The sequence below is a fragment of the Ranitomeya imitator genome, chromosome 2 (assembly GCF_032444005.1).
Source record: "Ranitomeya imitator isolate aRanImi1 chromosome 2, aRanImi1.pri, whole genome shotgun sequence".
Classification (NCBI taxonomy): domain Eukaryota; kingdom Metazoa; phylum Chordata; class Amphibia; order Anura; family Dendrobatidae; genus Ranitomeya; species Ranitomeya imitator.
Window position 1 is genome coordinate 369,389,658 of NC_091283.1, and position 224,018 is coordinate 369,613,675.

Sequence of the window (224,018 nt, forward strand, 5' to 3'; positions counted from 1 at the left end):
ATCCCTTGCCATTGTTATCTGACTTGTTTGCTCGGATTAAGGGGGCTAGTTGGTTCACTAAGATAGATCTTCGTGGTGCGTATAATCTGGTGAGAATCAGGCAAGGAGATGAATGGAAAACTGCATTCAATACGCCCGAGGGTCATTTTGAGTATCTAGTGATGCCGTTCGGACTTGCCAATGCTCCATCTGTGTTTCAGTCTTTTATGCATGACATCTTCCGTGAGTATCTGGATAAATTCCTGATTGTTTACTTGGATGACATTTTGATCTTCTCAGATGATTGGGAGTCTCATGTGAAGCAGGTCAGAATGGTTTTTCAGGTCCTGCGTGCTAACTCTTTGTTTGTGAAGGGATCAAAGTGTCTCTTCGGTGTGCAGAAAGTTTCATTTTTGGGGTTCATCTTTACCCCTTCTACTATCGAGATGGATCCAGTTAAGGTCCAAGCCATCCAGGATTGGATTCAGCCAACATCTCTGAAAAGTCTGCAAAAGTTCCTGGGCTTTGCTAATTTTTATCGTCGCTTCATCTGTAATTTTTCTAGCATTGCCAAACCATTGACCGATTTGACCAAGAAGGGTGCTGATTTGGTTAATTGGTCTTCTGCTGCTGTGGAAGCTTTTCAGGAGTTGAAGCGTCGTTTTTGTTCTGCCCCTGTGTTGTGTCAGCCAGATGTTTCTCTTCCGTTCCAGGTCGAGGTTGATGCTTCTGAGATTGCAGCAGGGGCGGTTTTGTCACAGAGAGGTTCTGATTGCTCAGTGATGAAACCATGTGCTTTCTTTTCCAGGAAGTTTTTGCCCGCTGAGCGTAATTATGATGTGGGCAATCGAGAGTTGCTGGCCATGAAGTGGGCATTCGAGGAGTGGCATCATTGGCTTGAAAGAGCTAAGCATCGCGTGGTGGTATTGACTGATCATAAGAGCTTGACTTATCTCGAGTCTGCCAAGCGCTTGAATCCTAGACAGGCCCGTTGGTCGTTATTTTTTGCCCGCTTCGACTTTGTGATTTCGTACCTTCCGGGCTCTAAAAATGTGAAGGCGGATGCTCTGTCTAGGAGTTTTGTGCCCGACTCTCCGGGTTTATCTGAGCCAGCGGGTATCCTCAAGGAAGGAGTCATTGTGTCTGCCATCTCCCCTGATTTGCGGCGGGTGCTGCAAAAATTTCAGGCGAATAAACCTGATCGTTGTCCAGCAGAGAAACTGTTCGTCCCTGATAGGTGGACTAATAAACTTATCTCTGAACTTCATTGTTCGGTGTTGGCTGGTCATCCTGGAATCTTTGGTACCAGAGAGTTAGAGGCTAGATCCTTCTGGTGGCCATCTCTGTCACGGGATGTACGTACTTTTGTGCAGTCCTGTGGGATTTGTGCTAGGGCTAAGCCCTGCTGTTCTCGTGCCAGTGGGTTGCTTTTGCCCTTGCCGGTCCCAAAGAGGCCTTGGACACATATTTCGATGGATTTCATTTCTGACCTTCCCGTTTCTCAAAAGATGTCAGTCATTTGGGTGGTCTGTGATCGCTTTTCTAAAATGGTCCATCTGGTGCCCTTGGCTAAATTGCCTTCCTCCTCTGATTTGGTACCTTTGTTCTCTCAGCATGTGGTTCGGTTGCATGGCATTCCTGAGAATATTGTTTCTGACAGAGGTTCCCAGTTTGTTTCAAGGTTTTGGCGAGCCTTTTGTGGTAGGATGGGCATTGACCTATCCTTTTCCTCGGCTTTCCATCCTCAGACTAATGGCCAGACCGAACGAACCAATCAGACCTTGGAAACATATCTGAGATGTTTTGTTTCTGCAGACCAGGATGATTGGGTGTCCTTTTTGCCGTTGGCTGAGTTCGCCCTTAATAATCGGGCCAGCTCGGCTACCTTGGTTTCTCCATTTTTTTGCAATTCTGGGTTCCATCCTCGTTTCTCTTCAGGACAGGTTGAGTCTTCGGACTGTCCTGGTGTGGATTCTGTGGTGGATAGGTTGCAGCAGATCTGGACTCAGGTAGTGGACAATTTGATCTTGTCCCAGGAGAAAGCTCAACTTTTCGCTAATCGCAGACGCCGTGTGGGTCCCCGACTTCGTGTTGGGGATCTGGTTTGGTTATCTTCTCGTCATATTCCTATGAAGGTTTCCTCTCCTAAATTTAAACCTCGTTTTATTGGTCCGTATAGGATTTCTGAGGTTCTCAATCCTGTGTCTTTTCGTTTGACCCTCCCAGACTCCTTTTCCATACATAATGTATTCCATAGGTCGTTGTTGCGGAGATACGTGGCACCCATGGTTCCATCTGTTGAGCCTCCTGCCCCGGTTTTGGTGGAGGGGGAATTGGAGTATATTGTGGAGAAGATTTTGGATTCTCGTGTTTCTAGACGGAAACTCCAGTATCTGGTTAAATGGAAGGGTTATGCTCAGGAAGATAATTCCTGGGTTTTTGCCTCTGATGTTCATGCTTCCGATCTTGTTCGTGCCTTTCATGCGGCTCATCCTGGTCGGCCTGGGGGCTCTGGTGAGGGTTCGGTGACCCCTCCTCAAGGGGGGGGTACTGTTGTGAATTCTGTGGCTGAATTCACTCCTGTGGTCACAAGTGGTACTGCAGCTTCTGAGCTTCCTCCCTCAGGTGTTCTGGTGAGCTCGTTAACTGCTTCATTACTTAACTCCGCCTGATGCTGCTATCCTTGCTCCTTGTCAATGTTTCAGTGTTGGATCTGAGCTTCTCCTGATTGTTCCTGTGACCTGCTGCTCTGTATAGCTAAGTGCTTTTTGCTTTTTTGTTGCTTTTTTTCTGTCCAGCTTGTCTTTTGTTTTGCTGGAAGCTCTGAGACGCAAAGGGTGTACCGCCGTGCCGTTAGTTCGGCACGGTGGGGTTTTTTTGCCCCCTTTGCGTGGTTTTGCTTTAGGGTTTTTTGTAGACTGCAAAGTTCGCTTTACTGTCCTCGCTCTGTCCTAGAATATCGGGCCCCACTTTGCTGAATCTATTTCATCCCTACGTTTTGTCTTTTCATCTTACTCACAGTCATTATATGTGGGGGGCTGCCTTTTCCTTTGGGGAATTTCTCTGGGGCAAGTCAGGCCTATTTAGGCGCAATCCACAGCCGCTTTTAGTTGTGTTTAGGATAGGATCAGGTGTGCAGTCTACAGAGTTTCCACGTCTCAGAGCTCGTTCTTGTATTTTTGGGTATTTGTCAGATCACTGTGTGCGCTCTGATCGCTAAGCACACTGTGTTTCTGGATTGCCTTCATAACACCTGTCATTAGCAAACATAACAGTGTGAGAGTTGACACCCTGCAGCGACTCCCACGATCGGTGCTAGCACCGATCACGGGCATTTAACCCATCTGATGAGAAGAATCCGTTCCCTGCGCAATTCCATCAGGACAATACGATCACGTTGTCCTGATGGTCTCCAAGGAAACTCATGGCTGCAAGATAGCCGCGGGGTTCTTCAGGTCCAACAAAGAAGGTGGCTTGTGAGCGCGTTCTGAGAGCAGGTGCTGACATGCCCCTTTCCCTGCCTGTCAGATGCTAATGTGATACTCTACAGTGATGTCCCAGGATGGGACAATGTAAAAAAAAAAAGAAAAAAATGTTTTTCCAATAAATAAATACATTCATGTAAATAAAAAAATGAACAATAAAAGTACACATATTTGGTATCACCGCATCCCTAACGACCTGCTCTACAAAACTGAACCACTAGTTAACCCTTTCAGTGAACACCGTAAATTAAAAAAATAAAAAACGAGTCAAAAAACAATGCGATCAAAAAGACAAATGTAAATAAAAATGGTAGCGCTGAAAATGGCATCTTGTCCCGCAAAATACAAGCCATAATAAAAATAGAAAAATAAAAAAGTTATATCTCTCTGAATAAAGCAATGCAACAATAATTATTTTTTCTATAAAGTAGTTTTTATTGTGTAAAAGCGCCAAAAAATAAAAAATATATAAATTGGGTATCGCTGTAATTGTACTGAACAGAAGAATAAAGTGGTCTTACAAAATTTTACCACACGCGGATTGGTATAAAAAAAAAACAAAAAGTAATTCCTGAATTGCTGGTTTTTGTTCATTCTGTCTCCCAAAAATTGGAATAGAAACCAATCAAAAAATGTCATGTGCCCAAAAATGGTACTAATAAAAACGTCAGGTCGTACTGCAAAAAAACAAGCCATCACATGACTGTCAGCCGAAATATGAAAAAATGATAGCTCTCAAAATTTGGTGATGGAAAAATTGTTTTTCGCAATAAAACGCGTCTTTTAGTGTGTGACAGAAGCCAAATATAAAAACCCGCTATAAATCTGGTATCACTGTAATCGCACCGACCCAAAGTATATAGTCGCCTAATCAGTTATACCGCACGAGGAACAGTCTAATTTCCAAAATGGTATCACATGTGGGGGATTTTCACTGTTTAGGCACATCAGGGGCTCTCCAAACGCAACATGGCAGCCACTAATTATTCCAGCATATTTTACATTCAAAAAGTCAAATGGCGCTCCTTTCCTTCCGAGCCCTGCTGTGTGCTCAAACAGTAGATTTCTCCCACATATGGGGTATCGGAGTGCTAAGGATAAATTGCGCAACAAATTGTATGGTCCATTTTCTCCTGTTACCCTTGTGAAAGTAAAAAAAAAATAGGTCTAAAGGAAAATTTTTGTGAAAGAAAAGTAAATGTTTATTTTTTTCCTTCCACATTCCAAAAATGTCTGTGAAGCACCTGAAGGGTCAATAAACTTTTTTTTATGTGGTTTTGAACACCTTGAGGGGTGCAGTTTTTAGAATGGTATCACTTTTGGGTATTTTCAGTCATATAGGCCTTTCAAATTCACTTCAAATGTGAAGTGCTCCCTAAAAAAATTGGTTTTGCAAATTTTGTTGTAAAAATGAGAACTCACTGGTCAAATTTTAACCCTTATAACGTCCTAACAAAGAAAAATTAGGTTTCATAAATTGTGCTAATGTAAAGTAGATATGTGGTAAATGTTATTTATTAACTATTTTGTGCGAAATAACTACTTTAAGGACATAAAAATTAGGTTTCAAAATTGTGAAATTTTCAAAATATTCCTCAAATTTCCATTCTTTTCACAAATAAACGCAAGTCATATCAAATAAATTTTACCACTATCATAAAATACAATATGTCAACAATTTCAGAAACAGAGGGATCCATTGAGATATTGGGAGAGATTACTTTTTGGTGATGGGGGCGCCCAGGCCGCCTCCCATGTGCTGTGCTGGTATCAATATATTGATGACATTTTATTTCTGTGGGATGGGACGGTGCATCAGCTCAATGCTTTCATGGAGGATTTAAACCGAAACCCATACAACATTCGCCTTACGCATGTTGCGGATTGTAAGAAAATTAACTTCCTTGGTTCATCTCCATGTATAACCATGAGTGGGAATCCGATGCGCCAAATTCTTATGAAACATTGGGGCATATTGGGTTCCGATCCTTTCCTGGGCACCGCACTGGGAGACTTCCCCCTAATGACCTCTAGGAGGTCTAAGAATTTAAAGGACTTACTGGTTCGGAGTCATGTACCAATCACGAGGAACCCATTTGGGTCCAGAGGCCCTACCCCTGGGTCAATACCATGTGGCCATTGTCTTGCCTGCGCCAATGTCCTGCGCTGCTCCAGAGAGATTTTAACATCCGCCAACGGATCTCATGTGGCAGTACGAACGTCATATATTACGCCACATGTGGGTGTCCAAAAATTTACATTGGCCTTACCTCAAGGGAGCTGAGGGTGAGAGTGCGGGAGCATGTGCGGGACATTGGCGCAGCCAAGAAGGTGTCTGATCCCTCTGACCTTAAGACTATTCCATGAAAGTTTCATGGTCAGGGGAATCGATGTGTTACATCTTGGTATCGGGGGTAACAATCAGAAGATCCTGGCCCAGATGAAAACCAAATGGATGGTGATTCTGGATACTGTGACCCTGAGGGGTCTTAATGAGACATTGACATTTTCTCCCTTCCTGTGATAAAAATTCCCCATATTGATGTAGATAGCAGCCGGAAGAGTATAACCCAATAGAATTAAAACATAACTTTTACTAATGTTGTTTAAAAATGGACAAAAAATACACTAACATAAACACAAAAGAAAAGGTGCTCACGCCGAAAACTGTGCTCTAATAAAAAACTGGTTTGGTCTCACCAATTGTGGACGAGGGTACCCATGCCAGTAGTAGATGGTCCCAGGGAGGGTCCAGTAGTTGTAGGATCAGATAGAGGGGACGGGGACCTTATTACTAAACCCCTGTCGTGCCCCAGCAATAACTCCTGTCCTAACAAGGACAGGCCCAAATGAGCCCTACTACGGACACCCCCCACCGTGTAAGATGTAGTCAACGCTACACTAAATAGATTCATCAGGGGAGTTTCCAAATATGAACTCAAAAGTCCATAGGTAAAGTCCACTCAATGTCCATAAATCAGGGGTATACGCAGTGGCTGTATAACATCCCAGGAAAAGGCAGTAGCGTGTGACAGTCTGCCACCATAAGTGAGTCCTATGTCAGTGGCACCCGCAACCTCTTTATAGGTACCCAACAGGACCACACACCCCCCCACCAGCTGGATTGATTAGTAACCGCCCCCGCCAGTCATAACATATGCGATAGCGGAACTCACCAAACCAAATCCACGCTGCGCTCCACAACTGGAACGCACGCCGTCCTGGGGCTGCTTGCCGCTAGCACGAGACCGGAAGTGTCCGCGCCATCTTTGAAACGTCACTTCCGGTGCGCCGATGGTGCTATGCGTTCCAACAATGAAACGCAAGCATCAGGGCGCCCGATGACGTAACTGTCAGTGAGGACCGAGGTGTCGGCACCTCACTGTCTATGTAGTTAGCAGTGCGCTAATAGAGTGCGCTACAGAGTGCGCTACAAAGGTGCCCCTGGTCTCTGGGTTGCTGGCCACTAGCGCAAGGCCAGACATGTCAGCGCACTCTTTAAAACGGATGACGCTGGACACAAGTGTCAATGGAACCAGAGGAATAGGCACACATTGCCCAAATAATAAACAATGTGCAAATAGGTTACACTCAGAGGTGGAACGTACGCCCAGGGTGACGACACATAGCATGGAGCTGTGACCTGATTCGTCCCACTAATCACCACATATGTTGCGCCAGCGACAACGCAACACAGTGCAAAAATAAAAACACCAGTCTACAATGGTATACCATCAATATCACATATACATATTAAATATAGACTTGGCTGGTTCAAGAGAATACAGGTACAGTAACCGGAAGTGTCCGGACTATCTACATTAAACAGGCGCATACATAGATATCAATAACGCAGCCATATAGCCCCCATGTAAATGTACACATTAAAACCCCTGGAAAAGGAAATAGGTTTTACTGTAGATAATAGATAGTATAAAAACATGGCTGGAAGTGTCCATGCCCGCTATTGTACCGACAGTAGGAGAACTAAGGTACCTGGAAATGTCCAGACCATCTCAACTATATACACACAAATATACCGGTATGGATATGACTAGGACGGCGGGGGAAGGGGAGTATGACCAAAAGGGGGCCCAAAGGGGTAAAAAAGAAAAAATAATGAGTAACATGTCAACGGGAATGCTGATACTAATCAAGACCAGCAAAAAATGCCACATTATTTCCAAAGTTGTAAAATTTGTCCATATATAACATGAACCCCTCCTACCTGGATATTCCTTCGGTAACCTGTAGATAATCTAATAACCGATACCAGGGGTAGAACGAGGGGAACAAGGGTACAGAGCAGTGGCCCTGCGCCACTGTATTGCAAACGTTTTGTTTATTATGACTGTTTCTCAGGGCAGTGGGTCCATGACTCCGAGCCCGGGCAAAACAGAAATTCAGAACACCAAGGATAAGGGGACACAGGGGAAAGGGAAACAGAAGAAGAGGACAAAAGGCATAATGGTAAACGTAATAAGGAAACCAGAGAGAGGCACAAGAGGGCATGTTCACTAAACAAAAAGATGGACCTAAAGAAAACAACTAAAATTGAGCTGGTCATTGAGTCCATTAGGGTGGCACGTATCCAATAGAAAGATCCACCTTGTCTCTCTTTGCAGCAGGATCTTATCAAAATCACCTCCTCTAGATGGAGGGGCAACCTTATCAATCCCCATGAACTTCATGACCTTTACATCTCCATCATGACTCATGTTCACATGTCTTGCAATGGGGGTGTCTCTCCGGTTGCGAATGTCTCCCAGGTGCTCGCCCACTCGTCTTCTAAATTCTCTGATCGTTTTACCAATATATGTGATGCCACAAATACAAGTGGCTCTATAAACGACCCCTTTTGACTTACAGTTAATAAATTCTTTTATGGTATGTGTGCTTTGCGTGTGGGTGTTATAGAATTCTTTGCCCACCTGTATTGAATCGCACGCAACACATGTGCCACATCTGTAACACCCCTTGGGCCTGTTTGGTAACCATGTTGACTTGGTGGGTGTAGTTAGGTGACTGTGTACCAATCGGTCCCCTAATGTCTTACATTTTCTGTACGTAATCTGTGGCCGCGTACCCACAGCGTCCCTGAGATCGTCGTCCATTGCGAGAATACCCCAATACTTGTTTAGAATGGCCCTGACTAATGGAGCCCCATTGTCATAGGCACAGATCATTCTAATGGTGTTGTTGTCTTCACTCCCCCTCTCACGTGGTGTCAGCAAGTTATTTCTAACATGCCCTCTAGCATGATGGTATGCCTCCCTCAGCACCCGATCGGGATACCCCCTAGTCAAAAATCTCGATCTCAGGTCTTTTGCCTTGCTCTTAAAATCAGCATCATTAGAGCAGTTCCTTCTCAGGCGGAGGTACTGGCCTTTAGGAATACCCTTTTTGAGAGAATAAGGGTGATGGCTGTCCCACCTCAACACAGAGTTCGTGGAGGTAGGTTTTCTGAAGATTGTAGTGTCAAGACCATCACCACCGCTGGTTTTAGAAATCATAATATCCAGAAATGGTAAACTCCTCTCTCCCATTTCAAAGGTGAACCTGAGACCGATATCATTGAGGTTCAATGATGACATAAATCTCTGGAATAGCTCTCTAGTACCGCTCCACAGGACAAACACGTCGTCTATATAACGAACCCATAGGTCAATATAGACAGTGAACTCCTCATTGCTTTCTGAAAAGACGATCTTATCCTCCCACCAGCCCAGGAACAGATTTGCGTAGCTTGGCGCACAAGGGCTGCCCATAGCGGTGCCCCTGAGCTGGTGGAGGATTCTTCCGTCAAAGCAAAAGTAGTTGTTGTTGAGGACAAAATTCAAAAGGGTTAGGACAAAATCATTATGGGGGATGAATTGCTGCCCCCTCGTCCCCAGAAAGTGCCGAACTCCCTGCACCCCATGTTTATGCGGGATAGAAGAGTACAATGACTCGACATCTATACTGACCAGAAATGACCCCGGTTCCAGAAAGATCCCTTCCTGCCTACGTAAGAGGTCCATGGTATCCCTGATGTATGAGGGGAGCAATGTAACAAATGGTCTCAAAATTTGGTCTATATAGGTTCCTGCATTCTGGCAGATACTCCCTATCCCCGAGACTATAGGTCTCCCCTTCAAGGGTTCGATGCCCTTTTGGACCTTTGGTAAGGCATAGAAGGTAGCCATAACCGGGTGCTGAGGGAGGAGGAAAAAATATTCCTCTTGACTAATCAGGTTATCCACTCTGGCCTTTTAAGAATACTCTCCAGGTTCCTGAGACAACAGACAGTAGGATTCTGCATCACTCGAGTATAGGTAGTCTGATCGTTTAGCAGGGCTAAGCACATGTCCTTATATTTTTCCACATCCATAACGACCACATTGCCCCCTTTGTCAGAGGGTTTGAATATTACTGTTTTATCAGTTTCTAGGTTACGGAGTGCTGTAATTTGTGCTTTACTCAGATTGTGTCTTGGCTGTCCCTGCGTAAGCTGTTTAATACCTCTGGTGGCCAGATTAAGAAAAACATCAATTGCTGAGACGTCCCCCCCCAATGGTGCCATTTTTTTGCTAGGATTCCTCAGCTGAGTAAATGGGCCCAAACCCCTACTCGTCTGGGGTACAGTTTCCAGATCTGCCAATAACTGAACATCCTGCATCATATCAAGGGGAATCCCCAAATCAGCTGCAGTTTTTTTATCCTTTTGTTTAAAGAGCTTGTGCCACCTTACTCTTCTAATAAATAGATGTAGATCTTTGACCATATCGAACAATGCAAAATCAGTAGTTGGTATAAAGGAAAGTCCTTTTGATAGAACTGACATTTCTACGGGATCTAGTTGCCTCCTGGATAGATTAATGACCTGTGGGGCTATTCCCTGCTGTAAGTATTGCGATTCCTCAGTAGGTATGGGCGGTCTAAAAAACCAGGCCTCTGGGTGGAGGAATAATATCTACCACCCCTCTGATACCCTCTATTTCTTCCCCGTTGTCACCCTCTTGATGGACCAGCCCTGCCTTCGGTGTCAGAAATATCAGTTTCCGTGGATGAAAGCTCAGTATCCCTATCCACCCTCTCCTGTACTTCCCCCACCACCTGATAAATTTTATTGTCCTTGAAGTCTTGTAGATCCCTAAGGTACTGCTTATGCTTCCTTTCCTTTAAATTGTACTGGAATTTCTCGATAGTGTTCTGGAGCTGACTTTCTTTTGTTACAAAGTCACTCTCTGCACTGAACTTCTTGGTGATGTCAATCTGTTCCTTAAGTTTTGAATTGAGTCTCTCCAAGTTAGCCCTCTCCTCATTCACCAGAATCTGCATCAATCTAAGGGAGCTGCAAGTAGCCTCCTTCTCCCACAGACTCATAAGTTGTGGCGTTCTACAAAGTACCGCTGGTAATAAGGAGATTCGAAGACCCCTAGGTACAATACTGTTTGCTATATAATTCTCCAAACTTTGGAGCTCCCACCACGACACTATTTGTTCTTTATAAATTCTGGTAAGGTCTTTGAAGACCGTGCTGTATGTGGATGTATATTTTTTCTGTGCAAACGTTTTTTCGGAGAATATGTCCTTAGCTTCTGTAAGCCATAGATCCGTGTCTGGCCCCGCTGCCAAAAAACCAGCCATACCAAAAACTAATAAGATAACCATACAGCTGCAGCTTGGAAAAACCAAGCTGTTGCACAACTCTCAGGGTAAATAGTAGATAGCAGCCGGAAGAGTATAACCCAATAGAATTAAAACATAACTTTTACTAGTGTTGTTTAAAAATGGACAAAAAATACACTAACACAAACACAAAAGAACAGGTGCTCACGCCGAAAACTGTGCTCTAATAAAAAACTGGTTTGGTCTCACCAATTGTGGACGAGGGTACCCATGCCAGTAGTAGAGGGTCCCAGGGAGGGTCCAGTATACCCCTGATTTATGGACATTGAGTGGACTTTACCTATGGACTTTTGAGTTCATATTTGGAAACTCCCCTGATGAATCTCCGCGATTGGAGAAGAAACGCGTAGGGAGGCGTTGACTGCATCTTACACGGTGGGGGGTGTCCGTAGTAGGGCTCATTTGGGCCTGTCCTTGTTAGGACAGGAGTTATTGCTGGGGCACGACAGGGGTTTAGTAATAAGGTCCCCGTCCCCTCTATCTGATCCTACAACTACTGGACCCTCCCTGGGACCCTCTACTACTGGCATGGGTACCCTCGTCCACAATTGGTGAGACCAAACCAGTTTCTTATTAGAGCACAGTTTTAGGCGTGAGCACCTTTTCTTTTGTGTTTGTGTTAGTGTATTTTTTGTCCATTTTTAAACAACATTAGTAAAAGTTATGTTTCAATTCTATTGGGTTATACTCTTCCGGCTGCTATCTACTATTTACCCTGAGAGTTGTGCAACAGCTTGGTTTTTCCAAGCTGCAGCTGTATGGTTCCCATATTGATGTATTATTATCCATGTATATTCTCTGCTGAACCATCCTACCTGGCCGGTCAGGTGTTGTGTGTTTTCACTTGTTTTTAGTTGTGGTTTTAAATTGTGTTTTTTTGTTACTCTTCTTTTTTAGAGTGTGTGACTTTTTTTTATATGTTGTACCCATCGGACATTAACACCACATCTGATGTAACAGATACCTTCTGTGATACTGTACCCCGGATTGACCCTTACTAGTAACCATGTCTAGTAACAAAGAAGTAAGACAGGCAATTAACAGTAAAAAGAAAGCATTTGCACTACTAAAGCAGGATGGCACCATTGAAGCTCTAAGAAAAAAAGGAAACAGAGAAGCACATTGCTAAGGAGAGTAAAACTAATCCCAAACTGTTCTTCAACTATATCAATAGTAAAAGAATAAAAACTGAAAATGTAGGCCCCTTAAAAAATAGTGAGGAAAGAATGGTTGTAGATGACGAGGAAAAGCTAACATATTAAACACCTTCTTCTCCACGGTATTCACGGTGGAAAATGAAATGCTAGGTGAAATCCCAAGAAACAATGAAAACCCTATATTAAGGGTCACCAATCTAACCCAAGAAGAGGTGCGAAACCGGCTAAATAAGTTTAAAATAGATAAATCTCCGAGTCCGGATGGCATACACCCACGAGTACTAAGAGAACTAAGTAATGTAATAGATAAACCATTATTTCTTATTTTTAGGGACTCTATAGCGACAGGATCTGTTCCGCTGGACTGGCGCATAGCAAATGTGGTGCCAATATTCAAAAAGGGCTCTAAAAGTGAACCTGGAAATTATAGGCCAGTAAGTCTAACCTCTATTGTTGGTAAAATATTTGAACGGTTTCTGAAGGATGTTATTCTGGATTGTCTCAATGAGAATAACTGTTTAACTCCATATCAGCATGGGTTTATGAGAAATCGCTCCTGTCAAACCAATCTAATCAGTTTTTATGAAGAGGTAAGCTATAGGCTGGACCACGGTGAGTCATTGGACGTGGTATATCTCGATTTTTCCAAAGCGTTTGACACCGTGCCGCACAAGAGGTTGGTACACAAAATGAGAATGCTTGGTCTGGGGGAAAATGTGTGTAGATGGGTTAGTAACTGGCTTAGTGATAGAAAGCAGAGGGTGGTTATAAATGGTATAGTCTCTAACTGGGTCGCTGTGACCAGTGGGGTAACGCAGGGGTCAGTATTGGGACCTGTTCTCTTCAACATATTCATTAATGATCTGGTAGAAGGTTTACACAGTAAAATATCGATATTTGCAGATGATACAAAACTATGTAAAGCAGTTAATACAAGAGAAGATAGTATTCTGCTACAGATGGATCTGGATAAGTTGGAAACTTGGGCTGAAAGGTGGCAGATGAGGTTTAACAATGATAAATGTAAGGTTATACACATGGGAAGAAGGAATCAATATCACCATTACACACTGAACGGGAAACCACTGGGTAAATCTGACAGGGAGAAGGACTTGGGGATCCTAGTTAATGATAAACTTACCTGGAGCAGCCAGTGCCAGGCAGCAGCTGCCAAGACAAACAGGATCATGGGGTGCATTAACAGAGGTCTGGATACACATGATGAGAGCATTATACTGCCTCTGTACAAATCCCTAGTTAGACCGCACATGGAGTACTGTGTCCAGTTTTGGGCACTGGTGCTCAAGAAGGATATAATGGAACTAGAGAGAGTACAAAGAAGGGCAACAAAATTAATAAAGGGGATGGGAGAACTACAATACCCAGATAGATTAGCGAAATTAGGATTATTTAGTCTAGAAAAAAGACGACTGAGGGGCGATCTAATAACCATGTATAAGTATATAAGGGGGCAATACAAATATCTCGCTGAGGATCTCTTTATACCAAGGAAGGTGACGGGCACAAGGGGGCATTCTTTGCGTCTGGAGGAGAGAAGGTTTTTCCACCAACATAGAAGAGGATTCTTTACTGTTAGGGCAGTGAGAATCTGGAATTGCTTGCCTGAGGAGGTGGTGATGGCAAACTCAGTCGAGGGGTTCAAGAGAGGCCTGGATATCTTCCTGGAGCAGAACAATATTGTATCATACAATTATTAGGTTCTGTAGAAGGACGTAGATCTGGGGATTTATTATGATGGAATATTGGCTGAACTGGATGGACAAATGTCTTTTTTCGGCCTTACTAACTATGTTACTACAGTTAGGTCCATATATATTTGGACAGAGACAACATTTTTCTGATTTTGGTTATAGGCATTACCACAATGAATTTTAAACATAACAATTCAGATGCAGTTGAAGTTCAGACTTTCAGCTTTCATTTGATTTCATTTCATTTCATTAAAATTGGATGAAGGGTTTAGGAGTTTCAGCTCCTTAACATGTGCAACCCTGTTTTTAAAGGGACCAAAAGTAATTGGACAATTGACTCCAAGGCTATTTCATGGACAGGTGTGGGCAATCCCTTCGTTATGTCATTCTCAATTAAGCAGATAAAAGGCCTGGAGTTGATTTGAGGTGTGGTGCTTGCATTTGGAAGGTTTTGCTGTGAAGTAAACATGTGGTCAAAGGCACTCTCCATGCCGGTGAAACAAGCCATCCTTAAGCTGCGAAAACTGAAAAAACCATCTGAGAAATTGCTGCCATATTAGGAATGGCAAAATCTACTGTTTGGTACATCCTGAGAAAGAAAGAAAGCACTGGTGAACTCATCAATGCAAAAAGACCTGGGTGCCCACGGAAGACAACAGTGGTGGATGATCGCAGAATAATCTCCATGGTGAAGAGAAACCTCTTCACAACAGCCAACCAAGTGAACAACACTCTCCAGGAGGTAGGTGTATCAATATCCAAATCTACCATAAAGAGAAGATTGCATGAAAGTGAATACAGAGGGATCACTGCACGGTGCAAGCCACTCATAATCATCAAGAATAAAAAGGCTAGACTGGACTTTGCTAAAAAAAATCTAAAAAAGCCAGCAAAGTTCTGGAAGAACATTCTTTGGACAGATGAAACCAAGATCAACCTCTACCAGAATGATGGAAAGAGAAAAGTATGGTGAAGGCGTGGTACAGCTCATGATCCAAAGCATACCACATCATCTGTAAAACACGGCGGAGGCAGTGTGATGACTTGGGCATGCATGGCTGCCAGTGGCACTGGGTCACTAGTGTTTATTGATGATGTGACACAGGACAGAAGCAGCCAAGTGAATTCTGAGGTATTCAGAGACATACTGTGTGCTCAGATCCAGCCAAATGCAGCCAAACTGATTGGTCGTCGTTTCATACTACAGATGGACAATGACCCAAAACATAAAGCCAAAGCAACCCAGGAGTTTTTTTTAAAGCAAAGAAGTGGAATATTCTTGAATGGCCAAGTCAGTCACCTGATCTCAACCCAATTGAGCATGCATTTCACTTGTTAAAGACTAAACTTCAGGTAGAAAGGCCCACAAACAAACAGCAACTGAAAACCAAAGCAGTGAAGGCCTGGCAGAGCATCAAAAAGGAGGAAACACAGTGTCTGATGATGTCCATGAGTTCAAGACTTCAGGCAGTCATTGCCAACAAAGGGTTTTCAACCAAGCACTAAAAATGAACATTTTATTTAAAATGATTGAATCTGTCCAATTACTTTTGGTCCCTTTAAAAACAGGGTGGCATATGTTAAGGAGCTGAAACTCCTCAACCCTTCATCCAATTTTAATGTAGATATCCTCAAATGAAAGCTGAAAGTCTGAACTTCAACTGCATCTGAATTGTTTTGTTTAAAAATCATTGTGGTAATGTCTATAACCAAGATTAGAAAAATGTTGTCTCTGTCCAAATATATATGGACCTAACTGTATGTTACTATGTCAGATCATGTCAACCAAGAGCATCTGTGATTGTGAAGACGCCTTTTCCAATAAGAACTATGTTATTACCATGGGTGTATTATTTTAAATATTTGTGATCCGTGGCTGTGTGCATCCATGGTGTTGGTGTTGCTCGTGGTGTTCGGCGTGCTGCTGGGCGTCTGATGTTCTCCTGCACCTGCCCGGGCACCTCCCCGGGCTCATGCGGTGACGCTGGACGCCTTTTCAGCATATGCCGGGACCTTTTGGGCCCACTGTGCATGCGCCATTGATGCTACTGTGATTGGTGAATTTCTAACATGTGATCAGTCACCTGGGGCTTAAGAAGATCCTGTGCATCCAACACAGTACATTCCCTTGAGAAAGCGGGACTCTACGCCCGCAAAACGTACGTCGGGACTGCTTCACCTGACCAGGGGGGTCACTGTCTTGTTTCTGGGTAAGGACCGATGAGCGATAGGTATATTATATAGTTACTTTAACTAAATAAATTTTCTCCATGGAATGGTACATTCCCCTGACACACTGCACTATAGCACTTTATTTTTCCCTTCCCTCTTTCCCTTTCTGTGTAGATTGCGGGGCATGTGCAATTTTGTAATAGACACTGGTTGCAGCACCTTCATGCCTCAGGTGGGATACATCTTATCAGGTTTTGACACGGTCTTTTGAATTATGATGCACATTTTGATACAAATACATCTATAGATACGATTGCCTGACCTACTGCCTTTTTAACCTGTATTGGTGGATTGACATAATAACACTGAATCCATGTGATTGTTTCATATCATGTGCGAGTGCATGGTTATTCAACTGTAGACAGTGACCTCAATATCTCTTTGTTTCCCTGAATGTGTTTTTTGTATTGTAATGTTTTTTATACATATATTTTTTGATAGACAATTAAAATTACAAAAATTTTTATATGCACTTATGTACTCCGTGTCCTCCTATTTTGTTATGCAATGTTATGGAGTTGGGGCTAATTGAAGTGTGATATCCCCCTCCTGCATTTAAAATACAGCTGGGTTTTGTGTTTACATTAGAAGCATGTGTAGTGCAGAACAATCCATTAAAAGCCACGCCATCTACAAAATAGCATCAAGCTTCTATTGAAATATAGTCATATAAAATATATTTAAAGCTTAAATAAATTATTATTTAAATATAAGTTTAAAAACTTTAATAAGTTTAAAGTTTTTAGATGAAAGCAGTCAGTATCTCAGGTAAACACATATATACAGTATTCTTATAACTTTTTTTAGTTTATTTCAGAAAATTAGATTTTTGCCGATTTTTAACTCTACTGGCCAACTGATCCTCTTCTACCCTATCTTACCTTCTGCCAATCTTTCATTGGCTTTCAATTCCCAAGCAAATTCTGCTTAATTATTAACAATCACATCCAAGATCATCCATAATCTTGCCTCCCAATACCTCCCCTCTCGTAATCACAGATCTTCAAAAGATCTTCTTTCCTCTGCCCATGTAAGTTCCTCACATAACTGTCTCAAAGATTTCTCCTGAGGCTCCCCCATACTTTGGAACACACTACCTCAGCATATCAGATCTGCCATGATTGAAAATTTCAAATGCAATATGAAAACTTATCTTATCAGGAAAGCCTACAACATACAATAACCTTGATTTCACCCATTCCCACTTAACCTAGGGTCTGTTTCCCTAGTTCTCTATTGCTAAGCTGTAACATCCTACTATTATACAGATTCCCTACAAAATGACTGCTGCATTTTCTGCTTCTGCTTTTATACAGACTATGATAGTCTCTTCTCATTGGCTGTGTTGTACTATGTGATGTGATGTTGCATGGCATTATGAGGTAACCCACCTGTCAGCGCCTCATATAATGTCATCCTTCTATGATGTATAACACTGGTCAACGCAATTTTTCTGGCAAAAGGTTTTAAAACATATTTTAAGTCAATTTTGGCTGCTGATTACGACTATGAACTCCGTTTTTGGCTATCACATCAGGATTTCGAGATATTTTCAAATTTTGATGAAAATTACTCCTAATTTTTTATGATAAAAACACATGATTTTCGGTACTACATTTTGTATATTTTTAATCAATGAATAACAAAGATTACAAAGTCTATGTACAGCAAATGAAATATACTTACAGAATTAAACTACAAAATATAAAAACACATATATATGGCACACAGATGAATGACAAATGGCAGTTATTTGAACTTTCTTTTCTTGGCTGATCTGTGATATACAGCTTCTGGGTTGTCTCTCGTCAAGCTCCAGCAATAGTCAGCCATCATATGTGAGTCCCACCGGCCTTGATACCGTTCTTCCATTGTTTTAATGTCCTGATGAAAACGCTCCCCTTGTTCCTTGCTCACATCCCCAAGGTTCTCTGGAAAAAAAAGTCCAAATGGCTGTGTAAATAGTGAATCTTGATACTCATTCTTCATCCAAGATTTCGCAGACTAGACTCATTAGTAGCTCTTCCACAATCTCTTCATAGTTGTCTGCTTTCTTATTCCCTAGAAAATTCTGCACCACATTACAAAATGCATTCCAAGCTCTTTCTTCTGTCTCATTCATTGATGTGATAACATTTGGGTCTCTCATAAGTGTTCTTATTTGAGGTCCATCAAATATTCCAGCCTTTTTCTTCTCTTCACTAAGACCAGGACAAGTTGAACATATATAGTTAAAGCATTCTCCACTGTGATTGAGAGCTTTGACGAACTGCTTCATCAATCCAAGTTTTATGTGTAAGGGAGGAAAGACAATGTCCTTCCTATCCACTAGAGGATCATGGATAACATTCTTATCGCCAGATGCCAAACTCTGTCGCTGAGGCCATTCAGTTTTCACCCAATGCTCTGCTGTAGCTCTACTGTCCCAGTAGCCCAGAAAACAAGGGTGTTATCATAACAAATGGGAATTATGCATGTTCAAAGAAAGCAAAGATATTCTCACATTTATTGGGAGACTAAATGAAAACTAAATTTACCTTAGTGCACTTTTCATACACTACTTATATTTATCATGGCATTCATGAAAATGGGCTATATACCTATATTGCAAAAACGTGATGTGATAGAGAAATTATAAGATCAGATTTGAATTCAGCACCCTCAAATTTGTCTAAAACTGTTCTTAAAGTCCATGCCAGAATTTTTTTTTGTAGACCAGTGTAATATAAGGGTGGCCTTTTTAAGCAATTCTCACCATGTGATTTGCAAATTGTTTGAATTTGACAGGTTCAGTGAATGCCTAAAAACTTGAATTAAACTTTTATTATATATTAGAGATGAGCAAAATGATTTGTTACAATTCATGTGATCTAGAAGCCAGTAAAGAATAAATGATCAGGTGTCAAAAATAGTTTCCACTGGTAATATAGCTCACATGTCAGAGAATGTCCCCAATTGTAATTTCATTTCTAGCCAGTCGGACAGATCTCCGGAACCAGAGAGCGAGGAGAGACGGGGATGTGGTTAGGTGTGGAAAGCAAAAGACAAAGCTGATTCATACATACACTGCTCCGCTTTGTCTGCGTGGCACATGCACGACTCCATTCTGCACACATCATACACACATCTCTGTACACATCATACACACACAGCTCCGCTCCGTACACATCATACACACGACTCTCCTCCGTACACCCCGTACACACACAGCTCCGCTCCGTACACATCATACACACGGCTCTCCTCCGTACACCCCGTACACACACAGCTCTGCTCCGTACACATCATACACACGGCTCTCCTCCGTACACCCCGTACACACACAGCTATGCTCCGTACATATCATACACACGGCTCTCCTCCGTACACCCCGTACACACACAGCTCCGCTCCGTACACATCATACACACGGCTCTCCTCCGTACACCCCGTACACACACAGCTCTGCTCTGTACATATCATACACACACATCTCTGCTCTGTACACATCATACACACATCTCTGTACACATCATACACACACAGCTCCGCTCCGTACACATCATACACACGGCTCTCCTCCGTACACCCCGTACACAGACAGCTCTGCTCTGTACATATCATACACACACAGCTCTGCTCCCTACACATCATACACGCATCTCCATGCATATCTTACACACACAGCTTTGCTTCTTGCTTGGCACACATCATACACACATCTCTGCTTCGTACACATGTTACACACACAGCTCTGCTCTGTACACATCATACACATAGCTCTGCTCTGTACATATCATACACACAGCTCTGTGTTGTGAATTCTGTGGTCAAGCTCCCTCCTGTGGTCATGAGTGGTACTTCAGCTGGTTCTGTCTATGAGCTTCCTCTGGTGGATGTGAGTGGGGCTGCGGCTTCTGAGTTTCCTTCCTCAGGTGACGAGGTTAAGTCGTTAGGTGCTGCTCTATTTAACTCCACCTAGTTCTTTGTTCCTTGCCTCCAGTCAATGTTCCAGTATTGGTCTTGCTCTCTCCTGGATCGTTCTTGTGGCCTGTCTTCACTGCATAAGCTAAGTTCTGCTGGTGTTACTTTTGTTTGCTATTTTTTCTGTCCAGCTTGCTATATTGGTTTTTCTTGCTTGCTGGAAGCTCTGGGACGCAGAGGGAGCACCTCCGTACCGTTAGTCGGTGCGGAGGGTCTTTTTGCGCCCTCTGCGTGGTTGTTTGTAGGTTTTTGTGCTGACCGCAAAGCTATCTTTCCTATCCTCGGTCTATTCAGTAAGTCGGGCCTCACTTTGCTAAAATCTATTTCATCTCTGTGTTTGTATTTTCATCTTTACTCACAGTCATTATATGTGGGGGGCTGCCTTTTCCTTTGGGGAATTTCTCTGAGGCAAGGTAGGCTTATTTTTCTATCTTCAGGGCTAGCTAGTTTCTCAGGCTGTGCCTGAGGCGCCTAGGTCTGGTCAGGAGCGCTCCACGGCTACATCTAGTGTGGTGTGATAGGATTAGGGATTGCGGTCAGCAGAGTTCCCACGTCTCAGAACTCGTCCGATGTTATTAGTAGCTATCAGGTCACTTTGTGTGCTCTTAACCACCAGGTCCATTGTGGTTCTGAATCACCAGTTCATAACAGTACTGAAGGCACAAAGTACTAATGCTTCTCAATAGAGGGAAAAGAGAAGTTCTGAGACCATTTTTTTTTCTCTGCACTGTGTTTTGTCTTTCTTTTCCCCTAGACATTTGGGTGGTTCAGGACACAGGTGTAGTGATGGACATTAAAGGTCTGTCTTCTTGTGTGGATCATCTCACTGCAAGAGTACAAAATATTCAAGACTTTGTGGTTCAGAATTCTATGTTAGAACCAAGAATTCCTATTCCTGATTTGTTTTCTGGAGATAGAGCTAAGTTTCTGAGTTTTAAAAATAATTGTAAACTGTTTCTGGCTTTGAAACCCCGCTCCTCTGGTGACCCAGTTCAACAAGTTAAGATCATTATTTCTTTATTACGTGGCGACCCACAAGACTGGGCATTTTCCCTTGCGCCAGGAGATCCTGCATTATGTAATACTGATGCGTTTTTTCTGGCGCTCGGATTGCTTTATGATGAACCTAATTCAGTGGATCAGGCAGAGAAAAATTTGCTGGCTCTGTGTCAGGGTCAGGATGAGGTAGAGATATATTGTCAGAAGTTTAGGAAGTGGTCTGTGCTCACTCAATGGAATGAATGTGCGCTGGCAGCAATTTTCAGAAAGGGTCTCTCTGAAGCCCTTAAGGATGTCATGGTGGGATTTCCTATGCCTGCTGGTCTGAATGAGTCTATGTCTTTGGCCATTCAGATTGATCGACGCTTACGTGAGCGTAAAACTGTGCACCATTTGGCGGTATTATCTGAGCATAAACCTAAGCCTATGCAATGTGATAGGACTTTGACCAGAGCTGAACGGCAAGAACACAGACGTCGGAATGGGCTGTGTTTTTACTGTGGTGATTCCACTCATGCTATCTCCGATTGTCCTAAGCGCACTAAGCGGTTCGCTAGGTCTGCCACCATTGGTACGGTACAGTCGAAATTTCTTTTGTCCGTTACTTTGATCTGCTCTTTGTCATCCTATTCTGTCATGGCATTTGTGGATTCAGGCGCTGCCCTGAATTTGATGGACTTGGAGTTTGCTAGGCGCTGTGGATTTTTCTTGGAGCCCTTGCAGTATCCTATTCCATTGAGAGGAATTGATGCTACGCCTTTGGCCAAGAATAAGCCTCAGTACTGGACCCAGCTGACCATGTGCATGGCTCCTGCGCATCAGGAGGATATTCGCTTTTTGGTGTTGCAGAATCTGCATGATGTGGTCGTGTTGGGGTTGCCATGGCTACAAGTCCATAACCCAGTATTGGATTGGAAATCTATGTCTGTGTCCAGCTGGGGTTGTCAGGGGGTACATGGTGATGTTCCATTTCTGTCTATTTCGTCATCCACCCCTTCTGAGGTCCCAGAGTTCTTGTCGGATTACCGGGATGTATTTGATGAGCCCAAGTCCAGTGCCCTACCTCCGCATAGGGATTGTGATTGTGCTATCGATTTGATTCCTGGTAGTAAGTTTCCTAAAGGTCGACTGTTTAACTTGTCTGTGCCTGAGCACGCCGCTATGCGGAGTTACGTAAAGGAATCCTTGGAGAAGGGTCATATTCGCCCGTCGTCGTCGCCATTGGGAGCAGGGTTCTTTTTTGTGGCCAAGAAGGATGGTTCGCTGAGACCTTGTATTGATTACCGCCTTCTAAATAAAATCACGGTCAAATTTCAGTACCCCTTGCCGCTGCTGTCTGATTTGTTTGCTCGGATTAAGGGGGCTAGTTGGTTCACCAAGATAGATCTTCGTGGTGCGTATAATCTTGTGCGTATTAAACAGGGCGATGAATGGAAAACAGCATTTAATACGCCCGAGGGCCATTTTGAGTACCTGGTTATGCCATTCGGGCTTTCTAATGCTCCATCAGTATTTCAGTCCTTTATGCATGACATCTTCCGAGAGTACCTGGATAAATTCCTGATTGTATACTTGGATGATATTTTGGTCTTCTCGGATGATTGGGAGTCTCACGTGAAGCTGGTTAGAATGGTGTTCCAGGTCCTGCGTGCGAATTCTTTGTTTGTGAAGGGGTCAAAGTGTCTCTTTGGTGTTCAGAAGGTTTCATTTTTGGGTTTCATTTTTTCCCCTTCTACTATCGAGATGGATCCTGTTAAAGTTCAGGCCATTTATGATTGGACTCAGCCGACATCTCTGAAGAGTCTGCAAAAGTTCCTGGGCTATGCTAATTTTTATCGTCGCTTCATCAATAATTTTTCTAGTATTGCTAAACCGTTGACTGATTTAACCAAGAAGGGTGCTGATGTGGTCAATTGGTCTTCTGCTGCTGTGGAAGCTTTTCAGGAGGTGAAGCGTCGTTTTTCTTCTGCCCCTGTGTTGTGCCAACCAGATGTTTCGCTCCCGTTCCAGGTCGAGGTTGATGCTTCTGAGATTGGAGCAGGGGCTGTTTTGTCGCAGAGAAGTTCTGATGGCTCGGTGATTAAGCCATGTGCCTTCTTTTCCAGGAAGTTTTCGCCTGCTGAGCGTAATTATGATGTTGGCAATCGAGAGTTGCTGGCCATGAAGTGGGCATTCGAGGAGTGGCGTCATTGGCTTGAAGGAGCTAAGCATCGCGTGGTGGTCTTGACTGATCACAAGAACTTGACTTATCTCGAGTCTGCCAAATGGTTGAATCCTAGACAGGCTCGTTGGTCGCTGTTTTTCTCCCATTTTGACTTTGTGGTTTCGTACCTTCCGGGCTCTAAAAATGTGAAGGCGGATGCCCTGTCTAGGAGTTTTGTGCCCGACTCTCTGGGTTTGCCTGAGCCGGCGGGTATTCTCAAAGAGGGGGTAATTTTGTCTGCCATCTTCCCTGATTTGCGGCGGGTGCTGCAAAAATTTCAGTCTAATAGACCTGACCGTTGCTCAGCGGAGAGACTGTTTGTCCCTGATAAATGGACGAGTAGAGTTATCTCTGAGGTTCATGGTTCGGTGTTGGCTGGTCATCCTGGAATCTTTGATGCCAGAGATTTGGTGGCTAGATCCTTTTGGTGGCCGTCTCTGTCGCGGGATGTGCGTTCGTTTGTGCAGTCCTGTGGGATATGTGCTCGGGCTAAGCCCTGCTGTTCTCGTGCCAGTGGGTTGCTTTTGCCCTTGCCGGTCCTGAAGAGGCCCTGGACACATATCTCTATGGATTTTATTTCGGATCTCCTCGTCTCTCAAAAGATGTCGGTCATTTGGGTGGTTTGTGATCGCTTCTCTAAGATGGTCCATCTGGTACCCTTGTCTAAATTGCCTTCCTCCTCTGATTTGGTGCCATTGTTTTTCCAGCATGTGGTTCGTTTACATGGCATTCCGGAGAACATCGTTTCTGACAGAGGTTCCCAGTTTGTTTCGAGGTTTTGGCGAGCCTTTTGTGCTAGGATGGGCATTGATTTGTCTTTTTCCTCGGCTTTCCATCCTCAGACAAATGGCCAAACTGAACGAACCAATCAGACTTTGGAAACATATCTGAGATGTTTTGTTTCTGCTGATCAGGATGATTGGGTGTCCTTTTTGCCTTTGGCTGAGTTCGCCCTTAATAATCGGGCCAGCTCGGCTACTTTGGTTTCGCCGTTTTTCTGCAATTCTGGTTTCCATCCTCGTTTCTCATCAGGGCAGGTTGAGTCTTCCGACTGTCCTGGTGTGGATACTGTGGTGGATAGGTTGCAGCAGATTTGGACTCATGTGGTGCACAATTTGACCTTGTCCCAGGAGAAGGCTCAACGTTTCGCTAACCGCAGGCGTTGTGTGGGTCCCCAACTTCGTGTTGGGGATTTGGTTTGGTTGTCGTCTCGTTATATTCCTATGAAAGTTTCCTCTCCTAAGTTTAAGCCTCGTTTCATTGGTCCGTATAGGATTTCTGAGGTTCTTAATCCTGTGTCTTTTCGTTTGACCCTTCCAGCTTTCTTTTCCATCCATAATGTATTCCATAGGTCATTGTTGCGGAGATACATGGCACCTGTGGTTCCATCCGTTGATCCTCCTGCCCCGGTTTTGGTTGAGGGGGAGTTGGAGTATGTAGTGGAGAAGATTTTGGATTCTCGTATTTCGAGACGGAAACTCCAGTACCTGGTTAAGTGGAAGGGTTATGGTCAGGAAGATAATTCCTGGGTCTTTGCCTCTGATGTCCATGCTGCCGATCTGGTTCGTGCCTTTCATCTGGCTCATCCTGGTCGGCCTGGGGGCTCTGGTTAGGGTTCGGTGACCCCTCCTCAAGGGGGGGGTACTGTTGTGAATTCTGTGGTCAAGCTCCCTCCTGTGGTCATGAGTGGTACTTCGGCTGGTTCTGTCTATGAGCTTCCTCTGGTGGATGTGAGTGGGGCTGCGGCTTCTGAGTTTCCTTCCTCAGGTGACGAGGTTAAGTCGTTAGGTGCTGCTCTATTTAACTCCACCTAGTTCTTTGTTCCTTGCCTCCAGTCAATGTTCCAGTATTGGTCTTGCTCTCTCCTGGATCGTTCTTGTGGCCTGTCTTCACTGCATAAGCTAAGTTCTGCTGGTGTTACTTTTGTTTGCTATTTTTTCTGTCCAGCTTGCTATATTGGTTTTTCTTGCTTGCTGGAAGCTCTGGGACACAGAGGGAGCACCTCCGTACCGTTAGTCGGTGCGGAGGGTCTTTTTGCGCCCTCTGCGTGGTTGTTTGTAGGTTTTTGTGCTGACCGCAAAGCTATCTTTCCTATCCTCGGTCTATTCAGTAAGTCGGGCCTCACTTTGCTAAAATCTATTTCATCTCTGTGTTTGTATTTTCATCTTTACTCACAGTCATTATATGTGGGGGGCTGCCTTTTCCTTTGGGGAATTTCTCTGAGGCAAGGTAGGCTTATTTTTCTATCTTCAGGGCTAGCTAGTTTCTCAGGCTGTGCCCGAGGCGCCTAGGTCTGGTCAGGAGCGCTCCACGGCTACCTCTAGTGTGGTGTGATAGGATTAGGGATTGCGGTCAGCAGAGTTCCCACGTCTCAGAGCTCGTCCTATGTTATTAGTAGCTATCAGGTCACTTTGTGTGCTCTTAACCACCAGGTCCATTGTGGTTCTGAATCACCAGTTCATAACAGCTCTGCTCCATACACGTTTCAAACACAGCTCTGCTCTGTACACTTGTAAGCAGGTACCGGTATGCAGGAATGTAGAGCAAGGGTTAACAATTATGCAATTTAATTATAACAATAGGGAAAACTCCATGCAGGGAGACAACCGGTAATTAACAAATGGGATTGCAATATAACACAACAATCTTGTTATTAAAGGGAACCTGTCACCCCCAAAATCGAAGATGAGCTAAGCCCACCGGCATCAGGGGCTCATCTACAGCATTCTGTAATGCTGTAGATAAGCTCCCAATGCAACCTGAAAGATGAGAAAAAGAGGTTAGATTATACTCACCTGGGTGGGCGGTCCGATCCGATGGGCATCGCGGTTCGGGGCCTCCCATCTTCTTATGATGACGTCCTCTTCTTGTCGTCTTCATGCTGCGGCTCCGGCGCAGGCGTACTTTGTCTGTTGAGGGCAGAGCAAAGTACTGCAGTGCGCTGGCGCTGGGCCTCTCTGACCTTTCCCGGCGACTGCGCACTGCAGTATTTTGCTCTGCCCTCAACAGGGCAGACAAAGTACGCCTGCTCCGGAGCCACAGCATGAAGACAAGAAGAGGACGTCATCGTAAGAAGATGGGAGGCCCCGGACCCGATCGCAATGCCCATCGGACCGGACCTCTTTTTCTCATCTTTCAGGTTACATCGGGGGCTTATCTAGAGCATTACAGAATGCTGTAGATAAGCCCCTGATGCCGGTGGGCTTAGCTCATCTTCGATTTTGGGGGTGACAGGTTCCCTTTAAACTTATCATGACTCCAATGTTCCTCAGCCGCATGCAGTCCGATGGGAGTTATAGTACCAGCAACGGACAGTATTGAGCCTTCAGGCATTACCCGCAAGCATACGAACAAGCTTCTGGCGGCAACAGGCATTCTCCAGTTTTACCGTTGAGCCCCTAGTCCGTTAATCTGTAGAGCCGAAGGTGGTAACACCGTGGAAATCTCTACCCGATGCGTGCTCCACCGCACGCCTGTCCACACGGGGGGAATACAGCTCACGATCTGGCACCCGCTCCTCACTGCGAGCACCTCTCACTGTCTGGCTGTGCGCCCGACGCTCTGCACGCTCCCTGTTCCTGTGGGGCCCTCGGGTAATCTCGGACCGGTCTCAGCTCCGCACTCCCTCTGTGTCTGCAGAGCACGGCGCACACCTGTCTCTACCAGCTGGAAACTTCTGACTCTTCCCGCACTTCCTGCTCTCTCCTCCCCTACTCACCACGCCCCTTCTCACCAGGTCATGGGTCCTGTCCCATTCCCCATCCTTTCCCCTGGCAACATTGGACGCAGCCCTGACAGTTCCAGACCCAGCATCACACATGTACCTGCAGCCCGGTCCTCCTCCTTACACACATCTCTATACATATCTTACACACACAGCTCTGCTTCGCACACATCATACACACATGGCTCCGCTCTGTACACATTACACACACAGCTCTTCTCTGTACACATTATACACACGTCTGCTCTGTACACATCATACACACACATCTCTGCTCTGTACACATTCACACACAGCTTAGCTCCATATACATCATACACACATCCCCATACATATCTTACACACACAGCTCTGCTTCGCACACATCATACACACATGGCTCCGCTCTGTACACATGTTGCACACACAGTTCCACTCTCTACACATTATACACACATCTCTGCTCTATACATATCATACACACAGCTCTGCTCTGTACACATGTTACACACTCAGCTCTTCTCTGTACACATTACACACATCTCTGCTCTGTACATATCATACAGGCACAGCTCTGCTCCATACACACATGCCATACATATCTTACATACACAGCTCTGCTCCACACACATCATACACACATCTCCATACAATATCTTACACACACAGCTCTGCTCTACATACTTCATACTCACACAGCTCTGCTCCATACATATCATACACACACTACTCTGTACACATCATACACATATCTCTGCTCCACACAAATCATACACACACAGCTCTGCTCCGCGCACATCATACACACATCCCCATACACACACAGCTCTGCTCCGCGCACATCATACACACATCCCCATACATATCTTACACACACAGCTCTGCTCCGCGCACATCATACACACATCTCCATACATATCTTACACACACTACTCTGTACACATCATACACATATCTCTGCTCCACACAAATCATAGTAATAAGAAAATACACTGCACTCACGGATGGAATATGTTGCAAAGAATTATTTAACAATTTATTGTGTACATACACATCAGAATCAAATATATATATTTGATTTACTCATTAAAAAATGACCACCAATAGATACAACTATAATAAAAAATGTGCAAAAGGATGAACAGTGTGTATGTAAAATACAGGATAAAAAATTAAAACCTGTGAACACAGTGAAAACACTTGTAAAGTGCAGAGTGCAAAATAGCAAAAACCTTATATAGGGGACAATAGTATCTGCGATATACATTTTAAGGGTCACCAAGTCCCGTCACCGCATACCCCAGGCCTTAAAAGGTATATCATAGATACTATTGTCCCCTATATAAGGTGTTTGCTATTTTGCACTCTGCACTTTACAAGTGTTTTCACTGTGTTCGCAGGTTTTGATTTTTTATCCTGTGTTTTACATATACACTGTTCCTGCCTTTTGCACATTTTTTTTATTATAGTTGCATCTATTGGTGGTCATTTTTTAATGAGTAAATCCGCTTTTGCACTGTATAATATATATATATATATATATATATATATATATATATATATATATATATATCCCTCATATTTTTTACATATATTTTTATTATTTTATTTTTTATTATTTTTTTCACTTTCTTGGCATATAGTCTGCATTGTATATATTGGGGTCACCAAATTATATTTATTGTGATATTCCTATATGAGATTTGTATCCAATTTTCCTGTCATATATTCGCGCACTTAATTATTTAATATTTTTAGGCTATGTGCACACGTACAGGTTTTTTTGCGTTTTTTCGCGCTAAAAACGCTATAAAAACTCATTAAAAACGCATACATTATGCATTCTATAATTTAGAATGCATTCTGCATGTTTTGTACACATGGATGCGTTTTTTTCCGCGAAAAAAAACGCATCGAGGTAAAAAAAATGAGCATGTTCATTATTTTTGCGGATTTTCTGCGTTTTTCCCGCAATTCTATGCATTTGGGAAAAAAACGCACAAAAAACGCACCAAAAACGCGTCAAAATCGCTGTAAAATCGCGTTAAAAACGCATGCGGATTTCTGGCAGAAATGTCCGGTTTTTGTCAGGAAAATTTCTGCAAAAAATCTTGACGTGTGCACATACCCTTATTGTGCCACTACCACCTTAATAAAGGCTATTTATACTGATCTCCTGTGTGGGTACACTCTTTCGGCTGTTAATGCTTTTTAGCTGTTGTGGTTGGTCTTAACTGCCAGGAGCAAGCAACACTACTCTGTCCTCCTTCTCCTGGACCTGTCTTCTGCCTTCGACACTGTGGACCACTACCTTCTGCTACAAATCCTCTCATCTATTGGCATCACAGACTTGGCCCTTTCCTGGATCTCGTCATATTATTATTATTATTTATTATAGCACCATTTATTCCATGTCGCTTTACATCTGAGGAGGGGTGTACATAATAAAAACAAGTACAATAATCTTGAACAATACAAGTCACAACTGGTACAGGGGGACAGAGGACCCTGCACGTGAGGGCTCACAATCTACAAGGGATGGGTGAGGATACAGTAGGTGAGGGTAGAGCTGGTCGTGCAGCGATTAGGTCAATCGGTGGTTACTGCAGGTTGTAGGCTTGTCGGAAGAGGTGGGTCTTCAGGTTCTTTTTGAAGGTTTCGATGGTAGGCGAGAGTCTGATATGTTGTGGTAGAGAGTTCCAGAGTAGGGGGGATGCACGAGAGAAATATTGTATGCTATTGTGGGAAGAGGAGATAAGAGGGGAGTAGAGAAGGAGATCTTGTGAGGATCGGAGGTTGCGTGCAGGAAAGTACCGGGAGACTAGGTCACAGATGTATGGAGGAGACAGGTTGTGGGTGGCTTTGTATGTCATGGTTAGGCTTTTGTACTGGAGTCTCTGGGTGATGGGGAGCCAGTGCAGAGATTGACAGAGGGGAGAGGCCGGGGAATAGCGGGGGGACAGGTGGATTAGTCGGGCAGCAGAGTTTAGAATAGATTGGAGGGGTGCAAGAGTGTTAGAGGGGAGGCCACAGAGCAGGAGGTTACAGTAGTCGAGGCGGGAGATGATGAGGGCATGGACTAGGGTTTTTGCAGATTCTTGGTTTAGGAATGTATCTGACAGATCGAACATTCAGTGTCTCCCTCCCCCACACCACCTCCTCACTGCGCCCCTTGTCAGTCGGTGTTCCTCAAGGCTCTGTTCTAAGACCCCTACTCTTCTCCATCTACACTTTCAGCCTAGGACAGCTCATAGAATCCCACGGTATGCAGTACCATCTCTACGCTGATGACACGCAGATCTACCTATCCGGACCTGACCTCACCTCCTTACTTACCAAAATCCCGCACTGTCTGTCTGCTATTTCAGCCTTCTTTTGTGCTCGCTTTCTACAACTGAACATGGACAAAACAGAATTCATCATCTTTCCCCCATCTCACTCTACCCCTCCACCAGACCTATCCATCAATGTCAATGGCTGCTCACTTTCCCCAGTCCCACACGCCCGGTGCCTCGGGGTGATCCTCGACTCTGCCCTCTCTTTCAAGCTACATATCCAAGCCCTTGCCTCCTCCTGCCGTCTCAAACTCAAAAATATTTCCCGGATCCGTGCTTTCCTTGACCGCGACACCGCAAAAATGCTAGTGCACGTTCTTATCATCTCTCGCCTCGACTACTGCAACCTCCTACTCTCTGGACTCCCCTCTAGCACTATGGTACCACTCCAATCCATCCTGTACTCTGCTGCCCGACTAATCTACCTGTCTCCCTGCTATTCCCAAGCCTCTCCTCTATGTCAAGCCCTTCACTGGCTTCCTATCGCCCAGAGACTCCAGTTCAAAACCCTCACAATGACATACAAAGTCATCCACAACCTCTCTCCTCCATACATCTGTGACATGGTCTCCCGGTACCTACCTACACGCAACCTCCGATCCTCTCAAGACCTCCTTCTCTATTCCCCTCTCATCTCTTCTTCCTACAACCGCATCCAAGACTTCTCCCGTGCTCCCCCCATACTCTGGAACTCTCTACCCCAACACATCAGACTCTCACCTACCATAGAAACCTTCAAAAAGAACCTGAAGACTCACCTCTTCCGACAAGCCTACAACCTGCAGTGATCCTGAACTTACTGAACCGCCGCACTACCAGCTCTACCCTCTCCTAGTGAATCCTCACCCATCCCCTGCAGACTGTGAGCCCTCGCGGGCAGGGTCCTCCCTCCTTATGTACTCGTGTGCCTTGTTATCTGCTCATGTTTAATGTATTTGTCTATATATATTTATATTTCCCGGATCCGTGCTTTCCTTGACCGCAACACTGCAAAAACGCTAGTGCATGCCCTTATCATCTCCCGCCTCGACTACTGCAACCTCCTACTCTCTGGACTCCCCTCTAGCACTCTGGCACCACTCCAATCCATCCTACACTCTGCTGCCCGACTAATCCACCTGTCCCCCCGCTATTCCCCAGCCTCTCCCCTGTGTCAAGCCCTTCACTGGCTTCCTATCGCCCAGAGACTCCAGTTCAAAACCCTCACACTGACATACAAAGCCATCCACAACCTGTCTCCTCCATACATCTGTGACATGGTCTCCCGGTACCTACCTACACGCGACCTCCGATCCTCCCAAGACCTCCTTCTCTACTCCCCTCTCATCTCTTCTTCCCATAACCGCATCCAAGACTTCTCCCGTGCTTCCCCCATACTCTGGAACTCTCTACCCCAACACATCAGACTTGCGCCTACCATAGAAACCTTCAAAAAGAACCTGAAGACTCATCTCTTCCGACAAGCCTACAGCCTGCAGTGATCCTCAACCTACTGAACAGCCGTACAGCCAGCTCTTCCCTCTCCTAGTGTATCCTCACCCACCCCCTGCAGACTGTGAGCCCTCGCGGGCAGGGTCCTCCCTCCTTATGTACTCGTGTGCCTTGTTATCTGCTCATGTTTAATGTATTTGTCTATATTTGCCCCGTATTCACATGTAAAGCGCCATGGAATAAATGGCGCTATAAAAATGTATAATAATAATAATAATATTTGCCTCGTATTCACATGTAAAGCGCCATGGAATAAATGGTTCTATAAAAATGTATAATAATAATAATAATAGACATGTTTGGTGTCTATGAACTCGTAATGACCTGGAGAATCATAATGGCTGATCAGTTTTAGCATTTAGTGAACCTGGCAAAAAAAACAAAGAAACAAAAAACAATTGTAGCATTGCACTTTTTTTTTGCAATTTCACTGCACTTGGAATTTTTTCCCGTTTTCTAGTACACGACATGCTAAAACCAATGATGTCGTTCAAAAGTACAACTCGTCCTGCAAAAAATAAGCCCTCACATGGCCATATTGACGGAAAAATAAAAAAGTTATGGCTCTGGAAAGAAGGGGAGCGAAAAACGAAAACCCAAAAATACCTCAGGGATAAGGGGTTAAGCAAAAACAAAAAATCTTTTACATTTGAAAAATTACAAAATGGAAAATGGGCCCCCCAGTCACCTCACACACACATCTCTGCTCCGCTCCTTGCATGCTGCTATAGAGTCCTTTGACTCCTCCCTTCCATGGGACTGATCACATGACTGTGACCTCATCACAGGTCCTGTGCGCACAGAACAGCCATATATGTGGTGTGCGGCTCTGCGGGTGGAGGTAGGTGCTGGAGATTCCCCATTACTGGGCGGGGGCAGGGGGCAGTAACCCCTCCATTCCCGGAGATAGTGCCCCCAGCTCTGCCATGTGTATATGTACAGTAATAGAACGCTGGCTGTGCTCATGTATACAGGAGAGGGCGCTCTGGTTTGGGGACAGATGGTGGAGATTACAGGGAATGGAAATATCGAGTTTTTATATTCATAGAAAAATGTTTAAAAAAAAAAGAACATTGACATCTATCCAGGATGCCAGTAGAGCCCCTGCCTTTGAGTTAGGGCTTATTCACACGCCAGTATTTTGCTTCAGTGTTTGTATGTCAAAACCGAGAGTATAGCTAAAAAGTGACGGAAAAGTGGGCATAGGGCATCACCCAGGAAATAAACGCTGTGGATACTATAGTATTGCTCAGGCACACCTCCCGTGCAGCTATAGATACCTGATGCTGCTCCGTACTCCATGTGCTGGGAAAAACAGCAGTAAATGAAATAGTAGAAGGGGATTAACAGATCACGACGATATCCAATGGCGATGACGGTGTTAAACAAAGAGCCGTTTTATTCATTTCTGCATTTCAGAGTTAAACAAACTCCTTCATCAGGAAAAACTGCAACATTCAGAACAGAAATAAAGATTTCTTATGGTTTCCTCTAAAAACAAGCAATTAAAGCAGGGGTGGGCAATTAATTTTCACGAGGGACCACATGAAAGACAATGACTCTTGAAGAGGTGCCAAACCAATAAGCTGAAATTAATTCTGCTCAATATTAGCATATTAATATTTTTATTTTACAGTGGCTTAATAATGTATTCACCGCCGTGGCTTTTTACCTATTTTGTTACATTACAACCTGTGCTTAAATATTTTTGTAATCTGATTTGTGTGTGATGCATCAGCACTAAATAGTCTCAGTTGGTGAAGTGAGATAAAATATAGGCATACATTAAATTTATTGGATCAAATAACTAAAAATTGGCATGTGCGTATGTATTCACCCTTTTGCTGTGAAGCACTTAAAAATTTCTGATGCAAGCAATTACCTTCACAAGTCGCATGCTTAGTGACAGGACGTCCACCTGTGAGCAATCTAAGTGTCACATTGTCAGTATATTCACTTTATCTTTTCTGAAAGGCCACAGAGGCTGCAACACCATTAAGCAAGAGGCACCACTAACCAAACACCATAAGGACCAAGGAGATCTCCTAACAAGTCAGGGACAAAGTTGTTGAAAAGTACAAGTCATTGTTGGGTTATGTTAAGTATGCTAATCTCTGTTGATCCCCCAGAGCCCTAAAATCCATTATCATCAAATGAAAGGAACATTGGACCACACCAAGCCTGCCAAGAGAAGGCCGATGGCTATGACAACCACAGGGGTCTCCTGCAGACCCCGGGTTGTCATCCCAGCCAATCGGCAACCCGCGGTCATGTGACACAGGCGCCGATGGGACGAGGTAATGACATGTTTCCTGCGCGTGCATGTTGAATGCCGCTGTCAGAGTTTGACAGCGGCATTTAACATGTTAACAGCTGCAGGTGGATCACGATTCCAGCCGTGGCTGTTAATGGTAAATAACAGCTGATCAGATCAGCTGTCATGTGCCTGAAAAGGTGCGAGGTCATCACCGGAGCCAAACTAAACGGGGATGCGTCCAATGACAGACTATGTCCGTCATTGGATGTTAAAGGGTTAAATATTTAGGAAACAACTGCCTGGAAAAGTCACTCTGTTTTGGGAACCTTGGAGCCCGCACAAAATGGTGAGGCATGCAATGTCGGATATACAGTATATACAGTACAGACCAAAAGTTTGGACACACCTCATTTAAAGATTTTTCTGTATTTTCATGACTATGAAAATTGTACATTCACACTGAAGGCATCAAAACTATGAATTAACACATGTGGAATTATATACTTAACAACAAAGTGTGAAACAACTGAAAATATGTCTTATATTCTAGGTTCTTCAAAGTAGCCACCTTTTGCTTTGACTGCTTTGCACACTCTTAGCATTCTCTTGATGAGCTTAAAGAGGTAGTCACCGGAATGTTGTCTTCCAACAATCCTGAAGGAGTTCCCAGAGATGCTTAGCACTTTTGCCTTCACTCTGCGGTCCAGCTCACCCCAAACCATCTCGATTGGGTTCCGGTCTGGTGACTGTGGAAGCCAGATCATCTGGAGTAGCACCCCATCACTCTCCTTCTTGGTCACATAGCCCTTACACAGCCTGGAGGTGTGTTTGGGGTCATTTTCCTGTTGAAAAATAAATGATGGTCCAACTAAACGCAAACCGGATGGAATAGCATCCCGCTGCAAGATGGTGTGGTAGCCATGCTGGTTCAGTATGCCTTCAATTTTAAATAAATCCCCTACAGTGTCACCAGCAAAGCACTCCCACACCATTACACCTCCTCCTCCATGCTTCACAGTGGGAACCAGGCATGTAGAGTCCATCCGTTCACCTTTTCTGCATCGCACAAAGACACGGTGGTTGGAACCAAAGATCTCAAATTTGGACTCATCAGACCAAAGCACAGATTTCCACTGGTCTAATGTCCATTCCTTGTGTTCTTTAGCCCAAACAAGTCTCTTCTGTTTGTTGCCTGTCCTTAGCAGTGGCTTCCTAGCAGCTATTTTACCATGAAGGCCTGCTGCACAAAGTCTCCTCTTAACAGTTGTTGTAGAGATGTGTCTGCTGCTAGAACTCTGTGTGGCATTGACCTGGTCTCTAAGCTGAGCTGCTGTTAACCTGCGTTTTCTGAGACTGGTGACTCGGATAAACTTATCCTCAGAAGCAGAGGGGACTCTTGGTCTTCCTTTCCTGGGGCAGTCCTCATGTGAGCCAGTTTCTTTGTAGCTCTTGATGGTTTTTGCCACTGCACTTGGGGACACTTTCAAAGTTTTCCCAATTTTTCAGACTGACTGACCTTCATTTCTTAAAGTAATGATGGCCAATCGTTTTTCTTTACTTAACTGCTTTTTTCTTGCCATAATACAAATTCTAACAGTCTATTCAGTAGGACTATCAGCTGTGTATCCACCAGACTTCTGCACAACACAACTGATGGTCCCAACACCATTTATAAGGCAAGAAATCCAACTTATTAAACCTGACAGGGCACACCTGTGAAGTGAAAACCATTCCCGGTGACGACCTCTTGAAGCTCATCAAGAGAATGCCAAGAGTGTGCAAAGCAGTCATCAAAGCAAAAGGTGGCTACTTTGACGAACCTAGAATATAAGACATATTTTCAGTTGTTTCACATTTTTTTGTTAAGTATATAATTCCACATGTGCTAATTCATAGTTTAGATGCCTTCAGTGTGAATGTACAATTTTCATAGTCATGAAAACACAGAAAAATCTTTAAATGATAAGGCGTGTCCAAACTTTTGGTCTGTACTGTATATAATATACAGTATATACCCGAGTATAAGCTGAGACCCCTAATTTTGCCACAAAAAACTGGGAAAACTTAATGACTCGAGTATAAGCCTGGGGTGGAAAAATGTAGCAGCTACTGGTAAATTTCAACAATAAAAATAGATACCAATAAAAGTAAAATTAATTGAGACATCAGTAGTTTAAGCGTTTTTGAATATCCATATTGAATCATGAGCCCCATATAATGCTCTATACAGTTCATGATGGGCCCCATAAGATGCTCCATACAAAATACGCCCCATACAATGCTGCACAAATGTTGATTATGGCCCCATAAGATGCTCCATACAGACATTTGCCCCATATAATAATAATAATGATAATAATAATCTTTATTTTTATATAGCGCCAACATATACCGCAGCGCTTTACAGGCTGCACACATCATAATGCTCCACAAATGCTGATTATGGCCCCATAAGATGCTCCATAGACACATTTACATCCGTATAATGCTCCACAAATGCTGATTATGGCCCCCATAAGATGCTCCATAGACACATTTACCCTGTATAATGCTCCAAAAAAGCTGATTATGGCCCCATAAGATGCTACATAGAGATATTTGCCACATATAATGCTGCACATGGCCCCATAAGATGCTCTATAAAGATATTTGCCCCATATTATGCTGCACATGGCCCCATAAGATGCTCCATACAGATATTTGCCCCATATAATGCTGCACATGGCCCCATACAGATATTTGCCCCCTATATAATGCTGCACATGGCCCCATACAGATATTTGCCCCCATATAATGCTGCACATGGCCACATAAGATGCTCTATACAGATATTTGCCCCATATAATGCTGCACATAGTCCCATAAGATGCTCCATACAGACATTTGCCCCATATGCTGTTGCTGCAACTAAAAAGCTAAACTAAATGAGCGACTCTGTTTCTTCCCCGTCCTCTGCACTGACTGTTCAGGCAGAAGGCGGCGCGCACTAATCGCGTCATCGCGTCCTCTGACCTGAGCATCACTGCAGAGGACGGGGAAGACGCAGCGGCGGCCGGCGGTGGAACGGGGAGCAGGTGAATCGCGCACTGCGTTATACTCACCTGCTCCTGGCGCGGTCCCTGCACGTCTGTTCCCCGGCAGCTTCTTCCTGTAATGAGCGGTCACATGGTACCGCTCATTACAGTAATAAATATGCGACTCCACCCCTATGGGAGTGGAGTCGGGTCCATATTCATTACTGTAATGAGCGGTACCATCTGAACGCTCAATACAGGAAGAAGCTGCCGGCACCTGGGATGTGCAGGGACCGCGCCAGGAGCAGGTGAGTATTATTATACAGCTGCCGCTCCCCCTCCCCTGCCGACCCCTGGGAATGACTTGAGTATAAGCCGAGAGGGGCAATTTCAGCCTAATGGGCTGAAATTCTCGGCTTATACTCGAGTGTGTATATATATATATATATATATATATATATATATATATATATACCAAATAGCAATCCAATGTTGGATAAATGTTTGGACCATTTTATCCAGGGGGCTAGGCACCCACTACTGGTGAGCATTGTGCTGTTCCATTTTTTTTCCTATATACAGTGGGGCAAAAAAGTATTTAGTCAGTCAGCAATAGTGCAAGTTCCACCACTTAAAAAGATGAGAGGCGTCTGTAATTTACATTATAGGTAGACCTCAACTATGGGAGACAAACTGAGAAAAAAAAATCCAGAAAATCACATTGTCTGTTTTTTTTTAACATTTTATTTGCATATTATGGTGGAAAATAAGTATTTGGTCAGAAACAAAATTTCATCTCAATACTTTGTAATATATCCTTTGTTGGCAATGACAGAGGTCAAACGTTTTCTGTAAGTCTTCACAAGGTTGCCACACACTGTTGGTGGTATGTTGGCCCATTCCTCCATGCAGATCTCCTCTAGAGCAGTGATGTTTTTGGCTTTTCGCTTGGCAACACGGACTTTCAACTTCCTCCAAAGGTTTTCTATAGGGTTGAGATCTGGAGACTGGCTAGGCCACTCCATGCTTCGTAAGAAGCATTTCAAGGTCCTGGAGTGGCCTAGCCAGTCTCCAGATCTCAACCCTATAGAAAACCTTTGGAGGGAGTTGAAAGTCCGTGTTGCCAAGCGAAAAGCCAAAAACATCACTGCTCTAGAGGAGATCTGCATGGAGGAATGGGCCAACATACCAACAACAGTGTGTGGCAACCTTGTGAAGACTTACAGAAAACGTTTGACCTCTGTCATTGCCAACAAAGGATATATTACAAAGTATTGAGATGAAATTTTGTTTCTGACCAAATACTTATTTTCCACCATAATATGCAAATAAAATGTTAAAAAAACAGAAAATGTGATTTTCTGGATTTTTTTTTCTCAGTTTGTCTCCCATAGTTGAGGTCTACCTATGATGCAAATTACAGACGCCTCTCATCTTTTTAAGTGGTGGAACTTGCACTATTGCTGACTGACTAAATACTTTTTTGCCCCACTGTATATATATATATATATATATAGATACATATATATGTGTGTGTGTGTATATATATATATATATATATATATATATATATATATATTGCATTTCCAAAGTCACTACTTCACTTCCGAGCCCCGACGTGTGCCCAAACAGTGGTTTACCCCCACATATGGTGTATCGGTGTACTCAGGACAAACTGGGCAACAACTATTGGGGTCTAATTTCTTTTGTTACCCTTGTGAAAATAAAAAATTGCTTGCTAAAACATCATTTTTGAGGAAAGAAAAATTATTTTTTATTTTCACGGCTCTGCGTTGTAAACTTCTGTGAAGCACATATCTAGATAAGTTCGTTGGGGGGGGTCTAGTTCCTAAATGGGGTCACTTGTGGGGGGTTTCTACTGTTTAGGCACATCAGGGGCTCTGCAAACGCAACGTTACGCCCGCAGACCATTCCATCAAAGTCTGCATTTCAAAAGTCACTACTTCCCTTCTGAGCACCGACGTGTGCCCAAACAGTCGTTCCCCCCCACATATGGGGCATCAGCGTACTCAGGACAAACTGGACAACAACTTTTGGCATCCAATTTCTCCTGTTACTCTTGTGAAAATAAAATATTGCAGGCTAAAAAATAATTTTTGAGGAAAGAAAAATGATTTTTTATTTTCACGGCTCTGCGTTATAAACTTCTATGAAGCACTTGTGGGTTTAAAGTGGTCACCGCACATCTAGATTAGTTCCATGGGAGGTCTAGTTTCCAAAATGGGGTCACATGTGGGGGAGCTCAAATGTTTAGGCACACAGGGGCTCTCCAAACGCGACATGGTGTCTGCTAACGATTGGAGCTAATTTTTCTTTCAAAAAGTCAAATGGCACTCCTTCCCTTCCGAGCCCTGCCACGTGCCCAAACAGTGGTTTACCCCCACATGTTAGGTATCAGTGTACTCAGGAGAAATTGCCCAATAAATTTTAGGATCCATTTTATCCTTTTGCCCATGTGGAAATGAACAAATTGAGGCTAAATGAAATTTTTTGTGAAAAAAAAGTACTTTTTCATTTTTTCGGATCAATTTGTGAAGCACCTAGGGGTTCAAAGTGTTCACTATGCATCTAGATAAGTTCCTTGGGGGGTCTAGTTTCGAAAATGGGGTCACATGTGGGGGAGCTCCAATGTTTAGGAACACAGGGGCTCTCCAAACGTGACATAGTGTCCGCTAACGATTGGAGCTAATTTTTCATTCAAAAGTCAAATGGCGCTCCTTCCCTTCCGAGCCTTGCCGTGTGCACAAACAGTGGTTTGTGACCACATATGAGGTATCGGTGTACTCAGGAGAAATTGCCCAACACATTTTAGGATCCATTTTATCCTGTTGCCCATGTGAAAATTAAAAAATTGAGGCTAAAATAAATTTTTTTGTGAAAAAAAGTACTTTTTCATTTTTATGGATCAATTTGTGAAGCACCTGGGGGTTCAAAGTGCTCACTATGCATCTAGATAAGCTCCTTGGGGGTCTAGTTTCCAAAATGGGGTCACTTGTGGGGAAGCTCCAATGTTTAGGCACACAGGGGCTCTCCAAACGCGACATGGTGTCCGCTAAAGATTGGAGCCAATTTTTCATTGAAAAAGTCAAATGGCGCTCCTTCCCTTCAGAGCCCTGTCGTGCGCCCAGACAGTGGTTCCCCCCCACATATGAGGTATCGGCGTACTCAGGACAAATTGTACACTAAGGTTTGGGGTCCAGTTTCTCTTTTTACCCTTGGAAAAATAAAAAAAATTGTTGCTAAAACATCATTTTTGTGACTAAAAAGTTAAATGTTCATTTTTTCCTTCCATGTTGCTTCTGTTGCTGTGAAGTACCTGAAGGGTTAATAAACTTGTGGTTTTGAGTACCTTGAGGGGTGCAGTTTTTAGAATGGTGTCACTTTTGGGTATTTTCAGCGATACAGACCCCTCAAACTGACTTTAAATGTGAGGTGGTCCCTAAAAAAAATGGTTTTGTAAATTTCATTGTAAAAATGAGAAATCGCTGGTCAAATTTTAACCCTTATAACTTTCTAGCAAAAAAAAAAATGTTGTTTCCAAAATTGTGCTGATGTAAAGTAGACATGTGGCAAATGTTATTTATTAACTATTTTGTGTCACATAACTCTCTGGTTTAACAGAATAAATATTAAAAATTTGAAAATTGTGAAATTTTCAAAATTTTAGCCAAATTTCCATTTTTTTCACAAATAAACGCAAAAATTATTGACCTAAATTCACCACTAACATGAAGCCCAGTTTGTCACGAAAAAACAATCTCAGAACCATTACGATCCATTGAAGCGTTCCCGAGTTATTACCTCATAAAGGGACACTGGTCAGAATTGCAAAAAACGGCCAGGTGGACTTCCGGGAGGCGGAGCCTGGTAATGGTCGCCTTTTAGATGAGCTCCTGGACCGCGGGCTCTAATTGAAACTAAAACCCACGCTAATCAGCTAAGCAAGCTCCAGGATAAGGTCCGGACAAGGGTCGGAACAGTCGACCCAGCTCTCCGGCGGTCCCGGAGGTACAGGGCGCAAGCAGCACCGAAGAAAGAAAGCCGCACGCAGTGAGACTGCCACAGCGGGAACACAAGACGGCGTGGGAACCATTACAACCTACCCGCCTAGCTCTCTCCTAGCTTTCTGGACGGAGGCGGCACGACGGGGAACGACTCCGATGAGAACGGGGGCTCCTCTCGGCTAAACAGGCGGTAAGAGCGGCGCGGGAGAAGTGAGGGCGGGAGGCGGAGCCAGCCCGGCGCCATTACACAACCCCTCGTGGTGGGCTCCAGAGCGCCGCACAGTGTGAAGGCTTGGTGTGCCGGACATCGGCACTCCAGTTTTGTGCCTTCCCGGTAGCGCAGCTACTTCATATAGGCTGCGGGCTGACTGTTAATTGGATTAGAGGGGACCCCACATAACACGCCTGTGCAGCGCTGCGGTTCAGTGTGCCAGTCATCAGCACACCAATTTTATGCCATCCTAGCAGCGCAGCCCATTTATTTCAAACAACACAGACTGTTCCAACATACAGGCAGTGGGCTGAGTATTATACGGACTAAAGTGGATCCTACATAGTACCCTTTGCACAGCGTTGCGGCTCAGCGTGCCAGGCATCTGCACGTCAGCCCTGTGCCATTTTGGTGGATACAGCATCCTGAATTCATACACCTAAGACTGCCCATATACACAGGTTACAGGCTGATTAATACCTAGGTTTAAGCGGAACCTACACAACATTGTTGAACAGCTAAAGAGGGAAGAGGAGAAAGAGGGCAGCATTGATATATAGGACTTTATGATCTAGCATCTAGATGTAGGTGGCACTCATCAAACATCACCGACTCCTTTATTGAAAATAACGAACTCTCATCTCATCTCATTATGGATAAATTCATGGGCAAAAATACCAAACCTGGCAGAAGCTCCACACGTAATCAGGCGGGCGCATCACCAACTTCACAAGTAGCTGAGACCAATAACGAAAACACACAATCCATAGCAGATGCTATCCTGGTCCGGCTGACGCCTGTAATTGATAACCGCCTGGCGGCTTTCCAGTCTTCTTTAGATTCGATTCTGTCACAAGTCAACGCCCATGGAGTGCGCTTAACAGAAGCAGAACAGAGAATCTCAGACTTAGAGGATTCCACCAAGGCTCTCAAGGACACACTGACCATTAAGGAAAAAGATATCTCAGATCTTCTTGAAAAGGTGGATGACCTTGAGAACAGATCCCGTCGCAATAATCTGAGACTCATAGGTATACCTGAATCTGTCTCCTCATCAGAATTGATTAAATTAACTTCAGAATGGCTCCCGAAAGCTCTTGGCATCTCAATACCATCAGGTGCAATGGCCATAGAGAGAGCCCACAGGTTGGGACCTCTCAGGGATGGAGACGGAGGAAGACCAAGACCAGTCATCTTCAAAGTTCTGGACTTTCAAGATAAAACACGCATCCTATCAGCGTACAGGAAACAACGATCTCTGTTATATGACAATCATAAGCTACTTCTGTTCCAGGATTACTCGGCAACTGTGGCAGCCAAGCGCAAAGCTTTCAACCCAGCCTGCAAAATTCTCGTGGAAAATAACATTCGTTTCAGTTTGCAGTACCCCTCAATTCTGCGATTCAACTCGGCGGGGAAAAACTGGGTCTTCAATGACCCTGATAGGGCTCTGGAGTTTCTCCATAAAGAGATTCATCCACCTGCTAACTCCAGCCCTACTTGAACGATGAGACCTACCACGATTACTTCATTATCGGTGATGTTGGATTTATGATGCTGCTTCTCTGCCCATTGAGTGGCATGTCTTTGTCCTATATGTTACTCACTCTGCAGCTATGCTTACTGATAATAGTTATAAAAGTTATTTGGGTGGGGGGGGGAGGGACTTCTGTGTGCGCATAAAATCAGAATCGGCAAATCGAGGTCCCAGGCTTACTCGCTGGGATGGGTGGGGACCTCATTTTGAGCTTTTACATATTGGTCAATTGTTTAATCGTTTGGGTGTGGGCTAATGGCTGGTCATGATATGGTTATAGATACTACTATCCGTTCGCTAAATTGGTGTTCATGGAATGTAAATGGGTTGAACACTCCAATTAAGAGGAAAAAGGTTTTGAATTTTTTACACAAACAAAACTTTCATATTATCTTTCTACAAGAAACACACTGGATAAAAAACAACCATCCATCTTTGCTTAGCAGGAAGTACACACTTTGCGCAGAGGCTTCGTACTCCAAGAAACAACGTGGAGTGGCTATATTAATCTCCAATGACATTAAGTACGAGGTTATAGACACCTTTGAAGACGCACAGGGCAGATTTCTTCTAGTCAGGATCGTAATTGAGGGGATAAACTATAGTCTAATCAACATATATGCTCCGAACACACCAGAGGCACAGTTCCAAGTCAAAATACTGGAGGGTATGGCGGGGTGGGATACATCCAGGGTGGTCATGGGTGGAGACTTCAATGAGGTGGCTGATGCCTCTATGGACAGATCTAGTTCGACAGCCACCCATAGATCAACACAAGGAAATAACATTCAATCACTATCAAAACATCTAGATCTGGTGGATATTTGGAGACTGCAGCACCCTCTAGATAGGGACTATTCCCATTATTCTCACGTGCATGACTCCCACGCAAGGATAGACTGTTGGCTACTACACTCCTCAATACTCCCCACACTAATTCAAACAGACATCCTCAACATCCACATCTCAGATCATGCTCCTGTGACATTTAAATCTAGACTGACATCCCCAATACATCAGGAGAGTGGGTGGCGTTTTCCTTCCCACCTTTATCAATCAGATGACTTCAAGAAACACCTGCAAATGTCTTGGGAAGCTTATAAACAGGATAATCGTATTCATTTAGATGACTCACAATTATTCTGGATGGCGTCGAAAGCAGTCATAAGAGGTCAGATTATCTCCTATGTCAGTCACAAAAAGAAGGAACTAGCAAAAAGAACCATAGATGCTCAAATCTCGCTGACCCAGGCCTACAAGGCATTTAAATCCAACAATAACCCATTAACAAAAGCACAGTTCTTAGAAGCCAGAGAGGGGGCGGATGCATTGGCGCATGAAAGAGCCATGTTAAACCTGGATTACTAGAAACACAAATTTTACAAGTGGGGCAACAAACCAGGTAGGGTACTAGCTTCACTTACAAAGCCGTACAGGAATAGAGCAAAGATACACAAAATACAACACCGCAACGGACATCAAATAACTAATGACGCAGAAATAGTGGAAGAATTTAGACACTTTTTCAGTGAATTATATAAAATAGATTCTGGGGGGAGAGAAGGAGGAGAAAACTTCCTCGAAAGTCATTTAGCACCAACGTTAACTGAGGATGAGAGGGAGGCGATCAACGCCCCCATTTCCACTACGGAAATCTTGCAGGTTATCAATAATCTCAAGGTTTCCAAGGCACCGGGCCCAGACGGGTTCAGCAACGAACATTACAAGATACTGGGACCTAGTTTAGCACCCCACCTTTGTGAACTATACAATGAAGCGGTCAGGGGAGGATGTCTCCCAGACCGATTCAACGAGGCAGTAGTTATAGTTTTGCCAAAGCCGGGCAAAGACCATATGCAGGTGGAAGGATACAGGCCAATATCCCTACTTAACTCCGACTTTAAGATATTTACAAAAATTTTGGCTGACAGACTTCAAAGGATCATCCCTAACTTAATCTCACCACAACAAACAGGATTTGTTCACGGAAAATCTATCACATACAATATTAGAACGGCCATAGGAGCTATATCCTATTGCAGAGCACAAAAACACACCAAATCAATCGTGGTAAGCCTGGATGCCGATAAGGCTTTTGATAGAGTGGCATGGGACTACTTATACGACCTACTAGCAATCCGTAATTTTGGCCCCTGGTTTTGTGAAGCAGTTAAAACAATTTATAAAAATCCGATGTCTAGGATGTCAGTGAATAACATTCTTTCTAAACCATTCGAAATTCAACGGGGAACTCGCCAGGGTTGCCCTTTATCCCCTCTGCTATTTAATTTGGCACTGGACCCGCTCCTGAAAACACTGCAGAATGAAAAGTCCTTTGAAGGGGTTAGGGTGGGAACAAACTCTGTTAAACTTTCAGCATTTGCGGATGATATTCTTTTATTTATCGCCAATCCTGCCCGTGCAATCCCGGCTATTATGAGAATACTAAAAGATTTTGGTTCGTGTTCGGGTTTTAAAGTTAATTATAATAAATCAGAGGCCCTGGCAATTTTTAGAACTGGAAGGTTGCATGACCCAGAGTTCCCGTTTCATTGGAGTCATGGGTCTATAAAATATCTGGGGATTTGGTTGACAGCAGAAATGTCTAATTTATACACAGCCAATTATAAACCACTAATATCTTCAATAATCAATCTCATCCACTCATGGAAACACTTCACACTATCATTTTCAGGCAGATGCCACTTAATTAAAATGATAGTGTTCCCTAAACTGTTATATGCCTTTCAGACCCTGCCCCTTCTGTTGTCCAAGGCAGACCTTAGCTTACTTAACTCCAAATTTCGGAAATTTATTTGGGGGATGGGAGGTAGGACGCGTATTGGCCTTGCTAGACTGCAGGCGACAAAAAAAGATGGAGGAGTAAATTTTCCAGACATAGGCAGATACAACCTAGCGGCTAACTTCAGATTCGCCACAGATTGGCTAAGGGGTATCTCTCATTTTGCCAACGTGAGTTTGGAACAACAAATGTGCCCAAATATCTCGCTAGCGGCATTGCTACATTTGAGGGGGGAGGAGATTCCGGCGGAAATGCAGGAATACCCGACGCTATGGCAGACGGTGTTGACTTGGAGACGATGCAGGAGACTATGTGGACTGAGTGCTGGGTCTTCCCCTTTTCAACCATTCTTTAAAAACCCAAGATTTTTGGGGGGCAAAGCTCCTTTAATGTATACTCAATTGGCGACTCAGGGATGTAGACTGGCAATAGATCTGCTAGACCTTAATTTTTCTGTATTTTCTTTTGAATCTGCATCGCTCCGATTCTCATCGTTTGACAACAATCCCTTTTTGTTTCTCCAGGCACGCAGCCTAGTTCAAAAATGCCTTCCTATAGGGGGGACAGAGGGAGCAAGGACTAGTCTAGACGGCTTTATTAGAAACACGAAATCTCAACCGACGTCAATAAGCTCTATCTACTCAATACTAAGAAGGAAATGGTCATGGGAAGGTTTGACCACAGGGATCGCAAGGTGGTCTTGGGATCTTTCAGGTCACCAAGCAGGAGACTTTCTTGAAGCAACCATGACACAAAGGAATTTATCTCGTACAGCAGCTACACTGACATGGCCCTTCTAATCCTGCACAGAGCCTATATCACTCCCTACTTGCAATCAAGAATGTCTCCCTCAGGTGTGTACTCATGCTCAAAATGTAAAGCGCGTAACACTGACATTTTCCATCATTTGTGGAGCTGCTCCAAGATCCGAGATATATGGGTCAATGTACACTCTGAGCTACAGAGGCTATGCGGGATCAGCTTCACGCTTACGCCGTAATGGGCCATCTTTAACATCATAGAAGAGGCAAATCAGAATTGGCCTAAACACATTAAGGCAACTTTGGTGTTCTGGGCCTCGGCCACCAGAAAAAGCATATTACAACATTGGCAGAATCCAATGGCCCCATCGCTCTCTCTTATACACACAAAGGTCAATTTTTTGTTTAAAATGGAGTGGTTGGAGGCTCAATCTAACAAGGAGAAGCTATCGAGCAAATTTTTGAACACATGGTCTCTTTTTATTCCCTCGCTTCCTCTAGAAATCAGGGAGAGGTTACGAGCCCAATTTGAAAATACGCAATGGTATTTGCTGCAGCGGATAAGTGGTCATTCATCAATTCCATAATCTTGTGGCTACAGATGCGCACACAGAGGTTAGGTGGGAGGGTTATGGGTGGGCTTAAGGGAAGGGAGTTATTGTTGAATTAACTACTTTTATATGATTGTTTTGTTTTATGTTGAGAAACTTAATAAACAGATTTATAAAAAAAAAAAAAACGGCCAGGTCATTAAGGTCAAAATAGGCTGGGTCATGAAGGGGTTAAAGCCACCAGCCGCCACACGCACTGTACCCCCTGATGATTGGGTTTTAATTGCCTGTAAGCCATATTCATCAACCTTAACAGAAATAAACACTTGAAATGGATCACTCTGCTTGTAATTACTCTAATATGAGTTTAACTTTTTGTATTGAAGAACTGAAATAAATTAACTTTTTGATGACATTCTAATTTTGTGAGAAGCACCTGTACATCCCTATCTGGCGAGTCCAAGTTTTTTTTAATACATGACCATATCCTTCTGTCTTTAGAAGCCATTAACACTTCATTCTGTGATTTAGTCTTACAAGTACACCCAGATCCTACTTTACAAGTGACTCTCCTAGTTTTACTGCCACCCTAAACAATATTGTGCCCTCAGGTTATTTTTGTCCAGAGTACTTATATCCACATTGAGCCTTGTCTGCCAAGTGCATGCCCAAAACTCAGTTTGTCCAAGTCAGCCTATAACTTATGCAAATATTCGACAGACTGCACTATACTAAATAGATTGGCATCATCTGGAAATATAGAAACATCACTATTAATCCCTTTTTCTTTATCATTAATAAAATTGAATAATAGCGGACCCGGCACTGAACCTTGGGGTCATCATTTATATATGAGTTTCACTTTTTGTATTGAAGAACTGAAATAAATTAACTTTTTGATGATATTCTAATTTTGGTAGAAGCACCTGTGTATATGCCCTCCTCATTAGACCTATATCAACACCAAATACTGTATACAGGAATACAACTCATTCTTTTATAATGATTGTTAATAGCACAGTTGCACTTTCTCCAACTTTAATCTCTATTCAGGATTGATACTATTCCCTCAATACGCATCTTTTTCCATTTTGTGCTGTCTATTATGTAATTTTATTGTATGTGTGCACCTCTGTGCCACCACTTGCCCTCATACTTGTTTTCAATAAAGGCTATTTTTATCATTATTTCTCTGTCCCTTTACTTTAACCCCTTTCTGACCTTAGACGTACTATCCCGTTGAGGTGACCTGGGCCTATCTGACCCTCGACGGAATAGTACGTCATAGCGATCGCGGCCGGGTGTCAGCTGACTATCGCAGCTGACATCCGCCACTATGTGCCAGGAGCAGTCACGGACCACTCCCGGCACATTAACCCCCGGCACACTGCGATCAAACATGATCGCAGTGTGCCGGCAGTATAGGGAAGCATCGCGCAGGGAGGGGCTCCCTGCGGGCTTCCCTGAGACCCCCGGAGCAACGCAATGTGATCGCGTTACTGCGAGGGTCTCTTACCTCCTCCTCCCTGCAGCAGGCCTGGATCCAAGATGGCCGCGGCATCCGGGTCCTGCAGGGAGGTGGCTTCACTGCGCCTGCTCATGTGATGTGCACGTCAGATCGCTGATCTGACACAGTGCACAGCAAAGTGTCAGATCAGCGATCTTACACTATAACATGATGCCCCCCCGGGGCAATGTTATAGTGTAAAAAAATATATTGACGTGTCAAAAAATGTAAAACAAATTCCCAAAAAATTCAAAAAAAAATAAAAAATTCTTCCTATAAATACATTTCTTTATCTAAATAAAAAAAAAACCAATAAAAGTACACATATTTAGTATCGCCGCGTCCGTAACGACCCCACCTATAAAACTATATCACTAGTTAACCCCTTTAGTGAACACCGTAAAAAAAAAAACGAGGCAAAAAACCAAGCTTTATTCTCATACCGCCGAACAAAAAGTGGAATAACACGTGATCAAAAAGACTGATATAAATAACCATGGTACCGCTGAAAACGTCAATTTGTCCCGCAAAAAAACCAGCCGCCATACAGCATAATCAGCGAAAAAAATAAAAAAAGTTATAGTCCTCAGAATAAAGCGATGCAAAAATAATTATTTTTTCTATAAAATAGTTTTTATCGTATAAAAGCGCCAAAACATAAAAAAAGATATAAATAGGGTATCGCTGTAATCATACTGACCCGAAGAGTAAAACTGCTTTATCAATTTTACCAAAAGCGGAACGGTATAAACGCCTCCCCCAAAAGAAATTCATGAATAGCTGGTTTTTGGTCATTCTGCCTCACAAAAATCGGAATAAAAAGCAATCAAAAAATCTCACGTGCCAGAAAATGTTACCAATAAAAACGTCAACTTGTCCCGCAAAAAACAAGAATCACATGACTCTGTGGACCCAAATATGAAAAAATTATAGCTCTCAAAATGTGGTAACGCAAAAAATATTTTTTGCAATAAAAAGCGTCTTTCAGTGTGTGATGGCCGCCAATCATAAAAATCCGATAAAAAACCCGCTATAAAAGTAAATCAAACCCCCCTTCATCACCCCCTTAGTTAGGGAAAAATTAAAAAATTTAAAAAAAAGTATTTATTTCCATTTTCCCACTAGGGTTAGGGCTAGGGTTAGGGTTGGGGCTAGGGTTAAGGCTACAGTTAGGGTTGGGGCTAAAGTTAGGGTTAGGGTTGGGGCTAAAGTTAGGGATAGGGTTGGGGCTACATTTACGGTTGGGATTAGGGTTAGGGGTGTGTCAGGGTTAGAGGTGTGGTTAGGGTTACCGTTGGGATTAGGGTTAGGGGTGTGTTTGGATTAGGGTTTCAGTTATAATTGGGGGGTTTCCACTGTTTAGGCACATCAGGGGCTCTCCAAACGCGACATGGCTTCCGATCTCAATTCCAGCTAATTCTGCATTGAAAAAGTAAAACAGTGGTCCTTCCCTTCCGAGCTCTCCCGTGCGCCCAAACAGGGGTTTACCCCCACATATGGGGTATCAGCGTACTCAGGACAAATTGGACAACAACTTTTGGGGTCCAATTTCTCCTGTTACCCCTGGAAAAATACAAAACTGGGGGCTAAAAAATAATTTTTGTAGGAAAAATTTTTTATTTTATTTTCACGGCTCTGCGTTATAAACTGTAGTGAAACACTTGGGGGTTCAAAGTTCTCACAACACATCTAGATAAGTTCCTTGGGGGGTCTAGTTTCCAATATGGGGTCACTTGTGGTGGGTTTCTATTGTTTAGGTACCTTAGGGGCTCTGCAAATGCAATGCGACGCCTGCAGACCAATCCATCTAAGTCTGCATTCCAAATGATGCTCCTTCCCTTCCGAGCTCTGCCATGTGCTCAAACAGTGGTTCCCCCCCACATTTCGGGTATCAGCGTACTCAGGACAAATTGGACAACAACTTTCGGGGTCCAATTTCAACTGTTACCCTTGGAAAAATACAAAACTGGGGCTTAACCCCTATCTGACCTCGGACGGGATAGTACGTCCGAGGTCAGATCCCCTGCTTTGATGCAGGGCTCCGTGGTGAGCCTGCACCAAAGCCGGGACATGTCAGCTGTTTTGAACAGCTGACATGTGCCCGTAATAGGTGCGGGCAGAATCGCGATCTGCCCGCACCTATTAACTAGTTAAATGCCGCTGTCAAACGCAGACAGCGGCATTTAACTACCGCATCCGGCCGGGCGGCCGGAAATGACGTCATCGCCGACCCCCGTCACATGATCGAGGGTCGGCGATGCGTCTCCATTGTAACCATAGAGGTTCTTGAGACCTCTATGGTTACTGATCACTGGTGGCTGTGAGCGCCACCCTGTGGTCGGCGCTCACAGCACACCTCCATTTCTGCTACATAGCAGCGATCAGCAGATCGCTGCTATGTAGCAGAGCCGATCGCGTTGTGCCTGCTTCTAGCCTCCCATGGAGGCTATTGAAGCATGGCAAAAGTAAAAAAAAAGAAATTGAAAAAAATGTTAAAAAAATAAAAAAAATATAAAAGTTTAAATCACCCCCCTTTCGCCCCAATCAAAATAAATCAATAAAAAAAATATAAAATCTACGCATATTTGGTATCGCCGCGCTCAGAATCGCCCGATCTATCAACTAAAAAAAAGCATTAACCTGATCGCTAAACAGCGTAGCGGGAAAAAAATTCAAAACGCCAGAATTACGTTTTTTTGGTCATAGTAACATAGTAACATAGTAACATAGTTAGTAAGGCCGAAAAAAGACATTTGTCCATCCAGTTCAGCCTATATTCCATCATAATAAATACCCAGATCTACGTCCTTCTACAGAACCTAATAATTGTATGATACAATATTGTTCTGCTCCAGGAAGACATCCAGGCCTCTCTTGAACCCCTCGACTGAGTTCGCCATCACCACCTCCTCAGGCAAGCAATTCCAGATTCTCACTGCCCTAACAGTAAAGAATCCTCTTCTATGTTGGTGGAAAAACCTTCTCTCCTCCAGACGCAAAGAATGCCCCCTTGTGCCCGTCACCTTCCTTGGTATAAACAGATCCTCAGCGAGATATTTGTATTGTCCCCTTATATACTTATACATGGTTATTAGATCGCCCCTCAGTCGTCTTTTTTCTAGACTAAATAATCCTAATTTCGCTAATCTATCTGGGTATTGTAGTTCTCCCATCCCCTTTATTAATTTTGTTGCCCTCCTTTGTACTCTCTCTAGTTCCATTATATCCTTCCTGAGCACCGGTGCCCAAAACTGGACACAGTACTCCATGTGCGGTCTAACTAGGGATTTGTACAGAGGCAGTATAATGCTCTCATCATGTGTATCCAGACCTCTTTTAATGCACCCCATGATCCTGTTTGCCTTGGCAGCTGCTGCCTGGCACTGGCTGCTCCAGGTAAGTTTATCATTAACTAGGATCCCCAAGTCCTTCTCCCTGTCAGATTTACCCAGTGGTTTCCCGTTCAGTGTGTAATGGTGATATTGATTCCTTCTTCCCATGTGTATAACCTTACATTTATCATTGTTAAACCTCATCTGCCACCTTTCAGTCCAAGTTTCCAACTTATCCAGATCCATCTGTAGCAGAATACTATCTTCTCTTGTATTAACTGCTTTACATAGTTTTGTATCATCTGCAAATATCGATATTTTACTGTGTAAACCTTCTACCAGATCATTAATGAATATGTTGAAGAGAACAGGTCCCAATACTGACCCCTGCGGTACCCCACTGGTCACAGCGACCCAGTTAGAGACTATACCATTTATAACCACCCTCTGGTTTCTATCACTAAGCCAGTTACTAACCCATTTACACACATTTTCCCCCAGACCAAGCATTCTCATTTTGTGTACCAACCTCTTGTGCGGCACGGTATCAAACGCTTTGGAAAAATCGAGATATACCACGTCCAATGACTCACCGTGGTCCAGTCTATAGCTTACCTCTTCATAAAAACTGATTAGATTGGTTTGTCAGGAGCGATTTCTCATAAACCCATGCTGATATGGAGTTAAACAGTTATTCTCATTGAGATAATCCAGAATAACATCCCTCAGAAACCCTTCAAATATTTTACCAACAATAGAGGTTAGACTTACTGGCCTATAATTTCCAGGTTCACTTTTAGAGCCCTTTTTGAATATTGGCACCACATTTGCTATGCGCCAGTCCTGCGGAACAGACCCTGTCGCTATAGAGTCACTAAAAATAAGAAATAATGGTTTATCTATTACATTACTTAGTTCTCTTAGTACTCGTGGGTGTATGCCATCCGGACCCGGAGATTTATCTGTTTTAATCTTATTTAGCCGGTTTCGCACCTCTTCTTGGGTTAGATTGGTGACCCTTAATATAGGGTTTTCATTGTTTCTTGGGATTTCACCTAGCATTTCATTTTCCACCGTGAATACCGTGGAGAAGAAGGTGTTTAATATGTTAGCTTTTTCCTCGTCATCTACAACCATTCTTTCCTCACTATTTTTTAAGGGGCCTACATTTTCAGTTTTTATTCTTTTACTATTGATATAGTTGAAGAACAGTTTGGGATTAGTTTTACTCTCCTTAGCAATGTGCTTCTCTGTTTCCTTTTTGGCAGCTTTAATTAGTTTTTTAGATAAAGTATTTTTCTCCCTATAGTTTTTTAGAGCTTCAATGGTGCCATCCTGCTTTAGTAGTGCAAATGCTTTCTTTTTACTGTTAATTGCCTGTCTTACTTCTTTGTTTAGCCACATTGGGTTTTTCCTATTTCTAGTCCTTTTATTCCCACAAGGTATAAACCGCTTACACTGCCTATTTAGGATGTTCTTAAACATTTCCCATTTATTATCTGTATTCTCATTTCTGAGGATATTGTCCCAGTCTACCAGATTAAGGGCATCTCTAAGCTGGTCAAACTTTGCCTTCCTAAAGTTCAGTGTTTTTGTGACTCCCTGACAAGTCCCCCTAGTGAAAGACAGGTGAAACTGCACAATATTGTGGTCGCTATTTCCTAAATGCCCAACCACCTGCAGATTTGTTATTCTGTCAGGTCTATTAGATAGTATTAGGTCTAAAAGTGCTGCTCCTCTGGTTGGATTCTGCACCAATTGTGAAAGATAATTTTTCTTGGTTATTAGCAGAAACCTGTTGCCTTTATGGGTTTCACAGGTTTCTGTTTCCCAGTTAATATCCGGGTAGTTAAAGTCCCCCATAACCAGGACCTCATTATGGGTTGCAGCTTCATCTATCTGCTTTAGAAGTAGACTTTCCATGGTTTCTGTTATATTTGGGGGTTTGTAACAGACCCCAATGAGAATTTTGTTACCATTTTTCCCTCCATGAATTTCGACCCATATGGACTCGACATCCTCATTCCCTTCGCTAATATCCTCCCTTAAAGTGGACTTTAGACAAGACTTTACATAGAGACAAACCCCTCCTCCTCTCCGATTTTTACGATCCTTTCTAAACAGACTGTAACCCTGTAAGTTAACTGCCCAGTCATAGCTTTCATCTAACCATGTCTCGGTTATTCCCACTATGTCAAAGTTACCTGTAGATATTTCTGCTTCTAGTTCTTCCATCTTGTTTGTCAGGCTTCTGGCGTTTGCGAGCATGCAGTTTAGAGGATTTTGTTTTGTTCCAATCTCCTCACTGTGGATTGTTTTAGAAATGTTCTTACCTCCCTTCTGAGTATGTTTTCCTGGGTCGTCTTTGTTCGAGTCTAATGTTTTTCTTCCCGTCCCCTCTTCTTCTAGTTTAACGCCCTCCTGATGAGTGTAGCGAGTCTTCTGGCGAATGTGTGTTTCCCAGGTTTGTTGAGGTGTAGTCCGTCTCTGGCGAGGAGTCCATCATACCAGTAATTCACACCGTGGTCCAGGAATCCAAATCCTTGTTGTCTGCACCATCGTCTTAGCCAGTTGTTTGCATCAAGGATCCTGTTCCATCTCCTGGTGCCATGCCCGTCTACTGGAAGGATAGAAGAAAAAACTACCTGTGCATCCAGTTCCTTTACTTTCTTCCCCAACTCTTCAAAGTCCTTGCAGATTGTCGGTAGGTCCTTCCTTGCCGTGTCATTGGTGCCAACATGTATCAGAAGAAATGGGTGGACGTCCTTGGAGCTGAAGAGCTTTGGTATCCTATCGGTCACATCCTTGATCATCGCACCTGGAAGGCAGCATACTTCTCTTGCAGTTATGTCCGGTCTGCAGATGGCTGCTTCGGTGCCTCTCAGTAGTGAGTCTCCCACCACCACCACTCTTCGTTGCTTCTTGGCTGTACTTTTTGCTGTCACTTGTTGCTGTGTGCCCTTTTCTTTTTTGCTTGCTGGTATTGCTTCATTCTTAGGTGTGCCATCTTCATCCTCTACAAAGATTTGATATCGGTTCTTCAGTTGTGTGGTTGGTGATTTCTCCATGGTCTTCTTGCTTCTTTTGGTCACATGCTTCCACTCATCTGCTTTTGGAGGTTCTCTGACACTTTTTGCACCTTCTGTGACCAGTAGAGATGCTTCTGTTCTGTCTAGAAAGTCTTCATTCTCTTTGATGAGTTTCAAAGTTGCTATTCTTTCTTCCAGACCCCGCACCTTTTCTTCTAAAAGGGCCACTAGTCTACACTTCTGACAGGTGAAATTGGATTCTTCTTCTGGTCGATCTGTGAACATGTAGCACATGCTGCAGCTCACCATGTAGGTTGTCACATCTGCCATGTTGCTCCTAGATCCTGCTGACTTGCTGTGTGTTTTCCTTCTTGTGTAATCTACTCACTCAGCCAAGCTCTCTTGCAATAATGTCCTACAGGCAAAAATTTGCGCGCCGTAAGGCGCGCGGTTTGGTGATGCTTTCGAAGCAGCTGGTCCCGGCTGTACCCAACGATCTTCTAGCTTAGGGAGACTTCGCTTCTCCCAGAAGGCACCTGGAATATGCAAATTAGCCTCCTGAAGCTTGAATCCCTGGTTTGGTGATGCTTTCGAAGCAGCTGGTCCCGGCTGTACCCAACGATCTTCTAGCTTAGGGAGACTTCGCTTCTCCCAGAAGCGACATTGCATTAAAATGCAATAAAGGGCGATCAAAAGATCTGCACCGAAATGCTATCATTAAAAACGTCATCTCGGCACGCAAAAAATAAGCTCTCAACCGACCCCAGATCACGAAAAATGGACACGCTACGGGTATCGGAAAATGGCGCAATTTTTTTTTTATTTTATTTTTTTTTAGCAAAGTTTGGAATTTTTTTTCACCACATAGATAAAAAATAACCTAGGTGTTAGGTGTCTATGAACTCGTACTGACCTGGAGAATCATAATGGCAGGTCAGTTTTAGCATTTAGTAAACCTAGCAAAAAAGCCAAACAAAAAACAAGTGTGGGATTGCACTTTTTTTGCAATTTCACCGCACTTGGAATTTTTTTCCTGTTTTCTAGTACAGGACATGCTAAAACCAATGATGTCGTTCAAAAGTACAACTCGTCCCGCAAAAAATAAGCCCTCACATGGCCAAATTGACGGAAAAATAAAAAGTTATCGCTCTGGGAAGGAGGGGAGTGAAAAACGAACACGGAAAAACGAAAAATCCCAAGGTCATGAAGGGGTTAAAAATATTTTTTGTGGAAAAAAAAGATTTTTTATTTGCACGGCTCTGCGTTATAAACTGCAGTGAAACAATTGGGGGTTCAAAACTCTCACAACACATCTAGATGAGTTCCTTAGGGGGTCTACTTTCCAAAATGGTGTCACTTGTGGGGGGTTTCTACTGTTTAGGTACATTAGGAGCTCTGCAAACGCAATGTGACACCTGCAGACTATTCCATCTAAGTCTGCATTCCAAATGGCGCTCCTTCCCTTCTGAGCCCTCCCATGCGTCCCACGGCGATCTCCCGTAGAGAACAGCAGCATCAGCTGATGCGACCGCTCTCTAGGGGCTCCAGGAACACAATGACGGGAGGAAGGTATCTTTCTGCACTGTATTCCTCCACCGCTGTAAAAAAAATGTAGTCCCTAGTCTCAATTTTGGTGTTGCTGTATGAGAAATTTTCCCATGCAGCAATTGCCATAAAGTGAGACTTTGTCCTAAGGTAACCTCAGTGATTCACTGCAGGAGCCATTGTCTCCTGTCAGTGTGTCACTGAGGGTCCTATAGAGCAGTGACATCACCCGATGTCACTGTTCTATAGGGGAGATCGTCGTGGGACACTCGTTATTAATTGGACTATGGCGGACAGGTAGTATACGGTTTATTATTTTACGTTTTTTGCAGGCGCTGAAGTATGGTAAGTATGGTTAAATGAAGAATATTAAAATACTTTTTTCCTAATGTGTGTGTGTGTTTTATTAACCCTTTATTACTATTGGATTAATAATGGATAGGTGTTTTATTGACGCCTCTCCGTTATTAACCCGGCTTAATGTCACCTTACAATAGCAAGGTGACATTAACCCCTTATTACCCCATATTCCACCGCTACACGGGAGTGGGAAGAGAGGGGCTAAGTGCCGGAATTGGCACATCTTACAGATGCGCCATTTCTGGGGCGGCTGCGGACTGGTATTTGTAGCCGGGGGGGGGGCAATATCATGGCCCCTCTCTAGGCTATGAATATCAGCCAGCAGCTGTCTGCGTAGCCTTTCTGGCTATAAAATATAGGGGGACTCCACTTCATTTTTTGGGGGGTCCCCCTATTTTAATAGCCAGTAAAGGCTACGCAGACAGCTGCGGGCTGATATTCATAGCAGGCTACAGATATTGGTCCCCGGCCGTCGGCTTTCCCCCTCTGGGCAGAAAATTGCACTGTAGCCCAAACCGTTTTTTTCCGTTTTTTTTTTAATTCAACGCTCATTAAGGCCTCTTTCACACTTGTGTCGGTACGGGTCCGTCGCTATGCGTCGGGCCAACGTACCGACGCACATTGTGAAATTTGTGCACGATGTGGTCAGCGGATGCAGTTTTTCAACGCATCCGCTGCCCATTCTGAAGTCCAGGGAGGACGAGGCGGAGTTTCGGCCGCGCATGCGCGGTAGAAAATGGCAGACGCGACGGACAAAAAAACCTTCACTTGAACGTTTTTCCATGCCAAATATCCGCCAAAACACAACGGATCTGTTGCACGACGGACGCGACGTGTGGTCATCCATCGCGATCCGTCTCTAATACAAGTCTATGGGTAAAAAACGCATCCTGCGAGCACATTTGCAGGATCCGTTTTTTTCCCAAAACGACGGATTGCGACGGATTGCTAAAAATGCAAGTGTGAAAGCAGCCTTAGAAACATCGGCCTTTCTATTATATATCTATGGATATATCTATCTATAGATATATTTATAGATAGATATATCTATAGATCTATATGTATCTATATATCTGGCTGCTTTCACACCTCAGGTTTTTGCCGTCAGGCACAATCCGGCGAGTTTTGAAAAAAACGGATCCGGTGTAAAAAAAACGGATCCGGAAGAAAAACATGGATCCGGCGTAAAAAAACGGATCCGGAAGAAAAAACGGATCCGAAAGAAAAAAACGGATCCGGCGGAAAAAAAACTTATCCGGAAGAAAAAACTGATCCGTCGGAAAAAAACGGATGCGGTGGGAAAAAAACGGATCCTGCGGAAGAACGGATCTGGCGGGAAAAAAACGGATCCGGAAGAAAAAAACGGATCCGGCGGAAAAAAACAGAACCGGCGGAAAAAAACTGATCTGGAAGAAAAAAACTGATCCGGCGGAATAAAACAAATCCGGCTAAAAAAAACGGATTCTACGGAAAAAGCGGATCGGTGGAAAAAATGGATCTGGCTGAAAAAAAACGGATCCGGCGAAAAAAAGGGATCCGGCGGAAAAAAGGGATCCGTTTTTTTCTAAACTCGCCGGATTGTGCCTGATGGCAAAAACCTGATGTGTGAAAGCAGCCAGATATATGGATAGATACATCTATGTACAGTGGGGCAAAAAAGTATTTAGTCAGTCAGCAATAGTGCAAGTTCCACCACTTAAAAAGATGAGAGGCATCTGCAATTTACATCATAGGTAGACCTCAACTATGGGAGACAAACTGAGAAAAAAAAATCCAGAAAATCACATTGTCTGTTTTTTTATCATTTTTTTTGCATATTATGGTGGAAAATAAGTATTTGGTCAGAAACAAACAATCAAGATTTCTGGCTCTCACAGACCTGTAACTTCTTCTTTAAGAGTCTCCTCTTTCCTCCACTCATTACCTGTAGTAATGGCACCTGTTTAAACTTGTTATCAGTATAAAAAGACACCTGTGCACACCCTCAAACAGTCTGACTCCAAACTCCACTATGGTGAAGACCAAAGAGCTGTCAAAGGACACCAGAAACAAAATTGTAGCCCTGCACCAGGCTGGGAAGACTGAATCTGCAATAGCCAACCAGCTTGGAGTGAAGAAATCAACAGTGGGAGCAATAATTAGAAAATGGAAGCTCCACGCAAAATCCCACCCCATGGGGTCAGAATGATCACAAGAACGGTGAGCAAAAATCCCAGAACCAAGCGGGGGGACCTAGTGAATGAACTGCAGAGAGCTGGGACCAATGTAACAAGGCCTACCATAAGTAACACACTACGCCACCATGGACTCAGATCCTGCAGTGCCAGACGTGTCCCACTGCTTAAGCCAGTACATGTCCGGGCCCGTCTGAAGTTTGCTAGAGAGCATTTGGATGATCCAGAGGAGTTTTAGGAGAATGTCCTATGGTCTGATGAAACCAAACTGGAACTGTTTGGTAGAAACACTACTTGTCGTGTTTGGAGGAAAAAGAATACTGAGTTGCATCCATCAAACACCATACCTACTGTAAAGCATGGTGGTGGAAACATCATGCTTTGGGGCTGTTTCTCTGCAAAGGGGCCAGGACGACTGATCCGGGTACATGAAAGAATGAATGGGGCCATGTATCGTGAGATTTTGAGTGCAAACCTCCTTCCATCAGCAAGGGCATTGAAGATGAAACGTGGCTGGGTCTTTCAACATGACAATGATCCAAAGCACACCGCCAGGGCAACGAAGGAGTGGCTTCGTAAGAAGCATTTCAAGGTCCTGGAGTGGCCTAGCCAGTCTCCAGATCTCAACCCTATAGAAAACCTTTGGAGGGAGTTGAAAGTCCGTGTTGCCAAGCAAAAAGCCAAAAACATCACTGCTCTAGAGGAGATCTGCATGGAGGAATGGTCCAACATACCAACAACAGTGTGTGGCAACCTTGTGAAGACTTACAGAAAACGTTTGACCTCTGTCATTGCCAACAAAGGATATATTACAAAGTATTGAGATGAAATTTTGTTTCTGACCAAATACTTATTTTCCACCATAATATGCAAATAAATTGTTAAAAAAACAGACAATGTGATTTTCTGGATTTTTTTTTCTCAGTTTGTCTCCCATAGTTGAGGTCTACCTATGATGTAAATTACAGACGCCTCTCATCTTTTTAAGTGGTGGAACTTGCACCATTGCTGACTGACTAAATACTTTTTTGCCCCACTGTACCTATAGATATATCTATCTATAAATATATCTATGGATAGATATATCCATAGATATATAATAGAAAGGCCGATGTTTCTAAGGCAACTTTCACACTTGGGTTTTTAGCAATCCGTCGTTTTGGGGAAAAAAACGGATCCTGCAAATGAGTTCGCTGGATGTGTTTTTTGTTAGCGACGGATCGCGACGAATGGTCACACGTCTCATCTGTCGTGCAACGGATCCGTCGTGTTTTGGCGAACCGTCGGCACGAAAAAACGTTCAAGTGAAGTTTTTTTTGTCCGTCGCGTCCTCTATTTTCTACCACGCATGCGCGGCCGAAACTCCGCCCCCTCCTCCCCGGAAAAATTGCATTCACTGCCCACGTCGTGCACAAATTTCACAACGTGCGTTTCATTAAACACATTAGCTGGATGATGGGACTACTACTGTCCCATCATTGGCTAATGTGTCAATCACTGTCACTGTAGTAGGCATCGTCCGATGGGACTTGTAGTCCCATCGGACGATGCCTGCACACACACAGAGCCCCGCACGCCACACAGAGCCCCGCACAGAGCCCCGGCACACCACACAGAGCCCCGCACGCCGCACAAAGCCCTGGCACACACGCAGAGAGCCCCGCACGCCGCACAGAGCCCTGGCACGCCGCACAGAGCCCTGGCACGCCGCACAGAGCCCCGACACACACGCACAGAGCCTCGGCACACATGCACAGAGCCCCGGCACGACGCACAGAGCACAGGCACACACTCACAGAGCCCCGGCACGCCGCACAGAGCCCCGGCACGCCGCACAGATCCCCGGCAGGCCCGTACAGATCCCCGGCAGGCCCGCACAGACCCCGCCCGCACACACAGACACGCACAGTGTCCGCCCACACTCTTCCCCCCTCCGGAACAGGATGTAGAAGGACAGAAAGGACTTATTTACATTCCGATATTTGTGTCCCATTGTCTTGCATTGGTATCGGGTATCGGTATCGGCGATATCCGATATTTTTTGGATATCGGCCGATCCAATCCGATACCGATACTTCTGGATATCGGAAGGTATCGCTCAACACTACTCATCTATGTGACAGTCTCAAATGTTTTTGCAAAGTACAAAAATGCTATATCCAAAGCTACACCTCTGTCAAAGTATCTCCTTACCGCTTTATAAAGTTTTTAAAAGTTTTATAAAACTTATCAGTTTGACAACTTCTGTCCTTAGTAAAACAATGCCTGCTGTAACTTATAATGTTGTTTTGTATATATTTCCTCATATGATTATCCATAATATCTCAAGAAATTATATTTTAATAAGATTTTACTATTTCCTTTCTTCTTCTCAATTAGGTCTATACAATATCGGATCATCTAGAGAATTTTACTGATTGACCCATCACGGATGGATAAAAACAGGGAAAAGACAGCAAAGAGGATATTACACCTCACCCTAGAGATCCTGTTCCGGCTTACTGGAGAGGTGAGAGATTCTGGTGATGTCACATTACACCATTCTTATCTATGGGAATAACAGATGGACAGAACTGTAGTGAGATTTAATAATGTATCTCTCTATAACCAGGATTACACAGTAGTGAAGAAGACCTCTAGTGAGTGCAGTCAGGCCCCTGTGTGTGAGGGATGGGAAAGAATGCTGAGCATAATCAAGGGGAATCCACCTCACCCCCTGATACAAGAGGACATCAATGACCAGAAGATCCTAGAACTCACCTACAAGATGATTGAGCTGCTGACTGGAGAGGTGACACTGCTGGGAATTCTGGGACATTATGCAGTAACACAATGAAAGGATCGGGGTGATGATGGTATCCTTGTATGTGTCAGGTTCCTATAAGGTTTCAGGATGTCACAGTCTATTTCTCCACGGAGGAATGGGAGTATTTAGAAGGACACCAAGATCTGTACAAGGACGTTATGATGGAGGTTCCCCAGCCCTTCACATCACCAGGTAATAGACAGGAATAAATATGCATGGCCTCTAATTAGCTGTATGTAAAGAACGAATGTAATTCCTGTATGTATTTCCTCCAGTTCTATCCAATAAGAGGACAACACCAGAAAGATGTCCCTGTCCTCTTCTTCCACAGGACTGTTCAGAAGAAAATTCCAGTGTTCCTCATGATCATCAGGTAGATGTAGAGAAGGTATCATGAGATCTTCCCTATGATGTGTAGACTGTTGTAAAGGTCTTGTGTTCAGTCTTATTTCATACTTGTTTGAGAATGGAGGAGATGACCGGATTAAAGCTGATGATAGATGTGACTTCATCTGTCTGTATCTTTTACGATATTTGTTTCAGGATGAAGATCTGACCCATATTAGTACTACAGAAACATATGTGACAGATGAAGAGTGGTATAAAGTGGAAATTCCTACAGATGACTACCCAAGTGAGTAGTAATCACTAAATTCAGAGAAGTCACAGATTCTTCTCAGTCACTGGTTGGTACCATTGTGTGTTAACTGTTGTGAGCTTTGTGATCTTTAAGGTTTCTCAGCTTTAGCCTTATTTCTCCAGGCACAATACTTAATGAATATGGATGAATATATTGCTGTGTTATAAATGATGAAATGATGAAAAATTAAATAGTAAAAATCCTTTAAAAATTATAGCATAATAGCTTCGAGCATATAACTCAAGTATTTATTTATATGTAAGTAACAATAATCTGGTCACCACCATACAGACTCCTCACAGTCACTGCAAAAAACACTATGTCCTGGAGACATAACAGAAGACTCCTCATCAGAACCTCACACAATTGTTATAACAGCAATTATTGGAGTTTGGATCATTAGAGCAGTTAATAATCCTTTAGAACAATATCTCACAGTATTCTTTAATACTTTAGGGGACCACAAACTGTTGATGTTTATGAAGCAAAGGCCATAACCTCTTGCAAGGTTTAGGCTGCAGGTGAAGGCAAAGAGTTTTCTTAGACTCTACATCTCAGTCTGGCCAGTATCAAATGGAGATCCTGTGTCGTATGAGTAAAACTCTATTTCAAGAATTGTTGTGGAGCTGATAAATGTAGAAGCTTTACTATTGATAATAAGCCTATTACTTTTCTTTACACTACAAAGGGGATATTAATCAGCCATATGACGACCAAGAAATCTCTTAGCTCTCAGAACCTCCTGACTAAAGATGAGTGGATCTACCAAGATTCAATACTGCCAAATCGTGTGAATTTTACTAGGAAATATGATTTGTAGCAAATTTATTTGCGATGAATTGAGTGTCCCTTTTTATGCTCTGGTGTCTGGCGAGACCACAGGACATAGTAAACGTGAGATATAGGAAAAAACCCATCTAATACTCTCTTTGGCCACTGCTCGTTGTCCCTTGTATGTCCTTGGTGTCTCTTTGTGCTGCTGCCGTGCTCTGAAACCCCTGAGCTATGTATGCTAGACCAAGATATCAGGCCGTGACCAGGAGCAAGACGTCCCTTTGCACGTGTAACATATAAAGAATAAGCATAAGAACATTCCAAGCTAGATTGAGGCCACATGTCCCAGCCTAGAGTGTGCATCGGAAGGTCATGGCACACTTTGATGTCACAAGGTTGCAATTTTTCAACGCAAATGTGCAGGGACTTTCCAGGCCTGGGCTAAAATTCCCAGCCAAGTGTAAAGAAGCCTGGGGTATTAGTGTGCAACGGCAATAAGAAGTGCTGACGACTGTAAGGGAGACGCAGCAGGCAGCAGACGTGTCCACAGAGGTGAGTAGTGATGTGATTTATTAATTTTCAATTTGTTTTTTAATCTTTTGCATGTCCTCTACAGTTTAACGAAATGACAGTCAGATGGCAACCATTTTGCTGAATTCACTAGGAGCAAATGAAAAAAAAATGTTTTCTGGAGAACACAAATTTTTGAAAAATGTATTATTATATACATATGTATGAGTATAAAGGGATGTTTCCAAGCTTTGAGTTAAAATTTGTATTCATAAATTTGTCATTACTTCAAAAAAATGTAAACTTATGACTACAAGAGTAATAGGAAATGCCTTAATAACCCAATTAATAGCAACGCTACATGATATTACATAGTGTTTTAGAAGAAGTTTGTTTGTCACATGCATTTGTGCCTCCTTCTGAGTTTCAATTCTTCTACGTGTCATGCAATTTGTATGGAAATGTTTATATAGATATATTAAAATTTAAACGTCAATATTAAAACTCAAATGTATAAAAATCGATTTTACATCTTGACAGGTGACTATATCAGAACATGTGTGATATCTTCTGATTTTAAAGCAGATGATCATGGAATCAAACAGGAAGCAGATGAAGAGTATGCCATTATCCAAGATATACCGTCAGCCCTTCACAGTGAAGATCTATCATCTGACCCATTTCAACAGGACCGATATTCTGATGCATTACAGACTGTTAAGGAAAATAACCAAACAGATGATGAACATGAAAGATCTCAAGAAGGAGAAAATGTCTTTGAATGTCTAAAATGTGGAAAATGTTACGTAGACATATCTCACCTTGTTAAACCTATGAAAAGTCATACAGAAGCAAAGGAATTCCCATGTTCAGAATGTGAGAAATTTTATATATGGAAATCTTATAATCGTGAACATCGAAAAACTCAAATTGGGCAGAAATCATTTTCATGTTCTATTTGCAGGAAATGTTTTACAGAGAAATCGCATCTTATTACATATGAGAGAAGTCAAACTGGGGAAAAGCGGTACTCCTGTTTAGAATGTGGGGCGTGTTTTAACTGTCCATCGCATTTTATTAGACATGAGAGAAGTCACAGTGGGGAAAAACCATTTGCCTGTTTAGAATGTGGGAAATTTTTTTCTCGAAAATCAAGTCTTGTTGACCATCAAAAAACTCACACAGGGGAGAAGCCATTTTCATGCTCAGAATGTGGGAAATGTTTTAAAAAAAGGTCAGATCTTGCTACACATGAGAAAATTCACACTGGGGAAAAACCATTCTTATGCACAGAATGTGGGAAATGTTTTATCCGAAAATCACATCTTGTTGTACATCAGAAGCGTCATACAGGGGAGAAGCCATATCCATGTTTAGAATGTGGGAAACGTTTTTCTCAGAAAGTAAATCTTGTTGACCATGAAAAAACTCACACAGGAGAGAAGCCATTTTCATGCTCAGAATGTGGGAAATGTTTTTCTCGGAAGCCAAATCTTGTTGATCATCAAAAAATTCACAGAGAGGAGAAGCCATTTTCATGTTTAGAATGTGGGAAAAGTTTTAAACACAAGTCAGGTCTTGTTACACATCGGAGAAGTCACACAGGAGAGAAGCCACTTGTTGACCATCAAAACATGGGAGATTCCATATTCATGTCCTGAATGTGGTAAATGTTTTACAGAAAGAGTTATCAGAGCAGTTCGGGGTGGATAACAGAGAAAAGTGCTCCTAAATAAAGAAGCTTATTGGATACTAATGTTTAAATCTACCCACCTAACTGGTCTTGAACATTGGTTAGATTTAATACTATATTATCTCCTTTTTATTTCTAATATATGTGTACGTGTGATTTTGTATTTTTATAATCAATTGCATGGATTTTATATTGTAGCATTTACGTCATATATAGGAAGTAGAGGCATGTGTCCATAATTGTCACTAGTTTTAAAAGGATTGTATATTCATTTCATAAATTGTGGACAAAGAATAAGGGCCGCGAGGTCAGAAACGTGTCAGCCCAAACGTGATTTATTTTTCTTTTCTCTATACTAAGTTTGTACATGTTTGTAATCAGCTGCCATTAAATAAATAAAGATCAAATAATTTTTTTTAAAGGAATATTGTGCTGCTTTTTAGACGAGTTACAAGTTCTGGGTGTAGCCACATACAAGCTGTGGTGAGCAGATTCTCTTTATATTGAAATGTGAACAGGTGCAAGCTCAGTTGACTGCACCTTATATGAACCAAAGAATAGAGAATAGAGAAGCAAGCTGTGTGTGCTACATTGGAAAAGTAAATTGGACAGCAATATAGGGAAGGCTCAAGTTGTGGTCCTACTTATTCTTCATTTCATCATCATCATCAGTTAGTGCAAATTTATATTTAATTCTGTATATTTTATTAATGTTTCATTGAGTGGGATGTAGACAGTAGCATTGTGCATTCTAAGCATCCGGGATTATGTGCAGAATGCCACATACAAAATAGACTATCAGGGTACATTTATATTTCATACATGGTCTATGTGTACAATTATGAATATCATTGTGTGGTATATCATCAGTTTATCGAGTTGGGATATATGGCATTGTTCATTCCTAGCTCACAAGTTGAGCTCTATCCTCTGGAGATGCAGTACAGCAGGGCCATACAGCAGAGCTGACAGTGTTATGAGAGGAGGAGACCTGATAGAAGGGTTTGTAATGTGACACAGCTAAACTCAGTTGCGCTGCCCCTCTTCTTCACACCGACCTTGTTTGAAAGGTGTGCGCCATCTGTACTATATACCCAACACTGTTTAATCATGCAGGAGGTGAGACAAGAAGATCAGAGCTGTAACCTTACATCTTACACACTGAGAAGCTTAAGTTATTGTCAGAGTGTTCTCTCTCTAGTATGTTGCTGCCTACTTATGACTGGAAGCTCATACAGGCAGAAGATGTACTCACTCCCAGTCATAAATGACACCTACTCACACGTAAAACAGTTAACTCACAAGTTACCACTACTTTCATAATATGTTAGAATGTTAGATTGGAAGGGACCTCAAGGGTCATCATGTCCAACCCCCTGCTCAATGCAGGATTCACTAAACAATCTGTCCAGCCTCTATTTGAAGAATATCTCTCTAAAACAACACAGAATGAGGGTAAAACAGTGTGGAAGTAATGTATTGAACCACTAACAAACAACAGTATATAGAGCAGTCCCAGCAAAAAACCCAATATGGTGCAAATTACAGAGTCTTACCCTTCCGCTGACTCACCAGGATTAGAGCTGCTGCCAGGGTCGACTACTCCCACAAGTGATGCCCCGCTTTTGGAAGGCCCACACAGGCTTTTGGAGGGACCCCACAAAGAGGAGGTAGTGACAAGCTTAGGAAGCTAACCAAGAGAAGTGAGGTGACCTGATTGTCCCAACCTGGATTCTTCAAGACATCTTTGGGGGTTCATTGATTGTCAATCAAGCAGACCTGTGTTATTCCAGCTGGGGCCATGGTCATCTAAGCTATCATCTTGTAGACTCTCTTGGAACAGAGGCAAAGTCTCCTTAGATCATTCACATTTGTCCTTCAAGCCGTCATTCACAGGTCAAAGGGCAGGTGGAATGAGGTTAACACGCATTATTTGATTATTTATAGTTTATTCTTCAATGTTTGCAAGTCAACAAACTGCATGGCCCGATACAATGTGTAATCAACATATTAGTAAACATCATTGCTCAGTGATCCTGCATCACCCAGCAAATAAAACAGTACAATAAACACTAGGAGCTGATAGAACAGGTAAATAACAACCATTCATCCATTTACAAATACCAATTCAACTTACAAAAAGAGTCAATACTTCAGACAACAGTCTGTGATTCTGGGACATTGTAATTTATGTCTGGCATAATTAAGAAGAAATACTGTGTCACACAAACTAAAAAAGTTTTATTACACCATGCAGCCATTGTTACATTGTGTGTCTAGCTCAATATAAAAAAATTTGGTGAAAGGCCTTCTTTACGTCAATTTTTTCAGCAAGTGTCAGGTCTAGGGTTGAGCGACCTTGACCTTTTTAGAGTCGAGCCGTGTTTCGCGAAACCCGACTATCTTAGAAGTCGAGTCGAGTGGAATCGGCCGATTATCGCGAAAAGTCGGGTATCGCCCGAAACACGAAACCCAATGCAAGTCAATGGGGGAGCATAGTCGGCAGTGAGTGGAGGCCAGGAAAACACCTACACTGCCCATTTTAATGGCAAAAACATCCATTCTTGTTAAAGAAGCTTGTCAATCGTAATTTACCTTATAATAATTGGAAGGCATTTGAAATTGGGGGTCATTTGGCTAAAGTTGTGGGGGGTAGGGCTGGTTCAAGTAATTAGTGGGCCCAGTAAATCTGGACCACGTCACGGCAGTGGAGCAAGGAGAGGTAAGTATTTCAACTTTGCAAGTACTGTGATCCTGAGCAAGCAGGGGGGGCCCACTCGTTGGCATTGGCACTGGCACAGGGCCCTTCAAAGTACAGCGGTGTGTTTGCACGGCGGGGACGCCTCCCACCGGCAGCAACACTTTTGCGTACTATGAGAGGCCCTGTGCCAGTGACGTCGCCAACTAGTATTCCTCCCCCCACCTGATGAAGGAACCTGCACTTTCATCTGCACCTTCCTCTTTGTCCCCGTGTAAGGTGGTATGGTATGCGGGAAGAGGAACCTGACTTTCAGCAGGGTCACAATCTTGCTGTGTAGCGTGCACGGGGAATTTTGCGTTATGGGTCAATGTACCAGCAGACTCATCTATCACTGGCTGGGCAATGGGCAGGATGAGGAGGAAACACAGATTTAGGCCCAAAGAATAAAGTGGGCTAAATGCAGTTCAAAATTGGTAACACAGGACTAACCAGGGGGCATTGCAGTGGAGGACAACTGGAATGAGAGGCTGACACAGAGAGTAGACCCAAATCAGTAAGTAGTCGAAATGCAGTTCAAAATTGGCAACCGTAGTAAACAGGCGGCCCAGCTTTGTTCAGTTGAGGAGAACAGCAAGGAGTGGCAGACACCGATAGTAGGCCCCAACCCAACTAGTAGGCCAAATGCAGTCTAACATTAACAACTACTTAACGAGAGCCTGAAAATGGAATTTCAGGACAGGAAACCAGGAGAACAGCAAGGAGTGGCAGACACCGATAGTAGGCCCCAAACCAACTAGTACGCCAAATGCAGTTGTTCCGTTTAACCACAATTTAATGAGAGCCTGAAGATAGAAGTTCAGGAAAGGCAACCTGGAGAACACCTTGGAGTGTAACACACCATCTCTCTACACCCCATACCCAATTTGTAGGCCTAATGCAGCGTAGTTTCCAACAATTACTAAACGAGAGCCGGAAGATCGAAGCTCAGGAAAGGCAACCTGGAGAACACCTTGGAGTGGAACACACCATCTCTCTACACCCCATACCCAATTTGTAGGCCTAATGCAGTGTAGTTTCCAACAACTACTAAACGAGAGCATGAAGATCGAAGCATTGGCGAGGAAACCTGGGGAACACCTTGGAGTGGAACACACCATCTCTCTACACCCCATACCCAATTTGTAGGCCTAATGCAGTGTAGTTTCCAAGAACTACTAAACGAGAGCCGGAAGATCGAAGCTCAGGAAAGGCAACCTGGAGAACACCTTGGAGTGGAACACACCATCTCTCTACACCCCATACCCAATTTGTAGGCCTAATGCAGTGTAGTTTCCAACAACTACTAAACGAGAGCCGGAAGATCGAAGCTCAGGAAAGGCAACCTGGAGAACACCTTGGAGTGGAACACACCGTCTCTACACCCCATACCAAATGTGTAGGCCTAATGCAGTGTAGTTTCCAAGAACTACTAAATGAGAGCCGGAAGATCGAAGCTCAGGAAAGGCAACCTGGAGAACACCTTGGAGTGGAACACACCGTCTCTACACCCCATACCAAATGTGTAGGCCTAATGCAGTGTAGTTTCCAAAAACTACTAAATGAGAGCCGGAAGATCGAAGCTCAGGAAAGGCAACCTGGAGAACACCTTGGAGTGGAACACACCATCTCTCTACACCCCATACCCAATTTGTAGGCCTAATGCAGTGTAGTTTCCAACAACTACTAAACGAGAGCCGGAAGATCGAAGGTCAGGAAAGGCAACCTGGAGAACACCTTGGAGTGGAACACACCATCTCTCTACAACCCATACCCAATTTGTAGGCCTAATGCAGTGTAGTTTCCAAGAAGTACTAAACGAGAGCCGGAAGATCGAAGCTCAGGAAAGGCAACCTGGAGAACACCTTGGAGTGGAACACACCATCTCTCTACACCCCATACCCAATTGAAGGGCTAATGCAGTGTAGTTTCCAAGAACTACTAAAAGATGTACTCACTCCCAGTCATAAATGACACCTACTCACACGTAAAACAGTTAACTCACAAGTTACCACTACTTTCATAATATGTTAGAATGTTAGATTGGAAGGGACCTCAAGGGTCATCATGTCCAACCCCCTGCTCAATGCAGGATTCACTAAACAATCTGTCCAGCCTCTATTTGAAGAATATCTCTCTAAAACAACACAGAATGAGGGTAAAACAGTGTGGAAGTAATGTATTGAACCACTAACAAACAACAGTATATAGAGCAGTCCCAGCAAAAAACCCAATATGGTGCAAATTACAGAGTCTTACCCTTCCGCTGACTCACCAGGATTAGAGCTGCTTCCAGGGTCGACTACTCCCACAAGTGATGCCCCGCTTTTGGAAGGCCCACACAGGCTTTTGGAGGGACCCCACAAAGAGGAGGTAGTGACAAGCTTAGGAAGCTAACCAAGAGAAGTGAGGTGACCTGATTGTCCCAACCTGGATTCTTCAAGACATCTTTGGGGGTTCATTGATTGTCAATCAAGCAGACCTGTGTTATTCCAGCTGGGGCCATGGTCATCTAAGCTAACATCTTGTAGACTCTCTTGGAACAGAGGCAAAGTCTCCTTAGATCATTCACATTTGTCCTTCAAGCCGTCATTCACAGGTCAAAGGGCAGGTGGAATGAGGTTAACACGCATTATTTGATTATTTATAGTTTATTCTTCAATGTTTGCAAGTCAACAAACTGCATGGCCCGATACAATGTGTAATCAACATATTAGTAAACATCATTGCTCAGTGATCCTGCATCACCCAGCAAATAAAACAGTACAATAAACACTAGGAGCTGATAGAACAGGTAAATAACAACCATTCATCCATTTACAAATACCAATTCAACTTACAAAAAGAGTCAATACTTCAGACAACAGTCTGTGATTCTGGGACATTGTAATTTATGTCTGGCATAATTAAGAAGAAATACTGTGTCACACAAACTAAAAAAGTTTTATTACACCATGCAGCCATTGTTACATTGTGTGTCTGGCTCAATATAAAAAAATTTGGTGAAAGGCCTTCTTTACGTCAATTTTTTCAGCAAGTGTCAGGTCTAGGGTTGAGCGACCTTGACCTTTTTAGAGTCGAGCCGTGTTTCGCGAAACCCGACTATCTTAGAAGTCGAGTTGAGTGGAATCGGCCGATTATCGCGAAAAGTCGGGTATCGCCCGAAACACGAAACCCAATGCAAGTCAATGGGGGAGCATAGTCGGCAGTGAGTGGAGGCCAGGAAAACACTTACACTGCCCATTTTAATGGCAAAAACATCCATTCTTGTTAAAGAAGCTTGTCAATCGTAATTTACCTTATAATAATTGGAAGGCATTTGAAATTGGGGGTCATTTGGCTAAAGTTGTGGGGGGTAGGGCTGGTTCAAGTAATTAGTGGGCCCAGTAAATCTGGACCACGTCACGGCAGTGGAGCAGGGAGAGGTAAGTATTTCAACTTTGCAAGTGCTGTGATCCTGAGCAAGCAGGGGGGGCCCACTCGTTGGCATTGGCACTGGCACAGGGCCCCTCAAAGTACAGCGGTGTGTTTGCACGGCGGGGACGCCTCCCACCGGCAGCAACACTTTTGCGTACTATGAGAGGCCCTGTGCCAGTGACGTCGCCAACTAGTATTCCTCCCCCCACCTGATGAAGGAACCTGCACTTTCATCTGCACCTTCCTCTTTGTCCCCGTGTAAGGTGGTATGGTATGCGGGAAGAGGAACCTGACTTTCAGCAGGGTCACAATCTTGCTGTGTAGCGTGCACGGGGAATTTTGCGTTATGGGTCAATGTACCAGCAGACTCATCTATCACTGGCTGGGCAATGGGCAGGATGAGGAGGAAACACAGATATAGGCCCAAAGAATAAAGTGGGCTAAATGCAGTTCAAAATTGGTAACACAGGACTAACCAGGGGGCATTGCAGTGGAGGACAACTGGAATGAGAGGCTGACACAGAGAGTAGGCCCAAATCAGTAAGTAGTCGAAATGCAGTTCAAAATTGGCAACCGTAGTAAACAGGCGGCCCAGCTTTGTTCAGTTGAGGAGAACAGCAAGGAGTGGCAGACACCGATAGTAGGCCCCAACCCAACTAGTAGGCCAAATGCAGTCTAACATTAACAACTACTTAACGAGAGCCTGAAAATGGAATTTCAGGACAGGAAACCAGGAGAACAGCAAGGAGTGGCAGACACCGATAGTAGGCCCCAAACCAACTAGTACGCCAAATGCAGTTGTTCCGTTTAACCACAATTTAATGAGAGCCTGAAGATAGAAGTTCAGGAAAGGCAACCTGGAGAACACCTTGGAGTGTAACACACCATCTCTCTACACCCCATACCCAATTTGTAGGCCTAATGCAGCGTAGTTTCCAACAACTACTAAACGAGAGCCGGAAGATCGAAGCTCAGGAAAGGCAACCTGGAGAACACCTTGGAGTGGAACACACCATCTCTCTACACCCCATACCCAATTTGTAGGCCTAATGCAGTGTAGTTTCCAACAACTACTAAACGAGAGCATGAAGATCGAAGCATTGGCGAGGAAACCTGGGGAACACCTTGGAGTGGAACACACCATCTCTCTACACCCCATACCCAATTTGTAGGCCTAATGCAGTGTAGTTTCCAAGAACTACTAAACGAGAGCCGGAAGATCGAAGCTCAGGAAAGGCAACCTGGAGAACACCTTGGAGTGGAACACACCATCTCTCTACACCCCATACCCAATTTGTAGGCCTAATGCAGTGTAGTTTCCAACAACTACTAAACGAGAGCCGGAAGATCGAAGCTCAGGAAAGGCAACCTGGAGAACACCTTGGAGTGGAACACACCATCTCTCTACACCCCATACCCAATTTGTAGGCCTAATGCAGTGTAGTTTCCAAGAACTACTAAACGAGAGCCGGAAGATCGAAGCTCAGGAAAGGCAACCTGGAGAACACCTTGGAGTGGAACACACCGTCTCTACACCCCATACCAAATGTGTAGGCCTAATGCAGTGTAGTTTCCAAGAACTACTAAATGAGAGCCGGAAGATCGAAGCTCAGGAAAGGCAACCTGGAGAACACCTTGGAGTGGAACACACCGTCTCTACACCCCATACCAAATGTGTAGGCCTAATGCAGTGTAGTTTCCAAGAACTACTAAATGAGAGCCGGAAGATCGAAGCTCAGGAAAGGCAACCTGGAGAACACCTTGGAGTGGAACACACCATCTCTCTACACCCCATACCCAATTTGTAGGCCTAATGCAGTGTAGTTTCCAACAACTACTAAACGAGAGCCGGAAGATCGAAGGTCAGGAAAGGCAACCAGGAGAACACCTTGGAGTGGAACACACCATCTCTCTACACCCCATACCCAATTTGTAGGCCTAATGCAGTGTAGTTTCCAAGAACTACTAAACGAGAGCCGGAAGATCGAAGCTCAGGAAAGGCAACCTGGAGAACACCTTGGAGTGGAACACACCATCTCTCTACACCCCATACCCAATTTGTAGGCCTAATGCAGTGTAGTTTCCAACAACTACTAAACGAGAGCCGGAAGATCGAAGCTCAGGAAAGGCAACCTGGAGAACACCTTGGAGTGGAACACACCATCTCTCTACACCCCATACCCAATTTGTAGGCCTAATGCAGTGTAGTTTCCAAGAACTACTAAATGAGAGCCGGAAGATCGAAGCTCAGGAAAGGCAACCTGGAGAACACCTTGGAGTGGAACACACCATCTCTCTACACCCCATACCCAATTTGTAGGCCTAATGCAGTGTAGTTTCCAACAACTACTAAACGAGAGCCGGAAGATCGAAGCTCAGGAAAGGCAACCTGGAGAACACCTTGGAGTGGAACACACCATCTCTCTACACCCCATACCCAATTTGTAGGCCTAATGCAGTGTAGTTTCCAACAACTACTAAACGAGAGCATTAAGATCGAAGCAATGGCGAGGAAACCTGGGGCACACCTTGGGGAGGCAGACAACGTTAGTAGGCCCTACCAAAGTTGTACCCCCAATGCAGTTTTAAAATTCCTAGAGGCTGAAAACAAGACTATTGACGCTCAGCTTTTTTCAAAGGAACACAGCTGAATTGAGTGGCGCAGACAGACACAGGTAGTAGGACTTAACCCAAAAATGTGGCTCACTGCAGCTTAAAAAAGTCACAGGGGTACACAAGCAGCAGTGCTCTGGGCAGTGGAGGACAATTTCAATAGTGGACCGCAGACAGACTTTGTACGCCTACTATTAAAAAAAGGATGCTTTATGCAATTAAAAATAGGTTCCAGGGGTCCACGGGCAGCAGTGGTGTGGTCAGTGGACGAGTATTGGAAGGAGGGACCGCAGACAGGCGTAGTAGGCCTAACATAACAAAAGTTAGGCTGTAGACACTGTAAAATTGGTTCCAGGGGTACACGGGCAGCAGTGGTGTGGTCAGCGGAGGAAAATTGGAATTAGGGACTGCAGACAGACTTTGTAGGCTGTCCCCTGTGGACCATGCATCCAACACATTAACCCAGTGCGCCGTAATGGACACGTAACTTTTTGTGGACATGCCTACTGGTCCATGCGTCTCTTGTCAGGTGCACCTTTCTACTGTTTGATTGCCTGAGTGCTATGACAATGCAGACTTTTTCATGCCGGTGGAGGGCTGGGATGGCTTTTCTCGCAAAAGAAATGTCGACTGGGTAGCTTGAACCGTTGCACAGCGTAGTTCATCTGGGCTTTTTAAATATAAAACAAAGAAAAAAAGGAGGCTACATGCACTTTCAGCTGGGTTCCAGGGGTACACGGCCAGCATTGGTCTGGTCAGTGGAGAACTATTGGAAGGAGTGACCGCAAACAGGCATCGAAGCCCTAACATAATAACACATTGCTGTTGGCAATTTTAAATTGGTTCCAGGGGAACACGGGCAGCAGTGGTGTGGTCAGTGGAGGCCTAGTGGAAGGAGTGACCGCAGACAGGCATCGAAGGCCTAAAATAATAACACATGGCTGTAGGCAATTTTAAATTGGTTCCAGGGGTACACGGGCAGCAGTGGTGTGGTCAGTGGAGGCCTAGTGGAAGGAGTGACCACAGACAGGCATCGAAGGCCTAAAATAAAAAAATTGGGCTGGCTGTAGGCAATTTTACATTGGTTCCAGGGGAACACGGGCAGCAGTGGTGTGGTCAGTGGAGGCCTAGTGGAAGGAGTGACCGCAGACAGGCATCGAAGGCCTAAAATAATAACACATGGCTGTAGGCAATTTTAAATTGGTTCCAGGGGTACACGGGCAGCAGTGGTGTGGTCAGTGGAGGCCTAGTGGAAGGAGTGACCGCAGACAGGCATCGAAGGCCTAAAATAAAAAAATTGGGCTGGCTGTAGGCAATTTTAAATTGGTTCCAGGGGTACACGGGCAGCAGTGGTGTGGTCAGTGGAGGCATATTGTAAGGAGTGACTGCAGACAGGCATCGAAGGCCTAAAATAATAACACATGGCTGTTGGCAATTTTAAATTGGTTCCAGGGGAACACGGGCAGCAGTGGTGTGGTCAGTGGAGGCGTAGTGGAAGGAGTGACCGCAGACAGGCATCGAAGGCCTAAAACAATAACACATGGCTGTAGGCAATTTTAAATTGGTTCCAGGGGTACACGGGCAGCAGTGGTGTGGTCAGTGGAGGCCTAGTGGAAGGAGTGACCGCAGACAGGCATCGAATGCCTAAAATAAAAAAATTGGGCTGGCTGTAGGCAATTTTAAATTGGTTCCAGGGGAACACGGGCCGCAGTGGTGTGGTCAGTGGAGGCCTAGTGGAAGGAGTGACCGCAGACAGGCATCGAAGGCCTAAAATAATAACACATGGCTGTTGGCAATTTTAAATTGGTTCCAGGGGAACACGGGCAGCAGTGGTGTGGTCAGTGGAGGCCTAGTGGAAGGAGTGACCGCAGACAGGCATCGAAGGCCTAAAATAATAACACATGGCTGTAGGCAATTTTAAATTGGTTCCAGGGGTACACGGGCAGCAGTGGTGTGGTCAGTGGAGGCCTAGTGGAAGGAGTGACCGCAGACAGGCTTCGAAGGCCTAACATAACAAAAATGACAATACAATGGTATTGTCAGTGGCAGGCATTCAAGGATGTCAGCGCATAGACTAAACATTGGTGGAGCTGTGAGATAATTTTGCAAGTGGTAGAGCACTGTTTGAGCTGGGGGGGGGGGGAACTGTCTTGTGGCCGGCGGTACAGGCCCAGGGCCCCTCATATTACAACGGTGTGTCTGACGTTGGGTGTGCACCACCACCGCCAGAGACACTTTATTGTACTAGGAGGGACCCAGTGGCAGTGCCGTCGACCAAAAGCGGGCACACCCACCTCTTCAGACAAACAGCACTCTCACGGGTGCTGTCGCCAAGTGTCGATACCACGGCCCCGTGTGGGCAGTTTGGCCATTTAGTGAGGTGTAAACATGTCGTATGCTGGACAATCAGGTGCAGAAAATTACGAGATTGGAAAAGGCATTCAGAATAGTCCACAGGCAAGACCTTTTCATAGGAAAGCTAGGTGTCAGCCGGGCAAGGTGGGGCAAAAGATTTCGAAATCCAGTTGTGGTTCATTTTAATGAAGGTTAGATCATCTACATTTTGGGTAGCCAGACGAGTCCTTTTTTCTGTTAGTATTGAACCTGCAGCACTGAATACTCTTTCTGATAGGACACTAGCTGCCGGGCAAGCAAGCTCCTGCAATGCATATTCTGCCAATTCTGGCCAGGTGTCTAATTTTGATGCCCAGTAATCGAATGGGAATGACGGTTGAGGGAGAACATCGATAAGGGATGAAAAATAGTTTGTAACCATACTGGACAAATGTTGTCTCCTGTCACTTTGAATTGATGCTGCAGTACCTGTCCTGTCTGCGGTCATAGCAAAATCACTCCACAACCTGGTCAGAAAACCCCTCTGGCCAACACCACTTCTGATTTCTGCCCCTCTAACTCCTCTGGTCTGCTGGCCCCTGCAGCTCGTGTGAGAACGATCACGGGCGCTGTGTGCAGGGAATGCCAGAAGCAAACGGTCAACAAGAGTTGATTGTTTGGTTGCTAATATTAGTTCCAAGTTCTCATGTGGCATTATATTTTGCAATTTGCCTTTATAGCGAGGATCAAGGAGGCAGGCCAACCAGTAATCGTCATCGTTCATCATTTTAGTAATGCGTGTGTCCCTTTTGAGGATACGTAAGGCATAATCCGCCATGTGGCCCAAAGTTCCAGTTCTCAAATCTGCGGTTGTGCTTGGTTGAGGGGCAGTTTCAGGCAAATCCACGTCACTTGTGTCCCTCCAAAAACCAGAACCCGGCCTTGCCGCGCCACCAATTTCCAGTGGCCCCGGAAAAGCTTCCTCATTAAAAATATAATCATCCCCATCATCCTCCTCGTCCTCCTCCTCCTCTTCGCCCGCTAACTCGTCCTGTACACTGCCCTGGCCAGACAATGGCTGACTGTCATCAAGGCTTTCCTCTTCCTCAGCTGCAGACGCCTGATCCTTTATGTGCGTCAAACTTTGCATCAGCAGACGCATTAGGGGGATGCTCATGCTTATTATGGCGTTGTCTGCACTAACCAGCCGTGTGCATTCCTCAAAACACTGAAGGACTTGACACATGTCTTGAATCTTCGACCACTGCACACCTGACAACTCCATGTCTGCCATCCTACTGCCTGCCCGTGTATGTGTATCCTCCCACAAAAACATAACAGCCCGCCTCTGTTCGCACAGTCTCTGAAGCATGTGCAGTGTTGAGTTCCACCTTGTTGCAACGTCTATGATTAGGCGATGCTGGGGAAGGTTCAAAGAACGCTGATAGGTCTGCATACGGCTGGAGTGTACGGGCGAACGGCGGATATGTGAGCAAAGTCCACGCACTTTGAGGAGCAGGTCGGATAACCCCGGATAACTTTTCAGGAAGCACTGCACCACCAGGTTTAAGGTGTGAGCCAGGCAAGGAATGTGTTTCAGTTGGGAAAGGGAGATGGCAGCCATGAAATTCCTTCCGTTATCACTCACTACCTTGCCTGCCTCAAGATCTACAGTGCCCAGCCACGACTGCGTTTCTTTCTGCAAGAACTCGGACAGAACTTCCGCGGTGTGTCTGTTGTCGCCCAAACACTTCATAGCCAATACAGCCTGCTGACGTTTGCCAGTAGCTGCCCCATAATGGGAGACCTGGTGTGCAACAGTGGCAGCTGCGGATGGAGTGGTTGTGCGACTGCGGTCTGTGGACGAGCTCTCGCTTCTGCAGGAGGACGAAGAGGAGGAGGAGGGGGTGCGAACGGCTACAGCCAACTGTTTCCTAGACCGTGGGCTAGGCAGAACTGTACCAAACTTGCTGTCCCCTGTGGACCCTGCATCCACAACATTCACCCAGTGTGCCGTGATGGACACGTAACGTCCCTGGCCATGCCTACTGGTCCATGCATCTGTTGTCAGGTGCACCTTTGTGCTCACAGATTGCCTGAGTGCATGGACGATGCGCTCTTTAACATGCTGGTGGAGGGCTGGGATGGCTTTTCTGGAAAAAAGTGTCGACTGGGTAGCTCGTAGCGTGGTACAGCGTAGTCCATCAGGGCTTTGAAAGCTTCGCTTTCAACTAACCGGTAGGGCATCATCTCTAACGAGATTAGTCTAGCTATGTGGGCGTTCAAACCCTGTGTACGCGGATGCGAGGCTAAGTACTTCCTTTTTCTAACCATAGTCTCATGTAGGGTGAGCTGGACTGGAGAGCTGGAGATCGTGGAACTAGCGGGGGTGCCGGTGGACATGGCAGACTGAGAGACGGTGGGAGATGGTATTGTTGCCGCCAGTGCCCTAGATGCAGTGTTTCCTACTACGAAACTGGTGATTCCCTGACCCTGACTGCTTTGGCCTGGCAAAGAAACCTGCACAGATACTGCAGGTGGTGCGGAAAATGGTGGCCCTACACTGCCGGAAGGGATATTGCGTTGCTGACTAGCTTCATTGGCCGAGGGTGCTACAACCTTAAGGGACGTTTGGTAGTTAGTCCAGGCTTGCAAATGCATGATGGTTAAATGTCTATGCATGCAACTTGTATTGAGACTTTTCAGATTCTGTCCTCTGCTTAAGGTAGTTGAACATTTTTGACAGATGACTTTGCGCTGATCAATTGGATGTTGTTTAAAAAAATGCCAGACTGCACTCTTTCTAGCATCGGATACCTTTTCAGGCATTGCAGACTGAGCTTTAACCGGATGGCCACGCTGTCCTCCAACAGGTTTTGGCTTTGCCACGCGTTTTGGGCAAGATACGGGCCCGGCAGATGGAACCTGTTGCGATGTTGATGCCTGCTGCGGCCCCTCCTCCTCCGCTTCAGAACTGCTGCCGCCTGCACCCTGTTCCCCCAATGGCTGCCAATCGGGGTCAAGAACTGGGTCATCTATTACCTCTTCTTGTAGCTCGTGTGCAACTTCGTCTGTGTCACCGTGTCGGTCGGTGGTATAGCGTTCGTGATGGGGCAACATAGTCTCATCAGGGTCTGATTCTTGATCATTACCCTGCGAGGGCAATGTTGTGGTCTGAGTCAAAGGACCAGCATAGTAGTCTGGCTGTGGCTGTGCATCAGTGCACTCCATGTCAGATTCAACTTGTAATGGGCATGGACTGTTAACTGCTTCACTTTCTAAGCCAGGGACGGTATGTGTAAAGAGCTCCATGGAGTAACCCGTTGTGTCGCCTGCTGCATTCTTCTCTGTTGTTGTTTTTGCTGAAGAGGACAAGGAAGCGACTTGTCCCTGACCGTGAACATCCACTAACGACACGCTGCTTTGACATTTACCAGTTTCACGAGAGGAGGCAAAAGAGCTAGAGGCTGAGTCAGCAAGATAAGCCAAAACTTGCTCTTGCTGCTCCGGCTTTAAAAGCGGTTTTCCTACTCCCAGAAAAGGGAGCGTTCGAGGCCTTGTGTAGCCAGACGACGAACCTGGCTCCACAGCTCCAGACTTAGGTGCAATATTTTTTTTCCCACGACCAGCTGATGCTCCACCACTACCACTATCCTCATTACCAGCTGACAATGAACGCCCCCGGCCACGACCTCTTCCACCAGACTTCCTCATTGTTTTAAAAACGTAACCAAACTAACGGTATTTGTTGCTGTCACACAACTTACACGGTGAGCTATAACTTCAGTATGATTTAGCTACCCCTTTACAGGTGAGTGAGACCACAATGAAAATCAGGCACAATGTTACACACTCTGTTGTTGGTGGCAACAAATGAGAGAGATGCCACACACGCAGGACTGTCACTGAAGCACAAATGTAAATATTAATCTCCCACTGATTTGATTTTTTTTTTTTTTTTCAGGGAGACTTTAGGAAAAAAAAAAAATAGAATAAAATGATTTTTTCAGGAAGAATTTAGAAACCAAATAAAATAAAATGATTTTTTCAGGGAGAATTTAGAAAACAAATAAAACAAAAAAAGGCTTTCTATGGCCCACTGAGTGAGAGATGACGCACACAGGAGTCAGGAGTGGCACACAAGCCCAGAGGCCAATATTTATCTCCCACTGATTGATGTAGTGATTTTTTCAGGTAGATTTTGGAACCCAAATCAAGCTAAAAAAATAATAGGCTTTCTATGGCCCACAATTGGAGAGAGAGAGAGAGAGATGGCACACCCAGGAGTCAAGACTGGCACACAAGCAGAAAGGGCAATATTAATCTCCCACTGATTTGTTTTTTGTTTTTTTTCAGGGAGACTTTAAAAAAAAAAAATAATAGAATAAAATGATTTTTTCAGGAAGAATTTAGAAACCAAATAAAATAAAATGATTTTTTCAGGGAGAATTTAGAAAACAAATAAAACAAAAAAAGGCTTTCTATGGCCCACTGAGTGAGAGATGACGCACACAGGAGTCAGGAGTGGCACACAAGCCCAGAGGCCAATATTTATCACCCACTGATTGATGTAGTGATTTTTTCAGGTAGATTTTGGAACCCAAATCAAGCTAAAAAAATAATAGGCTTTCTATGGCTCACAATTGGAGAGAGAGAGAGAGAGATGGCACACCCAGGAGTCAAGACTGGCACACAAGCAGAAAGGGCAATATTAATCTCCCACTGATTTGTTTTTTTTTGTTTTTTTCAGGGAGACTTTAGGAAAAAAAAAATAATAGAATAAAATGATTTTTTCAGGAAGAAATTAGAAACCAAATAAAATAAAATGATTTTTTCAGGGAGAATTTAGAAAACAAATAAAACAAAAAAAGGCTTTCTATGGCCCACTGAGTGAGAGATGATGCACACAGGAGTCAGGAGTGGCACACAAGCCCAGAGGCCAATATTTATCTCCCACTGATTGATGTAGTGATTTTTTCAGGTAGATTTTGGAACCCAAATCAAGCTAAAAAAATAATAGGCTTTCTATGGCCCACAATTGGAGAGAGAGAGAGAGAGAGAGATGGCACACCCAGGAGTCAAGACTGGCACACAAGCAGAAAGGGCAATATTAATCTCCCACTGATTTGTTTTTTTTGTTTTTTTCAGGGAGACTTTAGGAAAAAAAAAATAATAGAATAAAATGATTTTTTCAGGAAGAATTTAGAAACCAAATAAAATAAAATGATTTTTTCAGGGAGAATTTAGAAAACAAATAAAACAAAAAAAGGCTTTCTATGGCCCACTGAGTGAGAGATGACGCACACAGGAGTCAGGAGTGGCACACAAGCCCAGAGGCCAATATTTATCTCCCACTGATTGATGTAGTGATTTTTTCAGGTAGATTTTGGAACCCAAATCAAGCTAAAAAAATAATAGGCTTTCTATGGCCCACAATTGGAGAGAGAGAGAGAGAGATGGCACACCCAGGAGTCAAGACTGGCACACAAGCAGAAAGGGCAATATTAATCTCCCACTGATTTGTTTTTGTTTTTTTTTTCAGGGAGACTTTAGGAAAAAAAATAATAGAATAAAATGATTTTTTCAGGAAGAATTTAGAAACCAAATAAAATAAAATGATTTTTTCAGGGAGAATTTAGAAAACAAATAAAACAAAAAAAGGCTTTCTATGGCCCACTGAGTGAGAGATGACGCACACAGGAGTCAGGAGTGGCACACAAGCCCAGAGGCCAATATTTATCTCCCACTGATTGATGTAGTGATTTTTTCAGGTAGATTTTGGAACCCAAATCAAGCTAAAAAAATAATAGGCTTTCTATGGCCCACAATTGGAGAGAGAGAGAGAGAGATGGCACACCCAGGAGTCAAGACTGGCACACAAGCAGAAAGGGCAATATTAATCTCCCACTGATTTGTTTTTTTGTTTTTTTTTCAGGGAGATTTTAGGAAAAAAAATAATAGAATAAAATGATTTTTTCAGGAAGAATTTAGAAACCAAATAAAATAAAATGATTTTTTCAGGGAGAATTTAGAAAACAAATAAAACAAAAAAAAGGCTTTCTATGGCCCACTGAGTGAGAGATGATGCACACAGGAGTCAGGAGTGGCACACAAGCCCAGAGGCCAATATTTATCTCCCACTGATTGATGTAGTGATTTTTTCAGGTAGATTTTGGAACTCAAATCAAGCTAAAAAAATAATAGGCTTTCTATGGCCCACAATTGGAGAGAGAGAGAGAGAGATGGCACACCCAGGAGTCAAGACTGGCACACAAGCAGAAAGGGCAATATTAATCTCCCACTGATTTGTTTTTGTTTTTTTTTTTCAGGGAGACTTTAGGAAAAAAAAATAATAGAATAAAATGATTTTTTCAGGAAGAATTTAGAAAACAAATAAAATAAAATGATTTTTTCAGGGAGAATTTAGAAAACAAATAAAACAAAAAAAGGCTTTCTATGGCCCACTGAGTGAGAGATGACGCACACAGGAGTCAGGAGTGGCACACAAGCCCAGAGGCCAATATTTATCTCCCACTGATTGATTTATTGATTTTTTCAGGTAGAATTTAGAACCCAAATCAACCAAAAACATAAATAGGCTTTCTATGGCCCACTATTTGTGAGAGAGATGGCACGCTCAGGACTGGCACACAAGCCCAGAGGCCAATATTAATCTCCCACTTTTTATTTTTTTTCAGGGAAAATGTATAAACCCAATAAAAAAAAAAAAAATAGGCTTTCTATGGCCCACTATCTGAGAGAGAGAGATGGCACGCTTAGGACTGGCACACAAGCCCAAAGGCCAATATTAATCTCCCTTTTTTTTTCAGGGAGAATTTATAAAACCAAAAAAAAAAAAATAAATAGGCTTTCTATGGCCCACTATTTGTGAGAGAGATGGCACGCTCAGGACTGGCACACAAGCCCAGAGGCCAATATTAATCTCCCACTTTTTTTTTTTTGTTCCAGGGAAAATTTATAAACCCAATAAAAAAAAAAATAAATAGGCTTTCTATGGCCCACTATCTGAGAGAGAGAGATGGCACGCTTAGGACTGGCACACAAGCCCAAAGGCCAATATTAATCTCCCTTTTTTTTTTCAGGGAGAATTTATAAAACCAAAAAAAAATAAATAAATAGGCTTTCTATGGCCCACTATTTGTGAGAGAGATGGCACGCTCAGGACTGGCACACAAGCCCAGAGGCCAATATTAATCTCCCACTTTTTTTTTTTTTGTTCCAGGGAAAATTTATAAACCCAATAAAAAAAATAATAAATAGGCTTTCTATGGCCCACTATCTGAGAGAGAGAGATGGCACGCTTAGGACTGGCACACAAGCCCAAAGGCCAATATTAATCTCCCACTGATTGATTTATTGATTTTTTCAGGTTGAATTTAGAACCCAAATAAAGCAAAAAAAATAAGAAATGGGCTTTCTATGGCCCACTGAGTGAGTGATGATGCACACAGGAGTCAGGAGTGGCACACAAGCCCTGAGGCCAATATTTTTCTCCCACTGATTGATGTAGTGATTTTTTCAGGTAGATTTTATAACCCAAATCAAGCAAAAAAATAAATAGGCTTTCTATGGCCCACTGAGTGAGAGATGGCACACACAGGGATGGCACTCTAGCAGAAATGTCAATCTTAATCTCCCACAAAAAAAAAAAAAAAACAGGGAGTGTCCAACAATTACTATCTCCCTGCAGTAATCTCAGCCAGGTATGGCAGGCAGCAATAAGGAGTGGACTGATGCACAAATTAAATAAAAAGTGTGGACAAACAAAAAAGATAGCTGTGCAGAAAGGAAGGAACAAGAGGATTTGTGCTTTGAAAAAAGCAGTTGGTTTGCACAGCGGCGTACACACAGCAATGCAGCTATCAGGGAGCCTTCTAGGGCAGCCCAATGAGCTACAGCGCTGAGGGGAAAAAAAAAAAAATGTAGCTTCCACTGTCCCTGCACACCGAAGGTGGTGTTGGGCAGTGGAAATCGCTACAGCACAAGCGGTTTGGTGGTTAATGGTCCCTGCCTAACGCTATCCCTGCTTCTGACGAAGCGGCAGCAACCTCTCCCTAAGCTCAGATCAGCAGCAGTAACATGGCGGTCGGCGGGAACGCCCCTTTATAGCCCCTGTGACGCCGCAGACAGCAAGCCAATCACTGCAATGCCCTTCTCTAAGATGGTGGGGACCAGGACCTATGTCATCACGCTGCCCACACTCTGCGTTTACCTTCATTGGCTGAGAAATGGCGCTTTTCGCGTCATTGAAACGCGACTTTGGCGCGAAAGTCGCGTACCGCATGGCCGACCCCGCACAGGGGTCGGATCGGGTTTCATGAAACCCGACTTTGCCAAAAGTCGGCGACTTTTGAAAATGAACGACCCGTTTCGCTCAACCCTAGTCAGGTCTTCTATAAAAATTATCTTCAGCATAAAAAAAGAACAAGGAGTCCTGGGAGTGATGGTTGTCACATCTATCAGCGGCCGCAGGCTCAGAAATGGTTCTCTCAGACAGACAGACCTGGCACAAGCCACTCGGTCTGGCAGATTCCAGTGTAACCTCGACCCCACCATTGAACCCCTCTACATTTATCTGGTCTTACAATGGGGTCCAATAGATTGTCAAAAGGTCTGCCGACCAGAGGAACAAACCAAAGGCAGGAAGGATTATTATATAAATGACCAGGGTCACCCGCACTCTTAATATGTTGGTGCTTAGGAGGAAAAAGAGGTACAATATAATAGAACAACCCCCAGCACTCTCATAAGGAAAAAAAGTCTTGTATCAATGATGAATTCTTTATTATGATTTATTAGTTCTGGGAGTTCATAGCCATGACAACAGGATATAACAGAAAATTTTCCCAACGTTTCGACCATGAAATGGTCTTTATCAAGGGTACAATCTATATGAAAGAAACATAATACAGTATAAGTACAAAACAATAAAAAATCAATTATAAAGAATCAATTATATAAAGAACAAAATAATTCTTATGATAAGCGTAAAATACAATACTACTGATACGCAATAACCATTAATTTCCATATATATGAACTCTCAAAAACAGGGGGAAAAAACTAAAAATACATATAAATAAATATGCATATGTACAATATACAATATGTTCAAACCAATAAATTTTATATACTCTCTGATCCAGAAACTATATGGGCAAAAGAAAATATGGTTCAAAAACCCCAATATATCAGGATAAGTAGTATTGAAAAATGTATAATCCCTTTAAGAGGTCAGTATCGTGAAAAATCTGATGAAAAACTAAACATGCTAATTAACAGCGTGATAGCACCGCAATCCACGGGTCCTACGTAAGTTATGTGGTATATCAGCCACGATATAAATAACATAAGCGAGCTAATGGAAATGTGTCCCCAACAGTGGGCCCGAAGGACCGAATGAAATAAATAAATAGCAAACAGAAAGATCCACAAGTGCTAGTAGAAGTAATGATATTTACCTGTGTAAGAAGCAAAGTTCCAAAACGGCAGTCCCAGAGCAGCGATATACCGGTGTAAGAGAGGACTTTATATAGGGCAGTGATGTAATATCCTGCCTGTCATGTGATGAAACCGAGAGGCCCCGAAACAAGCCGAAGTGAAGTACAACGTAGTGCGCATGTGTCGTAGCATAACTAACCAAACGTGAACCGAAGCAGGAAAAGAAAAGAGAAAGCGGCGCAAGCGCAGAAGAGTAAAGAAGCATAAAGAAGTGCGCATGCGTCCAAATATAAATCCGGAAATTTCCGATATGAGCCGAGGAGCGCAAAAGAGAAGCAGAAAAGGGTGAAATAATGCGCAGCCACAGACGAATGAAATATATGAAGTGCCGCTAAGCGCTACTTGGAAGAATGCTGAGCAGGGAAGGAAAAAAAAGGGGAAGAAAAAAGGGGGGGAAGGATATGCCAGGAGAAAAGGAAAAAAAGGGGGGATACATTACCAGTGCATTAAGAGACCTATAATAATAAAGAAACAAAAAGAAAAAATTAATATAATATAAACAAGGTTTAAACAATACAGTATATACCAAATAGTACAATTAATAACTAATCTCATATTCCCTATTTAGACCCCACGGTTCCAGTGTTTGTAACGTAAAAATCCAATAAGATTCCCTAGATTTAAGTCTCCTAATCCTATCTCCCCCTCGTCTCGGCAAAGCTATGTGTTCTATAACCTGATACTTCAGTTGTGACACGTTGTGTCCAGCAGTAGCAAAATGTGCTGGGATAGGCAACATAAGTTTCTGACACCTAATGGTGGATTTATGCTGAGATATACGGTCTCGGATATGTTGGGTAGTTTCCCCAACATATCCGAGACCGCAGGGACACTTGATCAAGTATACAACATATGAAGAATTACATGTGAAAAAACCATCTATATTGAACAACTTCCCAGATCGGGGGTGTGAGAAAGTCTCGCCCTTTGTAATGTTCGAGCATTGTAAACAGTGAAGACAAGGGAACGTGCCCCGTTTTTGTGTGGACAAAGTCCTCTGTATATGACTAGGTTTGTCAGAACCAATGTCAGCTCTCACCAAGAGATTTCTAAGATTAGAGGGTTTTTATAACACATAATTGGATTGTCCTTAAATTCGGGTATATTAGGATAAGCTTTACCCAGCAAATCCCAATGACGTAAGATACAATTTTTGATCTTATAAAGATAAGGATGAAATGTGCTGACAAAGGGTATTCTCTGTCTCCCCGGACTTTTTTTGTTCTTAGTAATGTTAGTTCTGGCCTTCTGAAGTGTTCTTAAAGGATAACCACGCTGTAAAAAATTTTCTGACATCTCCTGATGTCGTATAGCCTGTTTGCCTTCATTAGATATTATCCTTGATAATCGATGATACTGAGAAATGGGTAAAGACTGTTTAACATGTCTAGGATGACAACTGCTATAATGCAATAAACTGTTCTTATCGGTGGGTTTGCAATATAGATCCACATCAAGATTACCATCAGCTTCCAATGTTATCATAGTGTCCAAAAAATTAATAGATGTTGTACTTTTCTGTATAGAGAACGATAAATTAGGCACACAGGAATTTATATCGCTAACGAACTGAAGGAGAAGATCCTCATCCCCCTTCCAAATCATAAAAACGTCATCTATATACCGTTTTCAGTATATAGAATGTTTCTGAAATAATGAATGTGTATAGACATAAGTCTCCTCAAAAGCCACCATAAAGATATTTGCATATGGTGGTGCCATATTTGAACCCATGGCCGTCCCAGTCTTTTGTATATAGTATTGATCACTGTTGTGAATTCTGTGGCTGAATTCACTCCTGTGGTCACAAGTGGTACTGCAGCTTCTGGGCTTCCTCCCTCAGGTGTTCTGGTGAGCTCGTTGGCTGCCTTGTTATTTAACTCCACCTGATTCTGTCTTCCTTGCTCCTTGTCAATGTTCCAGTGTTGGATCTGAGCTTCTGGATCTTTCCTGTGGCCTGCTGCTCTGCTTAGATAAGTGCTTCTTTGCTTTTGTTGCTGTTTTTTCTGTCCAGCTTATCTATTCGTTTTTGCTGGAAGCTCTGAGACGCAAGGGTGTACCGCCGTGTCGTTAGTTCGGCACGGTGGGTCTTTTTGCCCCCTTTTGCGTGGCTTTTTGTTTTAGGGTTTTTTGTAGACTGCAAAGTTCTCTTTGCTATCCTCGCTCTATCTAGAATATCGGGCCTCACTTTGCTGAATCTATTTCATCCCTACGTTTTGTCTTTTCATCTTGCTAACAGTCATTATATGTGGGGGGCTGCCTTTTCCTTTGGGGTATTTCTCTGAGGCAAGTCAGGCTTGTATTTCTATCTTCAGGCTAGTCAGTTCCTCAGGCTGTGCCGAGTTGCATAGGTAGTGTCAGGCGCAATCCACAGCTGCCTTTTAGTTGTGTTTAGGATAGGTTCAGGTATTGCAGTCTACAGAGATTCCACGTCTCAGAGCTCGTTCTATTGTTTTTGGGTTATTGTCAGATCACTGTATGTGCTCTGATTACTGGCACACTGTGTTACTGGATTGCCTACATAGCAGTACAAGGAGCCAAAACTAATGATTCTCAATAGAGGGAAAAAAGAAGTTCTGACATCATTTTTTTTTCTCAGCTCTGTGTTCAGTCTTTTTTTTCCCCTAGACATTAGGGTGCTTCAGGACACAGCTGTGGACATGGATATTCAGGCTCTGTGCTCTTCAATGGATAATCTCGTTATAAATGTACAAAAGATTCAAGATACAATTGATCAGAAATCTATGCTAGAACCAAGAATTCCTATTCCTGATTTGTTTTTTTGGTGATAGAACTAAGTTTCTGAGCTTCAAAAATAATTGTAAGCTATTTCTGGCCTTGAAACCTCATTCTTCTGGTAATTCAGTTCAACAGGTTTTGATTATTATTTCTTTTTTGCGCGGCGACCCTCAGGACTGGGCATTTTCTCTTGCGCCAGGAGACCCTGCATTGAGTGGTGTCGATGCGTTTTTCCTGGCGCTCGGATTGCTGTACGATGAGCCTAATTCAGTGGATCAGGCTGAGAAAAATTTGCTGGCTTTGTGCCAGGGTCAGGATGATATAGAAGTATATTGTCAGAAATTTAGGAAGTGGTCAGTACTCACTCTGTGGAATGAATCTGCGCTGGCAGCTTTGTTCAGAAAGGGTCTCTCTGAGGCTCTTAAGGATGTCATGGTGGGTTTTCCTATGACTGCTGGTTTGAATGAGTCTATGTCTTTGGCCATTCAGATCGGTCGTCGCTTGCGCGAGCGTAAATCTGTGCACCATCTGGCGGTATTGTCTGAGATTAAACCTGAGCCTATGCAGTGCGATAGGACTATGACCAGAGTTGAACGGCAAGAACACAGACGTCTGAATGGGCTGTGTTTCTACTGTGGTGATTCCACTCATGCTATTTCTGATTGTCCTAAGCGCACTAAGCGGTTCGATAGGTCTGCCGTCATTGGTACTGTACAGTCCAAATTCCTTCTGTCCATTACCTTGATATGCTCTTTGTCATCGTATTCTGTCATGGCGTTTGTGGATTCAGGCGCTGCCCTGAATCTGATGGATTTGGATTATGCTAAACGTTGTGGGTTTTTCTTGGAGCCTTTGCGGTGTCCTATTCCGTTGAGAGGAATTGATGCTACACCTTTGGCCAAGAATAAACCTCAGTACTGGGCCCAGCTGACCATGTGCATGGCTCCTGCACATCAGGAAGTTATTCGCTTTCTGGTGCTACATAATCTGCATGATGTGGTCGTGTTGGGGTTGCCATGGCTACAAACCCATAATCCAGTATTGGATTGGAACTCTATGTCGGTATCCAGCTGGGGTTGTCAGGGGGTACATAGTGATGTTCCATTTTTGTCTATTTCGTCATCCACTCCTTCTGAGGTCCCAGAGTTCTTGTCTGATTATCAGGATGTATTTGAAGAGCCCAAGTCCGATGCCCTACCTCCGCATAGGGATTGTGATTGTGCTATCAATTTGATTCCTGGTAGTAAATTCCCTAAAGGTCGTTTATTTAATTTATCCGTGCCTGAACACACCGCTATGCGCAGTTATGTGAAGGAATCCCTGGAGAAGGGACATATTCGCCCATCGTCATCACCTCTGGGAGCAGGGTTCTTTTTTGTAGCCAAGAAGGATGGTTCGCTGAGACCGTGTATTGATTACCGCTTTCTTAATAAGATCACTGTTAAGTTTCAGTATCCCTTGCCATTGTTATCTGACTTGTTTGCTCGGATTAAGGGGGCTAGTTGGTTCACTAAGATAGATCTTCGTGGTGCGTATAATCTGGTGAGAATCAGGCAAGAAGATGAATGGAAAACGGCATTTAATACGCCCGAGGGTCATTTTGAGTATCTAGTGATGCCGTTCGGACTTGCCAATGCTCCATCTGTTTTTCAGTCTTTTATGCATGACATCTTCCGTGAGTATCTGGATAAATTCCTGATTGTTTACTTGGATGACATTTTGATCTTCTCAGATGATTGGGAGTCTCATGTGAAGCAGGTCAGAATGGTTTTCCAGGTCCTGCGTGCTAATTCTTTGTTTGTGAAGGGATCAAAGTGTCTCTTCGGTGTGCAGAAAGTTTCATTTTTGGGGTTCATCTTTTCCCCTTCTACTATCGAGATGGATCCGGTTAAGGTCCAAGCCATCCAGGATTGGACTCAGCCGACATCTCTGAAAAGTCTGCAAAAGTTCCTGGGCTTTGCTAATTTTTATCGTCGCTTCATCTGTAATTTTTCTAGCATTGCCAAACCATTGACCGATTTGACCAAGAAGGGTGCTGATTTGGTTAATTGGTCTTCTGCTGCCGTGGAAGCTTTTCAGGAGTTGAAGCGTCGTTTTTGTTCTGCCCCTGTGTTGTGTCAACCAGATGTTTCTCTTCCGTTCCAGGTCGAGGTTGATGCTTCTGAGATTGGAGCAGGGGCGGTTTTGTCACAGAGAGGTTCCGGTTGCTCAGTGTTGAAACCATGTGCTTTCTTTTCCAGGAAGTTTTCTGCTGCTGAGCGTAATTATGATGTGGGCAACCGAGAGTTGCTGGCCATGAAGTGGGCATTCGAGGAGTGGCGTCATTGGCTTGAAGGAGCTAAGCATCGCGTGGTGGTATTGACTGATCATAAGAACCTTACTTATCTCGAGTCTGCCAAGCGCTTGAATCCTAGACAGGCCCGTTGGTCGTTATTTTTTGCTCGCTTCGATTTTGTGATTTCGTACCTTCCGGGCTCTAAAAATGTGAAGGCGGATGCTCTGTCTAGGAGTTTTGTGCCCGACTCTCCGGGTTTATCTGAGCCGGCGAGTATCCTCAAGGAAGGAGTCATTGTGTCTGCCATCTCCCCTGATTTGCGGTGAGTGTTGCAAAAATTTCAGGCTAATAAACCTGATCGTTGTCCGGCCGAGAAACTGTTCGTCCCTGATAGGTGGACTAGTAAAGTTATCTCTGAACTTCATTGTTCGGTGTTGGCTGATCATCCAGGAATCTTTGGTACCAGAGAGTTAGTGGCTAGATCCTTCTGGTGGCCATCTCTGTCACGGGATGTACGTACTTTTGTGCAGTCCTGTGGGATTTGTGCTAGGGCTAAGCCCTGCTGTTCACGTGCCAGTGGGTTGCTTTTGCCCTTGCCGGTCCCGAAGAGGCCTTGGACACATATTTCGATGGATTTCATTTCTGACCTTCCCGTTTCTCAAAAGATGTCAGTCATTTGGGTGGTCTGTGACCGCTTTTCTAAAATGGTCCATCTGGTGCCCTTGGTTAAATTGCCTTCCTACTCTGATTTGGTGCCTTTGTTCTTCCAGCATGTGGTTCGTTTGCATGGCATTCCTGAGAATATTGTTTCTGACAGAGGTTCACAGTTTGTTTCAAGGTTCTGGCGAGCCTTTTGTGGTAGGATGGGCATTGACCTATCTTTTTCCTCGGCTTTCCATCCTCAGACTAATGGCCAGACCGAACGAACCAATCAGACCTTGGAAACATATCTGAGATGTTTTGTTTCTGCAGACCAGGATGATTGGGTGTCCTTTTTGCCGTTGGCTGAGTTCGCCCTTAATAATCGGGCCAGCTCGGCTACCTTGGTCTCTCCATTTTTCTGCAATTCTGGGTTCCATCCTCGTTTCTCTTCAGGACAGGTTGAGTCTTCGGACTGTCCTGGTGTGGATTCTGTGGTGGACAGGTTGCAGCAGATCTGGACTCAGGTAGTGGACAATTTGACCTTGTCCCAGGAGAAGGCTCAACTTTTCGCTAATCGCAGACGCCGTGTGGGTCCCCGACTTCGTGTTGGGGATCTGGTTTGGTTATATTCTCGTCATATTCCTATGAAGGTTTCCTCTCCTAAATTTAAACCTCGTTTTATTGGTCCGTATAGAATTTCTGAGATTCTCAATCCTGTGTCCTTTCGTCTGACCCTCCCGGACTCCTTTTCCATACATAATGTATTCCATAGGTCGTTGTTGCGGAGATACGTGGCACCTATGGTTCCATCTGTTGAGCCTCCTGCCCCTGTTTTGGTGGAGGGGGAATTGGAGTATATTGTGGAGAAAATTTTGGATTCTCGTGTCTCTAGACGGAAACTCCAGTATCTGGTTAAATGGAAGGGTTATGCTCAGGAAGATAATTCCTGGGTTTTTGCCTCTGATGTCCATGCTCCAGATCTTGTTCGTGCCTTTCATGTGGCTCATCCTGGTCGGCCTGGGGGCTCTGGTGAGGGTTCGGTGACCCCTCCTCAAGGGGGGGGTACTGTTGTGAATTCTGTGGCTGAATTCACTCCTGTGGTCACAAGTGGTACTGCAGCTTCTGGTCTTCCTCCCTCAGGTGTTCTGGTGAGCTCGTTGGCTGCCTTGTTATTTAACTCCACCTGATTCTGTCTTCCTTGCTCCTTGTCAATGTTCCAGTGTTGGATCTGAGCTTCTGGATCTTTCCTGTGGCCTGCTGCTCTGCTTAAATAAGTGCTTCTTTGCTTTTGTTGCTGTTTATTCTGTCCAGCTTATCTATTCGTTTTTGCTGGAAGCTCTGAGACGCAAGGGTGTACCGCCGTGCCGTTAGTTCGGCACGGTGGGTCTTTTTGCCCCCTTTTGCGTGGCTTTTTGTTTTAGGGTTTTTTGTAGACTGCAAAGTTCTCTTTGCTATCCTCGCTCTATCTAGAATATCGGGCCTCACTTTGCTGAATCTATTTCATCCCTACGTTTTGTCTTTTCATCTTGCTAACAGTCATTATATGTGGGGGACTGCCTTTTCCTTTGGGGTATTTCTCTGAGGCAAGTCAGGCTTGTATTTCTATCTTCAGGCTAGTCAGTTCCTCAGGCTGTGCCGAGTTGCATAGGTAGTGTCAGGCGCAATCCACAGCTGCCTTTTAGTTGTGTTTAGGATAGGTTCAGGTATTGCGGTCTACAGAGATTCCACGTCTCAGAGCTCGTTCTATTGTTTTTGGGTTATTGTCAGATCACTGTATGTGCTCTGATTACTGGCACACTGTGTTACTGGATTGCCTACATAACAGATCACCAAACAAGAAAAAATTCTTGTGTAAAACAAGAACCAATAAATCCACACAAAACTTAATTTTTTACAAAGACAAAGGTATGATTGATGTCAAACTTAGTGAATATATCATTAATGCTCAACCTATGATACCGGTGTTTTATATACTGCCAAAAGTACATAAAGATTTAATGAATCCACCAGGACGACCCATTGTGGCGTCAACTAATTCACTTCTCTCCCCTCTTGCCATTACCCTGGACCGCATCCTTACTCCTTTATTACTGAATATTTCCTCGTATCTCAAGGACACTACAGACTTTCTCTCCAAATTACATACCATTACCCCAGTGGCCTCTGGGTGTACACTGGTTACGTTAGATGTAAATAGTCTGTACACGTGTATTAATCATAAAAGGTGTATTGAAGCAGTCCAGTGGTTCTTGACTAAATATACTAATTTGTCTCCTGATCAACTTCAGTTTTGTGTGGATTTATTGATTCTTGTTTTACACAAGAATTTTTTCTTGTTTGGTGATCAATACTATATACAAAAGACTGGGACGGCCATGGGTTCAAATATGGCACCACCATATGCAAATATCTTTATGGCGGCTTTTGAGGAGACTTATGTCTATACACATTCATTATTTCAGAAACATTCTATATACTGGAAACGGTATATAGATGACGTTTTTATGATTTGGAAGGGGGATGAGGATCTTCTCCTTCAGTTCGTTAGCGATATAAATTCCTGTGTACCTAATTTATCGTTCTCTATACAGAAAATTACAACATCTATTAATTTTTTGGACACTATGATAACATTAGAAGCTGATGGTAATCTTGATGTGGATCTATATTGCAAACCCACCGATAAGAACAGTTTATTGCATTATAGCAGTTGTCATCCTAGACATGTTAAACGGTCTTTACCCATTTCTCAGTATCATCGATTATCAAGGATAACATCTAATGAAGGCAAACAGGCTATACGACATCAGGAGATGTCAGAAATTTTTTTACAGCGTGGTTATCCTTTAAGAACACTTCAGAAGGCCAGAACTAACATTACTAAGAACAAAAAAAAGTCCGGGGAGACAGAGAATACCCTTTGTCAGCACATTTCATCCTTATCTTTATAAGATCAAAAATTGTATCTTACGTCATTGGGATTTGCTGGGTAAAGCTTATCCTAATATACCCGAATTTAAGGACAATCCAATTATGTGTTATAAAAAACCCTCTAATCTTAGAAATCTCTTGGTGAGAGCTGACATTTGTTCTGACAAACCTAGTCACATACAGAGGACTTTGGCCACACAGAAACGGGGCACGTTCCCTTGTCTTCACTGTTTACAATGCTCGAACATTACAAAGGGCGAGACTTTCTCACACCCCCGATCTGGGAAGTTGTTCAATATAGATGGTTTTTTCACATGTAATTCTTCATATGTTGTATACTTGATCAAGTGTCCCTGCGGTCTCGGATATGTTGGGGAAACTACCCAACATATCCGAGACCGTATATCTCAGCATAAATCCACCATTAGGTGTCAGAAACTTATGTTGCCTATCCCAGCACATTTTGCTACTGCTGGACACAACGTGTCACAACTGAAGTATCAGGTTATAGAACACATAGCTTTGCCGAGACGAGGGGGAGATAGGATTAGGAGACTTAAATCTAGGGAATCTTATTGGATTTTTACGTTACAAACACTGGAACCGTGGGGTCTAAATAGGGAATATGAGATTAGTTATTAATTGTACTATTTGGTATATACTGTATTGTTTAAACCTTGTTTATATTATATTATTTTTTTCTTTTTGTTTCTTTATTATTATAGGTCTCTTAATGCACTGGTAATGTATCCCCCCTTTTTTTCCTTTTCTCCTTTTCTCCTGGCATATCCTTCCCCCCCTTTTTTTCTTCCCCTTCTTTTTCCTTCCCTGCTCAGCATTCTTCCAAGTAGCGCTTATCGGCACTTCATATATTTCATTCGTCTGCGGCTGCGCATTATTTCACCCTTTTCTGCTTCTCTTTTGCGCTCCTCGGCTCATATCGGAAATTTCCGGATTTATATTTGGACGCATGCGCACTTCTTTATGCTTCTTTACTCTTCTGCGCTTGCGCCGCTTTCTCTTTTCTTTTCCTGCTTCGGTTCACGTTTGGTTAATTATGCTACGACGCATGCGCACTACGTTGTACTTCACTTCGGCTTGTTTCGGGGCCTCTCGGTTTCATCACATGACAGGCAGGATATTACATCACTGCCCTATATAAAGTCCTCTCTTACACCGGTATATCGCTGCTCTGGGACTGCCGTTTTGGAACTTTGCTTCTTACACAGGTAAATATCATTACTTCTACTAGCACTTGTGGATCTTTCTGTTTGCTATTTATTTCTTTCATTCGGTCCTTTGGGCCCACTGTTGGGGATACATTTCCATTAGCTCGCTTATGTTATTTATATCGTGGCTGATATACCACGTAACTTACGTAGGACCCGTGGATTGCGGTGCTATCACGCTGTTAATTAGCATGTTTAGATTTTCATCAGATTTTTCACGATACTGACCTCTTAAAGGGATTATACATTTTTCAATACTACTTATCCTGATATATTGGGGTTTTTGAACCATATTTTCTTTTGCCCATATAGTTTCTGGATCAGAGAGTATATAAAATTTATTGGTTTGAACATATTGTATATTGTACATATGCATATTTATTTATATGTATTTTTTTTCCCCCTTTTTTTGAGAGTTCATATATATGGAAATTAATGGTTATTGCGTATCAGTAGTATTGTATTTTACGTTTATCATAAGAATTATTTTGTTCTTTATATAATTGATTCTTTATAATTGATTTTTTATTGTTTTGTACTCATACTGTATTATGTTTCTTTCATATAGATTGTACCCTTGATAAAGACCATTTCATGGTCGAAACGTTGGGAAAATTTTCTGTTATATCCTGTTGTCATGGCTAGGAAGGATTATTAAGCAGGGTCAAAAACAAAAGTCAACATCAGGGATAAAATTGTACAGCAAGTGGGTAGTCAAATGTCAGGCTGAGGTCAAAGAGTGGGAATAATAAGGAAAACACATGAGCACAGTACAGTGGTATATACTAGGACAGCAGAGCTATTGTCTGAAAGTGGGAACTGATTCTCAGGGGTTTAAATAGTGAACAGCCCCACCAGGTACTGAGAACTGGTTCTCAGGGGTTTAAATAGTGACCAGCCCCACCCAGTACAGACAGCAGGAAGAAACACAACAGAATTTAACCCCATAGCTTCTGGACTGGCCAGAGCCACAAATCTCAGGAATAAAAGGAGGCTATTGAATAGCCACTCAGCATCAACCGATGAGTGAAGCAGGAGTAGAGAGGACAGGCACAATGGTATGACCACCACAAAGTTGTGGAAGTGATTGTATGACCACTACAGAGCCCTGATCTCAAAATCAAGTCTGTCTGTGATACACAGATGGATTTGCGCAAGTCTACAGCGACCAAAGAATTGTGCTTAGTTTTCAAAGTTGTTTGGAACAACCTCTCTGCCATGTTCTTGCAAATATTGCATGCAAAAGTACATAACAGAATTGATTTGATGCGTTTTTTTAAAGTCAAAGGGTGGCTAGATCAAATATTGAGTTGATTTAGATATTCATTTTCTTTCTTTGCACTTTGTCAATTGATAAAATTAAGCTATTAACACTTTTTAGCATTTATTTTCACACCTTCCTAAATCTTTTGCACATTACCAAAGTTGATGCCGCAGTTGACCATACTGCCAATTTTTGTAATGTCTTCAAAAGGCCTCAGTAGACAACACAAGTCTCTTGACAACTGACAAGGGCAGATATTAAACTAATACAAGCTACAATTACACTGCTGTGATGATCACTCATTGCTTTATGCTGTTTGTACGGATGCTCTAACATATCCAGCACTAGACTCCATCATTTGTGAGATAGTGCTCCCTGAGTGCATTGGGGGACACTCGCTTGGCAACGGGATTAAAGCACTCAGGCACAGTTTATCACAAAAACAGTCTATTCCGGGTTAACTTAGACTCATATACCGCATCACAAACAGTTCATTTTATACATCAATGGAACACATTAACCACCGACAGTCTGTTCCAATGGCAGATACTTCTCAGCCCGTAACCCCCTTTATCTGGAGTTACCTTACAGGAGCTCCTGCTTCACACACTGAATACTGTCAGTCTTGGTTCCCAGGGAAGCTGTCGAACTGGAATCACCGTCCTTGTGACCAGAGCACTTCAGATAGTCCAGACCCGCAGATGGAACTGTAGCTTCCCCAACACAGTAGACATCACAGGCTCTGCAGATACGGCCTCTCCGTGCGCTATTCAGAAAGTCCAGTCCCAGGCACTTCCAACATATAGGACCTCAGTTCATGGCCCCACCATGTGCTTCCAGGAATCCATTCCTCGCCAGGACATTCCAACACACTGACCATTCCAGGACCTCACATTGACACTTCTGGTCCATACACTCTGAACATGTGACCCAACCCTGGTCACATTATGTACCTGTAACCACCCCCATAGGTGGGAGGTGTGTGTGTGGTTAGTCAGTCCTGCCCAGCTCTCCGACTAACCCTGCAAGCCTCCCTTTTAACTATGCAAATACTTGTGGGACTACAGGTCCCAGACCAACAATACTACAGGCTTACAGCACACACTCCCTCTGTGACACATACCGGCCATTTACAATCATGCTGGACACTGTTTCATTATCACTAGTGATGAGCGAGTGTACTCGTTGCTGCTCGGGTGACCTCCGAGTATTTATGACTGCTCGGAGATTTAGTTTTCATCATGGCAGCTGAATAATTTACAGCTACTACCCAGGCTGAGTACATGTGGGGGTTGCCTGGTTGCTAGGGAATCCCCACATGTAATCAAGCTGGCTAGTAGCCGTAAATCATTCAGCTGCCGCAATAAAAACTAAATCTCCGAGCAGTCATAAATACTCAGAGGTCACCCGAGCATGCTCGGGAAAACCCGAGTAACGAGTACACTCGCTAATCACTAATTATCACCATTACAGATATGCCTCCATGCGTATCCTGAGGAGCACATACAGCGCCCCCTGGCTGTAACATGGGTCACTGCATCACACATGTTACAAATCCAGCAGCACTTAGACACACTATTCAGTTTCTGCAAAGCCTTGAAGGAATAATTCATCATGCAAGAACAGTTGAAATGGCCATAGGCACCATCTTATTTAAGAGGGTATATTTGTATGCAAAATATTTCGTGATCATATTCAGTACATGAATCATACATGGCACAAATATTACTTTATCCACACGTAGTGCAGCCACAATGTTAGGTACATTGTCACTTACTACAATACCCAGTTGTATTTGATGAGGTACCATCCAGCATGAGACTTTTGAATAGCACCATCTATTTTATCATAGAATGTACCAAAAAATGGAAAAAAAATACAAATGGGATGAGATTCTAAAAGAAAGTGCAATTCATAGTTACATAGGTTGCAAAAAGAGCTAGGTCCATCAATTGTACATTTTGTCACTAAATTTATAACCCACAATGTTATGTGTATTGAGTAGAGATGAGCGAACATCGTTGGCTCCCTTCTTATTCGGCAAGCCATAGCGCTTACCGAAGAAGCTGTATCAGGAACCTGGATACCTGGAGCGCTCCCAATAATCAGCTGTTCTGCGCCACAGCTGCATGTGTCGCAGCTGTGTGACAGTCGCAACACATGCATGGAGAACCTGTGTGTTGTGACTGTCACACAGCCACGACACATGCAGCTGCGGTACCGAACAGCTTCTTCGGTAAGTGCTATAGCTTGCTCCTCTCTATATTGAGATGTGTGAATGTGCTCGGTGAAACTTGGATATCACTTGAGTATCTGGGTGCTAAGATGTGCTCGGCATTCGACGAGCATTGGCTGGTGCTTGGTTTTGAAACTCAAATCCCTGCCCCGCATGTTTGGCACCCTGTTACATAGCCAATAAGAATGCAGGGATAGCCTGCTAGTCACTGTAATGTCATAGCCATCTTGGTAGTGGTATTACTGTGATTGGCTGGCCGCTTTACATCATCATAGGTTATAAAAGGACTGGCGACGCAATGCTTGGCTCTCTGACACCAATGCACAGCTTAGGGACAGTTATTCAGGCCTGTGTGTGCACAGTTTAATCAGAATCCTCTAGTGTCGATAGCGGTGGTGATGCTGAATCATCATTCTAACAGTCCTTCTGAGGGCTAATGTTGTGCTTTGCTGTTTGTGTTACATACATTCTGCATTTAGCCCAGGAATAGTTGCATGAACATGGAGACTGGAAAGAATACAGGGTCTAGGCAGGTCTTAGGGCTTTGCAGTCTGTTGCTAAATACACTGCTCAATAAACAAAAGGAACACTAAAATACCACATTCTAGATATCTGAAAATATCTGAAAGAAATATTCCACTTGCACATCTTTATTCATTACATAGTGTAATGCGTTGAGAACAATAAAACATAAAAATGATTAATGTAAATCAAAATTAATATCCCATGGAGATCTGGATTTGGAATGATACTCAAAATCAAAGTAGAAAATCAAATTATATGCTGATCCAACTTCAGTGGAAATGTCTCAAGATAAGGAAATGATGCTCAGTAGTATGCGTGACCTCTGTCACGTCTGTCTCATGTGCTCAGAGTTAACCTGCTCTCTTCTCTGAAGAGCATAGGGCGTCAATGTCAAATCTGACAGTCTTGGTGTTCTCTGGCAAATGCCATTTGCCTTTCATGGTGTTGGGATGTAACACCCAATTGTGGGTGTTGTGCCCTCATGGAGTCTGTTTCTGACAGTTTCAGCAGTCACATGGATGTTAGTGGCCTGCTGAAGGTAATTTTGCATGGATCTGGCACTGCTCCTCCTTGCATAAAGGAGGAGGTAGCAGTCTTGCTGCTGGGATGTTGCCCTCCTACGCCCCCTCCAAGTCTCCTGGTGTTCTGGCCTGTCTCCTGGTATCTGCTCCATGCTATGGGCACTGTGCTGACAGACACAGCTACCCTTCTTGTCACAGCTTGCATTGATGTTGCATCCTGGATGAGCTGCACTACCTAAGTAGCTTATGTGGGTTGTAGACACTGCCTCATGCTACTGTAGGACTGAGAGCAAAGACAAAATGCAAAAGTAACCAAAACAACAGCCAAAAAGGATGAGAACAGAGAAATGGTCTGAGGTCACCACATACAGAACCACTTCTTTATAGGGGTTGTCTTACTAATTGCCTATCATTTCTACCTGTTTTCTGTTCCATTTTCACTACAGGAGAAATTGATTCCCAATCGGTGTTGCTTCATAACTGGACAGGTTGATTTCACAGAAGTGTGATTGAATTGGACTTATATTGTGTTGTTTAAATGTTCTCTTTATTTTTGCGACGAGTGTATATAGCTGCTGCACGTGACATTATTTTTTTGAAGGGGGTTTAAAAAATTAACTATATTGTCATCCATAGAGTATTACAAGCTTTGTGTTGGTATATAACACTCGAAAAAAAAGTTCAAACATTTTCTGGATTCAGTCATTCATCCATAGACTACTGCATACCTTGTTTTACATTTCAGTGGTATATACCACTACAAAAAACGTTCAAAAATTTTTCTGGATTGAATTTGTCATGCATAGAGTATTACTTGCTTTGTTTTACATTTTGGTGGCATATAATACTACACAACAGCTTTAACTTTTTTTTCTAGATTGAGTTAGTAATTCGTACAGTGTAACGTGGCAACAAAGATGGCAGAATCTGCCGAACCTCCTTAGGGAGCAACTAGAGGAATATCAAAGCCAGACAACTAGCGTGACAACAGAGGTGGCTAGAGCCTGAGGTCCAGTGGAACCAGATGCTTTCCCAGAGCCACCAAGGCCTGAACTCAGGCCGCAGCCTTCGTCGCTGGGTTTCTTGCGGACTTCGCATGGGTGAGCCAGGATCCAGCAACTGGGGAGTGGACTGCGGGGCCTTGGCTGGTCGGGAGAAGGAGGCGATCCAGGACCAGGGCTGGAAACATTCTAGCTGGCCCACTAGCTGCAAGGTACCAAGAATTGGCATCCAGGGAGGAGGTGATTGCGCACGACCAACAGCGGAGATGGGGGTCTATTGAAGAGTTTGGGTTATATAAAGAGAACTTGAGGGCACGACAAATACTAAGGGGATCACTGACCACACACTGGAAATAACTGCCAAGAATCAGACAAGAACAGAAGTGTGTATGTAATAGTCAAGATCACCCAAATGTAATCAGATAAAATACATGTTTTATTATTTATTATGAAACAAAGTAACTGAACAACACATGAATAAAAAGAATTAAATAAGCCCCCAAAATGGCTTAACAAATAACCACTAAGAGGTCCGTATAGGGACCAATTAATATCCTCTTCCAAAGTACTAGCTGCAGGCAGAGTAATTGCACATTTTTAGCAGTTTAGAGGCAAAAATGCCTCATTATTATTATTATTTATTTATATAGCACCATTGAATCAATGGTGCTTACATGAGAAGGGGTTACATACAAATTACATATATCACTTACAGTAAGCAAACTAACAATTACAGACTGATACAGAGGGGCGAGGACCCTGCCCTTGCGGGCTTACATTCTACAGGATGGTGGGGAAGGAGGCAATAGGTTGAAAGTTGCAGGAGCTCCGGTGTTGGTGAGGAGGTAGCTTCAGTAGTGGTGAGGAGGCAGCGGGGTCAGTGCAGGCTGTAGGCTTTCCTGAAGATGTGAGTTTTCAGGTTCCGTCTGAAGGATACGAATGTGGTTGATAGTCGGACGTGTTGGGGCAAAGAATTCCAGAGGATGGGGGATATTTGGGAAAAGTCTTGGAGGCGGTTGGGTGAGGAGCGAATAAGTGTGGAGGAGAGAAGGAGGTCTTGGGAGGACCGGAGATTATGTGAGGAAATATATCGGGAGATTAGTTCAGACATATATGGAGGAGACAGGTTATGGATGGCTTTGTAGGTTAGTATTAGTAATTTGGACTGGATACGCTGAGGGAATGGGAGCCAGTGAAGAGATTTGCAAAGGGGGAAGCGGAGAAGTAGCGAGGAGAGAGATTAGTCGGGCAGCAGAGTTAAGGATGGACTGGAGAGGTGCAAGGGTGTTAGCAGGGAGGCCACAGAAAAGAATGTTGCAGTAGTCAAGGCGGGAGATGATGAGGGCATGCACAATCATTTTAGTAGATTGACGGTTGAGGAAAGGACGGATTCTGGAGATATTTTTGAGCTGAAGGCGACAGGAGGTGGAAAGAGCTTGGATGTGCAGTTTGAAGGACAGGGCAGAGTCAAGGGTTCCCCTGAGGCATCGGACTTCCGGTACGGGGGAAAGCGTGATGTCGTTAATTGTGATATAGGTCAGGTAAGGAAGATCTATGAGATGGAGGAAAGATGATGAGTTCAGATTTGTCCACATTATGGTATTAGGGCAGTATTGCGACCTACTAGCAGCATGATGGTAAGGAGGAGGACCCAAAACCTACTCCAAAATTCAAGCTCCAGGCAGAGTAAATGCAAATGTGGCTGCTTAATAATATTCAAAAAATAGTGTGCAACAATTTGTAAAAGAATGTATAAATAAATACACACTGAATTATTAGGCAAGTTGTATTTTGACCACATGATACTCTTTATACATGTTGTCCTACTCCAAGCTGTTCAGGCTTGAAAGCCAACTACCAATTAAGTAAATCAGGTGATGTGCATCTCTGTAATGAGGAGGGGTGTTGTCTAATGACATCAAAACCCTATATAAGGTGTGCTTAATTATTAGCCAACTTCCTTTCCTTTGGCAAAATGGGTCAGAAGAGAGATTTGACGGGCTCTGAAAAGTCCAAAATTGTGAGATGTCTTGCAGAGGGATGCAGCAGTCTTGAAATTGTCAAACTTTTGAAGCGTGATCACCGAATAATCTAGCGTTTCATGGCAAATAGCCAACAGGGCTGCAAGAAGCATGTTGGGCAAAAAAGACGCAAAATAACTGCCCATGAATTGGGGAAAATCAAGCGTGAAGCTGCCAAGATGCCATTTGCCACCAGTTTTGCCATATTTCAGAGCTGCACCGTTACTGGAGTAACAAAAAGCACAAGGTGTGCGATACTCAGGGACATGGCCAATGTAAGGAAGGCTGAAAAACGACCACCTTTGAACAAGAAACATAAGATAAAACGTCAAGACTGGGCCAAGAAATATCTCAAGACTAGTGATGAGCGAATATACTCGTTACTCGAGATTTCCCGAGGACGCTCGGGTGACCTCTGAGTATTTTTTAGTGCTCGGAGATTTAGTTTTTATTGCCGCAGCTGAATGATTTACATCTGTTAGCCAGCATAAGTACATGTGGGGATTCCCTAGCAACCAGGCAACCCCCACAATGTTCAGGAGAAACAGGGGGCTGTTGCCTTTTTCTACATGTTGGGGCTCCGGCACTACCCAAAGCCAGGTCAAAATGCAGATATGCATTCTTTCAGCTGGGGCCTAGGTTGCAGCTGGGGCCGTGGCAACCTAAGCTGGCATCCTAAGCTTCTGATTTATTCACACTGCGGGGCGGGATATCGGGTAGCGCAGCCGCACAGGCGCAGTCAGCAAGACATAAAATGATCTCAGAAGACGGGCAGCGCTAACTGCGCATGCCCAAGGCATAAGATAACAGCGCAGGTGCCGGGACAGTTGAAAACAATGCTGAGGAGGCGGCACGAGGATCCAAAAGGGCATGAGTGACGGCGGTGCTGCATCTGCATTAGGGGGGAATGACCCGGGGGGGAATGACCCGCCCCAGGACTATTTCAAGGTATTTTGGACAAATTGCAAAATCGATTATTTCTGCAGTTACAGCACCAAGAACTAAAAGAGCCACCTTGTCAGAATGCAGCATTAGTGCAGCACAAGGTGGCTCTTTTAGTTACAAACGCCTGGGGGGGTGACAGGTTCCCTTTAATATACTCTCTTGCTCTTTGATTTTTATTAGTTATTTTGAATTATTCCCAATCTTATTATATTATACTAATGGGTGTTCTTGTGTAAGTTAACAAATTCAAAAGACAACATAAAGATAACAATCTATGATTCCTGAAAATAGATGTCTGGATAATTTAGATGAAATGTTGTGTCATCACAGAGGTACTACAGTTGGTGCCTTCAAGGGTGTATGGATGACCCTGCTGGTAAATTTTTGGCAGGCTTTGCACTGTGTGAAGAGCTTTCATGAGTGTAGGAGTACCACAACTACACTTTGTTCTCAATATTGGAATGAGGTACACCTCGTACACACGTGGCTCCGCTCCATACACCTTGTACACACATGGCTCCGCTACGTTACCTCATCCAGCACCATGACAACCAGCACAGCACAGTCCTGCATACACTGAAGCCCCTGAACATGTGACCCCTGACTCCTCCCCTCCTGTGACCTCATCACAGGTCCTGTGTGCACAGAACAGCCATATATGTGGTGTGCGGCTCTGCGGGTGGAGGTAGGTGCTGGAGATTCCCCATTACTGGGCGGGGGCAGGGGGCAGTAACCCCTCCATTCCCGGAGATAGTGCCCCCAGCTCTGCCATGTGTATATGTACAGTAATAGAACGCTGGCTGTGCTCATGTATACAGGGGAGGGCGCTCTGGTTTGGGGACAGATGGTGGAGATTACAGGGAATGGAAATGTCGGGTTTTTCTCCCCATAGAAATCTGGAGAAATGGAGAAACTGTCATTTCCCTAATTTTGGCTGTAATAGTTAAGAATAAAGTGATTTCGCATGAAATGTCTGTGGCGTCGGTCCTGTACTGAGGACACTGATCCTGGAGGAGGAGACTGTGGGGCAGAATATGGAGAAAGCACAAAGATGTCACATTATAGGAGGATTGTGGGTTTTATACTGGGAGGTCTAAGCGGTAAGGTTTCTCCTTATGGAGAGTGACATACCAGCTCTGGCTTGTCAAGGTAAGGAGGCTTATTCGCCGTCCAATGCTCCCCTGGGAAATTTAATATGCAAATTGCCTGTTCTGAGAAAAAGAGGACTTGAACTCTATAGCGCCACCTGTTGGAAGTAGCGATCCTACAAGTCACAACCCTTTAACGAGTCTTGCAATATGACTTAGGATAAAAGCCAAATCGAAACTTCTGGGGAACGAGACGAGGCCTCGTTAACCCCATCACAGCTGAACAACTTTTGAGTCTTGAGGTTAAAGCCTTTTTTTCATTGTTTTCTCACTGTTACATTCAAAGAGCAGTAACAATTGTATTTTTCCTTTGACTAAACTATACGAGGGCTTTGTTTTTTTGTGGAATTATTTGTATTAATTAATGGCTATACACTTAAGAATTGTCGGTCAACAGAGCTGTGTAACGGCTTATTTTTTTTTTATGTCAAGATGTAGACTTCATTGATACCATTGTGTGGTATATAAGTTTTTAATACACTTTTTGGGAGGAACAAATAATAAATGAACAAAAAAAAACCCATAAATTATATCTTATATTTATAAACGCTTTTTTAAACACCATTCACCTTTCAGTATGACTGACATGTAATCTTTTTCTGTGGATCAGTAGATTTATAATAATACAAAACTTGTAAAAAATGTTATGGGGAAGCAGTGCTTGATCGATGGTTAGTGGACGGATGGTTCATAGGTTGGTGGCACCACCGACCTTTCTGGTGAATGAATGAAACACTATATAGGTCTTTAACACCATGGACACATGACTAAGTGACATGGGTAGGTGGAGCAAAGAATAACGTAGAAGGACTCTCTATTCTGTGCCAGCTAGGAGGACCAAGAGTGATGGGGTCCAGGCAGTGGATTGTGTAGAATGAGACCGTGACCAGGCCAGTGCGTGAGGTGGGAGGGGGTCAGCCAATGGCAGTGCTTATTTCACCTGGGTCTGCATCTTAAGCCATGTTCACACGTTTAGTTTTTGCTCAGTATTTTACATCAGTATTTATAAGACAACCAGGAGTAGGTGAAAAATGCAGAAGTGGTGCATATGTTTCTATTATACTTTTCATCTGATTGTTCCACTCCTGATTTTGGCTTACAAATACTGATGTAAATACTGACCAAATACGTGACCTAAGGAAGCACATTCAGCTGAACTGTATTGCGGTGCAAAGATCTGGCGGCTGCTTGCACTGCAATACATGCCGTCATCTAATCAGAGGCCAGCAGCTGACGTCGGTGTACCCGTCCCGGGTGGTACATTTCAGTGACCTCATGTACTGCCCATGCAGGACACGCCGAAGTCAGCTTCTAGCCTCTGCGCCGACAATTGGAGAGGACGCGGCATGTCATGGGAGCGGGGGATAAGAATTGTTTATTTCATTTTTAAATATGTTGGAGAAGAACAGCAAAATGGGGGACATTATACCAGGAAGGAACCCAGGATGGGGCGAATTATAGGAAGAGGCCCAGGATGGAGAAAATTATTTCAGGAAAGAACAAGGATGGGGGACATTATTACAGGAAGGGGTCAGGATGGAGACATTATTATAAGAAGGGGCCAAGATGAAAGACATTGTATGTTTTGTCTAGATAGGATCTTGAATGCTACAAGGGTTCATACAACTGACTAACCTACAGGCATGTCCCAGTTACAGATTTTGCACCCGTGTCAGTCAAACACTAGTTACGCCACTGGGGCCATGCTCATGATGTTTAAAAGATTCCTGATCTATAGCGACTAGTGATGAGCGAGTATACTCGTTGCTCGGGTTTTCTCGAGCACGCTCGGGGGGTCTCCGAGTATTTGTGACTGCTCGGAGATTTAGTTTTTGTTGACGCAGCTGCATGCTTTACAGCTGCTAGCCAGCCTGAGTACAGGTGGGGGTTGCCTGGTTGCTAGGGAATTTCCACATGTAATCAAGCTGGCTAATAGCTGTAAATCATTCAACTGCCGCGATGAAAACTTAATCTCCGAACACTAACAAATCCTCGGAGACTACCCGAGCAACGAGTATACTCGCTCATCACTAATAGCGACCCATTTCTATAAAAAAAATTGCTTTTAAAGGGAACCTGTCACCCCGTTTTTTGAGATTGAGCTATAAATACTGTTAAATAGGGCCTGCGCTGTGTGTTCCTATAGTGTATGTAGTGTACCCCGATTCCCCATGTATGCTGAGAAATAACTTACCAAAGTCGCCGTTTTCACCTGTCAATCAGGCTGGTCAGGTCGGGAGGGCGTGGTGACATCGCTGGTTCTTCCTCAGCTTTACGTTGGTGGCGTAGTGGCGTAGTGGTGAAGACACAGCGCGCGATCTGCGCTGTCATCCCTTTCGTCGGTGGGGGCGGCCATCTTCCTGGGGCCGCGCGTGCGCAGATCGAGTGCTCTGCTGCACGGGGCTTCAGGAAAATGGCCGCGGGATGCCGCGCGTGCGCATTAGAGATCGCGGCGGCCATTTTCCCAAAGCCGAGTTTGCATCTCGGCTTTGGGAAAATGGCCGCCGCGATCTCTAATGCGCACGCGCGGCATCCCGCGGCCATTTTCCTGAAGCCCCGTGCAGCAGAGCACTCGATCTGCGCACGCGCGGCCCCAGGAAGATGGCCGCCCCCACCGACGAAAGGGATGACAGCGCAGATCGCGCGCTGTGTCTTCACCACTACGCCACTACGCCACCAACGTAAAGCTGAGGAAGAACCAGCGATGTCACCACGCCCTCCCGACCTGACAGCCTGATTGACAGGCGAAAACGGCGACTTTGGTAAGTTATTTCTCAGCATACATGGGGAATCGGGGTACACTACATACACTATAGGAACACACAGCGTAGGCCCTATTTAACAGTATTTATAGCTCAATCTCAAAAAACGGGGTGACAGGTTCCCTTTAAGGCAAATCAAAATCACAATGCACGACCGAGTCTGCCCTAAAGTGCAATTTTTCCCTCCTGATACCGATCATTTGGAATCAATATTCACGCTCACATAAGTATTTTTTTTCATCTAAAAACAGGCCACTTTTGAAGCTATCAATAGTTTCAGCTGTAATCAGCCCCCGATGTAGTCTGTTATACATATTAATTCTCATGATAAAAAGGTCTGGAAATCCATGGCGCTTAAACCTTTTTTTCTCCAAGTGGAGGAACTGCCCCTTGCTTTTTGAAGTTTACATGAAACAGCTTTTGACCATATGCTTTTTATGGACCATTTATGTACTTGTACAAATTAACATGTCACCACCTTCTATTACCTTTCCTAACAGCCAACGTTCTTTATGCCACTGAGCAATTTTATGACTCTTATTTGCATTTTTTCTTACCAAGGGCATGATTTTTCTGAATCTCACATATGATTATATATGCTTTGCAAAGTGGGAGTATTACAGGTTGTAACGGGGTCTCCTGTGCTGTAGTACCTCTTTCAGCACCCCCCGTGTTTCTATGCCTTTGCATAGATCGATGGTGGTCAAATACTTTGCCCCTGCCAGCCGGTCTAACAAGTCATCCACACGCGGCATGGGATACACATCCGTCACTGTTTTCTCATTGACCTTACGATAGTCTACACAAAACCGTGTAGTCCCATCCTTCTTGGGCGCTAACACTACGGGGGATGCCCAGGGACTATCTGACTCTTCAATGACCCCTAAACGCAACATCTCTTGTATCTCTTGTCGCATCCCTTCTCGTACAGACTCAGGGACGCGGAAGGGGAGTTGTCGCAGGGGGGTCTGATCCTGGGTCTCAACCTTGTGTTGTGCCAGGTGAGTGTACCCGGGTTTCCACGAAAACATCCTCTGTCACTGCCTCAACAACTCCTCCGCCTGCTGTCTCTCCCGGGGACCTAAGTCTTCACCCCAGTGTACCTGGTCCCATGTTTTAGACTGAGTCCTCTCCCCTAAGACATCAGGCAAGGGAAGTCCGGCTAAATCCTCTGCTTCAGGTGCACAGATGGCCACTACCTCTTCAGGGCGCTCCCGATAGGGCTTCAGCATATTCACGTGGAACATGCGGATAACCCTGGGGTCATCACAATCGGCGACATTATAGGTGGTGTCGGCTATTTTCCCCACTACCTGGTAGGGCCCCTGCCATGCAGCTTGGAACTTGTTCTGCCTAGTGGGCTCTAACACCAGGACCTTCTGCCCTATTTCCAAGGTGAGCTCTCTGGCCCTCCGATCGTACCATACGCGCTGGCGCCGCTGGGCCACCTGCATGTTCCCACGTACAGCCTGGGTCAGCTCCTGTAGGCAGTCCCGGAATTCCAGCACATAGGGTACAATAGGAACCCCTTTTATGATGCCCTGCCCTTCCCAGTGTTCTAGCACTAAGTCTAGGGGTCCCCTTACCCGTCTCCCGTATACCAGTTCGAATGGGGAGAACCCCGTGGATTCTTGGGGCACCTCTCGATAGGCAAACAGGAGGTGAGGCAAGAATTTCTCCCAGTCCATGTAGGTCCTGGTAAAAGTCCCAATGAGTTGTTTTAACATCCCGTTAAAGCGTTCACACAACCCATTGGTTTGCGGGTGGTACGGGGCGCTTCTAATGGACTTTACGCCGCACAGCTTCCACAGTTGGTTGGTCACCTCTGCTGTAAACTGGGTACCCTGCTCTGAGATAATCTCCCGGGGAAATCCAACCCATGAGAAAACCTGGAGCAGGGCAGCCGCCACCGTCTCTGCCAGTATGTTAGGTAACGCAACCGCCTCTGGATACCGTGTGGCATAATCTACCACTGTCAATATATACCTTTTCCCTGACGGACTGGGTTTGGCTAACGGCCCTATCAGATCGACTGCTACTCGGCTAAATGGTTCCTCCACAATGGGGAGGGGGCGTAATTTGGCCTTGCATCGATCTCCCCTCTTGCCAATGCGCTGGCAACTGTCACAGGTCTGGCAGTATTGATGGACATCATAGGTTAACCCCGGCCAAAAGAAGTTTTGTGTCAGACGATGCCTGGTGCGACTGACGCCGAAGTGCCCGGCCAAGGGTATGTCATGAGAGATTCGCACTAACTCCTGCCTATACTTCTTGGGAACTACCAGCTGTCGTTTTATAGTGGAGCTCGTCCCTGTGTGGTGCTGCTCTGTGATCCGGTAGAGGAGTCCCTGCTTCCATATAAACTGTTCCCCTTCCAGTACCCCTCTCCCCTCCTGTGCTTTCCCACGATATCCCTCCAATGAAGGATCCTCAAGTAACTCCCTCTTAAATTCATCTGGGGTGGCCCAAGAAATGTGTCTGGCTATGGGAATACGTGTAGGGCTGGGATGTCTTACCTGGGCCTACTCTGAGTGTGATTCTGCCTCCGCAGCTCGAGCTTGTCTCCGGGTGGTCACAGGATATGTCTCAGCCAGAGGGGCAACCGAGAAGGCAGACAACATGGGCCCCAAGTCATTTCCCAGCAAAACGTCTGCAGGCAAATCCTCCATCAAGCCGACCTCAACAAGGCCATCCCCAACTTCCCAGTTCAGGTGAATCCGGGCAGTGGGCAGTCGATGTATGGCTCCCCCTGCTACATGGACTGCCACTGTCCGGTCCGTCTTCTCTTGGTCCCGGACGAAGATGAGGCTTCACAAGGGTCAAAGTTGCTCCGGAATCTCTTAGTCCCTGCATGCGTTTCTCATTAACCCACACGACCTGTCGATGCTGCTGTCGATTATCTGCCCGGGCTGCCTGCACGGGGTCTACTTCATGCAGCACTTCCTCCATGTCTTCCACCCCTTGGTTAGTTTTAGCCCCCAATGCCGGGTCAGCTTCGCCTTGGTAGCAGTGTACAGCAGCCCGGCAGAAGGTAGCTGTTCCCGCCTTTGGCCACTGGGTATGCTGAGTCCGGTTGGGACATTGTCTTTGCAGGTGGCCCAGCTGACGGCAGGTGTGGCATCGCGCCCCAGGGGAACTGTGGTAGGCCGGGTTTCTAGCTGGTCCCCCTACAATCTTCGGTGGTTTGTGGCCCTCCAGGTCCATGGGCGGACCCCTAGTGACCATCTTTGATCCGGACAACTGAGGCCTCCTGGCATCATGATGTTCATCGGCCAGACGAGCGGCTTCCTCAAGAGTCATTGGCCGCCTGTCCTGAAGCCATTCCTGTGTCTCGGGGTTTAGTCCATTAAAGAATCGTTCTAACAAGAAGAGCTGGAGGACGTCCTCCTTAGTGGTTGCTTGGCTCCCTTGTACCCACTGTAGCAGTGATCGCCGTAATTTACAGGCCCATTCAGCATGGGTATCGGTTACTCGTTTTATAAGTTCGCGGAACTTTTGGCGGTATGTCTCTGGTGTCAGCGCATACTGGGCCAAGATCACTTCTTTGATCTGCTCATAGTCCATACAGTCCTCATCAGGTACCGTGCGATAGGCGTCCGCTGCCTGGCCTGTCAGCTTGCTGGCCAGAATTTAAACCCGTTCCTCCGGCTTCACTTGATGAAGGGCACACTGCCGCTCAAAGTCCTGCAGAAAGCCATCAATGTCTTCCTCTGCCTCCCCCAACTGTCAGAAGGCATTATACTGAATCTTTTTGTGGCTTACTGTTGAAGGTACCTGGTCGGAGGCCAGAGCTCCCCTTGCTCGCTGACTCTCCTCTCTCCGCTCTGCCATCTCCATCTTGGCCAGCTCCACTTTGGTCCGCTCTGCCATCTCCACCTTGGCTAGCTCTATCCTGGTCCGCTCGGCCATCTCTTCCTTCAGATCAGTACGCACATCAGCCATCACCTCTCGTATGATCTCTACTGCAGGGTTTGGGCCATAGAACGCCAGTCTGTTCTTTACTCCCTCTGGAATTCAGTCTCCTCCACGTTCACATTGGGGGGTGCTGCACTGTCATGTTCCATGATGGCTGCTATCAAATTCGCTTTTGTTTTGTTGCTGGCGATTAACCCTCGGGCTTCCACCAGATCTTTTAATGTAGTCCTCTTTAACTTCTGGTAGTTGTCTTCCATTCATTCCTTTCCTCCTGTAGACGGGGTATCACATCCCGCTGTCTGCCACCAGTGTAACGGGGTCTCCTGTGCTGTAGTACCTCTTTCAGCACCCCCCGTGTTTCAGGAGGTCCATTCTGCTTTTGCTGGATTCTGAATGAAGGACGCTGGCTAGGATTTCTTGATTACATGGGAGCATATAAAAGCTGACTGCTACTCCAGGTATTTCCAGTCCAAAAAAGCACACTTTATTTACAACACACAGAATATATAACACAGATACACAGGGCAGGCCAATAGAAAAAACAGGCCAGACATACATTACAATAGCCACAGGGGGCCGGAGCCTGCTGGTATTTACTATGGGAATTACAAAGGTGGGGGAGGACAGAATGGGGATATCATGTTCTCTCTGCCCAGGGATGCAGCCTGTGGACTGATGCATTTCACATGGAACCTATTATACATAATATATATAGCATAACATATTCTTGGTGCTGGGGGTTCTGGAACACAGGTGCTTCTCACAAAATTAGAATATCATTAAAAACTTAATTTATTTCAGTTCTTCAATACAAAAAGTGAAACTCATGTTGTATAGAGTCATTACAAACAGAGTGATCTATTTCAAGTGTTTATTTCTGTTAACCCCTTCATGACCCAGCCTATTTTGACCTTAATGACCTGGCCGTTTTTTGCAATTCTGACCAGTGTCCCTTTATGAGGTAATAACTCAGGAACGCTTCAACGGATCCTAGCGGTTCTGAGACTGTTTTTTCGTGACATATTGGGCTTCATGTTAGTGGTAAATTTAGGTCAATAAATTCTGCGTTTATTTGTGATAAAAACAGAAATTTGGCGAAAATTTTTAAAATTTCACAATTTTCACATTTTGAAATTTTATTCTGTTAAACCAGAGAGTTATGTGACACAAAATAGTTAATAAATAACATTTCCCACATGTCTACTTTAGATCAGCACAATCTTGGAAACAACATTTTTTTTTTGCTAGGAAGTTATAAGGGTTAAAATTTGACCAGCGATTTCTCATTTTTACAACGAAATTTACAAAACCATTTTTTTTAGGGACCACCTCACATTTGAAGTCAGTTTGAGGGGTCTATATGGCTGAAAATACCCAAAAGTGACACCATTCTAAAAACTGCACCCCTCAACGTGCACAAAACCACATTCAAGAAGTTTATTAACCCTTAAGGTGCTTCACAGCAGCAGAAGCAACATGGAAGGAAAAAATGAACATTTAACTTTTTAGTCACAAAAATGATCTTTTAGCAACAATTTTTTTATTTTCCCAATGGTAACAGGAGAAACTGAACCAAGAAAGTTGTTGTCCAATTTGTCCTGAGTACGCTGATACCTCAAATGTGGGGGTAAACCACTTTTTGGGCGCACGGCAGGGCTTGGAAGGGAAGGAGCGCCATTTGACTTTTTGAATGAAAAATTGGCTGCACTCTTTAGCAGACACCATGTCGTGTTTGGAGAGCCCCCGTGTGCCTAAAAATTGGAGCTCCTCCACAAGTGACCTCATTTTGGAAACTAGATGCCCCAAGGAACTTATATAGATGCATAGTGAGCACTTTAAACCCTCATGTGCTTCACAAATTGATCCGTAAAAATGAAAAAGTACTTTTTTTTCACAAAAAAATTCTTTTAGCCTCAATTTTTTCATTTTCACATGGGCAACAGGATAAAATGGATCCTAAAATTTGTTGGGCAATTTCTCTTGAGTACACCGATACCTCACATGTGGGGGTAAACCACTCTTTGGGCACATGGTAAGGTTCGGAAGGGAAGGAGCGCCATTTGACTTTTTGAATGAAAAATTATCTCCATCGTTAGCGGACACCATGTCACGTTTGGAGAGCCCCTGTGTGCCTAAACATTGGAACTCCCCCACAAGTGACCCCATTTTGGAAACTGGACCCCCCAAGGAACTTATCTAGATGCCTAGTGAGCACTTTAAACCCTCAGGTGCTTCACAAATTGATCCGTAAAAATGAAAAAGTACTTTTTTTTCACAAGAAATTTCTTTTCGCCTCAATTTTTTCATTTTCACATGGGCAATAGGATAAAATGGATCATAAAATTTGTTGGGCAATTTCTCCCGAGTACGCCGATACCTCATATGTGGGGGTAAACCACTGTTTGGGCACACGGCAGGCTTCACAGAAGTTTATAATGCAGAGCCATGAAAATAAAAAATAATTTTTCTTTCCTCAAAAATTATTTTTTAGCCTGGAATTTCCTATTTTGCCAAGGGTAATAGGAGAAATTGGACCCCAAATGTTGTTGTCCAGTTTGTCCTGAGTACGCTGATACCCCATATGTGGGGGTAAACCACTGTTTTGGCGCACGGCAGGGCTCGGAAGGGAAGGCACGCCATTTGGCTTTTTAAATGGAAAATTAGCTCCAATCATTAGCGGACACCATGTCGCGTTTGGAGAGCCCCTGTGTGCCTAAACATTGCAGATCCCCCACAAATGACCCCATTTTGGAAACTAGACCCCCAAAGGAACTAATCTAGATGTGTGGTGAGCACTTTGAACCCCCAAGTGCTTCACAGAAGTTTATAACGCAGAACCATGAAAATAAAAAAATAAAAATTATTTTCTCAAAAATGATTTTTTAGCCCGCAATTTTTTATTTTCCCAAGGGTAACAGGAGAAATTTGACCCCAAAAGTTGTTGTCCAGTTTCCCCTGAGTACGCTGATACCCCATATGTGGGGGTAAACCACTGTTTGGGCACACGTCGGGGTTTGGAAGGGAAGTAGTGATGTTTTGAAATGCAGACTTTGATGGAATGGTCTGCGGGCGTCACGTTGCGTTTGCAGAGCCCCTGATGTGGCTAAACAGTAGAAACCCCCCACAAGTGACCCCATTTTGGAAACTAGACCCCGAAAGGAACTTATCTAGATGTATGGTGAGCACTTTGAACCCCCAAGTGCTTCACAGAAGTTTATAACGCAGAGCCGTGAAAATAATAAATACGTTTTCTTTCCTCAAAAATAATTTTTTAGCCCAGAATTTTTTATTTTCCCAAGGATTACAGAAGAAATTGGACCCCAAAAGTTGTTGTCCAGTTTCTCCTGAGTACGCTGATACCCCATGTGTGGGGGTAAACCACTGTTTGGGCACACGTCGGGGCTCAGAAGGGAAGTAGTGACTTTTGAAATGCAGACTTTGATGGAATGGTCTGCGGGCGTCACGTTGCGTTTGCAGAGCCCCTGGTGTGCCTAAACAGTAGAAACCCCCCACAAGTGACCCCATTTTGGAAACTAGACCCCCCCAAGGAACTTATCTAGATATGTGGTGAGCACTTTGAACCCCCAAGTGCTTCACAGACGTTTACAACGCAGAGCCGTGAAAATAAAAAATCATTTTTCTTTCCTCAAAAATGATGTTTTAGCAAGCAATTTTTTATTTTCACAAGGGTAACAGGAGAAATTGGACCCCAATAATTGTTGTGCAGTTTGTCCTGAGTATGCCGAGCACACGTCTGGGCTCGGAAGTGAGGGAGCACCATTTGACTTTTTGAATACAAGATTGGCTGGAATCAATGGTGGCGCCATGTTGCGTTTGGAGACCCCTGATGTGCCTAAACAGTGGAAACCCCTCAATTCTACCTCCAACAATAACCCCAACACACCCCTAATGCTAATCCCAACTGTAGCCATAACCCTAATCACAACCCTAACCACAACCCTAATTCCAACCCTAACCCTAAGGCTATTTGTCCACGTTGCGGATTCGTGAGATTTTTCCGCACCATTTTTGAAAAATCCGTGGGTAAAAGGCACTGCGTTTTACCTGTGGATTTACCGCGGATTTCCAGTGTTTTTTGTGCGGATTTCACCTGCGGATTCCTATTGAGGAAGAGGTGTAAAACGCTGCGGAATCCGCACAAAGAATTGACATGCTGCGGAAAATACAACGCAGCGTTTCCGCGCGGAATTTTCCGCACCATGGGCACAGCGAATTTGGTTTTCCATAGGTTTACTTGGTACTGTAAACCTGATGGAACTCTGCTGCGAATCCGCAGCGGCCAATCCGCTGCGGATCCGCAGCCAAATCCGCACCGTGTGCACATAGCCTTATTCTAAAGGTATGTGCACACGCTGCGGAAAACGCTGCAAATCCGCAGCAGTTTCCCATGAGTTTACAGTTCAATGTAAACCTATGGGAAACAAAAATCGCTGTACACATGCTGCGGAAAAACCGCACGGAAACGCAGGGGTTTACATTCCGCAGCATGTCACTTCTTTCTGCGGATTCCGCAGCGGTTTTACAACTGCTCCAATAGTAAACCGCAGTTGTAAAACCGCAGTGAAATGTGCAGAAAAACCGAGGTAAATCCGCGATAAATCCGCAGCGGTTTAGCACTGCGGATTTATGAAATCCGCTGCGGAAAAATCCGCAGAGGACCAGAATACGTGTGCACATACCGAAACCCTAACCCTAGTTCTAATCCCAACCTTAGTGGAAGAAAAAAAAAATGTCTTTATTTTATTATTGTCCCTACCTATGGGGGTGACAAAGGGGGGGTCATTTAGTATTTTTTTTATTTTGATCACTGTGAGGTCTTATCACAGTGATCAAAATGCACTTGAAACGAATCTGCCGGCCGGCAGATTCGGCGGGCGCACTGCGCATGCGCCCACCATTTTGGAAGATGGCGGCGCCCAGGAAAGAAGACGGACGGACCCCGGGAGGCTCGGTAAGTATGATGGGGTGGGGAGGAGCACGGGGAGGTGGATCGGAGCATGGGGGGTGGATCGCAGTGCGGGGGGTGGATCGCAGTGCGGGGGGGTGGATCGCAGTGCGGGGGGATGGATCGGAGTGCGGGGGGTTGGATCGGAGGGCAGGGGGGTGGGATTGGAGCACGGGGGGTGGGATTGGAGCATGGGGGGAGCGGACAGGAGGACGGGGGAGCGGAGCACAGGACGGAGGGGAGCGGACCACAGATCGGAGGGCTGGGGGGGCGATCGGTGGGGTGGGGGCACATCAGTGTTTCCAGCCATGGCCGCTGATATTGCAGCATCGGCCATGGCTGGATTGTAATATTTCACCAGTTTTTTAGGTGAAATATTACAAATCGCTCTGATTGGCAGTTTCACTTTCAACAGCCAATCAGAGCGATCGTAGCCACGGGGGGGGGGGGGGGGAGTGAAGCCACCCCCCCTGGGCTAAAGTACAATTCCTCCTGTCCCTGCAGGCCGGGTGAAATTACAGTTAACCCTTTCACCCGGCCTGCAGGAGCCCAATCCGACCATGACGCATATGCTGCGTCACAGGTCGGAATGGCACAGGTTTTCATGACGCATGCGGTGCGTCAAAGGTCGGGAAGGGGTTAATGCTGATGATTATGGCTTACAGCCAATGAAAACTCAAAAGTCATTATCTCAGTAAATTAGAATAATTAACAAAAAAACACCTGCAAAGGCTTCTTAAGCATTCATTTAAAAAGGTCTGTTTCATTAGGCTCATGGGAAAGACTGCTGACGTGACAGATGTCCAGAAGGCAGTCATTGACACACTCCACAAGGAGGGTAAGCCACAAAAGGCTGATGTCTAAATTCCTTGGTGAATGTGGACACCTCTCTCAGTAAAACCTGCATTTATGGGTAGATAGGAACCTGCTGTAATTAAAATCACCACATGGTGAAGGGCGGAGTGCTCGGTCAGTAAGCTAACCTAAAAATAACAAAAAACTGACTGGCACATCCAAACTAGTGTGAATAGATGCATACCAGGAGCAGCTACCTCCATATACAATATACAAAAAAAGTTGCACTCTATTGTGCCAAAGCATGTCAATGTGAAATATATGAAATATGAATAGCAATTCGGCTTTTGAATATTAGGAAAAATGAATGAGACACTTTGCACAAAATTTGGCCAAATAATGCCTGCCCATCAACCAACGTCAAGAAGGTCCCATAAGTCTGATGGGTCCCTATACAATGTGAACACCTCTCTAAGGCTGATGTCTGACTTCCTCGGTGAATGTGGACACCTCTCTCAGTAAAGCCTGCATTTATGGGTAGATAGAAACCTGCTGTAATTAATATCACCACATGGTGAAGGGCGGAGTGCTCGGCAAGTAAGCTAACATTAAAATAACAAAAAAACTAACTGGTGCCAATGCTAGCTTACTGACCGAGCCCTCCGCCCTTCACCATGTGGTGATTTTAATTACAGCAGGTTCCTATCTACCCATAAATGCAGGCATTGCTGACAGAGGTGGCCACATTCACCCAGGAATTCAGACATCAGCCTTAGGGCTCATACCCATTTGCGAGAAAAAAAAGGTCCGAATTCCAGACAGAAAAAAATGGACGAGTGCTATGCGAATGTAATGCGATTTCCATGCGATTTTTCCTTGGAACATCCCTATGACATGCGTATGCAATGTGATTTTAACATGAAATTTTGCATACACCAGTTCTCATGTTAAAATCGCATTGTAAAATACAACTGTACCGATCGTTTTAAAACTAATCTTCAAAAAATAAATAAATATATATGTCATTGTCTTGTTGGAAGACAAATCTCCGTCCCACTCTCAGGTCTTTTGCAGACTCCAACAGGTTTTCTTCAAGAATGGTCCTGTATTTGGCTCCATCCATCTTCCCATCAATGTTAGCCATCTTCCTTGTCCCTGCTGAAGAAAAGCAGGCCCAAACCATGATGCTGCCACCACCATGTTTGACAGTGGGGATGGTGTGTTCAGGGTGATGAGCTGTGTTGCCTTTACGCCAAACATATCGTTTGGCATTGTTGCCAAAAAGTTCGATTTTGGTTTCATCTGACCAGAGCACCTACTTCAACATGTTTGGTGTTTCTCCCAGTTGGTTTGCTGCCAACTTTAAACAACACTTTTTATGGATATCTTTGAGAAATGGCTTTCTTCTTGCCACTCTTCCATAAATGCCAGATATGTGCAGTGTACAACTGAGTGTTGTTCTATGGGCAGACTGTTCCACCTCAGCTGTAGATCTCTGCAGTGCATCCAGAGTGATCATGGGCCTCTTGGCTGCATCTCTGATCAGTCTTCTCCTTGTTTGAGATGAAAGTCTAGAGAGACGGCCAGGTCTTTGTAGACTTGCAGTGGTATGATACTCCTTCCATTTCAATATAATCGCTTGCACAGTGCTCCTTGGGATGTTTAAAGTTTTGGAAATCATTTTGTATCCAAATCCGGCTTTAAACTTCTCCACAACAGTATCACGGACCTGTCTGTTGTGTTCCTTGGTCTTCGTGATGCTCTCTGTGCTACAAACAGAACCCTGAGACTATCACAGAGCAGGTGGATTATATTTATCATCATTAGGCATTTAGGACAACATTGGATCATTCAGAGATCCACAATGAACTTCTGGAGTAAGTTTGCTGCACTGAAAGTAAAGGGGCCGAATAATATTGCACGCAACACTTTTCAGTTTTTGAATTTCCACAAAAATTAAAATAACCAATACATTTCGTTCAACTACACAATTGTGTTCCACTTGTTGTTGATTCTTCACCAAAAATTTTCATTTGGTATCTTTATGTTTGAAGCATGATATATGGGAAAAGGTTGAAAAGTTCCAGGGGGCCGAACACTTTCGCAAGGCACTGTATATATATCTATCTCTTTATATTTCATAGAGAGATAGCAGAATAGCCAATAATTCATTTGTCACCTTTTGCATAATCAATCAGAAGCCAATAGGATAGTAGACATGGTTTACATGCAATAAACCATTGCAGAACAGTTAGATTTATAAATGTCAGTGTCTAATACTGTTCGTAGTATGTGTTTGTAAAATTTGGGATCTGTATGTACTTAATAAAAGAATGTATTCGTGGAAAAAAATGGCATGGGCTCCTGCGCAATTTTCTGCACCAGAGAGGGAAAGCCAGTGACTGAGGGCAGATACTAATAGCCTAGAGAGGGACCATGGTTATTGGCCCCTCCCTGGCTAAAAACATCCACCCACCCCAGAAAAGGCGCATCTGTAAGATGCGCCTATTCCGGCACTTAGCCTCTCTCTTCCCATTGCCCTGTAGTGGTGGCATATGGAGCAATAAGGGGTTAATGTCACCTTGATTTTGTAAGGTGACATTAAGCATGGTTAATAATGGAGAGGTTTCATTATTAATCCAATAGTATGAATGGCTTACAAAAATACACACACATTAAGAATAAAGTCTTTTAATTAAATAATTAAACACACAGGATTACCATCTTTATTATACTCTCAATCCAAGTGAAGGCCTCGTTCTTGTGTAAAAGATCCAAAATAAAAAAGCAACAATAACCCATACCAGTCCGCTGTACAGTCAAGTTTCATGCTGCAATCCATCTCAAGGGGTTAAATAGTTTACAAGCGGGAGCGGTGCTAATGCTACCGGCCGGGCTGTAAACCACAGAGGAATGAATGAAAAGCTGCCTGCGCAGCCTCCCCGCCTGACCGGACATGAACTCATTAGCGTGGGAAAGTTTCTGAACTTTCCAACGCTGTCAAGTTCACCTCAGGTCAGGCGGGGCCGCTGCGCAGCCTCAGTGACGTCAGTGGTGGTCAGCCCCGCCTGACCTGAGGTGAACTCGGACTTATGGGACCACCTTGACATTGGTTGATGGGCAGACATTATTTGGCCAAATTTGGTGCAAAGCGTCTCATTCATTTTTTCCTAATATTCAAAAGCTGTATTGCTATTTATATTTCATATATTTCATAATGCAACCTTTTGGTATATTGTTTTAAAAACAAAAGTAACACTGTGCTTGATTGGCCAGCAAACTTGCTTGACCTTAACCCCATAGAGAATTGATGGGCTATTTTCAAGAGGAGACACCAGACAAAACAATGCAGAGAAGCTGAAGGCTGCTATCAAAGCAACCTGGTCTTCTATAACACCTCAGCAGTGCCACAGGCTGATCGCCTGCATACCACGCCGCATTGATACAGGAATTGATGAAAAAGGAGACCTGACCAAGTATTCAGTGCATTTACTGAAGTATTCTAATTTACTGAGATAATGACTTTTGGGTTTTCACTGGCTGTAAACCATAATCATCAACATTAACAGAAATAAACACTTGAAATAGATCACTCTGTTTGTAATAACTCTATATAATATATGAGTTTCACTTTTTGTATTGAAGAACTGAAATAAATGAACTTTTTGATGACATTCTAATTTTGTGAGAAGCACCTGTACATCCCTATCTGGCGAGTCCAAGTTTTTTTTAATACATGACCATATCCTGCTGGCTTTAGAAGCCATTGACACTGCATTCTGTGATTTAGTCTTGCAAGTACACCCAGATCCTACTTTACAAGTGACTCTCCTAGTTTTACTGCCACCCTAAACAATATTGTGCCCTCAGGTTATTTTTGTCCAGAGTACATATATCCACATTGAGCCTTTTCTGCAAAGTGCATGCCCAAAACTCAGTTTGTCCAAGTCAGCCTATAACTTATGCAAATCTTTGACAGACTGCACTATACTAAATAGCTTGGCATCATCTGGAAAAATAGAAACATCACTATTAATCCCTTTTTCTTTATCATTAATAAAATCGAATAATAGCGGACCCGGCACTGAACCTTGGGGTCATCATTTATAGACTTTCATAGTATTAGTCGTTCACCATAACGCTCTGGTCTTTGATCCAATTGCAAACCCTAGTTCCTAATCCTATAGACCTTAATTTAACCAATAGACGTCCATGCAGGACAGTGTCAAATGCCTTTTCAAAGTTTAAAAACAAAACTCTATATCCACAGCTACCGCTCTGTGCAGGTTTCTACTCACCTCTTCATAAAAACTAATCAAGTTAGTTTGACAACCTCCATCCTTAGTAGATTTGTTCTGGCTATCACTTATAATATTTTTTTGCACATATCTTTTCATATGTTTTCCCTTATTATCTCCAGTAATTGTATTATTACATGAGATTTTATTTTTTCTCATCTTCTCATTCAGGTCCATACAATATCCTCTCAGTGGAGATCTTCTCTAGAGAATTTTCCTGATTGACCCATCAAGGATGGATAGGGACAGAGACAAGATGGCAGAAAGGATATTACACCTCACCCTAAAGATCCTTTTCCAGCTTACTGGAGAGGTGAGAAATTCTGATGATGTCACATTACATCATTCTTATCTATGGGAATAACAGATAGATAGGACTGGAGAGATGAGGACTCATGAACTATCTGTAATGAGATTTATTAATGTGTCTCTCCATAACCAGAACTACACAGTAGTAAAGAAGACCTCTAGTGGGCGCTATCAGTATCCTTGGTCTGAGGGATGGGGAAGACCCCTGAGTCCAATCACCGGCACTCCAACTCCTCCCCTGATACATCAGAACATCAATGACCAGAAGATCCTAGAACTCACCTACAAGATGATTGAGCTGCTGACTGGAGAGGTGACACTGCTGGGAATGCTGGGACATTATACAGTAACGCTATGAAAGGATTGGGGGATAACGGTATCATTGTATGTGTCAGGTTTCTATACGGTGTCAGGATGTCGTTGTCTATTTCTCAATGGAGGAGTGGGAGTATTTAGAAGGACACAAAGATCTGTACAATGATGTCATGATGGAGGTTCTCCAGCCCCTCACATCACCAGGTAATAGACAGGAGTAAACACACACGACCTAGAATTATCTGTATGTAGAGAATAAATTCAATTCCTGTATGTGTTTCCTCCAGTTCTATCCAGTAAGAGGACAACACCAGAGAGATGTCCCCGTCCTCGTCTTCCTCGGGACTGTAAGGAAGAAATTTCCAATGCTCCTCAGGATTATCAGGTAGATGGAGAGAAGGTGTAATGAGATCTCCCCTATGATATGTAGACGGCTGTGAAGGTCTTGTGCTCAGTCTTGTTTTATCCACCAGTATTATATGTTTTATACTTGTGTAATGAGAACGATGACGATGGCAGGATTCGAGCTGATCATAGATGTAACTTCTCCATCTGTCTGTGATTTTTACAGTGTTTGTTTCAGAGTAATGATCTGACCCATATTGATACTACAGAGACATATATGAGGGGTGATGAGCGGTGTAAAGAGGAAATTCCTACAGATAACCGCCCAGGTGAGTAGTAAAAACTAAACGCAGGGAAGTCACAAATTCGTCTCTGTCAATGGCTGGTACCATTTTGGTGAGCTTTGTGGTCTGTCAGTTTTTCAGCTTTAGGGCTCATACTCACATGCGAGCAACTTGGATGAGTCTCGCATGGCAATACCCGGCACTCAGATCGGAGCGTGCGGCCGCATAGCAATACATGCAGCCGCACGCTCCGCTCCTGAGTGCCGGGTGCAGTGCCGTGCGAGACTCATCTGAGTTGCTTGCAAGTGTGTATAAGCCCTTAAAGGGTTACAGTCTGTTTAGAAAGGATCGTAAAAATCGGAGAGGAGGAGGGGTTTGTCTCTATGTAAAGTCTTGTCTAAAGTCCACTTTAAGGGAGGATATTAGCGAAGGGAATGAGGATGTCGAGTCCATATGGGCTGAAATTCATGGAGGGAAAAATGGTAACAAAATTCTCATTGGGGTCTGTTACAAACCCCCAAATATAACAGAAAGCATGGAAAGTCTACTTCTAAAGCAGATAGATGAAGCTGCAACCCATAATGAGGTCCTGGTTATGGGGGACTTTAACTACCCGGATATTAACTGGGAAACAGAAACCTGTGAAACCCATAAATGCAACAGGTTTCTGCTAATAACCAAGAAAAATTATCTTTCACAATTGGTGCAGAATCCAACCAGAGGAGCAGCACTTTTAGACCTAATACTATCTAATAGACCTGACAGAATAACAAATCTGCAGGTGGTTGGGCATTTAGGAAATAGCGACCACAATATTGTGCAGTTTCACCTGTCTTTCACTAGGGGGACTTGTCAGGGAGTCACAAAAACATTGAACTTTAGGAAGGCAAAGTTTGACCAGCTTAGAGATGCCCTTAATCTGGTAGACTGGGACAATATCCTCAGAAATGAGAATACAGATAATAAATGGGAAATGTTTAAGAACATCCTAAATAGGCAGTGTAAGCGGTTTATACCTTGTGGGAATAAAAGGACTAGAAATAGGAAAAACCCAATGTGGCTAAACAAAAAAGTAAGACAGGCAATTAACAGTAAAAAGAAAGCATTTGCACTACTAAAGCAGGATGGCACCATTGAAGCTCTAAAAAACTATAGGGAGAAAAATACTTTATCTAAAAAACTAATTAAAGCTGCCAAAAAGGAAACAGAGAAGCACATTGCTAAGGAGAGTAAAACTAATCCCAAACTGTTCTTCAACTATATCAATAGTAAAAGAATAAAAACTGAAAATGTAGGCCCCTTAAAAAATAGTGAGGAAAGAATGGTTGTAGATGACGAGGAAAAAGCTAACATATTAAACACCTTCTTCTCCACGGTATTCACGGTGGAAAATGAAATGCTAGGTGAAATCCCAAGAAACAATGAAAACCCTATATTAAGGGTCACCAATCTAACCCAAGAAGAGGTGCGAAACCGGCTAAATAAGATTAAAATAGATAAATCTCCGGGTCCGGATGGCATACACCCACGAGTACTAAGAGAACTAAGTAATGTAATAGATAAACCATTATTTCTTATTTTTAGTGACTCTATAGCGACAGGGTCTGTTCCGCAGGACTGGCGCATAGCAAATGTGGTGCCAATATTCAAAAAGGGCTCTAAAAGTGAACCTGGAAATTATAGGCCAGTAAGTCTAACCTCTATTGTTGGTAAAATATTTGAAGGGTTTCTGAGGGATGTTATTCTGGATTATCTCAATGAGAATAACTGTTTAACTCCATATCAGCATGGGTTTATGAGAAATCGCTCCTGTCAAACCAATCTAATCAGTTTTTATGAAGAGGTAAGCTATAGACTGGACCACGGTGAGTCATTGGACGTGGTATATCTCGATTTTTCCAAAGCGTTTGATACCGTGCCGCACAAGAGGTTGGTACACAAAATGAGAATGCTTGGTCTGGGGGAAAATGTGTGTAAATGGGTTAGTAACTGGCTTAGTGATAGAAAGCAGAGGGTGGTAATAAATGGTATAGTCTCTAACTGGGTCGCTGTGACCAGTGGGGTAGCGCAGGGGTCAGTATTGGGACCTGTTCTCTTCAACATATTCATTAATGATCTGGTAGAAGGTTTACACAGTAAAATATCGATATTTGCAGATGATACAAAACTATGTAAAGCAGTTAATACAAGAGAAGATAGTATTCTGCTACAGATGGATCTGGATAAGTTGGAAACTTGGGCTGAAAGGTGGCAGATGAGGTTTAACAATGATAAATGTAAGGTTATACACATGGGAAGAGGGAATCAATATCACCATTACACACTGAACGGGAAACCACTGGGTAAATCTGACAGGGAGAAGGACTTGGGGATCCTAGTTAATGATAAACTTACCTGGAGCAGCCAGTGCCAGGCAGCAGCTGCCAAGGCAAACAGGATCATGGGGTGCATTAAAAGAGGTCTGGATACACATGATGAGAGCATTATACTGCCTCTGTACAAATCCCTAGTTAGACCGCACATGGAGTACTGTGTCCAGTTTTGGGCACCGGTGCTCAGGAAGGATATAATGGAACTAGAGAGAGTACAAAGGAGGGCAACAAAATTAATAAAGGGGATGGGAGAACTACAATACCCAGATAGATTAGCGAAATTAGGATTATTTAGTCTAGAAAAAAGACGACTGAGGGGCGATCTAATAACCATGTATAAGTATATAAGGGGACAATACAAATATCTCGCTGAGGATCTGTTTATACCAAGGAAGGTGACGGGCACAAGGGGGCATTCTTTGCGTCTGGAGGAGAGAAGGTTTTTCCACCAACATAGAAGAGGATTCTTTACTGTTAGGGCAGTGAGAATCTGGAATTGCTTGCCTGAGGAGGTGGTGATGGCGAACTCAGTCGAGGGGTTCAAGAGAGGCCTGGATGTCTTCCTGGAGCAGAACAATATTGTATCATACAATTATTAGGTTCTGTAGAAGGACGTAGATCTGGGTATTTATTATGATGGAATATAGGCTGAACTGGATGGACAAATGTCTTTTTTCGGCCTTACTAACTATGTTACTATGTTACTATGTAAATTCACCCGTTGCTAAAATACTAACTAAGTATAGATGAAAATATAATACTGTTATAGACAATAAAATATAAATAACAGATGAAATATGCCGATAGTGGGGAAAAAGACCATATAGTTAAGCTCCCGGGAATGAGCGGTTTATTTTGATTATTCTAAATTATCAGGATATATGTTTTACCAACAGCTTTAACAAAAGTTTGGATAAAATACAATATTAAAAAAACCTTCTTTAGAAAAAGTAGATTCATGTCTTTGACTTTAACTCATATCTAGGTAACAAGAATCTGGTAACCATGTATATTTCTAACAATCACTGCAAACATTACTATGCCATTCGGACTTAACTGAAGACACCTCAATCAGAACGTCAGAAAATTGTTATGACATCTACTGTTGTAGTTTGGATAATTTTTTTGCACTTAATGGTCCATGTGTACAATATCCCAGAACATTCTTGAACTAGTTTTGGGACCACAAAATGCAGATCTTAATGAAGCAAACCCATAATCCCTTACGTTTTGACTGAAGGAATTTATACTGGGAGATTTTTTAGACTTTCCACCCTAGTTTGGCCAGGCTCAAATGGAGATCTTGTGTTGTCAAGTCAGTAAAACTCTCTTCCTAGGAGTTACGAGCTTATAAATGTAGATGCTTTAATATTACTAATGATCTTTATGCTTCTTTGTGACATAAAAGGGGAATATTATCCGCCATATATTTTATATGCATTTGAATGGGTGTTATACAGTAGAATGCATCAGTATTTTAAGTGTTAATTTATTTTACAGTTTGTACTTATGAATTACCGTATTTTTTGGACTATCAGACGCACTGGACCATAAGATGCACCTAGGTTTTAGAAGAGGAAATTAGGGAAAAAAAACTGACGCAAACAATGTGGTCAATTCTATACTTAATATCCCCTATCCTGGTAAATATGGTCCACTCCTCCCCATCCTGGTATGCATGGCCCCTCATCCCTATCCTGGTATGCATGGCCCCCTCATCCCTATCGTGGTAGGAATGGTCGCCCTCATCCTTATATAGGCAGAAATGATCGCCCTCATCCCTATACTGGTATGCAGGGTCCCCATCTCGTCCAAGTATGCATGGCTCCATCCCTATCCAGGTATGTAGGGCCCCATCCTTAACCTAGCATGACTGGCCCCCATCCCAGTCCTGGCATGCATGGCCCCATCCTTATCCTGGTATGATTGGCCCCATCCCAGTCCTGGTATACCAGAACCTGGATGGGGCTAATCATACCAGAATAAGGATGGGACCAATCATACCAGGAATGGGATGGGGCCAGTAGCGTAGCTACTGGGGGGGCAGAGGGGGCCTTTGCCCCGGGCCCTGTCACATGAAGGGGCCCACTGGGAGCCGGCACTGCCACTTCTGTGCTGAGGCACAATACAGCACAGGAGGAGAGCAGCAAAATGCCTGCTCCCCTGCCTGACGGAGATTCTGCACGCTGGTCGGACAGTGACCAGTTACAAGTCTCCCTCCTGCACGGTATTGTGCTGACCGAGCTCAGAAGCTTCTCCCGGGCTGCAGGTTTCTTCCCTCCCTGTGCACGCTGGGACTAGCTCAGGGCAGGCACGCTGGGTCCTAGCTGCTTCCTGGTCCTGCTGCAATCTTCATTGGTAAGTGGGGATAAGATTGATAGGCATGTCATAGTTCCTGGGGGGTAAATGTGAGAGGATGGGGGTGTTGTGGGGGCTTAGGTGGGGGAGGGGGACAGGGAACTGGGGGGTGAATGTGAGAAGATAAGGGTATTGTGAGGGCTGAGGTGGGTGAGGGGCGACAGGCACTGGGGGGCTGATTATTAGATGGTTACCAGATTATATGCACTCCATCACATGTAAGGGTACCGTCACACAGTGGCACTTTTGTCGCTACGACGGTACGATTCGTGACGTTCCAGCGATATCCATACGATATCGCTGTGTCTGACACGCAGCAGCGATCAGGGATCCTGCTGAGAATCGTACGTCGTAGCAGATCGTTTGGAACATTCTTTCGTCGCTGGATCTCACGCTGTCATCACTGGATCGGTGTGTGTGACACCGATCTAGCGATGCGGTCGCTTGTAACCAGGGTAAACATTGGGATACTAAGCGTAGGGCCGCGCTTAGTAACCCGATGTTTACCCTGGTTACCAGCGTAAATGTAAAAAATAACAAACAGTACATACTTACATTCCGGTGTCCGTCAGGTCCCTTGCCGTCTGCTTCCCGCACTCACTGACTGCCGGCCGTAAAGTGAAAGCAGAGCACAGCGGTGACGTCACCGCTGTGCTGTGCTTTCACTTTACGGCCGGCAGTCAGTGAGTGCGGGAAGCAGACGGCAAGGGACAGACACCGGAATGTAAGTATGTACTGTTTGGTTTTTTTTACGCTGGTAACCAGGGTAAACATCGGGTTACTAAGCGCGGTCCTGCGCTTAGTAACCCGATGGTTTTCCCTGGTTACCCGGGGACCTCGGCATCGTTGGTCGCTGGAGAGCTGTCTGTGTGACAGCTCTTCAGCGACTACACTACGACTTACCAACGATCACGGCCAGGTCGTATCGCTGGTCGTGATCATTGGTAAATCGTATAGTGTGATGGTACCCTAATAGTTGTTCTCTGGGATGGGGAGATAGGGGGCTTATTATACTAACCAGCTGGGTAAGCCATAAGCTACATCACATTTAGGCTATGTGCACACGTTCAGGTTTTTTCGTGTTTTTTTTCGTGCTAAAAATGCTATAAAAACTCATACATTATGCATTCTATCATTTAGAATGCATTCTGCATGTTTTGTGCACATGGATGCGTTTTTTTCCGGGGAAAAAAACGCATCGCGGTAAAAAAATGAGCATGTTCATTATTTTTGCGGATTTTCTGCGTCTTTCCCGCAACTCTATGCATTTGGGAAAAAACGCACAAAAAACGCGTAAAAAAACGCGAAAGAAACACATGCGGATTTCTGGCAGAAATGTCCGGTTTTTGTCAGGAAAATTTCTGCAAGAAATCCTGACGTGTACACATACCCTTAAGCATCACTCCAGCATTTTTTTTTATTTGACTGCTGGAATGGCGCGTCAAGGGTATGTGCACACATTGTGGATTTTGCTGTGGATCTGCAGCAGTTTTCTATGCGTTGTACAGTACCATGTAAACCTATGGAAAACAAAATCCACAGTGCACATGCTGTAGAAAATTCTGCGTGGAAACGCAGCGGTTTATTTTCCTCAGCATGTCAATTCTTTGTGAGAACTCTGCAGCATTTTACACCTATTCCTTAATAGGGATCCGCAGGTGTAATAACGCAGGCGAAATCCGCACAAAACCAACAAAATCCGCAGTAAATCTGCAATGTGTGCACATACCCTAAGAGGTGCAGTTACAGCTGCTGCTCTATACTCAGAGCGGTGACTGAAACCGTGCCGGTGCCGCCCCCGAGGCTGCAGTGAGGAATATAGCTAATTTCCTCCTGGCAGTGTGACTCTCAGTGCAGGAGACACAGTGTCAGAACACTGTTAACTATTATACTGTGTTTTGGGGGATCATTGAGGACATCATTCTATGTATAGGGGAACTCTAATGGTCATCATACTGTATGTACGGGAGCTGTGGGCCCATCATACTGTGTATAGGGGAGCTGTGGGGACATCATACTGTGTATGGGGGGCTGTGGGTTCAAAATATTGTGTATAGGGGAGCTGTGGGGGCATTGTACTGTGCATAGGAAAGCTGTGGGCCCACCATACTGTGTATAGTCAAGCTGCACATGGAGACTACTTAGGGGACATTATTAAATGTTAAGTGGGAACTTAAACATTATTGTTTTATGGGCACTCAGTACTGAGACCATCAAAATTTCATGTGTGGTATTTTTACTTTTTAGGGACAAAATGTGGAGGGCACTAGCACAGGGCATTAATGTTTTCTAGGGGTGAATTTTATTATCTAGAGAGCACAAAAGAGTCATTATTACTATGTAAGGGGCACAGTGGTGGCATTGCTATGTGGGGCGGCAACATTATTGTACCACACAGCAGGTGCTATAGGACACATACGGCAGCAGCGGCTCAGTATTGGGGTATCAGGTGCAGTAATAGGGACACATACGGCAGCAGCGGCTCAGTATTTGGGTATCAGGGGCAGTAATAGGGACACATATGGCAGCAGCAGCTCAGTATTGGGGTATCAGGGGCATTAATAGGGACACATACTGCAGCAGCGGCTCAGTAATAGGGAAACATACGGCAGCAGAGGCTCAGTATTGGGGTACAGGGGCAGTAATAGGGACAGATACGGCAGCAGCGGCTCAGTATTGGGGTATCAGGTACAGTAATAGGGACACATACAGCAGCAGCGGTTCAGTATTGGGGTATCAGGTACAGTAATAGGGACACATACGGCAGCAGCAGCTCAGTATTGGGGTATCAGGAGCAGTAATAGGGACACATATGGCAGCAGCGGCTCAGTATTGGGGCATCACGTGCAGTAATTGGGACACATACGGCAGCAGCCGCTCAGTATTGGGGTATCAGGTGCAGTAAAAGGGACACATACGGCAGCAGCGGCTCAGTATTGGGGTATCAGGGGCAGTAATAGGGACACATACGGCAGCAGCGGCTCAGTATTGGGGTATCAGGGGCAGTAATAGGGACACATACGGCAGCAGCGGCTCAGTATTGGGTATCAGCAGAATGAGGAGTTTGTGCAGGTTGGGGATAGATGGGGACGGGGCTGGAAATGTGAGAAGTCTGATGTGTCATCATAATTTCTGCAGACGAGTCCTGGTGGAGAAGTTGTCTTGTTGGGCTGGGCCAGATGGAACAGACGAGAAAAGTGAACGATTCCATCATAAAGAACGTCATCTGTAAGTTATTATCTATAACTGTGCTGTGATCTCTTATATGGTCTGTAGAACTGGTATCTACCAATATATGGTCCTCATATAGTAGTATCAGTGTTTATTTTTGTATATAGATGTGTTTTCAGTCACAGTGCGGTCATCTGCTGATGTTCCCCTATGCTCACAATTAGGGTGCACCATGTAGCTGTATATTTCAAAAACCTGACCTGCACATTCAAACATAGACTAAGTGTGAACAGGTGCTGTGAACCCAGAGTCGCCAACTCGTATATAGTTAAGTAAATAAGGCAGCACACTGCAGCGCTAAAACATGCAAACTTGAAAACACGAAATTTGAACTGCATTACTGCACTAGAAATATGAAAAATGAGAGCTTTTAGCGCATAAAAATGACCAATTTTATGTGTACCTGGTAGCTGTAGTCAGGGGTACCTCGTTAGGGGCCCACTCAGATTTTTCACCCCCCCTAAGCTGAAACCCTAGCTACGCCTCTGGATGGGGCCAATCATACCAGAATAAGGATGGGACCAATCATACCAGGAATGGGATGGGACCAATTATGCCAGGATGCCAGAAAGAAATTAATATTCATTGCCCTCCACACCCATGGGCGTGGAATGCAGTAAATATTCATTTCTCTTGAGCAGCGGGCACAGGAGTTAGGCGCAGCTGTCGGCTCCTGCCTCTGCTACCCGCTGCTCCGCCGAAACTGCTTCCCCACCACAGCCAGAGCCGGTACATCCGGACCATAAGACGCACCCCCCATTTTCCTCCACATTTTTGGAGGAAAAAAGTGTGTCTTATAGTCCAAAAAATACAGTATATTTCTTTGAAACCATGACAAATTAATTACACTACTTGACATTACACATTGCTTTATCGAAAGTCTGGATTTGTCATATGTTTTTCTACCTTGAATTACATTTTGCTACACACCCTGCAATGTGTGGAAATGTTTATATTTTACAAAAGTCCAAAAATGATTTTATTCTCACCAGGTGACTGTATCAAAACCTCAAAAGGACATGTGATAACTTCAACTGAGGATCGTGATATCATACAAGATCCTAGTGAAATGGATGCAATTATACCAGATATCCAAGATATATCATTAGGCCTCCACAATGAAGATCTATCATCTAATACTTTTCAGCAGGTCCTATCTTCAGATTCATTACAGACTGTTAAGAAAAAGAAAAATAACAGAAGGGATGCTGAACATGAAAGACTTCACAAAGGCGGGAATCCATTCACTTGTTTAAAATGTGGAAGATGTTACCTAGATATATCAAATCTTGTTGAACAAGAGAAAATTCACACAAAAGCAAAGGAATCTTCATGTTCAGAATGTGGAACATGTTTTTCACGGAAATCACATCTTTTTCAGCATAAAAAAACGCACACGGGCAAAAGGCCATTTTCATGTTCAGAATGTGGGAAATGTTTTCTGACTAGTTCAAAACTTGTTATACATCAGAGAATTCATATGGGCGAGAAGCCGTATTCCTGTTCTAAATGTGGGAAATGTTTTACAGAGAAATCACACCTTATTACACATGTGAGAAGTCACACTGGGGAGAAACCGTTCTCATGTTGCGACTGTGGAGCATATTTCAACTGTCAATCTAATCTTATTAGACATAAGAGAAGTCATAGAGGTGAGAAGCCATTTTCATGCTTAGAATGTGGAAAGTTTTTTTCTCGGAAATCAAATCTTGTTGACCATCAAAAAACTCACACGGGTGAAAAGCCATTTTTTTGTTCAGAATGTGGGAAATGTTTTAAAAAGAAGTCAGATCTTGTTACACATCAGAGAATTCACACAGGGGAGAAGCCATTCTTATGCACAGAATGTGGGAAGTGTTTTAACCAAAAATCACATCTTGGTATGCATCAGAAAAGTCACACAGGAGAGAAGCCGTTTCCATGTTTAGAATGTGGGAAATGTTTTATTCAAAAATCAAAACTTTTTGACCATCAAAAAACACACACAGGGGAGAAGTCATTTTTATGTTCCGTATGTGGGAAATATTTTAAATTAAAGTCAGGTCTTGTAACGCATCAGAGAATTCACACAGGAGAGAAGCCATACTCATGTGCAGAATGTGGGAAATGTTTCAACCAAAAATCATATCTTGCTAAGCATCAGAGAAACCACTCAGGAGAGAAACCATTTTCATGCTTACAGTGTGGGAAATGTTTTACTCAGAAATCAAATCTTGTTGACCATCAGAAAACTCACACAGGAGAAAAGCCATTTCCATGCTCAGAATGTGGGAAGTGTTTTTCTCGGAAATCAAATCTTCTTGATCATGAAAAAATTCACAAACGGGCATAGCCTTTTTATAGTTTAAAACATTTTTTTCATTTTGACCAAGTATGGTTTTGTTATACATCAGAGAACTCACAGAGGGAGAAGCCCTTCTAATGCTCAGCATTTTAACCAAAAATCATATCTTCCTAACAATCTGAAAAGTCATTTTCATGCTCAGAATTTTGGGAACTTTTTTTTCTAGAGAATTAAATTTTGTTTGCAATTAAAATATTGATACAGAGAAAACTCTATAATTATGTCCTGAATGTGGTCAATGTTTTAAATGTAACTGGAAATGTGTTTCCTAGAGATGATAGATTTTATGTGAATCAAATGTGTGTCAAATTTTTAGGAATTTACCGAACCCAGTGACTTTGAATTTGTGATTCTCATCATGTAAATAGCCTTAAAGCCAACCTGTCAGAAGGATTTTGCTAAGTAAACTACAGACATTGTCAGGTTGGCGCTGTTATACCGATTAAAATGATACCTGGCGTGAAGAAATCCGTCTATGGTTTTTGTGTAATTAGTGTTAGAAGTTTTAAGTTAATGAGATGCCTGTGCTCTTTAGAGTCTTATCTTGGTGCTCTAGACCAGAGAAACCAAGAAGAGCCCTGCTCACAGGCACACCCCGAACACAAACATGTTGCTCATCATAGAGAAAGAGACAGACTGTTTGTGCTTTGGGTCGGCCTGTGGGCAGGTCTCTCCTTGGTTTCTCTGGCCTAGAGTAGCAAGATAAGACCCTGCATACAGTCCTGCCTGGCGCACGAGCATCTCTGAAAACTTCTAACAATTATTTTATAGGAATTACAAGAAGGATTTCTTCACCCCAGGTATCATTTTAATCAGTGCAACAACGCTGACCTGACAATGCCTGTAGTTTACTTAGCAAACTCCTGCTTACAGGTTCGCTTTAAATGACCACTTCCGTTTTACACATTGCCGAATATTGGATCAGTCAGAGAAAGCTTACATGACTTTGGGCCCAATCAGGCAAACTTCCTCATAATGCCTCGCAGTTATCACATCACCTGTCCAGCTAATCAGGAGGCACTATCACATACAAAGGTAAAATCAGGGAATGAAGCTGCCATTTTTTTGGTTTAGCTGGATAGTGAGATGAAGTCACAGATTAGCCTAAGATATGGGAAGATGAAGCCATAAACTATTGAAGAAATTCTACAGATTATGTGTGTTATAGCACAACATTGAAAGAATTTAATATATAGTCTGTGAAGAAAAGGGAATAATACAGATTAATTTCATAGTGAGAAAAAAAGGAGAACTAGCAGTAGTTTTTTGCATCCATACAAAAGTAAACTGTCTACATTCCTGAAAACAGTGCACTGCTTCACAAAGTGTGCATGTCACACACTACAGATTTTATGCATATATGTTAATTTTTATATACATACAGTATATGGCACATCAGCACGGTGGTTTGTTGCCATTTATTTTTTTGGGCAATGATTTATTGGTTGCTTTTTTTAAGAGGGCATTTTGTTAAAAGAATGCATAAGAGAATTAAAAAGTTCAGATATTTAACTCTGTGGCTGTCTGCTTCACAGAGTGAGGTTGGTTCTGATGAAGTCAATGCACCTCGAAATGCGTTGAGAATAAAACTCAAGTATTTTCTGACCTGTATGTATTGAGAAGCCAGCATCGCAGCTTATCTACTTCTTCATATTTATTCATTTCAACATTGGATTTGCCAGCTGGGCCCTTATTTATGAGCCCGTCTAAGTATTGTGCTTTCTCACAACACAATCAGCTGAGCAGTTTCCGCATTTATAAACATCTGTTATCGTGATAACTCCTCATTTTGCACTCCTTTTGTCTTTCTAGTTTTTATTTTGGCATAACGTTTCATTTTCCAGACCCGGGGTATATACATGTAACACTAATTGTGCAGCCTGTTGCTACTGCTGTTTCTAAGGCCGGGTTCACACTTGAGTACCGGGGCTTTGCGGACGGCTGCATACTTCCTCCGTGAAGCTCTGCCCACTTCAGCACTTCTTCCGTTTTGGTCTGCCTGCTTCTGCATGCGTCCTGCATACCTATCTTTAACATTGAGAACGCAAGACATGAGGATGTATGCGGATGCGTCATTTTGACATGCCCGCTGACCGCATGGGGACGCAAAAAGTTGCATTTCCGTGCGGTCGGCGAGCGTGTCAAAACGACGCATCCGCATGTCCTGCGTACCCAATGTTAAAGATAGGGACGCATGCAGAAGTAGGCGGACCTAAACGGAAGAAGTGTGGAAGTGGGCGGCGCTTCACTGAGGAAGTACGCAGCGGTCTGCAAAGCCCCGGTACACAAGTGCGAACGTAGGGTAAGTTGGTCAACTTTGACAAATGGAGAATTGTGCCTCAAAACCTTGCCAAAGTTTAGTGCAGTAGGAAATGTGTGGTGAAAGGAAAGGTTGTAATGGACAGGGGAATGTAAAGAAAAAAAATACCACAGCATTTTAGGAATGTGAATATGCAAGCAGCAATTGTACTATCACTGGCACAAGACCTCCAGGCATTAGTGCTACCAAATGATTAAAAAAAGGAAGGGGAGAGGGATTATTCAGCTCACCAGTTGCAGCAAAATAGAGTCCTCCATCAAAAGAATGCATTGAGCGGACCCCAGACCGGCTGAGCAACAAGCAGAGGAAAAACAAGGTAGTTCCAGCATCTGCTTAATTATGTAGAATTAAAACATGACTGTTAATTAGAAAAAAAATTAAAATTCTAAGAACAAATACATGGCAAAATGTGGGGAGGAATTGGTGGTAAAGATAAAAGGACATGGGTCTATGCGTTTCAAGTTGTAAACTTAATCCTAATCCCCCCCCCCCCCTCCTCTGTCTACCTCCCCTTCTTCCACACCTTTTGGCATGTTTTTGTTTTTCTAATTTAATTGAATTTTTTTTCTAATTAAAAGTCAATATTTAAATTCTACATATGGTAATTAAACGGATGCAGGAACCCCCTTGTACTATCAAATGCAAGTCACAGTTGTACCCATTTATCTCCAGCAATTGTATTATTTGGGAGGAATTGGAGAACATTATGGGCTATATGGCACATCACTAATCTTGGTTACAGCAGGATGGTGTTACCTCTGTCAGTGACACCATCAAGTTGGGTCAGTGTATTGCACATTCCTCTTATGTTGCCTTAACTATTAAACTTTTTGATTGCAAACTTTGAATTAAGTTAATGACATCCCTGTGTTTTCTGACACCTAGTCCCCCCCCCCCAAAAAAAAAACAGAAACAAACCAATCATACTTACCAATACCTGGTTACATTGCTAATGCATTGCAGAATGCAGCAGACACCCATGATAAAAAGAGGAACCAGCACAGGTGAAAAATACTGATGAACAACCAATCACTTATCTACTATGAATAAGAGGAGTGGTTACTTAGCACTTGGTTAAGTTCTGTAAAGGGTACCGATCACAGAGATATTTGTAGAGCACTGTGATGGCTTTATTTTAGTAACCCCATTAAATCAGTTGGGGTGCCCAGCACATTATTAGTTCTACCCACAAGGATAGACACCTCATTTCTCCAATCCAAAACTACAGGTCCTGTAGCTTGAATGCTAATCCATATCCTCCTACATCTCCACATTCTCCTTAATGAAAGTTACCCCATTCCCAATAGCAACAGGGCAGAAAATTGCATTCGCTCCTCACCACCAGTCTTTTTGCTTAAACACTACCAAACTTGTTTTACAGGGTAAGAGCATGTGGAACAAACGAGATTTGGCGGATGATTTGCTGCTTTGCATTAATCAGCAAATTTCATGCTGAATGTCTCATCACCTACAACTGCTAATTATAGTAAGTGACAATGCTCCCTGAGCATGTCGTAAAAAAATCGAAATGCAATGTAATTCAACTGTACTTTGTTCGTAGACTAAAACAGTGAGTGATTATATCATGGTGCAATCGTAGAGTCTGTATGAGTAGCGTCAAGCAGTGAGTGATTATATCATGGATCAGGCAAACTGGAAATACATTTCTTTAATAAACTATCATTGGCAGCTGATGAGGGATGAGTTGCTTAATGAGACCTTTTGAAGTGGCTACTAAATTTGGCAAGGGGACAACTGTGATGTCATGCTCCTTATATTCATGTTGCTTAAAACAAAAGATGGAATGAGGGATGGAGGAAGAACAACTTCTACATCTTAATTACTGCCTTGGAGCTGCTGGGACCCATCAATGACAATGTATGTCAAAGCAGGATGTGGGGAAGAAGAGGAGGAGATGCAGGCAGAGGGAGACATTGCATTATCACATGCACAAGTAGGGAGCAACGTTTATTATGGAAAATTGATTACAATGACGCTGGATATGATGACCAACTGTCAGAGAGAATGGTATTAAACGAACCTTATGAGGCCTCAGTTGGGTTGGTGAGCATGGCAAACTGCATTATAAATTGCTTTTGGACTGACAGGTATATTATCAGCAAGCAAATGATAGCCATACTTTTAGACCCTTCCTATGAAAGCCAGAGAGATTTTTTTCCAGCTTCCGAAAGGGATTTAAAATTGGTGTATTACTAGTATTAGATGTGTTCCATGCTTGGTGATGCTTTCGCAGAGCAGATGTCTCTGCTAACTGCATGTGTGACCAAAACACTCCTCAATTCCATTCAGTCAAAGCATCCCCAGGTGTGCCAGCACTTCCTCTACCACAAATAGCAAAAAGAAAAAAATGGATTACAGTACATCTCTAGATGGATGAGTTGTTTTACTAGCCGCTACATTAATCTAATACACAACAGCAGGCAGAAAGACACCTAAACTATTAAGGTCAGTTGTATTTATGTATGACACAATGGACCAGGTAAGCCACTGCGCCCATCAGATGATCGAATAGCATCAGTCATGCCTGGATTATGTTTTTTTTCTCGAGCCTTAACTCCATGGACTTCTGTTTCAGCAGATTGGACCAGTGGCAAGCAATGAGAGGATTTTCACTTGGATACGACATGTCAATTATTAGATCAGTCATGGCGTCTGCCTAAAAACTGTAAAAAACAAAACCTAAGACAACAAAATGATTAAATACCCTTTAGAGCATATATAAATGAATAATAGTACAATTAAATAATATAATAATATAATAGTTAACACTATTTTGATAAAAAAAGGCATAAAAAACAATCCAACCAATGTACCAAATCGGGATGGTCCTTTCACTAGTATTAACCCTCTCTATGTGTCAGCAGACCTCAAAATAGATGGTGGCAGTGCAGAACCCAGACCTGACTGTTCAGACACCAGCCTGTGGACAGCTATAGAGACAAAATGCCTACCTCAAAAAAGGGCCAAATCATATGTTGGCATTAGTGCAGTGTGTGATTGTCCTATCCGTAAAAAAAAAAAATTACAATATGGAGAATTGCGAAAGTATTCTGCTGCCTGGAGCTTTTCAACTTTAATAATAACTATAATATTGCACGCCCCACTTTTCAGTTTTTGATTAGCACACAAATTTAAAATAACCAATAAATTTCGTTCAACTTCACAATTGTATTCCACTTGTTGTTGATTCTTCACCAAAAATTTACATTTGGTAGCTTTATGTTTGAAGCATGATATGTGGGAAAAGGTCGAAAAGTTCCAGGGAACCGAATATTTTCGCAATGCACTGTAGCTTACTATACATTACACTACAGTTCAAAAGTTTAGGGTCACTTAGAAATGTCTTTTTTTTTAAAGAACAGCACAGTTTTTTCCAATGAAGCTAACATTAAATGATTCAGAAATACACTCTATACATTGTTAATGTGGTAAATGACTATTCTAGCTGCAAATGTCGGGTTTGTAATGCAATATCTTCATAGGTGTATAGAGGCCCAATTGAAACAACCATCACTCCAGTGTTCTTCTGGTACGTTGTATTTGCTAACTGTGTAAGAAGGCTAATGGATGGTTAGAATACCCTTGAAAACCATTGTGCAGGTATGTTAGCACAGCTGAAATCAGTTTGGCTAATTAGAGAAGCTATAAACCTGACCTTCCTTTGAGCTAGTTGAGAATCTGGAGCATTACATTTGTTGGTTCCATTAAACTCTCAAAATGACCAGAAAAAAATAACTCATGTGAAACTGAACAGCCTATTCTTGTTCTTAGAAATGAAGGCTATTTCATGCAAGAAATTGCCAAGGAACTGAAGATTTCCTACAACGGTGTGTACTACTCCCTTCAGAGGAGAGCACAAACAGGCTCTAACCAGAGTAGAAAGAGAAGTGGGAGGCCGCGCTGCACAACTGAGCAACAAGACAAGTACATTAGAGTCTGTAGTTTGAGAAATCGACGCCTCACATGTCCACAACTGGCAGCTTCATTAAATAGTATACGCAAAACGCCAGTGTCAACCTCTACAGTGAAGAGGTGACTCCGGGATGCTGGCCTTCAGTACAGAGTGGCAAAGAAAAAGCCATATCTGACACTGGCTAATAAAAGGAAAATATTAATATGGGCAAAAGAACAAAGACATTGGGCCTCACAGTCCCCTGATCTGAACATCATTGAAAATCTGTGGCTAGACCTCAAAAAATTCATGCAAGACGACTCAGGAATCTTACAGAAGGAAGAATGGATGAAAATCCCTCAAACAACAATTGCAAGACTCTTGTCTGGCTACAAAAAGAATTTAAAGCTGTAATACTTGCAAAAGGTGGTGCTACTAGGCACGGACTATGCAGGGTGCCCAAACTTTAGCATTGGCCCATTTACCTTTTTGTAGTTTTTAAAATGTAAAACATGAGAATGTTTGCCTAAAATACAAAAAGAAATGTGTATTTTTTCATGCCACTGTATTATTCACACACACAATATATATTATGACTATATTTGCATGTATTTATTTCCATATGTAAAGCTATACATATACATTGTGAAGCACAATAAACCCCAAGTCAGGGTGGGTACACAGTGGAAAAAACGTGTGCACTACTGTAGGAATGGTGCTAAGGTAGGTTCCCACACCTTAGTGTAATGTACAAAAAGAACCTAGCACTCAACTTGATGCTCATGTGCAAGTTTTATTGTAGTACCCAATAAACGTTTCGGTCCATCACACAGACCTTCATCAGTAACTACATGTGAAAAAATAATAATACAAATAAACAACCAAATCAAAAATTAACAAAAATAAAGTATATACATAGCACGAGGAGACTAAGAGAATAGCATCAATATCAAAACACAGGTCTATAGGGTGAACAACATATTTGCCAGAGAGGGCCATAACGAGTATCGAGGCACTATGATGTTCCATACCAGGGAGAAGAGAACGAGAAAAGAGAGAGTGGGAAACGTGTGACATGTACCGTACTGTACTGGAGTAGGGTCAAAGAGACCAAAGTGTCTGGGCACACGTGTAAGCGGCGTCTAAGGGTCACAGGAGAGAGAGTATAAGACTAGCGTGCCCCTGCAGTGCAGTGATCAGAGAGTATAAACTAGGGCGTACCTTACAAAAGAGCTCCGTAGGAAAATCTATGTAGAAAGATCTACTAAGGACAAAAGGAGGGATATGATAAGTGAACCTACCAACTAACTATGTGGAGGGTGACATGCTGCGCTAAAGAAAGGTTACCTGTAGCGAGTGTGTAGAGCTGTGCCAATAATAGACGCAGAGTCCACCGCTGGTCTGGTCGGTAGAGGGAAAGACCGCTGCTAAATAGGCAGAGGGAGGGGCTAACAGGCCAATAGAGTAGTGCGCGGCGAACCGGATGTACGTCACGAAGTCATGGCAACGCAGAGACGCTAGCAAGCGGCGGCATGAATATCACGCGTCTCAGGGCCGGCGGAAGTGACGAGCGTGTGTGTTGCAGCTCTAGAGAAACTGTGCCATAGTCGATGAGGTTCCACCTAAAAGGATGTGGACAGGTGGATCCCGGAGACGTAGGGAGGTGGTGCCTAGTGGAGAGCCAGTGACAGGTGGAGGATCTCCATAGTGACTGCGCTGGGTTCAGCCGTATGATGATAGGCAAAGTGAAGGAAGTAGACTCAGTCCAGTGCGATCGATGAGTGGCGTTAGAGGACCTCAATATAGACGACTAATGGTAGAAGAGAAAAGGAACAGTTAATAATGTGACATAAAAGTACGTACAGATAAATATGCCTGTATATACACGCACGTTTCAACCATAATGAGTGCGAGTATAGACCCAGGGAGTAAATATACTGAATAACAATATGACAATAAAATGCACAAAATGACAATACAACCGGTATGGAGGAGGGAGTCAACCATGGGTGGTATCTCCCCGACTGTAAATATGAGTAATGTAGGTGTACCCTAGGGGAAAGCACTGTCCTAGAGGAATGATGCGAGATCCTAATCTCTATTGAGACCCAATGGATGAAGGGTCTCCAATGTATGGATCCAAAAGGCCTCCCTACGTTTTAGACGGGCCACCCGGTCACCACCCCGTCGACTAGGGGGGATGTGCTCGATGACTTGGAACTGTAGTTGTGAGACATTGTGGCCTTGATTATTAAAGTGTGACGGGATAGGTAATAGAAGGTTTTTGCACCGGACCGTGGATTTGTGCTTAGAGATACGATCACGTATAGATTGCGTGGTTTCTCCCACGTAGAGAAGTCCGCAGGGGCATTTGATAAGATATATGACCCATGATGAGGCGCATGTAAAATAATCTGGGATACGGAATGTTTTGCCAGAGCGAGGATGGTGAAAGGAGGAGCCCTTAAGGACATTATGGCACTGTGCACAGTTGAGGCATGGAAAGTTCCCTGTGCGGGGATTTTGCAGAAAACGTTGGCGAGGGGATGTTTTACAAGACCCCACGTCCGCCCTCACCAGAGAGTCTTTAAGATTAAGTGGGCGTTTGAAGCTGGGAAGGGATTTTGAAATTCAGGAACATGGGGGTAAGCCTTCGATAGTAGATGCCAGTTTTGGCGAATAGACCTGTGTAGAATATACGCAAATATGAGTAATGTAGGTGTACCCTAGGGGAAAGCACTGTCCTAGAGGAATGATGCCAGATCCTAATCTCTATTGAGACCCAATGGATGAAGGGTCTCCAATGTATGGATCCAAAAGGCCTCCCTACGTTTTAGACGGGCCACCCGGTCACCACCCCGTCGACTAGGGGGGATGTGCTCGATGACTTGGAACTGTAGTTGTGAGACATTGTGGCCTTGATTATTAAAGTGTGACGGGATAGGTAATAGAAGGTTTTTGCACCGGACCGTGGATTTGTGCTTAGAGATACGATCACGTATAGATTGCGTGGTTTCTCCCACGTAGAGAAGTCCGCAGGGGCATTTGATAAGATATATGACCCATGATGAGGCGCATGTAAAATAATCTGGGATACAGAATGTTTTGCCAGAGCGAGGATGGTGAAAGGAGGAGCCCTTAAGGACATTATGGCACTGTGCACAGTTGAGGCATGGAAAGGTCCCTGTGCGGGGATTTTGCAGAAAACGTTGGCGAGGGGATGTTTTACAAGACCCCACGTCCGCCCTCACCAGAGAGTCTTTAAGATTAAGTGGGCGTTTGAAGCTGGGGAGGAAGGGATTTTGAAATTCAGGAACATGGGGGTAAGCCTTCGATAGTAGATGCCAGTTTTGGCGAATAGACCTGTGTAGAATATACGCAAATGGGTGATAAGCGTGTATAAACGGGACCCTATTGGTGGCCCTGCTGGGTCGTGGGAGCAGAGATGAGGCAGCCTGTTGTAGTACAGATGGCGGGTAGCCCCGTTGGGAGAATTTGGTGGTCATTTCTTGAAGACGAAGAGGCCGTAGCTCCGCGTCTGATACAATTTTAGAGACCCGCTGGAATTGGGACTTGGGTACCGATTTCTTTGTGGCGGGAGGGTGAAAGCTGGTAAAATGTAACAGACTGTTCCGGTCAGTACTTTTAGTGTACAAATCAGTGGAAATAGAACCGTCCGACTGAAGAATGACCATAGTGTCCAGGAAATTGATCCGAGTATGATCATAGGACATGTTAAAAGAAATGCCCGGCCAGGCTGTATTGAGCCAATCAAAAAAAGGACGCGAGGGCTTCCAACGTGCCCCCCCATATGCAGAAAACATCGTCGATGTAGCGTTTCCATACGATCACGTTATCGCGGAATAAGGAGTGAGAGTATATATGGCTCTCCTTGAAATCGGCCATATAGCAATTAGCATATGGGGGCGCTACGTTGGAGCCCATCGCGGTACCCCGGATCTGTAGGTAGAAGTCGTCCTGGAACATAAAGTAATTGCGAGTTAGAATGATGGTTAGCAATTCAATGCATAGGTTAACTTGATCAGGTAAAAAATTGGACTTTGTGAGAAGTTTATGAACAGAGTTGATGCCCTCTATGTGAGGGATGGACGTATACAGGTCTTTTACATCCATGGTGACCAGAATGGCACCTGGAGGAATGGATCCCAGTTCTTTGAGGATATTAAGGAAAGATCCTGTGTCCAGGATGAAGGATTTGGATAACCGTATAAGAGGAGTTAGAATCTTTTCAAGGTATACCGCCAGAGGGGAGAGAATGGAATCGGTGGAGGCAACTATCGGTCTCCCTGGTGGTTTCTCCAGGTTCTTATGAATTTTTGGGATGGTGTAGAATACAGGGATGACCGGATGTGGGTTAGTGAGGAATTCACATGTTTTGGGGTCAAGAACCCCTCACTCAGTATATTTAAGAAGGGTATCTGAGATAAGTTGCCGAGTAGCGGCCGTAGGGTCTCGTGGCAGCTTTACATAGATGGTGGGATTATCCAATTGCCGTCTGATCTCAAGGAGGTAGTCTGACTTATTCATTATAACCAGGGCGCCCCCTTTATCTGCCGGTTTAATGATCAAGCTTTTGTCGTTTTGTAGGCCATATAGGGCCTGACGTTCTGTGTTAGAGAGATTGGAGGGATAACACAGTCTACCTCTTCTAATGTCCTCACGCAGTGACCTAAATGAATCTTGTACAAAACCTATAAAGGACTCCATGGCATGCGAGCCATGTGGGGGCCTAAAATGGCTCTTAGTATAGAGGCCTAAACTACGTGAGGAGAGGGTATGATCCGATGTAGTGGATGTGGGTAGGATAGGGGCTGGCTCTGGGGAGGTAGCGAAAAAAGCCTTAAGTCTGAGAGACCGAAAGAATCGTTGTAGGTCCATTTCAAGATCAAACGTATGACTCTGGTACGAGGGGCAAAACGATAGTCCCTTCTGTAAGACCTTATACTCAGCTACCCCAAGTAGTCTGTCAGAAATGTTTATTACCAGCGGGTTGGTACCTGAGATCTCGTGATCCTCGCCTGGTCTGAATCTTTTCTTGTGTCCGTGGCCCCGCCTCGTAGTCTTCTTCGCGGATAGCGTTGTTGTTGGCCTAAAAAACGTGGCGGGAGGGTGGCAGAGGTACCTTGTTCCTGTTCCGAGCCTGACGTGGAGTAGTCCAGGGAGGTACGAGGAGCCTGACGGGTTGGGATACGTTGAGCGAAGAAACTGTCTTGCCATCTATACACCTGTTGGCGTCTATTATTGGCACAGCTCTACACACTCGCTACAGGTAACCTTTCTTTAGCGCAGCATGTCACCCTCCACATAGTTAGTTGGTAGGTTCACTTATCATATCCCTCCTTTTGTCCTTAGTAGATCTTTCTACATAGATTTTCCTACAGAGCTCTTTTGTAAGGTACGCCCTAGTTTATACTCTCTGATCACTGCACTGCAGGGGCACGCTAGTCTTATACTCTCTCTCCTGTGACCCTTAGACGCCGCTTACACGTGTGCCCAGACACTTTGGTCTCTTTGACCCTACTCCAGTACAGTACGGTACGTGTCACACTTTTCCCACTCTCTCTTTTCTCGTTCTCTTCTCCCTGGTATGGAACATCATATTGCCTCGATACTCGTTATGGCCCTCTCTGGCAAATATGTTGTTCACCCTATAGACCTGTGTTTTGATATTGATGCTATTCTCTTAGTCTCCTCATGCTATGTACTGTATATACTTTATTTTTGTTAATTTTTGGTTTGGTTGTTTATTTGTATTATTATTTTTTCACATGTAGTTACTGATGAAGTTCCGTGTGATGGACTGAAACGTTTATTGGGTACTACAATAAAACTTGCACATGAGCATCAAGTTGAGTGCTAGGTTCTTTTTGTACATTACACTAAGGGTGGGTACACAGACCCCGAGCATTGGGGCAGCTGACAGGATGGCATGTGGGGAGATAGGATATGGCACATTCAGGAATAATGTGGAAGTCAACAGGGATTGAAGCAAGTTAAATCACGGTGTGCACAAAAGGTGGAGTACGCCAGATGAAAGTCTTGAATCTTAATCCTAAGATACAGGTGTGTCCTAAAAGCCCTTAAATAGGACCATGGAGATGAGGTCATGGAGCCATGCTACCTGCAAAACCCGACATGGAGCACAACAAGAGGGCAGTGGGCAGAGGTGAAGAAAGCAGAGCTAGGGATACCCAGTAAAGGTATGTAAAATTATATATATATATATATATATATATATATATACACACACACTGTATATAGGTATCTATACTGTATTTATAAATATATACAGTATATAAATATACATATCAGAGAAAAATACTCGCAAAAGCAGTCAGCATGACGTCATATAAATATCTCAATGTTTAGAAAAGGTCAACCATAATGGATAGCCAGCTGCACACCACGGACTACACAGTAAGGGCTAGTCGCTAATACAATACGAAAGCAGAAAAAAAGGCTAGCAAGCCAAGAAGAACGACCAAAAAAGCCCATATGGTATATAAAAATGAAAATTCTTTATTAATAGAAAATAACATAGACAAAATGGCTATCAGGATGGGAGATAGTATGCTAAAAAAGTAACCCAAAGATAACAATGATAAAAAAACGAAACGGTGTGCGCACATACCAGAAGTATCCCGCATACAATACAAGATATATAATAATACACTCCCCATTAATTATCCACGGAGTAGGAGAGGTTACCTAGATGAAATTACGTATCCTCAGGTGAAATGAGAGGTACTCCAAGAATAAGGAGCACATGGTAACTCAAAAACCTAAAATTAGGCTATAAATAAGAGGATACCAGATAGACAATACCTTATTTCAGCTGGCAACAGATGTGGGGACTCCTGGAATGCGCGCACACACCCCGACGCACGTTTCGGATGTTAACCTTCCTAAATATACATATGTACTGTATATACATAGCATCCCAACCTTTTTGGAATTGGAGTTGTGTAAAATGTAAAGAAATCAAGAATGCAATGATTTGCAAATCTCGTATTGCTATATTTTATTCACAGAACATAGAACACAGATCAGAAGTTGAAAGTTAGATATATTTCTATTTCATTTGACAACATTTATAGTTTTAAGGTAGATATAAGTCCATTGAGTTGAACCTATAACATGTTAATTGAGAGGAAGGCAAAAAACCCATTAAAGGGAACCCGCCAGGTCCCCATGCCCTCCAACCCATCAGCATTCAGGTATGTATAACCTCTGCTTTTCCTATGCTAAATATGCCTTTGGCTAGTCGATGGGGTGTTAGTTTCCTAAGACTAGTCAGCAATCTTTGCATATTTTCACGTGATAGAGCATCTTTGCAAGAGCCAGACTCATCCTCTGCTCCCTACAAATCTTCCATATCCACGCGGCTCTATTAGGCAGCTTCATCGAGTCTCTGAAGCTAGTTCTATGCAAGCTGTCTTCTGCACTGCACCTCTGAAGCGTACACCGGGCTTCAGAGGCTCAATGACTTTGCCGAATAGAGCTTCATGTATGCGCGATATTTGCAAGGAGTTGGCAATGACGCTTTGCTCTTGCAAATCATGTTATGCAGAGAGGAGCTTGATGATATGCAAAGAGGGCTGACTATTTTGGGGAAACTAACGTGCCATTGATTACTCAAAGCCCTAATTAGCATAGGAAAACCCGGAATTTATAAATACTTTATTCGTTTAAATAGTTTTTATTAATGGGATTTTACATACAACAGGGAGGGGGAAAACGCAATAAGTATACATTTAAATATTACGAAGCACAAACTAGCAAACAAATTACAAAATTACAATGCATAGTATAAGGCAAAATCGTATGATTTTCCCTACCTATCATGGGAGATGAAAAGGAAGGTGGGGAGTGTAGGAACAAGGAAACAAAGGATGAGGAAAAGAAAAAGCATGAGAATATATGAAAGGAAGGGAAAGGGTAAGTGAAACTGGAAGAAAAGGGAAGCAAGAAATATATGGTGAAGGAAAGGTGGATATAAAGAATGAGTCCTCTGAGAATGTAACAATACGGAAAGGAATAGCAAATGATTATGATACATAAAACTTTCTTTCAAAAGTTGAGTAGTCTTGGTAAAACCCTGACCATGGTAGAGTGGAGAAATGTTTGGACCAGAGCAGCCAAGACTGAATCTTGTATTTCATACAAACAAAATCAGGACAAAATCCTTCATCTCTGGTTCCATATGCCTAAATTTTTACATAAAATGGACCCATATATTCCTTCCCTTTGCTGGCGAGGCATCCTGTCTAAAAGTTCTATCTTTCCCATTTTTTGGGACTGTCCACTGATTAAAGGGACACTGTCACCTGAATTTGGAGGGAACAATCTTCAGCCATGGAGGCGGGGTTTTTGTGTGTTTGATTCACCCTTTCCTTACCCGCTGGCTGCATGCTGGCTGCAATATTGGATTGAAGTTCATTCTCTGTCCTCCATAGTACACGCCTGCGCAAGGCAAGATTGCACCTTGTGCAGGCATGTACTACGGAGGACAGAGAATGAACTTCAATCCAATATTGCAGCCAGCATGCAGCCAGCGGGTAAGGAAAGGGTGAATCAAAAACACAAAAACCCCGCCTCCATGGCTGAAGATTGTTCCCTCCAAATTCAGGTGACAGTGTCCCTTTAAACCGTTCTGGGTGAAAGTCCAACTTCTCACTAAGCACGTTTTTGGAGTAGATCTCTTGAGTCCTCAGCTCTATCTATTAAATATTTTCCCTGAATCATCCATATCCAAGAGATCTATTAGATTGCTTTTACATATGTTAACAGCAGCATGCTGTTTGACTGCCTACCACTGGAAACAAGCCTCTCCACCTTCCCAACTAGATCTATATTGTTACATCAAGGTTATCAGGAACATTGAATAAAGGACAGCCCGTAATGACAATACTGTAGAGCCGGAATCCCCAACCTGTAGCTCGGGAGCCACATGTGGCTCACGGTCCAATGAATTGCGGCTCGCGCCTGTCTGTCAGCTTGGGCATTAGCTCCAGTTCTAGCAAACCGGTATAAAGAGCACATCTGAAAATGGTGAATTTTGTGAGCAGCCCTGCACAGAAGAGCAGATCTGGATGCATATATCTTGGTCTTAGGGGGTTTTGAGATTATTTAAGTATTGTATGCTGGAGACAAGATGACACCACCTGTCAGAGGAAGTGTTTGAAGCTGGATGTGACAGTGTCTTGGGAGTGCTTTATAGGAGAATACTGAGTGAAGGGTATTGTAGGAACTCCTGGATCTTTGTATACTGCTTTGGGGTGATTGATTTTTGTGGAAAATCTTTGGTTACCATTATTCCTGTAATGGGGGCTTAGGTTGCCACTATTGTGAGGGGGTGGGAGCTGAATGTGGCTCGCGACCCTCTCTCAAGGCATAGTAACATAGTAACATAGTAACATAGTTAGTAAGGCCGAAAAAAGACATTTGTCCATCCAGTTCAGCCTATATTCCATCATAATAAATCCCCAGATCTACGTCCTTCTACAGAACCTAATAATTGTATGATACAATATTGTTCTGCTCCAGGAAGACATCCAGGCCTCTCTTGAACCCCTCGACTGAGTTCGCCATCACCACCTCCTCAGGCAAGCAATTCCAGATTCTCACTGCCCTAACAGTAAAGAATCCTCTTCTATGTTGGTGGAAAAACCTTCTCTCCTCCAGACGCAAAGAATGCCCCCTTGTGCCCGTCACCTTCCTTGGTATAAACAGATCCTCAGCGAGATATTTGTATTGTCCCCTTATATACTTATACATGGTTATTAGATCGCCCCTCAGTCGTCTTTTTTCTAGACTAAATAATCCTAATTTCGCTAATCTATCTGGGTATTGTAGTTCTCCCATCCCCTTTATTAATTTTGTTGCCCTCCTTTGTACTCTCTCTAGTTCCATTATATCCTTCCTGAGCACCGGTGCCCAAAACTGGACACAGTACTCCATGTGCGGTCTAACTAGGGATTTGTACAGAGGCAGTATAATGCTCTCATCATGTGTATCCAGACCTCTTTTAATGCACCCCATGATCCTGTTTGCCTTGGCAGCTGCTGCCTGGCACTGGCTGCTCCAGGTAAGTTTATCATTAACTAGGATCCCCAAGTCCTTCTCCCTGTCAGATTTACCCAGTGGTTTCCCGTTCAGTGTGTAATGGTGATATTGATTCCCTCTTCCCATGTGTATAACCTTACATTTATCATTGTTAAACCTCATCTGCCACCTTTCAGCCCAAGTTTCCAACTTATCCAGATCCATCTGTAGCAGAATACTATCTTCTCTTGTATTAACTGCTTTACATAGTTTTGTATCATCTGCAAATATCGATATTTTACTGTGTAAACCTTCTACCAGATCATTAATGAATATGTTGAAGAGAACAGGTCCCAATACTGACCCCTGCGGTACCCCACTGGTCACAGCGACCCAGTTAGAGACTATACCATTTATAACCACCCTCTGCTTTCTATCACTAAGCCAGTTACTAACCCATTTACACACATTTTCCCCCAGACCAAGCATTCTCATTTTGTGTACCAACCTCTTGTGCGGCACGGTATCAAACGCTTTGGAAAAATCGAGATATACCACGTCCAATGACTCACCGTGGTCCAGTCTATAGCTTACCTCTTCATAAAAACTGATTAGATTGGTTTGACAGGAGCGATTTCTCATAAACCCATGCTGATATGGAGTTAAACAGTTATTCTCATTGAGATAATCCAGAATAACATCCCTCAGAAACCCTTCAAATATTTTACCAACAATAGAGGTTAGACTTACTGGCCTATAATTTCCAGGTTCACTTTTAGAGCCCTTTTTGAATATTGGCACCACATTTGCTATGCGCCAGTCCTGCGGAACAGACCCTGTCGCTATAGAGTCACTAAAAATAAGAAATAATGGTTTATCTATTACATTACTTAGTTCTCTTAGTACTCGTGGGTGTATGCCATCCGGACCCGGAGATTTATCTATTTTAATCTTATTTAGCCGGTTTCGCACCTCTTCTTGGGTTAGATTGGTGACTCTTAATATAGGGTTTTCATTGTTTCTTGGGATTTCACCTAGCATTTCATTTTCCACCGTGAATACCGTGGAGAAGAAGGTGTTTAATATGTTAGCTTTTTCCTCGTCATCTACAACCATTCTTTCCTCACTATTTTTTAAGGGGCCTACATTTTCAGTTTTTATTCTTTTACTATTGATATAGTTGAAGAACAGTTTGGGATTAGTTTTACTCTCCTTAGCAATGTGCTTCTCTGTTTCCTTTTTGGCAGCTTTAATTAGTTTTTTAGATAAAGTATTTTTCTCCCTATAGTTTTTTAGAGCTTCAATGGTGCCATCCTGCTTTAGTAGTGCAAATGCTTTCTTTTTACTGTTAATTGCCTGTCTTACTTCTTTGTTTAGCCACATTGGGTTTTTCCTATTTCTAGTCCTTTTATTCCCACAAGGTATAAACCGCTTACACTGCCTATTTAGGATGTTCTTAAACATTTCCCATTTATTATCTGTATTCTCATTTCTGAGGATATTGTCCCAGTCTACCAGATTAAGGGCATCTCTAAGCTGTTCAAACTTTGCCTTCCTAAAGTTCAATGTTTTTGTGACTCCCTGACAAGTCCCCCTAGTGAAAGACAGGTGAAACTGCACAATATTGTGGTCGCTATTTCCTAAATGCCCAACCACCTGCAGATTTGTTATTCTGTCAGGTCTATTAGATAGTATTAGGTCTAAAAGTGCTGCTCCTCTGGTTGGATTCTGCACCAATTGTGAAAGATAATTTTTCTTGGTTATTAGCAGAAACCTGTTGCCTTTATGGGTTTCACAGGTTTCTGTTTCCCAGTTAATATCCGGGTAGTTAAAGTCCCCCATAACCAGGACCTCATTATGGGTTGCAGCTTCATCTATCTGCTTTAGAAGTAGACTTTCCATGCTTTCTGTTATATTTGGGGGTTTGTAACAGACCCCAATGAGAATTTTGTTACCATTTTTCCCTCCATGAATTTCAACCCATATGGACTCGACATCCTCATTCCCTTCGCTAATATCCTCCCTTAAAGTGGACTTTAGACAAGACTTTACATAGAGACAAACCCCTCCTCCTCTCCGATTTTTACGATCCTTTCTAAACAGACTGTAACCCTGTAAGTTAACTGCCCAGTCATAGCTTTCATCTAACCATGTCTCGGTTATTCCCACTATGTCAAAGTTACCTGTAGATATTTCTGCTTCTAGTTCTTCCATCTTGTTTGTCAGGCTTCTGGCGTTTGCGAGCATGCAGTTTAGAGGATTTTGTTTTGTTCCAATCTCCTCACTGTGGATTGTTTTAGAAATGTTCTTACCTCCCTTCTGAGTATGTTTTCCTGGGTCGTCTTTGTTCGAGTCTAATGTTTTTCTTCCCGTCCCCTCTTCTTCTAGTTTAACGCCCTCCTGATGAGTGTAGCGAGTCTTCTGGCGAATGTGTGTTTCCCAGGTTTGTTGAGGTGTAGTCCGTCTCTGGCGAGGAGTCCATCATACCAGTAATTCACACCGTGGTCCAGGAATCCAAATCCTTGTTGTCTGCACCATCGTCTTAGCCAGTTGTTTGCATCAAGGATCCTGTTCCATCTCCTGGTGCCATGCCCATCTACTGGAAGGATAGAAGAAAAAACTACCTGTGCATCCAGTTCCTTTACTTTCTTCCCCAACTCTTCAAAGTCCTTGCAGATTGTCGGTAGGTCCTTCCTTGCCGTGTCATTGGTGCCAACATGTATCAGAAGAAATGGGTGGACGTCCTTGGAGCTGAAGAGCTTTGGTATCCTATCGGTCACATCCTTGATCATCGCACCTGGAAGGCAGCATACTTCTCTTGCAGTTATGTCCGGTCTGCAGATAGCTGCTTCGGTGCCTCTCAGTAGTGAGTCTCCCACCACCACCACTCTTCGTTGCTTCTTGGCTGTACTTTTTGCTGTCACTTGTTGCTGTGTGCCCTTTTCTTTTTTGCTTGCTGGTATTGCTTCATTCTTAGGTGTGCCATCTTCATCCTCTACAAAGATTTGATATCGGTTCTTCAGTTGTGTGGTTGGTGATTTCTCCATGGTCTTCTTGCTTCTTTTGGTCACATGCTTCCACTCATCTGCTTTTGGAGGTTCTCTGACACTTTTTGCACCTTCTGTGACCAGTAGAGATGTTTCTGTTCTGTCTAGAAAGTCTTCATTCTCTTTGATGAGTTTCAAAGTTGCTATTCTTTCTTCCAGACCCCGCACCTTTTCTTCTAAAAGGGCCACTAGTCTACACTTCTGACAGGTGAAATTGGATTCTTCTTCTGGTCGATCTGTGAACATGTAGCACATGCTGCAGCTCACCATGTAGGTTGTCACATCTGCCATGTTGCTCCTAGATCCTGCTGACTTGCTGTGTGTTTTCCTTCTTGTGTAATCTACTCAGCCAAGCTCTCTTGCAATAATGTCCTACAGGCCTTACGGCGCGCGGTTTGGTGATGCTTTCGAAGCAGCTGGTCCCGGCTGTACCCAACGATCTTCTAGCTTAGGGAGACTTCGCTTCTCCCAGAAGGCACCTGGAATATGCAAATTAGCCTCCTGAAGCTTGAATCCCTGGTTTGGTGATGCTTTCGAAGCAGCTGGTCCCGGCTGTACCCAACGATCTTCTAGCTTAGGGAGACTTCGCTTCTCCCAGAAGGCACCTGGAATATGCAAATTAGCCTCCTGAAGCTTGAATCCCTGGTTTGGTGATGCTTTCGAAGCAGCTGGTCCCGGCTGTACCCAACGATCTTCTAGCTTAGGGAGACTTCGCTTCTCCCAGAAGGCACCTGGAATATGCAAATTAGCCTCCTGAAGCTTGAATCCCTGGTTTGGTGATGCTTTCGAAGCAGCTGGTCCCGGCTGTACCCAACGATCTTCTAGCTTAGGGAGACTTCGCTTCTCCCAGAAGGCACCTGGAATATGCAAATTAGCCTCCTGAAGCTTGAATCCCTGGTTTGGTGATGCTTTCGAAGCAGCTGGTCCCGGCTGTACCCAACGATCTTCTAGCTTAGGGAGACTTCGCTTCTCCCAGAAGGCACCTGGAATATGCAAATTAGCCTCCTGAAGCTTGAATCCCTGGTTTGGTGATGCTTTCGAAGCAGCTGGTCCCGGCTGTACCCAACGATCTTCTAGCTTAGGGAGACTTCGCTTCTCCCAGAAGGCACCTGGAATATGCAAATTAGCCTCCTGAAGCTTGAATCCCTGGTTTGGTGATGCTTTCGAAGCAGCTGGTCCCGGCTGTACCCAACGATCTTCTAGCTTAGGGAGACTTCGCTTCTCCCAGAAGGCACCTGGAATATGCAAATTAGCCTCCTGAAGCTTGAATCCCTGGTTTGGTGATGCTTTCGAAGCAGCTGGTCCCGGCTGTACCCAACGATCTTCTAGCTTAGGGAGACTTCGCTTCTCCCAGAAGGCACCTGGAATATGCAAATTAGCCTCCTGAAGCTTGAATCCCTGGTTTGGTGATGCTTTCGAAGCAGCTGGTCCCGGCTGTACCCAACGATCTTCTAGCTTAGGGAGACTTCGCTTCTCCCAGAAGGCACCTGGAATATGCAAATTAGCCTCCTGAAGCTTGAATCCCTGGTTTGGTGATGCTTTCGAAGCAGCTGGTCCCGGCTGTACCCAACGATCTTCTAGCTTAGGGAGACTTCGCTTCTCCCAGAAGGCACCTGGAATATGCAAATTAGCCTCCTGAAGCTTGAATCCCTGGTTTGGTGATGCTTTCGAAGCAGCTGGTCCCGGCTGTACCCAACGATCTTCTAGCTTAGGGAGACTTCGCTTCTCCCAGAAGGCACCTGGAATATGCAAATTAGCCTCCTGAAGCTTGAATCCCTGGTTTGGTGATGCTTTCGAAGCAGCTGGTCCCGGCTGTACCCAACGATCTTCTAGCTTAGGGAGACTTCGCTTCTCCCAGAAGGCACCTGGAATATGCAAATTAGCCTCCTGAAGCTTGAATCCCTGGTTTGGTGATGCTTTCGAAGCAGCTGGTCCCGGCTGTACCCAACGATCTTCTAGCTTAGGGAGACTTCGCTTCTCCCAGAAGGCACCTGGAATATGCAAATTAGCCTCCTGAAGCTTGAATCCCTGGTTTGGTGATGCTTTCGAAGCAGCTGGTCCCGGCTGTACCCAACGATCTTCTAGCTTAGGGAGACTTCGCTTCTCCCAGAAGGCACCTGGAATATGCAAATTAGCCTCCTGAAGCTTGAATCCCTGGTTTGGTGATGCTTTCGAAGCAGCTGGTCCCGGCTGTACCCAACGATCTTCTAGCTTAGGGAGACTTCGCTTCTCCCAGAAGGCACCTGGAATATGCAAATTAGCCTCCTGAAGCTTGAATCCCTGGTTTGGTGATGCTTTCGAAGCAGCTGGTCCCGGCTGTACCCAACGATCTTCTAGCTTAGGGAGACTTCGCTTCTCCCAGAAGGCACCTGGAATATGCAAATTAGCCTCCTGAAGCTTGAATCCCTGGTTTGGTGATGCTTTCGAAGCAGCTGGTCCCGGCTGTACCCAACGATCTTCTAGCTTAGGGAGACTTCGCTTCTCCCAGAAGGCACCTGGAATATGCAAATTAGCCTCCTGAAGCTTGAATCCCTGGTTTGGTGATGCTTTCGAAGCAGCTGGTCCCGGCTGTACCCAACGATCTTCTAGCTTAGGGAGACTTCGCTTCTCCCAGAAGGCACCTGGAATATGCAAATTAGCCTCCTGAAGCTTGAATCCCTGGTTTGGTGATGCTTTCGAAGCAGCTGGTCCCGGCTGTACCCAACGATCTTCTAGCTTAGGGAGACTTCGCTTCTCCCAGAAGGCACCTGGAATATGCAAATTAGCCTCCTGAAGCTTGAATCCCTGGTTTGGTGATGCTTTCGAAGCAGCTGGTCCCGGCTGTACCCAACGATCTTCTAGCTTAGGGAGACTTCGCTTCTCCCAGAAGGCACCTGGAATATGCAAATTAGCCTCCTGAAGCTTGAATCCCTGGTTTGGTGATGCTTTCGAAGCAGCTGGTCCCGGCTGTACTCAACGATCTTCTAGCTTAGGGAGACTTCGCTTCTCCCAGAAGGCACCTGGAATATGCAAATTAGCCTCCTGAAGCTTGAATCCCTGGTTTGGTGATGCTTTCGAAGCAGCTGGTCCCGGCTGTACCCAACGATCTTCTAGCTTAGGGAGACTTCGCTTCTCCCAGAAGGCACCTGGAATATGCAAATTAGCCTCCTGAAGCTTGAATCCCTGGTTTGGTGATGCTTTCGAAGCAGCTGGTCCCGGCTGTACCCAACGATCTTCTAGCTTAGGGAGACTTCGCTTCTCCCAGAAGGCACCTGGAATATGCAAATTAGCCTCCTGAAGCTTGAATCCCTGGTTTGGTGATGCTTTCGAAGCAGCTGGTCCCGGCTGTACCCAACGATCTTCTAGCTTAGGGAGACTTCGCTTCTCCCAGAAGGCACCTGGAATATGCAAATTAGCCTCCTGAAGCTTGAATCCCTGGTTTGGTGATGCTTTCGAAGCAGCTGGTCCCGGCTGTACCCAACGATCTTCTAGCTTAGGGAGACTTCGCTTCTCCCAGAAGGCACCTGGAATATGCAAATTAGCCTCCTGAAGCTTGAATCCCTGGTTTGGTGATGCTTTCGAAGCAGCTGGTCCCGGCTGTACCCAACGATCTTCTAGCTTAGGGAGACTTCGCTTCTCCCAGAAGGCACCTGGAATATGCAAATTAGCCTCCTGAAGCTTGAATCCCTGGTTTGGTGATGCTTTCGAAGCAGCTGGTCCCGGCTGTACCCAACGATCTTCTAGCTTAGGGAGACTTCGCTTCTCCCAGAAGGCACCTGGAATATGCAAATTAGCCTCCTGAAGCTTGAATCCCTGGTTTGGTGATGCTTTCGAAGCAGCTGGTCCCGGCTGTACCCAACGATCTTCTAGCTTAGGGAGACTTCGCTTCTCCCAGAAGGCACCTGGAATATGCAAATTAGCCTCCTGAAGCTTGAATCCCTGGTTTGGTGATGCTTTCGAAGCAGCTGGTCCCGGCTGTACCCAACGATCTTCTAGCTTAGGGAGACTTCGCTTCTCCCAGAAGGCACCTGGAATATGCAAATTAGCCTCCTGAAGCTTGAATCCCTGGTTTGGTGATGCTTTCGAAGCAGCTGGTCCCGGCTGTACCCAACGATCTTCTAGCTTAGGGAGACTTCGCTTCTCCCAGAAGGCACCTGGAATATGCAAATTAGCCTCCTGAAGCTTGAATCCCTGGTTTGGTGATGCTTTCGAAGCAGCTGGTCCCGGCTGTACCCAACGATCTTCTAGCTTAGGGAGACTTCGCTTCTCCCAGAAGGCACCTGGAATATGCAAATTAGCCTCCTGAAGCTTGAATCCCTGGTTTGGTGATGCTTTCGAAGCAGCTGGTCCCGGCTGTACCCAACGATCTTCTAGCTTAGGGAGACTTCGCTTCTCCCAGAAGGCACCTGGAATATGCAAATTAGCCTCCTGAAGCTTGAATCCCTGGTTTGGTGATGCTTTCGAAGCAGCTGGTCCCGGCTGTACCCAACGATCTTCTAGCTTAGGGAGACTTCGCTTCTCCCAGAAGGCACCTGGAATATGCAAATTAGCCTCCTGAAGCTTGAATCCCTGGTTTGGTGATGCTTTCGAAGCAGCTGGTCCCGGCTGTACCCAACGATCTTCTAGCTTAGGGAGACTTCGCTTCTCCCAGAAGGCACCTGGAATATGCAAATTAGCCTCCTGAAGCTTGAATCCCTGGTTTGGTGATGCTTTCGAAGCAGCTGGTCCCGGCTGTACCCAACGATCTTCTAGCTTAGGGAGACTTCGCTTCTCCCAGAAGGCACCTGGAATATGCAAATTAGCCTCCTGAAGCTTGAATCCCTGGTTTGGTGATGCTTTCGAAGCAGCTGGTCCCGGCTGTACCCAACGATCTTCTAGCTTAGGGAGACTTCGCTTCTCCCAGAAGGCACCTGGAATATGCAAATTAGCCTCCTGAAGCTTGAATCCCTGGTTTGGTGATGCTTTCGAAGCAGCTGGTCCCGGCTGTACCCAACGATCTTCTAGCTTAGGGAGACTTCGCTTCTCCCAGAAGGCACCTGGAATATGCAAATTAGCCTCCTGAAGCTTGAATCCCTGGTTTGGTGATGCTTTCGAAGCAGCTGGTCCCGGCTGTACCCAACGATCTTCTAGCTTAGGGAGACTTCGCTTCTCCCAGAAGGCACCTGGAATATGCAAATTAGCCTCCTGAAGCTTGAATCCCTGGTTTGGTGATGCTTTCGAAGCAGCTGGTCCCGGCTGTACCCAACGATCTTCTAGCTTAGGGAGACTTCGCTTCTCCCAGAAGGCACCTGGAATATGCAAATTAGCCTCCTGAAGCTTGAATCCCTGGTTTGGTGATGCTTTCGAAGCAGCTGGTCCCGGCTGTACCCAACGATCTTCTAGCTTAGGGAGACTTCGCTTCTCCCAGAAGGCACCTGGAATATGCAAATTAGCCTCCTGAAGCTTGAATCCCTGGTTTGGTGATGCTTTCGAAGCAGCTGGTCCCGGCTGTACCCAACGATCTTCGAGCTTAGGGAGACTTCGCTTCTCCCAGAAGGCACCTGGAATATGCAAATTAGCCTCCTGAAGCTTGAATCCCTGGTTTGGTGATGCTTTCGAAGCAGCTGGTCCCGGCTGTACCCAACGATCTTCTAGCTTAGGGAGACTTCGCTTCTCCCAGAAGGCACCTGGAATATGCAAATTAGCCTCCTGAAGCTTGAATCCCTGGTTTGGTGATGCTTTCGAAGCAGCTGGTCCCGGCTGTACCCAACGATCTTCTAGCTTAGGGAGACTTCGCTTCTCCCAGAAGGCACCTGGAATATGCAAATTAGCCTCCTGAAGCTTGAATCCCTGGTTTGGTGATGCTTTCGAAGCAGCTGGTCCCGGCTGTACCCAACGATCTTCTAGCTTAGGGAGACTTCGCTTCTCCCAGAAGGCACCTGGAATATGCAAATTAGCCTCCTGAAGCTTGAATCCCTGGTTTGGTGATGCTTTCGAAGCAGCTGGTCCCGGCTGTACCCAACGATCTTCTAGCTTAGGGAGACTTCGCTTCTCCCAGAAGGCACCTGGAATATGCAAATTAGCCTCCTGAAGCTTGAATCCCTGGTTTGGTGATGCTTTCGAAGCAGCTGGTCCCGGCTGTACCCAACGATCTTCTAGCTTAGGGAGACTTCGCTTCTCCCAGAAGGCACCTGGAATATGCAAATTAGCCTCCTGAAGCTTGAATCCCTGGTTTGGTGATGCTTTCGAAGCAGCTGGTCCCGGCTGTACCCAACGATCTTCTAGCTTAGGGAGACTTCGCTTCTCCCAGAAGGCACCTGGAATATGCAAATTAGCCTCCTGAAGCTTGAATCCCTGGTTTGGTGATGCTTTCGAAGCAGCTGGTCCCGGCTGTACCCAAAGATCTTCTAGCTTAGGGAGACTTCGCTTCTCCCAGAAGGCACCTGGAATATGCAAATTAGCCTCCTGAAGCTTGAATCCCTGATGGCATGATGTGGCTCGCGACCCTCTCAGAGCTGAATGTTACTCTCAAGGTCAGAAACATTGGGGACCTCTGCTGTAGAGAGATGTGACCTTATTTGGTCTCCTTGGGATTCCTTTTGGGCCATGTTAAATATATGACCTCTATGAGATAGCTATAACTAGGTCATAACATTCCACATCATTTCCCCCTTTCCTTTTGTCTGAGTCTGTGTTTGTAAGATTGTACTCTTTATATACTTGAAAGTGTTTAACTATTAATATAGTATATGATTGGTTGTTAACCTATAAATAGTGAAAAATCTAAAATGCCTAATTATTTTTTCTTTTCCTGTAACATTTGCAAATTTTCAATAAAAATTACAATTTAAAAAAAAAGTTGAGCAGTTATGCTGGTTATCAATCAGGATTTATCATGTAAGAAAAGACGAGTTCTATAGAAAGTTTGAATGCATTATGTGTTGAAACCTTATCAATTATTTAATTAATGGTAATAGTAATTACATCTTTCCATTTAGCCCCTATGAGCAGTTTAGCTACTACAAAAATGTGTAAAACAATAAGTTTAATTTCTCTGGGGAGAGAATCGGCATCCAAAGACAGAAGGAAAAGTTGGGGAGATATAGCTATTCTTTGTTTCCCTATTTTAAATAAAAGATCAGAAATATGTTCCCATAGGGTTTTTAGGTTTGGTCAAGTCCCAAAAATATGCATGATATTTCCTTAACCTCTACATTCTCCCCAACAAAGGTCTGCTTGGTTTGGGAAAGCTTCTCTTAGTCTAAATAGAGTAAGGTGCCACCTAATCTTGTAAAAATGTTCATATATATTGGCGATAATGTTGAATTTCTAGGAAAATTTGAAATCACATTGCCAATTTTCAAGAGAGAGTATTTTTATTTAAGTTTGATTCCCATCTAATTGTTTTGATTTTATGAACTCAGTGTCTGAGTTAAGGAGAGTGTACACGTTCCTCATGTTCCAAATTGGGCACAGAATGAGTATTATCTAAAAGAATAGAAATAGCTTGTGGTAAGGCTAAAGGAAGATTAAGCTTGTTCCTCATCCTAAGCGCTACTAAATTGAGAAGCTCCTCATCTGGGAGATTATGTAAGCTTTTAAGAGCTTGAAAACTGATTATTGTATCCTAATTTATAACTATGAGTAAAGATCAATCTTTAATTCACATATGTGTCCATTTCGAATTGGGAATTCTGGAACAAGTGTTTGGAAAATAGCTATTGATATTTTCTCAGGAGAATTATTGGACATAATATGTTTAGTTAACTTATAAAGGTTTTTCCACTGAGCAATAGTCCCTTTTTATGAAGGTTGAGTAGGAAACACACATTCGCCAGAAGACTCGCTACACTCATCAGGAGGGCGTTAAACTAGAAGAAGAGGGGACGGGAAGAAAAACATTAGACTTGAACAAAGAAGACCCAGGAAAACATACTCAGATGGGAGGTAAGAACATTTCTAAAACAATCCACAGCGAGGAGATTGGAACAAAACAAAATCCTCTAAACTGCATGCTCGCAAACGCCAGAAGCCTGACAAACAAGATGGAAGAACTAGAAGCAGAAATATCTACAGGTAACTTTGACATAGTGGGAATAACCGAGACATGGTTAGATGAAAGCTATGACTGGGCAGTTAACTTACAGGGTTACAGTCTGTTTAGAAAGGATCGTAAAAATCGGAGAGGAGGAGGGGTTTGTCTCTATGTAAAGTCTTGTCTAAAGTCCACTTTAAGGGAGGATATTAGCGAAGGAAATGAGGATGTCGAGTCCATATGGGTCGAAATTCATGGAGGGAAAAATGGTAACAAAATTCTCATTGGGGTCTGTTACAAACCCCCCAAATATAACAGAAACCATGGAAAGTCTACTTCTAAAGCAGATAGATGAAGCTGCAACCCATAATGAGGTCCTGGTTATGGGGGACTTTAACTACCTGGATATTAACTGGGAAACAGAAACCTGTGAAACCCATAAAGGCAACAGGTTTCTGCTAATAACCAAGAAAAATTATCTTTCACAATTGGTGCAGAATCCAACCAGAGGAGCAGCACTTTTAGACCTAATACTATCTAATAGACCTGACAGAATAACAAATCTGCAGGTGGTTGGGCATCTAGGAAATAGCGACCACAATATTGTGCAGTTTCACCTGTCTTTCACTAGGGGGACTTGTCAGGGAGTCACAAAAACACTGAACTTTAGGAAGGCAAAGTTTGACCAGCTTAGAGATGCCCTTAATCTGGTAGACTGGGACAATATCCTCAGAAATAAGAATACAGATAATAAATGGGAAATGTTTAAGAACATCCTAAATAGGCAGTGTAAGCGGTTTATACCTTGTGGGAATAAAAGGACTAGAAATAGGAAAAACCCAATGTGGCTAAACAAAGAAGTAAGACAGGCAATTAACAGTAAAAAGAAAGCATTTGCACTACTAAAGCAGGATGGCACCATTGAAGCTCTAAAAAACTATAGGGAGAAAAATACTTTATCTAAAAAACTAATTAAAGCTGCCAAAAAGGAAACAGAGAAGCACATTGCTAAGGAGAGTAAAACTAATCCCAAACTGTTCTTCAACTATATCAATAGTAAAAGAATAAAAACTGAAAATGTAGGCCCCTTAAAAAATAGTGAGGAAAGAATGGTTGTAGATGACGAGGAAAAAGCTAACATATTAAACACCTTCTTCTCCACGGTATTCACGGTGGAAAATGAAATGCTAGGTGAAATCCCAAGAAACAATGAAAACCCTATATTAAGGGTCACCAATCTAACCCAAGAAGAGGTGCGAAACCGGCTAAATAAGATTAAAATAGATAAATCTCTGGGTCCGGATGGCATACACCCACGAGTACTAAGAGAACTAAGTAATGTAATAGATAAACCATTATTTCTTATTTTTAGGGACTCTATAGCGACAGGGTCTGTTCCGCAGGACTGGCGCATAGCAAATGTGGTGCCAATATTCAAAAAGGGCTCTAAAAGTGAACCTGGAAATTATAGGCCAGTAACTCTAACCTCTATTGTTGGTAAAATATTTGAAGGGTTTCTGAGGGATGTTATTCTGGATTATCTCAATGAGAATAACTGTTTAACTCCATATCAGCATGGGTTTATGAGAAATCGCTCCTGTCAAACCAATCTAATCAGTTTTTATGAAGAGGTAAGCTATAGGCTGGACCACGGTGAGTCATTGGACGTGGTATATCTCGATTTTTCCAAAGCGTTTGATACCGTGCCGCACAAGAGGTTGGTACACAAAATGAGAATGCTTGGTCTGGGGGAAAATGTGTGTAAATGGGTTAGTAACTGGCTTAGTGATAGAAAGCAGAGGGTGGTTATAAATGGTATAGTCTCTAACTGGGTCGCTGTGACCAGTGGGGTACCGCAGGGGTCAGTATTGGGACCTGTTCTCTTCAACATATTCATTAATGATCTGGTAGAAGGTTTACACAGTAAAATATCGATATTTGCAGATGATACAAAACTATGTAAAGCAGTTAATACAAGAGAAGATAGTATTCTGCTACAGATGGATCTGGATAAGTTGGAAACTTGGGCTGAAAGGTGGCAGATGAGGTTTAACAATGATAAATGTAAGGTTATACACATGGGAAGAAGGAATCAATATCACCATTACACACTGAGTGGGAAACCACTGGGTAAATCTGACAGGGAGAAGGACTTGGGGATCCTAGTTAATGATAAACTTACCTGGAGCAGCCAGTGCCAGGCAGCAGCTGCCAAGGCAAACAGGATCATGGGGTGCATTAAAAGAGGTCTGGATACACATGATGAGAGCATTATACTGCCTCTGTACAAATCCCTAGTTAGACCGCACATGGAGTACTGTGTCCAGTTTTGGGCACCGGTGCTCAGGAAGGATATAATGGAACTAGAGAGAGTACAAAGGAGGGCAACAAAATTAATAAAGGGGATGGGAGAACTACAATACCCAGATAGATTAGCGAAATTAGGATTATTTAGTCTAGAAAAAAGACGACTGAGGAGCGATCTAATAAGTATAAGTATATAAGGGGACAATACAAATATCTCGCTGAGGATCTGTTTATACCAAGGAAGGTGACGGGCACAAGGGGGCATTCTTTGCGTCTGGAGGAGAGAAGGTTTTTCCACCAACATAGAAAAGGATTCTTTACTGTTAGGGCAGTGAGAATCTGGAATTGCTTGCCTGAGGAGGTGGTGATGGCGAACTCAGTCGAGGGTTTCAAGAGAGGCCTGGATGTCTTCCTGGAGCAGAACAATATTGTATCATACAATTATTAGGTTCTGTAGAAGGACGTAGATCTGGGGATTTATTATGATGGAATATAGGCTGAACTGGATGGACAAATGTCTTTTTTCGGCCTTACTAACTATGTTACTATGTTACTATGAAGTGGGAAAGAAAGAACCGATAAATGAATCAAAATTTAGGGAAGTTAAAGAAAAGTGTAGTATGGAACTCTTCTTCCAAAAAGACCCAGTTTTTCTTCTGTCTTTCATAAGCCAGTGTCTACTCTGCAAAATTATATTTGATTTGTAGTAAGCTAGCATATTAGGTAGGGCGATACCTCATTTATCCCTAAAAAGATGCTTAGAAATTCTAGGTTTATTCTTTTTTATATAACTAGATGGTTGTTTGTGTATTTTCCAGATCTAAATATTAGGAACTACTAATGAAACACATGTTTATATATATATGTATATATATAGATATATATATATATATATATATATATACACATATATAAATACATACCTTGGGAGAATGATCGTCTTGTAGACAGGCACTCTTCCCAACCATGGGGTATTGATTTTGTTACTCTTTTGTCACTCTTCCCAACCACCTGTCAGATGAGAACTAGATTGTTTTGACAATTGCTGATAGATTAACTTCAACTATTTGACATAGGGGTTTCGTGATTTTTATTCCCAGAAATGAGATCACAGAGACTTCCCAGGAATAAAGGAATTCACTAGTGATGAGCGAGTGTGCTCGTTACTCGAGATTTCCAGAGCATGCTCGAGTGATCTCCAAGTATTTAGATGTGCTCAGAGATTTAGTTTCTGTCTCCGTAGTTGCATGATTTGTGGCTGCTAGACAGCCTGAACACATGTGAGAATTCCCTAACAAGCAGGCAACCCCCATATGTACTCAGGCTGGCTAGCAGACGCAAATCATGCAGCTACAGAGACAGAAGGTAAATCTCCAAGCACATCCAAAAACTCGGAGATCACCCAAGCATGCTCGGGAAATCTCGAGTAATGAGTATACTCGCTCATCACTAGAATTCACTCTTCACTGAATCCTTCAAATTAGGGTCCAAATAAAACAAAAAAAGGTAGATATTTTTCTTGTTGATTTTACAATAGGAAAATTTGTTAATTAACACGTATATCTCAAGAAGATAATTTATTAGATCTGTAATGGTTATAAGGATGTTATCTGCATAAAACCCCACTTTGTGTTGTCTCCTGTTTTTTGGTATGCCTCTCATAATATTATTTGCCATAATTAACTCAGCGAAAGGTTGTATGATTAGGATGAAGAGTACAGGGGAAAGGGAGAAGCCTTGTCAGGTTCCGTTTGATAGTGGGAATATATTTGAATAATGATTATTTACTATTGCTTTCGCCATTGGAGCTGAATATAAAACTAAAATAGAATTTAGTATAGGGCCTTCGAATCCAAATTTTTTGAGTATGGCTAACATGTAGTTCCAATTGATGCAATCAAAGGCCTTTTCTGCAACCTCAACCTGGGATAAAAGAATGAATGCAATTTTCCTTCTCTCAATTGTCGATATTAGATTATTAATCCTGGGAGTACCGTCAGAAGGTTGTCTATTTTTTACAAAGCCTATTTGATCGGAATATATTAAAGTAGGAATATCATCTTTCAATTTCTCAGATATAATTTTGGTGTAAATTTTGACATCGGTATTTAGAAGAGAAATGGGGTGGTACTTTTGAATCAATTCCAGATTGCCATCTGATTTGGGGGTGACAATGTTGGCGTGTAATGATTCTTTGGGGGAATGAACTAAAATTAGCCGCAAGATTGAAAAAAGCAAAGATGAAAGTAGGTGGTTTCGAAAGATTTTGTAATATTCATTTGGATATCCATCCAGCCCTGTGGCTTTATCATCTTTCAGTTTTTAAGATAGTTGTGGCAATTTCTTCTCTATTGAATGGAAAATTTAGAGAATCAGATTGATCTGAACTTAAATGAGGAAGATTAACACTAGATAAAATTTTGATAACATGTTCTATTTTAGGTTTGGGACATTGTGGATCATCTTTCAAGTTATATAAAGAAAATAATTTTCCAAATTGATTTGCAATATTTTGAGGAAGAATAATAGCGGAGTCATCTATTTTAATATTTTTAACTTGGGATTTAATATGATGCCCCTTTATTAGCAATCAATTTGGACATTTTGTTATAAGAATAATACATTTTTTGCCTGGAAATATTTATATTTATTATTAATATTAAAACAACGTAACGGGTATGGGAAGATGGATTTTTTTTCTTCAATATTAATTTTTTGTGATTTTTAAAAAATGTTAATTTTTTGGGGTGAATAGCATTAAGTTGAATACAAATTCAATGAATGAACGCTTTGTGTGCATTCCACAATCAGGCGGGAAAAATATTAGTTGTGGCATTTTCTTTAACCCCTTCAAGTCGCGGCCCTTTTTCATTTTTCCGTTTTTCACTTCCCTCCTTCCCAGAGCCATAACTTTTTTATTTTTCCGTCAATATGGTCATGTGAGGGCTTATTTTTTGCGGGACAAGTTGTACTTTTGAACGACACCATTGGTTTTACCATGTCTTTTACTCTGAAAACGGGAAAAAAATTCCAAGTGCGGTGAAATTGCAAAAAAAGTGCAATCCCACACTTGTTTTTTGTTTGGCTTTTTTGCTAGGTTCACTAAATGCTAAAACTAACCTGCCATTATGATTCTCTAGGTCATTACGAGTTCATAGACACCTAACATGACTAGGTTATTTTTTATCTAAGTGGTGAAAAAAAATTCCAAACTTTGCTAAAAAAAAAAAAAAAAAAAAGTGCCATTTTCCGATACCCGTAGCGTCTCCATTTTTCGTCATCTGGGGTCGGGTGACGGCTTATTTTTTGCGTGCCGAGATGACGTTTTTAATGATACCATTTTTGCGCAGATACGTTCTTTTGATCGCCCGTTATTGCATTTTAATTCAATGTCGCGGCGACCAAAAAAACGTAATTCTGGCGTTTCGGATTTTTTTCTCGCTACGCCGTTTAGCGATCAGGTTAATGCTTTTTTTTAATTGATAGATCGGGCGATTCTGAACACGGCGATACCAAATACGTGTAGGTTTGGCTTTTTTTTTATTGTTTTATTTAGGATGGGCGAAAGGGGGGTGATTTAAACTTTTATATTTTTTATATTTTTTTCATATTTTTAAAAACATTTTTTTTTTACTTGTGCCATGCTTCAATAGCCTCCATGGGAGGCTAGAAGCTGGCATAGCCTGATCGGCTCTGCTACATAGCAGCGATCATCAGATCGCTGCTATGTAGCAGAAATGCAGGTGTGCTGTGAGCGCCGACCACAGGGGGGCGCTCACAGCAGACCTGCATCAGTAACCATAGAGGTCTCAAGGACCTCTATGGTTACCTTCCTGATGCATCGCCGACCCCCGATCATGTGACGGGGGTCGGCGATGACGTCATATCCGGCCGCCCGGCCGGATGCGGTAGTTAAATGCCGCTGTCTGTGTTTGACAGCGGCATTTAACAGGTTAATAGCGGCGGGTGAATAGCGATTTCACCCGCCGCTATTGCGCGAACATGTCAGCTGTACAAAACAGCTGACATGTCTCGACTTTGATGTGGGCTCACCGCCGGAGCCCACATCAAAGGGGGAATCACGGCATGCGCAGTAGATGTACGGCGCATGTCGTGAAGGGGTTAAAACAGGCTACAATAGCTTTCTCTTTTTCTGTCTTACACAGTGGACAATTTAGGATGAAAGGATTTCCCTTCTGTTCTCTAAAATTATTCATTGGGGATGACAATCTAATTTTACAAAATATAGGGGCGTGATCTGACCAGGTTATGTTTTCAATTGAACATTCTGAAAATTTTTGAACTGAATAAATATCCGTGAGAATGAGATCTATTCTTAAAGAAGATGTATGATGTGGAATTTAAGCAGAGAAAAACATCAAACAATCGATCACACATTAGCCAATTATTGAGTGTTATCATGCTACTTCTGGAATAAACTGTTGTGTCCATTTTCTTATTGAGAATAACATTAAAATCTCCTAAAATAATAAGAGAGCCTTTCTGATGTTTGTTTATTTTTCTCTTTAAAGTTTTTTTTATAGGAATGTTATTTGACCTGAGTTGGGAGCATATATATTGACCACTGTATAAGTATTCAATTCCAGTTGACATATCAAAATATGGAATTTACCACTGTGATCAATAATTTTATAAAATGGAAAGAGATAGAGTGTCTTATGACACATCAGCTTTTTTGACTGAAGCTGAAGATAATAAATCCTTTTTTAAACATGTATTTAAGGAAATCACATAAAGGGCTGGTTAGGCAGGGAATTTAGTGATACATATGCGAATGCTATTGGATTGGAAGGCATGAGGGACCTGTCAGGTTCCCTTTAAGCCATTACTAATTGCCCCATATTAAAGGTACCTTCACACTGAGCAACTTTACAACGAGAACGACAACGATCCGTGACGTTGCAGCGTCCTGGATAGCGATCTCGTTGTGTTTAACACGCAGCAGCGATCAGGATCCTGCTGTGACATCGCTGGTCGGAGGTAGAAGGCCAGAACTTTATTTCGTCGCTGGATCACCCACTGTCATCGCTGGATCGGCGTGTGTGACGCCGATCCAGCGATGTGTTCACTTGTAACCAGGGTAAACATCGGGTTACTAAGCGCAGGGCTGCGCTTAGTAACCCGATATTTACCCTGGTTACCATTGTAAATGTAAAAAAAAAAACACTACATACTCACATTCCGGTATCTGTCACGTCCCTCGCCGTCAGCTTCCCGCACTGACTGTGAGCGCTGGCCATAAAGCACAGCGGTGACGTCACCGCTGTGCTCTGCTTTACGGCCGGACCTCACAGTCAGTGCGGGAAGCTGACGGCGAGGGACGTGACAGACACCGGAATGTGAGTATGTAGTGTTTTTTTTTAACATTTACAATGGTAACCAGGGTAAATATCGGGTTACTAAGCGTGGCCCTGCGCTTAGCAACCCGATGTTTACCCAGGTTACCCGGGACTTCGGCATCGATGGTCGCTGGAGAGCTGTCTGTGTGACAGCTCTCCAGCGACCACACAACGACTTACCAACGATCACGGCCAAGTCGTATCGCTGGTCGTGATTGTTAGTAAATCGTTTAGTGTAACGGTACCTTAAGGAATAAATCGTTCCCAACTCCATATATGGCAATCAGTTCTTTGGATCAAAACCCCGTCACATAGTCTAGATTCTTTCACCAATATTGGCAGACAGTTGGCAGTCTGCATGAATGCAATAAAATGGGTTACTAAAATGCAAATGTAATAAAATTACAGTGATCAATCACGGCCAGTTCTCCTAGCTCTCTTCCTATCAATTGAGTCTGTGTATTATAATTTTCACTTCTGTGATAATATACATAATATCTGGAAAAACTGTTCACCAATTTATGACTTTCTCTCCCTATCTCTATGGTTAAACTGTGTCGTTCTCTCACTGGCTACTACAGTCCTTGCTTTTGCTTTTATACAGTTTACAATAGTCCCTCCTGACTGGACTTATGATGTGATAGCTGCCAAGAATTATGGGTAAGCCCACCTGGATGCACGCAATCTTCTGCAATATGTAAAATGAGAAGGCCATTTTAGGAGATTCATGCACAGAGAATTGCAAGTTGTTCAAGTTGGCTGGGTTCAGTGAATACCTAAAACCGCAACACAAACTTGACTCACATCATATTGATAACATCTAATAACACCTTTTGAGCTACCTATGATACATTACCACATTCAGGACATGAAAATGAAGTCTCTACTGTTTTGATGGTCAAAAAGATTTGTTGTTTTTTTAAAAACAAAACAAAACAGCTTCTCTCCTGTGTATCATTTCTGATACTTAACATGACTTTTTTTGTGAAAACACTTCCAAAAAATGCTGAGCATCAGAATGGCTTCTCCCTTGTGTGAGTTCTCTGATGTGTAACAAGACTCCACCTTTGTTTAAAGCATTTCCCACATTTTGAACATGAAAATGGTTTCTCCCCTGTGTGAATTTTCTGATGATCAACAAGGTTAGATTTCCGTGAAAAACATTTCCCACATTCTGAGCATGAAAATGGCTTCTCTCCTGTGTGAGTTTTTTGATGGTCAACAAGGTTGGATTTCTGAGAAAAACATTTCCCACATTGTAAACATGAAAATGGTTTCTCTCCTGTGTGACTTGTCTGATGGTTAGCAAGAATTGATTTTTGGTTAAAACATTTTCCACATTGTTCGCATGAAAAAGGTTTCTCCCCCGTATGAATTCTCTGATGAGTAACAAGACCTGACTTATGTTTAAAACATTTTCCACATTCTAAACACATATATGGTTTCTCCCCTGTATGAGACTTTTGGTGAACAAAAAGCTTTGATCTCTGAGAAAAACGTTTCCCACATTCTAAACATGGAAATGGCTTCACTCCTGTGTGACTTTTCTGATGTACAGCAAGATGTGATTTTTGGTGAAAACACTTTCCACATTCTGTACATAAGAACGGCTTCTCACCTGTGTGAATTCTCTGATGTGTCACAAGATCTGACTTCTTTTTAAAAGATTTCCCACATTCTGAACATGAAAACGGCTTCTCCCCTGTGTGAATCTTCTGATGGTCAACAAGATTAGATTTCCGAGAAAAACAATTCCCACATTCTAAACATGAAAAAGGCTTCTCCCCGCTGTGACTTCTCTCATGTCTCTTAAGTTTTGATTGACAATCAAAACATGTTCCACATTTTGAACATGAGAATGGCTTTTCCCCAGTGTGAATTTTTTGATGCGCAAAAAGATTTGATTTCCGTGTAAAACATTTTCCACATTCTAAGCAAGAAAATTCCTTTGCTTCTGTGTGACTTTGCTCACATTTAACAAGCTTTGATATATCTTCGTTGTTAAGAGATGATGGTATATCTAGGATAATTACTTGCTCTTCATATGTATCTTGTGTGATATCACAATCATCTGCTTTAATATCTGAAGATATTCCATATCCCTTTAACCTTCTGAAACAGTCACCTGCCAAGAATAAAACTGATTATGTTTATTTTATAATAAAAATCATAATATTGTATTGATATTTTAAAGTATGTCTATATAAATATGTCCTTCCAAGTTGCAGGGCATGTAGCAAAACTCAATAAAAAGTAGAAAAATATGCAACAAACATAGACTTCTGCTAAATACTATGTCATGTGGCGTTATTAAGGCATTTCTTATTAACCGTGCAATCATAAATTGACATTTCTTTGAAACTATGACAAATGCCTAAGTACAAACAGTATAGCATGTCAAACATCCTATAATAATATGTCATGCATATGTGTTATGCTGTGCTATCAGGCAACACAGTGTGCAGTAATCAGCGCACATACAGTGATATGGCAATAACCCAAAAACAATAGAACAAGCTCTGAGACGTGGAATCTCTGCAGACTGCAATACCTGAACCTATCCTCACACAACTAAAAGCAGCAGTGGATTGCGCCTAACACTACCTATGCAACTCGGCACTGCCTGAGGAGCTGACTAGCCTGAAGATAGAAATACAAGCCTGACTTGCCTCAGAGAAATACCCCAAAGGAATAGGCAGCCCCCCACATATAATGACTGTTAGCAAGATGAAAAGACAAAACGTAGGAATGAAATAGATTCAGCAAAGTGAGGCCCGATATTCTAGACAGAGCGAGGATAGCAAAGAGAACTATGCAGTCTACAAAAAACCCTAAAGCAAAACCACGCAAAGGGGGGCAAAAAGACCCACCGTGCCGAACTAACGGCACGGCGGTGCACCCTTTGCGTCTCAGAGCTTCCAGCAAAAGAGAATAGCACAGCTGGACAGAAAAAACGGGAACAAAAACAAAGTAACACTTATCTAGCAGAGCAGCAGGCCACAGGAAAGATGCAGTAGCTCAGATCCAACACTGGAACATTGACAAGGAGCAAGGAAGACAGACTCAGGTGGAGTTAAATAGCAAGGCAGCCAACGAGCTCACCAAAACACCTGAGGGAGGAAGCCCAGAGGCTGCAATACCACTTGTGACCACAGGAGTGAATTCAGCCACAGAATTCACAACACATATGCATTTAAAATGTGTAGAGGTTCTGATAGATAAGAGATTTCTGATTCATCATATGGCTGATTAATAGTCCACTTTTAGGATCAGAGAACCAACAAACTTATAAGCAAAATTTAAGCATCTACACTTTCACCTCAACATAAATGATAAGAATAGACTTTTACTGACTCAACACTGGATATCCATTTGACACTGGCCAAAATAGGTTGCCTAGTCTAAAAAAATCTCATAGTCTTCAGCCTTTAATTTAAACATTGCAAGGAGTTATGGGCTTTGCTTCATGAAGTTCTGAATTTTGTGGTCTCCAAAAATAGTCAAGAAGTCTGGGAGATATTGTGCAAAAGGACTCTTAATTGCTGACCTACAAAGCCATCCATAACCTGTCTCCTCCATATATCTCTGAACTAATCTCCCGATATCTTCCCTCACATAATCTCCAGTCCTTCCAAGACCTCCTTCTCTCCTCCACACTTATTTGCTCCTCATCCAACCGCCTCCAAGACTACTCCCGAATATCCCCCTGGAATTCTTTGCCCCAACATGTCCGACTATCAACCACATTCGGATCCTTCAGACGGAATCTGAAAACCCACCTCTTCAGGAAAGCCTACAGCCTGCACTGACCCCTCTGCCTCCTCATCACTACCGGAGATACTGCCTCACCATCACCGGAGCTCCTGCAACCCTCAACCTACTGTCTCCTTCCCCACCATCCTGTAGAATGTAAGCCCGCAAGGGCAGGGTCCTTGCCCCTCTGTATCAGTCTGTCATTGTTAGTTTGTTTACTGTAAGTGATATCTCTAATTTATATGTAACCCCTTCTCATGTACAGCACCATGGAATCAATGGTGCTATATAAATAAATAATAATAATAATAATAATAATAATAATAAATAATAGCAGCTTTTATAACAATTGTGTGAGGTTCTGATGAAGAAATCTTCAATTAAGACTTCAGGATATTGTAATGTTTGCAGTGATTGTTAGGAGTTTATATGGTTTTCTGATTGTCGTTACTTAGATATGATCTAAGCTTGAAAACATTATTCTACTCTTATGTAAAGGTATTTTTAATATTGAGTTTTATCCCAACATTTTAATTACAATAAACAGGTTGTTCAAGTGTACTTCACCTATTGACATATTTCAACTGAATTTTTACATCCTTATTTTATTGTCTATAACAATATCATAATTTCATCCATATTTATTAATTATTTTGGCAAAAGGAGTGAATCTAAAGCAGAGAAACCTAAAGGACCCAAGAGCTGACAACAAATAGCACAAAATGGTATCAGACAGTGACTGAGAAGAATCTGTGACTTTTCTCTGTTTCTACTCACCTACGTGATTATCTATAGAAATCTCCTCTTTACACCATGCATCACACCTCACATATGTCTCTGTAGTATTAATATGGGTCAGATCTTCACCCTGAAACAAATATTGTAAAGATCACTGACAGATGGAGAAGTCACATCTATGATCAGCTCTAATCCTGCCATCTCCACCGTTCTCATTACACAAGTATGAAACATATAAAACTGGAGGATAAAAGAAGACTGAACACAAGAACATAACAGCCGTCTACATATCATAGGGGAGATCTCATGACACCTTAGCTCCATCTACCTGATGATCCTGAGGAACATTGAGATTGTCTTCTTTACAGTCCTGAGAAAGAAGAGGATGGTGACATCTCTCTGGTGTTGTCCTCTCACTGGATAATACTAGAGGAAACACATACAGGGACTGAATTCATTCTTCACATACAGATAATTATAGGCTGTGTGTATTTAGTCCCGTCTATTACCTGGTGGTGTGAGGGGCTGGGGAACCTCCATCATGACGTCCTTGTACAGATCTTTGTGTCCTTCTAAATACTCCCACTCCTCCATGGAGAAATAGACAGCGACATCCTGACACCTTATGGGAACCTGATATATACAACAAAACAGTCATCCCCTGATCCCTTCATAGCGTTACTGTATAATGTCCCAGCAGTGTCACCTCTCCAGTCAGCAGCTCAGTCATCTTGTAGGCGAGGTCTAGGATCTTCTGGTCATTGATGTCCTCATGTATCAGTAGGTGAGGTGGAGGTCCTGTGATTGGGCTCAGGGATCTATCCCATTCCTCAGATCCAGGGTACTGACAGCGCTCACTAGAGGTCTTCACTATTGTGTAATCCTGGTTATGGAGAGACACATTAACATATCTCAATGAGACATTTCCAGAGCCCTCACCTCTCCAGTTCTGTCTGTTAGTCTCATAAATAAGGATGATGTAATGTGACGTCATCAGAATCTCTCACCTCTCCAGTAAGCCGGAAGAGGATCTCTAGGGTGAGGTGTAATATCCTCTCCACCATCTTGTCTCTGTCCCTATCCATCCTTAACGGGTCACTCGGGATAATTCTCTTATATAGATCTCCACTGAGTTGATCTGATAATAATCTTTATTTTTTTCTATCTGATACTGTAGGGACCTACATGGGAAGAAGATGAGAAAATGTAACATCACAAAGATCCCATGTAAGAATACAATTACTGGAGATAATAAGGGAAAACTTGCAATGAGATGTATAATGCAGATGTTCTCTTCGTTTTCCTCATAAGGACTTGATCACGACATGTATGGCTTACTAGGACAGCTTCCCCATTCTCTCAATCACTGGCTCTTGGTCACTTCTTCAGCCACTGATTGGCTGCAGGGATCACGTTTGTCCAGACCAAGCAGTAAGTGCAGAGGATGGAGGGGACTCTAGCAGCATTGGAGTGAGTGTGGCAGGAGATGGTTAATGTGAATATTACTATTTTTTCTATTTTGGGGATTTTTTAGAAACATCTATGCTACTAAACCCAATTAGTTTTAGACCACACACACTAACCTGTATCTAATTTTTCTATCCTTTCCTCCCACTACAATATAAAACCCACATTACTTTTTATGAGACAGATAGATAGGGCCTATAGTGGAAATCATCTCACAATATAGTAGTCTGTTTCTCAGAGATCGCCTTAAATATGATCATTTTCCACATGCTGGTTAATTAATGTAATTAGTTCAATCTATCTATCAGACACTCACCTACCATCGAAACCTTCAAAAAGAGCCTAAAGACCCACCTCTTCCGACAAGGCTACAACCTGCAGTAACCACCGATCGACCAAACCGCTGCATGACCAGCTCTACCCTCTCCTATTCTATCCTCACCCATCCCTTGTAGATTGTGAGCCCTCGCAGGCAGGGTCCTCTCTCCTCCTGTACCAGTTATGACTTGTATTGTTTAAGATTATTGAACTTGTTTTTATTATATATACCCCTCGTCACATGTAAAGCGCCATGGAATAAATGGTGCTATAACAATAAATAATAATAATAATCTATTAACTATTCAACTGCTTTTTTTGGACAGATGATTCAGATCTTCTATCACTGAAATTGTCACCTCGGAGCCCCAGAGAATGTCACGCATTAACCCCTTCCCACCCAAGAAGCCGCGATCTGGCTGTAGGTGCAGAGAGCGGTGTGAGATTGTCTCAGTGATGGGTCACATGTGGGGAATCGTCTGATCCGGGATCGGCTTCTCGTGTCGTAGATTGGAACATACACGACTGAGGGTCAGAAGTGACGTCATGTGATTTATTACCCCGGTCACTATTCTCGGGGGCACGGAGGGCCACAGTGTGCGCGATATGTGTCTGTACTATCCAACCCGCCAGGTCTGAGTCTACATCACCGGGAACAGAGGGAAAATATGTCTCCTGGAGCACAAACCCCCCAAATCACCTCAGTAATGGAGGGGTTACTGCCCCCTGCCCCCGCCCAGTAATGGGGAATTTCCAGCACCTACCTCCACCTGCAGAGCCGCACACCACATATATGGCTGCTCTGTGCGCACAGGACCTGTGATGAGGTCACAGGAGGGGAGGAGTCAGGGGTCACATGATCAGGGGCCTCAGTGTATGCAGGACTCTGCTGTGCTGGTTGTCATGGTGCTGGATGAGGGGAAGTTTATGTGTGGGGTCAGGAGGGGTTTACAGGGTGGATGGAGCAGAGCCGTGTGTGTACGGAGCGGAGCCGTGTGTGTACGATATGTACGGAGCAGAGCCGTGTGTGTACGAGGTGTAAGAACTGGAGCCGTGTGTGTACGAGGTGTACGGAGAGGAGCCACATGTGTACGAGGTGTACGGAGAGGAGCCACATGTGTACGAGGTGTAAGGAGCGGAGCCGTGTGTGTACGAGGTGTACGGAGCGGAGCCGTGTGTGTACGAGGTGTACGGAGCGGAGCCGTGTGTGTACGAGGTGTACGGAGCGGAGCCGTGTGTGTACGAGGTGTACGGAGCGGAGCCGTGTGTGTACGAGGTGTAAGAACTGGAGCCGTGTGTGTACGAGGTGTACGGAGAGGAGCCACATGTGTACGAGGTGTAAGGAGCGGAGCCGTGTGTGTACGAGGTGTACGGAGCGGAGCCGTGTGTGTACGAGGTGTACGGAGCGGAGCTGTGTGTGTACGAGGTGTAAGGAGCGGAGCCTTGTGTGTATGAGGTGTACGGAGCGGAGCCGTGTGTGTATGAGGTGTACGGAGCGGAGCCGTGTGTGTGTGAGGTATAAGGAGCGGAGCCAAAGCTGTATGAGGTGTATCGAGTGGAGTCGTGTGTGTATGATGTGTAAAGAGCAGAGCCGTGTGTGATGTGTGCGTAGCGGAGATGCAGCATCATATAAGTAGCAGTGCTATTTGCGCTAGGTAAATCTGATGTAAAGTTGTCAGTTGTGTCTTTGTGATGTGCATATAGCAGAGCTGTTTTTGTAACTACAGGTGCTTCTCATAAAATTAGAATATCATCAAAAAGTTAATTTATTTCTGTTCTTCAATACAAAAAGTGAAATTCGTATAATGTATAGTCATTACAAACGCTCCGTATTTGCGTGGGTTTCCTCCGGGCACTCCGATTTCCTCCCACATTCCAAAGACATACTGATAAGGAATTTAGATTGTGAGCCCCATCGGGGACAGCAATGATAGTGTGTGCAAAATGTAAAGCGCTGCGGAATATGTTAGCGCTATATAAAAATAAAGATTATTATTATTATTATTAGTGATCTATTTCACGTGATTATTTCTGTTAATGTTGATGATTATGGCTTACAGCCAATGAAAACCCCAAAGTCATAATCTCAGTAAACTAGAATACTTTATAACAGCAGCTTGAAAAATTATTTTAACCCCTTAGTGACAGAGCCAATTTGGTACTTAATGACCAGGCCAATTTTTGCAATTCTGACCACTGTCACTTTATGACGTTATAACTCTGGAACGCTTCAACGGATCCCGCTGAACCGCTGATTCTGAGATTGTTTTTTCGTGACATATTGTACTTCATGTTAGTGGTAACATTCCTTCGATATTACTTGCGATTATTTATGAAAAAAACGGAAATATGGCGAAAATTTTTAAAATTTTGCAATTTTCAAACTTTGTATTTTTATGCCCTTAAATCATAGAGATATGTCACAAAGAATAGTTAATAAATAACATTTCCCACATGTCTACTTTACATCAGCACAATTTTGGAAACAAAATTTTTTTTTGTTAGGGAGTTATAAGGGTTAAAAGTTGACCAGCAATTTCTCATTTTTACAACACCATATTTTTTTAGGGACCACATCACATTTGAAGTCATTTTGAGGGGTCTATATGATAGAAAATAATGAAGTGTGACACCATTCTAAAAACTACACCCCTCAAGGTTCTCAAAACCACATTCAAGAAGTTTATTAACCCTTTACGTGCTTCACAGGAACTGAAACAATGTGGAAGGAAAAAATGAACATTTAACTTTTTTTTGCAAACATCTTAATTCAGAACCATTTTTTTTATTTTCACAAGTGTAAAAACAGAAATGTAACCATAAATTTTGTTATGCAATTTCTCCTGAATACGCCAATACCCCATATGTGGGGGTAAACCACTTTTTGGGCGCACCGCAGAACTTAGAATTGAAGGAGCGCCGTTTGACTTTTTCAATGCAGAATTGGCTGGAATTGAGATCGGACGCCATGTCACGTTTAGAGAGCCCCTGATGTGCCTAAAGAGTGGAAACTCCCCACAAGTGACACCATTTTGGAAACTAGACCCCTTAAGGAACTTATCTAGATGTGTGGTGATCACTTTGAATCCCCAAGTGCTTCACAGAAGTTTATAACGTAGAGCCGTGAAAATAAAAAATCGCTTTTGTTTACACAAAAATGATCTTTTCGCCCACAAATTCTTATTTTCACAAGGGTAACAGGAGAAATTAGACCACAAAAGTTGTTGTGCGATTTCTCCTGAATACGTCGATACCCCATATGTGAGGGTAAACCACTGTTTGGGCGCACCGCAGAGCTTGGAAGTGAAGGAGCGCCGTTTTACTTTTTCAATGTAGAATTGGCTGGAATTGAGATTGGACGCCATGCCGCGTTTGGAGAGCCTCTGATGTGCCTAAACAGTGGAAACCCCCCACAAGTGACCCCATTTTGGAAACTAGACCCCTTAAGGAACATATCTAGATGTGTGGTGAGCACTTTGAACCCCCATGTGCTTCACAGAAGTTTATAATGTAGAGCCGTGAAAAAAAAAGATTGCATTTTTTCCCACAAATTTTTATTTTCACAAGGGTAACAGGAGAAATTAGACCACGAAAGTTGTTGTGCAATTTCTCCTGAGTACGTTGATACCCAATATGTGGGGGTAAACCACTGTTTGGGCGCACCGCAGAGCTTGGAGGAGAAAGAGTGCAGTTTTACTTTTTCAATGTAGAATTGGCTGGAATTGAGATCGGACGCCATGTCGCGTTTGGAGAGCCCCTGATGTGCCTAAACAGTAGAAATCCCCCACAAGTGACCCCATTTTGGAAACTAGACCCCCCATGGAACTTATCTAGATGTGTGGTGAGAACCTTGAATGCCCAAGTGCTTCACAGAAGTTTATAATGCAGAGCCGTGAAAATAAAAAAAAAATTTTTTTTCCACAAAAAAGATTTTTTAGCCCCCAAGTTTTTATTTTCACAAGGGTAACAAGAGAAATTGGACCCCAAAAGTTGTTGTCCAATTTGTCCTGAGTATGCTGGTACCCCATATGTGGGGGTAAACCACTGTTTGGGCGCACGGCAGAGCTCGGAAGGAGCGCCGTTTTGGAATGCAGACTTTGATAGAATGGTCTGCGGGTATTATGTTGCGTTTGCAGAGCCCCTGATGTACCTAACCAGTAGAAACCCTCCACAAGTGACCCCATTTTGGAAACTAGACCCCCCATGGAACTTATCTAGATGTGTGGTGAGAACTTTGAATGCCCAAGTGCTTCACAGAAGTTTAGAATGCAGAGTCGTGAAAATAAAAAATATTTTATTTTCCACAAAAAAGATATTGTAGCCCCCAAGTTTTTATTTTCACAAGGGTAACAGGAGAAATTGGACTGCAATAGTTGTTGTCCAATTTATCCCGAGTACGCTGATGCGCCATATGTGGGGGTAAACCACTGTTTGGGCGCACGGCAGAGCTCGGAAGGGAAGGAGCGCCTTTTTGGAATGCAGACTTTGATAGAATGGTCTGTGGGCATTATGTTGCGATTGCAGAGCCCCTGATGTACCTAAACTGTAGTAACCCCCCACAAGTGACCCCATTTTGGAAACTAGACCCCCCAAGGAACTTATCTAGATGTGTGGTGAGAACTTTGAATGCCCAAGTGCTTCACAGAAGTTTAGAATGCAGAGTCGTGAAAATAAAAAATATTTTTTTTTTCACAAAAAAGATATTGTAGCCCCCAAGTTTTTATTTTCACAAGGGTAACAAGAGAAATTGGACCCCAGAAGTTGTTGTCCAATTTATCCAGAGTACGCTGATGCCCCATATGTGGGGGTAACCCACTGATTGGGCGCACGGCAGAGCTCAGAAGGGAGGGAGCACCATTTGACTTTTTGAGCGCAAAATTGGCTGTCGTGTTTGGAGACCCCCTGATGTACCTAAACAGTGGAAACCCCCCAATTCTAGCTCCAACCCTAACCCCAACACACCCCTAACCCTAATCCCAACCTGATCCATAATCCTAATCACTAACCCTAACCATAATCACAACCCTTACCCCAAAACAACCCTAATGTCAACCCTAACCATAACCCTAATCAAAACCCTAAATCCAACACACCCCTAATCCTAATCTCAACCCTAACCTCAAACCTAACCCTAATCCCAATACACCCCTAATCACAACCCTAACCTTAACCCTAATCCCAAACCTAACCCTAATGCCAACCCTAACCCTAATACCAACCCTAATCCAAACCCTAACCCTAATCCCAGCTCTAACCCTAACTTTAGCCCCAACCCTAGCCCTAACTTTAGCCCCAACCCTAACCCTAGCCCTAAGGCTACTTTCACACTTGCGTCGTTTGGCATTCCGTCGCAATCCGTCGTTTTGGACAAGAAACGGATCCTGCAAATGTGCCCGCAGGATGCGTTTTTTGCCATAGACTTGTATTACCGACGGATCGTGACGGATGGCCACACGTCGCGTCCGTCGTGCACTGGATCAGTTGTGTTTTGGCGGAGCGTCGGCACAAAAAAACGTTCAATGAAACTTTTTTGTACGTCGCATCCGCCATTTCTGACAGCGCATGCGTGGCCGTAACTCCGCCCCCTCCTCCCCAGGACATAGATTGGGCAGCGGAAGCGTTGAAAAACTACAGCTGCTGCCTACGTTGTGCACAATTTTCACAACGTGTGTCGGTATGTCGGGCCGACGCATTGCGACGGCCCCGTACCGACGTAAGTGTGAAAGAAGCCTAACCCTAAATTTAGCCCTAACCCTAACCCTAAATTTAGCCCCAACCCTAACCCTAAATTTAGCCCTAACCCTAGCCCTAACCCTAGCCCTACCCCTAACCTAACCCTACCCCTAACCCTACCCCTAACCTAACCCTACCCCTAACCCTACCCCTAATTTTAGCCCCAACTGCTGTTCTCCTGCCGGCCGGCAGATGGAGACAGATGGCGTGCGCACTGGGCATGCGCCCGCCATTTTCTTCTGCCGGCGGCCAGGAGGAGCAGCAAGAGGATCCAGAGACACAGGTGAGTATTGTAGGGTCCCCGAATCCCCCTATTTCTCTGTCCTCTGATGTGCGATCACATCAGAGGACAGAGAATTACACTTAACTTTTTTTTTGCGGTCGCCGGTAAACAGTTAATTACCGGCGATCGAAAAACAGGGGTCGGTAAAACCGACCCCGATCATGCTCTTTGGGGTCTCGGCTACCCCCGGCAGCCGAGACCCCAAAGATTCTCCCGGTGCCGGCCGGCGGGCGCACTGCGCATGCGCCCGCCATTTTGAAGATGGCGGCGCCCACCGGGAGACACGAGGAGCATCGGGGGAGCTAGGTGAGTATTGGGGGGCCACCTGGGACCCCTTTTCTCTGTCGATGTGTGCGATCACATCGGAGGACAGAGAAATTAAAAAGAGATCGCTTTTTTTTTTTTTGCGATCGCCGGTAAACGGTTAATTACCGGCGATCGCAAATGCGGGGTGGGTTAAAACCCCCCCGAATCATGTTCTCTGGGGTCTCGGCTACCCCCGGCAGCCGAGACCCCGGAGGAAATCGGCCTCTGGGGGGCGCTATTTACTGTTTCCACAGCGCCGTTAATTAACAGCGCTGTGGTGTAAGTACCCTTAGCGGCCGCCGTTAAAAGGCGTATCGGCGGTCGCTAAGGGGTTAAAATTAAATGCACTCAATACTTGGTCGGGGCTCCTTCTGCATCAATGCGGCGTGGCATGGAGGCGATCAGCCTGTGGCACTGCTGAGGTGTTATGGAAGCCCAGGTTGCTTTGATAGCAGCCTTCAGCTTGTCTGCATTGCTGGGTCTGGTGTCTATGGGGTTAAGGTCAGGCGAGTTTGCTGGCCAATCAAGCACAGCGATACTGTTGTTTTTAAACAAGGTATTTGTACTTTTGGCAGTATGCACAGGTGCCAAGTCCTGCTGGAGAATTAAATTTCCATCTCCGTAAAGCTTGTTGGCACAATGTGAACACAGACTAGAGAAAATTCTGATTTAGGTGAAATAATCCTTTATGTTGGCTGCTCTCGGATCACCAGTAGCCGGAGTAACACAACACGTTAGCCAATCCCCTTTCTTTTGTGGTTGTAATAAACTTGTGACTGGGCATCTGAGAGATCAGACTAGCCTTGTCCATCACTTCTCAGTCAATTGTGTAATTGCACTGACGATTGGAGGCAGTGGAGTTGCGTCCCTTGTCATATTGGTGGCAGCAGTAGGATTTGTGTGACCCCCCACAGCTGTTATCCTTGACACAGTGTGTCCAGAACTAAACACCGATGGGACCACTGAACAGCAGCAGCCGCGTCAGGAAGACAAGAATAGGACGTCATCGTATGAAGATGGGAGGCACCGGACCCAGACCGCGACACCCATCGGACCTGAACCGAACCGGGACCTCCCCTGGGTGAGTATAATTTATCCTGTTTTTCTTATCTTGCAGGTTACATCAGGGGCTTATCTACAGCATTACAGAATGTTGTAGATAAGCCCCTGATGCCGGTGGCCACATATTATAGGCAAATTTTGGGGTGACAGATTCCCTTTAACCCCTTTACCCCCAAGGGTGGTTTGCACGTTAATGACCAGGCCAATTTTTACAATTCTGACCACTGTCCCTTTATGAGGTTATAACTCTGGAACGCTTCAACGGATCCCAGTGATTCTGACATTGTTTTCTCGTGACATATTGTACTTCATGATAGTGGTAAAAATTCTTTGATAGTACCTGCGTTTATTTGTGTTAAAAACTGAAATTTGGTGAAAATTTTGAAAATTTTGCAATTTTCCAACTTTGTGATTTAATTGCACAAAAATTCAGAGATATGTCACACAAAATACTTAATAAGTAACATTTCCCACATTTTTTTTGTTAGGGAGTTATAAGGGTTAAAAGTTGACCAGCAATTTCTCATTTTTGCAACATCATTTTTTTTTCTAGGGACCACATCTCATTTGAAGTCATTTTGAGGGGTCTATATGATAGAAAATACCCAAGTGTGACACCACTCTTAAAACTGCACCCCTCAAGGTGCTCAAAACCATATGTGGGGGGGAACCGCCGTTTGGACGCATGGGAGGGCTCGGAAGGGAAGGAGCGCCATTTGGAATGCAGACTTAGATGGAATGGTCTGCAGGCGTCACATTGCATTTGCAGAGCCCTTAATGTACCTAAACAGTAGAATCCCCCAAGTGACACCATTTTGTAAAGTAGACCCCCTAAGGAACTTATCTAGATGTGTTGTGAGAGCTTTGAACCCCCAAGTGTTTCACTACAGTTTATAACGCAGAGCCGTGAAAATAAAAAAAAACTTTCCCCCCCAAATTATTTTTTAGCCCCCAGTTTTGTATTTTCCCGAGGGTAAGAAGAGAAATTCGACCCCAAAAGTTTTTGTCCAATTTGTCCCGAGTACGCTGATACCCCATAAGTGGGGGGGAGCCACCATTTGGGCACATGGGAGGGCTCGGAAGGGAAGGAGCGCCATTTGGAATGCAGACTTAGATGTAATGGTCCGCAGGCGTCACATTGCGTTTGCAGAGCCCCTAATGTACCTCAACAGTAGTAACCCCCCCTCAAGTGACCCCATACTGGAAACTAGACCCCCAAGGAACTTATCTAGATGTGTTGTGAGAACTTTGAGCCCCCAAGTGTTTAACTACAGTTTATAATGCAGGGCCGTGAAAATAAAAAATCTTTGGACCCCAAAAGTTGTTGTCCTATTTGTCCTGAGTACGCTGATACCCCATATGTTGGGGTAAACCCATTTGGGCACATGGGAGAGCTCGGAAGGGAAGGAGCACTGTTTTACTTTTTCAACGCAGAATTGGCTGGAATTGAGATCGGACGCCATGTCGCGTTTGGAGAGCCCCTGATGTGCCTAAACAATGGAAACCCCCCAATTATAACTGAAACCCTAATCCAAACACACCCCTAACCTTAATCCCAACAGTAACCCTAACCACACCTCTAACCCTGGCACACCCCTAACCCTAATCCCAACCCTATTTCCAACCGTAAATGTAATCTAAACCCTAACTGTAACCCTAGCCCCAACTCTAGCCGTAACCCTAGCCCCAACCCTAGCCCTAACCCTAACTCTAGCCCTAACCCTAATGGGAAAATGGAAATAAATACATTTTTTTAATTTTTCCCTAACTAAGGGGGTGATGAAGGGGGCTTTGATTTACTTTTATAGCGGGTTTTTTAGCGGATTTTTATGATTGGCAGCCGTCACACACTGAAAGACGCTTTTTATTGCAAAAAATATTTTTTGCGTTACCACATTTTGAGAGCTATAATTTTTCCATATTTTGGTCCACAGAGTTATGTGAGGTCTTGTTTTTTGTGGGACGATTTGACGTTTTTATTGGTAACATTTTCGGGCATGTGACATTTTTTGATCGCTTTTTATTCTGATTTTTGTGATGCAGAATGACCAAAAACCAGCTATTCATGAATTTCTTTTGGGGGAGGCGTTTATACCATTCCGCGTTTGGTAAAATTGATAAAGCAGTTTTATTCTTCAGGTCAGTACGATTACAGCGATACCTCATTTATATCATTTTTTTATGTTTTGGCGCTTTTATACGATAAAAACTGTTTTATAGAGAAAATAATTATTTTTGCATCGCTTTATTCTCACAACTATAACTTTTTTATTTTTTTGGTGATGATGCTGTATGGCAGCTCATTTTTTGCGGGACAAAATGACGTTTTCAGCGGTACCATGGTTATTTATATCCATCTTTTTGATCGCGTGTTATTCCACTTTTTGTTTGGCGGTATGAGAATAAAGCGTTGTTTTTTGCCTCGTTTTTTTTTTTCTTACGGTGTTTACTGAAGGGGTTAACTAGTGGGCCAGTTTTATAGGTCGGGTCATTACGGACGCGACGATACTAATTATGTGTACTTTTATTGTTTTTTTAATTTAGATAAAGAAATGTATTTATGGGAATTTTTTTCTTTCATTATTTAGGAATTTTTTTTTTTTTACACATTTGGAATTTTTTTTTTACTTTGTCCTGGGGGGGGGGGGGGGCATCACAGATCGTTGATCTGACAGATTGCACAGCACTCTGTCAGATCACTGATCTGCCTTACAGAACTGCAGGCTTACCAAGCGCGTGCTCTGAGCAGGCACTTGGTAAGCCACCTCCCTCCCTGCAGGACTCGGATGCCGCGGCCATATTGGATCCGAGCCTGCTGCAGGGAGGGAGGTAGGAGACCCTCGGAGCAACGCGATCACATTGCATTGCTCCGGGGGTCTCAGGGAAGCACGCAGGGAGCCCCCTCCCTGCGCGATGCTTCCCTGTACCGCCGGCACACCGCGATCATGTTTGATCGCGGTGTGCCAGGGGTTAATGTGCCGGGGGCGGTCCGTGACCGCTCCTGGCACATAGTGCAGGATGTCAGCTGCGATAGTCAGGGATAGTATGACGTACTATCCCGTCGGTGGGCATACGGGCCCACCCCACCTCGACGGGATAGTGCGTCAGATGTCAGAAAGGGGTTAAAAAAGACATCAACAAACTGCAGCAAGTTCAGAGAAGAATGACCAGAATGGTGACCGGTCTGCAAACTATGTCCTATGAGGAACGGCTACAGGATTTGGGAATGTTTAGCTTGGAAAAGACAGAGGAGAATTAATAGCTGACTACAAATATCTCAAGGGCTGTCACATTAATAATAATAATAATCTTTATTTTTATATAGCGCTAACATATTCCGCAGCGCTTTACAGTTTTGCACACATTATCATTGTTGTCCCCGATGGAGCTCACAATCTAAATTCCCTATCAGTATGTCAGTATTGCAGAAGGATCATCTTTATTCTCATTTGCACAAGGAAAGACTAGATATTAGAAAAAACTTTTTGACAGTTAGGGTGATCAATGAGTGGAACAGGCTGCCATGAGAGGTGGTGAGTTCTCCTTCAATGGAAGTTTTCAAACAGAGGCTGAACAGACATCTGTCTGGGAAGATTTAGTGAATCCTGCTTTGAGCAGGGGGTTGGACCAAAATGACCCAGGAGGTCCCTTTCCGACTCTAACATTCTATGATTCTATAATTATTGTTTTTTCCTTTCACCCATGACAGCACCCCAGATAGAGTAGAAGATACACCTCAATGCCTAGGGAGGTAGGAAGACCTGAAATCACATTGATAGAAATTTTAGAAAGTACAAGGTGAGGACTAGATTACAGTCTTACATATTTGTTCAATAGAAACATTTGCCCTTTCAACCTAGGAGGTCGAAACAGCTCTAGTAGAGCTCCAGAATGGTCTGATCACTCACAACTGCGATGGCTGCACTAATCAATCTAGATAACAAGGCTTTGGATGCTCTGTAATATTTCTTGGGACCCTGAAAGAAAATGGAGAGAGGCTAGCACTTCCTCCAAGTCTCCGTAGTAAGAGTCAAAGTGCATCAGACATGTAAATTGAAGATGTACTATTTTGCCAGATTGATGGCAATGTGTAGAAAACTTCTATGTGGTTTTAAAACTGGTATCTGAAGATATGCATCATGATACCATTGCCATGAAATACAAGAAAACTGGAAGACAATAGCGCAAAATGGGGTCTTACCTGGATATAGGATATGAGAACGATAGGTACAGGTATGTGCTCACGTGGCAAATTTGTGTGCCAAAACAAGAAAGAAAGCTCAGTAGAACGTCTGCTGCAAATCCAGGATGCATGCAATGGAAGGAAAAACCATAACATAGTAACAGTTAGTAAGGCCGAAAAAAGACATTTGTCCATCCAGTTCAGCCTATATTCCATCATAATAAATCCCCAGATCTACGTCCTTCTACAGAACCTAATTGTATGATACAATATTGTTCTGCTCCAGGAAGACAGGAAGACATAGAAAAAATCCATAGAAAATGGATTTCTACTGCACTTCTGAAGACACCAAACGATGAAAAAGGAGATCCAGGAGTCGATGTGTTGAGAATTGCAGTTTTATTAGTCAACGAGTTTCAATGTTCATAGACATCTTCATCAGGACAAAACCCAAAAACCACATTGTTCTGAAGAAGAAATCTGTATGTAAGCTCTAATTGGATTGAGGAGGTCCCCTCTCCTGTAGAGTGTAAGCTCTTATGGTCAGTGGGGTTCTCTCTCACTCGTTCTCTCTCTTTCCTGTAGAGTCTAAACTCTTATGGTCAGTGGGGTTCTCTCTCACTCATTCTCTCTCTCTCTCCTGTATAATGTAAGCTCTTATGATCAGTGAGGTTCTCTCTCACTTGTTCTCTCTCTCCTTTAGAGTGTAAGCTCTTATGATCAGTGGGGTTCTTTCTCACTCATTCTCTCTCTCCTGTACAGTATAAGCTCTTATGGTCAGTGGGGTTCTCTCCTACTCATTCTCTCTCTCCTGTAGAGTGTAAGCTCTTATGGTGAGTTGGGTTCTCTCTCACTCGTTATCTCTCTCTCTTGTAGTCTGTAAGCTCTTATGGTCAGTGGGGATCTCTCACTCATTCTCTCTCTCCTGTAGAGTGTAAGCTCTTATGGTCAGTGGGGCTCTCCCTCACTCATTCTCTCTCTCTCCCTGTAGAGTGTAAGCTCTTATGGTCAGTGGGGTTCTATCTCTACACTCTCTCAAGTGTATTTTCCAAGCAACTACAAGTTTTACAGTATTGAGATTCAGGCTAATATATTTCCTACAAATCAAATTTTTGGGAGAAAATATATCAAAGTCAAATTTCAAAAGATCCGCTTATCTTTAATGGTGTCCTTTTGGAAAAATAGAAAATAGCTTCAAATAATATAACACATCCAGGGTACAAACATGGAATACAAAATCATAAATGAGCCAAGAGGTCTCCTTCCCAGTACAGGCAGTCTACTAATGTTGTATATGGAGGACCTTCACTCTGTCCCTTACAAAATAGAGTGAAAGGGGTTCCTGATTACATTTATCTGTTTCACTGCAGCTAGTAATAAACTTATTCAATTATACATTTTCCATCAATACTACCTTACATCTGTGTGACTTCTTACAATAGGTGGAGTTCCTATATCACAATGTTACAGATGCCCGTAGAGGAGTCCTGATGTACTCATAGTCTTGTGCAGCAGTGTATAAGACTGTCAGTGTTTTACTGAAGTACAAAATTTGGAGAGTAACAAAAGCACAAATAAGGTCTTATCTGGTTAAAAACATGGGGTCCACCAGGGAGAGGGTGCATCGGGGAGAGATTGTTTTGTTGCAACAAAGCAACATGTAAAAAGCATAGATCAGCTGCTGCAGGACACGGGAGGATAATGGTGAAAACGGGTGCATGTGTCCAAATCTGCGCTGCTGATAAAGATGGATGGCGGACAATATTCTTTAAAGCTTTTTTTCAAAAAGGTTAATAGTCAACGTGTTTCGAGGTCAGGCAGGCCCTCTTTCTCAGGACAAAACCTTACAAGAAGATTGTCAGATCTGCACGTTTTTAAATGCTGCCTGATATATATATTTTTTTAAATAAAAATGTATAAACAATAAAAAGAACCAGTTCATATCTCGGATGGGTTGTTTCTCAAAGACAAATACACATGTTTTGATAAAGGAGTTTTTTATTCAGCAATCATTTTTATATAAATACCTGTTTTTACATTTTTATTTCTCTAGATGGTTCTTTTTATTGTTTATTCGTAGATTCGTTACATGCATGGTCTGTTTATTTGTATTGTATTTAATCATGGTTTGTGATGTTTTTACTTTATCAACTTTGACTTTAAAAAAATGTGATAGCATATAAGAACGTGCAGATCTGACAATCCACTTGTAAGGTTTTGTCCTGAGGAAGAAGTCCTGAATAACCTTGAAACACGTTGACTATTAACCTATTTGAAAAAAAAACTTTGAAGACTATCGTACGCAGCGGTGCCGTGAGAGAATTGGAGCTGATGAACTCCAAGTGATACACTGCGGGAGTGATTACCTCCAGTCAGTGTATCGCAGGAGGCCAGGTAGAGCCTCTCTCTCGATGTGACTGTTCTACGCGTGAGATCATCATGGAACACTCAGTAATGGACTACGTTGGACAGGGAGTATTATATGTTGGTTTATTTTATTTTTTTGCAGGAGACAAGGGCGTCGGGGATTAAGCGTTCAGTAAGTGTGGTAAATTAAGATTCAATAAAGGAGTCTGTGGCATTATTTCAAATAAAGGACTTTATTCTGGCCGTGTTCTTACCTTGTAACTATAGGGTTAGTAATGGAGAGGTGTCTTATAGACACCTCTCCATTACTAACTTGTGGACTTGATGTCACCTGACATTACAAAGGTGACATCAACCCCACAAATATAAACCCAACTTGCCACCGCTACAGGGCAAGTGGGAACAATGAGGCTAAGTGCCAGAATTGGCGCATCTATAAGATGCGCCATTTCTGGGACAGCTGAAAGCTGATGTTTTTAGCCTTGGGGATGCCAATATTCATGGCCCGCTCCCAGGCTATTAATATCAGCCCGCAGCTGTCTGCCTAGCCTGTGCTGGTTCGATTTTATAGGGGCAACCCATGTCAATTTTTTTCTGGGGTTCCCCTTTAAACTAGCCAGTAATGGCTGAGCAAACAGCTGTGAGTTGATATTAATAGCCTGGGAACCTTTATGGCTATTGGCTCCTTACCAGAATATTAACATCTGCCCTCAGCAATCTGCTTTCTCTCTGCTGGTAAAATCTGCGTGTTGGACGCTGCGTACATCCGCATCGTCCAACCTGCAGCAGCCAGATGTTACAGCATAGTGGATGGGATTTCAAGATATCCCATCTCCACAATGCCTGCACGGACGTCTCCAGCTTCCCTGCAGAGGCGGACATGCAGTGCGTCTCTCCAGACAGCAGCATGTCTATTTATCTTGCGGAAACGCTCAGTCCCCGCAAGATAAATATCACCAGTCCAATGTATTGAATGCGGTGAATCTGCACGGTTCAATGAACACATGCGGAATCACCTGCATTCAAAAGGTGGAATCCCTTTGGACGGAGCGGACATGTGCTGCGTCCATAGCGCTGCCGATTACTGACCGTGGGAATATACCCTTAATGGTCCTACATAGGCTGGTGTGTGTGCGTGTTTAATATTAATGATGGTATCTGGCTGAAGAGGTTGAACAAGTAAATTACATCACAATTATTATTTTTTTATAATATATCTTTATTTAGCTCTGTGGATTTATAAAAATGCAAGAAAATCCGCATGAAAATCTGCAACAACTCCACATAAAAATCATGCGGATTTTCAACTGGGTTTTCTGCCAAGAGAGGCAGAAACCGTGCAGAGTTTTACACAAGCAAATCCACATTGTGCACACGTAGCCTAATAAGTTTTGTAGCAACTGTGAGAATCTATCCTGTTCACATAGAATATTGCTGCAGAATGATTTCAACAACTAGTACGGTATATACTCGAGTATAAGCCAAGATTTTCAGCCCACTTTTTTGGGCTGAAAGTAACCCTCTCGGCTTATACTCGAGTCATACCCAGGGGTCGGCAGGGGAGGGGGAGCGGAGCTGTGTAATAATACTCACCTGCTCCTGGTGTGGTCCCTGCACGTCCCTGGTTCCTCGGCGCCAGCAGCTTCTTCCTGTAGTGAGCGGTCACATGGTACCGCTCATTACAGTAATGAATATGGACCCGACTCCACTCCCATAGGGGTGGAGCCACATATTCATTACTGTAATGAGCGGTACCATGTGACAGCTCACTACAGGAAGGAGCTGCCGGCGCTGGGGAACAGACGTGCAGGAACCGCACCGGAAGCAGGTGAGTATAACTCAGTGCACGAAATTCACCTGCTTCCCATTCCACCGTCGGCGCCGCTGCGTCTTCCGCGTCCTCTGCAGTGACGCTCAGGTCAGAGGGCACGATGACGCGATTAGTGTGCGCCGCCCTCTGCTTGAACGTCAGTGCAGAGGACGGGGAAGACACAGCAGCGGTGGAACGCGGAGCAGGTGAATATAGTAAGTGCCGGGGGCCTGAACGGTAAGTATGTAATTTTTTATTTTTTTTAATCGCAGCAACAGCATATGGGGCAAATGTCTGTATAGATCAACTTATGGGGCCATGTGCAGCATTATATGGGGCAAATATCTGTATGGAGCATCTTATGGGGCCATGTGCAGCATTATATGGGGAAATTATCTGTATGGAGCATCTTATGGGGCCATGTGCAGCATTATATGGGGCAAATATCTGTATGGGGCTATGTGCAGCATTATATGGGGCAAATATCTGTATGGAGCATCTTATGGGGCCATGTGCATCATTATATGGGGCAAATATCTGCATGGGGCCATGTGCAGCATTATATGGGGCAAATATCTGTATGGGGCCATGGGTAGCATTATATGGGGCAAATATCTGTATGGAGCATCTTATGGGGCCATAATCCACATTTGTGGAGCATTATACAGGGCACATGTGTCTATAGAGCATCTTATGGGGTCATAGTCAACATTTGTGCAGCATTATATGGGGCATATTTTAATATGGAGCATCTTATGGAGCCCATCATAAACTGTATGGAGCATTATATGGGGCGTATTTTGTATGGAGCATCTTATGGGGCCATCATGAACTGTATGGAGCATTATATGGAGCTCCTGATTCAATATGGATATTCAAAAACACTTAAACTACTGATGTCTCAATTAATTTTACTTTTATTGGTATCTATTTTTATTTTTGAAACTTACCAGTAGCTGCTGCATTTTCCACCCTAGGCTTATATTCGTGTCATTAAAGGGACTGTCACCTGAATTTGGCGGGCTCTGTTAATGGTCCGATGGGCGGTGTTTTCTGTTCTTTCATGCATCCCTTCCTTTCCCGCTGGCCGCAATATTGTCTTGAATTTGATTAGGTTTCCTCCGTAGTACACGCGTGCGCAGTGCAATCTCGCCTTGCGCACGCGCAGTATGCTTTGCCCAACTGCGGGCAAAGCCGAAAAGCATTAATGCGCATGTGCCGGCACACTATGTCCCGGAACACAGCGAAATACTTCCGGGACATAGTGCGCCGGCACATGTGCACTAATGCTTTTCGGCTTTGCCCGCAGTTGGGCAAAGCATACTGCGCGTGCGCAAGGCGAGATTGCACTGCGCACGCGTGTACTACGGAGGAAACCTAATCAAATTCAAGACAATATTGCGGTCAGAGGGAAAGGAAGCGGTGCATGAAAGAACAGAAAACACCGCCCATCTGACCATTAACAGAGCCTGCCAAATTCAAGTGACAGAGTCCCTTTAAATTTTCCCAGCTTTTTGTGGCAAAATTAGGGGGGTCGGCATATACTCGGGTCGGCTTATACTCGAGTATATACGGTAAATTACATGTAGCTACAAACAGCTGCAGTTTTGAAAGCCAGAGGGGTCCGGCGCACGTTCCTCTTGTGTGGCTATACACTGTGTTCCAAATTATTATGCAAATTGGATTTAAGTTTCATAAAGATTTAATTGTTTTGTTTTTCAAATAAACTCATGGATGGTATTGTGTCTCAGGGCTCAATGGATCACTGAAATCAATCTTAAACACATGGGATAATTAGTTTTCCAGGTGATTCTAATTAAAGGAAAACTGCTTAAAAATGGTGTTCCACATTATTAAGCAGGCCTCAGTTTTCAAGTAACATGGGAAAGAAAAAGGATCTCTCTGCGGCTGAAAAGCGTTAAATAGTGCAATGCCTTGGTCAAGGGATAAAAACATTAGATATTTCCCGAAAACTTAAGCGTGATCATCATTCTGTTAAGATATTTGTGGCTGCATCTGAGCACAGATGTGTTCGTGCTGATAAAGGCATAATGAGGAAGGTTTCTGCCAGGCAAGTTTATCGGATTAAGAGAGCAGCTGCTAAAAACCCATTACAAACCAGCAACCAGTTATTTGAAGCTGCTGGTGCCTCTGGAGTCCCTCAAACCTCAAGGTGTAGGATCATTCAAAGGCTTGTATTGGTTCATAATCCTACTATTCGGCCACCCCTAAACAGTGATCACAAGCAGAAACGGTTGCAGTGGGCCCAGACATACATGAAGACAAATTTTCAAACAGTGTTGTTTACTGATGAGTGTCAATCAACCCTGAATGGTCCAGATGGATAGAATAGTGGATGGTTGGTGGATGGCCACAATGTCCCAACAAAGCTGCGACGTCAGCAAGGAGGTGGAAAAGTCATGTTTTGGGCCGGAATCATGGGGAAAAAGCTGGTAGGGCCCTTTAAGGTACCCGAAGGTGTGAAAATGACCTCTGCAAAGTATATAGAGTTTCTGACTGACAACTTTCTTCCATGGTATAAAAAGCAGAAACTTGCCTTCAGGAGCAAAATTATCTTCATGCATCACAATGCACCATCTCATGCTGCAAAGAATAGCTCTGAGTCATTGGCTGCTATGGGCATAACTCATGGTGTGGCCACCATCTTCCCCTGACCTCAACCCTATAGAGAACCTTTGGAGTATCATCAAGCAAAAGATCTATGAGGGTGCGAGGCAGTTCACATCAAAACAGCAGCTCTGGGAGGCTATTCTGACTTCATGCAAAGAAACGCAAGCAGAAACTTTCAAAAACTTACAAGTTCAATGGATGCAAGAATTGTGAAGGTGATATCAAAGAAGGGTTCCTATGTTAACATGTAACTTGGCCTGTTAGGATGTTTTGGAGTTAAATAGCTTTTTTGTTCAGTGAATGTGACCTCCTAATGCTGCAATTTCCACAAGTGAGCATTTTCAGTTCTTTAAAACATATCAACTGTTTAGAAATTCTACGGTGCCTAATAATTTGGAACAGTGCCTTTTGAGCTTTTATTCATTTTGGAGATTATACTATTATCATTGGGAGGTTTCTTCAATAAAATTTGATGTATAATCTAACAGGTGATGACTTTTATTAGACTGACTGTCATTTGCACTGACCATTTAGGAAAATCCGAGAAAAATGTCATTTGCATAATAATTCGGAACATGGTGTATTAGGTATTAATTGGTGTTCAGTGACAAATGTTTATTGGTAATTACATACATTTCTTAAATTTAGTGAGCTATATGCTCTGCTCTCCATCTTTCTTGTATAAGTTGTGACTTTACTCTGGCTGTAACTGCTAATTTTTTATTTTTTTTATCATTTGGGAGTTTAAAAATATCTAATTCCCTGTGTGCGTTCTCTGATGTTTAAGATGATGACACTTGTAGGTAAAAATGTTTTACATTGTGAACCCAAAAATATTTTTTCTTTGTAAGCTTTTTGATGACTAACCAGAGATGAATTACGGACAAACATTTTCGACACTCAGTACATGAAAATGTCTTTTCTCCTAGTCCCTGTCCATGATGTCTAACCAAAGCTTATTACTTGTAAAAATATTTTCCACATTATAAACATTAAATGCCTTTTCCCTATAGAGAATTTATAGACATTTCCTACATAGTGAACCTTAATATTGCTTCTCTCATATGTGAGTTATTAAGTTTTAGTCCCTGGATAAAACATTTTCCTCATACATTCTGAACATGAAAATTGCTTCTACCTTGTGTGATTTTTCTGATGCTGAGCAAGATTAGATTTCGTAGAATAACTTTTCCCACATTCTGAACATGAATATGGCTTCTCCCCCGTGTGAATTCTATGATGTGCAAGAAGATTTGATTTCACTAGAAAACATTTACCACATTCTGAACATGAAAATGGCTTCTCCCCAGTGTGAATTCTTTTATGTTTAGCAAGATGTGATTTCTCTGTAAAACATTTGCCACATTCTAAACATGAAAATGGCTTCTCCCCTGTGTGGGTTCTCTGATGTTTAGCAAGATCAGATTTCTGAGAACAACATTTCCCACATTGAGAGCATGAAAATCGCTTCTCCCCTGTGTGAATTCTCTTATGTGCAACAAGATTTGATTTCTCTGTAAAATATTTTCCACATACTGAACATGAAAATGGCTTCTCCCCTGTGTGAATTCTCTGATGTTTAACAAAATGTGAATGCTTTGAAAAACATTTCCCACATTCTGAACATGAAAACGGCTTTTCACCAGTGTGAATTTTCTGATGGTCAACAAGATTAGATTTCCGAGAAAAACAATTCCCACATACTAAACATGAAAAAGGCTTCTCCCCGCTGTGACTTCTCTCATGTCTCTTAAGTTTTGATTGACAATCAAAACATGTTCCACATTCTGAACATGAGAATGGCTTTTCCCCAGTGTGAATTTTTTGATGCACAAAAAGATTTGATTTCCGTGTAAAACATTTTCCACATTCTAAGCAAGGAAATTCCTTTGCTTCTGTGTGACTTTTCTCACATTTAACAAGCTTTGATATATCTTTGTTGTTAAGAGATGATGGTATATCTAGGATAATTACTTGCTCTTCATATATATCTTGTGTGATATCACAATCATCTGCTTTAATATCTGAAGATATTCCATATCCCTTTAACCTTCTGAAACAGTCACCTGCCAAGAATAAAACTGATTATGTTTATTTCATAATATTGTATTGATATTTTAAAAGTATGTCTATATAAACATGTCCTTCCAAGTTGCAGGGCATGTAGCAAAACTCAATAAAAAGTAGAAAAATATGCAACAAACATAGACTTCTGCTAAATACTATGTCATGTGGCGTTATTAAGGCATTTCTTATTAACCATGCAATAATAAATTGACATTTCTTTGAAACTATGACAAATGCCTAAGTACACACAGTATAGCATTTCAAACATCCTATAATAATATGTCATGCATATAAAATGTGTAGAGGTTCTGATAGATAAGAGATTTCTGATTCATCATATGGCTGATTAATAGTCCACTTTTAGGATCAGAGAACCAACAAACTTATAAGCAAAATTTAAGCATCTACACTTTCACCTCAACATAAATGATAAGAATAGACTTTTACTGACTCAACACTGGATATCCATTTGACACTGGCCAAAATAGGTTGCCTAGTCTAAAAAATCTCATAGTCTTCAGCCTTTAATTTAAACATTGCAAGGAATTATGGGCTTTGTTTCATGAAGTTCTGAATTTTGTGGTCTCCAAAAATAGTCAAGAAGTCTGGGAGATATTGTGCAAAAGGACTATTAATTGCTGACCTACAAAGCCATCCATAACCTGTCTCCTCCATATATCTCTGAACTAATCTCCCAATATCTTCCCTCACGTAATCTCCGGTCCTCACAAGACCTCCTTCTCTCCTCCACACTTTTTCGCTCCTCATCCAACCGCCTCCAAGACTTCTTCCGAATATCCCCCTGGAATTCGTTGGTCCAACATGTCCGACTATCAACCACATTCGGATCCTTCAGATCCGTCAGACGGAACCTAAAAACCCACCTCTTCAGGAAAGCCTACAGCCTGCACTGACCCCTCTGCCTCCTCATCACTACCGGAGATACTGCCTCACCAACACCGGAGCTCCTGCAACCCTCAACCTATCGTCTCCTTCCCCTTAATCCTGTAGAATGTAAGCCCGCAAGGGCAGGGTCCTTGCCCCTCTGTATCAGTCTGTCATTGTTAGTTTGTTTACTGTAAGTGATATCTCTAATTTGCATGTAACCCCTTATCATGTACAGCACCATGGAATCAATGGTGCTATATAAATAAATAATAATAATAAATAATAGCAGCTTCTATAATAATTTTGTGAGGTTCTGATGAAGAAATCTTCAATTAAGATTTCAGGATATTGTAATGTTTGCAGTGATTGTTAGGAGTTTATATGGTTTTCTGATTGTCGTTACTTAGATATGATCTAAGCTTGAAAACATTATTCTACTCTATGTAAAGGTATTTTTAATATTGAGTTTTATCCCAACATTTTTAATAACTTGCTAAAACATATTTTAGCTTTATAATCATTAGAAATAATTAAAATAAACAGGTTGTTCAAGTGTACTTCACCTATTGACATATTTCAACTGAATTCTTACATCCTTATTTTATTGTCTATAACAATATCATAATTTCATCCATATTTATTAATTATTTTGGCAAAAGGAGTGAATCTAAAGCAGAGAAACCTAAAGGACCACAGAGCTGACAACAAATAGCACAAAATGGTATCAGCCAATGACTGAGAAGAATCTGTGACTTTTCTCTGTTTCTACTCACCTACGTGATTATCTATAGAAATCTCCTCTTTACACCATGCATCATACCTCTCATATGTCTCTGAAGTATTAATATGGGTCAGATCTTTACCCTGAAACAAAGATTGTAAATGTCACAGACAGATGGAGAAGTCACATCTATGATCAGCTCTAATCCTGCCAACTCCACCGTTCTCATTACACAAGGATAAAACATATAATACTGGTGGATAAAACATGACTGAGCACAAGACCTTCACAGCCGTCTACATATCATAGGGGAGATCTCATGACACCTTTTCTCTATCTACCTGATGATCCTGAGGAACATTGGGATTGTCTTCGTTACAGTCCTGTGGAAGAAGAGGACGGGGACATCTCTCTGGTGTTGTCCTCTCACTGGATAAAACTAGAGGAATCACATACAGGGACTGAATTCATTCTTTACATACAGATAATTATAGGCCGTGTGTATTTAGTCCTGTCTATTACCTGGTGATGTCAGGGGCTGGGGAAGCTCCATCATGACGTCCTTGTACAGATCTTTGTGTCCTTCTAAATACTCCCACTCCTTCATGGAGAAATAGACAGCGACATCCTGACACCTTATGGGAACCTGATATATACAACAAAACAGTCATCCCCTGATCCCGTCATAGCGTTACTATATAATGTCCCAGCAGTGTCACCTCTCCAGTCAGCAGCTCAGTCATCTTGTAGGTGAGTTCTAAGATCTTCTGGTCATTGATGTCCTCATGTATCCGTAGGTGAGGTGGAGGTCCTGTGATTGGGCTCAGGGATCTATCCCATTCCTCAGATCCAGGGTACTGACAGCGCTCACTAGAGGTCTTCACTATTGTGTAATCCTGGTTATGGAGAGACACATTAACATATCTCAATGAGACATTTCCAGAGTCCTCACCTCTCCAGTTCTGTCTGTTAGTCTCATAAATAAGGATGATGTAATGTGACGTCATCAGAATCTCTCACCTCTCCAGTAAGCCGGAAGAGGATCTCTAGGGTGATGTGTAATATCCTCTCCACCATCTTGTCTCGGTCCCTATCCATCCTTAACGGGTCACTCAGGATAATTCTCTTATATAGATCTCCACTGAGTTGATCTGATAATAATCTTTATTTTTTTCTATCTGATACTGTAGGGACCTACATGGGAAGAAGATGAGAAAATGTAACATCACAAAGATCCCATGTAAGAATACAATTACTGGAGATAATAAGGGAAACTTGCAATGAGATGTATAATGCAGATGTTCTCTTCGTTTTCCTCATAAGGACTTGATCACGACATGTATGGCTTACTAGGACAGCTTCCCCATTCTCTCAATCACTGTGTTAGGGCTAGCGGAACGCACCAAATAATAAGACAGATAGAATATGTGCGTTCGCAGACCGGGGTCCACCGTGCAGAGATGGAACCTGCTGCCAAGTAATGACGGACTATATGGCGGTACTCATAAGTATACACACGTGGGTTAAACTTCACCCAGCGTGAAGGAAGCGATCCTGTTGCGTCACAGGACCGCGGTACCGCACATAGAGCGCGAGCAAGTAGTCAGCGAACTCAACCCCAACTAGGATTGAAGTCCGATTAGACCCTTGCTGGCACAACACCGCAACTGGGTGTGTAAGGAAACTAAATAACCATATAAAGGCACAAGAGTGCATGCGGTGCCGCACTGATGAACGCCACTAACCACCCAGGCTTGGGTAAGGAAAGCACAGAGGAAGTGCACGGCGCCGTACTGGCGGTCACAGCAACTGGACGCTGTAATGTGTGATTCGTGCTGTAGGATAAGTCGGGCGCTAGATAGCAACCATACACCTTCCGCGAACAGACATTCAATAGGGTAGGGGTATCCAAGGACGACTTGCACTCACAACATACACACATTAACAATTGTACACTAGCGCATGGCCGTGCGGTCATGCGCAGTTTATATAGTTGCAGCACAGGAAGTGGCCACAGAAACTTTGCCCTTCCAAGACCTGCCAAGAGGACCAATGGAATGTGCTGCAGAGCCTGAGCACATGACCCTCGATCTCCAACGGGAGATCTTGCCCTGGGCATGCTCAGTGTGTGCAGACAAGGACTTAGTCCCAGAGAAGTCCGCTCGCTGCTGACCAGCACTGACTTTAATGGCAGAAGCTGAAGAAGCAGCAGTAACTCTCTGAACAGAGTGAGACTGAGCAAGACGCTGGGACCGACGTCCCTGCTGAGCAGACTCCACTGCGGCTGGATAAGAATGGGAGACCGCAGTGGAGATGGCTCGAGATTCCCCCTGTGCAGAAGCGGGAACTCGAGATCTAACACACTGGCTCTTGGTCACTTCTTCAGCCACTGATTGGCTGCATTGATCACGATTGTCCAGACCAAGCAGTAAGTGCAGAGGATGGAGGGGACTCTAGCAGCATTGGAGTGAGTGTGGCAGGAGATGGTTAATGTGAATATTACTATTTTTTCTATTTTGGGGATTTTTTAGATACATCTATGCTACTAAACCCAATTAGTTTTAGACCACACACACTAACCTGTATCTAATTTTTCTATCCTTTCCTCCCACTACAATATAAAACCCACATTACATTTTATGAGACAGATAGATAGGGCCTATAGTGGAAATCATCTCACAATATAGTAGTCTGTTTCTCAGAGATCGCCTTAAATATGATCATTTTCCACATGCTGATTAATGAATGTAATTAGTACAATCTATTAACTATGCAACTGCTTTTTTTGGACAGATGATTCAGATCTTCTATCACTGAAATTGTCACCTCGGAGCTCCAGAGAACGTCACGCATTAACCCCTTCCCACCCAAGAAGCCGCGATCTGGCTGTAGGTGCAGAGAGCGGTGTGAGAATGTCTCAGTGATGGTCACATGTGGGGAATCGTCTGATCCGGGATCGGCTTCTCGTGTCGTAGATTGGAACATACACGACTGAGGGTCAGAAGTGACGTCATGTGATTTATTACCCCGGTCACTATTCTCGGGGGGACGGGGGGGCACAGTGTGCGCGATATGTGTCTGTACTATCCAACCCGCCAGGTCTGAGTCTACATCACCGGGAACAGAGGGAAAATATGTCTCCTGGAGCACAAACCCCCCAAAATCACCTCAGTAATGGAGGAGTTACTGCCCCCTACCCCCGCCCAGTAATGGGGAATCTCCAGCACCTACCTCCACCTGCAGAGCCGCACACCACATATATGGCTGCTCTGTGCGCACAGGACCTGTGATGAGGTCACAGGAGGGGAGGAGTCAGGGGTCACATGATCAGGGGCCTCAGTGTATGCAGGACTCTGCTGTGCTGGTTGTCATGGTGCTGGATGAGGGGAAGTTTATGTGTGAGGTCTAGAGAGGTTTACAGTGTGAATGTAGCAGAGCCGTGTGTGTACGGAGCGGAGCCGTGTGTACGATATGTACGGAGCGGAGCCGTGTGTGTACGATATGTAAGAAGTGGAGCCGTGTGTGTACGAGGTGTACGGAGAGGAGCCACATGTGTACGATGTGTACGGAGAGGAGCCACATGTGTACGAGGTGTACGGAGAGGAGCCACATGTGTACGATGTGTACGGAGCAGAGCCGCGTGTGTACAGAGAGGAGCCACATGTGTACGGAGCAGAGCCGTGTGTGTACGGAGAGGAGCCACAAGTGTACGATGTGTACGGAGCAGAGCCGTGTGTGTACGAGGTGTACGGAGCAGAGCCACATGTGTACGGAGCAGAGCCGTGTGTGTACGGAGAGGAGCCACAAGTGTACGATGTGTACGGAGCAGAGCCGTGTGTGTACGATGTGTAAGAAGTGGAGCCGTGTGTGTACGAGGTGTACGGAGAGGAGCCACATGTGTACGAGGTGTACGGAGAGGAGCCACATGTGTACGAGGTGTAAGGAGCGGAGCCGTGTGTGTATGAGGTGTACGGACCGGAGCCGTGTGTGTGCGAGGTGTAAGGAGCGGAGCCTTGTGTGTATGAGGTGTACGGAGCGGAGCCGTGTGTGTGCGAGGTATAAGGAGCGGAGCCAAAGCTGTATGAGGTGTATCGAGTGGAGTCGTGTGTGTATGATGTGTAAAGAGCAGAGCCGTGTGTGATGTGTGCGTAGCGGAGATGCAGCATCATATAAGTAGCAGTGCTATTTGCGCTAGGTAAATCTGATGTAAAGTTGTCAGTTGTGTCTTTGTGATGTGCATATAGCAGAGCTGTTTTTGTAACTACAGGTGCTTCTCATAAAATTAGAATATCATCAAAAAGTTAATTTATTTCTGTTCTTCAATACAAGTATAATGTATAGTCATTACAAACATAGTGATCTATTTCACGTGATTATTTCTGTTAATGTTGATGATTATGGCTTACAGCCAATGAAAACCCCAAAGTGATAATCTCAGTAAACTAGAATACTTTATTGTTGTGAATTCTGTGGCTGAGTTCACTTCTGTGGTCACAAGTGGTATTGCAGTCTCTGGGCTTCCTCCCTCAGGTGTTTTGGTGAGCTCGTTGGCTGCCTTGCTATTTAGCTCCACCTGAGTCTGTCTTCCTTGCTCCTTGTCAATGTTCCAGTGTTGGATCTGAGCTACTGCATCTTTCCTTGGGCCTGCTGCTCTGCTAGATAAGTGCTTCTAGTTTGTTTTCTGTTTTTTCTGTCCAGCTTGCTATTAACTTTTGCTGGAAGCTCTGAGAAGCAAAGGGGTGCACCGCCGTGCTGTTAGTTCGGCACGGTGGGTCTTTTTTGCCCCTTTGCGTGGTTTTCGTTTTAGGGTTTTTTGTAGACTGCATAGTTCTCTTTGCTATCCTCGCTCTGTCTAGAATATCGGGCCTCACTTTGCTGAATCTATTTCATTCCTACGTTTGTCTTTTCATCTTGCTAACAGTCATTATATGTGGGGGGCTGCCTATTCCTTTGGGGTATTTCTCTGAGGTAAGTCAGGCTTGTATTTCTATCTTCAGGCTAGTCAGCTCCTCAGGCAGTGCCGAGTTGCATAGGTAGTTGATAGGCGCAATCCACTGCTGCTTATAGTTGTGTGAGGATAGATCAGGTACTGCAGTCTACAGAGATTCCACGTCTCAGAGCTCGTCCTATTGTTTTTGGTTATTGCCAGATCTCTGTATGTGCGCTGATTACTGCACGCTGTGTTGCCTGATTGCCAGCCATAACAGTACAAGGAGCCCTCCAATGATTTCCAATAGAGGGAAAAAAGAAATCCTGACATCATTTTTTTTTCTTAGCTCTGTCTTCAGTCTTTTTTTTCCCCTAGACATTAGAGTGCTTCAGGACACAGCTGTGGACATGGATATTCAGGCTCTGTGCTCCTCAATGGATAATCTCGTTGTAAATGTACAAAAGATTCAAGATACTATTGATCAGAAATCGATGCTAGAACCAAGAATTCCGATTCCTGATTTGTTTTTTGGTGACAGAACTAAGTTCCTGAGCTTCAGAAATAATTGTAAGCTATTTTTGGCCTTGAAACCTCATTCTTCTGGTAATCCTATTCAACAGGTTTTGATTATTATTTCTTTTTTGCGCGGCGACCCACAGGACTGGGCGTTTTCTCTTGCACCAGGAGATTCTGCATTGAGTAATGTTGATGCATTTTTCCAGGCGCTGGGATTGCTTTACGATGAGCCTAATTCAGTGGATCAAGCTGAGAAAAATCTGCTGGCTTTATGCCAGGGTCAGGATGATGTAGAGGTATATTGTCAGAAATTTAGGAAATGGTCAGTACTCACTCTGTGGAATGAATCTGCACTAGCGGCTTTGTTCAGAAAGGGTCTCTCTGAAGCTCTTAAGGATGTAATGGTGGGATTTCCTATGCCTGCTGGTTTGAATGAGTCTATGTCCTTGGCCATTCAGATCGGTCGTCGCTTGCGCGAGCGTAAATCTGTGCACCATCTGGCGGTATTGTCTGAGAGTAAGCCTGAGCCTATGCAGTGCGACAGGACTATGACTAAAGTAGAACGGCACGAACACAGACGTCTGAACAGACTGTGTTTCTATTGTGGTGATTCTACTCATGCTATTTCTAATTGTCCTAAACGCACTAGGCGGTTCGATAGCTCTGCCGTTATTGGTACTGTACAGTCCAAATTCCTTTTGTCCATTACCTTAATGTGCTCTTTGTCATCATATTCTGTCATGGCGTTTGTGGATTCAGGCGCTGCCCTGAATCTGATGGATTTGGATTATGCTAAACGTTGTGGATTTTTCTTGGAGCCTTTGCGGTGTCCTATTCCGTTGAGAGGAATTGATGCTACACCTTTGGCCAAGAATAAGCCTCAGTACTGGGCCCAGCTGACCATGTGCATGGCTCCTGCACATCAGGAAGTTATTCGCTTTTTGGTACTGCATAATTTGCATGATGTGGTCGTGTTGGGGTTGCCATGGCTACAAACCCATAATCCAGTATTGGATTGGAACTCTATGTCGGTAACCAGCTGGGGTTGTCAGGGAGTACATGGTGATGTTCCATTTTTGTCTATTTCGTCATCCATTCCTTCTGACATCCCAGAGTTCTTGTCGGACTTTCAGGATGTATTTGAAGAGTCCAAGTCTGATGCCCTACCTCCGCATAGGAATTGTGATTGTGCTATCGATTTGATTCCTGGTAGTAAATTCCCTAAGGGTCGTTTATTTAATTTGTCCGTACCTGAACACACCGCTATGCGCAGTTATGTGAAGGAGTCCCTGGAGAAGGGACATATTCGCCCATCGTCGTCACCATTGGGAGCAGGGTTCTTTTTTGTAGCCAAGAAGGATGGTTCGCTAAGACCGTGTATTGATTACCGCCTTCTTAATAAGATCACTGTTAAGTTTCAGTATCCCTTGCCATTGATTTCTGACTTGTTTGCTCGGATTAAGGGGGCTAGTTGGTTTACTAAGATTGATCTTCGTGGTGCGTATAATCTGGTGAGAATCAGGCAGGGAGATGAATGGAAAACGGCATTTAATACGCCCGAGGGTCATTTTGAGTATCTGGTGATGCCGTTCGGACTTGCCAATGCTCCATCTGTTTTTCAGTCTTTTATGCATGACATTTTCCGTGAGTATCTGGATAAATTCTTGATTGTTTACTTGGATGACATTTTGATCTTCTCAGATGATTGGGAGTCTCATGTGAAGCAAGTCAGAATGGTTTTCCAGGTACTGCGTGCTAATTCCTTGTTCGTGAAGGGATCAAAGTGTCTCTTCGGTGTGCAGAAAGTTTCATTTTTGGGGTTCATCTTTTCCCCTTCTACTATCGAGATGGATCCGGTTAAGGTTCAGGCCATCCAGGATTGGACTCAGCCGACATCTCTAAAAAGTCTGCAGAAATTCCTGGGCTTTGCTAATTTTTATCGTCGCTTCATCTGTAATTTTTCTAGCATTGCCAGACCATTGACCGATTTGACCAAGAAGGGTGCTGATTTGGTTAATTGGTCTTCTGCTGCCGTGGAAGCTTTTCAGGAGTTGAAGCGTCGTTTTTGCTGTGCCCCTGTGTTGTGTCAACCTGATGTTTCTCTTCCGTTCCAGGTCGAGGTTGATGCTTCTGAGATTGGTGCAGGGGCGGTTTTGTCACAGAGAGGTTCTGGTTGCTCAGTGTTCAAACCATGTGCTTTCTTTTCCAGGAAATTTTCTGCTGCTGAGCGTAATTATGATGTGGGCAACCGAGAGTTGCTGGCCATGAAGTGGGCATTCGAGGAGTGGCGTCATTGGCTTGAGGGTGCTAAGCATCGCGTGGTGGTTTTGACTGATCATAAGAACCTTACTTATCTTGAGTCTGCCAAGCGCTTGAATCCTAGACAGGCCCGTTGGTCGTTATTTTTTGCTCGTTTTGATTTTGTGATTTCATACCTTCCGGGCTCTAAAAATGTGAAGGCGGATGCTCTGTCTAGGAGTTTTGTGCCCGACTCTCCGGGGTTATCTGAGCCGGCGAGTATCCTCAAGGAAGGAGTCATTGTGTCTGCCATCTCCCCTGATTTGCGGAGAGTGTTGCAGAAATTTCAGGCTAATAAACCTGATCGTTGTCCGGCCGAGAAACTGTTCGTCCCTGATAGGTGGACTAGTAAAGTTATCTCTGAACTTCATTGTTCGGTGCTGGCCGGTCATCCAGGAATCTTTGGTACCAGGGAGTTGGTTGCTAGATCCTTCTGGTGGCCATCTCTGTCACGGGATGTGCGTGCTTTTGTGCAGTCCTGTGGAATTTGTGCTAGGGCTAAGCCCTGCTGTTCACGTGCCAGTGGGTTGCTTTTGCCCTTGCCGGTCCCGAAGAGGCCTTGGACACATATTTCGATGGATTTCATTTCTGACCTTCCCGTTTCTCAAAAAATGTCGGTCATTTGGGTGGTCTGTGATCGCTTTTCTAAAATGGTCCATCTGGTGCCCTTGGTTAAATTGCCTTCCTCCTCTGATTTGGTGCCTTTGTTCTTCCAGCATGTGGTTCGTTTACATGGCATTCCTGAGAATATTGTTTCTGACAGAGGTTCCCAGTTTGTCTCGAGGTTCTGGCGAGCCTTTTGTGGTAGGATGGGCATTGACCTATCTTTTTCCTCGGCCTTCCATCCTCAGACTAATGGCCAGACCGAACGAACCAATCAGACCTTGGAAACATATCTGAGATGTTTTGTTTCCGCTGACCAGGATGATTGGGTGTCATTTTTGCCGTTGGCTGAGTTCGCCCTTAATAATCGGGCCAGCTCGGCTACCTTGGTCTCTCCATTTTTCTGCAATTCTGGGTTCCATCCTCGTTTCTCTTCAGGACAGGTTGAGTCTTCGGACTGTCCTGGTGTGGATTATGTGGTGGACAGGTTGCAGCAGATCTGGACTCAGGTAGTGGACAATTTGACCTTGTCCCAGGAGAAGGCTCAGCTTTTCGCTAATCGCAGACGCCGTGTGGGACCCCGACTTCGTGTTGGGGATCTGGTTTGGTTATCTTCTCGTCATATTCCTATGAAGGTTTCCTCTCCTAAATTTAAACCTCGTTTTATTGGTCCGTATAGGATTTCTGAGATTCTCAATCCGGTGTCTTTTCGTCTGACCCTCCCAGACTCCTTTTCCATACATAATGTATTCCATAGGTCGTTGTTGAGGAGATACGTGGCACCTATGGTTCCATCTGTGGAGCCTCCTGCCCCTGTTTTGGTGGAGGGGGAATTGGAGTATATTGTGGAGAAGATTTTGGATTCTCGTGTCTCTAGACGGAAACTCCAGTATCTGGTCAAATGGAAGGGTTATGCTCAGGAAGATAATTCCTGGGTTTTTGCCTCTGATGTCCATGCCCCAGATCTTGTTCGTGCCTTTCATGTGGCTCATCCTGGTCGGCCTGGGGGTTCTGGTGAGGGTTCGGTGACCCCTCCTCAAGGGGGGGGTACTGTTGTGAATTCTGTGGCTGAGTTCACTTCTGTGGTCACAAGTGGTATTGCAGTCTCTGGGCTTCCTCCCTCAGGTGTTTTGGTGAGCTCGTTGGCTGCCTTGCTATTTAGCTCCACCTGAGTCTGTCTTCCTTGCTCCTTGTCAATGTTCCAGTGTTGGATCTGAGCTACTGCATCTTTCCTTGGGCCTGCTGCTCTGCTAGATAAGTGCTTCTAGTTTGTTTTCTGTTTTTTCTGTCCAGCTTGCTATTAACTTTTGCTGGAAGCTCTGAGAAGCAAAGGGGTGCACCGCCGTGCTGTTAGTTCGGCACGGTGGGTCTTTTTTGCCCCTTTGCGTGGTTTTCGTTTTAGGGTTTTTTGTAGACTGCATAGTTCTCTTTGCTATCCTCGCTCTGTCTAGAATATCGGGCCTCACTTTGCTGAATCTATTTCATTCCTACGTTTGTCTTTTCATCTTGCTAACAGTCATTATATGTGGGGGGCTGCCTATTCCTTTGGGGTATTTCTCTGAGGTAAGTCAGGCTTGTATTTCTATCTTCAGGCTAGTCAGCTCCTCAGGCAGTGCCGAGTTGCATAGGTAGTTGATAGGCGCAATCCACTGCTGCTTATAGTTGTGTGAGGATAGATCAGGTACTGCAGTCTACAGAGATTCCACGTCTCAGAGCTCGTCCTATTGTTTTTGGTTATTGCCAGATCTCTGTATGTGCGCTGATTACTGCACGCTGTGTTGCCTGATTGCCAGCCATAACACTTTATAACAGCAGCTTGAAAAATTATTTTAAAATTAAATGCGCTCAATACTTGGTCGGGGCTCCTTCTGCATCAATTCCTGCATCAATGCGGCGTGGCATGGAGGCGATCAGTCTGTGGCACTGCTGAGGTGTTATGGAAGCCCAGGTTGCTTTGATAGCAGCCTTCAGCTTGTCTGCATTGCTGGGTCTGGTGTCTATGGGGTTAAGGTCAGACGAGTTTGCTGGCCAATCAAGCACAGTGATACTGTTGTTTTTAAACCAGGTATTTGTACTTTTGGCAGTGTGCACAGGTGCCAAGTCCTGCTGGAGAATGAATTTTCCATCTCCATAAAGCTTGTTGGTACAATGTGAACACAGACTAGAAAAAATTCTGATTTAGGTGAAATAATCGTTTATGTTGGCTGCTCTCGGATCACCAGTAGCCGGAGTAACGCAACACGTTAGCCAATCCCTTTTCTTTTGTGGTTGTAATAAACTTGTGACTGGGCATCTGAGAGATCAGACTAGCCTTGTCCATCACTTCTCAGTCAATTGTGTAATTGCACTGACGATTGGAGGCAGTGGAGTTGCGTCCCTTGTCATATTGGTGGCAGCAGTAGGATTTGTGTGACCCCCCCACAGCTGTTATCCTTGACACAGTGTGTCCAGAACTAAACACCGATGGGGCCACTGAACAGCAGCAGCCGCGTCAGGAAGACAAGAATAGGACGTCATCGTATGAAGATGGGAGGCACCGGACCCAGACCGCGACACCCATCGGACCTGAACCGAACCGGGACCGCCCCTGGGTGAGTATAATTTATCCTGTTTTTCTTATCTTGCAGGTTACATCAGGGGCTTATCTACAGCATTACAGAATGTTGTAGATAAGCCCCTGATGCCGGTGGCCACATATTATAGGCAAATTTTGGGGTGACAGATTCCCTTTAACCCCTTTACCCCCAAGGGTGGTTTGCACGTTAATGACCAGGCCAATTTTTACAATTCTGACCACTGTCCCTTTATGAGGTTATAACTCTGGAACGCTTCAACGGATCCCAGTGATTCTGACATTGTTTTCTCATGACATATTGTACTTCATGATAGTGGTAAAATTTCTTTGATATTACCTGCGTTTATTTGTGTTAAAAACTGAAATTTGGTGAAAATTTTGAAAATTTTGCAATTTTCCAACTTTGTGATTTAATTGCACAAAAATTCAGAGATGTGTCACACAAAATACTTAATAAGTAACATTTCCCACATTTTTTTTTGTTAGGGAGTTATAAGGGTTAAAAGTTGACCAGCAATTTCTAATTTTTGCAACACCATTTTTTTTTCTAGGGACCACATCTCATTTGAAGTCATTTTGAGGGGTCTATATTATAGAAAATACCCAAGTGTGACACCACTCTTAAAACTGCACCCCTCAAGGTGCTCAAAACCATATTCAAGAAGTTTATTAATCCTTCTGGTGCTTCACAGGAATTTTTGGAATGTTTAAATAAAAATGAACATTTAACTTTTTTTCACAAAAAATTTATTTCAGCTCCAATTTGTTTTATTTTACCAAGGGTAACAGGAGAAAATGGACCCCAAAAGTTGTTGTACAATTTGTCCTGAGTACACCGATACCCCATGTGTGGGGGTAAACCACTGTTTGAGCTTGGAAGCGAAGGAGCGCCATTTGACTTTTCAATGCAAAATTGACTGGAATCGAGATGGGACACCATGTTGCGTTTGGAGAGCCCCTGATGTGCCTAAACATTGAAACCCCCCACAAGTGACACCATTTAGGAAAGTAGACCCCCTAAGGAAGTTATCTAGAGGTGTGGTGAGCACTTTGACCCACCAAGTGCTTTACAGAAGTTTATAATGCAGAACCGTAAAAATAAAAAATCATTTTTTTCACAAAAATTATCTTTTCGCCCCCAATATTTTATTTTCCCAAGGGTAAGAGAAGAAATTTGACCCTAAAAGTTGTTGTACAATTTTTCCTGAGTACACTGATACCCCATATGTGGGGGTAAACCACTGTTTGGGCGCATGGGAGAGCTCGGAAGGGAAGGAGCGCCGTTTGACTTTTCAATGCAAAATTGACAGGAATTGAGATGGGAAGCCATGTTGCGTTTGGAGAGCCACTGATGTGCCTAAACATTGAAACCCCCCACAAGTGACACCATTTTGGAAAGTAGACCCCCTAAGGAACCTATATAGATGTATGCTGAGCGCTTTGACCCACCAAGGGCTTCACAGAAGTTTATAATGCAAAGCCGTAAAAATAAAACAAAAATTTACAAAAATTATTTTTTAGCCCCCAGTTTTGTATTTTCCCGAGGGTAACAGGAGAAACTGGACCCCGAAAGTTGTTGTCCATTTTGTCCTGAGTGCGCTGATACCCCATATATGGGGTGGAACTGCCGTTTGGACGCATGGGAGGGCTCGGAAGGGAAGGAGCGCCATTTGGAATGCAGACTTAGATGGAATGGTCTGCAGGCGTCACATTGCATTTGCAGAGCCCTTAATGTACCTAAACAGTAGAATCCCCCCACAAGTGACACCATTTTGTAAAGTAGACCCCTAAGGAACTTATCTAGATGTGTTGTGAGAGCTTTGAACCCCCAAGTATTTCACTACAGTTTATAATGCAGAGCCGTGAAAATAAAAAAAAAACTTTCCCCCCCAAATTATTTTTTAGCCCCCAGTTTTGTATTTTCCCGAGGGTAAGAAGAGAAATTCGACCCCAACAGTTGTCCAATTTGTCCTGAGTACGCTGATACCCCATAAGTGGGGGGGAGCCACCATTTGGGCGCATGGGAGGGCTCGGAAGGGAAGGAGCGCCATTTGGAATGCAGACTTAGATGGAATGGTCCGCAGGCGTCACATTGCGTTTGCAGAGCCCCTAATGTACCTAAACAGTAGAAACCCCCCACAAGTGACCCCATATTGGAAACTAGACCCCCAAGGAACTTATCTAGATGTGTTGTGAGAACTTTGAGCCCCCAAATGTTTAACTACAGTTTATAATGCAGGGCCGTGAAAATAAAAAATCTTTGGACCCCAAAAGTTGTTGTCCTATTTGTCCTGAGTACGCTGATACCCCATATGTTGGGGTAAACCCGTTTGGGCACATGGGAGAGCTCGGAAGGGAAGGAGCAGAACTTTTTCAACGCAGAATTGGCTGGAATTGAGATCGGACGCCATGTCGCGTTTGGAGAACCCCTGATGTGCCTAAACAGTGGAAACCCCCCAATTATAACTGAAACCCTAATCCAAACAGACCCCTAACCCTAATCCCAACAGTAACCCTAACCACACCTCTAACCCTGACATACCCCTAACCCTAATCCCAACCCTATTTCCAACCGTAAATGTAATCTAAACCTTAACTGTAACCCTAGCCCCAACTCAAGCCCTAACCCTAGCCCCAACCCTAGCCCTAACTCTAGCCCTAACCCTAATGGGAAAATGGAAATAAATACATTTTTTTAATTTTTCCCTAACTAAGGGGGTGATGAAGGGGGGTTTGATTTACTTTTATAGCGGGTTTTTTAGCGGATTTTTATGATTGGCAGCCGTCACACACTGAAAGACGCTTTTTATTGCAAAAAATATTTTTTACGTTACCACATTTTGAGAGCTATAATTTTTCCATATTTTGGTCCACAGAGTTATGTGAGGTCTTGTTTTTTGTGGGACGAGTTGATGTTTTTATTGGAAACATTTTCGGGCACGTGACATTTTTTGATCTCTTTTTATTCTGATTTTTGTGAGGCAGAATGACCAAAAACCAGCTATTCATTAATTTCTTTTGGGGAAGGCGTTTACACCATTCCGCGTTTGGTAAAATTGATAAAGCAGTTTTATTCTTCAGGTCAGTACGATTACAGCGATACCTCATTTATATCATTTTTTTATGTTTTGGCGCTTTTATACGATAAAAACTATTTTATAGAGAAAATAATTATTTTTGCATCGCTTTATTCTCACAACTATAACTTTTTTATTTTTTTGGTGATGATGCTGTATGGCGGCTCGTTTTTTGTGGGACAAGATGACGTTTTCAGCGGTACCATGGTTATTTATATCCATCTTTTTGATCGCGTGTTATTCCACTTTTTGTTTGGCGGTATGAGAATAAAGCGTTGTTTTTTTTTTTTTTTTTTCTTACGGTGTTTACTGAAGGGGTTAACTAGTGGGCCAGTTTTATAGGTCGGGTCATTACGGACGCGGCGATACTAATTATGTGTACTTTTATTGTTTTTTTTTATTTAGATAAAGAAATGTATTTATGGGAATATTTTTTTTTTTTCATTATTTAGGAATTTTTTTTTTAACTTTTTTACTTTGTCCTGGGGAGGGGGGGGGGCATCACAGATCGTTGATCTGACAGATTGCACAGCACTCTGTCAGATCACTGATCTGCCTTACAGAACTGCAGGCTTACCAAGCGCCTGCTCTGAGCAGGCACTTGGTAAGCCACCTCCCTCCCTGCAGGACCCGGATGCCGCGGCCATATTGGATCCGGGCCTGCTGCAGGGAGGGAGGTAGGAGACCCTCGGAGCAACGTGATCACATTGCATGGCTCCGGGGGTCTCAGGGAAGCACGCAGGGAGCCCCCTCCCTGCGTGATGCTTCCCTGTACAGCCGGCACACCGCGATCATGTTTGATCGCGGTGTGTCGGGGGTTAATGTGCCGGGGGCGGTCCGTGACCGCTCCTGGCACATAGTGCCGGATGTCAGCTGCGATAGTCAGGGATAGTATGACGTACTATCCCGTCGGTGGGCATACGGGCCCACCCCACCTCGACGGGATAGTACGTCAGATGTCAGAAAGGGGTTAAAAAAGACATCAACAAACTGCAGCAAGTTCAGAGAAGAATGACCAGAATGGTGACCGGTCTGCAAACTACGTCCTATGAGGAACGGCTACAGGATTTGGGAATGTTTAGCTTGGAAAAAAGAAGACTGAGAGGAGAATTAATAGCTGACTACAAATATCTCAAGGGCTGTCACATTAATAATAATAATCTTTATTTTTATATAGCGCTAACATATTCCGCAGCGCTTTACAGTTTTGCACACATTATCATTGTTGTCCCCGATGGGGCTCACAATCTAAATTCCCTATCAGTATGTCAGTATTGCAGAAGGATCACCTTTATTCTCATTTGCACAAGGAAAGACTAGATATTAGAAAAAACTTTTTGACAGTAAGGGTGATCAATGAGTGGAACAGGCTGCCATGAGAGGTGGTGAGTTCTCCTTCAATGGAAGTTTTCAAACAGAGGCTGGACAGACATCTGTCTGGGAAGATTTAGTGAATCCTGCTTTGAGCAGGGGGTTGGACCAAAATGACCAAGAAGGTCCCTTTCCGACTCTAACATTCTATGATTCTATAATTATTGTTTCTTCCTTTCACCCATGACAGCACCCCAGATAGAGTAGAAGATAAACCTAAATGCCTAGGGAGGTAGGAAGATCTGAAATCACATTGATAGAAATTTTAAAAAGCACAAGGTGAGGACTAGATTACAGTCTTACATATTTGTTCAATAGAAACATTTGCCCTTTCAACCTAGGAGGTCGAAACAGCTCTAGTAGAGCTCCAGAATGGTCTGATCACTCACAACTGCGATGGCTGCACTAATCAATCTAGATAACAAGGTTTTGGATGCTCTGTAATATTTCTTGGGACCCTGAAAGAAAATGAAGAGAGGCTAGCACTTCCTCCAAGTCTCCGTAGTAAGAGTCAAAGTGCATCAGACATGTAAATTGAAGATGTACTATTTTGCCAGATTGATAGCAATGTGTAGAAAACTTCTATGTGGTTTTAAAACTGGTATCTGAAGATATGCATCATGATACCATTGCCATGAAATACAAGAAAACTGGAAGACAATAGCGCAAAATGGGGTCTTACCTGGATATAGGATATGAGAACGATAGGTACAGGTATGTGCTCACGTGGCAAATTTGTGTGCCAAAACAAGAAAGAAAGCTCAGTAGAACGTCTGCTGCAAATCCAGGATGCATGCAATGGAAGGAAAAACCATAGAAAATGGATTTCTACTGCACTTCTGAAGACACCAAACGATGAAAAAGGAGATCCAGGAGTCGATGTGTTGAGAATTGCAGTTTTATTAGTCAACGAGTTTCAATGTTCATAGACATCTTCATCAGGACAAAACCCAAAAACCACATTGTTCTGAAGAAGAAATCTGTATGTAAGCTCTAATTGGATTGAGGAGGTCCCCTCTCCTGCAGAGTGTAAGCTCTTATGGTCAGTGGGGTTCTCTCTCACTCGTTCTCTCTCTCTCCTGTAGAGTGTAAGCTCTTATGGTCAGTGGGGTTCTCTCTCACTCATTCTCTCTCTCTCTCTCCTGTATAATGTAAGCTCTTATGATCAGTGAGGTTCTCTCTCACTTGTTCTCTCTCTCCTTTAGAGTGTAAGCTCTTATGATCAGTGGGGTTCTTTCTCACTCATTCTCTCTCTCCTGTACAGTATAAGCTCTTATGGTCAGTGGGGTTCTCTCCTACTCATTCTCTCTCTCCTGTAGAGTGTAAGCTCTTATGGTGAGTTGGGTTCTCTCTCACTCGTTATCTCTCTCTCTTGTAGTCTGTAAGCTCTTATGGTCAGTGGGGATCTCTCTCACTCATTCTCTCTCTCCTTTAGAGTGTAAGCTCTTATGGTCAGTGGGGCTCTCCCTCACTCATTCTCTCTCTCTCCCTGTAGAGTGTAAGCTCTTATGGTCAGTGGGGTTCTATCTCTACAATCTCTCAAGTGTATTTTCCAAGCAACTACAAGTTTTACAGTATTGAGATTCAGGCTAATATATTTCCTACAAATCAAATTTTTGGGAGAAAATATATCAAAGTCAAATTTCAAAAGATCCGCTTATCTTTAATGGTGTCCTTTTGGAAAAATAGAAAATAGCTTCAAATAATATAACACATCCAGGGTACAAATATGGAATACAAAATCATAAATGAGCCAAGAGGTCTCCTTCCCAGTACAGGCAGTTTACTAATGTTGTATATGGAGGACCTTCACTCTGTCCTTACAAAATAGAGTGAAAGGGGTTCCTGATTACATTTATCTGTTTCACTGCAGCTAGTAATAAACTTATTCAATTATACATTTTCCATCAATACTACCTTACATCTGTGTGACTTCTTACAATAGGTGGAGTTCCTACATCACAATGTTACAGATGCCCGTAGAGGAGTCCTGATGTACTCATAGTCATGTGCAGCAGTGTATAAGACTGTCAGTGTTTTACTGAAGTAGAAAATTTGGAGAGTAACAAAAGCACAAATAAGGTCTTATCTGGTTAAAAACATGGGGTCCACCAGGGAGAGGGTGCATCGGGGAGAGATTGTTTTGTTGCAACGAAGCAACATGTAAAAAGCATAGATCAGCTGCTGCAGGACACGGGACGATATTGGTGAAAACGGGTGCATGTCCCCAAATCAGCGCTGCTGATAAAGATGGATGGCGGACAATATTCTTTAAAGCTTTTTTTCAAAAAGGTTAATAGTCAACGTGTTTCGAGGTCAGGCAGGCCCTCTTTCTCAGGACAAAACCTTACAAGAAGATTGTCAGATCTGCACGTTTTTAAATGCTGCCTGATATATTTTTTTAAATAAAAATGTATAAACAATAAAAAGAACCAGTTCATATCTCGGATGGGTTGTTTCTCAAAGACAAATACACATGTTTTGATAAAGGAGTTTTTTATTCAGCAATCATTTTTATATAAATACCGTATATACTCGAGTATAAGCCGACCCGAGTATAAGCCGACCCCCCTAATTTTGCCACAAAAAACTGGGAAAACCTATTGACTCGAGTATAAGCCTAGGGTGGAAATGCAGCTACCGGTGAATTTCAAAAATAAAAATAGATCATTATTTCCCCATAGCTGTGCCATATAGTGCTCTGCGCCGTTCATATCTCCCCATAGCTGTGCCCCATATAGTGCTCTGCACTGTTCATATTCCCCCTTGGCTGTGCCATATAGTGCTCTGCAGCGTTCATATCTCCCCATAGCTGTGCCCCATACAGTGCTCTGCAGCGTTCATATCTCCCCATAGCTGTGCCCCATATAGTGCTCTGCAGCGTTCATATCTCCCCATAGCTGTGCCCCATATAGTGCTCTGCACTGTTCATATTCCCCCTTGGCTGTGCCATATAGTGCTCTGCAGCGTTCATATCTCCCCATAGCTGTGCCATATAGTGCTCTGCAGCGTTCATATCTCCCCATAGCTGTGCCCCATACAGTGCTCTGCAGCGTTCATATCTCCCCATAGCTGTGCCCCATATAGTGCTCTGCAGCGTTCATATCTCCCCATAGCTGTGCCCCATATAGTGCTCTGCACTGTTCATATTCCCCCTTGGCTGTGCCATATAGTGCTCTGCAGCGTTCATATCTCCCCATAGCTGTGCCATATAGTGCTCTGCAGCGTTCATATCTCCCCATAGCTGTGCCCCATACAGTGCTCTGCAGCGTTCATATCTCCCCATAGCTGTGCCCCATATAGTGCTCTGCAGCATTCATATCTCCCCATAGCTGTGCCCCATATAGTGCTCTGCAGCGTTCATATCTCCCCATAGCTGTGCCCCATACAGTGCTCTGCAGCGTTCATATCTCCCCATAGTTGTGCCCCATACAGTGCTCTGCAGCGTTCATATCTCCCCATAGCTGTGCCCCATACAGTGCTCTGCAGCGTTCATATCTCCCCATAGCTGTGCCCTATACAGTGCTCTGCAGCGTTCATATCTCCCCATAGCTGTGCCCTATACAGTGCTCTGCAGCGTTCATATCTCCCCATAGCTGTGCCCCATATAGTGCTCTGCAGCGTTCATATATCCCCATAGATGCTCCACATAAATCTGTGCCATGGCCGCTGCTGCTGCTGCAATAAAAAAAAAAAAGCCATACTCACCTTTCTTGCTTGCAGCTCCCAGCGTCCGGTCCCGGCGTCTCGTCCCGGCGTCTCTGCACTGACTGATCAGGCAGAGGGCGCCGCGCACACTATATGCGTCATCGCGCCCTCTGACCTGCACAGTCAGAGCGGAGACGCTGGGAAGATGGAGCGGCGCCCGGCGGCTGGAACGCGGACAGGTGAATATGACATACTTACCTAGTCCCAGCGATCCTGGCGCTCCCCGCCTGTCACAGCTGTCTTCGGTGCCGCAGCTTCTTTCTCTATCAGCGGTCACCGTTACCGCTGATTAGAGAAATGAATATGCAGCTCCACCCCTATGGGAGGTGGAGTGTTGTGGATTCTGTTTTTGGGCTCCCTCTGGTGGTTACAGATGGTACTGGGTGACTTGTGTTCTCTGCTGTCTCTGGTGTCCACCTGTTCTATCAGGATATGGGAGTTTCCTATTTAACCTGGCTTTCTTGTCATTTCCTCGCCGGCGATCAATGTAATCAGTGTGTCTTGTTACCTCTGCTTTCCGCTTCTGTAATCATCAGGACAAGCTAAGTTTTTGATTTTCCTGTTCCACGTTTTGCTTTATTTTTGTTTTAGTCCAGCTTGCAGTTATGTGATTCCTTGTTGCTGGTTGCTCTAGTAGGCTGATATTACTCCTCATGTTCCATGAGTTGGCACATGAGTTCAAGTAATTTCAGGATGGTTTTTTGTAGGGTTTTTCGCTGACCGTGCAGTTCACTTTTGTATCCTCTGCTATCTAGTTTTAGCGGGCCTCATTTTGCTGAATCTGTTTTCATTACTACGTATGTGCTTTCCTCTCATTTCACCGTCATTACATGTGGGGGGCTGCTATTTCTGTGGGGTGTTTCTCTGGAGGCAAGAGAGGTCTTTGTTTCTTCTAATAGGGGAAGCTAGTCCTTCGGCTGGCGCGAGACGTCTAGAATCATCGTAGGCACGTTCCCCGGCTACTGCTAGTGTTGTGAATTAGGTTCAGGATCGCGGTCAGCTCAGTTTCCATCACCCTAGAGCTTGTTCTGTTTTTTTGTGCTTGTCCTTTTGTGATCCCCTGCCATTGGGATCATGACAGTATCGCCGGCCCGAAAAGTGGTAATCGTATTGGCTGAAGTAGGAGGAAAAGTAGTCTGAGGAAGTTTTTTTTTTTTTTTTCCTTCCCTCAGAGTTTGCTGCCTAGCCTTAATTGCAGCCTGGCTGCGTCTTACCTCCTCTTAATCCTTGAATGGCTCTGACCTCAGCTGTTTATTATGGACGTCCAGAGTTTGACTTCCAGCCTGAATAATCTTGCTGCTAAGGTTCAAAATATACAAGATTTTGTTGTACATGCTCCTATGTCTGAACCTAGAATTCCTATCCCAGAGTTTTTTTCTGGAGATAGATCTAGTTTTCTGAATTTTAGGAACAATTGCAAGTTGTTTCTTTCTTTGAAATCTCGCTCCTCTGGAGACCCTGCTCAGCAAGTCAAGATTGTAATATCTTTCCTGCGGGGTGACCCTCAGAATTGGGCATTTGCATTGGCACCAGGGGATCCTGCGTTGCTCAATGTGGATGCGTTTTTTCTGGCATTGGGTTTGCTCTATGAGGAACCTAACCTAGAGATTCAGGCTGAAAAAGCTTTATTGGCTCTCTCTCAGGGGCAAGATGAAGCAGAAAAATATTGTCAGAAATTTCGGAAATGGTCGGTGCTTACTCAGTGGAATGAGTGCGCTCTGGCTGCAAGATTCAGAGATGGCCTTTCTGAGGCCATTAAAGATGTTATGGTGTGGTTCCCTGCGCCTACAGGTCTGAATGAGTCTATGACTATGGCTATTCAGATTGATCGGCGTTTACGGGAGCGCAAACCTGTGCATCATTTGGCGGTGTCTTCTGAACAGGCACCTGAGACAATGCAATGTGATAGAATTCAGTCCAGAAGTGAACGGCAAAACTATAGGCGGAAAAATGGGTTGTGTTTTTATTGTGGTGATTCAGCTCATGTTATATCAGCATGCTCTAAACGCACAAAAAAGGTTGATAAGTCTGTTGCCATTAGTACTTTACAGTCTAAGTTCATTCTGTCTGTGACTCTGATTTGTTCATTATCAGCCATTTCCGTCGATGCCTATGTGGATTCAGGCGCTGCCCTGAGTCTTATGGATTGGTCATTTGCCAACCGCTGTGGGTTTAGTCTCGAGCCTCTGGAAGTCCCTATTCCTTTGAAAGGAATTGACTCTACACCTTTGGCTATGAATAAACCTCAGTACTGGACACACGTGACCATGCGTATGACTCCCGTTCATCAGGAGGTGATTCGCTTCCTGGTACTGTATAATTTACATGATGTCTTAGTGCTTGGTCTGCCATGGTTACAAACTCATAACCCAGTCTTGGACTGGAAAACGATGTCTGTGTTAAGCTGGGGATGTCAGGGGGTTCATGATGATGCACCTCCGATTTCTATCGCTTCATCTACTCCTTCTGAGGTTCCTGTATTTTTGTCTGATTATCGGGATGTTTTTGAGGAGCCTAAGCTCAATTCGCTTCCTCCTCACAGGGATTGCGATTGTGCTATAGATTTGATTCCTGGCAGTAAATTTCCTAAAGGTCGTTTGTTCAATCTGTCAGTGCCAGAGCATACTGCTATGCGGGATTATGTTAAGGAGTCCTTGGAAAAGGGACATATCCGTCCATCTTCGTCTCCTTTGGGAGCAGGTTTTTTTTTCGTGGCCAAAAAAGATGGTTCCTTGAGGCCTTGTATAGATTACCGTCTTTTGAATAAGATTACGGTCAAATATCAGTATCGTTTGCCTTTGTTGACTGATTTGTTCGCTCGCATTAAGGGGGCTAAATGGTTCACTATACGCACCCCGAAGATCAATCTTAATCTTGTGCGGATTAAGCAGGGTGATGAGTGGAAAACCGCATTTAATACGCCTGAGGGCCATTTTGAGTATTTGGTGATGCCTTTTGGACTTTCTAATGCTCCTTCTGTCTTCCAGTCCTTTATGCACGATATTTTCCGTGAATATCTGGATAAATTTATGATTGTGTATTTGGATGATGTTTTGGTTTTTTCTGATGACTGGGAGTCCCATGTTCAGCAGGTCAGGAAGGTGTTTCAGGTCCTGCGGGCCAATTCTTTGTTTGTGAAAGGTTCAAAGTGTCTCTTTGGAGTCCAGAAGATTTCTTTTTTGGGGTATATTTTTTCCCCTTCTACTATTGAGATGGATCCCGTCAAGGTTCAAGCTATTTGTGACTGGACGCAGCCTACATCTCTTAAGAGTCTACAGAAGTTCTTGGGCTTTGCTAATTTTTATCGTCGTTTCATAACTAATTTTTCTAGTGTTGTTAAGCCTTTGACGGATCTGACTAAGAAGGGTGCTGATGTTGCTGATTGGTCTCCTGCGGCTGTGGAGGCCTTTCAGGAACTTAAGCGCCGGTTTTCTTCTGCTCCTGTGTTGCGTCAGCCAGATGTTTCGCTTCCTTTTCAGGTTGAGGTTGATGCTTCTGAGATTGGAGCGGGGGCGGTTTTGTCACAGAGAAGCTCCGATTGCTCGGTGATGAAGCCATGTGCATTCTTTTCTAGAAAGTTTTCGCCCACTGAGCGGAATTATGATGTTGGTAATCGGGAGCTTTTGGCCATGAAGTGGGCATTTGAGGAGTGGCGTCATTGGCTTGAGGGTGCTAGACATCGTGTGGTGGTCTTGACTGATCACAAAAATTTGATTTACCTTGAGTCTGCCAAGCGTCTGAATCCTAGACAGGCTCGTTGGTCACTGTTTTTCTCCCGTTTCGATTTTGTGGTTTCATACCTGCCAGGTTCAAAGAATGTGAAGGCGGATGCTCTTTCTAGGAGTTTTGTGCCTGATTCCCCTGGAAATTCTGAGCCCACTGGTATCCTTAGGGATGGGGTGATTTTGTCGGCTGTCTTCCCAGACTTGCGACGTGCTTTGCAGGAGTTTCAGGCGGATAAACCTGATCGTTGTCCGCCTGAAAGACTGTTTGTTCCGGATAATTGGACCAGTAGTCATCTCCGAGGTCCATTCTTCTGCGTTGGCAGGTCATCCTGGAATATTTGGTACTAGAGACTTGGTAGCCAGGTCTTTTTGGTGGCCTTCCTTGTCGAGGGATGTGCGTTCTTTTGTGCAGTCTTGTGAAGTTTGCGCTCGGGCTAAGCCTTGCTGTTCTCGGGCCAGTGGATTGTTGTCACCTTTGCCTATCCCGAAGAGGCCTTGGACGCACATTTCCATGGACTTTATTTCGGATCTCCCTGTCTCTCAAAAAATGTCCGCCATCTGGGTTGTGTGTGACCGCTTTTCTAAGATGGTTCATCTGGTACCCTTGCCTAAGTTACCTTCCTCCTCTGACTTGGTCCCTCTGTTTTTTCAGAACATGGTTCGTTTGCATGGGATTCCGGAGAACATTGTTTCTGACAGGGGATCCCAGTTTGTGTCTAGATTTTGGCGGACGTTCTGTGCTAAGATGGGCATTGATTTGTCCTTTTCGTCTGCATTCCATCCTCAGACGAATAGCCAGACGGAACGAACTAATCAGACCTTGGAAACTTATTTAAGGTGTTTTGTTTCTGCTGATCAAGATGACTGGGTTACCTTTTTGCCGCTTGCCGAATTTGCCCTTAATAATCGGGCTAGTTCTGCTACCTTGGTTTCTCCTTTCTTTTGTAATTCGGGGTTTCATCCTCGTTTTTCCTCTGGTCAGGTGGAGCCTTCTGATTGTCCTGGAGTGGACATGGTGGTGGATAGGTTGCATCAGATTTGGAGTGATGTGGTGGACAATTTGAAGTTGTCCCAGGAGAGGGCTCAGCAGTTTGCTAATCGCCGTCGCCGCGTGGGTCCTCGACTTCGTGTTGGGGACTTGGTGTGGTTGTCTTCTCGTTTTGTTCCTATGAAGGTCTCTTCTCCTAAGTTCAAGCCTCGGTTCATCGGTCCCTATCGGATCTTGGAAATTCTTAACCCTGTGTCGTTTCGTTTGGATCTCCCGGCATCGTTTGCTATTCATAATGTGTTCCATCGGTCGTTGTTGCGGAGGTATGTGGTACCTGTTGTTCCTTCGCTTGAGCCTCCTGCTCCGGTGCTGGTGGAGGGAGAATTGGAGTATGTTGTGGAGAAGATCTTGGATTCTCGTGTTTCCAGACGGAAACTTCAGTATTTGGTCAAGTGGAAGGGTTATGGTCAGGAGGATAATTCTTGGGTGGTTGCCTCTGATGTTCATGCTGCTGATTTGGTCCATGCATTTCATAGGGCTCATCCTGGTCGCCCTGGTGGTTCTCGTGAGGGTTCGGTGACCCCTCCTCAAGGGGGGAGTACTGTTGTGGATTGTTTTTGGGCTCCCTCTGGTGGTTACAGATGGTACTGGGTGACTTGTGTTCTCTGCGGTCTCTGGTGTCCACCTGTTCTATCAGGATATGGGAGTTTCCTATTTAACCTGGCTTTCTTGTCATTTCCTCGCCGGCGATCAATGTAATCAGTGTGTCTTGTTACCTCTGCTTTCCGCTTCTGTAATCATCAGGACAAGCTAAGTTTTTGATTTTCCTGTTCCACGTTTTGCTTTATTTTTGTTTTAGTCCAGCTTGCAGTTATGTGATTCCTTGTTGCTGGTTGCTCTAGTGGGCTGATATTACTCCCCATGTTCCATGAGTTGGCACATGAGTTCAAGTAATTTCAGGATGGTTTTTTGTAGGGTTTTTCGCTGACCGCACAGTTCACTTTTGTATCCTCTATCTAGTTTTAGCGGGCCTCATTTTGCTGAATCTGTTTTCATTACTACGTATGTGCTTTCCTCTCATTTCACCGTCATTACATGTGGGGGGCTGCTATTTCTGTGGGGTGTTTCTCTGGAGGCAAGAGAGGTCTTTGTTTCTTCTAATAGGGGAAGCTAGTCCTTCGGCTGGCGCGAGACGTCTAGAATCATCGTAGGCACGTTCCCCGGCTACTGCTAGTGTTGTGAATTAGGTTCAGGATCGCGGTCAGCTCAGTTTCCATCACCCTAGAGCTTGTTCTGTTTTTTTGTGCTTGTCCTTTTGTGATCCCCTGCCATTGGGATCATGACAGTGGAGCCGCCTATTCATTTCTCTAATGAGCGGTCCCACGTGACCGCTGAAGAGGGGAAGAAGCTGCAGCACAGAAGACCGTGGGACGGCAGGGACAGCGCGAGGATCGCTGGGACTAGGTAAGTATGCCTCAGCGCCCTCTCCCCCTCACCCGCCGACCCCACCGCTACCGTGACTCGAGTATAAGCCGAGAGGGGCACTTTCAGCCCAAAAATTTGGGCTGAAAATCTCGGCTTATTCTCGAGTATATATGGTACCTGTTTTTACATTTTTATTTCTCCAGATGGTTCTTTTTATTGTTTATTCGTAGATTCGTTACATGCATGGTCTGTTTATTTGTATTGTATTTAATCATGGTTTGTGATGTTTTTACTTTATCAACTTTGACTTTAAAAAAATGTGATAGCATATAAGAACGTGCAGATCTGACAATCCACTTGTAAGGTTTTGTCCTGAGGAAGAAGTCCTGAATAACCTTGAAACACGTTGACTATTAACCTATTTGAAAAAAAAACTTTGAAGAATACCGTATGCAGCGGTGCCGTGAGAGCATTGGAGCTGATAACTCCAAGTGATACACTGCGGGAGTGATTACCTCCAGTCAGTGTATCGCAGGAGGCCAGGTAGAGCCTCTCTCTCGATGTGACTGTTCTACGCGTGAGATAATCATGGACTACGTTGGACAGGGAGTATTATATGTTGGTTTATTTTATTTTTTTGCAGGAGACAAGGGCGTCGGGGATTAAGTGTTCAGTAAGTATGGTAAATTAAGATTCAATAAAGGAGTCTGTGGCATTATTTCAAATAAAGGACTTTATTCTGGCCGTGTTCTTACCTTGTAACTATAGGGTTAGTAATGGAGAGGTGTCTTATAGACACCTCTCCATTACTAACTTGTGGACTTGATGTCACCTGACATTACAAAGGTGACATCAACCCCACAAATATAAACCCAACTTGCCACCGCTACAGGGCAAGTGGGAACAATGAGGCTAAGTGCCAGAATTGGCGCATCTATAAGATGCGCCATTTCTGGGACAGCTGAAAGCTGATGTTTTTAGCCTTGGGGATGCCAATATTCATGGCCCGCTCCCAGGCTATTAATATCAGCCCGCAGCTGTCTGCCTAGCCTGTGCTGGTTCGATTTTATAGGGGCAACCCATGTCAATTTTTTTCTGGGGTTCCCCTTTAAACTAGCCAGTAATGGCTAAGCAAACAACTGTGAGTTGATATTAATAGCCTGGGAACCTTTATGGCTATTGGCTCCTTACCAGAATATTAACATCTGCCCTCAGCCATCTGCTTTCTCTCTGCTGGTTATTAAAATTATGCGGGAGCCCACACAATTTTATTTTTAATTTTTTGAAAAATAAACATATATTGCATTTCACGCAGATTTCTGACAGTTGTTTAAGGGTACAGCATATGTAGGTTAATTATGTGGGGGTATGTTCCCAGTCAGTAAACTCTGCGGATTGGACGATGCGTACATCCGCAGCGTCCAACCTGCAGCAGCCAGATGTTACAGCATAGTGGATGGGATTTCAAGAAATCCCATCTCCACAATGCGTGAACGTATGCCTCCAGCTTCCCTGCAGAGGCGGACATGCAGTGCGTCTCTCCAGACCGCAGCATGTCTATTTATCTTGCGGAAACGCTCAGTCCCCGCAAGATAAATATCACCAGTCCAATGTATT

At 43.6% G+C, this 224,018-nt stretch overlaps 2 protein-coding genes across 2 annotated transcripts; one reads left to right on the top strand and one right to left on the bottom strand.

Moving 5' to 3' along the window:
• The first annotated feature begins 32,717 nt into the window (after positions 1-32,717).
• Positions 32,718-135,835, top strand: LOC138663960 (zinc finger protein 665-like). The gene is made up of 8 exons (XM_069750349.1): positions 32,718-32,771; positions 61,416-61,545; positions 61,648-61,827; positions 61,911-62,034; positions 62,118-62,230; positions 62,386-62,476; positions 64,307-65,237; positions 132,860-135,835. Exons 2-8 carry the CDS (start codon positions 61,468-61,470, stop codon positions 133,839-133,841), a joined length of 2,499 nt encoding a protein of 832 aa, XP_069606450.1. The 5' UTR covers positions 32,718-32,771; positions 61,416-61,467; the 3' UTR covers positions 133,842-135,835.
• A 33,226-nt stretch (positions 135,836-169,061) lies between these two features.
• On the bottom strand, positions 169,062-198,465 carry LOC138663958 (zinc finger protein 420-like). Its single transcript, XM_069750347.1, has 7 exons — positions 198,206-198,465; positions 197,905-198,081; positions 197,708-197,831; positions 197,527-197,624; positions 197,238-197,328; positions 194,648-195,575; positions 169,062-170,820 (listed from the first exon to the last, which is right to left on the bottom strand). Exons 1-7 carry the CDS (start codon positions 198,281-198,283, stop codon positions 169,872-169,874), a joined length of 2,445 nt encoding a protein of 814 aa, XP_069606448.1. The 5' UTR covers positions 198,284-198,465; the 3' UTR covers positions 169,062-169,871.
• Between the last annotated feature and the right edge of the window lie 25,553 nt (positions 198,466-224,018).

What these genes read in the sequence shown, in the direction of transcription:
- LOC138663960 (XM_069750349.1), top strand. Translation starts at nt 61,468, where the DNA reads ATGGATAAAAACAGGGAAAAGACAGCAAAGAGGATATTACACCTCACC. An exon ending in TGTTCCGGCTTACTGGAGAG is followed by an intron (nt 61,546 to 61,647) that starts GTGAGAGATTCT and finishes CTCTATAACCAG; the next exon opens with GATTACACAGTAGTGAAGAA. An exon ending in TCATGCTCAGAATGTGGGAA is followed by an intron (nt 65,238 to 132,859) that starts ATGTTTTTCTCG and finishes AGAATGTGGAAC; the next exon opens with ATGTTTTTCACGGAAATCAC.
- LOC138663958 (XM_069750347.1), bottom strand. Translation starts at nt 198,283, where the DNA reads ATGGATAGGGACCGAGACAAGATGGTGGAGAGGATATTACACATCACC. An exon ending in TCTTCCGGCTTACTGGAGAG is followed by an intron (nt 198,082 to 198,205) that starts GTGAGAGATTCT and finishes CTCCATAACCAG; the next exon opens with GATTACACAATAGTGAAGAC. An exon ending in CCAGCCCCTGACATCACCAG is followed by an intron (nt 197,625 to 197,707) that starts GTAATAGACAGG and finishes TGATTCCTCTAG; the next exon opens with TTTTATCCAGTGAGAGGACA.